General features: G+C 37.2%; 13 protein-coding genes and 1 non-coding gene across 22 annotated transcripts in view; 7 read left to right on the forward strand and 7 right to left on the reverse strand.

The window, feature by feature from the left end:
• The first annotated feature begins 572 nt into the window (after nucleotides 1-572).
• Nucleotides 573-24,453, forward strand: me3 (malic enzyme 3, NADP(+)-dependent, mitochondrial). The gene is made up of 15 exons (XM_030124907.1): nucleotides 573-753; nucleotides 1,251-1,480; nucleotides 6,462-6,595; nucleotides 8,188-8,337; nucleotides 9,346-9,421; nucleotides 9,494-9,655; nucleotides 10,609-10,712; nucleotides 10,796-10,905; nucleotides 11,397-11,494; nucleotides 11,635-11,748; nucleotides 12,707-12,812; nucleotides 14,164-14,306; nucleotides 14,426-14,599; nucleotides 22,102-22,200; nucleotides 23,341-24,453. Exons 2-15 carry the CDS (start codon nucleotides 1,256-1,258, stop codon nucleotides 23,500-23,502), a joined length of 1,857 nt encoding a protein of 618 aa, XP_029980767.1. The 5' UTR covers nucleotides 573-753; nucleotides 1,251-1,255; the 3' UTR covers nucleotides 23,503-24,453.
• Nucleotides 24,454-27,581: 3,128 nt separating this feature from the next.
• nxpe3 (neurexophilin and PC-esterase domain family, member 3) lies at nucleotides 27,582-37,073 on the reverse strand. Of its 3 annotated transcripts, none has more exons than XM_030124910.1 (6): nucleotides 36,911-37,073; nucleotides 32,828-33,010; nucleotides 31,192-31,973; nucleotides 29,511-29,581; nucleotides 29,188-29,409; nucleotides 27,582-29,097 (listed from the first exon to the last, which is right to left on the reverse strand). In XM_030124910.1, the coding sequence occupies exons 2-6, from the start codon at nucleotides 32,999-33,001 to the stop codon at nucleotides 28,532-28,534; spliced, it is 1,815 nt and encodes a 604-aa protein (XP_029980770.1). In that variant the 5' UTR covers nucleotides 33,002-33,010; nucleotides 36,911-37,073; the 3' UTR covers nucleotides 27,582-28,531. The 3 variants fall into 3 exon arrangements, with proteins under 3 accessions (XP_029980770.1, XP_029980768.1, XP_029980769.1); XM_030124908.1 differs by lacking the exon at nucleotides 36,911-37,073 and adding an exon at nucleotides 36,688-36,883; XM_030124909.1 differs by lacking the exon at nucleotides 36,911-37,073 and adding an exon at nucleotides 36,709-36,882.
• A 3,838-nt stretch (nucleotides 37,074-40,911) lies between these two features.
• On the reverse strand, nucleotides 40,912-46,590 carry cep97 (centrosomal protein 97). Of its 2 annotated transcripts, XM_030124892.1 has the most exons (12): nucleotides 46,319-46,590; nucleotides 45,732-45,874; nucleotides 45,443-45,601; nucleotides 45,243-45,344; nucleotides 44,997-45,110; nucleotides 44,745-44,911; nucleotides 44,488-44,652; nucleotides 43,732-43,910; nucleotides 43,581-43,594; nucleotides 42,886-43,535; nucleotides 42,687-42,762; nucleotides 40,912-42,204 (listed from the first exon to the last, which is right to left on the reverse strand). In XM_030124892.1, the coding sequence occupies exons 1-12, from the start codon at nucleotides 46,353-46,355 to the stop codon at nucleotides 41,680-41,682; spliced, it is 2,331 nt and encodes a 776-aa protein (XP_029980752.1). In that variant the 5' UTR covers nucleotides 46,356-46,590; the 3' UTR covers nucleotides 40,912-41,679. The 2 variants fall into 2 exon arrangements, with proteins under 2 accessions (XP_029980752.1, XP_029980753.1); XM_030124893.1 differs by lacking the exon at nucleotides 43,581-43,594 and having other exon boundaries at nucleotides 42,886-43,537; nucleotides 46,319-46,588.
• Nucleotides 46,591-46,923: 333 nt separating this feature from the next.
• On the forward strand, nucleotides 46,924-50,409 carry rpl24 (ribosomal protein L24). Its single transcript, XM_030124933.1, has 6 exons — nucleotides 46,924-46,962; nucleotides 47,089-47,164; nucleotides 47,809-47,919; nucleotides 49,121-49,257; nucleotides 49,987-50,050; nucleotides 50,280-50,409. The coding sequence occupies exons 1-6, from the start codon at nucleotides 46,958-46,960 to the stop codon at nucleotides 50,358-50,360; spliced, it is 474 nt and encodes a 157-aa protein (XP_029980793.1). The 5' UTR covers nucleotides 46,924-46,957; the 3' UTR covers nucleotides 50,361-50,409.
• On the forward strand, nucleotides 48,620-48,800 carry LOC115413104 (small nucleolar RNA SNORA23). Its single transcript, XR_003934433.1, has one exon. It is a non-coding gene; the product is annotated as a small nucleolar RNA SNORA23 (small nucleolar RNA).
• Nucleotides 50,410-52,039: 1,630 nt separating the features above from the next.
• mpc2b (mitochondrial pyruvate carrier 2b) lies at nucleotides 52,040-57,619 on the reverse strand. Its single transcript, XM_030124936.1, has 5 exons — nucleotides 57,244-57,619; nucleotides 55,307-55,347; nucleotides 54,725-54,809; nucleotides 54,277-54,388; nucleotides 52,040-53,178 (listed from the first exon to the last, which is right to left on the reverse strand). The coding sequence occupies exons 1-5, from the start codon at nucleotides 57,335-57,337 to the stop codon at nucleotides 53,127-53,129; spliced, it is 384 nt and encodes a 127-aa protein (XP_029980796.1). The 5' UTR covers nucleotides 57,338-57,619; the 3' UTR covers nucleotides 52,040-53,126.
• A 699-nt stretch (nucleotides 57,620-58,318) lies between these two features.
• On the forward strand, nucleotides 58,319-102,307 carry dcaf6 (ddb1 and cul4 associated factor 6). Of its 6 annotated transcripts, none has more exons than XM_030124885.1 (20): nucleotides 58,323-58,720; nucleotides 67,120-67,181; nucleotides 69,526-69,618; nucleotides 70,550-70,735; nucleotides 70,815-70,928; nucleotides 72,910-73,045; nucleotides 75,933-76,144; nucleotides 78,166-78,259; nucleotides 80,137-80,256; nucleotides 80,999-81,379; nucleotides 82,274-82,453; nucleotides 84,214-84,273; nucleotides 85,542-85,761; nucleotides 86,813-86,922; nucleotides 87,562-87,901; nucleotides 91,116-91,254; nucleotides 95,164-95,320; nucleotides 95,426-95,514; nucleotides 96,468-96,573; nucleotides 101,633-102,307. In XM_030124885.1, the coding sequence occupies exons 1-20, from the start codon at nucleotides 58,633-58,635 to the stop codon at nucleotides 101,689-101,691; spliced, it is 2,946 nt and encodes a 981-aa protein (XP_029980745.1). In that variant the 5' UTR covers nucleotides 58,323-58,632; the 3' UTR covers nucleotides 101,692-102,307. The 6 variants fall into 6 exon arrangements, with proteins under 6 accessions (XP_029980751.1, XP_029980745.1, XP_029980746.1 ...); XM_030124886.1 differs by having other exon boundaries at nucleotides 81,170-81,379; XM_030124887.1 differs by lacking the exon at nucleotides 82,274-82,453 and having other exon boundaries at nucleotides 58,324-58,720.
• A 2,388-nt stretch (nucleotides 102,308-104,695) lies between these two features.
• On the reverse strand, nucleotides 104,696-117,949 carry gpr161b (G protein-coupled receptor 161b). The gene is made up of 6 exons (XM_030125818.1): nucleotides 117,745-117,949; nucleotides 114,835-115,225; nucleotides 111,104-111,825; nucleotides 110,861-110,968; nucleotides 109,099-109,224; nucleotides 104,696-107,014 (listed from the first exon to the last, which is right to left on the reverse strand). Exons 1-6 carry the CDS (start codon nucleotides 117,797-117,799, stop codon nucleotides 106,737-106,739), a joined length of 1,680 nt encoding a protein of 559 aa, XP_029981678.1. The 5' UTR covers nucleotides 117,800-117,949; the 3' UTR covers nucleotides 104,696-106,736.
• Nucleotides 117,950-121,085: 3,136 nt separating this feature from the next.
• otc (ornithine transcarbamylase) lies at nucleotides 121,086-128,998 on the reverse strand. Its single transcript, XM_030125560.1, has 10 exons — nucleotides 128,822-128,998; nucleotides 128,582-128,714; nucleotides 128,388-128,469; nucleotides 126,834-126,921; nucleotides 125,937-126,090; nucleotides 125,731-125,853; nucleotides 124,567-124,620; nucleotides 124,328-124,477; nucleotides 121,863-122,000; nucleotides 121,086-121,723 (listed from the first exon to the last, which is right to left on the reverse strand). The coding sequence occupies exons 1-10, from the start codon at nucleotides 128,902-128,904 to the stop codon at nucleotides 121,664-121,666; spliced, it is 1,065 nt and encodes a 354-aa protein (XP_029981420.1). The 5' UTR covers nucleotides 128,905-128,998; the 3' UTR covers nucleotides 121,086-121,663.
• Nucleotides 128,999-130,777: 1,779 nt separating this feature from the next.
• On the forward strand, nucleotides 130,778-150,483 carry rpgra (retinitis pigmentosa GTPase regulator a). The gene is made up of 14 exons (XM_030125559.1): nucleotides 130,778-130,864; nucleotides 132,088-132,210; nucleotides 132,299-132,391; nucleotides 133,636-133,698; nucleotides 133,800-133,958; nucleotides 135,298-135,447; nucleotides 135,551-135,709; nucleotides 136,805-136,960; nucleotides 137,474-137,598; nucleotides 137,780-137,992; nucleotides 139,827-140,379; nucleotides 143,711-143,796; nucleotides 146,027-148,423; nucleotides 148,541-150,483. The coding sequence occupies exons 1-14, from the start codon at nucleotides 130,834-130,836 to the stop codon at nucleotides 149,141-149,143; spliced, it is 4,911 nt and encodes a 1,636-aa protein (XP_029981419.1). The 5' UTR covers nucleotides 130,778-130,833; the 3' UTR covers nucleotides 149,144-150,483.
• Nucleotides 150,484-158,839: 8,356 nt separating this feature from the next.
• srpx (sushi-repeat containing protein X-linked) lies at nucleotides 158,840-186,431 on the forward strand. The gene is made up of 10 exons (XM_030125626.1): nucleotides 158,840-159,041; nucleotides 167,023-167,079; nucleotides 169,985-170,173; nucleotides 173,355-173,531; nucleotides 175,304-175,430; nucleotides 175,551-175,672; nucleotides 176,610-176,789; nucleotides 180,100-180,233; nucleotides 185,396-185,517; nucleotides 185,601-186,431. The coding sequence occupies exons 1-10, from the start codon at nucleotides 158,978-158,980 to the stop codon at nucleotides 185,782-185,784; spliced, it is 1,356 nt and encodes a 451-aa protein (XP_029981486.1). The 5' UTR covers nucleotides 158,840-158,977; the 3' UTR covers nucleotides 185,785-186,431.
• A 2,990-nt stretch (nucleotides 186,432-189,421) lies between these two features.
• On the reverse strand, nucleotides 189,422-270,589 carry sytl5 (synaptotagmin-like 5). Its single transcript, XM_030124436.1, has 18 exons — nucleotides 270,503-270,589; nucleotides 223,542-223,877; nucleotides 222,516-222,731; nucleotides 219,947-220,063; nucleotides 219,706-219,816; nucleotides 218,020-218,157; nucleotides 216,823-216,931; nucleotides 216,561-216,690; nucleotides 210,713-210,813; nucleotides 207,419-207,514; nucleotides 200,001-200,066; nucleotides 198,152-198,330; nucleotides 196,709-196,811; nucleotides 196,457-196,618; nucleotides 196,266-196,374; nucleotides 194,204-194,342; nucleotides 193,914-194,122; nucleotides 189,422-192,669 (listed from the first exon to the last, which is right to left on the reverse strand). The coding sequence occupies exons 2-18, from the start codon at nucleotides 223,658-223,660 to the stop codon at nucleotides 192,527-192,529; spliced, it is 2,247 nt and encodes a 748-aa protein (XP_029980296.1). The 5' UTR covers nucleotides 223,661-223,877; nucleotides 270,503-270,589; the 3' UTR covers nucleotides 189,422-192,526.
• Nucleotides 270,590-273,335: 2,746 nt separating this feature from the next.
• LOC115412125 (dynein light chain Tctex-type 3) lies at nucleotides 273,336-279,245 on the forward strand. Its single transcript, XM_030124435.1, has 5 exons — nucleotides 273,336-273,478; nucleotides 275,934-275,975; nucleotides 276,060-276,183; nucleotides 276,278-276,355; nucleotides 278,597-279,245. The coding sequence occupies exons 1-5, from the start codon at nucleotides 273,452-273,454 to the stop codon at nucleotides 278,668-278,670; spliced, it is 345 nt and encodes a 114-aa protein (XP_029980295.1). The 5' UTR covers nucleotides 273,336-273,451; the 3' UTR covers nucleotides 278,671-279,245.
• A 120-nt stretch (nucleotides 279,246-279,365) lies between these two features.
• Nucleotides 279,366-288,358, reverse strand: part of xk (X-linked Kx blood group (McLeod syndrome)) — an 18,475-nt gene continuing 9,482 nt past the window's right edge. The window contains exons 2-3 of the mRNA XM_030124434.1: nucleotides 287,740-288,002; nucleotides 279,366-281,826 (exon numbers count right to left, since the gene is read on the reverse strand). Coding sequence (XP_029980294.1) covers nucleotides 280,889-281,826; nucleotides 287,740-288,002 — 1,201 coding nt within the window. The 3' untranslated portion in view covers nucleotides 279,366-280,888. The remainder of the gene's footprint in view (nucleotides 281,827-287,739; nucleotides 288,003-288,358) is intronic.

The following is a 288,358-nucleotide window of genomic DNA, read 5'->3' on the forward strand; positions in this document are numbered from 1 at the left end:
TTTTTCTTATAGTGGATAATTTTTGGGCCTTTCGCTTTTTTTTCTTATAGTGGATAATTTTTGAGGCTGTTGTCTTTTTTTCTTATAGTGGATAATTTTTGGGCCTTTCTCTTTTTTTATCTTGTAGTGGATAATTTTTGGGCTGTTGTCTTTTTTTTCTTATAGAGGATAATTTTTTGGGCTGTTGTCTTTTTTTTCCTTATAGTGGATAATTGTTTGGGCTGCTCTCCTTTTTTTCTTATAGCGGATAATTTTTGGGCCTTTCTCTTTTTTTTTCTTATAGTGGATAATTTTTTGGGCCGTTGTCTTTTTTTCTTATAGCGGATCATTTTTGGGCCTTTTTCTTTTTATTCTTATAGTGGATAAGTTTTTGGCCTGTTGTCTTTTTTTTCTTATATTGGATAATTTTTTGGGCTGTTGCACCCCTGGGCCACCGCAGAATATACTGATGTTGTGGTGGATTTTAGTGCATGTTGAGTGCAGATGTTGGGCTGAAGATGGAGCCTGTGTTTACTGAGGAGGACGAGGAGGATGGGGGCGTGGCCTGCGTCTGATTGGCGGATTCGGAGCTCGGACAAACCGGCTGACTGGGAAGTGAATCAGCCAATGTCAAAGGAGCGCGGATCAGCTGTCATCTGTCGATCCTTCTCTACATCATCTACTGATAAAAACGGTCATTAACACAAGGAAAAAGTGCCCCCTATGCAGATTGACGTCAGGTGTACATCCGCAGCAGCTTCGCGTTGTTTTCAGGTGAGGCTAATTCAGTATCAGCTAGCGGTTGGGGTTAGCATTAGCAAATGCGCACATAGGCTCCATTAAGAAAACAGTAATTAACATAAACATGCTGGTAGCTAGCAGTAGTTAGCTCCTCTGATGCTGCAGGTTTATATTTCAACACAACGACCTCTGGTTGAGTCTCTGGGGTTGAAAAGTTTCCGAAGCATCACTGTATTTATAAGCTTTACTTTGTGTTAAATTAAATAATTATTATCACATGGCTTCACCTGTTGTTTATCTTTGTGCTAATGTGACTCTGCATGTGTGAAGCCGCTCATTAGCTTCACACTTTAAGCTAATGTTAGTTGTTGACTTGAGCGCAGACTTGCTGATGATGTGTATTCCTGGTATGCTCGGCGTTTCTGGGTCGTGTCTTTTCCTGAACTAAGGTGACCCGGGTTGTGGTGGCTCAGGTTCTGGCTCAGGTTCAGACTCAGACGTGTTGTTTTGCTCTACCTGTCCGTCCACAGGCACCATGAACTCCCTTCCAGGCAGAGCCGTCCTGTCTCTGTGCGGTCGTACGGCGGCGGGAGGCGTCAGGGTCTTTGGGGGATCACCGGGACACATTACCGCACCCCGGCCGGTTGATAGGGCCTCATTTCAGGCTGTGAGGGTCTGTCATTCCGGGACGGGCCGTAAGGGCAGCGTCAGCACCAAAAAGAGGGGCTACGACATCACCAGAAACCCTCACCTCAATAAGGTGAGACCACCACAGAGTCTGTCCCCTGTGCACAGACCAGGGTCATTACATCTGCTGTATTTAAGGTGTTTGTGTTAAGGTAAGATGTGATGGACCAGTACAAGACAGTACAACACACAACATGGAGCTTCCTGTAAGAAATCTAATGTATCAACACTGAGGATAGATCCACAATGTTAACTTAAGTCCTGAATATCCTCGAGACCCAGCAATGCATTTTTGTCCTCTTTAGTGGACAAGAGTTTCACAGCTTTACTTAAAAATAAACAACAAAAATGCTGTCCACTGCAAAGGATATTCCTTAAAAAAGAAAAGAAATGTATCTGGAAAACGGTTCCATCGTGCTATTTCTGATCAAGGCAATTATTTAATATAAAAAAAGCCAAAACTTTTACCTTCCTGGGACTCAGGAGGATATCATCGGCTTCCTGATAAAACCTGCTAAGTGACATTTTTGGTTGGGAATAAAAACCTGCTATCTCCCCTATTATAGCTTCAAATTTCAGTCTCCTGTGGAAGTTGTTTACATTCCATCATAAGTACCAACATCAAAGGAACAGATATTTTTTGTCATATTTCACAGTTTCCTGTTATATAAATAGTTTTTTATTTCTCCTGTAAAATTTGCCAAAAGTCACATAGCAGGTTTTATCAGGAAGCCAACGATATCTAGAAATGCAACGTTCTCTAGATGTCAGTTTTCACTAATTGACCACAGCACCATCTTACATTCCAATATGATCTAATGTATCTTCACCTTACTGTTGTTCAGAGTATCTTTATTTTTAGGAAAGTTTAGCAAACTCAATAAATCGCATCCTTTTGTTGAGAAAATTAAGATATCCCAGGTTGCAAATCAACTCAGTTAATTCTTCTAAATGAAATACCTCTGCCCGTGAGGTTATGATGGAGTTATGTTTGTCCAATCCAAGTGGAACTTGTGGGAAGGGTACAGCATGGGACAGCAACTCACTACATTATAGAACAGATTCATTGTACAAAAGGATGTGTAATGCACAGTTTTTGATTGAGTGACAGGACAGCTGGGCCTTGATGTGGGTATGTCCTCTCAGAATGCTTGTCTAATTAAGTTATTACCTTCACTCAGATACATATTGTGTGCATTAGGGAAAAAAACAGATGTTTGTTGAATAGATTGGATGTTGAGTGTTTTTATTTAACACATTGAAAACATGACTGTGTTCATGTCACTGTGTCTATATACAACATGATGTCCCTCATATAATGAGCTAAAAAGGTAGAACATACCACAAACAGAGACCACCATATAAGTACCACATGTCGTAGCACAGTAGTATGACAGCAATGTCATAGCTCTTATCTGAGTGAGATAATAGAGGTTAAACCAACTCAGGGCTGTGAACAGAGTGTGCACAGATTCCTCTGTGTGTGTTCACTTAATGAAGTCTCTAAAACAGCATTACAATGGTCTGAGATGAACTGAATATCCAGTTTCATCTACACTTGTAAAAATGCATTTGGGAGAGTGAAAATACCACTGCATAGTGACAGTGCAATATTAAAGTGTTTAGAACTGCAGTATAGAAGAACGAGAAAGAAAATTGCTTTCCAACGATGCTGCCGCTGCAGTGACTCTTGAACAAACATCCACCAAGTTTTTCACCTTTGTTTTGTCTGCTGTTTTTCTAAACCTTATGTAAACACTGAGCAAATTTTCTGCTGTGATGGCTCTGGCAGGACAGAAAATGAATCTATTACTCATGTACTGCTATGACTTGATACAAGGTCGGACGCAGTTTTTGTTTTAAACTGTCCAGTCACATCCACTCACACTCAGAAGTCCATCCTACCCTTCGATTTAACAAATACTTTTAACTCAGAAATAGTTGAAAGTAAGTTCACATTAATTTGGTGATTTACTTGGTCTATGACAGTCTTATTGTAAAAAAAAAAATCTTTATACTTTACAGTGCATGAAAAGTCAGTGATTTCTTTGAAAGTTTGATTATTGCATTGATAAGAGATAAATCCACAAACACACTTGCCACCTCAAAATAGGTAAATAAAAAGGTACGAATGGATACAGCAAGGAATTAATACATGCAGCAAACTCAAATAAAACAAGATTGCATGTCTCATTCCATTGTAGTGATAACTTTTGTGTCTGCAACAACAGTAAAATAATGACATGGGAGGTCACAGGGTAAAATGTTTTGGGGGGAAAAAAGAAATCTATAAGAAACTTTGTGCCCATTAATCAACATTTATATTTTTTGTGATCACACAGTCTTTCATGACTACAATTATGCTATACTATATTTGGTTATGTTTGGTTCTTCTATGTACAGATAAGTTTGGATTAGAGTCCTTACAAAGGTTAATCCAGTAGTACTTTATACCTCCTCCACCCGCCTTTATTTTCATTCTCTCCCTTTGTCCTTGTGTCTTTAGTCATTGTCTAACCGTCTTAATTACAGCCGCTGGTCAGGAGTGTCTCCTTAATAGGTTTACTGACTCTTCATCTCCTTGGTCTAATAGATTTAACTTAACTCTCTTAATATGTGAGCTTCCTTCAGACTGTGTTTACAAAACTACTTACAGAATCCTTCTAAATGCCTTTCTATATCTGACATTATCCATTCATATGAATATGTTTTAGATGTCAGTTTCTGTTCTTTTTCTGTCTTGTGTTAATCTAGCTTGATACTTAAGATATTATTGTTTCAGCGTCACCTTTGAACTGATGTTTTATTGCAGGATATTTACTGCACAACACTGCCAAACACCAAGATCATTGTAGTATAATCCTAAAACTAAAACCAGCCATGGAAAGATAAGTAGGCCAATTAAAATAAAACTTAACAATTCTGTTGTAAATGGGTCATGGTACATAAAAAATAAAACGCCAGCGCACAATATGAGGCTCTTAATATAGAATGGCTCTGTAAATCATATTCAGTGTTAAGAAATCTTTCATCTGGTGCTTTTCAAGTTCTGCAATTCAAAGTTTTCCTCCCACCCCTAAAAGTCACTACAAATGAACTAAAAGACTAATGAAAATACATAATAATGACTGTTCTATGATAGTGCTGTTTATTGTGCAGCTTCTGGCTAAGCTACTGAGCACCAATCACCAAAATACTCCTCAATGGAAAGCATGCAGCCACAAACAACGTCACAATGTGTACAATACTATGTGTAATATCAAATGTCCAGCACAGAGTCACGTTTCAGAACCATAATCCCTCTGTACAGGCGTGAATAATTTATTGTGAGTATCCACAGCAAACCCAACTGAACCCAGTGAGGACAGTTCATTTCTCATGTAGGTCAGCATTTTCTCTGGAACAATCAAGAGGAAACTGAAAGACAGGGAAGTGGATCTGACAGGGGAGTGAATACAGGCGCCCACACTATTGGACAGAAAAAATAGATTAAAGCTCACACTCCCCTCCGATCACTTTTTGGGAGTCCTGCCAAAGCACAGACAGAGACGCAGAACTAACCAAGACCAGAAGGCAGGAGGGTATGTGGCGGCTGACAAGATAAACCCTGCGCCCGTTTCAGTTCCCACCGATACTTTGGAGAAAATGGGCAAAATGTCAAATAAATATACCTTGTGTTTCTATTTTCAACTTTAGCGAGATTGCAAGTAAGAACACAAGCTGTGCACATTTTACAAGATAACATTCTGCACATTTTTCGAGATAAAATGTGCATAAAAGACATTAGTGTAAACATCACCATGACTATATTGGCAACACTGAATATGGCTTGCAGTTCTTTTTAAGCCAGCAACATGAGACTCGCTCTGCTGTTTCTGTTTTTTCACTTTGCTCTGCTCTCTCCCCTCTCACAGAGACACAACAACATTTAATGCTGTTGTCATGTACTTTATAAACATTAAGCCAAAGTCAGAATTACCCTTTTTTGTTTTTTCATTTTTGTATATTGCTAAACATATGAAAAATTCATTACACGTGCCACCTTCAAATAAATAACCAAATGAAAAATAAATGAGCCAGAATGCTACTTGGTACATACGTATTTGTGTGTTCTTGGCATGTTTTCCCCTGTGTCACATGCATTTCTTCCATTATAAACATACATACTAGGCTGATTCTCTTGTCATTGTCCTTGACCATGGTGCTGCTAGGATAGAGCATGTGTTGAAGTCTGTTTAATCTGATTCCTGTGTGTCCGTTAGCACTTGATGAGATTAATAATAGAAGACGTGTATGGGATATTTAATTTGCAAAGCCAATGCTCTAATGGCTTGAAAGATGAAATTCCTTGATGACATTTCCTCTAGGAGTTTAGGGAATTTATTTATTGTTTATACAAGATGTAAATGGTTTATCTGATTGTATAAAACCTGAAAGCCCAGTGTTTTTATTCATTAGACCCTATAGGTAACTTTGTAATGGAAGTAATTACGAGTAGTTTCATGATACATAGTTGTGTTTTTTTTTATCTTCTGTCTTTCTTTAAGGTGTAAAATGTGATGAGATATAGGGAATATTGTATACCGAGAGAGACACTGTTACATAATAATTGTCAACTATGCACATTGGTTGGGTGTGGTGTTTTCCATTTCAAAAAGACCGTACAGGATCTTCTGCTCGGAGTCTGTCAGAGCTAAAATTATTAGTTCAGTTCAGTTTAATCTGCACTAATTTGCGTTACAGATTTTTACCCTAAGGTTAGTGTTTTTGTCTCATCTTTTATGGTTTAGATTTATAACTTCAGACATTTATCATTTACTGCCACTCAGACAAAAACTACTGGCAGGATGGTTTGTCCATCAGCTCTACTGTGGGGAAAGAAGCAAAATAACCTCTATTTGGGGAGAGTATGAGTCAGACTTAACCTCGTCCTTTTCATGACTAATGTATGAGTCACTGTGGTTTAGATTTTGTGATTCTTATTTAGACTGCACAAACTGTTTCCAGGTTTTACAGTGTTGTATAAGTTGTTTTTTTTTTCTTTCACTCTGCAGGGAATGGCCTTCACCCTGGAGGAGCGCTTACAGCTGGGCATCCACGGCCTGCTTCCTCCCTGCTTCCTGTCCCAGGACGTCCAAGTGCTGCGCGTCATGAAGAGCTACGAACCACGCACTAATCCCTTAGACAAGTGAGTGCGACGTTTATAATGAAGCATAGTGAAGTGCTGCCCTAGTCACAGTCCAGCAGATGACCTTTAATTTACTCCATCAGTCACCAAGATTTAGTCAAATCTTGTCACATCTGTTACAGTAAAATAATATTAAGAGGCTACCACTGAGCTTTGTGAGGCCGGACTGAGACAGCAGAGCTTAGATCATAATCCTAACATGCTCACAAGGCTTCATCAGGGTTTGTTTTAGTCTTTCATTATTTGCAGATGAATAGCTTCTTGTATGAAAATGCATGCAACACTTATACAGTTTTCATCCTCCATAAATTTTACAGAATCTCCAAAGTCAGTCTGCCGAAGTAAAGACTAAAATATAACACTTCAGTAAAGTAGTTCCTGCCTGGGAGTGTTTTAGCCTCTTAAACCCAACTCGCAGATCCAAATACAAGTATTATTTCTCTGCTGCTAAAATTCACTGAACAAGCCACAGAAGTGCAAAAAAAAAAGGTTCCAAAATCATAACTTGGTTTTATATTAATTCTGCAATCGGCTAGTTCATTGTTTTGCTTTACATTGAAATTATTCTGACAAAAAACACATGGGATTAACGGGTTAAGCCTCTTTTCAGATCCTTATTTCACACCTCTTTGGCTCCACGATGCTCGAACTGGAAATTGCTCTTGGTGTGCCATCTAGAATGATCACTCGGTTCCCTTAAATGCACGTTGAGGACTGTGGAGCATGGCTAGAGAAGCTTTAATTGTAGAAGCACAGCCTATTCTTGGTTAAAGCTTTGCAGAAGTCTGTTCAGCGATCACACCTACGGTGCTTTAAAAAAATACATACGTGCGGAGCATACAAACCACGGCATCAGCATGACTTTGAAAATGAAGGTTTTCTCCAATCTGAAGGTTTATTAGTTATTTAAAATGAAAGGACAACATGTATGATGTCCATATATCACCTCATCACACATTACACCATGTTGAGAATTGAATCAAAAGTTAATCATAAGTTTACATAAACACTCATTTCACAGACATCATAAAATACAGCGGCATATTACAACAAAATAACAGACAAAGGACAGGTCAAAGGCTGATATCAAGTCATAACTTCAGAAGGACTATAATGCATAGAGAAACTTTATTAAACTTAGACCAATGTGTTTTAGCTTTTGGCCCTCACTGGGATCATCATAATAGATGTTACCAGCTACAATTAAATTAGAAGTGAAGATATTGCAAAATTTTATCTATCTATCTATCTATCTATCTATCTATCTATCTATCTATCTATCTATCTATCTATCTATCTATCTATCTATCTATCTGTCTATCTGTCTGTCTGTCTGTCTGTCTGTCTGTCTGTCTGTCTGTCTGTCTGTCTGTCTGTCTGTATCTATATATATATGTATACATACATACATACATAATACATGGAAAAAAAAAAGCAATCTGATACATCATTGAAAAAGGCAAATATCAACCTCATGTTGGAGCTATAGGAAAAGTCAAAGGGATTACTCAAACCAACTGGATCCACAAATATTTGGAGAAAGGCAAAAAAGGAGGAGAAAAATCTAAAAATCCAAATGTGTGTTTTCTCAGGTACATCCTGCTGATGACGCTGCAGGACAGGAATGAGAAGCTGTTCTACCGTGTGCTGACCTCTGACCTGGAGGGGTTCATGCCCATCGTTTACACTCCCACTGTGGGCCTGGCCTGCCAACAGTACGGACTTGCATTCAGGAGACCACGGTGAGAAGAAAACATTTCCCTTGTAGAAAACAAACAGCAGTTGTTTGATTTATAAAAGGTTATTATGATTAAGGTAAAGTACTGATAATGGAGAGGTGGTTTCATTATTTGTTCCTTGTTTGTGTTGCTGTTTTTAATGACACACAATCTCAAAAGTAGAGAACCAATGGCATTCTTGTGTATAAAGTTATAATGTGATGTTATTATGTTGGCTAAGTTTACCGTTTATTCATGATCCATAGTTCAAACTAAACTATGACAGTTCTGACCTTGTTCAGACGAGTCTAAACAGATCTTTAGTGCAGCTATGGACAACACAAACCATACAGAAAACAGGTGATTTGTGGTTTAACTGCAGCTGTTTTCTGTCTAAAAACACAGATAAGCGAACAGAGCTACAATGTCAACTATCTACTGACACAGCATGTGAAGTTCATAAAACATAGTGTTATTTTGACCGACTGTTGAAACATCCAACTGTGAGTTTGTTTATTTTAAGAGTACCATAAAATAGGTGTGTGAGAGTAAACAATGAGCTTTATACTTTATTCAGTGAGTGATAATTTGTGGATATATTGACTTGATTCATTGATAGTTTTGGGTACTGTAGTTGTGTTCTTGTACATGACTTCCCCCTGTTGTTGACTTTAGAACATTAATACCACATATATCCACTTTAGAGGTGCGAATCTTCACAGGCCTCACAACGCAAACTGAGTAGGATTCACCTCACAAGTGTTTTCAGAAATCAAACTGCGTGTGTATATAAAATAAACTGCTGCATCTTTACAATATCAGAATCTCTGTGACCCACCTCAGTACATAAACATAACAAAAAAATAAATCCTTCTCCTTCACAATCGTTTTATGTCTGCTTTATGAAGTTTCCACACCTCTAATTAATAAACACTGAAAGACATAAAACTTGTCTCAGGTATGTTGTAAATTGTTGTAAGTATAGTGTATAGAAAAGCAGCAGGCTGAAAACTGCATCCTACTTGTTTACAGAGGACTCTTCATCACCATCCATGACAGAGGCCACATTGCCACCATGCTCAACTCCTGGCCTGTGGAAAACATTAAGGTACAAACGCACATCTGCTTCTGCCTGAAGACTTTCTGATGTTGTCGCTCACATGTGTTTTTCTCCGCCCAGGCCATCGTGGTGACGGATGGGGAGCGAATCCTCGGTCTTGGAGATCTGGGCAGCTACGGTATGGGGATCCCCGTGGGGAAGCTGGCGCTCTACACTGCCTGTGGTGGAGTTAACCCACAGCAGTGTCTCCCTGTGCTGCTGGACGTTGGCACTGACAACCAGGTTAATAAGACCTCAGAACTCCTACAAGGCTGTAATCAGTAGTACAAATAAGTACTTTTAGTACAAATTTGATGCACACATTACTGTAGTGTTTTTCATATAGATTTATCCATCCACTTCACTATTTCTCAGAGGGAAATATAATACTTGCACTCTGTGACACTGGCTATAATACAGTTTTATGAGCTCTTGTGAGCTGTTATTTGACAGATAACATTTATTTTAGGTTATAGAATAACTGATGTCACATGGCAATCATTTACTGAGTTATTAACCCTTTCATGCATAGTGGTCACTCCAGTGGACAGTTATTCAGAGCCGTTCTCTTATATATTCATGGATTTTGTTGTTTTAGTTCCATATCAGCCAACACAGTGGACACTTATCCACCATCCCATACACTGCAATTTATACCATTTCTGTAAATATGCTGTTATTGAGAAACCTGATCTAGAGACACATGTTTAGTGTAAATCAATTCGTAATTTTTAGACTGTAATTAATAGGGTTTTTTTGCTTATTTGTTTGTTTTTGTTAAACAAAAAGTTTTTTTTTTTGTATATTATCTCTGTGAAGTCAGTAGTAACCAGTATTAAAATACATGATGAGAAAATGTGAGAAAACATTCGATTAGCAGGTTTAAAAATGTTTTTATTTCATTGTTTTAATACCCCTTTCTGATATTGAGTTTCAAATACATGTTTTTTTAGCTTCAAAATTTCAATGCACAGTCTAGCTGAGCGGACATTTTTGTAACTCCATGAAAAAAAAAAAACCCTCTATCGTATTGGTTTTTTTTTTCAGGAGGAATAAAAACACTCAAGAAAAAAATTTGACTAAGGTTCACATAATTCATGCATGAAAGGGTTAAAATGATAAAATCATGAACTCAAATAAAAAGGTTATGGTTGATTGTCCCCTACTGATGGGAAGTTTTTGTGTGTGTGTCCCAGACGCTTCTGGATGACCCTTTGTACATCGGACTGAAGCACAAGAGAATCAGAGGAAAAGAATACGACGACCTGATTGATGAGTTCATGCAGGCTGTGACAGATAAGTGAGTATAAGTATGAATGTCCCCAATGACCTTAAGTGGTCTTGATTTGTCTTGATTTGTGACCCCCCCTCTGTGATCTGCAGGTACGGGATGAACTGTCTCATCCAGTTTGAGGATTTTGCCAACAGCAACGCCTTCCGCATCCTCAACAAATACAGGAATCGATACTGCACCTTCAATGACGACATACAAGGTACTTTGACACACAAAGGCTTCATGTATGTGTGTTTTTATTTAACATTTAGGTAACATCTGGAGATGGACAAAAGTAAAGTGTCATCTATCATTATTAAGAGGAAACTTAAGTCCTTTTTAAGTGTTGTTTGTTTCTGACCAAAAACTAAAAGAAAATCAACCCATTAGCTATTCTGTTATCCTTTCTTTAGTTTGTGTTTCTGAGAATGTGGTTGGCAAAGGTTGTTGGCAAAGATGTAAATCTGAGAAGTCATCCTTCCTCTTTTTAATATATGAAAATGTTTTCAGTTCACCATCTTAATTTCTCTTGCTTATGCTGCAAGCCTCAATCTTTCAGTACCTCAACTATATTTATATCTCAGAAACACAAAATCAACCTGTACAAGTGACTTTCATCCTTAGAATGATGTCACCAGGAGCACAGACTCTCTTCTGATCCTAAATATGACAGAGACCAAACTATTCATAACTGTTTTCATTTCCTTTCAGGCACGGCCTCTGTAGCTGTGGCTGGGATTTTGGCAGCTTTAAAGATCACCAAGAACAAGCTCTTGGACCATACTTTTGTTTTCCAGGGAGCAGGCGAGGTGAGAGGATTTTATTTAGTATCAAAATAAGAATAGCTGTCCTTAATCCAGCAGAGATTAGACTGTGTTTTCAACCTGATGACATTTCAAGTTCATTGAAGCCTTTAGTGTTTCATCTTTTATTTTATCTTTTTTTCCAGGCTGCACTGGGCATTGCTCACCTGCTCATCATGGCCATGGCGAAAGAGGGTGTAAGTCGAGAAGAAGCTGCAAAGAGGATCTGGATGGTGGACTCAAAGGGTCTCATTGTGAAGGTACTGTATGTGTGCATCCAAAAAAAAAAAAAAAAAAAAAAAGAACTCTATCTACTTTCCCTCCTACTTTTCCTTGACCTTAGTAGAAAACTTCTTGAGGTGAAGGAAAGATGTACAGGAGAATTCATAAGGACTTAGGAAAAGACACTGTGGTGTTGAGAAAATCCGGCTCCACTTACACCAGAGGGATATTACATAGACCAGCTGTGATGAAACTACAATATTCTGAGGATGGAGTACAAAAAGTACATCTTGGATACTTTCCATGGTAAATTCTTACTGTGCTGTTTAATGCAGGTCAAAGGCTGGAACAGAAAGGGACCTAAACAGAGGCTAAAGCTACACAAATAGTCACACTCATCATCCTGTCTACTTATATGAATCCTGAATCACAATTGTATCAAAATACTAAATCCATGAAAAATAAGTATAAAAGCTATAAATTATGTCTATAAATTTGCTTGCCTACATGTGGACACTTTTAATTGTGCTTGGTGAATTAAAAACATCATCTGTCTACATTAAGGATAACATTTTAACCCCTAATACATGTCCTCTAAGCTGATTTGCAGCATTTCCTCTCTTGCTGAAGATTAATTTCACTGTTTGCAGTTTAGCTTGAATAAGGTGTCTGTGACTGAAGGAGCTGAAAATTAGTCAATGATAAATCTATAGGCAGTGAAGATCTAACTCATGCAAACTAAAAACAGGTTTTGATGCATTAATTACGTTTTAACATTTTACACCAGCAGTCATATTCAGAGTCTTTAAAGGTCAACACATATCATCATGTTAGACAGTTGTTACATCCGGGTTATTTCACACGTTTACTTTCTACCGTCTTTAGCAAAAAGGACTATTTGGTACCACCTTACATCTGTCACTGCTTAACTCTGATTCTGACTCTATATTCTGCACCAAATGGGGATGAATTAAAGTCAGTTTTACCCAAACACAGGGAAGAAGCCATCTGAACCACGAGAAGGAGGAGTTTGCTCATGAACACCCACATTTGAAGACCCTCGAGGAGGTGGTAGAAACCATCAAACCCACTGCCATCATTGGTGAGTTTACCCGCCTCTTATATGCAATTACACAATTATCATTTATATATTTCATGCTGCTCTATTGTACATGAGTTGAAACCTGAGTATTTTTGTATGTAGAGGTTTTGTTAACTTTACTTTTTTACATTTTGTATTCATAAAGACAGACAACAACTGCCGGCAAAGAATTCCTTGTTTACATACGCTGATTCTGATTATATGATATGATCTTCTTCCCGTAGGACTCCAAGTGTTTTTCACACACACACACACACACACACACACACACACACACACACACACACACACACACACACACACACATATATATATATATATATATATATATATATATATATATATATATATATATATATATATATATATATATATATATATATATATATATATATATATATATAGGGTGGGGAAGCAAAATTTACATTGAACATTTAGTTGTTTTTTCTCAGCAGGCACTATGTTAATTGTTTTGAAACCAAACATATATTGATGTCATAATCGTACCTAACACTATTATCCATACCTTTTCAGAAACTTTTGCCCATATGAGTAATCAGGAAAGCAAACGTCAAAGAGTGTGTGATTTGCTGAATGCACTCGTCACACCAAAGGAGATTTCAAAAATAGTTGGAGTGTCCATAAAGACTGTTTATAATGTAAAGAAGAGAATGACTATGAGCAAAACTATTACGAGAAAGTCTGGAAGATACTATTGAAGAAGAGTGGGAGAAGTTGTCACCCGAATATTTGAGGAACACTTGCGCAAGTTTCAGGAAGCGTGTGAAGGCAGTTATTGAGAAAGAAGGAGGACACATAGAATAAAAACATTTTCTATTATGTAAATTTTCTTATGGCAAATAAATTCTCATGACTTTCAATAAACTAATTGGTCATACACTGTCTTTCAATCCCTGCCTCAAAATATTGTAAATTTTGCTTCCCCACCCTGTGTGTGTATGTGTATGTGTGTGTGTGTATATATATATATATATATATATATATATATATATATATATATATATATATATATATATATATATATATATATATATATATATATTGCATATAAACTTGATAGAAAATAGACAATGTACAAAACAGAAGGGAGAAAAAATTCCAATTATTTCTTGCTGTGTTTGATGATAAAAACTGAATGAAATCAAGTTCACAAACTTTCAAGTACCACTGTAGCTGATCCCAGTGCAGTGATTATGCTTCACAGCAACAGAACAGTGTGCTTTGAAACCTATGAATAGTTTTTTTTTGTTCACATTGACCTTTTTGACACATGTGAACCTGAACTTTTAGGGACAAAACAATAGATTGTACTTTTGTATTTAATGTGAAGGTGTGGCTGCTATTGGAGGAGCATTCACTGAGAAGATTATCAAGAACATGGCTTCTTTCAATGAGAGGCCAATCATCTTTGCCCTGAGTAATCCCACCAGCAAAGCAGAGTGCACAGCCGAGCAGTGCTACAAACTCACAGAGGTAATATCAAATCCTGTAACATTTTACCCATCTGTCAATTAAACATGTTTGCCGAATCTTTTCTTCACATGTTTGTGTTTGTGCTCTGGTTCATCATCTCTCTTCCTCTGGGTGTTCAGGGCCGAGGCATCTTCGCAAGTGGAAGTCCATTTGATAAGGTGACGCTGGCTGATGGGCGCACCTTCTACCCTGGTCAGGGAAACAATGCCTATGTCTTTCCTGGAGTCGCGTTAGGCGTCATCGCCTGTGGAGTGCGTCACATATCTGATGACATTTTCCTCACCACAGCAGAGGTCAGTTTTTGTGTGGACATTTTGTAAAAAGTTAACAGATATAACGTGCAGGAAAGCTTTTAGTGAATTAATTTGAAAGTACCAGCTGATAAACTTCACCAGGGTATTACTGTCCTTTGGACATCTGCACCTTTTCAGTCTAATAGCGGTGTTTTCTAACCCCAACTCCTGTAGAAATAGACACTTGTGTAAAAACAAATGATGAAATAAAAGTAGAGGTACTGATTCATTACAGGCTCTGAAAAATAGTCAAAGTATCAACTTAAAAAGTCCTTGCATCATTTTCCCAATATGTGAAACCATTCTTTCAATTGAAATAAATATAATGAACAATAAGTTCAGTTTTAATCTTGTGCTGTTGTGCATGACACACCTGATACATAAAACAAACATTTTCTACGTGTTATTATTCCATTTGTGTTGAAGTATTGATGTTGAAAAGTTCCAAATAAAAACTGATAATTCCCCACAAATGCATTAAAATTAAAATAATGATGCTGTTATGAAAATTTAGGTATAGAAAGTGTCAGAAAGTCTATTTAATTTCCAGGACTTTTATTTTGAAGTTGACGTGTACTTTGCCGTAGTGCGGTCTTTTCCGCTGTCGGCAGATGTGCATGAGTAATGGAGAAGTGGTCTGTGTGCGTGCATGACGCAGTAACCACACACACACACACACACACCCCATGCATGTAAATATATCAACCTTTGGGAATAAATGACTCCTGAACCAACTCTCTGACCGGAGTTTCTCTTCAGTGACATCCTATCTGATTTGAACTAGCAATCCAGAGTTCCATACTCTTTCACATGGTCCTTCGAGCCGGATCAGATAGTTCACTGCGGACAATATGGAGTCACTACAAACCCCTGCGGACTCAGCAGAACATCTCAGACCCCAGCGAGAGATGCGGCCACCAGCATACCTCGCTGATTATGAAGTTGGATACAATCCTACAGTGGTGGGACCATCTGCATCCAACATCCATGAGGAAGCTAGAGCAGTAGCCGCCAGAGAAGCACACTTTCACCACGTCGAAGCAGCTTCTCATAGTAGTAGACCTAAGTCCCAAAGCAGTGTTGGATCAAGCACCAGGAGCTCAGTTTCTAAGAGGTCAGTTACAGACACTCTGTCAAACCTGCAGGTGGCAATGTTGGAGGAAAGGGTTAAACGCATGGAATTAGCCGAGGTGCAGAGGCAGATAATGGAAGAGACTCTGGTCAATGAACATTGCAGTCTTCTGGACAAACAGGCTCGAGATGCACTCAATGAAAAGGAGACTCTCCTCAGAGAACAAGAGCGGCAGAGGCGTGAATTAGAGGAAAAAGCAGAAACTGCTTACAAGGCTAAGGAGGCAATAACTAAACATCTGATGCTGCAAAGGCGACTGAAAGAGAAGGAGATGGAAGTAGAGAAAGCTGCTATGATAACCTCCTTCCTACAGGAGGAAGCACCCCAGAGCCCTGCTCACTCCAGACCTATCAGTGAATGTGAATACAACCCCCGGCTTCTAGCCAATTCCCATACATTACTGTCACACTCACATGGTCAACCTGAACAGCTCCACTCTACACCATCAACTAATGTTCCACCACCAGCCTTTATTCCAACAGCTAATCCTCCTGTCTCCACTAGCCCCCCAGTGACTCAAATCCAGCCTGCTCCGCTACACCAAGCTAATGCTACTATAACCAGGCCAACCATTCTAACACCTACATATACCACCTTACCTTCCTCTACGCCAGCAGCCACCAACCAAGCTCCTCAACTACGACCGGTATCCACCATGGATGCCACCACACCTCAGGCTCAACCACCCTCTCTAGCTCCCAATACGTCTCTGCTTAGCCAGCAACCAACGGGCTTCAGTCAAGTACAAGTCCCGCCTGTCCCTCTACATTATCCACAGCAACAGCCAATGCTACCGTATGCAGGTATGCTGCCTTATCCTTACCCCACTGTTCCACCTTTACTACAACAGGTGCCAACGCCTCATATGGGGTCTAGAGTACCACCCAATCCTGAACTTATGGAGCTATTAGTTGCCACATCGTATGGATTGCCTAGACCTACATTACCCCAATTCGCATCTGGTAAAGAGTCAGACTTCGCCCTACTTAAAATGGCTTTAGACAATTTGCTTGAGTCACATACCCACCTTACAGAACAGTTCAAATACCAAATTCTTCTGGATCACTTAAAGCTGCCAAGTGCATATAAGTTAGCCCAAGCATATATGCACGATCCAAAGCCATATACCTCAGCGCTCCAGGCACTCCAGGATAAATATGGACAACCCCGGCAGCTGGTGCAGAGTGAGTTAGGGGCCATCTTAAACTCACCCCCCATAAAAGCAGGAGATCCAGAGGCATTCGACAACTTTGCTCTTTCAGTCCAGGCTTTGGTGGGCATGTTACGCTCCTTAGAGGGTGAGAATGGCTATGAACTGCTATGTGGTTCTCACGTAGATAGACTACTCAGCAAACTGCCTGCTGGTTATCGGGACGGGTTTGTTGAGTACAGCTTGAACCAAGGCATCCTGAGGACTGGAACAGATAAGACATATACGCTTGTAGATTTCTCCACTTGGCTTAAGTTGAAGTCCCAAGCAAAGCGTATCTCATCCAGAGCAGCCACTATGTTCCAAGAGCAGTCAAAGGGCCAAGTGGTCAAAGCCCAGAAGAAATCTTTGGGCCATCCATCTAATGTGTACTATAACACAGAAAGCCAAGTTAAAGTCTCTACTTCAGATCCAGATCGCAGTACCAAGCCTCCTAAGGCAAAACCCAGTCTCAAACCTTACTGCCCGTACTGCGATTCCAGAGAACACTACCTCAGTCTGTGTCCTCAGTTTAAAACACTCTCTGTAGTAGAAATTGCTACCTGGATCAAAGACAGAGGTTGCTGGACATGTGGAAGGAATCATACTCCAGAAGCATGCAGTCTGAAGAAGCCATGTAAAGTCTGTAAGCAGCAACATCTAACTGTGCTTCATGAAGTGTGTCAGCAAGGAGCCAGAAAGGTGTTAATGGTCAGCTCTGCTCCTACAACTGTCTATGTTGATCGTCCAAATCGTCCACACAAGATTATGCTCAAGTTGGTGAAGGTATGTTTATACAATGCAGAACACTCACTAGAATGTTTTGCTATTCTGGACGATGGATCAGAAAGAAGCCTCATTCTTCCCTCAGCCGTCCAACGCCTTCACTTAGCTAGAGAGCCAGAAACCCTGCCTTTGTGTACGGTCCGCCAAGAGGTGGTCCACCTACAGGGAGCTGCAGTTTCTTTCAACATCTCGCCAGCTCATGCACCTAAGACCAGATATAACATCGACCATGCATTCACAGCTGATGAGCTGAGTCTGTCCGAACATAGCTATCCTGTTAAGTTACTCATGCGCAGATACCCTCATCTGCAAGAACTTCCTCTCCCATTGGTGGACAAAGTTCAACCCTTACTCCTCATTGGATCGGATTATCCACATCTACTCATTCCTAAACAACCAGTCCGATCTGGCCCCCCTGGGAGTCCCTTAGCAGTGTGCACCGCTTTAGGATGGGCGTTGCAAGGCCCAGCCAATCTCAGTCAATTTCCTGATGACCACTCACACTGCTACTTTGTTACATCCCCCACTTCAGAGCTACAGCGACATGTAGAGCGTCTTTGGGAAGTTGACATACTCCCCTATGCTAATACTAAAACTGTCACACGATCCAAGGAGGATATGCAGGCCCTTGATCTACTAGAACAACGTACTATTAAAGTAGATGTAGATGGCGTGACAAGGTATGCGACTCCACTCCTCAGACGCAAAGGGAGCCCTCTGCTGTGGACACCAAAGACCACTCTGCTCCCACAGCTGCGAAGCACAGAGCGTCGTCTAGCTAAAGACACCGCCTTGGCGGACACATACTGCCAAGAGATACAGAAGCTAGAACAGCTGGGCTATGCTTCACCCATGCCTCCTGACTCAGTAGATGATTCCAAAGAGTCTTGGTATCTGCCCCACCATATAGTCCATCACAATGGCAAGGCCAGAATCGTTTACAACTGTTCTTACCAGCACAATGGACAAAGTCTCAACAGCCAACTCCTGCCTGGTCCAACTTTAGGTCCTTCCCTCCTAGGCGTCCTTCTCCGGTTTAGAGAGCACCATGTAGCCATAAGTGGTGACATCAAAGCGATGTTTCATCAGGTGCGTCTACAACCAGAGGACAAGCTGCTACTCCGATTCCTATGGAGAGGTATGAGAAAGGAGGAGGAACCAACTGTGTATGAATGGCAGGTTTTACCATTCGGGACTACATGCAGTCCATGCTGCGCTACATATGCCCTCCAGAGACACGTGAGGGACAACAGTAAGGGACAGGAGGACATTTTACACATAGTGGAAACTGCTTTCTATGTAGACAATTGTTTGTCTAGTCTCACAAGTGCGGACCAAGCTAAGACCCTCATAGACCGAATGAGAACAATGCTGTCTGCTGGAGGCTTTGACATAAGGCAGTGGTCCAGCAATATTCCCTCAGTCGTTGAACACCTCCCAGTTGAGGCTAAAGCAGCTAGCACTGAACTGTGGCTTTCCCAGCACACTCAAGACCCTGAAGAACCAGCACTGGGTCTTTGCTGGAACTGTCTCACTAATCGACTGGGGTACCGTCATAGACCAGTAGAGTATTCACAGCCCACTCTGAGGAATGTATACAAAGTGATGGCAACACAATACGACCCAATTTGATATCTTATCCCCTACACAACCCGAGCAAGGATCCTCATCCAAGACCTGTGGAAAGTAAAAGTTGGTTGGGATGAGAAGATTCGTCCAGAAGCTCTGCTGGATCAGTGGACACAATGGGAGAGTGAACTAGTCTATCTTCCACAAGTTGAAATACCCAGGTGTTACGTTCCACATGAAGCAGATATGGAAACACCCATACGAGAAGCACACATCTGTGACGCTTCCGAAAGAGCATATGGAGCTGTGGCATATATGCGTACCCAATGCCGCAAAGGTGAGGTCCACATAGCATTTGTGATGACTCGATCACGAGTTAGTCCCCGTAAGCAGTTGTCCATTCCACGCCTTGAACTGTGTGCTGCTTTGACTGGTGCGCAGTTGGCCAAACTCATCATGACAGAACTGTCACTCACTCCCCATCACATCACACTCTGGTCCGACTCTACAACAGTCCTGAACTGGCTCAAATCGGACTCATGCTGTTATAAGGTTTTTGTGGGCACAAGAGTCTCAGAGATCCAGGAACTCACTGAAGGTGCAAACTGGAGGTACGTCAGCACCGTAGACAACCCTGCCGATGACCTTACCCGTGGTAAAACCCTGCACGAGCTCTGTCAGCCAAGCAGGTGGAGTCAAGGTCCACCATTTCTCCAACAACCTCCAGACTCCTGGCCAGTGATGCATGGCGAAGTAGCGCCAGCAGAAGATGAGGATGAATTACGCAAAACCATGTTCTGTGGAGCATCAACCTGTCCTCAAAGTGTAACGTGTGATCTCATCAATGACAACTGGGGCAGTCTTATCAGAGCTACTCACAAGAGCCTTCATGGGGTGGCTAGCGACCAAAGTGGTTCTGCGATGACAGCAGCTGAAGCATTAGCTGCTGAACTACACCTTCTGAGGCAATCACAAAGGGAGAGCTTCCCAGAAGAAGTTGAAACGCTGATTGCTGGTAAGCCCATTTCAACACAGAGTCGTTTGGTTATGCTCTCTCCAGAGTATGATGCAGCTGTCGGTCTGATGAAGGTGGGAGGCAGGCTCCATAGAGCAGAGGATCTCGACCCAGATACCATGCATCCTATCATTCTTGATCCAAAACACTATGTCACCAAACTGCTCATTAAGAAGTATGACCATGACCTTATGCACCCAGGTCCAGAGCGAGTTTTTGCAGAGTTAAGGCGAAGATATTGGATCTTACGGGGAAGAGCATCAATCAAACGCCATCAGCACAGCTGTGTCGAATGTCAAAAATGGCGTGCAAGTCCAGTGGTACCTCAAATGGCAGATCTACCTCCTGCAAGACTCCGTCTATACAGGCCACCTTTCTGGTCTACTGAAGTTGACTGCTTTGGGCCCTACCACATCAAAGTGGGTAGACAGACTGAGAAGCGGTGGGGGCTGATTTTTAAGTGCATGACGACAAGCTATGTACATCTCGACCTGCTTGAGAGCCTCGACACAGATGCCTTTTTGATGGCCTTGCGTCGATTCATCGCTCGACGGGGTAAACCATTTGAGATCCTGGCAGACAGAGGGACTAACTTTCGAGGTGGAGCTGCAGAGCTACAAGCCAGTTTTGCTGTTCTAGAAGCCCCTCTTCAAGAACAGCTCGCCAGACAAAAGATAGAATTCCGTTTTAATCCCCCCAGTTCTCCACACTTTGGCGGAACATGGGAACGAGAGATTAAGTCAGTCAAGGCAGCTCTCCAAGTCATACTCCAAGACCACATTGTTGCTGAACCTGTACTTCAGACTGTGTTGATCGAGGTGGAGGGAATAATCAACTCAAAACCACTGGGATACATCTCCTCTGATGCCGCTGACCCAGACCCGGTCACACCAAATCTACTTCTCATGGGACGTCGAGATGCATCACTCCCACAAGCCATCTATGCCTCTAGCGATCTCATGAGTCGAAGAAGATGGCGACATAGTCAGATCTTGGTTGACCACTTCTGGACTAACTTCATCTGCCATCACCTTCCTGACCTTCAGAAGCACCAGAAATGGCACAAAAACACTGCCAACCTAACCACTGGCCAGGTGGTTATGGTCGTTGACTCACAGTTACCCAGAGCCCAGTGGCCCATCGGGAGGGTGATGAAGACCTGTCCAGGCTCGGATGGTCGAGTCAGGGCAGCAGAAGTGAAAATACAAGGTCACACCTACCTGCGACCAGTCGCGCACCTAGTGCGGCTGCCAGCCAGGGAGGATGAAGTGGACATATGAATGAGACTTTCTTTTGAATTCAAATTTATAGCTAAATTTGGGGGCGGCTATGTCAGAAAGTCTATTTAATTTCCAGGACTTTTATTTTGAAGTTGACGTGTACTTTGCCGTAGCGCGGTCTTTTCCGCTGTCGGCAGATGTGCATGAGTAATGGAGAAGTGGTCTGTGTGCGTGCATGACGCAGTAACCACACACACACACACACACACCCCATGCATGTAAATATATCAACCTTTGGGAATAAATGACTCCTGAACCAACTCTCTGACCGGAGTTTCTCTTCAGTGACATCCTATCTGATCTGAACTAGCAATCCAGAGTTCCATACTCTTTCACAGAAAGTGTAGATATTTGTGGTAAAATGTAGAGAGTAAAATTAAAATGTTACAAAAGTAAATGCTCAAATATTCTGAAAATATAACTGAGAATGCTACTTAAGTATAAAACAGAGCATTAGTTCTTTACTTCTCTCTGATGTCTACTGCACTTACATTCTGTGTTATTTCTATTTGTTTCCTCTTTGTATCTCAGGCGATTGCTGATATGGTAACAGAGGAGCACCTCGCTGAGGGACGACTCTATCCTCCTCTTAACACCATTAGAGAGGTGTCCGTTAAGATTGCATTGAAGGTAAGTGTCTCCTGTATCTTAAATTATTGGACCACAAAAAACAGAATGTAACTTCAGTGACATGGAATGGGATGAACCTTAACATCAACACATTATATTATATTTATGTATCTGTCTGTATGTATCTGTGTCTAACAGTGAGGTCAGTACAGTAGTTTGAAATGAGTTGAAAAACATCATGTCTGGATGTAAGAGTCAAATAACTGGAGTGAAAAGTGAAGTGAAGTCATTTGGAACTTGATGGAAGTCATGTAAATAAAAAATGAAATGGGTCTCAGAGAATAGAACACAGAAATGTTTGACCCTATAACTATACGCCAAACCATTTTGAGCTGTAAATGGGAGTAAATGAAATGGGTTGATACTTATGATAAAACCCAAAGATCCTTCTGTATCTGAAAATAGTTCAATATGCCACTTGTTTGAAATGTTTTTGAGCCATCGTACACAGATGATGAAGCAGTTTTGAACATATCATGAACCTACATCATGAAATTTGCATCAGAATGAAAAAAAAGCCTCTAGTCAGAGTTCAGGGCTTCAGTTCTATCTGGGTAAGGAAAAAGCCTATATTAACCTATATTTTTTTTATATATATTAATATGTATATATAAAATAACTTATACTAAACATGGCTAGCACACGCCTAAATGGATATGCAGATTTTCGGTGTGCCTTTCTCAGGTGGTAAAACCAGTTCAAAAACTCGTACTAACCCTTTCAAGGCCTCATGTGTCTGTGATTCTCTGTGGACCTGAACTACTCCTGTCTCACACCCACACCTGGATGTGCAGACACTGATCACCACTTACTGACCCAATGTGTGGAGTTACAGCTAGAGTAAAGTTATACTTACATTTGAGAGAAAACCTTAGATTTTTGAATGTGTTTAGAAAAATGAATTTAATATATTTAAACTGCAGATCAGATCTCTGCATTTTTGTAAAGAAGTCTGTTCTTGCATCGAGACTAAATTTCAAGTTTTGTTGCATTTAGTTAAAGTCAGTTTCATGGTTATTTTGTGACCAGTATCATTTAATATATAATGAAGTGAAATGACTAAATGGTGATTAACTCATTCCCTGGCCTGATCTATTTCCTTCTATTGTTGATAATGTATCTTTCTTTTTGTTCTTGCAGCTTGTCGACTATGCATACAAACACAACATTGCGTCAGTGTACCCTGAGCCTAAGGACAAAGAGGCGTTTGTGCTGTCTCAGATCTACAGTCCTGACTATGACTCCTTCACTCTGGACACGTACACCTGGCCACAAGACGCCATGAACGTCCAGGATGTGTGATCCAGCATCGCCCTTATTGTCTTTATGTTTAATTAGCTGCCATTGCGTCACATTGGACTTGTGCATTGCCTCCCATTTCAGATAATTTGACCCAGATTCTGGCTTAGTTTGAGTCTGTCTTCATAGATTACAGCATGGACCTGTATAACACAAAGCTCACAGTATTCAATGTGAATTAGACACCCAGTGATAAGACAGACAAACATGGAATTATGATATATATGTCAGGTGTTCATCTTTGTTTGGTGCTGTTCTGTTTTATTAGATCCTCCTACCTGATTTGGAGTCTGACTGAGAAACTGTTTTACATCTGCACTGCAGCATATCCAATACTAAAAGTCTGTCCTCTGTAGCTGTACAACTTTATCTACACTCCCGCTGGCAGATGTCCCAGCTAAGCTCTTTAAGCAGTGATTCATATTTGCGCACAAAGCTTTCTCTTGTCTGAAAAAAATGAACAGAGGACTCATTTTCAGTCCTGAGTTCAATAAATTCTCGTAGTGCCTCTTTCTGTGTGACCTCAGGACATCACTGCTCCGTATTCTGAGTTAAAACTCTTATCTCCATTTTGTCCAATGGTCACATGCGACACATGGTTCTAAACCTGTAGCTGCTTTGTAGTTGACACTCCCGTCCTGTTTTAACACATCTACAGGACTAAAAACACTCCAGGATCATTATGTGTTTGCTTTTCTCTTTCATAGGGGGTATTGTTAGAATGTGTGTCATCGTCAGGGTGGGGTTTTTGTATACAGTGGTGTGTTTTCCCCTTAGTTTTGTACAGAGAGCTGCCTGTTGTGTTTTTGCCAAAGTTACTGATAAATATAATGAACTGTTATCTATTAATCCTAAAAAAAAAAAAACATTGATCTGTCAGATTTAGTACAGAGGGAAATGCTTGAGTTTTTCAAAGGGAACATGGGAATTTTTAAATAAAACTGTTAAAAATCAGTAACTGTTTTTTTCCCATCTTTTTCTAACTGCTCTTTTTTTTATGTACTTTTTATTTTGTTTTTGAGAAAAACATAAATACTTACACTAACGAAACAGAACAAACAAACAACAGGGGGGGAGAGTCCAGCTTTAGAGCAGCATCTAGTCCACATATACATTCATCAATATATTCATATACCCATATTTTTTTTTTCCTCTACAGTAAAGTTTGAGGATCCTATGAAATTATACAAAGTCCGGTCTCACAGTTATAATATAAGAGAGCCACTTTGACCAATTTTCAGTAACAATATCAGTTTTACATCTTAAATTAAATGTGATTCTCTGACATATATTGTACATCAGTCCGGTCATTTATAGTGGGTATGTCTCTTTTCAGCCATTTCCTAGTCAGAGTCTTCTTACTTGCCACTAAGAGTAATCTCAATAACCATTTATCACTCTTAGTACACTTGAGTTCTTCTAAATTGTTGAGATACATAGTCTTAAAGTCAAAACAAATTTTAAACTTAAGAACTGCCTCCAAGAGGCCATGGACACGTCTCCAAAAAAGAAAAAAAACATTGATCTGCCAGCTTTAGTACAGAGGGATATGCTTGAGTTTTTCAAAGGGAACGTGGGAATTTTTAAATAAAACCATTAAAAATCAGTAACTGTCTTTTTTCCCATCTTTTTCTAACTGCACATTTAAGTCCAATTTTACAGCAGAATCAGGCAATATACTGAATTCATCTAACTGATCAAGATTTTGTGCAAAATGCCTCATTCACAAAAAAATTAAAATGCAATCTATTTGCATTTTGCAATATATATTGTAAGTTTATATAAATGTTACATAATGGAGTATTACAGAATCATGTTTTGTCCTCAGTTCACATAAGCAGATACATATCGTATTTCATAATGAACAAAACAGATTCAATTATCAGTGGCGTCTACAAACAAGAAAGTTGGCAGTTTGATTCCCAGGTCCTGTGCGTATGTTGAAGAGTTTGGGCAACACTGAACATGAAATGTAAATGAGGTTTCAGTGACAGATACAAAGAACTTGACTTTTTGTAAACTCTGGAGACTGATAGAGTTTAGATCACAGGTGTCAAACATGCGGCCCTGGGGCCAAATCTGGCCTGCCAAAGGGTCCAATCCAGCTAGGATGAAATACACTGAAAATATTAACAATCAATGGTGTAAAAATCATTTTAATTCAGGTTTCACATACAGAACAATTAGATCTCAATTGGGTCAGACCAGTGATACAGGGGTTGGACAAAATAATGGAAACACCTTCAAAAATCAACAAAATATAATTTAATATGGTGTAGGTCCGCCTTTTGCGGCAATTACAGCCTCAATTCTCCGAGGTATTGATTCATACAACTTGTGAATTGTTTCCAAAGGAATTTTAAGCCATTCTTCAGTTAGAATACCCTCCAACTCTTTTAGAGACGATGGCGGTGGAAATCGACGTCTTACTTGAATCTCTAAAACTGACCATAAATGCTCAATAATGTTGAGGTCTGGGGACTGTGCCGGCCATACGAGATGCTCAACTTCATTAGAATGTTCCTCATGCCATTCTTTAACAATTCTAGCTGTATGGATTGGGGCATTATCATCTTGAGGTGAAGGTGTTTCCATTATTTTGTCCAACCCCTGTATATTATCATTATAATCTATAAATAATGAAAACAGCAGATTTTATCTTTGTTTTAGTATAAAAAAAAGTAAAATTACATGAAAATGTTTATATTAACAAACTATCCTTTTACAAAAATGTAAATAACCTGAACAAATATGAACAACTTGAAACGTCTTAAGAGAAGTGCATGCAGTTTTACCAATATTCTGCCTGTTACTAAATGTTTTGTGTATTTGTAATAATAATGTAAGTTGTAATGCACATGTGTAAATGAAAAACCCATAAACTGAGGCAGAATATTGGTAAAATTGTACTTGTTTTTCTTAAGACATTTCAGGTTGTTCATGTTATTCAGATTTTTAAGGAAACGTTGTAGATGTAAACATTTTCATAATGTAATTTTACTTTTTTTCACTGTTATTATTTTACTGGTCCGGCCCACTTGAGATCATATTGGGCTAAATGTGGCCCCTGAACTAAAATGAGTTCGACACCCCTGGTTTAGATTCACACTGATATGACCATGTTGCATAACCAAACCTTCTGTGTCCCATGATGCATTGGTGAGTTTAATTGAGATCCACTGCTCCCTGTTGGCTGACTTTGCTGCTGAAATGCATGATGTACAGATGAATCCATTGTTATCTCCACATCTGTCAGGAAGCAGCTACAGTGAACAGCCCTGTCTGTTAATCCTCAGACAATCATCTGGTAAAGTCTAATACGGTTTAAAAACAGTGAATGAAGGGATTGTAAGATTTGATTACAAGAATTACAGTCTTTTTCTATGTCAACCAGACAATATTTCTGATATAAAATGATGTGAAATGACTTCCACATAAGGCTGTTTTAACATTGTTTTTCCAATATACTACTCTACTATCTAATGATACAAACTCCGTCTGACATGGCAGCACAAGCTGTTTTTTGTAAATAAAGCACTTCCTGTTTATTTCACGGGAACATTCAGCAATATTATATCACGTTAGCTGCAGCTACATTCAGAGCTGCAGAGTGACTGTAACGCAGAAAAATCAGTGTCACAAAATGTTCATTACACAGGTTTGTCCATTTACTAAATAACAGTAAAGTGAAAATACGAGTCCCATTTACATGCAGAAGAAAAATGAATCAATAGCACTTTACACACTGGCTTTTTCATTAAATTAGTTGTATTTCAACCCCTTAACTACTTAATGAAAATGCAAATGAGAATACTACAGTATTGGTTTCTTTTTTTTTTGTTACTGCTCTTTAAAGCATCAGACAGGACTCCTTCATACAGATAACTGACTGTTTTTGGCATCTTCTATCACAACAGAAAATGTATTCAGCTGATGATAATTACATTACCTATTTAATCTGATATTTATCTCCATGTCATGAGAGCCCACCCAGCAGGAGTTGAAACCCTTCCCTGTTTCATGTTTTGCCCTAATACACAGCTTAAGTTAACAGTAACAGAAATACACATACAGTATGTAAATTGCTTTTTCAAACTTTTTAATGGTAATTTCATTTGCAAAGCAGATAAAAAACACAGATTCAAATAAGATACAAAGGTACATTGTTGTAAAATGGCTTGAAATATAAAAACAAATTTTAAATATTCAGTCTGGGAAAAACAAGATAAAAAGTCACACAAAGTCTCTTTTAGCTTTGGCAAAAATCAATAAACTGCAAGTACTAATGATTAAATAACAACCAAAGATAAAATACTTTGGCAACGAAATCAGATGAGTGGTAATAATCACTCTGCCAGTTTCTTTGGCATTTCCAAGATAAAATTTCTTTTGTGGGATTCAAAATGCAACACAGCAGATAGATAACCACAAAATGATTAATTTGGCAAATTCATTCAATAAAACAGTATCTAAAGGGGATGTAGCTTTGGAGACTCATTTCATTAAGGAGCAGAACAACTAGAATTATCATCTCATGGTTGTTTACCTCCAGGCTCATACATGTAGTAAAGACAGTAACTGAAGGTAATATGTGTATTTTATGGTGAAATGTAAATTCTCATTTCACTGATGTGTATGATTCCAGTGAGAAACATGATGATCTGCTCTCACAGACTGTACAATAATGGCCTTAAAACTCTGGAGATAACATATCATTACACTCTCCTCTCATTCTATTGCACATTTATGAAACGCTTTGTCATCATTAGCATCTGAATCCTTCAAGTTATGTCAAAAAACAGTGACCTTGATCACTGACCACCAAACTCTGTAAACACTTCATCCTCAGGTCCAAGTGAACGTTTGTGCCAAATCTGAAGGAATTCCATCAAACTGTTCCTGAGATATCACGTTCACGAGAATCAGATGACATAACGCCTTGGGATCTAGGTATTACCAGCGCAGAGGCATAAAAAGTTTCACATTACTACAAATGGATTCATATGTAAACTGCTCCACGATCAGGATTTTTCTATGTATGCTGAGTCTTCTTCTTTTCAGGGCAAACGTAAGATAAAAGCATGTTTATCATGTTCTTGACGATGATTGGAGGTGGGTGCAGCGCGTGAGGAAGGTGGTGGGCTACAGTCATCTGCCATGCGTCCACCAGCAGAACATTGAGTCCCTTAAACATGGCTCTGAGCACAGCGTCCAGCTGCAGCGAGTACCAGTCACTGTTGTACAGACTCACCTCCTGGTCCAGGGCTTGGAGGTTGGCTGAGCGAAGCACGACCAGTGTCCCCGGAGCTCGGTCCAAAAGTCGCAGCACAGCCCGGCGAATGTGTCGAAGCCGTCGTATATACACCTCCACAGGAAAGGTGCTGAAGTGGGCCCAGATGCTGAGGACCACCACCGTGTTGGGGCCCCCAGCGAGGCCGTCTAGCTCATTGGAAATGTACCGCAACTCACTGGACGTGACTGTGGTGAAGCGGATGGGAGGACCGTGGCAGCGGTACTTCACCAGAATATTATGGGTGCTGTCCACTGCCATGAAAGGCCCGACATTTTTTGGACTGTGCAGGTTGAACTCTTTCAGTTCTGTGGAGAATTTAGTAAATGAAAGTTTGTGTCAGAGCTGATAAGGCCAAAATTAAGCAAAAAACACAAAAGAAAGACAAAGCCTCTCACCTGGTACAAAAGTAATGAGGTACTCAAACCACTGCCGGACAGTAGAGTCTCCGTACATGTAGATCACCTTGTTCCTCAAACACTGAGTGACGGCAGACGACTCGTTGAACTGGCGCATTTTAACACCGTCCAACGGCCTCCACGAGTCCCTGTAGTAATATCCAGAGGCTTCTATCTTAAAAGATTCTGGTTTTATCGTGCCACCGTCAACCTCTGTTTTATCTGATGCAAAAAGAGAAATGTTGCAGAAAAAATCATTTAGTGGATTCAATCAAAACATGTAAGACAATAAATAAACAAATATGCCACAGATACAGGTTTACCTTTAGTGGGAGGCAGCACATTGATTCTGTCCGGCCCTGACGCATGGATGTGAACTTTGATGTTTACACCACTAAGACAAAAAATTGTAAAACAAAATTGTCTGAGGTTAAAAAAGCTAAATGTCATGAAAAATACTCTCATCAACCAAAAAAAAAAAAAAAAAAAACAGCATTGCATTTGTCTATCTCATACACTTTCTAATAGCATTCAAATTGACATGGGTTTGTCAATGACCACTGTAATGGATGGCTGATGTATAATGCAGATATGTTGGAGTTTTTTTTGCATCGGATAAAATACAACAATTTAATTATAATAACAAATCATATGCAACAACTTTGTCTGCATGGTTTCTTTTTGTTTAAATAGATCTGTTCTGTGCTCTGTCTGCAGTGCCTGATTTAACCTTTAAAGACCTAGAGGCATTTATATGGCAACTTCCAAATGAATGTTTCTCCACATCTAAGCTTTCCACAGTGATTTATCTTAATTTATTATTTTATCCTCAACATATTTCAGTGATCAAGTATTTAATATACATCTTCAGTCAAAAGTTTGGACACACCTTCTCATTGAAATGACATAAAATGGACCACAGATGGCCAACAAGTGCTCAGCACCACTGGGAACTCCTTCAAGACTGGTGGAAAACATTTCAGGTGACTACCTCATGAAGCTCATTGAAAGAATGCCAAGAATGTGCAAAGCATATGTGTAAATAGTCATGAAAATGAAGACAAACCAGGTGTGCCCAAATTTTGACTGGTTGTGTATATCTATATTGAATCTACTGATCATGTAGATGTTAACAAAAGCTCTGATTAAATTTAAAAATTATAAAGATTATGGATCTATGGATCACACCGGAAAAAAAATAAAAGAAAATGTGACTTTTTAAACAAAATATATCAATAACTGAACATAAAAGTGTTTAGAACCACTATCATATATCAGTCTTCATGGGTTTTACTGGTGAATCAATGTTGCAGAAGATGACTGTGTTTTTCCATGTTTACGTCCAAATGGGTCATATCTGATGACCACAAAAAGCTGAAAAATTGTTTTACCTCAATTATTTCAATGTATTGATTGAAAGTTTGTTCACGTTATTACACATTTTAGATCAGTAGATGCCTTTGTTTGCCAGTGGCTGATCTTTAAGGGTTAAATAACTTTGAAGTAAATATTGTAAAGAAAAAAAGTAAAGACTGGAAAATAAAGTTTTAGTGTAATTTGTTTATCAGCTGCATCTTCTTGTTTCTGGGAGAGAACAAAGATTTACATTTATTTTTATATTTACTATCCTCCTAAACTAATTAACTCACCAACTAATTAATCATCCAACATTCACGCCAAAAACGTCAAACTGTTCAAAAGAATAAATTTAGTTTTATTATTTAATCAATGTTCAAGGTTTTCCTTCAGTTCCTTTGGGTCTTAGATGTAGCAGCTGCTAATGTTCTACAAAGAGAGAGAACATTCCACCCACAACACTGTCAGGGAAATAATGAGTATCAGACTTAATCCTACCAACAGACAATATCTGTCTGCAGATGAAAGAACTGTCGACTTTAGTCTCTTTATAGGAAATGTTGACAGTAAGAAAAATGTAAAATGTCAAAGGATTTATTTTTTTAAAGAAAACACTTATACGTTTCTCTCTGCTGTTACACTACAAACCTCTGGAAGAGCAGTGCTTCTTTATTGGTGAGGAGGTGTTTCAGGTAGCCCCCCTTGGCGTGGTTGATTCTGGTTTCACAGCTGAGCATCTTGGGCTTGTAACAGTACCAGGGCTCACCCGTGTAAAGGTCTGTGTAGTTGCACAGAGGCTGCTGATCAGGAGGCAGGCACATATTACACACAGTAGTTTCAGACAGGAATCCGAGCCGGAAAAGGCTTTTAAAAAACACCCGATCGGGCCTCTCCTCCCTCAGTCGTCGCAGCACTGCCACTGCCTCGCTTGAGTGCACTAACGTGATCTCAACCTGCGCTGACCCCGTCCACAGGAGCGGAAACAGAGCAGAGTAAAATCCATTCTTGTGGTCCTGTACTGTACCTGCTACACCAGCACCACGATCTGGAGAATGCAGTCTTGCCAAAAGGAAATCCCCACCATAGCGTTTGGGACGACCCTGGAAGTCGTGCATTTGGACCAGAACCTCTAACTGGTCGCCCACATGCCACTCCCTTCTTCCTTTAGAGGGAAGGATTGCAAACAGGCTGTGTACGGGGTCACTGCTCTGACGCATAGACACTGATGTCGACTGGAGTGTAGGCTCGGGCCAGGCGATGGAGTCCAACAGGTAGCGCTCTTCCAGTTCATCTTCAGGGGAAGGTTTCTGACCCAAATGGGAACAGAAAGTACGGTTGTGATAGTAAGTCGGGAGTCCCACTGGGATGACAGATGATTGGATTCTGCTCTGGAGCTGATACAGTGCAGAAATTGTGTGGCAGTTCCAGTTCTGAAAAGAATGACAGAGTAGTTGATGTCTTAGAGATGACACAGTTACATTAATATGACACACATATAACTGCTGTTGGCCTAATAATGACACAATGATGAATGAACTGTTGAAGTCTGTCCTTCATGCTCATAACTTTAGTTATTTTGTGTTTTCTTTCTCTGAATTAATGCAGTTGATTAGAATGTAGTGTGGTTTTGTATGTTCACAGTTCATATGTTAGGAATAGATAGGCTACCTGTTGTTAAATATAGAAGTCTATATTTGGCAGTAACAACCATCTCGTCTCCTATAAGCCAAACACAACAAGGCTACCAACTACTGGAAATCTTTTTATGGCTTAATTTCAAGACATGATCCTTTAAGAAACCTGTTGCCAAAGCCTTGGAGTACACCTTAATAATAATTAAAACCAGTTTTTAAAACAGGTTAACATAGAACACCTATATTGGCTCCAACAATAACCAAAATATGGTATAGAGGGTATATATTTTATATCTTATCTTACAAAACCTCCCACACGGTGACAAGAACAATAAATAAATAAAAACACTCAGAGGAAAGATAAAATTAAGTAAAAAATAAGCAACAACAAAGGAAAAACATAAAACAATCTTCATTTCTAAGCTAAACTAATGACACTTGGTTAATGACACATGCTGCTGAAGAGGAGCCCAGAAATCCACACAGAAATCAGTCTATAGAGGCAAGTATTAATTTTTGATGCCTTCATATATTTGAAGTAAATATCAATGGATACACGTAAATATCTTCATGAGGAGCTTTTGTTAGAGTTTTTTTAGAGTGTCATAAATAACACAAAACAACAACAACATAACCCACTGCTTCCTCACCTCCACAGACTGGATGTTGCGTAGGAGAAAGATGAGGCCAGACAGAGCTAAGAAGAGGAAGATGAGTGCATATTTAGACAGATTTCGGCACATGATGACCTTCTGTCGCTCATGATCAGGCACCATTTTACCCCCGGCCATCACCACATGATGAAAGCAGCACTTTATTCTCATCACCGGATGCTGATGAATGGAGGAGGGACAAACAGAACACAAATAGCTGTTCAGTTCCAGTATAGAAGAAGTTATGTTCTCTGATATATTATTTAACGCTGGTCTCTTTACAACAAATGGAACATTTCATCATTTTTATCCTTTGCAAATGGGATGGAAAATAATTATCACTCTTGCAATGCAATTTTATAGATAGATCTACATATTTGTTTTATCTTTAGGGCTTATATACAGTTTCAGCCAATACACCTAGAAAACATTTCAATGTTTTGTTGTTTTACTTAATTTACCCCATCTTTGTTCTAATATTGAACAAACAAAAATTCTTATGATTAACAATAGAAAAAAAGCACACAAAAAAAGTCCTTTATGTGGTTTTCATCCAGCTGAATAAAAGCTCCAACTGCAATCTCGCTACATCAGAGACTACATGTGCATACGTTGTATCGTATGTCTTGTGTGTTGTTTTATCTGGTTGCTGTTATAACTTAAAAACCAGCTGCATTCCAGCAAAGCTTCAGTTGTCAGCTTCATTTCATCTAATTTTCATTTAAAACCAGTAATAACTAGCTATATGCTGTCTTTAACTTTAATTCAGCATCAAAAATCAGCCTTGAAACAGAGAAAAAATAATGATTGAACATTTATCGTGACAGCTGTATTACAGTAGTTTTCTACTTTTATCATTTTAACAATATGTTCTACTTTAAGCTATGGTATTCTAGTTTAATTCAGTCATGATTCACCAGCGGTTCAGCTATGTTTCAGAAAAGCTTCAGATATACCTTTTCAGCCATTTCAGCTCCAGCTTCCACTTTCATTTTCCACTTCCAACAGTATTTCTGCTTTAAGCCTCTTCAGCCTACATTCAACAACAGTTCAGCCGCATTTCAGCAAAGCGCCAGATATCAGCTTCAGAGATTTCACCTAGATATAATTTAAAACCACTAATAACCATCTGGCTCCTTCAACTTCCACTCAGGACCAACTATTTTTGGTGGGACAGAGTATGTAAGCCAGTTTTCAGATGCACTATAACCACATATCACCACTAGGATACACCAAAGCACATGCACCACTATCTTAAAATATTAATTCAAATAAAAATAAAAATACACAGTATGTGTTTTCAGTCATTTATTTTTTGTATGTAAATTTCACCTATCTATCCTTCAAACATGCACATTTTTCCATGACTGTATTGTTTAAGTCAGACGTGTCCCTGACAAATGTCTTTTCAACTAATAGTATGGACAATGCATTTAAAGCAGTGGTGAAGGTAGTGCAGGTAGATCGCATGGCATTAAAAAAAATAGAAGTGAGCCTATGGGTTAACAGATGGTACTGCTCCTGCCAGGATTGGAACATCAATTGAGCATGGAAGTCAGTAGTGCTACCCTCTAAGCTATCCACCTGCTAGTATATGTGTTCGTAGCACTACCTACTACAATACAAGGTAATAATAGTTTTGGATTTGTCATTATCGTTTAGTTTTATTTAGTTTTGACTTTTTTTCTCTAATTCAGTTAGTTTTAATTTGTTTTTACAGCAGGTTTGCTAGTTCTTTTTTTTTCCCGAAATGCTTAGTTTTAGGTTTTTCATATCTTTTCTCTTATTCACCATCATATTCACATTAATCCCATACAGGACTCTGCTGCTTTAGTCTCCATGTTTCCAGGTAGAGCGGGGACCAGAAGACGACTCTAAACCAAGTGACGGACCATGAAGTGTCATATGGTGCCAATAGCCAAAATTGCTGGAGGGAAATAAATCAATTTCATATCAATCCTACATTGACAAAAACTAAAACGAAGGGAATTTTATCCATAATTTTTATCTGTTTTAGTTAGTTTTGTAAACACACAATACAGTTTCAGTTAGTTATCATTTTTTTCTTTTAATTCTAGTTTTTATTTATTTCAGTTAATGAAAATGTTTTTACAATTCCAGTTTCCGTCATTTTGTTAGTTTTCGTTAACGATAATAACCTTGCTACAATACTGATATAGCACATGAATGATACTGAATTAATATATAATGGAAATACATCATTTTGTTTCGGTCATTTTAAAAGTAGCTCACAAGCCGAAAAAGTGTGGGCATCCCTGGTTTAGACAATCATTGCATTTCCGAGGAAGGTCTTAATCCTTTTCGGGATGTGATGTTTGTAATGTAATCATGAGTAATAACGAGCAATACTATAATGTTTACTCTTGTGGGTGGTGCTTGGGCGCAAATTTGTACGCCCTGAAGCTCTCCTATCTCTTATATGGGGGGGCGTCTACTAGGCATGCACTATTTATAATGAGAGTCTATGGCAGTGTTTTTCATCCTTGGGGTCGGGACCCCACGTGGGGTCGCCTGGAATTCAAATGGGGTCGCCAGAAAATTCTAGTAATTGATAAAAAATTTTTTTTTAAAAACTTACTGAAATGGCAAGGTTTGACTGTAAAAGGATCAACGTTATTACAATGCTAACTTTGGTGCTGCTGGTGGATATACACCCCAGGTGAGCCTCTAAATAAGACCCTCTTTCCTCCTCATTTCAGTTTAACCCCTCGAACACTGGTTTCAGATGTTTCTGGTGCAAGATTTTATCAGTTTGAGAAAGAACAGATTGAACCAAACAACTTAAAAAGGGGATTGGGAGCAGTTAATGCAGTGTTTTTTAACCTTAGGGTCAGGACCCCATGTAGGGTCGCGTAGATTTCTAATGGGATCGCCTAAAATTTCTAGTAATTGATAAAAAAAATTGTAAAAAATTATAGCTTACAAATAAAAATTTACATTATATAGCCTAAATGTCATGTAAAATTAACGTTTATTTACAACATATTACAGCAAACTATTACATGATCAAAAACAAATTAATTTTAGCAAAAAAAAAAGTCTCCATTTTGAATGCCTGGGGTCGCCAGAATTTGTGATGTTAAAATGGGGTCACAAACCAAAAAAGGTTGGGAACCACTGGTGTATGGTAAAGGGCAGATTTTTGCGTCCCAAACAGAAAGTACATGACTTGACTGCTCACTAAATGACCAAAAACATTTTTAAACTACATTTGAATGCAGATTATACATGGTACTTACAGCCTGTATCATGTATAGCTCATTTATTTAAATATACATGTTTTTGTAAAAATTATTTTCTGTAATTCCTATCGTCTTCTTCTTCATATAAACTCAGGTGGGGTGGGGCCCTAGCGCCCTCTATTGACGAGCGACGACTGCTCAGAACCATAAACTAGCCTTAATTGGACATTTATAGTGACATTTATTGTCACATCTTTGCAACACTAATTTCACAACTTTTGCGTCCACATATAACAATATGAAAAGTGTTATTTTTAGGCTTTATTACTTTTTGAAGTTTGAGTATTTTTTAGGAAAGATGGAAGCTGTTTTTTTTTTAAATTATTATTATTAGGTGAAAATGTTTATTCATTTCCTTTCCTGTCGGTTGTCAGATATTAGCTTGTTGTGACTGCAAGCTATATCTTATCTATTTTTATTCAGCAGATTAACTCTACAGTTCAGCAAAGGAAAAGGTAGATTTAACAGCGGTATTCGGTCCATCGTACTGACATATAAACAGCACATATATATTTTTATAAATTTCCTCTGCTCAATATTAGCCATTGATACCCTAGTATTAGCCGTCCACCGTCTACCGGTACTAGCCCGTACACCTTCCATCTTTGAACGTACGTCTACGGTCATCTTTTCTTCTTCTAACGGTCAGCTGCTTCTCTATCACGAGACGACAGAACAACAAAGAACGGATTAAAGGATTAAATTCAATATGGACGACAATCATGCACATTTAATAACGATACAGACACACGCCGCGGTTGGAAAACGTTACCGTATAGGGTGAGTTTTAGCCTGTGTGTGATGTATATGCACTTACATGTTGGTGAGCAGCTAGCCGGTTATCGGAGCGTTACCCTCGGACAGATGTGATGGGTCTGGCCGCACATCACAGGAGGTGAAGCGGGCAGAGCAGCCTCACCGTACGGCCAGTTCTCTGTATCCATGACGGAAGAAAAGCACAGTACGATGGGGGGAAGCCTGTCTGCAGCCGCCACGACCCCTGCTGGACAGTAAATGTAACACTATAATGAAAAGAACACGTCGAAGAATCCCACTGTGAATTATGTTATGGGAAATTAACGCTTTCATGCATAGTGGTCACTACAGTGGACAGCTATTCAAATCTGTTTCACTTGTTCCACTGGCAGATTTTTTTTTTTTTTTTTGCTTAATTCAAGATTGTTTTGCTTAATCCTTGATAAATCTGATCTGCACTAACATATCTGAGTGTAAATCAAATGCTAATTGTTTTAGACTGTAATTAACAGGGTTTTTTTTTTCATGCTATCTGACTAATAACTAGTGTTATAGTATGTTAAAATGTGAGAAAACGCATTAAAAATGTTTTTAAGTCATAGTTTTCACACCGTATGCCAGTAAATGCATGTTTTTGTTTTTGTTTTGTTGTTTTGTTTTGTTTTTTTGCTTCAAAAAGTAAATGTGTGATATCCAGCTGAGTGGATATTTGTGTAACTCCATGAAAAATAGGTTCATAAAAAATTGTCAATCACATTGTTTTTTTCATGCCTAAAGAGGAATAAAAATACTCAGGTAAAAAATCTTGATTAAGGTGCTTATAATTCATGCATGAAAGGATTAATCATTAACCTATAAAGACCCACTGCTACTTTAGTGGCAGTTCCCAATTGTTGTTTTTTTTTGTTTGTTTTTGTTTTTTCTCTATTTCTACCTTTATTAAATGATTTATCACCTTTTTTTTCATAATATTATCCAATGTATTTTGCATTTTTTGCTGTAAATCATGTATTTTCCTATATGTAATTCACAGATCATGTCGATGTTCATGAAAACTTGAAGTTAATTACATCAAAACAGGGGAAAATGAAGAAAAAGTGACTTTTTCAGCAAAGATATTGCCAATGGAATGTAAAAACAAGTGTGTCCATCCACTTTCATTGATCCAACTCCCTGGGTTTTACTGGTGAATCAATGTTGTAGAACACAGGTGTCAAACATGCAGCCCGAGGGCCAAATCCGGCCCGCCAAAGGGTCCAGTCCGGCCCGTGGGATGAATTTGTGAAATGCAAAAATAGATATTAAGAAATTAACAATCATTTTAGTTCAGGTTCCACATGCAGACCAATTCAATCTCCAGTGGGTCAGACCAGTAAAATTCTATCATAATAATCTATAAATACTCACTACTCCACATTTTTCTCTTTGTAACTGTAAATATTTTCATGTATTTACACTAAAACAAAGTATAATTTCACAAAAAAAATTTGAATAATCTGAACAAATGTGAAGAACCGGATATGTCTTAAGAAAAATAAGTGCAATTTTAACAACATTGTCTGATACTAAATGTTGTGTGTATTTGTAGATCCACTGTGATCTGTACGCTAGAATGAACATGTGGAAATGATAAACTGAGGCAGAATATTTTTTAAATTACACTGATTCTTTCAGTTTGTTCAAGTAATTCACATTGTTTGAAAGGACAGTTTATAGATGTAAACATTTTCATTGTTTAATTTTACTTTTTTCACTGTAAAATATCAAGAAAAGTTTGGAGTTGACATTATTTATATATTATTATGTTATTATTTTACTGATTTGGCCCACTTCAGATCAAATTTAGCTGAATGTGGCCCCTTAACTAAAATGAGTTTGACACCCCTGTTGTAGAAGATGACAGTGTTTCCACAATAACTACAGAGCCTCTGAACATCCAAATGGATCATATCTGATGATCATAAAAAGATGAATAACTGTATTTTACACCAATTATTTATATGGATTGATAGGATAAATGGATCAACAGCTATCAAACAGTTTATATCTGTAGATGGTTTGTGTCACCGTTGGCTGTTTGGGTCTCTATGGGTTAAGAAACATATGGCTACTTTTGATCTGTACTGATTTATTTAGTTTTCTAAAGTATTTATATAGTCAAACAAATGATTCAAAACCTCCATTTCATTTGGTCCATTTAAAGTCAATATTTTACATTTGCTTTGAGAATGAATTAATTTGTAATTCTTTGTTTATGAAAGTAGAACATGCAGTAGATGTCTTAGGCTTCCAATTAAATTACTGTCTAATCTTTTCTAAGCCATTTATTGGCTCCAATCAACATTATTTATTATTTTTATTAATATTTTATTATTATTTTATTAGATTATGATTAATCAATGCAGGGCAATGTTAGGTTCCAATACATTCACTATAGAGCATCTGAACATCCAAATAAGACCTACAGTACTGTTCAAACATCCTAGGCCAACATTAGGTTTGTTGGTTTAGTAAAGTTATAATGACCACATGTATTTCTGAGTATCTGTATTGAGCTACAATCTGCAAATATGTGAAGTATGTACAGCAGTAAAAACAACGGTTTCAGAGCAAAAAACAGCTTCTATAAACCAAAGAAGAAGTATTTAGCATGACCTCCCTTTGCACTTAACAAAAGAAAGGTGAAGCTACAAAAGGAAAAGCAGTGTCAGATGTGTAGAGTCAGACAGGAGAAACTGTCCACAATACCATTGTATTGAATTTTCACCAAAATCGCTTCACAAGATTCACCTGGTTTGTGTTTGCGGTATTTAGTGTGACCTCCCTTTGTACTTAATTTTGTTGTGACATGAGATGTATGTCATTCATTTTCTGATGTTTTATACCAGGTTTCATTCAACACATGACAGATGACTCTGTTTTTGCTGTTTCTTGTCATGGGGTCAGGCGTCACACTGAAATGTGATTTTAACCCTTAGAAACCATTTAATTCAGGTTTTTGTGTGTCTTTTTGGGCTGTCCACATATTTTCTTGTTGTATACAAAGAAAAGGGAATGAGAAATAACTATGTATGCTCATTTCAACCCTGCAAACCAACAAAGCTAAAGGTGGCCTTAGGCTTTTGCACAAGACTGTATGTATCTCTGAAAAGCTGAGCTGAGGAACTTTTACCAGACTTTTTAAGCATAGGAGTTCAAAAGTTATTGAACATTTTGACATACATTTAACAAAGTACTGGACTTAAAGACAACTTTGAGGTTCTAGTACTTCACCACAAGTTTTATTTTTGGTCTGTACACTTTAGATGTAAATGTCCTTTTTGCTCAACTGCATTTACTACGATCAATTTTCACCAGCTACTCAGGCATCATCAGTGTGTAATTTGATTTGCTAAATGTATGTGATGTGCATTTTCCCATCATTTTGATCATTACAATATTTTTAAATATATATATATATATATATATATATATATATATATATATATATATATATATATATATATAACATGTATATTGCAAAAATATCCTCACAACTGACTGTATGTGAAGTAAACGTAAACATTTTTCTGTACCATAAAATCAAGCACAACATAACTTTGGTTAAACAGTATTGAAGAGATCTAAAGTATGACTTAGTGAATGTATAATTCATAGAAAAATGTTGTAGAGAACTTATCAGTTTTTACTTTTTTCCTAATTTGACTTTAGAGGCTGTGGAAAGACAATATACCAATTGAGTGCTGAGCCTTTGTGTAACAATGATAGGAAAAATTTACATATGAAATCAGCTCAAATGATTATGTATTATTGTGGATTACGTTTACCAGAAGTGCAGGAGTGTATACAGTTATTAAAATGAGCCATTACCAGCAGCATTACAGATGAACACATTAATGCACTACAATTACAATCCAGTATTATCTATTCATTTTGCACTTCTTTTCATAGTCAATGTTAAAGTATAATTTAACGCTACTGCTTTTGTATTTACTTTAGTAGGGTTATGACTTGTAACTATACTTCTACACTGTGGTATTTCTACTTAAAAAAATCTGAGTGTGCCTGTTATCCACATCTTCAATGGTTAACTATTCATTGTACCAATAGTAATTGGAGATATGCCTCTCTGCTTGATATAAATAGAAAACATACACACCTGAGTGTAAATGAGATATTGCTGGTCTCAATATTGACCAATATGTTTGAATTCATTGTATTCCAGAAAAATACAACTGATAATAAAAATGAGTATTGTTAGTGCCTAAAACAGTTCACCACACAGTTGCAAGAAAACCAAAATAGAATATCTGGAAAACAATAATAGGAGATTTATTTACATATTTTTAAGAGGACAAATGTGCAACATTTCTCTTAACCCACGTCACAAAAAAAAAAACAACTTGTAAAAACTAAGGCTTTAATTTTTTTTTCTCTGCCTAATTGTTGCATAATGTATGGTATGGTCATATGGTTATAGCTGCACTATGTTTGACTCCTGTCCTACTCTAGCACTGCAGGATATGATGTGTGTTTAACGGTGTGGACATCAATGACGACAGTTAGCTTAAACATGCTTGGTCATCATTGTCCCCTCTTTACACAAACAGGAAATGTTAATTTAATAACAGTATAGATCTAAGTAGTGACTCATAAATAAGATTAAGATACAGTACATTCAAAGTAACTTATTATGTTTCAGTGCTGTCTTGGCATCAGTTAACTACCTAGTGCTTCAGTAAAAGGAAATTAAGTGTACTGTTACTGGAGTTCTTGGTCTGTAGTCAAGATGAGTGTAGGCCACATATCTCTACATCAGTCACAGTCAGTTTATATACACCCACTAGTGTCTTTTCTGTGCAGGATCTCAGACTCGCCTGCAGTGTTTTCCACAGTTCTTTGTTCATCTGACTGTTTGTCTACAGCCTTGTTTAGAGGGGAGTTGGACTTTGCTTTTGTGTTTGGTGAGGATGGCTGTGGTGTTTCTGTTCTATCACTCATTCCGTCTTCAGCTTCCTCTTCCCTCTGCTGCACAGAGGAGAGGTACTGCTCCAGCAGGCTGCAGTCTGAGCTGTCCACGCCATCACCTCCATGGGCGGGGCTCAGGGCACGCACGGTTTTCAAAGAGTCTGCAGTGCCGCTGCTTAGGAAGCTGTCCTCTTGCGCACCCTGCTGCTCAGTGGACGACTGGAAACCGGAGTCTGGGAAGGAGACGTCAGTACTTGCTGGGTTTGTGGTACTGGATGCAACAGCCACTGCAACCTCATGTGATCTCAAAGGTGAGATCTGAGGGGGTCGGCTAATGGTAGCTAGCTGCTGCTCCACAGACTGTTTCCACTGCTGCATAGACTGGAGCTAGAAGAAGAGCAGAGGACGTTTGTAAAATCTACTCAGCAGCCATTTCATTCTGAGAAGTCAAAGGTCGTATATAAAGGTGGATGATCTAACAGCTCCCCAAAAAAAATGAAGTGAAAACATCACTCTTCTGCAGCTTGTCACGGCACAGATCATGAAGTATAGTTATCAATGCACACAGACACCCAAATACTTTTCAAAAAAGTTGATTTGTTTCATCTGGCTCATCTGTGTTAATTTTAATTATCATTTTCATTAGTTTTTTATGTTATGTCATGCTACAAAAATCTATCAAATGCAACACAAACATTCCCTTTTCCAATAAAGCAGTGTTGTCATCCACCTTTAGTCTATATAACAAATCAGAAACACTTTTAGGAATTATAACCTTCCAAAAGCTGTTTTAATGGAAAGGAAAGAATCAGGAGACCACTATATAATGTATAACCCCAAAATAGCAGTGCTGAAGTGAATGTGCTGACCTGTTTCCACAAAAACTTCACAGCTTCCTCCTGAACCATCCTTTGTAACCTTTCTTCCTCATACTGCTGCTGCACCCTGCAAGAAAACCACACTTTTTATAGATTCTGCTTGTGATTATTGCAAAGCATGTGTGTGATTATTTCTCCCAGTAGAGTAACATAACATAAAGTTATTTCATGCTGGTGGTCAGTCAATCACCTGTCCAGCTTTTCAGAGAGGAAGACAATGTGGTCTTGCATCCTCCGCAGCCGGATTTCACTGCGCACCTCTCTGGCCATGGGGTGGTGACATCGAGTATACTGACCCCTCCACCATGACTGTATTATAACTGCTGCTGTCTCTGCCTTATCTAAATTCGAGTTTGTGACAGAGTTAACAGCTTCTTCCTGCTTGGGAGCTTCACTTCTCTCTGCTATTTCACCCTCAGATGATGTTTCGATTTCATTTTGCAGTGTGCAAACTCTAACTGCACTACTGCTATGAAGACCTGCAGCAGAAATGACCTCTTGCTCCAAAGTCACCCTGTTTTGTTTATCTGATGAAGGTGAAAAATCTTCTTTCTGAGTGTTGTGCTTCTTCTTCTGTGGTGGGCACTTCGGAGCCAAAGAATCTGGTTCAAATGTTTCCGTCTCATCCTCGCTGTCAGAGTGGCCTGGTTGTGGCTCGATGTCAGATGTGAAGGGGATAAAGGTGGACCCTGATGAAAGCATACTGCTACTGAGTTTGTCCTCATCTGTCTGCACATCCTCCAAATACATGTGCTCCTCTCCAAGTCTTGGGCTATGAATCACTGGTAGTGATGTTTGTGATCCATCGCAGCTCACCCAGGTATTGAACTGCACAACTGGTTCTATAAACACACCAAACAGACAAACAAAATCACCAAAACAACTCTCCTTCACATGTTCTGTTGAAAAGCAAGGATTTCTTAGACAGATGCACAGTGTCATGTCACTAAAGCAGAATATAAATATCACACTAGGAATTAGGTTTAATTCTAAGATAAGGAAAGTGTTCCACAGGAGGATAAAAATGGCTTCTTACCTTTATCCTGGGCCGACTGAGCAGCAGCTGATGCAGGTGCTGTGGTTTTCTTCATCTCTCTAGCTCCCTCTTGTGAGGCTACATGTGATGGACTGTGTTTTTCCACATCCAATTGGGTTGGACGAGGAGGGCTGGGACAACCTCCCCGGCTCTCCTCCAACAGTTGCTTCTGGTGAAACCTGAGAGGCAACAATGTCAGTACAAGCTTGAGGTCATCCAGCTTAATATTTTCCACTAACAGGAATGTACAGAGGGATCACATTTCCAGAAGGTAACGGCTGATAGAACAGTGTCATGCTTTGATGCTGCAATCAGAGTGTGAACTATAGGGGCACTTGAACCCCACTGAATTCATGATGAGTGAAAGTGTAGAGGGTGGGGGGATTCATTATTTTGGTAGATACAACATTTAGATTTTTGGCTTGGGTTTGGATTTGCTTTTAGCATTTCTTAAAGACAAAAAAATATTTTCAGCAATTATGCTACTATCCATACTGAAACAGACGTAGGCTCTCTACTTGTCTGAGTTTCTGAAAGACACACTGCAAGTAGAGGTGGCTACTTATTTTCTTATGAATAGGAATTACAACAAAACCTAAAAAATAAGCGCCTTCTAAATGTTGCATCTTGACCACAAAAAACATGAAGAAAAAAAAAAACAAAGAAAAAAAAACAACCAAACTCCCTCCTAAAAGTGATGACACTGTTCACACAGACAACAATACTGCAATGTATTTGAAGTTTTCACAATAATACCTTTGCTTACTCAGGATCTTCTCCAGCTTGGCATCTTCAGCTGTCTCCAGAGCCGGCGATGACGTCAGAGGGCAAACAGTAGCCAGGTATTGAACCAGCTGAACATGCTGCCCCGGCCGATATGACCGTCCTTTACCCTGACTGTACAGCCACTCTGCTTTGAGACTATAATTGTAACAAATACATAGAAGACAATTTATGATAAGTCTCATGGAGTTATTTTAATTTACAAACTAACAGAAAAGAAATATACAGACCCTTCTTTCTGTGACACTACATAACCATCCAGGACCTTAAGACTTAAGCTCCAACTCATGATGTATGGTCGATAATCAAATCCTGGTAATGAGGGTGTAGCCATAACACAAGGATTGCTCATTATGGACAGTTGCTCCAACTCATGTAGAGGTGCTAGGTAAGACACCTACAGAATGGCCAGAAAAAAAAATCATAATAAGCTTCTATAAAACTTAACCCGAGATTAGTGCTGCAAGAAAATTTATATTTACCTCATTTAGATCCCTAATCTCATTTTCTGCCAGGGAGAGAATGGATAAATGTGCAGGTAGGTGCGCAGGAACTGTACGAAGTGTTGTAATGCTATTTCCATGTAGTAAAAGTGTCTGCAAAATTAAAATCAAATTAGTTAAAAATACAAAAAGAGACAATTTTGCAAAAAAAAAAAAAAAAAAAAAAATCTCCCCACTTTGTATATTTATAAACCAAGTTTGTACCCCAGATCCCCATGCATTCACCTTTAATGCCACCAGTTTAGTCAAATCACCAATGACAGATATGTTGTTGTCTGACAGATCCAGGTGTTGAAGGGAAACACAGTTGTTTAGCTGTTCAATGACCTGCGTAAAATAGTGCAAACAGGTAAAATGCATCATATGTAAAGTGAAAAAGAATAAAGCCACCTGAAATAGTACATGAGAATATTTCTTCTCCTCACCTTTATATTGTTACCAGACAGGTTGAGCCATTTGAGGTGAGGCATATCTCTTAGTCCTTCAATATAACCAATACTATTATTGGGAAGATTGAGGACTCTTAACTCTGTAAGCCGAGATACACCCATCATTCTTACCAAGCGGTTACTGGCCACAGAAAGCTAGAGGGGAAAACACCACAAAATATATTCAAGGATGCAGCACACAGTTATACAGGTTATACACCACATCACCTGTAACAATGGTATAAACCTGTAAGTAAAGTGAACACAACAGAAAAAAATAGTCCACCTGCTGGAGGCCTGGATTCCTTTCCATATGATCCAGCTTCATTATGTGGTTTCGGTCCAGGATGAGGGTGTGAGTGTCCTCAGAGCAGGTGAAGTTGGGATCCAGTTTTTGCAAACCCTGGGCAGAAAGATCCACCACAGGTCCTGGAAGGATGAAAGTGACGAGTGTAACAAATGGTGTTGTCCTGTGCCACTGTGCTTAAAGTTTAATCAGGCTTTATCGCTGTTTTGGTCGTGGAGACTAACATGCATCAGACTGAAAATTAAATGTAGATTAATAGGGAAGAAAAAAATGAAATACAACCTCATGTAATACCTATCGACATGATCTGAAATAGTCACCAGGTAAAATAGCCATAAGAATTGAGCTAAATTAACATATCTGCTTTGTAATATGTGTTTTGTTAAAATCTATCATCATTTATGAGTCTGACAGGATGTTTTGATGTGTACCCTCTGACTCACTGGATGCGAGATAATCTCACTAAGGTTAATAGCTAACACGAGATGGTAAAGTTAGCTAGGTTAATGTTACTACGTAGAGCTATGCCTAAATAAATGACTCATCGTTGTATGCGCCACACTTACCAGCATTTGTATCAAACTGTAAATCCGATACACCCATCTTGTCGCTGCAGTTATTGAACACTGTTAGCTGCAGTCAGTAATGTTACGTTAGTGTGAAAGACAAGAAGCCTCCTTTGCCTGCCAGTCGCTAAATGGTTCAAAACGTAACCACGGGGGTTTGGGGAAATGTAGTTTGAATGAGTGACCTCGCTCTCTGACGAACGGTGTATTTGTAGCTTGAAAAAACTACAAACTTGTCGCCGTCTGCGTCGCGCTAGTATTGCTAAAAACCGCGAGTGGTTGCTGTATTAAAATCAGGCAAAAACGGCTATTTTTGGCTTGGTGCATAAATAATCGCTTTATCATTTCATTATTAAGGTTGAAATTACGGTTCATCCTTGTTCCTGCCCCGCTTGCTAGGCAAACGTCATGTTGTCATATTTGTAGCTAAAGATTGGCCGAAGTAAGATGTAATTTTAGTGGTATATTTTTACAATAGGAAATAATTCACATATATACATGTTGCACAGATAACATAAAAAATGTAAACTAAACGAAAACTATCCTCTGGTTATATTTTACAAACATAGATTTGTAGTTCCAATTCCGTTTCCGCTTCCGTCATCGTTCTTTCCGGTTTTGTGCCCTCTCGTAGCCATCATGAAGTGAGTTTACGGAATATTATCCAATGTCATCTTTACATTTAAATAACACCCAAAACAATACTATTGCCATTAAGCGTAATGTTGGTACCCTTTCTTTCAGTGATGCTTGATATTTGTCATTTTCAGGGTCGAGTTGTGCAGTTTCAGCGGGTATAAAATATACCCCGGCCATGGCCGCCGATACGCCAGGATAGACGGAAAGGTAACCATTGGCTTATTCCCATGCCGGGTTCTGTTCCCTTTGCCGGTAGACATGCAGTGAATGATATGTAACTGGATTAAAGTTGTGTTATCATTGTCTGTGAAACGAATTGTACGTTTGTAACATGGTAAACACACTCGTAGGCTCGGTTCGTTACACTCAACCCTGATCAACTTGCTAATGCTAGCTTAGCTTTTAGCACAGGCTTCTAGCTTACTTGGCATCCAAGCGTTGTTTGGCACTGATACTGACTCTAGTCTTAGGTGCTTTAGTGTAATGACCTGTTATTCACTTGATTTCTAGAAATCTTAACAGCTTGTACTACGAATAATTAGTGAATCTGAAAATTGTAATTGCGCCAAACGCCCAGATGAAAGCAACATTCATTGATGGTGTATAGACTGGCTGAAGTGTTAGTCAGTCTTAGCTCTGAAAATGTGTTGATTTCATTTTATGATGTAATGCACAGTTTTCTCCTGGCAGACTGTTTTTTTAAACGTGTCATTTGGCGGGTTTGTTTGAAAAGATTTTGCAGTTTAAATAATGCTCACCATAAGCTTGTTACTCAGGTCGTAATGGTTCAGTGGATGATTCTGATTTTGTCATAACAATATATTTATCTTGAACTATCGTATCTTCTTCAGGTGTTCCAATTTTTGAATGCCAAGTGCGAGTCCGCCTTCCTGGCCAAGAGGAATCCTAGACAGATCAACTGGACTGTGCTTTACAGACGCAAGCACAAGAAGGGCCAGTCTGTAAGTACTGGATTGAATAAGATGTATAGCCATGAAATAAACTACCTAAACTGATATTTGAGATACTAGTGAGGCTTTCAGCCTAACACTTAGTGGAATGACATGAGTGAACAGTATGTATTTTTAAAGTAAGCTGCTCTAACGGTTATTTGTGGTGGTGTTTTGGCCATTGTGTGTGGGTTTTTTAATGTTTTTTTTTTTTTCCTCTTTTTATGCTGTTTACGTTTGCTGTGCAAATGCTTTGGGGATTGCCTGGGTCCTTACATAAACTAAAATCCCAAAATCTAAGTGTTAGGGTTTTGGGTACAATTTTGATATGCATTAAAATACTTGATTGAGGTCTGTATAACTTTAGTGAATTTAAAAATCTGCTACACCTTGAACAAGATGAGGTGGGCACATGGGGCATTACGTTATCAGTTGGATAGGCCCTCTGGGAAAACACAAGTTACCGACCTTTCTCAACTCCTGGTGTTTATTCACATAAGGAGCCACCAGTCTAGGAGAATCCAGTCCCAATTTGAGTTGTGAAAAGGTCTTAAATTACATCTATAAAACAGTCGTGATGTCTTAAACTAAACTTGTTGAAAGGTTCAGAAAACATTTGAATTACAGAACTGTGTTGGCAGTAACACTTAGCGCATGGTAAAGAACTCTGCATCTGGTCTGAAATTAGCTCATTGATACTAGTTTGGCTGCAGGTGGATGGTGTGCGTGGTGTCGGTCCATGTTATGTATTGTTGCCAGACTACGTTTTGTAGCCTGTGCAGCGGTGCTCACTCCTCACTTGCAGCCATAGAGCAGAAGGAGATCATAGTACTGGCCCTTGATGTCTTTCTTGACTTCTCACCATTGGTCAGCCTCCAAACTCTCCAACATAATGCCAGTGTCAGTGTCCTCTGATAGCACAGTTATTCTGCCATAGGTGATACTTTCTAAACATATTGGGGATTCCTTGTGTTCTAAAGTGTATTATTCAGTCTTAACCTTTCCTGGAAACAATTAGCCTGTTTGAAGGTCCATTGTAAATATAAGTTTTAAGAATCCTGAAAGCCATAATTGAGACGTTAACAACCATTGTATGGAGATGTACAGGAACATTAGTTCCTCTTTGCCCTCAAGTTACATGTTGTGTCTGTAAATCAGACTTTGGAATTGGTACTCGAAATAAATGTGGTGTTTTCCTCTTGCATTTTAACAGGAAGAGGTGACAAAGAAGCGTACCCGCCGCGCAGTTAAGTTCCAGAGGGCCATCACTGGGGCCTCCCTGGCTGAGATCATGGCCAAGAGGAACCAGAAGCCAGAGGTCCGCAAAGCCCAGAGAGAGCAGGCCATCAGGTAAACACACAAATCTGGTACATCTACAGATGCAGGAGGCCACGACTGTCACTGAGGACCTTTGTTGCCCAAACTATACGCTCGTCATATATTTCTTAATTTAACACAAGTTAAAAATAAATTTGAGAATTAATTAGCAGGATCACTGATTTAAATGTCTCATATTTTTAAAAAAAGAAAAAAAAAAGGTCTTGCTCACTAGGCTATCATTATTAGTGTACATGTGATATGGCATTGTAATATTTAGAGTTTAGCAGGTGTTTGGCATAACATTAGTACTAAATCTCATTGAGCAGATTGTAAACATGATCCTCTGAAAGACATTGCATAAGAGAGCAGTGGGATCCAAAAATTTGTTCTCATCCTCAAAGTCCGAGGTTAACTTAGGCACTCGGATGTCATTGTTTCCAAAACTATATGTCAAGATAATTTATTAACTGTTTGTAAAATAACAATTGAATGCCTTTGGCTGTATGAAGACATTAGAGAGCACCGCTAATGGAGGATCAGCTTTGTGGCTGTAATTAATTTGTATAAATATTTTGCATAAGTGCCTGAAGACAAATTGCCTTTTGCTTGTATTATTCATGTTTTTTTCTCTTCTAGGTACTTTTACCCTGGAAACTTACTGTCACTATTCATTTACACGATGGCTTAACGATGACTAGGTTTTATCCATAATGTCCAGTCTTACCTGTTAACTGAGTGCTTGTACTTTTTTCCTCTTAGGGCTGCCAAGGAGGCCAAGAAGGCAAAGCAGGCGGCCAAGAAGCCCGCTGCTCCCAGTGCAAAGGTATGACCTCAGATTGTGCAGAATAGAGGAGTTTTCATCAGATATTCTTAATATTCTTTGAGTATTATAACCTTAAAATATTAAAAAATACACTGAAGTTTCCTGGTTTTTGAAGCACTGTGTGTTAGACTATTTCAGGCTTTTACGGACTTAGTTCTTTGTGCACCTTGATATTTTACAACAGTCACTGTCCTTATAAGTTGTAACATAATTTTTTTTTCTTTTGTAGACCGCTGCCAAGACTGCGCAGAAACCCAAGGTCGCCAAGCCTGTGAAGATGGCTGCACCCCGTGTTGGTGGAAAACGCTAAACCTGGCTTCTTGTTTATGGGTGTGAATAAAATTTTGTTAAACCAGAAATGGTGTTCATACCGTCTCATTAAACTCCAGACTCTGAAGGTGTTTTTAATACTCTACATGAGGTTAGGCTGACTGCTGAGTGAGTTCAGTGTCAGGTTGATGCGGTGTGACTTGGTGATATGTGACCGGATTAGCAAAGTTGAGTGGAATTTTAACACTTCCTCGTCTCGACGGTGCTGCTTTACCCTGTGGACCCAGTTGGTAAGAGGACATTTTGTGTTGGTAACAGTGGCTGTGTTGGCTGTATCTACAGACACAAATCTAAAGCTGTACCAGTTTACCTATTATGAGGTTACATGAGCTAGAAAAGAAGTTTGTACCTGCATCAGTTATTGATTTTACTACTCAGCTATGCTGTATTTCAGATGTCATACATTTATTCTAACAATTACACAGCTAATGTTTTGAGAAATAAGATGCTATGATAGTTGTCTGAGTAGTTGATCTTTGAGTCTTTAAGCATGTTTTGCTGATTATTACATTTATAAACTAATAAAACAACAGGTGACTTGTACACATCCAAACCTCAGTGGGAGGTACTGGGTGTAAAACGACTTTCTTCGAATACCTGTTTATTTTTGCCATAATGCACAATGTGATTCTAAAAGTTGTAATTTTTTCCTTGAGCCTATTGAAAGGTTTTACAGGCATAACATTTCATAATATGTTGATGAAAAATGATGGTTTTCTCCTTTTCTTGCATCTTCACATTCAGATCAGGATTTAAAAACACTTCAGGGTTCATATGGGTGCTTGAAATCCTTGAATATGTTTGAATTTCAAAGTTGTGTGTTTAAGGTCTGAAAAGTGCTTGAATTTTAGTTGAAGTACTTTCAGTTTTAACCAAAGCTTCTTACAGAGAGATGATACATTTTGAAAAATTAAACTTTATGCCAAAAAAGAAAATTAGTGAGTGCTCTCAGGTAGAATCCTGCTTCATTTTTATCTTGATCTTAGTCTCGGTGTGAGTGTATCTGAAGAACACCGAGTAGCTTCCCTTTTTTTTTGGATAAAACGTTCTGTTCTCCATTAATTTCTAAATGTTTTGCTATTATACAACATCATTTTAGATGTTTATAGCACAATACAATGTACATCATTGTGATAAAAAAGTGAGAAAAATAATCATGAGTATATGTATTTTTGTAGATCTACATTTTTTAAGGTGCTGTGCCGGGAAAGAAAATGAAAATGATCCTTAAAAGTGCTTGAATTTGAACTTGAAAAATGTGTATGAACCCTGTTACTTGAACTACCCAAATCTGGACCAATTTGTTTTTTTGAAGACTTGACTCTGCCAACACAGAGGAAGAAACGTTTTTCCTCATTACACCAAGTTACAAATCTAAAATCACTGATTTACCTGGAGTTCACTGTGGTCTGAGCTGACGAGTTTATCAACTTGTAACATTGCTCCTTTTTCTGAACTCTTTACACAGAAAATCTCACAAATTGTGATTAGAAATATTACATAATCCCTGACTGTCTTAGTATTTTGGATCCTATATTTCCCAGATGTTTTCTCTCCCGACTGATAAAGTTATCAGAGGCTCAGTCTTAACCATTAACCGGCTGATCTTTCATTCTGTAGCATCGGCCCTTCTGTGTCTGTAAACTCCACAATGTTTTGTTGGTGTTAAAAGGATTTATTAGCATCACTTTGCCACAGAGTCACCACAAATCAACTCTCAAGATGCCATTTTTTTTCATTCAGCAGGTTCAGAAATAATTTACGTCATCACTCCAATTATTGATAAAATAGTAAAACGTGATTAAAATGTATAATTACAGTGAGAACATGTTAAAGAAAGTAGTCTTACAGAAAATATACAACACCTTTCTAAGAACAAAGAGGCATTTAACAGCAAGGTTGCGATAAAAGTCTGATGGTCGACTCTTGGGTAACAACAAACAGCTGCACAGGTTAAATAAGTGGCATTGGTATAAATATTAAGAACCAAAAATAACAGCTTCTGCCTGTACATTTCTGATGACAAGAAAAATTTCATTCAAGTTAGAACGTCGATTTATAAATCAGGATTTGTTCACACACAGTACGTGTTAAAGCCATTTGTAAAAAAAAATGTAAATGGAAGAAATTGGTACGTTATCAATACTGATTTAATTATAAGAGAAACAGATGCTGTGGCTGGAACCAAATTATAAATAAGTACGGAAATGATAAAAGTGACAAAACCTGTCTTAAATTCATTGGGAAAACATTCCTTAAACCACGTTCAACACACATCCAAGATTTACATGTTTGGGAAATTATTGCATGAGGTACTGATTGCTACACTCGAAAAATGATGATGGAAAAAGCAAAAAACTTCCCAACTAGTGCATGAGATATAAAGCATGAACTTAAATTAATGTACAATCATACAACTTGCTGAACAAGTATTATTGTGCGCTGATGACAACCATTCTTGAGTTTGTGTTGACTACAGTTAAAAAAACGTCCTTAACTTTATCCTTTTTATTTTATTTTTTTTTAAAATGCCCTGAGGAAATTGGAAACTTAAGGAGAAGTGCACATTTCCAACAGGGCAAACAGGCTTGGTGTGGTAAAATAATGACTATGGCATGGATGTTACGGAGACGACTTTGATGAGGTGGAGATGATGATGATGATGATGATTAGAAGGGGCAGGTTCATGCCCGATGCAGTCTCCCTTTGAGTCCACCAAAGTGGAGCGTTGGCAACAGAAAAGCACTCAGGACTCTGCAGCCGCCTTGGCTTCTTGTGCCTTCTGGTCCTGGTGGTACCTGAAAGAGTTCAGAGTGACGTTTACAAAAATTATTCTCATCAAGATAACTGCTTCATCTAACATTTACATGGACTTGAGTATCCTGGTTATCAAGTTTTGAAGTGTCCTGCACAGAAACCTGAACAAATTTTATGTCGTTATTTTGAGAAATCTAACAACTGCAAAAGAAACAGGACACTGATGCAGCTTCAGTTAAATGACAACACAAATACTGCAAAAAAAGGAGCAATGGCACAGTTTTGCATTGGTTTTTTCTTATCTATTTCATCATCATCTGCTGCTTTATCTTACACAGTGACAGCTGAGACTGGTCAAAGTCAAAGACGATTTTAATACGTCCTGTCCCTTTTGTCTCCCTTTGCTGGCAGCCCAATCTGATAATGTGACCTCATTTTCTACAGCTACAATTAGACCGACAAACATGTGGAAAACCTGCAATTTGTCCTACATTGACCAATATTGTCATGATGCAATGTGTAATAAATAAGTATTTAAGGTGGGCATTTTACAGGTCCTATGTTTTTCTATTTTAAACAAAATTCAACCAGCACTAGTATCTACTAAAATAAATGTAAGGTTTGACTAACAGTCACAGGGACGTGAGATTAAAGAGCCAGATCATGTAACCACTGGTGTTTATCATGTAAAAATAACCACATTTCCATGTGTTTCAAATAAGCCACATATCCTGAAAATGATGAAGGATAAGCTTAACATGAGCTTATAAACGAACGGTCATGGAGTTTAGATTTACCACATAAAAGAATACTTCTGTAGGTTACACATTTGCCGCAACCTGTAGCCTAATGTGTCAACTGTAAAGCACTAAACCTATAACTCTATTATCTTGCTGCCTAGACTTAAAACAATGTGTATTATGTGCACATGAATCAGATACAGTCAGTTAATTGGTAGTAAACACAGACTGGTTAGTTAACCCTTTAAGTACCAAAGTTGCAATATTGCAACAAGCAGCACAACTGAATGAAACAGACAGCTTTTTGAAATCTTCATTTCAAAATTTTATATATATAAAAAAAAAAAAAAAAAATTCTGGCACCGAAAGGAAATGATCTGCTATGAGTTCAACACAAACCTCCAAATCCTATAGAGCTGGGAGGCTCCTGCACTGCCAACAAAGAAGTTGACGGCAAAGAGGTTCCAGTTTTTCGGGATAATGACCAGCGAATATCTGGACCAGATCAGACCTGGAGGAGAAGGAAAATGACAAGAGCGAAGGTTATGCACACTTTAATGGTAAACCAGCAGCTGTTCATGAGAACAGAGTCTATGTTTTAGTAGAAGAGTAACAGATAAGATTTGTTTGAAGAAACATATTGCAAAAGATGAAGCATCATACAACCTTTGCCACATATAGGTAGAATTCTCCCTGAACACTCAACAATATAAACAAGAGAATTTAATTTTTACCCTGGTGAATTTTACAACTTAACATACCTTATCAAATTGGCTCCAAAAGTCATTATCATGTGGCACCAAAAAGAAAATGTTTTAATACAGGTAAAACTTAAACCTGATCTCACCTGTGGCTGTCAGCACTCCAGACTGGGAGGTGCTGAGTTTTTCTGCTGGTCGAGTCATATCAGCCAATCCAGCGAAAACCAGACCCTGAAAAAAAGAACATACTAAGTTACTGTCAACCTGCCGAGGAGAGTCTGCTGCTCTGATTAATAATACAGTAGCTCAAAAAAGGAAAAAAAAAAAAAAAATCATTCAGACTTTTCATGGGTAGTTTAATGTTCAGTTTAACATCAGTTGGCTGATGGCTAAGAATTTTATATTTAGTACTTCAGATCTTTTTATTCAGCTACATATTACTTTGACTTAGATGTTCAGTTGAACAGTTACTTATAAAGTGAAAGATCATTGTAATTCAGACTTGCGCTTAGTTTCAGATTGGATATCAGTGAATTAATCAGCAATCAGCATTCCCCCCCATCCCAAACTACTGCTTATCAGCCAATTCAAAATCAGTCAGCTTCTAATTCACTGTATGTCAAACACAATGACTGTTACAGTATGATCATACAGTAGTGACAGGTTTCATCCTTAACATCTTTATATGTTATTACAAGTTAAACAGGTCTGTGTAAAAATAGACTTACCCATTTAAACATTGGGGCCCAGAAGAAAACCGTTTTTGGGCCTGCAGTCAAAAACAAAAAGAGAAAAAAAAAAAGATTTGTAATCTGGTGGTTATGTTTTAACTGTGTTTTACAGAGTTCCATTGTAATGTATATGGCTTTGAACATTAACCTCTCAGTAAAGTTTTTCCTTAAGAGTCTAAAGATTAAACCCATTTATTGACAGTCCAGACTTAAGATCTGTGTAATAAATACTCAGACACCTGTGTGTTAAACCCACTGAAATCAGACTCTGAGAGGCTCCACATTGTTTACTTATCAACATGATAAAAACACTGCTGACTTGGCATCTACATTGTAACGGTACATTAATAGGGTGTTTATGCACATGTACTTATTTTTGCAAATATTTACAGTAAAAATATAAAATCCTGCACAGATAACCTCCAATAAATTCTTTAGCTCTTTATTGATTTGGATTTTAAAAACATGGTACAAATGAATAACAAAACATGATCATACAATTGTATAGTTGCGACATTTTGGTGGCTGTGTTTAATCAGATAATATTGTTTTATTCAACTCGTGTTCCTTTCTATTTAGACATACAGTAACTACTCATCCAGCAGGGGTTTTGTAATCTGATGAGTAAAACATGACACTATCTGTGTAACAGATACCAGTGTGTCCTCACAGCAAGGAAAATACTTACATTATCTTAATTAACAAAAGAACACAGATGTAAGGGATGATAAAAAAAAAAGAAAAGCTGCTGGTCTGGAACCAGCTGTTAACGCACTCTCAAACTAACATTCTAGGCCAAACACTAGGAGGTCGTTTGTCACTGCAAATGATGTTTGAGGGAGGTGGCCTTTATCGCCGCCCCCTCATACCTGGTCATAACGTTGTCCTTGACAGAATTCAAATACCCAACAAAACAAATACCAGATTGTCACTAGTGACGCCAGTGACTTCTTAATCTGAGTAATCCTTTATTTAATCAATGTCACTGAATGTGTGTGACGGATACACATATGTACACAAATAAACAGAGCATCTACAGTTCAAGTGATGACCCTGCCATGAATACGGTCTTCATGAAGGTTACAATACTGTCTTAAAGGATTTTGATTCAACTTTGTGGTCATTTTGGAAGCTGGCACTGTTGAACTACACTGTGTTAACCTGAGATGTGTTTCTAGTATTGTGCTGCCCTCAGTGATGTCAAATGAATGGAAAAAAAACACTCTCATGAGGGCAGGAATTATTACAGGGCTGTTGTATCAGACAGTGTGATCGCTAAAGTAGGTTCACATTATGAAGAAGCAAAAGAAATTCAGAAGTCAGATTACTATTTAATATCTAATCACAAAAGTTGGACATATAAGGAATTAGAATTAATTCTGAAACATATAGTTAATTAACTGACAAATCAATCTGCAGAAATCAAAGCATGATTATTATCAGTGTGTAAGCACATTTATTTCCTACAGTACTTTTCACTGTCACATATAATTTCCGTGCACCTATTTGGGTAAATGCCAACAGCAGTGTTCCTCCTGATGAGCTGATATTTACAAGAACTTAACTGGTTATTGTCAGTTCAGCTGACAACACAATTCACCTGCTCTAAAATGCAGACTTTTACACCACAATAAACTTACAACAGTTCCAGGACAGACAGGCACATAAACTCTTTAAGACAGTGTTGTTGTTGTTGTTGACTAGAGCTTAGCTGGTGTTATCCCCGCAGATTAGGGTCTTTCATGCAGAAAATAAAACGAACATACCGGGACCACACAGGAGGTCCTACTGTATCTGCTGTAGGAGTCACAGTGCATCCACATCACCTCTATGCCCATGACAGATGCACACATCTGTCGCTCTCTGTGGAATTAAGGAAATCAAAACCAAAACATGCAGCCTGCAGACAGAGAGGCTGGTGATATCTCTGTTACCTGCCGGGTGGTTGTATAAAGGTCTCAGTTTGGCCGGCAGTATATGCTCGATCCTGTCCAAAATCCTGTGATAGGACGCTCTCAGTGCAGCCATGATTGTAAAAGTCCAGATGGAAATGTAGACAGTGAAATTTGAAGCTAGCCTGCTAAAGTTAGCTAGCTAACGGCTTTTTAAAGGCCACTGACTGAAAAGCGTGCAGAGTTTAGCCTTCGCCTAGTTGCGTACCGTTGTCGGGGCAATAAAGTACAGTTTAATGGATAGAGAGGATGTTGCTGTCCTACTTTCGACCTTCCCTCTCTGGTCCTGTGATCAGGCTAACTCTGCTAGCTCAGCTAACTGTCTGACCGACACAAAACGAGGTGACTTTGTGGACGACGCAACCTACCGCCCGGCAGGCGGGGTCAGCAGTGTATTCAATCCTCATTGGCCAACCTAACTAGAGCTCCAATATGATTGGTTTAGAAACCTGCGTTTACAAGAATTGTAGTCTGGCGTATCCAAAGTGAGCGGAGACGAGTTGTCCCAGTGACGACTTCAGTTTTAGGATGAAATGCGGTCAACAGCATTATCAAATTTAGAGCTTTTCCGAAAGATGTTAAGATGAAATGTGAATTATAAAACAATTTGCAAATAGATAAGTAGCAATGTTTTATCTTTATTTCTGTACTTTACTACTTTATTAACTGTTATAACAAAGTGGAAAAATCAAAAACCGCCAAAACAGAACATAACTGCGCCAAATCAGCACGTCTCCGATCTGCCTTTATTATTATTCTGTGTGAGTGTGCAATAAAACGACGCAATAATAATAATGATGTAGAATTATATATTTCTACCTTATCATACTGTCTTTGTAAATATACTTTTTAAACAAAGATTGTAAGGATTTCTGATATTTTTATTCTAAAATCTGGTATCCGTTTAACATGGGACCAATTTGGCCTACTGTAATTGTATTCATGAAAAAAATTATGTCCAGAAAATAACATTCCTTCCCGCCCTCGCAGCTCTCTAGTTCTTTAAAACGAACGCAACCTTTCTTTTAGCTAAATCTCGTACTTTATCGCGTTGTGTGGACACAGCTGACCGCTGTTTGCATGAAGAAATAAACCAGGCTATGCTAGCACTGGACGGATAGATCGCAGCCTAGAGTGCAGGGGTGCAGTCACTGTAAACTCCGGGGGACTGTGGACACAGGACAGGACCGGCGCTTTCTACCAGCAATGCAAACGCACAGTACCGTTGCTAGCTAATGTTAGCGCTGTCTCGACAAGCAGGAACTCGGTTCCATGGCAAAACGAAGCGACGATAAATAAAAGGCGACATCAACAGGAAAGGGTTAGCTTAGTTTCAATGTTATTGTTAATTAAAATTCACACTCGGTCACAATGTCCTGCTCTGGCAACTTGGTTTGGGATGTAAATAAACGCTTAATTGGATACAGCGAGCCTAATACCATCAGGACCAACTATTTAGGTAAGAGCAAAACTGTGTTGAATGCTAATGATAACATAGGCATGTGTACTAACATTATTTTAGGTGGAAAAGCTCACTGCAGGCTGTCTGTGAAGTGTTGGATCAGATGAACTGACAGCTTCTGCCCAAGCCATTATCTAAATAACTGAGCTGCAAAGTCAAACCCTGTTAGTGCCTGCAAATTTGATTTAAAAGAAGATACGTGGGAGCCAAAAACTTGATTTTATTTGATCAACAGTCTCTAACGGCTGGACGAAAATCGTAGTTCTCTCAGCATGTAAGGATGCCAGTAATGTGCACGGACATGGCAACATACGTGCAGATTTGCATGGATGCAAAACACTTTGACAATATGTGGGTTTGAAATGCTTGATTGAAGAAGATGTAAAGACGAGCAAAATAGCCACATGACTGACCTGTGAAGCTTGTCCAAACTTAATTTAAAAAAAAAAATAGAGGAAAAATCACTTTACTATTATTGTGGACAGTATTAGAATTCTGTTTTAAGTCTAATTGCTAGTTGTCAAAGTATATAATACAAAACAGAGATTGTTTACTTCCATTCCTCTTCTAAATCTGGGCCTTTAAATTGCAGACTTTTTGCTCTTTTATCCCCCCATTATTAGTTAAAGCACTTTCACATGTTTCCATGTTTTGTTGATTTAGTTTGAAAGTTTACTACAGTTTAATGTATGTGCTATGTTGAACAAATATTTTATTTATTATAATAGTTTTGATTCTACTCTGTCTAGATTTAGGACCTATTCTGCTGTTAAGTGTTTGTCATGCTTGGTCCTTTATACCATTTTCATCTTTTTGAATAAGAAAATGGTTTGCATTCACATACTTTGTTCCAATTTAACATCACTGAATCAGAATAAAGAAAATGAACAAAATAAGCATTAAATCACAAACTCAGGCACTAATGGTACATTGTATTTACCATAGTTTTGTAACATATGTTACATAGTTTCTCTGTTGTCGCATCTTTTATGAATAATTCAAAGCCACAAATAACTGGTGTCTTCAGCTTTCACTCAGGAACAGAAGTCGTTCTCTGAACTGAAAATAAAATTTGGCATTTATGGTTAGAATGATCAGTTTTTGGCTGTTATCACTCTGCTTTAATCCAGACATTACATTTGAGTTTTCCCAAGGCCTGTGAGATTAATATGTTGTTTTGTTTTATTCTCCATATGGTTTTTGATATGTTTAACCCAGGAAACCATTAAAACTGCCCTTTTTGGTATAAGTATCTATTTTCTTTCCTTCAAAGATAGTCTCTCTGAGTTTTGGCAGAACAGCAGTGACCACAGTGTAAACAGAGCACAGCACTGACAGCAAACAGCTCGACAGGACCTTTTATAAGACTCGTTTGCTATTTGGTGTGTCAAAGCGATGGCACCTGACAGTGGTTGAATGGTGATTTATAAGCCAGTTGAGGTGGGGCAGGTGCCGCAGAGGTTCGGTCAGTGCTGTATTTAGCTGGACTGAGATACGGTCAGAGCTGTTATTGTGTTTGTGTAGAGGACCCACTCGTTGATGTGTGGGCCACAGCTCTTGTAGGATATATTTGGCACAAAAAGGGAGGGGGCAACAAGTAGTGTTCGGCTGTTAATTCCTACAGAGGCACGGGCACAGAGGTAAAAGAACATTCCTCTGTATCAGTAGGGTTTGTACCAGATCTGTAATAATAGTGATGTTGGATCATGTTTTACATGATTGGATAAGGCTTATACACAGACATAAACAGTGATAACTACCATGGGGGCACTGCTCAGCTGAAAACAAACAAATATATACACTAAACTGCTGAATTAACAGCCACTTCTGGGTCCATTTTAGTTCCCATTCACCTTATTCACACTTGTAACTGTCGTAACTGTAGTATAATATTTAATATGACCATATTTACTTGAACTAACAACATCAGCTGTTTTTGTACCAAAACCTGTATTATCAGTGAGGTTGCATGATGTGGTGAAAAGGTCATGTTAGATTAGAGTTTAAGGGGCTGGCCAAGTGGTACTAGATGGGCAGCCTTACTACATTTTTGTTTGCCCTTTCACAACTATTTCTGGTAGAAAGATGAATGATACCTCATTTTGCAGGGAACAATGAGCACTTTTAGATGTGTGATTGAAAAAAAATGTTTTAACCTAATTTTCTGGCTTAAAAATAGTAAAAACCCCTTTGGTAATGGATGGACAGAAAATTAACATCTGTTTTTGACCACTTTATAAAACCTGCCTTAAAGTGGAGTTCCAATTTTCATAAAACTGTCAAATCTTTCTTGCTCCCCTAGGGTGTCTATTTGGCAAAACAGTAAACAATTTGTATTTTTTCAATATATAAGGGCATAAAATAGCAAGAGTTTTTCTAAGTGTTTTGGTAACGGATGGACAAGGGAGAATAATTGCAAGTTTCAATTGTTTGTACATCTTTATATACATTGCATATATAATATCCACAAAGTCAAATACCTTAATAGACTAATTTGATACATTTTAACATATATTTATCTCAGTTTATTAGATATTTGTAACCACTGTAAAAAGAGTAGCAAAAGGTTTTACAGCTTACCATAAATATAATATCAATCCAATAGAAAAGGATCAAAGTCATGCTTTAAATTGCATTGATGGACAAAGAATGCAAACATAAATTTATGCTGAATATAATGCTATCTAAGTATTTTTAAAACATTTTCCTAAAAAATAAAACTTGTGCTGGACACTAGAAGTAATGCACTTTCAAAATATATAAGTCTTCAAGAGGTGATTTTAAATGTATTTTTTGATCTAGATGTTAACCTTCCCTTGGTCAACCTTGTAATTGGTACCGATATGATATTTTCCCACTCTCAGTATTAGGTGAAGTTAAGGCTGATGGTTGCTAATAGTTAATGTCAGGCTTCTCAATTGGAAATACTGACTTTGATGTAGAATAATGTATAGCTCAAAAGAGAGAAATCACTCATTACCACATTCATTGATTAATTGTTTTGAGGTTGATGTTTAGTGATTGAGATAGTAATTACTTTCACTTTGTGTTCAGTTCAAGAGTCACTGTGTTTTTAACAAAGCAGTCTATTTCAGACACACATACTGGATTTTTAGTGTTGAAGTTTGGGTTAGGATAGGATGATATCAGGTGATTAATCAGCTATCACCTTTTTCCTGTTCCAAACTATCATTTATATATCAGCCTTTGTAAACTCACTTGTTGGTTCACCTCTATGTTATATCACTGGGGACAATATTGTGATTTGTGTCTTTGTGCTCAGTCATTGAGGAATTTGAAAAGAATTGAAAAAAAGAAACCACTTGGTTACTTTAGTTAGCTGACTATTTTTTGCATAATTGGACCCACAAATGTCAGATATTTCGAAAAACCTCAAAGAAACATGAAATAAATCTGCTCATTCATGAACAATATTTGGTAATAATATTAACCTTATTTTCATTAAAAGCACTATCCATTCAGGCTACAGGGTGGGGAAGCAAAATTTACAATGAACATTTAGTTGTTTTTTCTCAGCAGGCACTACGTCAATTGTTTTGAAACCAAACATATATTGATGTCATAATCATACCTAACACTATTATCCATACCTTTTCAGAAACTTTTGCCCATATGAGTCATCAGGAACGCAAACGTCAAAGAGTGTGTGATTTGCTGAATGTACTCGTCACACCAAAGGAGATTTCAAAAATAGTTGGAGTGTCCATAAAGACTGTTTATAATGTAAAGAAGAGAATGACTATGAGCAAAACTATTACGAGAAAGTCTGGAAGATACTATCAAAGAAGAATGGGAGAAGTTGTCAACCGAATATTTGAGGAACACTTGCGCAAGTTTCAGGAAGCGCGTGAAGGCAGTTATTGAGAAAGAAGGAGGACACATAGAATAAAAACATTTTCTATTATGGACATTTTCTTGTGGCAAATAAATTCTCATGACTTTCGATAAACTAATTGGTCATACACTGTCTTTCAATCCCTGCCTCAAAATATTGTAAATTTTGCTTCCCCACCCTGTAATATAGCTCATAACTCTTCTCTCCTTCTGTTTCTCTAACTCTGATGCTGTACAAAAACACTGCATCTAAGTCTTATATATTAATGGTAAAAACCCTGATAAAAGAACGTAGCATCTTTCATTTTGTTTGTTGTACTCAGCTCTTCACTGAATCCAAAGCACCGGACCTTTTAAATCGCAGCTTTTTGCGGATTCATTCCACAGACTGCTGTGGTGATTATGATTCCATTATCTCTGCAGTTTGATGTAGAATTATTCTTTTATTGTTTAATGGGTTTTCGTCGTTCAAGATTTGAAATTACAATATTATAGCTGATTTTACAACACAAGTAATAACATGTGGGTAAATATGTTAGCGTATCTGTCACTGCTTTCTCTACTTTGGTTTCTCTTGTGGAGCACTTAGATGCTATTGTGGTTTTGTTGTTATTTGATAATTATTTGAAAAGTGAATTTAAAAAACATTAGTTTTTTGGTGTGCAGCAAAAAGTCTGGGCCAATATTGATATTTGAAATTATAATTTGGCTGATTTTAGTTCTGGTGTTATTTTCCATTTTCATAAACTATTATTAATTGTAAATGTGTCAACTAATCTGACTTTGTGGGACTCTTCCAGTAGCTCATATTGAGTATTCCCATATAATAAAACATGCCACGGCGAGTTGAGCCTCATTCTGATAATCACATGACCAATGGAAGTGTTTCACAGTAAAGGACATGTTCTGGTTTCCTATCCGTTTTGCCCACTTTGGATTTATTTTAAAAATAGGTGTGCACAATTATGTCTAGAAAATCATTTTGGGCCATGTTCAGTGATGCATGACTCAGTTGCTGAAGCAAAACTGCAATATCAAGCATCTCCAAAATGGATCCCTTTTAGCATGATAATGTCTGTAATACTACGTATGTAACTCTTTTGTATTAATAGTGACATGATTTACACAACTGGGAATGAGTTCCATTAAAGCAGTGTTTTTCAACCTTGGGGTCAGGACCCCACCTGGGGTTGGCTGGAATTCAAATGGGGTCGCCTGAAATTTCTAGTAATTGATAAAAAAAAAAAAAAAAAAAACAAATAAAAAATATATGTTGAGTTGACAGAGACAATCACAATAAATAAAAAAACATGACAAACTGTGAAGCTGAAACTGAAACACTGTGGTTCTGTTTATCTTTCAAATGTTCATTGTGGTCAGTTTCAGATGCTGCTGCAGCTCTTTCATAATTCATAGTTTGAGTTACTGTTTGTTCAGTATTAATTGTCAGCCTTGTAAATACAAGCTGAACTGACTGAACACAGGGAAATAAAATTCTCACTTTGTGTCTCCTGGCTTTTCTGCCTCTGTCCATAATAATATACATTATATAATCTAAATGTTGTCTGAAATTAACATTTATTTGCAACACAGTACAGCAAATTATTACATGATCAAAAACAAATTAATTTTAGCAAAAAAATGTCTCCATTATGAATGTCTGGGGTCGCCAGAAATTTGTGATGTTAAAATGGGGTTATGAGCCAAAAAAGGTTGGGAACCACTGCATTAAAGCAACAAATACTTATGATTATAATAACAAACATTTGTAATTAAGACATGTTTATGTGATCAGTTGGGATGTTCCATTCACTTCTACATGGAATGGATCATTTTTAAACCTTCTTAGTTTGCCTTAAAACTGAACGTCTTGCCCTCCTCGTAGATTCTAAAGCTTGATATATTTTATGTATAATTATAGTCTCTTTAACATATTTCAAGCAATATAATTTACAAGGTGGGCAATAATGTTGTTATTTTAGATTTTAAAAGTCAAACCTAATGATTTTGCTGTATTTTCCAACATGATATTCAAATGAGTTCAGGTCACAGGTCATGTTTGGTCATTATATGGAGCTGGATACGTATTAAAGGCACTGTTTAAGTATTATATGTATGAATGATATATAAGTTGATAAAATCACATAAAAGCTTTTATGTGATTTTTAGGAAATATTGCTGTTGCAAGGTGATGGCAGATGGGGGTGAATTCAGCTGCTGCTGTAGCAGCATCTGGAGGTTTAGATAGTTGGAGAAGATCAATATATGGCATCATAGGATGTATCTGTCTTGGAATAAAAAATTCAACTATTTCTGAGTAAGTCTATGAAAGTGGGCAAGGTAGGTACAGAAAGGATACAAACCCTTACTTAATAAGATCCTGTCAACTAAGGCGTGTTTTAGCAGTTTAGTTTCTGCACATTTCTTTGGGCTTTGAGTTGAGATGAGAAACTGTTTTGATCCAGTTTTAAAACTCCTGTCAGTCTTGTGTTTGTAGGTTTGGGTGTAGTTTGTGATCATTGTTGCATATCTATATTATAAAAGCCAAGTGGCCTCTGTGTGCGTGCATGTATGTGTGTCTGGAGATTCACACAAAATCCAGAAAGAGCTGAGTGCTGCAGTTTGGCATATTAATGTATTTTTGGTCAAAGAACAGACTAGCAAAAACGGCAAGTTGATAGGATCAGTGTTTTGGGAGATATTAGTAATTTTTGAATACAATAGCCTTACAATCACATTGCTATACCCAGAACACTTTGGTGGTGACTGCTGAACAAATGCGGTACAGTATGCATGAATACACAACAGCTTAAATACTACCACATCTAGAACCCATGGATCCCCACGGGTCAACACACTACAAGAATCATTGAGTAGTTAAAGAAAACCAAAGCAGAGTTTAAAGAAGAAGGTGAATTAATACAGATTAAATGTTGATAGTAGATGTTAGGGCTGGATGATGTGACCAAAAATATCTTCATGGCAAATATCATATCAATTAATATTTGTAATTATTATCACAGCAAATTTGAGAGCATTGTTTTTAAGTTTTTATTTCTGAGTCATAGTTGAAGAAACCACATGGGTGTTTATGGTTTTAACAATCAACAATGCAACATGAACACCATCCATTCTTCCCTTTTAATTTTTTTTTTTTGCCTTTTTTCCCTGATTGCTAAAGAATAGGAAGCAGAATCAGCCATTAGCATCAGCAGAACGTGGCTATGATCGTGTCTGGTACCTAGTTTATATTTAATTTTGAGGCAAAATAATTGCTTGGAAATAAATTCTTTTGATATTCAGTTCCAGATTTATTCAGACATTTGGCTGTTACTTTGACTTACATGGTAGATGGTGTGTTCAATTTCTTGCAAGTGTGTGTGACATCGGCTGTCAGCTTTTTCTTAACTGTTACATAAATATCAAACATTAAAAACCCACCCGTAAGTCAACCTCTGATATCATTAAATCTGATTTACTTTCATCTCTTATACCATTTACTGTGCCTGGTCTGAGCTGCAAATGACACCAGAGTTTCAGGCTGACACTGGAAACGATGCAACAGTCTCGGTGTTTCTTTCCTTTTGTTTCAGCAGGTCACCACTAATGCCTGCAACTGTAGTTTTATTTTACATAACATTTAACTTGTATAAGATAAAAGCTCAGTAATTACCCCGCCCCCCTGAAGGGAAGGCAAGGGGTATTGTTTTTGGTTTGGTTTGTTTGTTTGTTAACACTCTAGTAGCAAAACTATTGGTTGAATTCATACCAAATTGGGTTTATAGATTGCTAGTGACCCAGAAGAGATGTCAATACATTTTTGGAAAAGTAAGTCAAAGTTACAATTTTTTATGAATGGGCAAAATTTCAAATGTCTATAAAAACATAGATTTCGTTTCAGTTTACTTCAAACATGGCACATATATAGAGGTAATTGATATACTGACATCAGCACACGCATAGATATGATGACATCAGCTGGATTGATGCCAAAATAAACTACAATACGTGTGAGGGGCGGGGTTTGTTGTGCCTGGCATCACTTATTATGGCTGTAGTAGATTTAGATGGATACATATGTCTTCATAAAGCTGCTTCGTCTTGGATATTAGGCCTAAATACAGACAGAGGTCACAAAGAGGATGATTTTTGACATGATGTGTCTGTTTTCATTGTTATGTAATATTTCACAGATCAGTGTAATGTTTACATCGCTGAGTTAAACAGCAAATTTCAGATTTACAGTTTGGTCTCAAAGTTTTGGTTGTTTCAAGATTGAAGAATATTTATTGTCGTGTACACACATTGAAATTTAGACAGGCAGTTTTCAACTAAGGAGGTGCAAACAGAAATACTCAGATGTAATAAATGGAAACAGTATAAAAACAATATGAGCACACAATATAAAACACTATCAGAATATGCACAATATATGCAAAAAAAAACTGTATGTGCAGTGGAATGCAATATTATGTCCAATTTCTGCAGAAAGTGATCGGATGGATTTCAGTACGCACTAATTTTTCTTTTCCTTTTTACAGGTAGAAGAGAATTTGTCCAGAGGCTTAAACTTGAAGCGACACTGAATGTACACGATGGTTGTGTAAGTGTCTATGACGTTTATATCATCGTCTCCTGGGTAGTTTGTGTCACTTTTCCTCAGCATGTTTGTGAAGCCTCGGTGTCAGACGTAGAGCAGATCTGTGATCAGGTCAGGTGCTTAATGCCTCCGAGAAACCTGAAGCTGACATAACAGTCACACGTCCTGACACACTATCAGTTTGTGCAACTCAACAAAACAACAACAGCTCCAAGCGAGAGAGTCGCCCTGTCTTCATTTCAACCACAGTGGATTTTTATCCTTTTATATCAGTGCAATAGATGTTCAGGAAATGTACTACAAAGCTCTTCAGTTCTCAGTTAATACTTTCTGCTGTTAAAGGCAACAAAATTGATTAAGATGCACAGAAACACACTTGGATCATAGTATTGTATCCTAAGATTTTTAATATGAACGGCAACCAATAATAAGTACGTCATATATCCAATTAATCTGATTAATCAAGCCTTTACTTTCTTGAAATCATGAAAAATTCCTGAATTGTAAAAATTTGATGTTGCAACCTGGTTTCATCATGTAATAAATTAATTGTGAATCTGCTTCTCCAGTCATGTACATAATTTTAGTAAAGAATATTCTAGAATCAAGCTTTGTTTTTAGTTCGTGTAGCCTGACAACAATTGATTTTTTGATATAAAAGAATTGACATTTCCCTGCTTTTTCAGTGGTGCAGCAAGTATTTATGTATTGATATTTTCTACAAATTGTGCCAAATGCTCTGTTTTAAGTCACATGTGAGACATTCTAAGTACATTTATCAAAGCAGACTGTTGTCAAGCTTAAGGTAACTGCTACAGAGGTAAAAATAAAAGTTATATTAAAACAAAAGCCGATCTTAAATAGAAGTCCTTCCTCTCATACATAGGTTTGTAATTAACAATAAAAGTCTCAACAGATGCAAAACTAATGACAGGCCTCTGCTATTTGTAAGTGTACAGCATAAATATATTGAAATGTAAATGAAAAATTAATATTATTGTCACTCAAGACTAAAAACGTCTCCAAAGTAGATCCTGTCCCATGTTTATCGTGTGAGAGAGAAGAAATGTAGACATCTTAGACACAATATTGGCTGAAAATCAATGCATATACCTACAAAAAAAAAAAAAAAAAAGTCTATACACTGCCAATCCCTCAGATTAATCAGATTCTTAGTCATTACGCTGAACAGCAGAAAATTGATGACATTCATTTTTTTTGTATCGTCAGTTTATTGTTTAAGGTGCCAAAAAATATTCACTCTTAGATGTGAAGCATATTTCTGCCTAAACAGTCTACAGTCCACATGTTTAGAGCAAGAAAAATAATGCAGATGACCAGTACAAAGAAAGTGTAGATAAAAGATGTATAATAATCATTCTCTTATAAATTGTTTTCAAGCCGCAACATAAAAGAACCTGTTTGTCTTGAAATAGGTTCAGTCCTAACAGTTTGAAGACACACATACAGCACACAGACAACAGTTGCACAGTGTGTGATGATCAAACACTGACTGAGAGCGTCTGCAACAAGCAGCTGCTAATGAAATATTGAGCTGCAGTACAACAGCGAACAGTGAACGGGCTGATCTGTGCTCTACTTTAGATCCATAATCATAATAAACCTTTAGTCAGATTGTACATTATAGATTGTAGATTGTGCACAAAATTGTGAAATATCTGCTGTATTTTTCCAGAGCCAAAGGTCAAACTAACACTCCAAGATAAAAAAAAAAACAAAAAAACAAGTACTGTGTTCAAATAAAACTGCTGCATTTTCTGTAATTAAACCAGTTATTTTGAAGAAGTTACTGAATGACTGGAGAATCAAAACTCCTGCATACTGTTACTCTTACTGGTCCAAAGTTATTACAAAATTTTGGTATTTAAGACTTTTATCACATGTGCAGGTCATGTCAAACATTTGATGGGCTGGTTAGTATTCATATCCAATGAATTGTGCTTCAGAAGTGATTTTATTAAAAATATTATCATTTCTTATTTAAAACATAATGGGCACAGACACCATTGCGTGTGCTTGTTATTGTTGTTGTTTGTCAATATTGTACTTATACATTTTGTAGATTTAAACAAGTAGATTGAGTTACAGAAACTTGTTTAGTCTTGAGTTCTTCTATTTAAATTATTTGTCCATAACACTGTAAAAATCATGACATATTCCTTAATTAACAGCATCGAATTTATAGGACAAAAGAGTCATTTGTATTAAACAGTAACATCACACACATCACCATATTTAGGTAGTTATAAGTAAAAAGAAATTGACTAATCGTCCCTCTAATTTAAAGGTTGTTAAAACTATTAACCTGGCTCTCGACTTTCCGTAGGTCAACACTATATCATGGAACGACACAGGAGAGTACATCCTATCAGGTTCAGACGACACCTTTTTGGTCATCACTAACCCATACAACAAAAAGGTGAGTAGGAATCAGTGAAGTGATAAAAGTTAGACAGACATGCAATTTAGTATCAGACTGTATTCATGAAGGAGCAACAGAAGAAGTTAAATTAATGTTTGTAAAGCGGCTGAGCAAAGTTTTTACACTTGTTATTAAATATATAATTCTAATGTTCTTTTTTTTGTTTTTGTTTTAAGATGCGTATATGAAATATTTCTGGAAGTTTTAATGTCTATCACAGGGTTCATACAGGTCTTGAAATACTTAAAAATGCTTGATTTTTAATGTCTTGTTTTCAAGGTCTGAAGAGTGCTTGATTTTTAGTTTAAGTGCTTGAAAGTGCTTGCAATTATAACTCATTTATTTATATTTATTCATTATAACTCATTTATTTATTTATCATATTAACTCAGCCGGGTTAGATGACAAACTAAAACTACTTACAGAGAGGTGATACATTGTGAAAAATAAAACTTAATGTCAGAAAAAGAAAATTAGCAGGTGCTCTCAGTTCGACTCTGGGTACATTTTTATCTTAATCTTTGTCTCAGTGTGAGTGTGCCTGAAGAACGCCAAGTGGCTTCCCTTTTTTGGTAAAACTTTGTGTTCTCCTTTAATTTGTAAACTTTTTGCTATTATGAAACATAATTTTAGATGTTTATAGGATAATACAATGTACATCATTGTGATAAATTGTGAAAAAAAAAAAATCCTGAGTATATGTATTCCTGTAGATATGTATTTTACCTCAGCGATAAGGTGCTGTGCTGGAAGAATTTGAAAATGACCCTTAAAAGTGCTTGAAAAGTATTTGAATGTGACTTTGAAAAATGTGTACAAACCCTGCTATTATATCTGAGGTGTTTACGCTTGAAGGACTAAGGGAAATAGTTTAACTCTTTAATTTCTTTTGGTGACTTTCTCTTTATTTTTGCTTCCCTTTTCTCAGGTCAAGAAGTCCATACGTTCAGGTCATCGGGCAAATATCTTCAGTGCTAAATTCATGCCCCATACTAACGATCAGGAGATCATCTCCTGCTCCGGCGACGGCATCATCTACTACACCCACACAGAGAAGAGTCCTGAGTACAATCGACAGTGTCAGTTCACCTGCCATTATGGGACAGCGTATGAGGTACTGGGTTCTCCATTTCACACAGTCTCTCCTCCTGTTTTTCTGCCTTCAAATCTCAACCTGTGTTTTTCATTTTCAGATTATGACAGTACCAAATGACCCGTACACGTTCCTGTCATGTGGCGAGGACGGCACGGTGCGATGGTTTGACCTTCGCATGAAGACGAGCTGCACTAAAGAAGATTGCAAAGATGTACGGTGACAGCGTTCACAGCAGGACGTAGTAACACAGCTTTAGTTTTCGTATCAGAAATGAGGCGATTTGATAGCTGAGCGTTCAGAACAGATACCTCATGGATGCAAACACCCTGACGAACATTAGCCTGTGCTTGATTCCTGACTGACGAGACTTCTTTTCACACATTTTCTGTTGTTCTCCAATGCTGGTAGAGGCCCCAAAAAATATTATACGGCCCAAATCCTGTTAACTGTTTAAAGACTTGTCGTCTGCTTAAATCAAATACACACTGTTTTAGTCTTTCACTGGAGAACATAATGTACCTTTAGTTTTTAATCATGCAGGGATGTAAACACCATACACATATTTGCCAGTCTTGTTTATTGTGACAAGAAAATGCAGGAAATATGACTAAAAGGCCTCTAGAGACAAAAATTACATAAGAAAAAGAAGCCCAGTCATGAAACATTTTACATGTTAAATCACACCTGGTGTAAAACACTTAAAGATTAACACAGTAAATCTATCTTCTGCTCAAGAGTACAAAAATGTGAGATGCAAACAGAAACTTGCATTAAATACTATCCACATTAGTCTGTAAAAACAGTTTTTTTTAATACCCATTTCTCTGTATTCCTATTGCATCTTGATACAGAGACTATAATGGTGGCCTTAGATCTATAATCGTTCTGTACATCCCACCCAGGCCAAGTTTGTGTTCCAGACCTCCCGAGTAACAGTAAATTCTCGTAAATTCCATCTCAACCAAAGCGTCTGTCAGTCTCATAATGGAAGAAGGGAATAGCCAATGGTGCTGAGGGCAACTGAAACAAACATAAGTAAATCAGAGGAGGGAAGGCGGCTCTGCAAACAGACCTGCTGTCTTGAAATGAGCAGGATTCCTATATTAATGTAGTAGAAATGGGGAGACTAATTAGTAAAAAAAGACAATGAATTTATCATGATTGAACATAACAAACGTTTGGTATCTGCAGAACTTTGCTCTTATAGCGTCTTAATGCCAGAATTGGGCTTCATAACTGGAATTACTGACTTTCAGACAAAACAACAATTTGAAAAAAATAAACATCACATCTAGAATCAGCCGGAGCTTTTACACTCTTTTTCCTTTTCCTGCTCCAATCTTTAAAGATCCGCTATTCTTAGGGCTCTAACACTAAACTTCTAATATACCCTCTGATACAGACTTTGGTTAATCACAGGTGTTTTCAGACAAGTAGGGGGTTAAATAATTGATTGACAAGTGTAATTACAGTCGCTGTTAAGATTTCTATAGCCATGAGATGTGATGTTTCTTCTTCTCTACAGCAGCATGAAACAACTTCAGGTCATCTATATCTGTATTTATTTTAGTTTTTAATTTGGACCAAGTGGAGAAAGATTTAGAAGAGCGGGTGTTTTGTTTTGTTTTTTTCCATCAATTTCTGCTCCTTTCTCCTACCTACCTCAATGACTACAGCCTTTTTGTTTTCTGGTCCCTTTAATTTGTCTGTCACTGTAAAAAACAATCTGTCTTTTCCCTTACATGTCCTATACGGTTATTATCCTCAGAGCTGTTGTCTTTATAAACAGCCTTCTAGCTCTGGATTTAAGTCCTGGTTGAAGAGACGGTCAGAGGAAACTGTTTTCTTGGCTTCAATCGTGGCTGCATCAGAGGAACTGACTGTTTGATGTGTGTGAGAGAGGCTCTGTGCTGCTAGATTGCATTGCATCTACTCGTATTTCGCGCTCAGTATCAGTAACTGTGACCTTAAAACTGTCAGAATAGTTTTACCAGACTGGTGGCTGTCCTTCCTTAATTATCCTACAACCTGTGAGACAAACTGTGCAGTAGAACAGTTGAAAATCCAGTGAATATTATTTTTCTGGGCTGCTCAGCTTGATCTCGCAGGTGCATTTGTAGTCTAATTCCCTTTGTGCTCATTCTGAAATGGCTGTTTTGGTCTTTAAAACATCACTTTTGCTTTTATTCCAGGACATCTTGATAAACTGTCGAAGGGCAGCAACGTCGATATCCATTTCTCCGCTGGTGCCCTATTACTTGGCTGTGGGCTGCTCGGACAGCTCAGTGCGTATCTACGACAGGCGCATGCTGGGTACCAGAGCTACAGGTAAACGATCCCCAACACTGAAAGCACAAACACACAATTTTTTGGCTGTTATAGTATAGTAGTGGAAAAAAGTTTTCAGACACCCTTAAGAATTTACACAGTCTCAATTATTATCATGAAATATATGCAGAAAAATCTATTTGTGTTTCAAAAGGTGTGGCTGCATCAGACACAAATCTGAACTGAAACTGAAACATCCAGTTTTGACATTGACTGAACAGAGCATGTGTAGAAGGGATCGTGTGGGTTTGGAGAACAGAACAATACTTGGCAGAGTTCAATGACTGGAGAGTGATTCTTAATGTAATATGTCACAAATGCATGGGATGTCCAAATCTAATTTTTTCCCCCACCACTTTAGATTTAAAGTTGTAACATTGAGTTCAGCAATGAGTTGCACTAAATGATCAAAGATAGTTATCAATAACTTTGATTTTGATTGCACTGATTTCATAGAGGTTACTTGTACAGTACTTTTGTGTTGGGTTGTTATTACGTGGAGACGACAGATGGAGGTAATGAAGTGAGTCTGATGGGTTTCTGTCACCCTGTTGTGCTGACTGTTTTCCGGTGAGAATGGTGTAGCTCTTTTAGATTTAGGAATACTTAGAAAACACCTTAAAATGTAGAGGCCGCACATTTGATTGAATGTCACTGTCAGCCTTTGCAAATATACACTGACAAAAGGTTGAAATGTAAAGATCCAGTGTGTATATTGTGATATTTTGGAGTCACTGAGTAGAGAGAGATGCAGTGTAAAAATGATATGCGTCAGTGGATGATACTGTATCACATGCTGTCATCACTTCAGCGGAAGGAGGATTGTAAACAAGAATGGCATGTGAGAACTCCCTAGGCATATAGTGTGGGTGTATTTCCATAGTTAACATGTCAGTGCACCAGCTGCCATCACGTCCTGCGATCACAATGACCAACAGTTCTAAAACTTTTTCTTATGAATATGAACTCTTCAATCCTCCGGATGATTTAACCGGCAGCAGAAAATTCTGAGTAATGAAAGAGATAAAGTGACCATGAAGGACAAATACAGAGCAGACACTTTAAACAATAGTTCAGACTGAAGCAGGGTGGATAAAGGTGCCAGCTACAAACATTTACATTCCTGTGTCAGTTTTACTGGACAACAGACACCTTTTGACTGACTTGCGGAGGAAAAACATCAGATTTTGACTAAATCAGGCATGAATGTCTCCACCAAACAAAGTGTCCAATCTTGTGGCAACATATTTTATTGTGCGCACAATCTGAAAATAATGTGTTAAACTGGTCACATGTACTTGTCGCTTAAAACATCAAGACCAGTGATGAACAGTAGCAGTAGCAGAGCTCATCAGTTTGGCTCAAAATTGCTCAAAAATGTTTCAGACATTTACTCATGGTTGTGACAGTTTCTTTCTATATGAACCAATGGATCCTTTGGTACCTGGTTTCCATTTTCAGAAATATCTTAATGAAATTGTTCACTATGCTCATCACTTATATCACATGGAAAAAAATCAAGGTGTGACTGGAGGAATTGAATTTGAGCGATATTTTGCTTTTAACATGTCCTCAACTACCTGATCATCATTCAGAGCAAAAAATATTGCGCCATTGTGCAAATGAATCCCAAGCTGTTAATTCTAGAGGGCTGAGTTTTGAGCAGAATATGGGATCACTAATGAGTTCTAAAATCCGCTTTTAGCTTTGTTTCACTTAGGACGGTACCAACTCTGTCTGTCAGGCATTGAAAACCATCTGACTGTTGATCATGTTGAATTTATAGAACTAATACCATATCCTACTAATGGTGTGACATTCTGTTAATGGCTGTATGTTGATTAATGCATAAGTTAAAATCTTCATGTGCTGTAGAAATCCTTGTTTCAGATTTGGAATCAGTCTACCTGATTTAGTGATTTCGGTAAAATTGACTATTTTTTTCCCAGTTGCAAAATTATTATTGACCCACATTTTTGAGCTGGTAATTTTCTGCCTTATTAGCCTTATTTCTTACAAACAAGACGTAAGAATTTAGCAAAAATGTTGGTGGAAGAACAATATTTAAAGGTGCGGGAGACTTTCATGACCAATTTTTCATCAGATCTGTAAAACCCCAATCATAGCATAAGTATCACGAATCTGTAAGTCTTTCTGTGATTACTCACCTGAATCTCTTGCATTACAGTGAACAATTTCGAAGTGCCATCCACCATAAACAAACCATGTGTTTACAAACAGAGTCAGTAGGTCACTCGAGCATCTTCAGAATTTTGTTGCGACGTGCATTGTGGGAAACGGAGGTTTGCGCAGCCGCCTGGCAGCGGCAGTGACCCCATATGATTTTATATGGATGAAACAAACATGACATGGAAATGGCTGAAACACGGAAACAGCTGGAGGAATATGGATAGAGGGAGGGGAGCTCCTGCCGTTTCCGTGTCGTGTCTGTAGCAGCTGCCGCTGCCAGGTGGCTGCATGAACCTCCATTTCCCACAATGCATGTCATGATAAAAAATCCAAAGATGCCAAAGTTACCTCCTGGCTCTGTTTGTAAACACATGGTTTGTTTATGGTGAATGACACTTCAAAATTGTTCATTGTAATGCAAGAGATTCAGGTGAGTAATCACAGAAAGACTTACAGATTAGTGATACTTAGGTTATGACTGGGGTTTTACAGATTTGATGAAAAATTGGTCACGAAAGTCTCCCGCAGCTTTAAGGAAAATCATGTTTACATAAGCCTTTTTCATGTAGAAATACATTTGTGTGTCTGAATGTGAAGGAGGTAGAACTGCAAGTTCAGTTCGACATAAAAGCTCTTACTTTAATCTCAGTAATGGAGTTGAGGTTAACTGATACGACCCCTCCTTCGTCACCCTCAGGTAACTACATGGGTCGTGGGACTACGGGTATGTGTGTGCGGTTCGTTCCTACTCACCTGTCAAACAAGTCGTGCCGGGTGACTTCTCTGTGCTACAGCGAGGATGGTCAGGAGGTGCTGGTCAGCTACTCCTCCGACTACATCTACCTGTTCGATCCCAAAGACGACCAGGCTCGAGAGCTGAAGGGCCCGTCGGAGGAGAGGAGGGAGGAGGTGAGTTCACAAGATGATTCATCACATCCCATGTCACCGAATGGAGATGGTGTGTTTTCTACTCTGGTGCGTCCTCACTGATGTCTCATCCAGTTTTTATCCCTTGGCTGAGGGGTATTGTAATTGTTTTGTCATCTATCCGTCCGTTCATCTGTCCATTCAATGACATAATCACATTATCTGAAGAATGCATTGATATATCTGCACCAAATTTATTCTGTGGATGCATCTTGGCGTGGAGCAGAAGCGTACTGAAAATAGGTGACCTTGACCTACTTTTTTAAGGTCAAATGACCTTGTGCAGTTATGATATATTAATAGATATTATTTATAGAGTACTTTCAAATATAAATACGTATGTAATAACATTTACACAAAGACTATCTAATCTAAATTATAGGGCACTAACTTTCAACAGAATTTTGCACTGTATTTGGCCGAGGGGGATTAAAAGTACCGTACCTTCCGATCTATAAGCTGCTACTTTTTTCCACACACTGTGAACACGCAGCTCTAACATGGTGCGGCTAATTTATGTTTTCTGGGCTAACGATCGATCCGGCCGACAAAGAAGGAAATAGAGCTGCTGCATGTAAACTTGGGATCAATGACTCGACGGTGAGACGTTGGAGACAGGGTGGGTGCGGCTTATAGTTTGAAAAGTATGGTACACAGCGTGTTATGTTGTTGTACTGTAGCACAGTTTAGACCTGGTCGGTATCGCCACTGATTTCATCAAATGACTTGGCTGCAATTTTCGACTCATTCATTCAGTAGTGATTTGGTTTTGGATACAGTCCCAACTTTGCTGATATGTAAAATATTCTCAGAGAAATATTTCTGTAAATTGTACAGCTTTCCACATTGTTAAAATTACTGATGTGAACAAAAAGCAGCTACCTTAATATACTTTTTCCCACAATCCCACAGCCATGAAGAACCTGGGAATTCATGGAATTCAGCTTTAGGAACTCTTCAACTTTCTGTTGTTAAATTCATGTCACATGTGAACGTAAAGATGGGTTTAAAGTCAAATATTCAGTATATATTGTATTATATTCCTTTTGGAGCAGTGAAATTAATAAAATCAAGGCTGGGTTTTTGCCTTTTATCCTGATGCAAAAAGCAATGACAGCCTCATAAGGATGAAGACATATGACCAAGCACAGTCTCATACAGGGAGGTTTTACCGAAGTGAAGGTTCGTTATCGTAAACAGAGCAGACCTTGATGTTTTCCGTCGAGTGCTGCAGACATCAGCGTTAAATCTGTACACGCTGATGCAGTGCAGAGACCGTCCAAGACGAGATAAAGGAATGAGGCGGAAGGATGACTGGAGCAATGAAGAAAAAAAAACATTCTTTAGTTGTAGTTGGGTCATAGTACCAGGTTGTTTTGGAAATCTGATAAATGCATAAGCTGAAGTGTTTATGGTGACTACCCGGCTTCACGTGTGACTGAATGTGCTGGATCATGGTGCCGGTGTTTTAAAGCTTCGTGGTGAGTTCAGCTGTGTTGAGATGCAACCACCGGACACATTCCTTTCCAAATACAGCAACCATGCAGGCAGTGTTCCTCTATCCTCCAAAATAGTTCAGGCCAAAGTGGGGGAACAGCCAAGAAAAGGCTCATCACCCCCCCTCCTTTTCTTCCACCTGTAGCCTCATTTATATCTTTCTATTCCCTCAGATTATTTGACTGTCTTTAGCCCCAGCTCTTTTTCAACACCTCCATCCCATATCCAGACCTAACAACATTTCTTGCAGCTGATAGCCCCTCCACTCAGACCCCCGTTTTCTATTTCTGGCTGTGGGCCTGTTGCCCTGCAGTGAGAGCCAGGGGACTGGAAAGTGAAGGCAACCTCGTCCGTGCAGCCTGACTGGGGGTGGGGGGTGGGGGGCGTCACTTTAAAGAGGACACTGACAGAGACGAGCAGTGTTTTGCTTTGGCAGCGGAGCTATTTTTGACCATGCTTTGACTGACAAACTGCTAATCTTTCTGTGTGTGTGTGTGTTTCCATAGCTGAGGCAGCCTCCAGTGAAACGCCTGCGTCTTCGAGGTGACTGGTCTGACACTGGACCTCGGGCTCGTCCTGAGAGCGAGAGAGAGCGAGATGGTAGGTTTGCAGTATACGGACATAAATGCTCATTCAGTATGAATGAGTGGTCACAAATACATTAAGCTTCTTGGATAATTTCGTAAGATCTCACACATGTTGAGGATTTAGGGTTGAATTTGACCTCTGATTCCCTCCCCTGGTCTTTTAATACAGTGTATCCCCATTAAGAAATGACCTTGCCGTGTTCTTCTGTGATATACAGTACTGCGCAAAAGCTGCACAGGGTCGGAATGAGTATACATATTTATTTCTCATTCTCTTTTCTTCAAATACAATAAGAATATACAGGAAATACTGTATTTGTATAACCTTAAAAGACACACAAAAGCTGAACTAAATGGGTTCTGAAGGTTAAAGTCACTATTTAGTTTGACCCCTGACCCCATAGCAAGAAGCAGCACAAATAGTTAGAAACATCTGGCATGTGTTGAATGAAACTTAGTATAAAACATGAGAAAATTAATGTAATGAATCTCATATTGTTGAAGAAAAGAAAACTGAAAGGGATGTCACACTAAATACGACCACTTTTGTTTATAGAAGCTTTTTATTACTTGAAGCTTTTGTTTTTACTGCTTTACATACTTGACATATATCTAGATGGAGAAATGCATGCGTGGTCATTATAATTTTACTAAACCAACAAACCTATTGTTGGCCTTTGAGTTGTACACAGCACTGTATGTTTCAATATAAACTAGAGTACGTCTGTTATGAATGAATTAGTCATTTTTGAATGAGTGGGGCAGGTGTGTATCTGCATAGAAAACCAAACACAAAGCAAATTTCACTATTTAATGGACTAAACACAATGGCACTGTAGACAAAGTTTCTTTTTTTTTGTTGAATCCCCTCCTTTCTGTAGCCTAAATAATTTCACATATCAGGTACTGCTTTTCTTACTGCAGTCTCACCATTCTGTTCTTTTCTCTTATTTTTCCCTCATTTTCTTGCTGTCTTGGAATTAATTTGAGTTCTGTAACTTTTTGTGCGTGTCACTTCATTATAATAATCGCACATGCACACATTGCAGCAAATAATGCAAACAGAATGTAAAATACAGGTCTATTTTGAACATTTTTTGCCGTGGAATAGTGGCTCATCCCATTTGATGATGTGTTTTTATTTTTTATATTCTTTGTCAATGCAGTGTTTTTCTGGTGCCTACATTATGCAAAAGAGGTGATTTCTGAAAACAGACCTATTGTTTCATTCTTCCTCCTGTTGACATTTTCCCGTCCCCATCATGTAATCAATGGCAAAACAGGAGTCTCAAAAAATGTCCCACCCTTTTTTCTAGAGCATGTGCACAAAGCATCTCCTTACCTGCTAAATTTTGCTTAACCTTTTTTTAGGTGTTTTTTCACGTATTTCACTGTTTTATCATTTTGTTATGTTAACCTACACCGGGGACTGTTTTTGTGGAACCCTTTTTATTACAGATTTTTTAAACACTTGTAATTTACAAGTAAATAACTATTTTTATTTCTCTGGCTGTTTTTGAGCTACAACATAAGGTGTTAAAAGGGTTTCATGTGGCTGTTGATATTTGTGTATCTTAATAGTTATTCCACATTTACTAAACAGGATGTTGTAATCCGATTTACTTTCTTGTAACAAATATTTATATTTAGTGTTTTTATTAAAGATTGCGTCATTCTAATTATTTTGATCAAAGCAGAAAATCAGGAAATGGTTTTAGTTAAAGGGAACTTATGCATTTCTCTTTTTTTTCTCATATACTGTGTTCATATATCTTCCTTTTTTATAATACTGTTAATCTAATGGATACAATGTCCTCCTCAAGAAGTACAGATGTTGTCATGAAGGCAGAACACTGGTGTGATTCATCTACATGTTTTGGACTCTTCTAGGGGAACAGAGCCCAAACGTGTCCCTCATGCAGAGGATGTCCGACATGTTGTCTCGATGGTTTGAGGAGGCCAGTGAGGCTCAAAGCAGCAGAGGAACCCGGCCTCAGGCACGACCTAGAGGTGAGGCTCATCTGAAAATTCTAATGTTTGTGAATATGATTCCTTGGGAACACCATGAGGGAATGTCCCCAAATTTGGCATAAATGTTCATTTTCTCAAAGATTAAAGATGGAGCAAAGGACGTGAGGCTGAAATTGAGCCAGGGTTGTTGGTGTAAGGCCTTCAGCCTTTGAGCTACACACTCATTGGGGCTCACCTGGTTCAGATCCCACATAAAATGTGCTCAACCAATTTAAAGACTTCTGAACATACATTTATATGGTGCACAAGAAAGGTAACTAAAACTAACAAATATTTCAACTGTCTTGCTTTTTTACAAAAAATGTTTAATACTTTACTAGGTGATAAACTGAGGCAGCTGTTGCTCAATAACCATAGGGTTGCAGTTCAAATCCTGCTTTGTCCTAGTCATGTGCCCTTGTGTCCTCGGGCAAGTCTAGTCACCCACTTTGCCTCCAGTGTCACTCACACTGGTGTATGAGTTGGTGTATAGTGATCAGAGGGGCCATGTGGCATGGATTGGCTGCCACGCTTCCGTCCTGGCAGCTGTGGCTACAGATGTAGTTTATCACCACCAGTGTGTGAATGTAAGAGTGAATGAATAATGGATCAAAAATGTAAAGCATTTTGACTGCCTAGTAAAGCACTATAAACATCCAGTCTGTTATTATTAAATTGTTGATTCTCTAAACGTGCTGTGTGGTATTCTGTACCTCTTTATTTTCTCCTGTGTCTTTTACAGGAACAGCTGTCCGTCCAGAGGGGGCGTCAAATTCTCCGCCTGCCTCTGCTGGAGACTCCAGTCAGGAGCCCAGTACCACCCCCAGGCCCGCAGAGACTGACTCCCCCGAGGTACCTGCTGGTCCTGCTGCCACCGCCCCCATGCCTAAATCCACCTCCTCTTCTTCCTCAGGGTCATCATCAACAGTTACAGCACCTCCTCCTTCCAGCTCATCATCAGTGGAGAGTTCAGCACCCTCCTCCTCCCCCCTCACCTCCTCCCCTGACTCAGAGCAGAGGAGTCAGGCTGACACGACAGGGACTCCGACGCCGACGGCCACGCCAACGGCCACGCCAACGGTCACGCCGACGGCCACGCCGACCTCAGAACATGCACTCTCAGGTGAGACAGCACACAGAACTTTGACAAGTTTCACAAACAAAAAGGAAGTTGGGTTCCCATCCAAATGTGTCCCATACTTTTAATAGAATTTTCAGAAAATGTGAGTTCATACACATTTACCACTACTTTTATATACAAGTTAGTTCATCATCATCGTCTAAAACCTGCCTGTTAGAGACAGTGTATCCTACAGTAACAAAATAAAACCACCTGAGCTGCTGATGGAAGGGCTGACATGTGTAAGACGTAGAAAACCTGAAGCTGGACAGAACCAACACCAAAGTGCTGGTTCATGGTCTTGATATTCTGCATCATATTAATGTTGATTCAAGTCTTTCATTTGCATTAATTCTGCAGCTCTTTATTCATAGTAACATTTCGTTGATGTTTTTGTCTAATATTGTTTGCTTGCATTAATTCAGAGAAATTTATTCTCCTCATTAGTCCATACATTCAAACACACACAATCATTTACTAAATCTGTTCCCATTGCACTAATTAGACATGCGTTTATCTTTTATTGATACACCGACTTTTCCTATTTTACCAGAACCTTTTTTTAATTTAGAATTCCTATTGAAAATGTGATTATAAACAGCTGGATGGAAACGCACCAATCCAGTGATAAAGTGTTGTGATTTAGTTTAGTGTAACTCTGCTGGTTATGTACTGTATGTGTGTATACAAGTGTGTGTGTGTGTGTGTGTGTGTGTGTGTGTATGTTGGGGCCACTCCACTCAAGCAGCAGCCTCACTTCACTCTCGTTTCCTTCAGCATCCTGTTGTCCTCCTCCTTTTTTTTGCCTGACTCTGCTCCCAGTCGTCTGCTCACATCCTTCCTTCAGTCTTCTAATCGTGCATTCACTCTCCCTCTCTTCCTCTGCCTCTTTGTCAGAGTACGGTCCTCATCGGCTGCCCATAAGTTTAGTGTGTAGGCGTTTGCAGAGGTTACTTCGGCTGGCCGACCCCCCAGGACAGGGTCAGCGAGCGGCCGCCTCTTCTTCCTCTTCTTCTACTGCAGCTCCAGAGAGACAGTCACAAAGAGCTGCAGCTGCTGAGACGCGACCCCGTACAGGTTACCCGCCCCTCCGAGCTCCTGACCCCTGCAGCACCTCCTCCATATGGGCCCCTCCCTCGCCATCTTCCCCTCCCCTCTGTGCTGACATTAGGTTACAGGAGGACCCAGTCTTGCTATAACTGACAACTAATCCCAACATGATCCTTTTTTTCTGCTTGTCCACTTCTGTAGCTGCCACTTTGTGTCATTTTTGCGCTGTATGCTCAGCTCCTCACTCACAAACGCTCTCACTTCATCACTCCACTTGTTGCTTGAGTTTTTATCTTTAACTCTCTTGTCGGAGTGGCACCAGCCAGTATGAAGCTCTGCTTTGGCGTCATCATTGCTTACGTGGTTGTTCACTTATGTTTGATGGACACACACTGATTTCATTTTAATTAATGGGGCCATAACTTAAGCCCTTTTCAGACATGAATGAACAGCTTTTCTGACTGTATTTGTTCTCCTACATTGGCACTTTGTAATTTGAGGATAATGATGTAGTGTAAATGTTTCCATATGATTTAATTCATAAAAACGATCAAATAATATTGGTGTTTATTGCTGTAAATGAATAGTAGAACCAGTGGAGAGCAGTGAAAAATGGAAGAAGAAATATTTACATAGAATATTTAAAGTGGTCTATGCAAATCTCTGCAGATTTTTTATTTACTTTTACAACTTAAAGTACTTTAAATCAGGATTATTTATATTACTGATTAAACAGAAAACTATGTTCATGATTAAATAACTGATCATTTGGATAACAGTATTACATATTTTTGTTTTTCTGAGCTACAGCCCAAAACTCTGGTAATTCTCATTTTCATGGATATAAAACAGGGAAAAGCAGAAGCATTTTTCTACAAAAATTGACTTGAGTCATCCATTATTTATCAGAATAGATAAATGCAACAATAGACAGAGCATTGACCACTTACTTACCATTGCTGTCCTTTTCTGAATGACCAGATGTAAAGTTGAGACTCATTTAATTCCCATCTGCTTATGTGTTTCATGTGAAGCTTAATTCATAACTTCATTAATGAACTTGTCCTGAAGGGAGCACTGGTCTGATGGTTATTGTGGTTGTGAGTTGTTGATCTGACACCACAGGAATCTCCTCACCATTATATTTGATATTTTAGAGTTTGATAAAACTGGTTTATTTGGTCTTTACCGTGACAGCCTTTTAATATATCCGTTCTGCATTTAACTCGTGTTGCCCTGTGATCTTTGCATAAATGGATTTGTGCCATAACTTTTACATGAAAATAAATTAAATATAACATTTTCATATTCTCAAAAAGCGTGTCTGAAACAGGCTTTAATGGTCAAGTCACTACAGGTTAGATTTGATGAAACGTCCGCCGCTTGTATTATTTAGGTAATAAACAGGTTGTTTGTATGAAATGAATACAGTTTCATCATGATGGAGAGCACAGCTGACTTTTAGATTCAGAATTTCATTATGAGCTTTGTTATGTTGCTTTGTTTTACATCAACAAACTATTCCTACGTGAGGTAGTGTAGCTGTTGTAAGCATGTTTGAACTCATTTTGCCTCTTGTTTTCATTCAGACTAATCTCTGATGCTCATTTTGCTCATAAAAGTTTTTCAGATGAAGCTTTTTCCTTTGGCTGAATTTACAGCTCTTCCTGCTTGGCCTTGGATGATATATTTTTAACATGAAGTTTAACCCTTGTGCGCTTTGACTCTGTGAGCCCTCAGGTTTGACGTGAGCGTCCGATGTTTAGTCGGTCTTGTTTGTGTTCCAGATTCCCCCTCGTCTGTGGTAAACAAACAGCTGGGATCCATGACTCTTGATGAACAGCAGGGTGCGTCTTCTCCCCTCACCACCTGCTTTGTCCAACACTTCTCCATTACACTGCATTTTTTTCACCTCACGCTGTTGCTTTCTTTCATTGAATCTGCTGCTTTCCCTTCCATGCTTATCTGTCCACATGCATATGATAGATACTGCAGATAGACGTATGTCTAATTTACGATGCTGTCACTGGACTAAAGAATACTGCAGTACTGTAATCTGTAAATGATTCTGCATTTTAGCAGAATAGACAGATCTATAGTGATGGTTTAATCATTATTACCTGATTGTTTATTAGATTTGTATGGATATTGTAGATGAGGGGTCCTTTTACCCTCACTTCACCCAAATTAAAACAAAGCAAACTCATTTTAAAGGTTAAAGGTTAACTCATTGCATTAGCATTAGCATGTAGCACATTCACAGCAGTGAGCTGCCACTGAAGCTGCTTGGGGACAAACTCCAGATCTTCATCACCGATTTTCGCTTATTTACTCATCCAAGATCAAAGCTGCATCTATTTTAATTGTCCATCAATCTGTCAATTAGTTTTGCCCTTAGTTGAGTCCTGTTTAAGCAATAAAATGTAAGACTTAAGTTTTAAAAAAGCTTTTCTCAAAAATTCGTAGAAGTTTCCCCAAGTTCACTGTTCACAGCCCATAGACTATTAACCACAAATATTGTACATGAGAGGCTGCACCAATAGTGTTGTGTTAATTTATCTGAAACAGTTAATTTCCAAATTGATAGCCATCAAACTAATTTCTTGTCAAACTAAAATGGAATTTTTGGTGCTGTAGTTCTGATTTAAGGTGACGTATCTTCCTCCACTGCAGTACAGTACACTGCAGTTGATCATGAAAATTTTGGACATGGAAGACGTTTTGTTTTAACAGCAACATGCTGGTTCACTCCAGCTGACAAACAAATGTTGCTGTCAGTTGTCATTGGAATCTACAATAATTCATGCCATAAGTCTGCTGTAAGGGGGTTTGGATCTCTGCTGAGGTGTGGACTGAGGGCTTTGATGTGTGTTGCTTGTGTTTGTATATTTTTTGTGTTGTTGCTGCTGTTGGTTTGTCTGTGTCGAAGCATGTTCCCCTTTCTGTTTTGTGTTGTTAATCTGAGTGGAGTGATGCAACAGACAGTTGCATGTTTCCAGGAACACTAATCATGGTTTCTTAATTCAGTCTGAGCAGAGCAGTGTCTGGCATTCACACTGATGATCGTTCTGGTTTTCTCTCTTTCTCTCTCTGGTGTGGTCGTCCCTCCCTGTAGGAGCAACAGAAGCTGCAGGATCACCTCCCGAAGAACCGGTGTCAGTGCCAGCCAGAAGCAGCCCTCCCACCACCAGTACCACCAGTACCATCAGTACAACCAGTCCGACCGGTACCTCCAGTACCAGTCGACCCAGTGCGGCAGAGCCAGTCCTCAGCCTACACTACAGTTCAGAGGGAACCACCACCAGTACAATAAAGCTGGATTTCACAGATGAGTGGTGAGTGAAGTCTGTAAGAGGAAGCATTTATTCATTCATTACAACATGATTATGCTTAAGTGTTCAGATGAAGGATGTAGCATTAAAATCATGTTAGTTTCTCTTTTTGTTACAAACGTGAACAAGGATTAGCTGCTTTTGTGATGAACCATAAAATAGTGAAACCATGTACTGAGGTTGATCACAGACACCTCCATAGAACAGAGAAGTCTACAGCACTTCTGTACCCACTGTTGTCCTGTTGGTTCTCATTCCAGTGTAGTTTTAATTAACGTTTTCTATCGCAACTACTGAATTACAAATGTTTTTCCAGGTAATCCTAAACCAATGTGGTTCCAGCACTTTGAGATAAATTACATTTTGTCTTTTCCAAGCATAATTTTTCCCATCAGATTTTTGCCGTCTTATTAAAACTGGGAAATTTCATGATGAAATTTTTTCTAAATATAATAAATATGAAATGTAATTATGATTTTATACATTAGACAATTAAACTGAAACAATTGTACCAGATTCCTTGAGCCTTTTCTGTATTCTCTACATTGTACAAAGTATTTTCTCATACTTAAAAGGGCAAACTGGCAAATCTCATCCTATCTTTTCTCCTGAAGAACAAGAGATAACATAATGCTGCTTTTGTTCCCAATCATGATAGCAATCACCTGCTGACATGAACTGTTTCAGTTCACACTATTCAGTTTTTCCCTCTTTATTGGTCCTGAACTGGCCCCGTTGTAACTTTTTCTGAAATGCCTTAAAGGCCTGATTACAGGAATGGATTTCACTTTCTGTAATGAAAAACGATTCCAAGTAAATTTAGAAATAACTGTTCTATGTTCCAACTTTTCCTGATTTTAGGATTGTAGTTGTTTTGTAAAAATCACTCACTAACATAATGAGTGATTGTGTGTGAATCCGCTCCAGAAATTCCCTGTCTGACTTTTTCAAAATACAGACAAAGTTTGTATAACCAATTTGCCACTCAAGTATAATCAGTCATAGATGATGCAGCTAAACACTTATTGACTGGTGTTTGTTCTTTCTTCTACAGGAGCAGCAGCACATCCAGCTCTATAGGCAGCGGAGCTCCGAAGACATCTGAATCTGTGGGTCTGCAGAGCAGGGAAAACCTGTCTAAAGAGACCTCGGTGTCTGAGCAAGGTGACTTCTTCTACATCATCAAAATATTAAACACATTAAAGATGTTTGTCTGTAACACAGTTTACATTTTAACATTAATTTGCCTTGTATTATACATGGTGTCCACAGGTATCGGACAGCAGAATTTAATGTTTTTTAAGACCTTTTTGTGACACATTTTAATCAAATTTAAAACTCATATATGAACAACTGTTTTTTGTATAGCTGATGAACATTAAAGGTGTATATATGGGGTATGTTTTATACAGGAATATTGCTTTCAGACTGACTTAAGTTAATTTACATTTGTCAAATAGGTTAATTTTATTTATTGATTTGTAATACTGATGTGGACTTTATTACAGAACAGATGGATAAATTAAATTGGATACAATATTTGTGGAAATTAAGACCCCAAGTTCTAATTTGAGAGGACATCTAAGGCTTTTTGTTTATAACATTATATTTGAGACATTTTCAGATGTCTTTTCTTAATGTTTTTTATTGTTGTTTATTGAATTTCCTTCTTTTAATCACCGCTGTTTTATTGAAAAAGAGGAGTCTATTGTGACATACTCAAAGATTAAATAAAGAATACTCCAGGATTAAATGAGGAAAAGTCCTTTTTTCAGATATGATATTGACATATTCTCCCTTCAGCTCTCTCTGAGTCCTTGGGGGAGCAGAGTGGACCCGCCACTTCCACAGCACCTCCACCTTCTGACGCCTCCTGCTCCGGCGCCCAGAGCAGCTCGTCAGCTCCTGCCCCCACAGAGGGCTCCTCCGAGGGGGACACGGTGGCGTCTACGCTACCGGAGAGGAGTCAGCCCGAGGGCAGCGAGGACACATCAGGAGGCTGCAGGAGAACGGAGCCGACAGGGGAGGGCCATGAGGGGGAGGCGGGCCAGAGTCAACCTGCACGGGGCAACCAGGACTCAGACGACAGCGACGACGATCCGATTCTGATCCCGTCAACGAGGTTCAGAGGACAGGGACAGAGGTACACATCAGTTACTGCAATATGAAGCTCAGCTACAAGAAGAAAACACACACATGCATCTAAAGGTTCAGTGTGTTAGATTTGGGGGATTTAGAGAGATCACCTGAAAATAACAATAGTTTTTTGTTACCTTAGAATGAACCTTCAGTCCCTTCGCCACCTTTGTAGGCGAATGTAAGTGCAGAATGCTACAAGTGTGCTCCACCAATTGGCGTTCTTCAGCACACAGCCCCGCCCCTCCAGAATTCAGAGAAATCTGAAAAATCCTACTCCCCTTACAAGAAATTTTTCAGGGAAAGTTTGGGGTTGAAGGAAGGTTTTTTTTTTTTTTTTTTTCTTTTTACCCAGGTAATTTTGGTTTTTCAAAATTCTGGGTAAAGGTAAAGTTCCTGCAGTGGAAAAGGGGCTCTTTATATCTGCAAAGGAAGTGAGTCGCCTTCACTCAGCCTGTTATATCTCACGGTTATGTTCCTACAGTAGTTCAGTCATGTCCATGTTCTTCTTAAAGCAGGACATTTCAGTCTTCTGAATCTGAATAGAGTCATTGAAGTGGATCAGTGTCGTGAACAAACTCTTATTTTGTGAAAGCAGTTCACTACCTCTGTGATCTTTACCATCTTATCCATTAACAAAAAATATGACATTCCCCTGATATGATCTAAAACAAATAAGATGAGTGGTATGTGAGACAGTTTGAGGTGGTGTGATCACACTGATGTCTCTGTCTCTTCTTTATGCAGTCAAAATTCAGCCCAAAAATAACAAAGCCTGATGAGCACCATCATGTACTCAAGGGTTGAAGGAACTGCTCTGCTGTACCATAAGACTAGCAATCGTATGAATACACAGATCGGGGGAAAATGACAATTTCAGACTGATACACAAAATAGAGAAAGAAATGTGCTAAATACAGTATGACCTCAACTCCATGAGTGCTTATGAAATGTAGCCTGTTGTGTACCTGGAAAAACTCTGTATAATACTATTAGTTGGCCTGTTCTAAGCCTCTATTAAATTAACATAAAAAGAAAGTCATCCAGTAAAAAAAAAAAAAGACTAACCATCATGAACTTAAGGGGCATGTTGGGTGAGCTGAGACCTGAGAGATTTACATAACTGTTAGCAGTCATGTTTTTATCCCCTTTCATGAGAACACCTCTGGCTCAGAACAGACTTTTATCTGTTTTTTGTTTCAGACTTCTGTCTTATTTCTTATTCTATTTTTCCATTTCATACCACACTCTTTCTAGTGTCAACATGAATTACTGTGTTCCACTATGTCTGTGTATGGACCAGAGTAAATGTCTGCTCAACTGATAAGGCTAGAAAGGACAAACCAACCTGTAAAGATGAAGATTGTTGTTCTTTTTTTGGCTGCTGAGGGGTGTTCGGTCCACTGCAGTTTCACCACTAAATGTCACTACATATCACACACTGAAACTTTACGTGTGCTGTTAGTTTGACATGTTTATTTATTGTATGCCTTGTCGTTGACTGACTGACTACATAATAGATTTAATTCCAGAGGATCTGCAGTAGGAGATAGAATGATCAGGTAAAACCTTTGCACTAGCGTCGATTGCATCCATTTAAACTTACAGTGCACAACACGATGTGAAGTGTTGACATAATGGTTATTTCTCTCACATAAAACTAATGCACACAGTTTACCGTGGCATGCATATGAGTACTGACTCCACCTGGTTTTTAAAGGGGTTTTACTCAAGAGAGAATGAAACAAGCATTAACTATATGTGCATGACATACTGATTAAGAAGCATTGAATTCTTTTTTTCTATGTAGGATTTATTTAAAAAACAAACAAACAAACAAATAAAAAGTTTCCTTAGCTGGGGCTGTGCGATATGACCAGGAACTTTTATCCCGTTACGTGTGATTTCATATCTCGATAAGGATGCTTGTCATGATATAGTACATTTAGTCTAAATTCAACAATTCAGTGGTATCTCGGGCTGAAACTAGCACTTATTGTCATTGTCAGTCAACTAATCAATTGGTTGTTTGGTTTCAAAAATGTAACATAATAGATGAAAAATGTCAATCCTTTTTCCCAAAGCCTGTGAAATGTCACAACCCAAAGATGTAAGGAAACTAGAAATATTCACATTTAAGAAGCAGCAATCAGAAAGTTTTTACCGTTTCCTTTAAAAGTGACACGGATTGATTGAGTATCAAAATTGTTGACAAAAGTTGAAGACAATTCCAATAATTGTGGCAGTTTTGTTAAAATGACCACATGGAAAACCTTTTTTCTCATTATATTTAGGGTTATATACTCCTCAAATTAAACTTGCTTAATGATATTTAATTACTTTGTCCTTTAATTTAGAACCTTTGTGCAAATTTCAATTATTTAATAAAATACAAAATGTCCATGAAGAAGTCTTGACTTACATCATAGAACAGGACACTGAGATACATTAAAAAAATTTATGTCAAGTAATATTTAACAATATTCTGGATCTGCCACAACAATCAACACAGAGTCATCACATATCATGCTATCATTTAAAGAGAGAATAAAATTTGATAAATAGAATGTGTTATTACTGGCCCACCCTGTTCACGCAAGTATGTGAATCCTTGAACTGTATAATACAAATCAAATCTAGTAAAAAAATAAATAAATAAAATGTGAATGTTGTCAAAAATACCAAGCTTAAACATACAGTAATCTTTAACAGTTGAATGTATCAGCAAACAAAAATAAGTACCGGTAAATAAAATACCAAATGGAAACATGGAGTGCTTTAACTATAGAAGCAAAAGAAGGTTTACCTGTGCAGCAAATCAAATACAAAAAATAAAAAACAAAGTGGAGCTTAAATGAGAATACAATTCATTGTCTACTGTTAAAAAGTATTTCTGTAGAGAAATTTGTGTCTCAAACTAAATGACAGGTATTGCACAGCCCTGTTTTCAGCTGATCCGTGACGTGACCTGAAGGATGTAACATAATAACAGCGGTTTTGTTGAGTTTTGTTGAATTGTGAAGCTGCATTGGCCTCATCATTTCTGCTTTCTAGCTTGACGCTTGTTTTAAAAGCTTGTTGTGGTTGAATCGACAGGTCCGGCATAAATTTCACCAGTGTTGACGCATGGTTTTCATGAGCCACACTAACAGCATGGGTTTGTGTGTCCACGTGTGTTTGCGTATTTCATTCATACGTTGTCATCGTTCGTGTGTTTCCAGACGCTCGGCAGCCGCTCGCATTCAGGAGCTGTTTCGACGGAGGAAGGAAAGGAGGGAGATGGAGGAGAGTGAAACGCAGAATATCAGGAGACCCTCGGTCAAAATGGTCTACAAAGGCCACCGCAACTCAAGGACAATGGTACCACACACGAACCCACTCCTCCTTTTCCTACAGTTACTTACTTTTGGCAGTAGAATATAGCTGGAGCTGAGATTAGTTTAGCTTCTGTTCAAGTTATAGATTTTTCAACCCTTTTATGCATGAATTGATGCTAAACTAGTGGTATTTTTGACATTAAACATAGATTTCTTTAGCATAATATCCAACTATTCATTGTAGTGGATTCCATGCATCAACAGTTTAAGGTCAAGGTTACTTTATTTGTACTCGTGGGTAGATTTGTTTTGCAGTCGAGGTGATTGCTTTGGCATTACAACAAGACATACATTGAACATGTTAGACAGGTACTTCATCAAGCTTACAGACAGGACAAAAAGACAGGACAAAAAGTGCTCAGTGTTCCACCATTCATTAGTATAGCAGCATGGATAAGTAAAAGAATAAAATAAATAAATAAGATCAAATAAATAAAAACAAGATGCAATCAAACACAATAAAAGCCCAGAAGATAAAAACAGTCTGGGATAAAAAACCAGGATAAGAACATAAAAATTAAAAAATTTGAATGAACATGTAATGGTATTAATTTTTTAAGCATAAACACATTCATAAAGTTCTGTCCACAAAGAGAATATATCGCTGATTTGAGAAAACATATTTCAGTGTAAAATGTAACTGTCCACTGTGGTGAATGTCATGTATCAACGATTATAGTCTGGGAAACTTCAGTCACTGACACAAAATGACAGAAACCAGAGGATTAAACTGAACAAATTATTGCCTAAAATGTTACTTATTAGAGACTTTATTTGTAAGTGCATGTTTTGGGTTCATTAAACAATATATCAGGATAAAATAAGACTTTATTTATTCCACAGAGGAGAAATTCAAGTGCCAGCGGTATTTACAGTAAAGTGAACGTACCACTTATCAGAAAACGCAATGGCACAACAATTAAGAGTTAGTCATTACTGCAAATAATGTAGTTTTAATTGACAACTGATGTCATTCATTTATTTACTTCGAGCAGAAGAAAAACCAAAACTTTTATGTGTACAAGGAACTAATAGCAGAGCAAATACATTAATGAAATCAGGTGATCAAGACAATATAGCCATTGCCATGTACACTAGTAATAACAGAATAAATTCAGTAAGTATTGCTCAAAAAGGAGTGGGAAGAAGAAACTTATTAAATCCCACCCCCACCTCTGATTTATACAACATAACACATTACTTTTGCTTCCTTAATGATAAAGTTACATCTGTTTAGAGTCCTAATAATGTAAATAATAGATAGTAAACAGATTAGGAAAACCGATGTAAATTACACATAGTAGCTATCTAAATGATAGTCAGCATAACTTATAATACAATATATTTCAACAATAATTACATACCAACAATGGTAAACAACATCAAGCACATACCAACAAAGGTAAGAAAGACCCAAGGATGGAATGGCCCAGCAATACACAATAAGCCCCTGTCTATATTTTTGTGACTAACTGTCCACTGCAGTAATGTCAGGCATGAAGGGGTTAAATTCATGTGGAAATTGTTACTAAGTTCAGTAGTTCTGAATCTGAGCTATATTTAGTCTTATTTCTTTACTCGATCGATACCGAACATCCAAGAGTGTTCTGGGAAATAAAATAATATATAATATGTGTGCTGTTGAGCTCAAAAGCTGTATTTAGCAGTCAGTTATTTTTATGTGGGACTTGATACCCTCCTGATATTTTAGATATCTATGTATTAATAGATGGGTGAAGACCTGCCCCCTCTGCTGTGCCTCATAGGACATCATATCAAAAAAATGGTTCTCAATGGTCGGTGAGACAACTACACATTTATTCATCTACTTAGTATAATTTTACAAGTCAGTTTGCAGTGAAGATGGTAAAGTAGCATCTAGTTCACAGGTGTCAAACATGCAGCTCGGGGCCAAATCCGGCCCGTCAAAGGATCCAGTCCAGCCCGCAAGATGAATTTGTGAAATGCAAAAATTACACTGAAGATATTAACAATCAGTGGTCTCAAAATCATTTTAATTCAGGTTCCACATACAGACATATACAGTTCAATTAGATTTCAAGTGGGTCAGAACCAGTAAAATATAATCATAATAACCTATAAATAATGACAACCCCAAATGTTCTCTTTGTTTTTTTTGGTGTAAAAAAGTAAAATTACATGAAAATGTTTACAAAATGTTTACATTATCAAACTATACTTGTACAAAAATGTGAATAACCTGAACAAATATGAAGAAACAGAAATGTCTTAAGAAAAGTAAATGCAATTTTACCAATATTCTGCCTGTTATTAAATGTTTTGTGCGATCGTAATGCACGTGTAAATGATAAACTGATAAACCGAGGCAGAATATTGCTAAAATTGTACTTGTTTTTCTTAAGACAATTCAAGTTGTTCATGTTATTCAGATTTTTAAGGAAACTTTGTAGATGTAAACCTGATCATGATAGAATTGTACTTTTTTCACTGTTATTATTTTACTGGTCCGGCCCACTTGAGATCAAATTGGGCTGAATGTAGCCCCTGAACTAAAATGAGTTTGACACCCCTGATATAGTTTTATGAGAAACAGCTCAACGGACTGCATTACCAACCCTAAAACGGCCAATCCCTCGGCATATTTCACCTCGCTCTTCAAGAAGGAAGTAAACAAGTATTAAAGGAGGCAAAGTTAATATAATCTGATTATAAGGAAGCATCTTAGACATTAATGACGTCACTGGGTCTGCACTCTTTCTATTTCCATATTTTCAAAATCTGATAGTTGATTTGTTTCACAACAACCTACATAAATTGTAAAAATTTAATTTTAAGATGACAAAAGGTGAAAATAAAATGAAATAGTAAATAATCGTCTCACCATTTTTTTTTTTTCTGTATGGAGTTTGCATGTTCTCTCCATGTCTGTGTGGATTTCAGTACTTCCTCCCATCGTCCGAAGACATTCACTTATAGTTAAACTAGTGCTCGTCTGTATATGTCAGCCCTGTGATGAACTGGTGATATAGACTTTAAAACAGCTCTGCTGGTCTATAAGTCTGTCCATGGTCTAGCACCAAAGTACACTTGTGACATGTTGGTCTCATACGAACCATCTCGGACCCTGAGAACTTCAGGGACTGGTCTTCTGCTGGTGCCCAGAGTCAGGACTAAACAGGGTGAAGCTGCGTTTCAGTTCTATGCAGCTAAACTGTGAAACAGTCTTCCTGATGACATGGACAGGCCTCTACTGTGACAATGTTTAAGTCCAGGCTGAAAACAGCTGTGTTCAACTGTGCATAGAACAACTGAAAGGGTTCTATCTGCACTCTTCTCTTTTACTTTGTTTTAATAGATTATTTATGTTTTATTGATTATGATTTAATTGTAATTGTGTGTTTTTAACCTGTCTCTTTTCCATTTTTGGAAAGCACTGTGAATTGCCCTGCGTATGAATTGTGCTATAAAAATAAATCTGCCTTGCTTTGGCATGTCCAGGGTGTACCCCACCGAGGGATCAAGTAGTTTGAAAAATGAATAAATGAATGAATTAAGGTCCCATAGGGCTCAACTGGAAGGTGCAGGTCTTGACTCTCTATAACACAGAGACTCAGAGAAAACAAAGTGAAAACCTATAGAAATTATGTGAAGACATTTCATAAAAGAAGTTTTCCTATTGTTGTTATTCTCTATATTCTCTCTATAACACATATGATGCATAAAAACAGGAGAAACATAAGTGTAAAAAGGTGTACAGACAATACCACAGTACATGTTGATGGTTGGATTTTAAGATGTGTAAACTGTTTTGAGCTATTTGTCTCTGAATTCCACCTAAGATCTCCTAATGCAAATGGAAAACTATATTAAAGTAAAATAAAGTTAAAGTTGTTTTTCTGTGTGTATCCAGATAAAGGAGTCGTGTTTCTGGGGTAATAACTTTGTGATGAGCGGTTCGGACTGTGGCCACATCTTCATCTGGGACAGACACACCGCAGAACATCTCATGCTGCTCGAGGCCGACAACCACGTGGTGAACTGCCTGCAGCCACACCCCTACGACCCCAGTGAGTCCTGGTCCCAGACCGATCCAGATTCACCCTGGACCTCAGACCTCTCAGACCCCCACCCTGGTCCTCTGTGACGGTGTTTCCTTCTGTGTTTTGTTTCAGTTCTGGCTTCTTCAGGGATTGACTATGATATTAAGATTTGGTCGCCACTGGAAAAGTCGCCGTCTTTCAACAGAGTCCTCGCAGATGAGGTCAGTTTGAGGGGTTTTATTGTAATTTGTCACCACAATGGCAACAAGTTAAGGTTTATAATGAATGAATGAAATAAGTAATCTGTTATTTTTTTAATTTCAGTTTTCCAAATGCAGAAGTTTTATCCATATTTTTATTTTACAAAACTGATGAGTGGTTTCTTTTTAGTGTAATTTTTGTCAAGTTCTTTTCAAATTAATTTTTATTAGTTTATTCATCAGGGATAATGCAGTAAAACATAGCAGACATATAGCATTTGGCTAGTTTGTAACTCCTACCTCTGGTTGGGTTTTTCAACAGAGAAACACACCTGCAGTATAAACAACAATAATATAAAGCAGTATAAACCTATTCACATCTACCACACACACACTCATACACCTTCACACACTCAAAGAAAAATAAATAAATAAAAGAAAAACAGTCCAGCCTCACCAACCATCATACATTTTTAAAGAGGGAACATTCTTGTTTTGTTTTCAGTTTTTAACCTTTGCTGTGAATGTTTTGACATCTGTTTCCACTTTTCTTTCATTTTGCGTTGTGTTTCAGTTTAGTTTAGTTTTTCAGCTCTTATGAGTGAGGTGATTTTTAGAAGCTGAAAAAATTGGGATCAATGAAAAAACGATTTAAAAACAAATCCGTGAACCATTAACATCAGTTATCCCCGTAGTAAAGCTCAGCATTAACACCACAGCTGAATCTAAAGCAAAACAATCCTTTTAGTTTATTATATTTTGTTTTTCATTTCTGTTATTGATTGAAAAACATGTCAGCCACTCCCTTAGGCTGCTATCATTTAATTATAAATCCTCCCAAAACCTGTAACTTCATGTTACCTTGACATAATCCAACATTTTTGACTCGACACATTAGTGACAAGAATCAAAACCTTAAGCTTTTTCTTGTTTGTTGCCTCTCTTGTTGACATTTTTCCTCCGCTGTCAACCAGGTGATCACTCGCAACGAGCTGATGTTGGAGGAGACGAGAAACACAATCACAGTCCCAGCGTCTTTCATGCTCCGAATGTTGGCCTCCCTCAACCACATCAGATCAGGTATAAGTGGTTTGTTGTTGTTTGTCATTTTACACACTGGCTTTAGAGCTGAAACTATTCATTGATTAAGTTGCCAATTATTAATGAAATCTTTTATTATGTTAAAAAAAGAGAAAAAAAATTGCTGAAGAGGTTTAGAAGAGGATGGATGTTAAACTCTAATGACAGCACATTAAGATGGAATAGAATGTAGTGGAATACATGTGTATATTCTATATTTATATAAACTAATATAGTTTTTAGGTTGTATAGAAACATAATTTAGATAGTGTGTGTGTTTATAGTATAAATTATGAGGAAGGTTATGTATAATTTTAAATTATAATAGAACATATATTGTATTTCTATTGGTTTATATTTAGTTCATATGTAGTGGATTATAATGTAGAATTATATATATGATAATCATTATATTTACTGATATAAATATGTACATATTGTATTAATATAAAATAATTTAGTTTGTGTATTAGTAATGAGTTGAGGAATGAATAAGCTTTTGCTTCAGTCTACTCCATTTCAAACACAAATTATTGACATTTATGTATTTATGTATTTATTTATATTGTTCTACATGTTTGAAATAAAGATTTCATTAATTCACTAATATAGAGTTTTATAATATATACACTCAAGTCCATAAGTATTTGGACAGAGACACACATTCTGTAATCTCTGTTTGCACCACAGATAGAGGGACTGTGTTTAAAATGGTTTAATGTCTTCACTGGTTAATGTAATATTTTTTGCTTAACCCATTTTATCTTCCTGTGCTCTGCACTCTCAGAACATCCTATAAATGTGCGGTACTGATTTTTAAACTGATATGTAAAGCACTTTGTGCTACAGTTTTTAATGTATGAAAAGTGCTATATAAATAAAGATTATTAAATGGTGGTTCCCAAAATTGGGTAACGGGGTATCTGTATGGAAGTAAATCTGTGTCATCAGATTTTGAACTATAAAAGCCATTGAATTTTTAGCACTGATTTTTTTTTTTCTTTTTTTGCACTGAAATTAAGTATCTGAATTTTTTGCACCTGATTTTTTTGCATCTGAATTTTTTTTTTTATTCTAAATTTATGAACATAGTTGAATTCAGAGACAAACAATTCAGATACTTAATTTCAGTGCAAAAAAAATCCAGATACTTAATTTCAGTGCAAAAAAAATCAGATACTTAATTTCAGTGCAAAAAAAAATCAGATATTTAATTTCAGTGCAAAAAAAAATTCAGATACTTAATTTCAGTGCAAAAAAAATCAGATATTTAATTTCAGTGCAAAAAAAAAATCAGATACTTAATTTCAGTGCAAAAAAAATCAGATACTTAATTTCAGTGCAAAAACAAAATTCAGATACTTAATTTCAGTGCAAAAAAAAATCAGATATTTAATTTCAGTGCAAAAAAAAATTCAGATACTTAATTTCAGTGCAAAAAAAATCAGATATTTAATTTCAGTGCAAAAAAAAAATCAGATACTTAATTTCAGTGCAAAAAAAATCAGATACTTAATTTCAGTGCAAAAACAAAATTCAGATACTTAATTTCAGTGCAAAAAAAAATCAGATATTTAATTTCAGTGCAAAAAAAAATTCAGATACTTAATTTCAGTGCAAAAAAAATCAGATATTTAATTTCAGTGCAAAAAAAAAATCAGATACTTAATTTCAGTGCAAAAAAAATCAGATACTTAATTTCAGTGCAAAAACAAAATTCAGATACTTAATTTCAGTGCAAAAAAAATCAGATATTTAATTTCAGTGCAAAAAAAAATTCAGATACTTAATTTCAGTGCAAAAAAAATCAGATATTTAATTTCAGTGCAAAAAAAAATCAGATACTTAATTTCAGTGCAAAAAAAATTCAGATATTTAATTTCAGTGCAAAAAAAAATCAGATAATTTCAGTGCAAAAAAAAAAGATATACTTAATTTCAGTGCGAAAAAAAAATCAGATACTTAATTTCAGTGCAAAAAAATTCAAATACTTAATTTCAGTGCAAAAAAAATTCAGTGATACAAATTCAGTGTCTTATAATTCAGAATCTGATGACACAGATTTACTTCCATATATCTGCAGGTTTGAGGCTTTTTAAGACATTTCTTGAGGCATTTTTGATCAAATTTAAGACACTATCTTCACATAAACTATAAAATTTTCAGCTCATTTTCAACCCCTAAGGCCTTTACTGTAAAAACAAAAGTTAATGAAGAGAGTTAAAACGGTATGAAAACAAAACAAAAAAAAAATACAAAACATAAAAACTAAAATTACTCAACTACTACTAAAACTACTAAACGACTAAAACATAAAGCAGTGACACAAAACGGATAAGGACAGGAAAATACTCATATAACAGGCGATGTTCACTGACTCGTTTCAGTTTCATCCAGTGTTCTGTTTGTGTTAAAACCTGAAGTTCTGTCAGTGTTGGACTGTTTGATTTCAGGTGTTATGTATCCCACAGTTTAGTACCTGTTACCGAGGATGACTGTCTGAATGTTGTTCCTTATTTCGCTGTTCTACAGTTTGTACTTGTTACATCTCTAGTTCTAATTCTGTTTAGTTTGTTTACCCTGGTCCAGGTCATTCTTAGAAAACAGACTTTTAATCTCACTGAGGATTTCACCTGCTTAAATGAAGGTACAGTACCGTGCACAAGCCTTTAATGTCGTTGTTTTTGTGGGGTTGTAGCTGGTGTGTGTCTTTATTTTGAACAACAAATATGCAGGAAATAAGTCCACAGTATTGAAACACACACAAAATCTGACCTAGCAGCTTCTGCAGGTAAAGTCAGCGTTTAGTGCGACGTCCATTTGGATTTAGGTCGACTGGATTCTGGATGTTTTCTTAAATAATCGTGTGTTATATCACACACCTTCACAGTATCCCAGAGGCTTCATGGGGTTTTATCCTTTTCTGTCCAGAGGATCCCATAGGTTCTGTAATGTTCATATTTTTTGCATTTTTGCTTTTCACACTGTTTACAATGCTGTATATTGTTGTAGATATATTACCACAAAGACTGACAAACGCATATGTGTGGTTATGCATTTCACAAAACAAATGAATACTCACACTAAACACTGACTTCACCTGTAGAAACTAGTTAGTTCTGATTTTGTGTGTTTCAATACTGTGCGCACATTTCCGGCGTATTTGTTAGATATAAAGACACATGCCAAAACAACAAACCTAAAGGCCACCCAAGACTTTTGCACTGTACTGTATTTATAATTAAATGTAGAAGTCCACACTTCAGTCTCAAAAAGTAAACCAATCTGTCACACTGCAAATACTTATGGACCTGACTGTAACTGATCGTATCGGTTTGAGTAATTTCACCTTTCCCCCAACATTCCTAATAACTTTCATTTCCAGGAATTTATAAACCTGGATAAAAGGATTCCTGGTTATTCTATGTGGTTTGCGTTTCCACTTCTCCACAAAGTTCTGGGAAATTCATTCAAATCTGACTTGGTCATTTGGACTTGGTCGAAGCCCCACTGAAATTCTTTTTAATGTATTCAGCAAATGGACGTCATCATCCGCCTACTTCTTGTAGCTTCATTTTTTTGCTCCATTATCAAAACACAAATGAAGTGAAGCTTGCAGAAATGGAATAAACACATTTGTAGCCAAACACAGGCTTAAACGTTGTAAGTGCAGAACGCTGCAAGAATGTTCCACCGATCAGTGTTCTTTAACACATAGCCCCGCCCCTCAACAGTTGTGGGGAATCTGAACCCCACCCCACCCCCCAGAAACTTTTTCAGGGAAAGTTCAGTTTTTTTTTTTTCCTGGGTAATTTCGGTGGAGATGTGCTGAGGTTTTTAAACAGCCTGGGTAAAGTTCTGGTAAATTTCCTGCTGTGGAAATTTTTGTTTTGTCGTCCTGACCAAGGTTATAATAGTTTGGGATTTTTCATTATAGTTTAGTTTTGACTTGTTTTTCTCTAATTCAGTTAGCTTTAATTAGTTTTTAGAGCAGGTTTGCTAGTTTGTATTAGTTTTCGTTATTTTCTAAATGCTTAGTTTTAGTTTCTTTATATCTTTTATCTTCTTCGCTGCCGTATTCAAATAAATCCCAGACAGGACTCTGCTGCTTTCTCCCAACTTTAGTCTCCATGTTTCCCGGTAGAGTGGGGACCAGAAGACGACTGTAAACCACAAGTGACGGACCATTAAATATCATATGGTGCCAGCAGCTAAAATTGCTTGAGGGAAATAAATCAATTTTATATCAATCCGACATTGACAAAGATGAAAATGAAGGGAATTTTATCCATAATTTTTATACGTTTTAGTTAGTTTAGTAAAGACACAATACAGTTTCAGTTAGTGATGTTTTTTTTTTTTTCATTTAATTATAGTTTATAGTATTTATTTCAGTTAACGAAAATGTTTTTACAATTCTAGTTTTTGACATTTCATTAGTTTTCGTTAACGATAATAACCTTGGTCCTGACACAAGTAAACCAAGTACCTACTTTTTGAATATTTTACAGACTTAATCAAGAAATTATTAACGGCTTAATATGACACTGAAGATGAACATTAGCTGCAGTCCTGATTATTTCTCTTTTATGTACAGTCACGGAAAAAATTATTAGACTATAAAAAGTCATCAAAAACAATGGTTATGCAATCAAGTACTAACTCCTGTGTGTATCATGTGACTAAAACAGACAGAAAAGAAAACATGGAATGTCTAAAAGCACTGTTTTTGTCAGTACAATGCCATAGATATTGATGTACGAACTGAAGTGATTTAGGTTATCAAGAAAACATGGAAAATGGATAGATATCAGCTCTGAAATTAAGCTATTATGAGCAATTTTTGTTGTTCTCATTATATTTGTCCAAACACATGTACCTTTAGTTGTACCAGGCATTAAAATGAACAAAAAATTGAAGAAAACAAGGGTGGTCTAATACTTTTTTCTGCGACTGGATATAGTATTTTTCTTATTTTACTTTCCTTACCTGTTGTACTTGTCCCCTGTGTGTTTACATACTTGGCAAATAAAGCTGAAAATTATTCTCCTTTCTGCAGATCGACTGGAGGGCGACCGCTCTGAGGGTTCGGGCCAGGAGAACGAGGACGAGCAGTAGCCCACCGGCCTGTTTATTTGGAATTAAAACACTATTTCTTCTTGGTGTATAGCACTTGAAAAACCTGAGATTTGTACAAGTATAGTGTAGAATACCTCCTTTTGAAAACTAGTGTAATTTCTAGCCCCCCTGTTTTTTTTAAGGTGACTTTCTTACCGATGTTTCTGTATGAGGTTATACATCTGTGTGAATGCAGCGGCAGGACGTCAGTATATATTACGTGTGAGAATAACGGCGAGTGATGTGCAAGGATGTTAACGTGCAATATTCTTTTGTTAGGAGAACGTGAGCTCTGATCAGTGTTAATGTGTGACATTTTCAATTTGTAGCACAAAGCTAAAAAAAAGTGTTGATGTGCTGCTCCAGGAGTTGCGTAAGGAGGTTAAAGGCAGTTTTACTTGCAGAATGCTTTAATTTTTTTCTTTTTTTTTTTTCTTTTGAAGAAAAAGGAAACAAAGCGGTGGTTTTTCTCCGCAGAGGGTAATGTCATTAAATTAATCTTTTACATTGTTTGGAAATAAAGCTACATGGCACCTCAAAGAAAAGACAAATGCTTACAATGGCTGTTCAACACTACAACCACATCCACAATAAACACCAGTACTTTGTGAACAGATTCCTGCTGTGATTCTAGATCTAGTCTTCAAGTCGACTTCACACACAGACGCTGTTACGGGACAGATTTCAGGATGGATGATGTTTTGGAAGTGGTTCCCTCATGTTTTCAGAAAATATTTCAAAGATTCTCTGGGACCAGGATCGTTTCTTCTGCAACCCTTTTCTTTTATATAAAAAATATCCTCCTGAGACCCAGCAATGCATTTTTATCATCTGTAGAGGATGAGTTTCACAGTTTTACTTAAAAAAACAAAAAGCTATCCTCTTCCCTTAAAAAAATTATCTGAAAAACAGTTGCATTATGCCATTTCCAATCAAGGAATATTTAATGTAAAAAAGCTTATCAAGGACAAAATAATAGTTTCTTTTAGCAAAACAATACAATAATTATCAATAAAATAGAAAAAACACCTTCCCTCCAATTTTGACAAAGGTTTTTATAGAAAAGAATGCAAACAATACAAATGGAACATCCAATGAGCCCACTGAGGGTTTTCCTTTAGCTCAGAGACAAGGAGCAAATCTTATTAAATCGTTTTCCTCACTTTTTCAAGATGAAGGCTATTGGCCAAAGATTAAGACAAGGATCTTCTTTCTTTCTAAGGAACATCAATATCAAAATATATATGTTTTTTTTTTTTTTTGCTGTGATCACAATATAGGAAAGGAGTAGTTGCTATTCTCAAACTTTTTGAGAGTGCTTTTAATTTTCACTTCAAATACTCCAGTTTTGTTGAACTTCATTAAATAAATACTTGTACAAACTCCAAAGAGAACACATGCTTCCTACAGGTTTCAACCTCATGAATTTCAAGACCATTATAAATGCATTTCATCTTTTATTATTTGACAGTTAATGATGGGAAGTACAAAACATAGAAGTCTTAGAATTATATGTAAAATAAATGAATTTATTAATTGCCATTTAATTTTTTCTACATCCTTCTAATGTTGGCGTTGCAGTTTACTTGATTGTTTATTGGTTCCATGTTAGTTTGGCTTGAAAGTTTACATTTCTTCCCCAAAACCCAATTTAGAGACTGAAGTTCATTCAGCTCATGCATAAAAGTCCTGTTCTCTTCATAATCCACTGTTTAAGACTTCAATAATAGACATTTTAATACATTTTCAGGCCAAAGATTCAGATTTTTTTTACTTGTTTCTAAGTGTTACTGATTTTCAAGCATCAGGTCAAACCGAGCCAATTTATCAACTCAAAAAATAAATAATGCTTTAACGCGGTTATCTTTAAACCTGTGGTGTGACCGTTCAGACATGTCTGTGTAGGTTCTCATTTCTCCAGGTCATCATTCTTCTTGGTAGTTCTTCTCAGTTCAACTGGACTTCACCTCTCATCCAAGAGACTTCTTCAGTTCTAATAAGTGGTGGGGGAAACTGGATTTATAAACCTGCAGGGGGGTGGTCTGTGTGGGTGTTAGTCCCAATTTAAAGGTTAGGGTCATAAGGCGGGGGTGTGACCCTGGGGGTAGGGTCGTTAATGGGTATTGTGCGTCAGTTTCAGGGTCGTTGACCAGATGAGTGGGTCACTGTCCAAATCCTTCAGGGGGGGTTTGTTTGGTTTCAGGTGAGTCCGGGTGTGGAAGGTTGTTGGTTGAACACTGTTTGGGAATGTTATTTAAAATGGTGTTAAAGGTTTTTGGTAAGTACTGTCTCAGACCACCACCTCTGTTTTCCACTTTCACAAAAATGGCTTCTTTGACGCCTCTCTCAAACCATTTGTCTTCTCTGGCCAATATTCTGACATGCTGTCCTTGAAGGAGTGTCCCTTTTCTTCCAAGCGAAGATGGACTGCAGTTGTTAGAACTGAAGAAGTCTCTTGGATGTGAGACGAAACATTTTCAAAACTAATAATAATAATAATAAATTGGTTTTATATAGCGCTTTTGTAAGTACTCAAAGACGCTTTACAATAAACAGCCAAGGGACAAACATACATCAAACAGGTAAACAGATAGGAAGTTAATACTAAATGGCAATCAAAGAACAAATACGGACAAAAATAAATAAATAAAAAATAAACTAGTCCAGTTAAACCGGGAAGAACTACCAAGGAGTTCTTCCCGTTCTCCAGGTCTGCTCTTTCACACAAAAACATCTGACATTTGCTCTCACCTGCTGAACTCCATGACTCTTCCTGGTTTTTCATACCTGCCTATACACCTGTGTCTGACTCACCTACAATGACAAAAACATGTTTAGGTATTAATGCTATTTTAGAGTTGAGAACAAAAATGTTTTAACTCCTGCATTTGGAAGTGTGAATTATGTTTGTGTCTTATGTCTTTCACCTACGACTTCAGATTTAATGGACATCTGAGGAAACATTAGAGGGGACTCACACACACAGCAGCGAAAACAACAAACACACTGTTGGAAAAAAATTTAATAAAAGAATCTTAATACAAAACTGTAATGCAAAATATTTGTATTAATAGTTATTGTAGAAAAAGTTACATTTCTTCTCAGGCGTATAGCTTTCCTTATAAAAGTAGTACCATCCAGACATAATATTAAAATACGAGGTAAGACTGAAGCACCAAAAATGGCTAAAGTATCATTTTTACAAATATCCTGCGTTCCTTGAATTATTCCTGGTAAAGACCAACCACATGTTCAACTATTCACACAGTGTTCTAGTTTAAGACCAGTCTCACTTCCAGATGCAATCCAGATTCTTGATGAGTATATTCCCGATATAATAACACAGAACGTAACGTGTTTTGCTGTCGATGGATTTTCATCATGAAATCTGAAACGCTAATAAAATGACACGATGACATTTTGGCCTTCATTTATAATATGTTACCATGGACGCGATAAATCACTGACAAACACAATAACAATCACCTTCTGACATAAAATAATGAGTGGTTTCTATTAAAACGAGTACAAACTGCATGTGTCAAGTGCAATTACGGAGTGTGTCCACAGTTTTCTCAAGCAGATATTCATGAAATGTCAGGACTGTTCCTGTGTCACAGCAGGAACCTACACAGTAAGATAAATAACACATCCCACTCTGTCAGAACCCATAATACTGACAAAGTTCTGTTCTGTGATGGAGCTCGAAGCTGGGCAACAAGTACCACATCTCTGCATCTCAAATTTACTTGTCCAAATTATTCTTTTTTTCTTGTAATACCATTTCATTTCCTATTCAGTCATAGTTGTCAGCTATTCTAGAAGACAGGGAACCCAAACATCTTCTCCCTTTCATATTTTTTCTTCATTAAAGCCCTGCGCTGTCATTTCTACACTTAAAGTAGTGTTTTCAGACTCAAACTGGCTCTGTCTCACTAACCGTGACTGATCAGAGCTGGTGCAACAACCAAGAACTGTTGGTGTAAGAGGCTGAATAATTATCCAGATTCCTCCATCCATCAATGAGTAGCAACCAGTTTAAGATTATTTTTTCGTTTGTTGTTTAGAAAGAAGTCTGGAGTCTCTGATTAAAGCTTCTTAATCATAAATACTATATTCATATATAGTATTCAGATTGCAAACCAAATATCTTTGGCATGTGTAACAAAACATTACATCATCTTGGGCTCTGGAAAACACTGATGAAAACTTTCATCACTTTCTAACCTCTGTTAAAAAAATTTAAATAAAAAAGAAAAGAACTGACAGATTAATTGCTGAATTTTGACAAAATGTAAAGCAAACTTTTGAAAAGTCTCACAAACCTTTCTATAACCTGTTTTACTACACTGAATTATGTGTTCAAGAGGTGGTATATTATTTTTTGTGAAACTGAGATTCATATTTTCAGATATGAAACTTGCACATATAATACACATACATAAGCACACATAATAAAAATTATTTAATGTAATTTCTCACGAATCTAAACAAAACCAATGTAGCAGCTAATGATGAGACTCATGGAGGAAACCAGTTGTTGAACCAACTCTGAACCAGCTCTAGCACCAGGCAACACCAGAACGAGGTTCCTGTTCATGGAAAAAGGTTTTGTTTGTACTTGAACAAGAGCCAATATGAGCTTGAAACATCTAACTTTTTCTTATTCTCTAGAAAACATTTTAGAGAAGATATATTTCCTAAACTGCCCAGTTCCAATGACGTTCCCACAAACTGCAAGAACAAGGCACCTATAGTATATAGTAGTAAACATATTACTACAACAATCAGACCATTTAGGTTTACAGTAGTTAAAGTTTCCTATTCGCTAACATCATCGATACAAAAGACGTCGTACACTTGGTCCAACATGGAATGAATCATCTGCTTCTCAGCATTTCCTAATAATTTCAAGTATGAAGCTCTCATGTAGAGACCAGACTTCATAAACTGTACCATGTCTCAGAATATGGTATTTGCAGATGAAGGGGGTGGAAATGAGGAGGGTCTGTGACGTACCCACACAGGGAACAGTTCAGGTGTGTTCAGATCGGCTTTTCGTCCACATCCTGCTCTTCTTCCTCTCGGTCATCTTTGACAATCCCTTCATCGATACTCTCCAACCTCAGTCTCTGACCATCCATGTATCGGGGTCTTGGTGCTGCCCTGGTGGTGAACAGCCCCCCTGGTGAAGTTAAATCCTCTCCAAAGAGGGTCAGCTTGGCGTCACTCTCTATAGCCTTCGCCAGACACGAGGCAAACTTGTCCAGGGATTTGTGCACCTCTGCATGGACTTGGACTGAGGACGTGTTGTTATTTTCAGCTGAAGAGGAAAAGGCTGATATGAATATTGTGCACAATATAATAACTATTTATTAATATGTGTCAAAATTTTGTGAAATCTGCACAGATAATCTATAAGGCACAAAATTCAAACTGTATTCAGAGGTTGAAATTAACCAGTGACAGTGTGGTCTGAGGGGAAGAGATGTATTTGTTGTTCATATTACACTCGATTGGTTATCTCTTTGCAGAGCAAAACACATGGTTTATTGGATGTTTTTCACCGCTTAGATGACGTTCTGCATACCTCTGCACAGAAAAGATGCAGACAGCAGATTACCATGAAAGTGCACAAACAAGGACGTGGGTGAATGTGGCATAGAATGTGGAAATTCTTAGCCGGATCAAGGCCTCCAGCCCACCAAGACAAAAAAAATAGGACCAATGACTCTGTATCTCACTGGCACATTCTATCAAGAATCAATAACAACTTCAGTTTGCGAGGTTGTCAGGTTCTGCTGCTATGTTAGAGTCCTGTGGTCTTGATGCAGGAGATCCATCTCTCAACAGAAGTGGGTGGAACTTTCACTGGAGGACAACTCAACTAACTAAATGAAAGTCCATATATGACTTCCTATCAGTGCTCAATAGTAACTATATTGATATCTCTAACCACTTCCATTGTATAAGCCATGAAAATATGGCCCACCATAAGTAGAGGCAAAAATCATCTAAAATTTTAACAAATCAAAATTTCTCAAAATTGTGAAAAAACTTTGTAGACATTGTCCCAAGGAAGCCACATAAAAAATTACCAGTAGTGTCAGAGAAGACTGAAGAAATTTCTAAGAGGACAGTGTATACAGTGACAAATGTTGCGATGACAGTGTCTTCACAACAGCTCATGGCCCATCAACTGGAAGAACAGGTACTTTTGGTGCATGGATACCACAGACCTGTTTTACTGTTTTCACCTAAAATGTTTTCAACTAGCTTTGTTATTTTTACTCCATGTTTGATATTGTGCAGTCTTATGACAGAATAATAGGTATTGTGCATTAATCTTATACATCAATATTTTACACTGTTATAAGCTTAACTGAAAACTTGCACAATGATTCTGAATAAAAACAAGAAAAATCTAAGTGCTTTTAATGTCTTGAATATACAGTATAATTACCTCCGCCAAGGAGGTTATGTTTTTGCCAGGGTTTGTTTGTTTGTCTGTCTGTTTGTTTGTCTGTCCGTTAGTGTGCAACATAACTCAAAAAGTTATGGACAGATTTTGATGAAATTTTCAGGGTTTGTTGGAAACGGGATAAGGAAGAAATGATTAAATTTTGGTGGTGATCGGGGGTGGGGGGGGGCCCACGGGGGGGGCGCAGACCAGAAAATTTCATCAAAATCTGTCCATAACTTTTTGAGTTATGTTGCACACTAATGGACAGACAAACAAACAAACAGACAGACAAACCCTGGCAAAAACATAACCTCCTTGGCGTGGGGGGGCCCACGGGGGGGGCACTGATCAGCCTTGGCGGAGGTCTGCGCTCTCCGAGTGCTTCTAGTTGTAATAAGAAATAGGCTTTTACTCATGACTTTGATGGAACAAAGAATTATCTGTCAACTATTAAATTAATCAAGATTTTAGAATATAAAAATAAGTCCTCAGATTCCAGTTTCTTAGATTTTAAGATCTTCTAGGTTATTTACTCTTCTTTGGCAATAAACTGAGGTTCAGTGGGTTGTAGAGTAAACACTACATTTGAGATGATCATCTGAGTTAAGTAAAATATGAATCAACACGTTACACTGTCTTCCCATATTCAGTCCTGACAACTATGTGATCAATGTAGAAAATAAATGATAGATCAATCATCAGTAAAAATAACTATTAGTTACTTATGGATTTAGAGAAGATGTGCTTTCTCCTGATCTGTTTTATTATCTAGATGTGACATGACTGATATCAGAAGATGAGATTTTGGTTAATCACACAGCCCTAAATTCATGTGTCAGTGAGTTAGATTTTTACGTCTCACACTGAACTAGTGCCTCATGTTTCAACCTCTATGAGTTTTTTGTTTCCCCTCTGTCATTTCTGAACGCTGACGTGACGGATACCTTTGGAATGCTCCACCTGGTCTTCAAAGGTGACCGAGCTCCTCCTCTTCCCAGACTGGTTTCCATGGTAATGCAGGTGGGAGGAGCCATCTATAGAGAAGTTATCCAGCAGCATCACATCTGTACCTGCACGGATAAAACAAAAGGTAACCCAAAGCAGTAGGTCACCATAATCACAAATACAAGAAAAAAAAAAAAAAGAAAATGTTGAAGTGTATCACATTTTGATCACTCACACTTGTGTAATCGAACTTTTCTTTAAATTGTACATGACGTTACTTGCCCTGCCTCCATAACTTCCTCAAACAAATACATGAGCTGCAAAACAGGAATGTGAATATGACTAATAAAACTTCAGGAGTGTGATGCAACTCCTGCAGCTTTCGAAAGTCACGTATGACTTTAATTCCCTTTACTAAAGATCCAACAGTTGAGTTTGACACAATAGGAAGAGGAAAATGTAACTGTATCAACAAAAGTGCCAGTAATGTGGTGCAGCTTGAGTCCAGCTCACTTGTTGCAAAATATCAGCTTAACATAGTGAAATGAAAAAGAGCATGACTATAAAACTGAACATGGTGGAGTTTATGTGTTAGTTGTAAATTAATCTACGCATAAACTAACACATAAAATAATTCCTATAACAAAGAAATTAATTATTTATGTAATTTATCAAGATTAAAAATGTTAAACACTCACTGATTCTTAAATGTTAGAATATTCTTCCTATTTTGAAAGAATTTTAACCAAAAGCATGACCAGGTCATTTTTGTTTTCAAGCATTGTAGGTAAATATAAAGTTAAGTAGTATATATGTGGTCCTATGCAGAGGTAGGTTTAATGTATATGTTATAAGAGTTAGTTAGGTTAATAAATGTTTTGCTTAAGTTTAAGTGTTAGGTAAAAAGGATGAGTGGGATGTGGGAGATTTGTTGGAAATACACACATTCATAAAGAAGCATTTGAAACAAAAAAAATAGAAAAAAAAAAAAGATGGATGAATGAAATTAGATAAAATATTTGTGGGAATTAAGACAAAATTAAGACTCACAAAATTAAAAATTAAAACTAACCCCAACTCTGATATTTATAAATTGAGTTCATGAAATGTGTAAGGATCTGCAGATGCTGTGTTTCTTTCTGTCTACAATCACTTCAACTAAAAAGACTTTAGGACGTGAACCCTCAGAACAAAACATGCACAGTAAATTTTAGTCCCAGTTACACTCAAGTTAAGAGATAAACTAAGTAACTGGTATGTGTAAATATGATAGTCTGACATTTTACAGAAATATCTAGTTTCCTGGTATAATAGCTTGGATAATAGCTGTGAGGACAGTCTATGAGATCAGTTCATGGTTAGCATGTTATTAAGAACACAAAGGGTCCACCCCAGTTTACTTGATTACATCCATGTTTCCCTAACTTACAACTTTTCCTGCTGTCTTAGTCCCTCCCATTGAGGAAATGAGACAAGAGTCAAGGAAAATATGCAAAGGAGACAAACTGAGAAAATATGTGAATGAGTCCTGTCATCTGAGCCGACGTGAAGAAATGTCTGGTTTAGGATACACAGGAAAGAAGATAAAGCCTCCTACAGAAGCAGCATATAAAGTAACTGTCCTTTAAATATTTCTTTGACCTCAACACATTTCCCAGATATGTCAAGAAAAAATGTTTTGAAGACACAGGATGACACAGGGGTTTGGGATACACCAAGACTATTCCTCCGTTCCCTGTGACTCCTGTGTGTAACACTCACATGAGTCCTGAGTGAAACTGAAGCCAGTATCTCCTGTGCTGCTTCCAGGCGCCATCAGCTGGCCTCCACCAGCCAACATGGCCGTCAGGTGAGGGGACATACCCAAATCTGAAAGGACACAACACATGAAATCACACCTAAACAGCACTTTTTGGTAGATTTTGTATCTTAAAATGAACTGATCAGAAATCCACACAGACAATTATATCAATGCTTGAATGATAAGTAAGTTGCTGCTTCCACCTGTGATTCTGTTGGAGATGCTGAAGAGGCGTGACGTCCTCTGCCGTGTGGCGAATGACTCTCTGTAGTAGCGATCTCCAAAACACATTCCCAGCAGCTCCTTCCTCACTGTTTTATTCCATAGACCGTAGATTAGTGGATGGCACACAGCGCTGCAGAAGGACAGCCATGCCACTAAAGTCTCCAACCACTGGGACACACGGCCCTGCCCCCACAATGCTTCTGTGCACACCACCCCAACGTACGGCCCCCAGGTCATGAGGAAAGTACCGATCACCACTAAGATAGTGACAAAGGCCTTGCACTGGCTGCCAGCGTAGATAAGGCTCCGCCGGCTTCCATTAGAGGAGGTCGAGGTGCTTGAGTTCTTGCGTCCATTTCTCTGACTTCCAGTGCTGTCATCCTGGGCCACGACGACTGTCCCGCAATGTACCTTTCGAGCTTTTGTGCGGGCGACACGGAAAATGACGCCATAACAGGCCAGCATGATGATGAAAGGCGGGAGAATGCACCAGGTGACCCAGAAGGCCGTGTAGCCCGGCTCTTTGTGCCAAGAAGCAACACAGGTCCACTTGAAACAGTCAAACTCAAAAGACGACCAGCCAAACAGAGGAGGCAGGCAGCCCACCAGGGAGTGTAACCACACGTAGGCAATGACCACGACCGCCCTGTTGCCCGTGATCTTCATGGGGTAGATCATGGGGTAGAGCACAGCGTAGTATCTGTTAGGATGAGAGACGAAACTAGTGATGCACCAACCGGAGAATAGTTAACTTTTTTCCTATCTGCAAATAAGATGACTTTGACTGATAATGTGATGCATGATGTTTATCTGCTCTGTGAGTTTCCTGACTGATTCCAGCACAGCCACAGCATACGACAGCAGCTGCACTCCACTTCTGTTTTGGTTGCATTGAGTCAGTTTCAGTATTTTTGTAAGTAGTTTCATGCCTAAAGTGGCCCGTGCTCTGTACTGCGCTGTACATCTCTTATTATGGTGAGTGTGGCACCAAACAAGTTAGTTTAACCCCAAAAAAACTTTGACAGTCACTGTTGATCAAAAGCATTTACTGATCTAAAACATTTAATAACTGATGCAGCACTAATTCTACAAATACATGTAAATAATTGAGGTAAAATGCAGTTCCTCAGCTTCTCATCATCATCAGATATGACCTATTTGGACATTAAGAAGCTCTATAGTGAACAAGGAAACACCATCACCTTCTGCATCATTGATTCACCAGTAAAATCCATGTAGTTTGACAACTGACAATGGCTGTAGACACTTGTTTTTATGTTTAGTTAATGATATATTTTACTGAAAAAAATTCACTTTTTCTTCAGTTTTCTGTTTTTACATAATAACCTTTAAATTTACACTCAGTTTTATGAACATCTACATGATCCGTAAATTAAATATAGAAAAATACCCGATTTTCACTGGAAAAAAAGCAAAATGCAAAGGACAATATAATAATAAATGACGATAAATCACTGAGGAAAAGTTAAATGTAGAGAAAAATGAATTCAGAAGTCGCAAAAAAAATTGTTCTGGGTCTTTAAGGATTAAGTCAAGAACATTGCTGTAAACTGTGACTTTAACTGAAACATGAAAACAAAGTAAACAAGTGGTATCTGTGTCAGCTATCAGCCAAATTATTATTTCATCCATCAGTACTGGCCCAGAATTCCAAAATGATTACATCCCTAGAGGAAACACTCCAGTGGAGAAACTCAACACTTTTCTCAGGAGACTTCTGTCCTGAAACAAACAGAGGCTGTTATACAGAGGCAAAGCTAAAGCTTGCATTTCTGCCTCCTAATAAGGGTGTGAAAAAGCTGCAAACAGAGCAGAATGTGGGGGGCTGTGATGAAAAATCCCCAAAGGTGCTGAAGGTAATTAGGACAACCATGAGAACAGCACAGACTGTATGTTGTATTGTAAATTTACAGCAGGACCTTTTGCACATTTCAAAGTTGTTTGTAATTCCTGATTTCAACTGAAATACATCTGTAAAAAATACTTCCAATACTTCCAAACACTTCCAGCTTTGAGAAATAAAAGGAAAACCTTCAATTTTTTATTAGATCACTTTAATGTTTGTCTTTTGTACTTTTTGTGAGATATAAACCAAATGAATGTGTGTAATGTGGTTTGACTTTGAAATATGAGATGTGCTGCCTTTTTTAATTCTTTTAACCATCGGAATTTGCAAAACTAGACAAAACTAGAGAATGTGCCAGAGTCAAAGTTTAGTTATTGTCTGGATAGATGTTACAGAGTAATATGTTAAAAAATAACTTACATTACTGATAAGCATGCTCATCAATGATAAATGGTGAATATTTGTGTTAAATTTTAAAATACATCATTTGAAACACTTCATACTAATTCATCAGGTACTATCATAAAAACAAACAAACAGAAGGACAAAATACTCACAACAATTACTTAAGAGTAGAACATTTCAAAGACTGAGCAAACTTCTAAAATCACACTAAATATCCCCTAACATTTCAGGCTGACTTCAGTAGATTATAATAAATGTATCTATGATGAATGTTTTATTTCTCTTTTCCAAAAAGTGTAATAGAAGTGTGACCTCTGCAGAGAAATGCTGCATTCATGTCAAGTCCAGTTACTTTATTTAAGCCTTTCTAATGCTTGTCACTTGAGCTGGGAAAATCTCCAGAAAATACCACCACTTAAATGTGTGGTTAACCAACTTTAACCACTACATATTGACCTGAGACAAATACATGACAGAAACTAACTTTCACTGTTTTGTAAGCATGAATGTATTTTAATCTGTTTTACAAACACTAAATAAACTAAATCCTCTCATTTTTATTGCCGTTTATTTTATAGTAAAGTTATTCTGATGCCTAATTGTGTGTCACATAGAGCATGTTTCAGTGCAACTTACAAATAAATGCAGAGTTTATAAATGTAGAGTTTGTGGTCAACTTTTCCTAGTCATGACAGACTTAATCAGGCAACCACTGCTAATATTTTACAGATGTCATATATATAAAACAACACTTATTGTCTCTGTGTATGCAGTTAAAACGACTTACTGATTGTAACTGGCTTTTATCTCCCCTGTGGTTAGTATAGTTTTACAGTCTTTATTTTTAATGTTTGTTGTTATCTTTAGTTTTATGAATGTTCTTTTATATGTTTATACTGCATGCTTTTGCTAATTTAAAGCTTTTGTGACTTAGTAATTATTGTTCTGTTTTGTTTTTTTTAGCATTTTTAACAAAGTCATTTTTGTGAAGCTCTGCTCCATTAGAGTTCTAAGGAAGATGTGTCCTGTGTAATCATCAAAAGGACTCAAGACTGATTACTGTTTTTTGTTGAAAGTTCTAACCTGAAATAAGAGACTCCAAAATCAGTAAAACTTGGATTAAGATTGGAATAACTTGATTTTAAAGTACAATCACCAAAATAAATCACAACCATATGCAATCGAGTAAAATTATATTTTGCATACAAGCTCCTTGCCTAAAAGATGTAACTTCTTTGTAATCACCAACATTTTGTTACGTAACCTCAACCATTTCTTATATGCAACAGGTTCCATCCCACTGTGCAACACCACTACACCAATAAATTCACACACAATTTAAAGTGTTCTTAGCAGATTAAAAGTGAATTCAAGTCACTAATGGTTGTATTTGTATTGATGAGGCAGTGGGTGTTAGAGTCCATGTTTGTCACTAACCTGTCAATGGCAATAGCTCCAAGCGTCAACATGCTAGCAGAGCTAATGAGCAGGTAGAGCAGAGCAGTGAAGTTGCACCACACCACACCAAACACCCACTCTCTCTTCACTGAGCTGACGGCGACAAATGGCAGCACCAGCATGGACAGCAGCAGGTTGGACAGGGTCAGGCTGAACACAAACTTGTTGCTGGGAGTGAGCAAATAAGGCCTGCGATAGAGGGTCACCACAATCACGAGGTTCCCCAGGCAGGCAAGGAGTGTGATGGTCACAATGGATACAGACTCCAGGGCTGCCAGACCCTCACCATTTCCCACTGGAGTGCAGTTTCTACTGGTGTTCATGGTGAGAGACTGGGCCATTGGACTGGTGAGGGAACAGTATGAGGCTGCTGCAGAGGACAAACGGAAACAGATGTATGAGGATACTAGTAATGCATTGCTAAATCTTCTGTTAAAAAAAAAAAAAAAAAAACACCAGTGCGATGCATGTTTCAGCAGACACACTGAGAAAGTTCATATATAATCATATATTTAGGAAAACAGGCAAAGCCTCCACTTTTAGTAGATGGGATCAAATTTTCTTGGATTTTTGGTTTAGATTTGATTAAACAAATATTTGATGTTCTAACAAAACTGTAGCCAATAACTTTCCATTTACTGACTGATCTACTAATAGTTACTTTTCAGACCACAGGTTTTCATCATCTTCCTGTCCAGTGAAAACTATGTCCAAACCTGCTGATTTTAAGTGTTTATGAGAAACTGAAAGACAAAATGTTCCTTTATGGGCTGAGATTCTCCTAATTCTTAAACTATATAAAGTCTTTAAAATCCCCCACAATTGGCTGTAAAATGCTTTGACACAAACCTAAAGACACATTTTTTAAGAAAAGTTGACTTAGGCTACGATCAGACAGCAGGACTTAATGTACAATTAGAATTTTCTGGTGAAATCCGATTTTTTTGTGTGCTCGTTCATATTCCACATTAAATGCGACTTCTATCAGTTTTGAGTATAAATTCAATGCAACCCTGAAGTGACCCACATGCACAAAAGAGCTCCTGTTGTAATACATGACTACACAGGCACGCACTGTGTTTACGGAAGTTACACTCCTGGGATGCAAAATTGTGATGTTTGTCGCATTTCAGTGACATAAAGGTCAGATAAATGCAACCTGGCCGTTCAGACTGAAGTCGCATTGCAAAATATCGGATACATATTGGATTTAGGACCACATATGAAAGTGGCCTGGGTTGGATTTGAAAAAAATTGAATTTGTGCTGTTCAAACTGTCTTTCACAGTTCAGATATAGGTCACATATGGGCAAAAAAATCCGATTTGGGCCACATTTTCCTGCAGCCTGAACGTAACCTTAGGGACACATGGTCCTCACATAACAATGACTGACATAAAATGTTAGAATATAGAACAGAATATGCTGCTTTACCATAGATTAAACTACCCAACACTGTATAAAGTAGTTAAATTAGTTCAGCCTTGAACATCTACAACAGTAAAATACAACATAGACATTAATATGACTCCAAAAACCTACTACCTCACAGTGAAACACTGACAGCAACCATTTTACTGCACAATGACCGCTTTAAGTACACTTGGCTGATTATACTTGCATATTTTTACTGAAGTAAGGTTTTACAGCAGAACATTTGTTTGCAGTGGATTATCACAAAGTGTGGTATTAGTACAAGTGCTAAGTAAAGGATCTGAATACTTCTTACACCACTAAGATTTAAGACGCTCATGCAGCATGATCTTATGACACATAAATTACCTTTAACATTTGACAGACTTATTCACTGTGATGGATTTCAGAAAGGAACCAGTTTACAGGAAATGTAATTTTCTTATTGCACTGAAATGAACAGGAAGAGCTAGGTTAGTTGTGGTATAGATCATATGTGGTTTATCATTATCTGAATCATGCAGACCCACTGTGCACCGTGTTACTGTTCATTACACAGAATTCAATAAAAAAAAATAAAAAAAATCTGTAGTTGTTGTTGGGGTCAGTTTAAAAGGCACACATATGAGCAGTATGATTGCACAACACATTTCTACAAAGTTTTATATTTATTACTTTTCATTCTTAGCTTTAAACAGTGGCAGTGACTGAAGAATGACAGTAGTACCTTTACAATGAGAGTCCATTTTATTTACTCTAAGTTGCATATTTTTACAATATTGTGTTGTTGCTGATACTCAAAGGAGTAATTAGCTTCTCACTATTCTCAAGAGTGATGAAAACCAGGATTCCATGACAAATGCCCACAAACTTAATGAAAAAAGAGCCAAATGCCCACAATTTGTAGTATGGCATTATTCCAAAGGGGGAACTATATGAAGCATGCAAATACTAACCCTAACCCTAACAATGTATATAATTTTGTTACTTTTGTTGCTAATAAAATATTACGAAATAAAGTTGTGGGCATTTGTCTGCGCACCGAAAACCAGTGACACAAGAAAAGCTTTACTTTGACTGATTTTACACCAGATTCAGTGACTAAAATAGTAAAAACCTTCACAACTAAAAGCTCAAGTTTTATGGGCGCAGGAGAGGAAATGTGTCTCTCATTTGACCAAAGAGCCAGTTAGCTAAGTTGCGCTAGTTAACATTAAATTACAGAGATGTGTTACTTTTCCAGACATCTCAAGTACTTGTCTTTTATTTGAAGTTGTCGACATGCAGAGTGTATCCATTAGTGTGTTTTGTTTTCAGAGCTGTTCAATCCTGACTCAAGTTAACTTTGACTAGACTTCATGTTGTGCCCACTAGTCTCAGTTCGCTAGCGGTAGGTAGCTAAAACCACCGTTAGTTAGCCGAGGTTAGCTCAAACTTTCTCCCATTGTCCCCCGAAAACACACTAATCCGTTTTTACCTGCTTTGGTTCGGTGTCGGGGCTCCGCATTTTCTCCTCCGAAGAGGCAAACCATCCATTACTTCTCGGTTTCCACAATGTGACCATGTAACTGATTGCCGAGTCTGAAAAATCTTCGAAAGTCCCTCGACATGGTAGAGTTTCGTACCGTTTGTCCCTCCTCATCCGACTCACAGACGGCCAGCTGCGGCTGCAATGGCGTCCTCCTCCCACCTCAGCCTCCACTCTGTCAGCCTGTGTGTGTGTGTGTATGTGTGTGTGGGTGGTCGCCTTCACAACTGACTTCACTCACCACCTTAGCATTAGCATTAGCATTTCTGGACGGCTAACTAACTTACATACAGACCGCTCCTTGTAAATAAAATAACTAAGGCTGTGTTTGGGATGAATACAAAAAGTATATTTAGCTCAGTTCGGATGAAAATATAGTCGTGTTGTCATTGTTTCTGTCAATGTGAGCGTGTGTAATTGTTTAATGACAGGTGACAGTGTTTATGAATGAAGTAGCATCGTTTTCATCCATCTGGACCACCCACGGAGATCAAAGCTTCCCGCACTCAAACGTCACATTAACAGTCGACCAATCAGAAAATAGATGCTGTACCGCCTTTGTCCAAACGGGGGCGCGCTCTAGTTGACTCAGCATTGATGACCCAAATAAAAACAACAGTGACTGACCAACCAGGTATTTCACTTGTACCATATAAATACTGTATTACTAACAAAATTAGAATTTTACATCTCAAGATTTTACAAAACGCTATTTTGTCTCGATTTTCTGATGTGGAAGAAATATGTAACTTTTGTCATTCTTACTCTAAAACTACTCTACACTTATTCTTTTTATGTGAACATTCTTCTAATTTCTGGTCCAAAATTGAAAAATATATCATATCTAAAAGTAATAAAAAGATAACTAAAACATCCCAAAATGTAATTACATATTTTAAACATGATATTCACAGTTTAGAATTTGTTGTAAATTTGTTCATCTTATTTGGAAAATTTCATATACATAAAAATAAATATACTAAACACACCCAAATTTTAAAATCTTCCTATTGGAATTTGAAAATTATATTAAATCTTTAGAATTTAAAAAATAATAAATAAATAAATAAAATTAAATAAATAAATAAATAAATAAAAATAAGCTCTAACACCCTGGCTATTTATAAACAATTCTTTAACCCTTTCATGCATGAGTTATGAGAATCTTAGTTGAGGGTTTTTTGTTTGTTTGTTTGTTTGTTTGTTTGTTTTTTTGAGTGTTTTTATTACTCCTTAGACATGAAAAAAACAATGAGATTGAGGTTTTCTTTTCATAGATTTCCAAAAATGTCCACTCAGCTACACCATGAATTTTATTCTTGAAGCAAAGAAACATGTATTTAAAACCCAATATCATTAAGCGATATGAAAACAATGAAATGAAACCATGTTTAATGCAGCTAATCTGATGTTTTCTCACATTTTAACATATTCTAATACTAGTTATTTCTCACTTCATGGAGATAACATGCAAAAAATAACAATTAACAATTGATTTCCACTCAAGAACCAATCAAGAACAGCAAAGTTACAGTAATGGTATGAATTGCAGTTTATAAAATGATACATAAGTGTCCACTGTGTTGGTTGATATGGAACTAAAACAACAAAACCCATGAATATACAAGAGAACAGCTGGAGAATAACTGTCCACTGTAGTGACCACTATGCATGAAAGGGTTAATATTAACTGAACTCTCTGTTGTATTTATTTATTCATATTTTTTAGATTTGTTATTTTTATTTATTTATTTAGTTTTTTATACTATTATCTGTATATTATGCTTTGTATCTTTAAATCTATGTATTCTTTTCCTAAACTTATATATTCAAATGCTTTTCCCTTTTCGACATCTTGTTGTTTATTCAAATTTTTGTACTATATACTCAAATGTTTTTAATAAAGTTGGGGGGAAAAAAACAGTATTTCACTTGTACACTGCAGTAAATTTGTACTTTATTTAACCCATAAAGACCCAATCATCCATCACCGACCAAAAAGCATCTACTGGGTTAAAATGTTTAATACCTATTGATCCACTAATCCTATCAATACATGTAAATAATTTGTGTAAAATGTAGTTTGTGATCTTTTCATGGTTATCAGATATGACCCATTTGGACGTTCAGAGGCTCTGTAGTGAACGTGGGAACACTGTCATCTTCTACAACACTGATTCACCAGTAAAACCCATGGAGTTGGATCAATGATAGTGGATGGACACACTTGTTTTATGTTCAGTAAATGATGTCTTTGCTGAAATAGTGACTTTTTGTTGAGTTTTTACTGTTTTTGATACAATAACCCTAAACGTTATGCTGAATTTTTACGAACATCTATGATCGGGTAATTAGATTTGGGAAAATACATGATTTTCACTGAAAAAAGTGCAAAACACAGAGGGTTATATTAGAAATGAATGGTGATAAATCACTTAAGAAAAGTTAAATATAGAGAAATAAATATTTTGGATTTGCCACAAAAGTAACACTGAGTCTTTATGGGTTAAGTATTTTAATTTACTGCAGCTTTATACTTTTACTCCACTACAGCTTGAAATATACAAATTTTTATTATATATTGTATGTCTGACAACTTTTATAATGACGTTTTCCTTCTTGTCCAGTGAAAACCATGCATATCCTTCTCAAGCTAAATGAAGTCTTTAAAAACCCTCTTAAGATTTGCAAATATTTTGTCACAAAGCCTTTTTCTATATTACTGTATTTTATTATGTTGTGTGTATTTTATTTATTATGTTTTGGAGTATTTTATAATTTTGCTTATAATTACTTTTACTGTATACTTTGAGTTTCTGTGGTTGTTTTAAAGAAGTCAGACTGGATTGGAAAAAGCCTGTAGTTTTCAAGCTCATGAAAATTATTTTTTATTTTTTTTATATAAATACATGCTTCTCACAGGGCTAATATGAGCTCATAAGATGTTCCAGATAGCTCATCCTTAAACATCCACAGCAGTAACATGCAATATACACATTAGAGCAGAAGTACTATGAATCCAAATACATCGTGTATGAATAAAACACTGACAGGGACCAATTTATTGCACAATGACAAAGTATATTTTGCTGTTAATACATACACACTTTAATTTATGTAAAGATTTGCAGACAGAGTAATACTAGCACTTTTAAGATCTATATACTTCTTCCACCACTGGTCGCAAGAAATGTGGAAATAAAAACAGATTTAAATTGGCTACACCAAAGATTAGAAATAGACTCTAGTCACATCAAGTTGTCAAAATAATCCACACTCAGATGGTCAACAGCTTTGTGATATGTTTATTTATACTGTCCACAACATCCATAATAATATTATTTGTTGTCTCTGAAACACAGGCTCTTCAAGAAAAACATATAAAGCTTTAAGGCAGCATCACATATATACAGAGGAAAATGCAGAAGATCCCTTTGTATACATAAAATTATGTTTTATCTAAGATAGAGGTTTTGCCCTATAACCATGTAACCTCGCTTTAAGACATAAAGTAGTACCAAGCACCAAGATTTAGTTTTTATCACTTTTTTCGTTAGTAATGCATTATGTGATTTTTTTAAAATGTTGAACATTATAATTGATCGGTAGTGTGCTGAAACTGATGGAGAGTTGTGATTGTGAAGCTTGTTTGTTACCACATGAGAACACATGTTTTACATTATTTACGTTACTTTGTTCAGAAAAACTGCAACAAAAATGAAGAATCCTTTTCTGCCAAGTGTTAAGCAGAGAAATTCCTACTGAGCAGGTGACTATCACAGTAAATAAAAAAAATGTGGATGTGGAATTGGAGTACAAAGTGATCATCATGTGGAATTAACAGATGACTCCATCTTAAGACCCGAGTCTAAAACTTGAGCATTGGGACTTGTGGAGAGTAGTCGGTCAGAAGAGAAACCATCAGACCCTGAAAGAGAGCAGATGTGTGCTGATTAGTACACAGACTAAAATACTCTGCACAGATTTCTGCAATTAAGTTAAATTGAACAGTGTAGTCACATGTGCAAAATCATGTTAAAATTTGTAAAAGAGCTTCATTCACTCACCATGATAGTCCACTTCCTGTTCTCGGCCTCAGGGAAGACCAGGGAGCGGGAGGAGTAGAACACCTGGTCATCCACCTCCTCCATTTTTCTGGGGAGACAATGCAGGAAGGTCCAGTCTGGTTTGGCCACACTTCCTGTCTGTAGTAGAACCAAAAGATTGAATTATACCCTGTCCAAACCTGTCATCAGGTCTCACTTACTAAACATCTCAAAGCATGGCTACTGGAAAATCAGAACTGTGATCATAACTGTGTAATTAGTTTGTCTGTTGATGGGGCTTGTTCCTGGGGACTCTGTGTAATTTGTTTTAAATGGGTAAACGTGGGCTTTGAGCAATACAATCATGTGTAATAGTGTTAAAAGGTTATGAGGAATAGTGATAATGTGATTTGTGCAGTAGTGTTAAAGGGACATGTATAGTGTAATTATGTGATGAAGACATGCAATAGTGATTAAGAGAAATGCTCAATATTATCATGTGCAATAGTGACAATTGAAAATGAGCTATGCAGTTATGCGTAATAGTGACAGAGGGGTATATGTAAAATAACAGTGTGTAATGGTGTTAGAGGGATATGTGTCACAGCAACAATGGGATATTTGCAATATAATCATGTGCAAACCTTCATCAATTAACCTCCTAAGACCCAGGAAATGTCAGCAAAGTACAAGCTTTTTTTTGTTTTTTATTAAATAAGTGCCTATATTGGAAACATCATGATGCAACAGTTTTTCAGATGCAGTTTTTAAAATTTTTATGGAATGTCCTTTGTGGTAGACAGTTTTCTTTTCTTTTTTTTTGTATAAAGTTGTGAAACTCTTGTCCACAAATGTGGACAGAAAACCCATAGCTGGGTCTTAGGAGGTTAATGCTTGGTGGCTTGCCTTAGTCCCACAGCTTTTGTTTACATGCACTATGTGTTATTGCTTGTTTTTTCTTTTTGCATGTCTTAGTTCAGTTACGGTATTATGTTATTTTTAAGTTTTTATACCTTTTTTTACCTGCCAATGGGACTCAAGATGGAAATTAACCATATGGCTATAATTTCTTGTATTTACATGTAAATGTTCATTAATACGAACTGTCCCATTTTAAAAATCCATCCATCCATCCATCCATCCATCCATCCATCCATCAATCAAATAAAGGAGAAGAGACCTGCAAAACCACAGCCAGACATTTTAATCACTATTGAGTGGAAAACTTGGGTGGCTTCCATTTAATCTGTTAAGGCTGCAATTAACTGGCACTAAAATAATTGCATATTTGTCATAAAGCTGTCATACACAAGATATTCAAAAAGGCAATCAAATTTCCCATCATACACTGGGCATTTAGCATTTATTTGGTTTAAATATTTTGATCATCCATCACTATCTTTTCAAATCCATAATATTACTGTTACATGCATCTAATTAAAAGCACTTTTTCATAAATACTCATACAACCTGAACTCCCCTCAGCCTGTGGGAAATAAACTAGAGTAAAATCTTGGTTCAGATATGGTTCAAGCATTTACACAGTGTAAATGCTTGAACCAATGGCATGCCATGAACCAACTAATGGTTAAAAGTTTTATAATACACTACATTTCCCCGTTTTATTTCAATTTAAGCTGTTCTAGTCCATTAAATGACCTGAGATAGAACAAAGATGTCAGATGCTGAAAGATGCCAAAGGCTAGAGGTTAAAATATAATATAGGTTACCAAATACTAAAGAAGAATATAAATTATATCATGGGCCAACAACTTGACAGCTTTTCTGCAGTAGCAAAAGAGAATTAAGATGAACATTAATACAACCATTATATGGACAGTTCCTCTCTCCAGGAAGTAGTTTTTGGTGGAGAGAAAAGGGCAGTTAATAAGCAATAAATAAAATAAATGGACCATTGCAATCCAAAGTATAGGAGAAAACACAGATGAACGAAAACTTTTCAGTAGTTGCGTATCTGTCAAATACACATGCTTTCTAATGACCAAAATATTTATGCAGCGTACATTTGTCGATAGTATCACCCATCTATTTTCTAAAATGTGATCTCATGGCATAAAAAACATTTCACAGGACCCAGTTTTCATGGTTCAATTTCAAACTTGCTGTGAAAATTACATAGTGGATGAAGTCTGTAATTAGACTATGTCACCAAATAGGCAGTCTGCAGAAAGTTAAATGCTACTCGGTTGTTTACAACCAGAGCGAAATGCTTATCCGACAGAAGCTGCTCACACTGTTGATTTTGCATTATACTGTTTAGTTTACTGTGTAAGGCTGCTATAAGGGACCATTTTATACACAGGCAATGACCTGAAATTCTACTGATATACAGTGTGTGTGGCCCATTAGCTACAGTACATCTAAACTAGACAAGATGGATGGGAACAAGATAGAGTGTAATCTAATATAAAATAATGAATACTAATATGAATAAGATGAATTAATAATACAAAATCCCTCATTACCTGCATGGTGATCTGATAACCTTGAAAGTCTTTAAGCCTTTTTTTCTTCTCCTCCTCTTGTCCCATGCTGACCCATGTGTCAGTTACCAAAACATTGGTGCCATGAGCTGCTTCCATCGGGTCAGAGGTCAAGACGAGCTGGGTCCCATGCTACGATTAACATGTTACATATTCATAAGTAAAGACCTCTTTGCAGAAAAATGACTCTTTATAATAAATACACATGAAGAAGCCCCAACCTGTTTGGAGAGTCGCTGTGCCTCTTGAACAATGCTCTTCTCTGGCTCATACCCCTGGAAGGGAAGGTCTAGTTTATAGTTTATGAATAGGATTGATCATGTAAAGGAATATTGATTTCCCTCCATCTCTCACAAGCAGAATCTGCAGAGATGAGATGCCCCTGTCAGACTGAAAACTATTAATACCTACATCTAAGAAAAGAACAGCTTACTAAGTGTAACGAATGCAACATGCTTATTATAGTCTATATAACAGTATAGAAAACTGGGACTAAAACTAAGTCTCACAATGAAAAAATTATTTAAGTAACTGAATTAAAAACAATTCCAAAAATGCATCAGTAAACCATTAAAACTAAACAACAACTAGTCAAATTCACAAATACAAACAAGTGGTGCCAGGCACAACGAACCCCACCCCTCACATGTATTGTAGCTTATTTTGGCATCGATCCAGCTGATGTCATCCTGTCTATACGTGTGCTGATGTCAGCATATCAATTGCCTCTATATATGTGCCAATGTTGAAGTAAACGGAAACAAAATTGATTTTTTTATAGACATTTGAAATTTTGCCCATTATAAGTAAATGGGAGAAAAAAAAGGATGTAAAAAATTCCTAACAAATTTCAACTTTGACTTGCTTTTCCTAAAATGTAATCATACCTATTCTGGGTCACTGGCAATCTATAAACCCAATTTGGTATGAATTCAACCAATAGTTTTGCTGCTACAGACATTTGAAATTTTGCCCCTTAATAAGTAAATAGGGGGAAAAATGATTTTATAAATTCATAAAAAATTGAAACTTTGACCTATTTTTCCCAAAATGTAATTGCATCTATTCTGGGTCACTGGAAATCCACAAACCAAATTTGGTATCAATTCAACCAAAAATTTTGCTGCTACAGAAATTTGAAATTTCACCCATTACAAGTAAATGGGGAAAAAAAAGATTTTAAAAAATTCATAAAAATCTGTAACTTTAACCTACTGATCCCAAAATGTAATCAGATCTATTCTTGGTCACAGGCAATCTATAAACCAAATTTGGTATGAATTCAACAGACACTTTTGCTGCTAAAGCGTTAACACACAAAGAATCTAACCAAACCAAAACAATACCCCTTGCCTCCCTTTCGGGGGGCGGGGTAATAAAATAACCTTGGGTGTAGCAATTTTAAGATGAACTCCCAGTTTGGCTGCAGTCATCATGAAGGAGTGGAGCACATTGTTACCATCTCCAATCCAGCTCACTGTTAGTCCACTGAGTGACCCATAATGCTCCTAGAAAAACAGAGCAGTAGTTTAAAAACCACTATTCTTTCAGATGTCCAGGATGAAGGCAGTAAACTGCGGCTGTGAGATACCTGTAAAGTGAGGAAGTCAGCCAGGATCTGGATGGGGTGGAAGAGGTCAGACAGACCGTTGATGATGGGGATGGAGGCCTCTTTATGCAGCTCCTCCAGAGTGGAGTGGTTGTACACTCGTGCCAAGACGATGTCACAGAGTCCTGAGAGGACCCTGCAGTGTTCAAAGATAAGACAATGTGTGGAGACTCAACAAGGTCATAAGGAAAGCACTGATATTTTTCTATGGCAGCAGTGGGTGACTTGCTAACACTGCTCTAATCCTGAAAATAAATAAATAAATAAATAAAGTTACGGCTTTTTTGACAATATGCCACATTTCATTGGGAAAACAATTACAAATAGAAATGAAAAGAAAAAAAAAAACATTTTAACCTTTTTGGCATGAGTTATTGTAACAGTAACTAGGGATTTTTTTTCATGTTACTTATATAAATATTCTACAGCACAACTTTGAAACAGTGTATTTTTATTCCATATCATTTACTTTGAGATACACAACTGTTAATGACCTTCCACTTTAATGGTAAATATTTTTTAGTATAAATATGTCCATAAAAATCTTCCCACAAAAAGAAAATATGATTCATTTAAGAAATTACACCATTTTAGTTCAAATCTAAAACATACCTGTCCACTGTAAATCATGCATTAGTGATTATATTCTAAATATCAGTTCTACTAAAATAAGATATACTGTCAGTTAATTACGATCTGATAATACATATAAAAAAAAAGAGTTAATGGGTTAAGTGATGTTGCTCTCTGTTAGTTTGGAATAATGTTTTACAAATATTGTGCTTCTAATAATTTTGATATTTGGTTTGAATAACTTCCCACTACTATGAACAGCGCACATAAACAAGTTCAATACATAATTCTATCCATTGTTTTTACCTCGCTGTGTCTGTAGAGCTTTCATTGACTCCCAGGTGAATGTCCTGGGATGTGAGAAAACATGGGTGTCCACCAAGCAAAGCAAAACCTGGAATTATGATATGAAGACTAGTTTAGTTTTATCAAAACAAGTTTTATTGTATAAGACAGATGATGCTTGAAGAATTTATGATTCAACCACATTGTGAAGTCTGCAATTTTTTACTATAATCCTCTCCTTACTTATTTACATAGAGAATGGTGAAAAGACACTTGAACATTCTACTGGTGTAAAAAGACTATTTCCTGGTAATGTTTACTGCACTGGAGTACAACATTAAATGAATGGATAAAACTTAAAATCAGCACTGGTAAAATGGAAAAGAACATTTATCAGACATTAACTGGATTAATTTGCCTCACAGTGGGATAAAAGGCAACACCTGATAATGATTATGTTGTAAATAAAACATCAGGGTCAATTATTATTTTTTCTCTTCCTCCTTTCATTTTTGCATGTGTATATGATAGATAAATAGTCTAATATTTTGATTTCAGTGACAAACACAAATATAGGAACTGAAATGGATGAGATGGAGGTTTTTGCATGATACTTAACCCTTTCATGCATGAATTATGAGAACCTAATCAAGATTTTTTTTTCCTAAGTGTTTTTATTCCTCTTTAGGCATGAAAAAAACAATGCGATTCAACTTTTTTTAAAATTTTTTTTATGAACCTATTTTTCATGGAGTTGCAAAAATGTCCACTCAGCTGGACATCATGCGTTTAATTTTTGAAGCAAAGAAACATGTATTTACTGACATACTGTGTGAAAACTATGAACTTTTTTTTTTTCAATGCTGCTAATCTGATGTTTTCTGATGTCACATTTTAACATACTCTAATACTAGTTATTAATTACTTTATGGAGATAATACGCAAAAAAACAACTTTTTGTTTAAAAAAAAAACCCTGTTAAATACAGTCTCATAATAATAACAAGTAATTGATTTACGCTCAAACATGTTAGTGCAGATGAGGTTTATCAAGAACAGTAAAGTTACAGTAATGGTATGAATGTCAGTGTATGGGATGATCCACTTTGTTGGCTGATACGGAACTAAAACAATAAAATCCATGAATATACAAAAGAACAGCTTTGAATAACTGTCCACTGTAGGGACCACTATGCATGAAAGGGTTAATACAGGAATAATTTTAAAGTGTATGATTTGTTTACATGGATATGCCTGCAGTCAGTAGTGTGGGGTAAAAAAGCAGTGGGAGTTGCTGCCCACAGTGTTTTGTCTTTGGAACAGAAGGAAAGTGACTTTTCAGCAGTTCTTTTGTGTCCACGTTATCTAAACATGGACATAGACATGCAGATGGATGGAATGAATTTCATCCCAGCTAGAGTATAAGAAAACACATCTAGGTAAGGGTTATCCTCATCAATGCGGCCAAACACACACAAACTGCCTGTAATGACCCACTTTTTACACTGTCAGTCTGTCATTCATTCATCTGTGTGGAGTTGAACCACATGGCACTGTGTAAGTACCAAACACACACCTGTTTCTGTGGACATTCTTGTCCTGGTGCTTCTCTTCTCAAATATCATGGCAAGTGACTTTCCTCTCAGAAGGGGAAGATACTGAAACAGAATGAATCAGCTTCCTGAAGTGACCCAACCCAACTCAGAGATACTACTGTAAAACTCTGCATTTACAGACACACTGACACTGCAGTTCTCTAACATATTCTACCTCTTTTTCATGTTTGATCCGATGTTTGAGATCCCCTGACATCCACAGCAGCTTCTTGATCTCATCTGAACTGAAATCTTTCAGAGTCAGACAACTACGGCCCTTTAAATTAACAGCAGAGGCAGCTCCGGAGCTAAAGGGTACAACACATTAATAACAGGAGTGTTATTCCTTCACCTGAGCACAAATTATGCACTGAGCCATAAACGTGACTGTCAACATTAAGGTAGAGTTTCTTACCTAAATCTTTGCGCATGCCCGTTATGAACAGTCTTCAAACATTTATAAAGTGTACTATTCACCGAAAACAATTTGGATGACATTGTAACTGTAGAAAAATATCTAACTGTAGTGTAACGTACTGTGGTGGTTTCATCAGAGAGAAGAAACTTTCATTCACTGTCTGATACGACAGCATGCAGCCACAAGCAGAGCAGCTCAGCCAATCAGCAACGGGGCGTTCGATGACATCATCACGTTTAGAGTGATAAGAGGCGTGGCTTCAGACGTTTGAGACGGGGTTGTCTTGTCTTTTTTTTTGAACTCTTACTTTAACCCTTTCATGCATGAATTAGAAGAACTATAGTAAAGATTTTTTTTTTCCTGCGTGGTTTTAATTCCTCTTTAGGCATGAAAAAAACAATATGATTGATTTTTTTTTAATGAACCTATTTTCGATGGAGTTACAAAAATGTCCACTCAGATGGACACCTTGTGTTTCATTTTTGAATCAAAGATACATGTATTTAATACGCAGTATCAGAAAGTGTTACACTGTGTGAAAACTAAGAGATAAAAACATTTTTAATGCAGCTAATCTGATGTTTTCTCACATTTTATCATATTCAAATACTAGTTATTACTTACTACATGGAGGTAATGTACAGAAAAAACTTTTTGTTTAGGGAAAACTGTTCATTACAGTCTAGAAACAATTAGCACTTGATTACACACAGACATATTTCTGCAGATCAGGTTTATCAAGAACAGCAAAGTTACAGTAATGGTATGAATTGCAGTGTATGGGATGGTGCATATGAGGGCTGTTCAATAAGTTCATGGCCTCACCCAGAAATACTGGTTGTTATAATACAGGATGTTACATTCTTTCGTGATGGGATAGTGATGCTTGAACATCGATGGACCAAGTGCATTGCTGTAAATGGAGATTATGTTGAAAAATAAAATATAAATTATCAGTCTGTGTTGTTCTGTTCTGGGTGAGGCCATGAACTTATTGAACGGCCCTCGTAAGTGTCCACTGTGTTGGTTGATATGGAACTAAAACAACAAAACCCATGAATATACAAGAGAACAGCTGGAGAATAGACGTCCACTGGAGTGACCGCCATGCATGAAAGGGTTAAAATTACTCTTACAGGGCAAAAATACGCATCTATTTGGTCATTTATTACTTTCATACAGGATTTGTTATGTTATTTTGTATTAATAAAATATACGAGTATTATAATGACACAAATCATTTATTTACAAAATATTTATGCAGAATCAGAAGGCGTCTTCCCATCATAAAGCATTCTACTGATCAGACCTGTGTGGGTTCCAGGAATGAAAAGAATTTTTAAAAACTTTTTAAAAAATGAAATGAAATGAAATGGAACACGAGATCAAATAAAAAGGAAAAAAAATGAAAAAAGAAACAAGAAATGGTTTCCTTTATTTAGAAGAATCTATAGCCTACATGATAATCAGTTTAATACTAGGCTAACCAGTGACAAAGTAAAGCAATGGTTTCATATTATCACAACAGAGAAACAAGATTTAAAAAAAAAAAAAAGTTAAAAAGTGAGATTGCTTATACAGTTTCTCACTCTAAGAATATTAATCCTACTGGAATTATCCCACATGATTTATTGATTTATTAGTTCATTTATTTATCTAGTTTGTTAGTTAGTTTAATACAAGACATTTGGATTAACTATTTTAAGAATATTTGTTTTTTTATGGTTGCCATAGCAGACTTGACAAACAGACAGATAGTGCTGAGTTCAGCTGAATAAAGTTTTGGGGAAAAATACTAAATGTGGATTGGTTTAGATGCAGATCAGTTGGTCTGTAGAGTGTTCTCACCTCCTCCTCCTCCTCCTCCTCCTCCTCCTCCTCCTCCTCCTCCTCCTCCTCTTCCTCTTCCTCTTCCTCTTCCTCCTCTTCCTCCTCCTCCTTTCCGGTCCTGAAGTCATGAAGTCAATCTGCACCTCAGGATGAAGGGCAGGGAGTGAGGAGCAGTGGAGATGACAGGACAGACGGATGCAGACATACCTGGTGAGAGTGCCTGTTTATACTAGTATGGATGGTAACACAGTAGTTGCTCATGCATCTTTGATACTGGTTATACACAGTCTGTGTCTGGTAAACCTGTTGCTATTTCTGTCCTGGTGCTGCTGCTTAAATCGCTGCAGATCTGGTTGACAGCAGGTTGGGCTGGGATTTAGCCGGTGTTAGGGTAGACAGGAGGAAGTTAAGGTTGCCTTAGGTCATCCTACTCTGCAGTGTTGTGGAGTAGAGTCATTTATGTTCCTCAGGCATCTAAAACCAACATGACAAACATTCATATGTTCCACACTCCTGCATGTTTTAGGCACCAAAGGCTATTTTATGTATGATAAAACTGTCTTTATTTATGTTTATGAAAGCATAAAATTCAGATACCAAGCGACAAAATCTAATAAATGTAAGGATTTAATGCATTTTGTGCTGTTTTGGAACTTTTTTCCTCCTATAGATCATCTTTTGACATTAAGTATTAAACCTACAGAATCCACAAATGCATAGACATGACATTCTCCTCTGTCTATTGTTGGGTCTTTGTTTGGGAAGCACAAACCATATCACACTGCATTGATCAGGTGCCCTACTTTATGTAGTATGACACAGATTTTTATCTCTTGCTCCTTGTTGTCACATGTTGAAATAATGTCCCATATTTTGACATTATTTCAAGCAGTGTAAAAGTAGGTTTACATCCAAAAGTATTGAAAATTTCTGGAAAATACAATGAAAGAGACAAAATAAAATACAAATATCTGCCCCATCCTTCAATTTCCATCATCTGTTTTGTGAATATTCTATTTTGGTTGAAAGTAAAAAGTGCATATTTATAGTATTTTCATATTTTAGTATCTACAAAAAAGGGTAAAAACTGTTCATAGTTATCAAGCTTCTGTCTCACAATATCTGATGTATTAATACCTTAGACTGATATTAAATAAATCAACTTTTTGCACCACCATAGCAATTCATAAAACTAGTTTGATGCATTTAATACAATAGAATATTACACATGATGATGATTTTAGGAATATTGATACTGACTGAAAGCTGGTAAAGGCAGGCAGAATGTTTCAATCATTGGGACGGGCAAATTCATGTGTTCTGAATCTGGAGAAGACATCTGTGATTATATCACCAGACTCACATTGAGGGTTATGGGGGAGACCTGGGAAAATAATAACACTCCTTTTTCTCATGTTTTTTATTACAAATAGGGACTAGCATCCACACATTTGGTAAAAGCAGTTTTGCCGACAACTTGCCTGGGAAATTCTGGCTGAAGAATGACCATCCAGTGCACATATCCTGTGGTGGAGAGCACACTGCTGTTATCACAGGTGAACACGACTCTATGAATATTCAGCAGATCATCCTGACATCATTTCTGCCTCTGAATATATTCAATGATATATTATGATTCTACAGAAAATGGCCGGCTGCTGGTGTTTGGTGGTAATTCTTGCTGCCAGTTGGGACTGGGTTTCAAACCTGCTGCCATTAAACCTGCCTCTGTGAAAGGTTAGTCATCTTTCCTTAAGTAAATGTGCTAATACCGCTTTGTAAAATTCTTCACTACTAACAGAGGTTAAGCATGAAAAATCACACTTACGTTAAAGTATGTCAGTAATTTTCAGTAGAACAAAATGCAGTCGTGCGTTAAAATCATCCCTATTACATATGATATTTGTTTTGGATTCATTTCTCCGCTGTGGTACTGAATATATTGCATTTTATTCCTGTAGATGTTTAAGGCTGAACATATTTGGATTAGTTTATATATTGGCAGTTTAATCAACAGCCATGCAGCAAGATATACTTTGTAGTGTTGCTGTCCCATGAGAACCATGTATGTCTAAAAAGTTAACTTTTGATGAGCTTTAAAAACAGGCTTGCTTTGAGATGATGTGCTTTCCAGCAAGTTAGGAGGGTTTATTTAGCTCAAGAGGAAGAAATTCACTTTATCCTTCAATTTGTCACAAACAGGATTTTCACTGGACAGGAAAGAGTTAGAAACTGACATTAGAAAAGTACCTGGCAGACAATTGTAGAGTAAAAACCTCAATATTTGTCACTTAGATATAATGTTGTATGAATTGAAAAACTCAAGTAAAGTATCTCAAATTCATATTAATACTTAAAGCTGCAGTACTTAACCCATAAAGACCCAGTGCTACTATTATGGTAGTAACCCAAATCAATTTTACTCTCTATTTGAGTGATTTTTCACTATTTATTACATTATCCTCTGTATTTTGCATTTTTTCAGTGAAAATCAGGTATTTTCTATATTTAATTCTCTGATCATGTAGATGTTCATTAAAACTCAGATTAAAGTAGAGGGTTATTATATCAGAAATAGAGAAAAAGTGATTTAAAAAAAAAAAAAACAAAATATATCTTTCACATAAATCCAGTGTCTCCATCCACTGTCATTGATCCAACTCCATGGGTTTTACTGGTAAATCAATGCTGTCTAAGATGATGGTGTTTCCACGGTAACTACAGAGCCTCTGAACATCCAAATGGGTCATATGACCATGAAAAGATGAATAACTGTATTCTACACCAATTACTGACATGGATTGATAGGATTAGTGGATCAAAAAATCGGTTTAGATCAGTAGATGGTTTTTATCACAGGTGGATGTTTGGGTCTTTATGGGTTAAGTAAATGGTCTTACATTGCGTTTCCCCACTGCTGAAGAAACTATAATATCTGTGTTTTCACTAACCAGTATAATGTCTTTGTATTTTCTTTTCAGCCTTTAAGTCTGAGAAGGTGAAACTTGCAGCTTGTGGCAAAGATCACACAATTGTCTGCACATGTAAGACACTGAGAAAACAATTACTGTTATTTGACTTTCTACGTAAAACCTAACAGTGATACTCAGAATTATTACCTCCTATATGTGATTCATACTCTTAGGGTGGGGTAGTGTGTATGGAGCTGGCAGTAACCACATGGGGCAGCTTGGTCTGGGCCACTGTAACAACACTTCATCCTTTCAACCGCTACATCAATTTTGTGATCACACACCAATCAAAATGCTCTCTGCAGGATGCCACACATCAGCCGCCTTAACAGGTCTGACAAGTGTTTCTAGTAGCCTGAATTATGTTTGTGTTACATGCAGAGGTAGTGAAAGTACACATGTTCTCGGGTTAGTTAGGGTTAGTCAAGTAGGAGTACAGCTACTTGTGTAAAAAAACAAAAAACAAACAAAAAAAAACTCTTATAAAGGTAGAGTTGCCAATAGATCATATGAGTATAAAAGTAAAAAGTCTCAGTTTGAATGGCATTTCAACCAACTGTTTCTGTGCAAAGCTACTGAACCTTCACACCATGCTAATATAATGTCAAGCCTATTAAAACCATTGTAACTTCATATAAAATGAGACAACATTTGTAATACTAATAGTGGTAATTTGGCAAAATAGTGGAAATAAGTTGTAACTTCTCTTTTCTCCATCTTTTGTCCATTTTGACTTTCCTGTTATATCATTTTTGATTTGCTACATCATTGAATCATCCTTTCTATGTAACATCATTCAGTCATTCCTTTCTTATTCTTCCATTTATTTTGAAATTAATCTAAATGCCTGTAAAGCATGCAATGATGCAAAATAAAAACAAGTGGTGCCAGGCACAACAAACCCCACCCCTTGCACATATTATAGCTTATTTTGGCATCGATCCAGCTGATGTCATCATGTCTATGCATGTGCTGATGTCAGCATATCAACTGACTCTATATATGTGCCAGGTTTGAAGTAAATTGAAACAAAATTGATGTTTTATAGACATTTGAAATTTCGCCCATTAAAAGTAAATAGGAGAAGAAAAAAGAGTTTAAACATTCAGAAAAAATGTAAGCTTTGACCTACTTTTCCTAAAATGTAATGACATCTATTCTGGGTCACTGGCAATCTATAAACCCGATTTGGTATGAATTCAACCAACAGTTTTGCTGCTACAGATATTTGAAATTTTGCCCATTATAAGTAAATGGGAATAAAAAAAAAGATTTTAAATATTCATAAAAAATCAACCAATAGTTTTGCTGCTAGACTGTTAATTTAAAAAAAAAAAAAAAAAAAAAAAAGAGCCAAAAACAATACTCCTTGCCTCCTCTTCAGGGGTGGGGTAACAATCAATAACTCCCCTCAAATGTAGCAAGTCTAAAATAACAAGCCTGTACTGAAAATGTAAGAAGAAATTACAGATATTAGTGTCAAAATGCAGGAAATAAAAGTATGGAAAATATAGAGACACAAACATTACTTCAAAAGTATAGTAACAAAGTATAATTATTTCAATGACTTCGTTTTTTTTCAAGAGTATTTGTTCCTTTTTATTGCCCATCTCTGGTTATACACAATATCTGTGTCATGTGATTTTCCACTTTTTGTGTGTATGTTGTTAGAGGATGGGAGGTTGTTCATGTGGGGAGACAACTCTGTGGGTCAGATCGGTTTGGGGGATGAGGGATTTGCAACTGAACCCAAAGAGGTGAATGTTGGGGCACCGGTTATGTGGGTGTCCTGTGGGTACCACCACTCAGCATTTGTCACAGGTACAGCACATCAAACACAGTTCAGTTTAATATTGTCTTTACTGACTTTACTCGACATTCTGATGGTATAAACATGAATCATTATGTATTTGCTCTGTCCCAGTGGACGGTGACCTGTACACATTTGGTGAGAGCAGGAATGGACGTCTCGGTCTCCAGGTGGAGCAGCTAGTCAATCACAAAATCCCTCAGCGGGTGCAAGGCATTCTGGGTCACGTCACCCAGGTTTCCTGTGGAGGAGAACACACTGTGGCACTCACAGGTCGGTTGGTGTTTCTCTGTCTTTGACTTTTTTTTTTTTTCTTTTACAAACATGTTAACCACAAAACCCTCATATGAAACAAGTAAAACAAACACACCTCTTGCAAAAGTAAATATTTCACATGAAATTAATCAAAGTCACAAAAAACTGTTTTTTGTGTCAATACAGAACACACTATGCACTGATGTCTTTGTAGGTTTTTCATTTCTGTGTGCAGGGCAGAGTAGCTTACAGTAACTCTCTCACAGATGTAGTAAACACTCACAGGTATCAATACAAATAAAGGGAAAGGTTTTTTTTTTCTCAAAATTTGTCTTAAAATGTCAGTAAATGATGCTAACAAATTTGTGCTGTAAATAAAGAGAGAAAGTGGTTAAGAGGTGAAATCTCACCTTCATTGCACCTTCAGTAGTGAGTTCTGTTTATTCTTTTGCAAACAGTGTACAATAAAATTACAAAGTGAGTGTAAAATGATTGTGCATGCTGCTGAGCACACATGAAAAGTGTATGTTATGACCTGACTCAGAGGCCATAACAAAGAAGGGGAACACACCATAAATGAAGTTTAACACAAGGATGCTTTATTAAGTCAAATTAGGCCAAATTAAACCAAATTGAACCAAATTAAACCAAATGAGGCCAAATTAGGAGAAGACAAACTAAAGTGTTTTACAGAATGTAAATGAGTCATCAGAAATGTCAGTAGTGTAGGTGTGCATGGGTGAATGTGTGCTGATGTGAGTGTTGAAAAGTGCAGAACAGAACAAAACATTAAAGCAACATAACCAAACCAAGGACCTGTGAGGGCAGCAAGCAGAGAGAGAGTGTGAGAGCTACAGGCAGACTATTTGAGGACAGGAACTCTGGGCGCCGCAGGTGTTCCTGATTTCCCCACCAGGTGCCTGTTAAAAAACACAAGGTGGAATAATACATAGCACCCCCAAGAGGACCCCAGGGCCCATAACATGCAGCTCTTACAAATTTTAGAGGAAGAATCTCTGCTAGTATTCAGAGAACTATGACATTATTGTAAAAGGCTGTCATATATACCTTTACATACTGTGTTTATTTCATTCTGTCTTCTTTACTGTTTAGAGGAGAACGTGTACACATTCGGTCGGGGTCAGTACGGACAACTGGGTCAGGGGACGTTTCTGTTTGAAACTGATTTTCCAAAAGCAGTGGAGCAGTTTTATAACTGCAGCATCAAGCGTATCGCCTGTGGAGAGAGCCACACCGCTGTGATCACTAGTGAGTTATCTGTAAACCATACAGTCATTAAGATGTATTTACAGTACACTGTATATGATAGATGATCTTCATAATGATAGTGTCCCTGAGGGATTTTAGACAGATCATAATTACTGTATGTCCCCAGAGTAACACCAGGGACTTTCATGCACACAAATAAGACAAATCAGAAGCAATCATAATACGATGTACGAATAGTTAACCATCATGTATAACTGTGATACATTGAATTTGCATATAAATTAAATGCAAAGCTGAGGATAAGAAGAAAGGGCTGTAAAAGTGCAGTGCTGGTACAGGAGTGCATCAATAATACAGCAGTGCAGTAATGGTACTCTAGACATTTTACACCCTTTTAACTAAGTCACAGGTTCAGAGCACACAGTTACAGTCATGCATAAAGGACTCCATAATCATGAAATTATTTGTACTGTTTGTTTTAATTTACAGTTTTATTACTTCTGATAAAGAAAAAAAGATGTGATCTAATGTGTTTACCTTCTTCCTCTACAGACAGTGGGTTGTTGTACACTTTTGGTGATGGTCGTCATGGAAAACTGGGGTTAGGGGAAGAGGACTACATCAACCAGTTCAGACCAACACTCTGCACACGTTTTCTCAAGTACAGTGTTCAGTCAGTAAGTGAATCTGGCAGTTGTGGCTCAAGTACAACAGGTTATCAATCAGTCATATTAAAGTTCTTGTAATCAGCAGTTCTAATGTCTGAGTGACAGTGTCCTGAATTAGAAAGTAAACTTCTAACCTTGTTTTAAAACACAATGCAAGTACAACTGAGTTCATGTATGTTCTTGTGCTTAGGTTTCCTGTGGCGGTGACCACACGCTGGTCCTGGCTGCACCCAGACCACCAGAGAGCCGAGAACTGGTGTCAGAAAAGGACTGTACCTTCAGACAGAACATACAGGACTCAAACTACGCAGACGTTCTACTGATACACTCTTTGAATAATTCTGCACCACCACTGTCAATCAAAAACAGCATCATCTCTCCTCGAGACCGCCGCAGAAACAAAGTGAGAATCCTTATTACTCTTTCCAGGCATAAACACATCCTTGAAATCTTGTAGTTTTCGTAACTTAGACTTTAAAACTTCAGTGCCTTAACATTGGTAACTAGGGTGGTCCGACAATCATGGTAAAAAATAAAGTTTCAGATAACCCCAATTTGAACCCTGCATTAGGTTTTGGCCTTCAAAAGATGATTTAGGAAAAAAATTGGAAGAAAAAGGAGATGTTTTAGAGGTTGCACAAAGCCTCTACATCAGAGCATGGTTTGAAGCCCCATCACCAGCAAAAGCCCCTGCAAATGATTTGGCATTCCTTAAAAAGCTGTCATAGTTTGAAAATTCATTCTTTGACTCCAGTGTGACACAAGAGCAGAAGCAGCTGATGGTTCACAACATGATGGAAAATGAAAGTTTAGAGGTTCCACTAAAGCGTTGTGATGCCCTTAATCAAGCAGATTATGAAGGGAAGCAGATCAGTGATTTTTGCCACCACCAGCATGATGCGTTTCTTTGAAACTTTGGATCTGCCACAAACATTCTTAAGAATTCCTCCAGAAGACTGGGCTGATGATGAAGACTTTCAGAAGGCTGCTAAAATTGTGCATTCCAGAAAAGTTGTCAATGATGTTGCTGAAAGAGCGGTGAAGTTATTCAAGACTTCAACTGTAGCCGAACAAAAAATGAAGATCAGAAACAGTACTTGCTCCAAGTTGTCAAAGGACACAGGAACATTTTTTGTAATTTCATTAAAGCAACAGTGGTTGCTGGACTTTCTAAGTAACATTTTTATGCGAGTTGCAGTTTGATTTTCAAAAATAAAATTACAAATTATTCTAATATGCCTTATTCATTTGGCTAGTTATGTTATAGTATATAGAACAGTCTTCACATGTCTTGTGCAACCTCTAAATATTAATTAATTTGCATAAAATTTGGACCAAAGTAATTTGGCCAGATATGGAACCAAATGCAGGGTTCTAATCCAGAGAATCTTTAAAAAAATTTTTTGGACCACCCTATTGGTAACCAAGCCTTAAACACAAGCATCAAAGGTACTGTTTTGTACTTTGTTTGCAATTCAGCAACAACATATTACACACTGTTTCTTCCATTAGATTTTGAAATCATTTGGAAAACAATTTTGAGAATGCAAAACATACCTAACATGGGAGACAAACACACATGAAAAGAAACACGGAAGGGTGGTGAGTCTGGGGTTTTATGTGTGAGGTGATATATTACCAGCAGTCAGGGATGTGTTGCTTGTGATGTGGCTAAAACCAAAAAGAAGTAGGATTCATAGCTATTCACCCTATTCCTTACAATGTTTTTAATCTTGAAAACCCATGCTTTATTTTTACTGCAGATGTGTGCAAACGTTTTCTAACAGAGCAGTGTTTTGGATAAAGTACATCTGTGTGTTGCTGCTGCTTTGAAAGAGTCATTTAAAAGGTGCATGTGTGGATCATTTTGTTGCAATGTAATGATGTAATTTTGAGAAAGGCTTGTGAGGTTTTAATTGCAGGGTTTCACTTCAGCATAGATTTGAGATGCAGGTCTGTGTAAAGCTTTTGCACACTGAGCCAAATTCTGCGACAAGGGTGTACGCAACTGCAAAAACACTGTAATTTCCATAGGGGTGGCTGTAATGTAATGACATGAGTTGTATAGAATTGTAGTTGCTGTTAAAATACAGTAGGGGACAGTGTTGCACTATGTTGCAGCATCGATGTGGCGTTTTGCAGAACTGGTTGAGGGAGCTCCTTAGATATGGCTCAGACCTTCCTCTGTTTTTTTTTTTTTTTTTTTTTACAGCTTTTCCTCTTTGTGTCTCTTTCAGGAAAGTCCTGTGGATTTGTTCGGGGAGGTGTTTCAAAAACTCCCACGTCTCAGTTCTGGATTCCTCAACTCCACTAGGCAAATGTCAAGAAATATTCTAAGTCCAAAGAGGCATTCAAAGGACATTACTACCCCATCATCATCTCCCAAAACACAATCAGATGTAGCTCCAAGCCCACCACTGTCCCCTAAATCTCTGTCCAAATCCCCTCAGAGCCCAGTGTTATCCCCTAGACAAACAAACCCACATTCTCCGTTATTGGACATGCTTCAGAAGAAAACCTCTCCCACCACCTCCTCTGACTCTAAATCCAGCCCTGCTCTGCTACTGTCGCCCAAGTCCATATCTAAACATAGACCTAACATCCCTACACCCCCAAAAAAGAATATAAAAAAGCAAGTTTACCAAAGAGCAACATCTTCAAAGGCCTTAAGTAAGAAAATAACTGATCCTCCACCTCCTGAGGGACCTTGTAGTCCGACGAGACCCCCCAGTGATGACTCCTGTAAACATGAGGGAGTGGAGGAGCACTATCCCACCTCACCACAAACAGGTATTTGGAGTCATCATGGCAAGATTACCATAGTGTAGTTACCATATCAAAGATATTTAAAGGAGTTAATTGTAGTGTTCCTATGACTTAAAAACATTCATAACATACCTGTCAACAGTCATCAGAGAGAAAGTCACTGTAAAGCAGCACGTTAACCAGCTACTACCACTCCATGAAGTAGTAGTACAGGGGTGTCAAACTCACTTTAGTTCAGGGGCCACATTCGCCCCAATTTGATCTCAAGTGGGCCGGACCAGTAAAATAATAACAGCAAAAAAAGTAAAATTATGTTATGGTCAGTTTACATCTACAAAATTTCCTTAAAAGTCTGAATAACATTAACAACTTGAATTGTCTTTAGAAAAACAAGTGCAATTTTAACAATATTCTGCCTCGGTTTATCAGTTTATCATTTACACATGTGCATTACTATCGCACAAAACATTTAAAAACAGGCAGAATAGTGGTAAAATTGCATTAGCTTTTCTGAAGACATTTCCGTTTGTTCACATTTGTTCAAGTTATTCCCATTTTTTGTAAAAGTATTGTTTGGTAATGTGAACATTTTCATGTAATTTTCCTTTTTTTACACCAAAAAAACAAAGAAAATTCAGGGTTGTCATTTTTTATAGGTTATTATGATAATATTTTACTGCTCTGACCCACTTGAAATCTAATTGGACTGTATGTGTCTGTATGTGGAACCTGAATTAAAATCATTTTGACACCACTGATTGTTAATATCTTCAGTGTAATTTTTTGCTTTTCACAAATTCATCCCAAGGGCTGGATTGGACCCTTTGGTGGGCCGGATTTGGCCCCCGGGCCGCATGTTTGACACCTGTGTAGTAGTAGAAGAAGAAGAAGAAGAAGCCTATAATTTATTACAATGATATGTTTGTCTCAGTAGGAGCATCTTGCTGCACTGCTGTGATGACATTAGATTTTCACTTTGTGTCTGTGTTCAGAACCGATTACAACACAAATCGCAATTAGCAGCTCATTTTAACACACAACCTTTTGATGACACCGTACACAAATACAGAGGGAGTTTCTGGAAGAGAGGTCTTTAGAAGTCTGTCAGAAAGTGCTGCCCAGTATTTAAGCGTTGCCCACATACAGACTGGCTTCAGCAGTTTAAAGGTCCACCCTCCTCTCACTCTGACCCATGGCATCTGCTAAACATGCAAATGTCTCTCATTAGAGCCAGTGGTTGGTTTGTCTACTCTGGGATTTTTTTTTTTTTTAGTTTAGTGGATATTAACTAGTCCACACTGAAAAATAGTTGATGCTGGTAGTGCATTTTAACACCAGATGCAGAAGAAGAAGTATGTTCTGACGTACTGTAGAAACAATAGAGACTCTAAACAATGACCTGCTCCATCTCTAAATATATAGTTCATTCCAATGCAACAAAAACACAATAGTTACTTTCATGTGATTATACTCTAATACAGTGGTTCCCAACCTTTTTTGGCTCATGACTAGAGCTGCAACCGATTAATTGATTAGGTGCTTGAAGCCAATGCAAAACTTCCCAATTCGATTAATCGACTCGAATTGATTGAAGGGAAATATTCTATTGCAGTTTTTTCCTGAACTGAAGCTTCTTTGTGCATCACAATAAGTGTCCATGTGAAACACAACAGTGGAACCAATGTTTAACAGCAGAGAAATGAAGGAAACAAAGCTTTGATTCAGGAGAATTGTGGTTGAATGATTTTTTTGGATCACTTTGAGTCGATCAATTGGTTGCAGCTCCACTCGTGACCCCATTTTAACGTCACAAACTTCTGGCGACCCCAGATATTCAAAACAGAGACTTTTTTTTTGTTGCTAAAATTAATTTGTTTTTGATCATGTAATAGTTTGCTATATTATGTTGCAAATAAATGTCATCTAAAATTAATTATAGATGACATTTAGTCTACATAATGTATATTATTATGGACAGAGGCAGAAAAGCCAGGTGTAGATTACTTCACAAAGTGAAGATTTTATTTTCCTTGGTCAGGATATGTACAGTCAGTCCAGCTTGTATTTACAAGGCTGACAATTAATACTGAACAAGGACTAACTCAAACTATGAATTATGAAAGAGCTGCAGCATCTGAAACCGACCACAATGAACATTTGAAAGATAAACAGTACCACAGTGCTTCAGTTTCAGCTTCAGAGTTTGTCATGCCTTTTATGGATTGTGATTGTCTCTGCCAACCCATCATTTATTTTTTATTAGTAAGTTTTTATTTTTATCAATTAAAAGAAATTTCAGGTGACCCCATTTGAATTCCAGGTGACCCCATGTGGGGTCCCAACCCCAAGGCTGAAAAACACTATCTAATGAAAACATAATTCTGAATATTCTTTTCTACTCTGTATTGCCCCTGAGTCTTACACACTGGTCCTTACAGCAGACACTAGCACCACAACTTTCTAGTAAAACCCCTCTGTAGATATTAGGACATAATTTTGGAAAATGACCTTTACTGAAGTCATTCTCAACCAGCTCTCATCACCTCACAGGCAAAAGCTGTAGAACTGCCAACTAAAATGATTATGGTTATGACTGTAGAAATCTGTGGTGGTCTTTTTACCTGCAGAGATACTGTTATCTTCCAGTACTTTCTTATATACCTCCTGTTTTTCTGCTGTGAAGTATCTGCAGACACAACTCAATACATGGCATGCATTCCTGCAGTGTGCATCAGATATTCATTTAGAACCTTCCCTTACAGTTAGAAAATAACTGCTATGAAACAATGAGAAAATAATGTTTTATTTCTCAGATTTAGGAATTGTGATTGAAAAGTTGTTAATTTACAAAGCTTGTTATCTTCATAGTAAAATGTGCTCAAGGAATAGCATGAATAAAAACATCAAATTAAAATGCATTTCCCATTGAATAGTCACATCTGAATTTCAACAAATCATCACACAGAGACAAGTGTTTTTTATTACTGTTAGTATTCTCTTGGATGCACTGAGACACAAAGAAAAAGTGACTGTGCACCAGTAAAAGCTCTTAAGTGGTGCGGAAATATGACCTGAATACATTAAAATTGGACTCAGTCATAACAGCATGTGCATCTTATGATGAAAAGAATATTTATGCTACTCATCACAGGTGATAGTTGCATAACATGTACTTAGAGGCTATTTTCTTCCCCCTTTTTTGTTCTGTCCTTTGTTCTTTTCATGCTTCTTTGAGAAGATGGTCACTGGATATGTTTTAACAATGAGAATGGGTCCTTGGGTTGCCAAATTTTGCGAATCCCTGATGTAATGCAACTCAATTTTTCACTAAATCTTGCTTCTTTTTTTTTTTCAGAGGCTGAAATCAATGATGAGAGAAAACAAATAGTTATTGAAGATGTGGAAGAGAAAGGATTCGACCATGAATTTTTGCTAAATAAGGTGAGAACTGAGATTTATGGTTTATTGTGCTGTGGTTTGACTTGATAGTACAGAGAAATACAATATACTATAAACAGTTTTAGACAAAGAGTTAGTAGAGCATTATTTGCTCCTGAGGCATTTGGCTTTGGTCTAGATTATGTGCACTCCAGGGCAGGAAGCAGCAACACTCATTGACTTTTCCAAGAAATGTGCGTAGCTCAGCATATACACTGTAGGAGTGTGTGCTCCTGGAAACATGTGTGTATATGTCTGTGGGGGAATTTTCCGCTTTGTGTAACACAGAGGTGAATTTTTTAGCCCGAAAAATGTTAATGAGTTTCATCTCATGTGTTAACCCAACACTCATGTGCGCTTTTTTGAACAATGTGTGTTATAAATCACCTCAAAACACACTCTGTGAAAAGGACTGCAGCTGCCACTACACAAATGTGTTGGGACTCAAGCCTCAGATACACAAACACACACAATGTCTTGAAAAATCTGGCAGGAATCTCGCCACATCTCATCAGTGTTTCCACAGATGAAGCAAGCTGTGAAGGAGTCTCTTCTGTTGCTTTGTGTCATAGTGGAGCATGTGTTGCTCAGTAACCTTTTCCTGCCTTGGCTTTAGAGTTCCATAAGCTTCAATAAACTGTAATCTATGTCAGAGATAGTTGCTTTGACGAGATAAAATAAATCATACACGAAATAAATCAGCAGATTCTGAAGGATGATTTCCATAACCTGCATTAAAATGCTATGCGGTGCCAGAAGGGCGTCTTTAAGAGTGATTAAATAAGGCAGACCCCTAATTAGCCACCTTCTGTTAATCTCCAGTGCAGATGGAAAAAATACGCATTCATCTTATTTGCATGATCATCACCATGGTTTTCTCTACCTCCCACCCACATCTGTATTTAAGGCTGATGAGTGATTTGTTGATGAATGAATTATGTACGCCCACCATGCACAGATGTCCTGTCTGTACATTGATACACTAGGCATTTTTATGGTTTTATTTACACATATATGCAAATAAAGAAATGGAAAAATGCTGCAATATATGATTAGCAAGGAAATTTGAAGATGAGTTGCCTAAAAACTCTAGCAGCATGTTAACAATTGGGGTTCTCTATTGCATATAATAATCACATAAATGTAATGTGAACAGTTCTTATGAATAATTCTAGACAGAGTGAAAATAGAAACATTGTTAAGCATGGAATTTGATGACACTCTATAATAACCCATCTGTCACTGCAATTATAATGGATAAGCATATGTTTCCTTATATCTTTTGAATGATACTAATGTATTTTTTTTAGTACCTAAGAACATCTAAAAACAAATGCTGGTTCTGTTCAGTTACTGTACGAAAAATAGCATTTTAGAGTAAAAATACATAACTCACCAAATGCTGTAATTACATATGCAGTTAGTGATTACTGGTCTTATCCTTTGCTTATGCAGCATTTCTATTTCCTAACCCAGTTTGTCCAGCATGTGACCCTTTTTTTTTTTTTTTTTTTTTTTTTTTCCTTTTACAGGTTTTCTATACAATTATAAGGATTTGGTGGAACACACAGAAGCCATTTTATCCCTTAAAGACCTTATAACTATTTTTGTTGCAACATAAAAATTAATTGAATGAAGTTTTTTTTTCCTATGTATATACTTTTCTGATTATGTAGATGTTCATAAAGCTCAGAATAAATTGAAACACTATTTTATCAAAGCAGACAAATCTGAAAAAAGTAAGACTATATAAAATCCTATTTCAGTAAAATATATCATTAACTGAACATAAAAACAAGCATCTGCAACCACTGTCATTTGTCAACCTACACAGGTTTTATTAGTGAATGAATGTTGCAGAACATGTTGCTGTCTCTTTGTTCCCTGTGGAGTCTCTGAATGTCCAAATGGGTTAGATTGGATGCTGCTGAAAAGCTGAGAAACTATACAATTACTTTTCAAAGTTATGGTACGTTTTAGATCAATAGACACTTTTGGTTGCTGGTGGTGGTGCTGGTGGTGTTCGGGTCTTAGAGATTTAAGTCAAATGAACATAAAATCCATGAGATAGAGCATCAATACTAACAACAAACTGACTTTTTTCAGATCTAATTGTTGGACTTAATCCCCTGTAGACTCGTGTAGCTTTTCTAGAAACCTATGTAAATCTGTTCTTTTGCATTTTTATTTTCTTAAATGTTACTAATTCCATATATTTTGTTATTCACTGCAGCAAAAGGAACCATCACAAGCAAAACAGGCTGATGTGTTTGCAGAAAAGCTCCAGCCCAGTGAAAAAGCTGAGAACAGTTGTCATAAGGCCTTGCTCACAGAATTACTGACGGGCAGGAAGAAGGACATCTCCACCCCGAAGAACGCCAAGAGTCTGAAAAACACCAATGTCACATCTACAGGCAAAGAAAACATTACAAAACAGATCATTAAAACCAAAATTCAGCAGAAAAGACAACCAGGAAATAATCCTACAGCCCTCAAAACCAACACACCAAAACATGAGACAAGGAACCTGTCAGAGTTGAGTCTGAAAACTTCTACAAAAGAGAAGGAAAAGAACAAGAGAAATATAAATCTGGGAGAAACTTTTAAGAACAATGAGGAAGTGAAATCCGCCTTTTTAAGTAAACATTTGATAGAGACGTCAAGCACAGTGAAAAAGAAGACAACTACCTCATCCATTCCTGACAAGACATCAGATTTTCAGTGCACTAAAGGAGATGAAAGAAGCAGAACATTTGCAGAGGAAGATGCAGGAAATCAGGTTGAAACCACTGATGTCAAACCTGTTCAAGTAGATGCTGAACAGCAGACACAGCAAAGCCAGATGACACCGACTAAAGAGGTTAACTCAGCACAAAGGAAACCTCAAAGGAGACCATTCAATGTTAAAACACCACAAATGAAAAAAGAAACCACACCGGTCACCTCTTCACCTATTCAGGCTGAAGCTAAGAAACCCTCGAGTGTGAAATCTACACCTGTGAAAGTTAAAGGCAAACCACAAGAACCCAAACTAGCAGCAGTTCAAAGTAAAAGGACAGATGTTGCTGAAAGTAAAAGTCGAACAAAGGGGATAAAACTGGCTCCGAAAACTAGAGCCAAGCCTGCTGATAGGATACCTGGTAATGAAAATACTACAGAAAAGGAGAAGAAGATGATACAAGAATCTAAAATAAAGGCAAATGCAATCCAAGAGGGAAAAGAGGTGGAGGAAGGTGAAGCTAAGATAGGCTCTAAAGATAATACAAGGGCCAAGCTGGGGAATAAGCCGAGTGGAACTTCCAGTCAGCCCTTATCACAGCAGGATACACCCATTAAAGTGATGAGCAACCCTGTTTCCCCAGAAAGCCCACAGAGAACACAGGTGGTTTCCAGCAGTGACACCAAAACCTTGCAAGACCCTACACATTTTAAAAGGGATGTGCTTTTTTCTGACAAAGACACAGAAGATACTCAGCACTTGAATGAAGAAAAAACAAAGTGGGGGGCCATTTTTAGTGATGCCGCTGTTCTTATTCCTGCCGCTGGGATTGTAGGTGCAGCTGTGGGGGCTCTTAGCGAAGCAATGGCAAGCACGGGGAGTTTTCAGTCTGACAGTGACGCCGCTGCATCAACATCCAAGACAGCCAGTCGTGCTAAGCACCTCAGGAAGCAGAGCGCAGTTACGCAACCTTCCCTCTCATCAACATTGTCACATTTTTCTTCAACAGAAGCATCACACACAGAGAAGAGCAAAAGCAAGGACGCTCAGAGCAAAGACGGGAATGTAGGAGAGGAAAATAACTCAGCAACTCAAAATCAGGCAGAAAAAGATGTGGTGAAGAGTGGCATGTCTGAAGCAATGACAGCGGTGGATGATGAGGTCCAGAATGGGAGGACGAATAATAGTACAGATGTGGAGAAGTCTGAACAAGAACATAACCAACAGGAAGACGACAAAATTCATAAAGTGTCTAAAGACAAAGATGGTAATGTAGAGGATGAGGAAAGGGAAGAAGCAAGTGATGGAGAGGAGTGTAAAGAAGGGAGTGTTTCTGTGGAAAATGAGGAGGAAGAAGATGAAAATGAAGAGGAAGAAAGTGGTGAAGAATCAAGTGCCAGCAGCGAGGAAGAGGATGAGCAGAATCAGAAGAGTGATATTACAGAGGCGGAAGAGGAGGAAGAAGAAAGTGAGGAAAACAGTGAGGAAACAAGCAAAGGAGGGAGTAACTCTGAGGTAAGTGAAGCAGGAGAGGAAGAAGGAAGTGAGAGTGAAGAGCAGTCTAGAGATAGTGATGTGGGTGATGATGATGATGATGATGATGATGATGAAGAAGAGGAAGGCAGAGAAGCCAGCGACTCCACAAAGACTGGAGTGAGTGAGGAAGATGATGAGGATGAAGAAGAAAAAGACTCAGATGAGCTGACAGATGACAGTCAGGAAGATGAAGATGATGACAACAAGAAACCTGGTGATTCAAGTGTTGAAGATGAGGAAGAGGAGGAGGAGGAGGAGGAAGAAGAGGAAGACAATGAGGCTGATGACAGCAAGGAAGAGCAAGATGATGATGAAGAGGAAGAAGAGTCATCATTAGATGAAGGGGAATCTGAGACAGAGGAGAAGGAAGAGAGTGTGGAGGAGGAGGAGGACGAAGAAGAGGGTGAGGAAGAGGCAGCAGAAGAGGAAGAAGATGAAGAAAGTGAAGATGAGGGGAAAGAAGAAATAAAAGAGAAAAGTATGGAGGTTGAGGAGGAGGAGGAAGATGAGGAGGAAGGAGAAGAAGAAGAAGAAGGGAATGATGAAGAAAATGAAGGAAAGAAAGATAAAGAGTCAGAGAATGATGAAGATGAGAGTGGCGAGGGTGAGGGAGAAGATGAGAGCGGAGAAGAAGGAGAGGAAGAGGATGAAGAAGAAAAAGATAATGAAGAAAAAGGAAAGGCTGCAAATGTCAAAGATGATGAGGAAGGCAGTGAAGAAGGGGAGGAAGAGGAGGAAGAGGAAGATGGGACAGAAAATCAGGAGGAGGAAGATGGTGAAGAAGAAGAGGAAGAAGAAGAGGAAAAAGAGAAAGAGGAGGAAGAGGAAGAAGGAGAAGAGGAAGAAGAAGAGGAAAAAGAGAAAGAGGACGACGAGGAAGAAGAAGAGGAAGAAGAAGAAGAAGGAAAAGTTAAATTAACAAAATCAAAGAAAGATGACAGAGTGAAAGCCCCAACAGTTGCTCCTCCAGACAGAAAACAGAAGAAAACACCCAAACCAGCGCCGAGGACTGAGCAGAAGGCTGCAGCGGAAAAGAAACATGAGTCTCAGCAGTTTTGGAACAATGTGCTGCCACAGTACCTCGACCTGCAATGAAGATATGTGACAACGTCTGCAACGGAGTGGACGCAGAAGCACTTGACAGCAGTAGAAATGAAAATGTCCTATTTAATGGAAGAAACCTCAGACAGTGGAGAGAAAAGAGATAAACAAACTGTACAGGCTGATGGGCCGGTATCTGCATGAGAAACAAACCTGCAAAACAGAGAAGACAGGAGAAAAAACACAATCAGTCTAAATGTATCTGTTGCACAAAGATGTTGAATTCCCATTAATCTTAAGTTTTATTAAGACTAAACTAAAAGACAAAACTGACTGTGCCACCAGTTCTTCTGGTGAGAATTTTAACAGTTAGAAGATATGGACCAATTAAGATGGAACATGTTTTTTTGAATAATTTACAGAGCCCCATTACTTTATGTTTCCAGCGGGTACTTTCGAAAGTTTTCTTTTTGCATTTCTCACTCCACAATACTGTCAGAAACTTAATTTAACTTAAATTGACAGGAGCTTAAAGTTCTTCCATTGCATCAGAATTGCAGTGGAACAATGAGACCTACTAGTCTTTCATTTTCTATTGAAAACAGTTTTTAAAAAGCACCACAGTTTCTCATTTCTCTTCTATTTTTCATCTCTGTCTGTGAAAGAATCGGGCACTAAAGTTGTATTTTTTGGCAGATGTTTTAGTCCCTAGTTGTCTCCAACTGTTATTCATTCCAGCTTCCACTAGTTGAATGAATGCACCGCTGAGACTTTTATGTCACTGTCATTTTCAGAGCTTGTGTTTTGTATTTTATTGCTTTTCTTACTTTTTTTTTTTTTGCCTCATTTTCAACACAATATTGGTAATATTACAAGGCTCATGAGCAATGTCTCAGAGGCTTGTCTTTGTGTGCACTTGTTTTACTCAATATTCTACCTTGTTATGTTTGTATCATCTGTATTTTGGGTGTCATGGTTCAACACAAATTTCCCCACAGGAATAATAGAGTTTGTTGTATCTTTTTTTTTATATCTTAAAAAAAATCATAAAACTGCTGGGCATAAGTTATTGCATTTATTCATGACTATAACAGCATCAAGAGGAAATAACAAATATGCAAAGGCACAATTTGCACTACAAGTCATAGTATTCTATTAAGACTGATTTCTCAGATGTGGTTTGGTTGTTTTTGGCTATGCATAATATTTTCTTTAGTGATATATAGAGTGATATATTGAGGATCCTGAAATCAGATGAGCTAAAGAATAATAATGCTGATGCTCTTGGAACAGAAGTAAACACAGAGGTCACTGAAGACAGCCTTTACAATGTCATTTATATGTTGATGTGCAATGAAATTTGTGAGCAAATACAGTACACAAAGGCCACCCACAATAGTCATTGTCTTTTATACGCCCGAGTTGGATGGACAGATCTTTTTACATGTACACAGAAACATTGGTATTCTTTTATTTATAAATGTCTCCTAGGTCTGCTTCCATCATATTTGGTGGTCTACATTTATTGGAATAATTACAGTCTCCGGTCCCAGGATCTGTTATCTTTACGGGTTCCAAAAGTCAAAACAGAACTGGGAAAGAAAGCTTTTAAATATTCTACTCCCACTGCCTGGAACAAACTACAGAAGCACATTGAACTGAAGGAACTGGTCTCTTTTAATACATTCAAAGTCATTTTAAATCAATGGGAAAAAGGACAAATGTGGGTGTAGATGTTTTCTCTAATTGACTGACTTGGGTTTGGTTTTGAGATGCTTTTAAGGAACATTGTTATTATACTTTTAGTACCTTTTAAAATAATGGTAATGTTTTATATGTATGTTCTTATCAGTTTTAAGTTTGTTTTTAGTACTGACTTTCATTGTGTTTATGTATATTAGTGTGGATGTATAGCTGTGATTTCCATTTTGTGTAACTTCTGCTGCTGCTGCTGCTGCCTGGGCCAGGACACTCTTGAAAAAGATATATTTAATCTCAATGAGCTTTTTTCCCTGATTAAATAAAGGTTAAAATAATAATAATAATAATAATAATAATAATAATAATAATAATAATAATAATAATAATAATAATAATAATAATAATAAAATAGTGACAAATGAATTCCAAAATGTTTGTTGATTTACACTGAAACAAATCTGATCTGTATTTGCTTTAAAACAACATACTTTATTCTTTTATTTTGGTTCTTATTCTTTAATTTTGGTTTTATTCTTTTATTTTGTTTTTCCCCTGTAAGTAGCTTTGGAAAAAAGCCTCTGCCAAATGCATAAATGTAAATGTAACATATGCAAGTGGCACAAACCACAACTAAAAAGATCAGATTCATGCTTTTGTGCTGTTTGTCATGTTAAGAAAAACACAGATAAGGGTCACAGTCCAAATGCAGGCTGTAATAAAACCAAACAAAACCTAATCCACAGTCCACAAAGTGACAGTCAGATCCACTGTGACCATCTAGACGAAGACGGACCCAATTAACTGTTTCTTCACCTGACCTGAGAGGGAAACCTGAAGCCAACCAGGCATAACTGTTCGGTTGACTGAAGCCACATGTAATTACAGCTCAGAGAATCCTCTCGCGGTCATTTCCCCACATGCCCCCCCTCTTCTGTTTCCTGTCAAGACAAGGAACACTTCAACACCTTCATGTGAGGACTCGCCCCCTCACACCGACTGCAGAGTTTAAAGCCGACCCCATGACTCTGCTGCAGAATATTAAACACAGACTCGGCTTTTTACTTCCAAGTCAAGTCAAAATCATTACTGTCAAATGCACAGTAAACAAGAAGTATGTGATAAAAGAGAAATAAAGGCAGGGTAGACTGGAGTTTTGTACACTTTTTTAAAACAATCAACAAGAACGACAAGAAACAAACAAGAAAATAATCAAAAGTAGGACCCAGTTTTATAAATATCTATCCAGAATATATTTTATTTGCTAAGAAAATATTTCTTTCCTGAGGTGCACTTAAAAAATTAATTCTGGTTTCATATAATTAAACTTACATTCCTTCTTTTTAGGTCTTTCTTTAAGGAAGAACCTACATATGTAATCTTAAAAAATAAAAGCTTAGTAACAATTCAATAAAATCGGGTCTGTTTTGTGATAAACAAGCCTTAGTGGGCCCTCATTGTATGCATGTTATGTCTTAATTGTGTTTCTGTGTGTGTGTGTGTGTATTTATTGTTGTTTATTAAATGTTCCTGTTTTGTTAAAATGTCAGCTGCACTCTTCTGTTCTATGTCTCTTAATCTTCATTTTCAATAGAAAATACTGACCGAAATCACAAACAGAAAGAACAACTGATAGTCTAGAATGAATAAATAATATACAGAATATTTCAGTAGAAAAGCCTTACTAGAACTGTTTAGATTCTAAAGGTACACCAAAACTCAAAACCTCTTTCAAAGCCTTTGTTGAGTCCATTAATATTTCATGATCACTGACAACATAAAGCCAAACCCTCGTGTCTTATTGAATTGAAACACAGAATGTTCCTGCAGTGAAAATGACTAGAGAGTACATGGGGGATGAAAAATGTCAAACAGCGGTGTAACTAATATCATTAATAACTGCTGCATTGCGCTCGATCACTGTAAATACTGAAACTGAGTCATCGTGAGCGCTGCATTAGTTCCACCTGTGCTTTTCCTGCTACGACAAAATCAAGTGTCTACTGTGAAATGAGTCTGACTCTGAAAGGATGAGTGTTTTTATTTCAGCTTTTCAAAAGGGGCTGTGTCTTTTTCGAAGCTCTAAATTTCTAATGGACTTTTGGTTTTCTTCACTCAAAAGTAGCAGCTTTCAGCCTTTTTCACATTATTATTATTATTAGAATTAAAGGATGGGTCAAAGTCAAAGTCAGACTGATATATTAGTCAGTGAGGACTGAGCTTTTATTGAGCTTTCAACAGCTTCACTGACCTTTTTATATGAAAAATGTATGCAGTTTTTGAAGATTTATATGGATTCACAATCACTAGATGAAACAGAAACTTTAACCTTATTCATCTTTAACCTGTGCACAATAGGGAACATATGAGAATATATGATTGTGTATATGTCAAACAAACCTAAAATGACTATCATTCATTCTGCACTTTACAAAAAAGGTCAGAGCAGACTCTATCTGCTCAGGAGGCTGAGGTCCTCTGGGGTGTGGGGGGCACTCCTGAAGACCTTTTATGACTCTGTTGTGGCCTCTTCCATCTTCTACGGTGTGGTCTGCTGGGGGAGCAGCATCACAGCAGCTGACAGGAAGAAGCTGGACAAACTGATAAGAAGGCCAGCTCTGTCCTGGGATACCCTCTGGAACCTGTGGAGGAGGTGGGGGAGAGGAGGTTGACAGCCAAGCGGTCCTACATGAAGGACAAAGACTCCCACCCCCTCCAACACACACTCACTGCACTAAGGAGCTCCATTAGTGACAGGATGATACACCCAACGTGTGTGAAGGAGAGGTATCGCAGGTCTTTCCTTCCTGCAGCTGACACGCTCCACAACAGAAACTGCACCAAATAATTCTATGCAATAAACCGTGCAATAAATCGTATCCCTAATCCAACCTGTGGCATGATCAGCATGTGCACAGCTGTAAATTGTATACTGGTATATAGCTTTCTTAATTTTTGATTTGTCTTTATTTTTGATTTTGCACTTCTTTTGCTCTTGTGTGCTTTTGTACTTTGCTGCTGTAAACCTGGAATTTCACCATGTAGCACAAAACAAGGCATATCTTATCTTATCTTATTCAGACAGAGAAATTGAGTATCAAATGTTAGTTATAATTCGGCAAATAAATCTGCTTTCATTGTATAACACCAAGTGATCAATATATTTACTGAGGCATTAATCAGGGATTATGTTTATTATAAGAGGCTGGTTGAGCATATAAATTATATGTCTTTTTGTTTGTTTTTATATAATCTTAGCACTGTATTTATTGTTTTTAAGGTCAAATTAGTTCACTTTACACAGAATAGCTGATTTATATTTTTACAGAGGTCGAAGAAATGTATTTACCACCTACAAAAAAGTTGCTGATATTTCTTTACCACTTTGGAGAAAAAATATACAGTTTGAACAGAATCTTTTCTCTGTAAATAAGGCAAGGCAAGGCAAGTTTATTTGTATAGCACATTTCAGCAACAAGGCAATTCAAGGTGCTTCACACAGGACATTGAAATAAAAGAAACAAAAAGAAACACATTTAAAACATTATAAAAGAAACATATAAAAGGTGATTAAAAACAGCGAGTAAGAAAACAACACATAAAATCAAAATAAAATTAAAAAAAATAAAAATAAAAACACACATATTAAAGTAAAAGTTGCAGTGCAGAGTTTCAAAGAGAATATGAAATTTAAAAAGTCAAAAGCCTTTTAGTCAAAGGCAGCAGTGAACAGGTGAGTCTTTAACCTGGACTTAAAAGAACTCAGACTCTCAGCAGACCTGATATTTTCTGGTAGTTTGTTCCAGATATACGGAGCATAGAAACTGAACGCTGATTCTCCATGTTTAGTTCTGACTTTGGGAACACAGAGCAGACCTGCACCAGATGACCTGAGTGGTCTGGATGGTTCATACTGGACTAGAAGGTCTCTAATGTATTTTGGGCCTAAACCATTCTGTGCTTTATATGCTAGTAAGAGAATTTTGAAGTCTATTCTCTGAGAGACAGGGAGCCAGTGTAGAGACCTCAGAACTGGGCTGATGTGGTCCACTCTCTTGGTCTTAGTGAGGACTCGAGCAGCAGCATTCTGGATCAGTTGCAGTCGTCGAATAGACTTTTTAGGCAGACCAGAGAAGATACTTTTACAGTAGTCAACTCGACTAAAGATGAAGGCATGGACAAGTTTTTCAAGGTCTTGCTGCGACATCAGTCCTTTAATCCTAGAAATGTTCTTGAGGTGATAGTAAGCTGACTTTGTAATTGTTTGTATGTGGTTTTTAAAATTCAGGTCTGAATCCATGACAACACCCAAATTCCTGGCCTGGTCTGAAGTTTTTAACTGAAGTGACTGGAGCTGCATGCTGATTTTAAGACGTTCCTCCTTGGGTCCAAAAATGACTACCTCAGTTTTTTCTCTGTTTAACTGAAGAAAGTTATGGCCCATCCATTCAGATATTTGCTCCATGCATTTACCCAGTGCTTGTATGGGGCTATGGTCACCTGGGGACATTGAAATGTAGAGCTGTGTGTCATCTGCATAGTTATGGTAATCTAGTTTGTTTTTTTCTATGATCTGAAAATAAACATTTTTAAGGAGGGGGGTTAAGAATTGAGATTTGTTTTGCAATTATTTGAATTACTTTCACCATATTGCAGTCATATAGGCCTAAAATTATGCAAAAATAAAGAGTTTAGTCTATTAACAACAATCAAAAAAGCCTTCACAACACCTAAGCCTGGCACAAACACAAACAGTGAAATAGATTCACTGTGGTAATTCTCAGGCTGGTGAACTGTGTCTTTGAAACAGTAATGAGCAGCAGTGGAGTTCCACAGGGGACTGTTTTGGCTCCCTTCTTGTTCAGATGGTACACAGCTAACTCTATGTACAATTCTGAGTCCTGTCACGTCCAGAAAAATTGTGATGACACAGCTCTTGTGGTGTGTATCAAGAATGGACAGGAAAGGGAGTACAGGGACATGACCAAAGTCTACTGTGACCCTTGTAAAAAACAAAACAAAACAAACAAACAAACCAAAAAATCTGCCTCCTTCTGAACACCTCAAAGGCCAGAGAAATGGTGCTGGGTTTCAGAAAGCCTGAACCTCCTCCTCAGCAAGTCAGCATTCATGAGGTGGTGCTGATATACAAATATCTCAGTGTGCGTCTCGACAACAAGATGGACTGGTCCCTGAACACAGAGGCACTCTCTCAAAAGGGACAGAGTCGGCTATTTTCAAGTCCTTTGACGCCTCCATTGAGATGCCACCCATGTTTCAGTGGTGGTGAGTGTGTTGGTTTATTCTAAAGAGCTTCTTGGTCATGGAGGGAGGCTGGACCCACTGGGGACTGTGGTGGAGAGACGCACACTGGATGAGGTGAAGGACATCATTGAGGATCCACATCACCCTCTTCAACATATTCTGTCCAAGCAGAGGACCAGCTGGAGTGAATGAGTCAGGACTGAATGTTAATGGAAATTCTTTATCCCCACTGGAGACTCTGTATAATATTCTAGAGAGAAAGTCCCACAGTTTAATATTTAGCCTTTAGCTCTGATTATGGTACCTATTCACTGTGGCAGCATTTCAATGAGCTTCTGCAGTCACATCATTCGTCTCCATCATTTTATGAACACACAACACTGCTGAAGTTAAACCTTAACGACTGAATCATGACACTGCCCCCACAGGCTTATACTGTAGACACTAAGCATGATGGGTAATCACTTCATCTGCCTCTCTTCTCGCTCTGATGCACCAATCACTCTGGAACAGGGTCAGTCTGGACTCATCAGACCACTTGACCTTTTCCCATTGAAACACAGTCTAATCTGTATGCTCTCTATCAAACTGATGACGGTCTAAGAAATGAGAAGCTACTCAGTGCATCTGAACTTCTTGCAGGTTAAACATACACTGATGCCCATAAAGTTGGAATAATTTTGTTTTCAGACACATTTCTCTTTTGAATCCAATTTATCTACACCACAAATCTCCTTTAACCAGGTGATTACATACTGAGTCCAAGTTACACTTTATCTATTGATGATAAATCACATTGTCTCAACGCTTTCAAGAGAAGAAGTAAAAATATTTAATGGACTTTATGGACAAAAGTGTATTAATCATTGCAGTAATTATCCAATTGAAAGATCTGAACTATTTACCTTTGGTTATCTTTTCTAATGTTTGAAGTGACAATTAAGGTGTTACCCCATAAAGACCCAGTGCTCTTTTCATATCAGTTCCCAAATGAATTTGTCTCACTATTTAACTTGTTTTAAGGGATTTATCACCTTTTATTACAATATTATCCTCTGTATTTTGCTTTTCAGTGAAAATCTGGTATTTTCCTGTATTTAAATAACTGATCATGTAGATGTTCATTAAGGCTCAGATTAAAGTTGAGGGATATTATATCAGAAACAGAGAAAACTGAAAAAAAAATAACTTTCTCAGGAAAATACATCATTAACTGAACATAAACCCAGTGTGCCCAGCCACTGTCATTGATCCAGCTCCATGGGTTTTACTGGTGAATCAGTGTTGTAGAGGATAGCTTTGTTTCCACGTTCACTATAAAGCCTCTGAACTAGAGCCCGACCGATATGGGATTTTTAGGGCCGATGCCGATGCCGATACTGGGGGCTAAAAAATCCGATATCCAATATATCGGCCGATATCTGATATTGGCCGATAACCGATATATTGGCCGATATATGAAATAAGAACACTGATCTACACAGGATATAATAATCTTAGATAATTGTGGACAGGTGGATAAACAGTTGCATAAATCTTTGTTTATCTCACAAAGATAATTTACACAACTTTCAAATACAAACTATGCAATCACAAAAATAATTAGAGCAAAAAATATTACTTACCACAAAATTATCTTTTCCCTCACAAATTTTGATGTATCTGCCTCATGGCACTACAACTTCCCATGTGGACTAAGGACTAAACTGAGCATGTGCAGAGTGAATTAGGTGAGCCCTAAGTTTTTCCTGATTGGAGCAATTGCACGAGTTACAACTGACCCGTGTTACAACCCTTCCCACACAGCAAAATCATTATGGCTTAAATCTGGCCCAAAACTGGCCTGCCATTTTGGCAAAGTTCTGGGCGGATGTATGGGCCCTAAATGGCCCAAAATAGGCAGGCCAAAATCAAACCAGAAGGAAGCCAAAATGATAGCACATATTTTAGCAGCATTATGGCATACATTTGGCATTTTTGGCATTATGAAAACCTTTAGGCTTAACTATGGTATGATTAAGGTTATCCATAATAGATATGGAGTCACCAGCAGTATATGGCTGAGTTATGGCATATGTCTGGTTAACTAAAAGACTGGGCAAAGAGCGGGATCAAGTACAGGGATGGTATGGCATGTTTATGGCAAGCCAGAAGATTGACTAAAGAGCGGCAACATCTTATTCCATATATGGATGTGTCTTGGTAGTGTTTTGGCATATTTCTGTAAAGCTAAAACACCGCGCAAAGAGCGGGAATTTCTACCCAGAAGAAAACCCCACTTCATTTTAAAAGCATGATCAACACAAATTTTGGCATCATTTTGGCCTCCTTTTGGCCTCTCCTTGGGTCAGTTTTGGCTACTTTTTGGCTGGATTATGGGGATTTGGGGCTTTTCTGGGACAATTATGGCTATATTTTGGAAGTCTGAGATTACTTTTGGATGAATTTTGGCTTCCTTCTGGTTTGATTTTGGCTTGCCTATTTTGGGCCAGATTTAAGCCATAATGACTTTGCTATCTGGGAGACCAGTAGATGGTTTGGGTCGATGGTGGCTGTTTGGGTCTTTATGGGTTAAGTTGATGTCATGTAATATGGAGTAATTCCTCTGAAGAGCAATAGAGTGTAAGTAAAGTAGCACAATATAAATATCAAAATCCAAACTGTAGTTAAACTGAGCAGTGCTGTGTAAGTACATGCAGTGTGTGTGTGTGCGTGTGTGTGTGTGACTGTAGTCCAGTGCGGTTGTCCCTCAGGGCTTGGCAGTACCTCCTCCATCTGACTCTCCTCTTGCCGGGCCTGGCTGCATTAGGAGAATCCTCCCTTGTTTCTGGAGCAAGAGGCGGGCCTTTGGAAAGCAGGAATGCGTTGGAAGTTTTCCTGCAGGCTCCCTTCACATGTAGAAGAGCGTCCGTCCCGGGTGTGAACATGGACATGTGTGTGCTGGTGCTGCTCCTGGCCGTCCAGCTGTGCTTCTGCTCAGGTTATGAAGGTAGGACCGTCCCTGAACGCATCACCTCTTGGACATTATTAACACTGATAGGACCACACTGGCGGTAGAATCGGTTAGAAATCCTCTGAATGGGGTGATTAAAAGGGGATACTAGAAGGCATTGGTTTTGGTTCCAGTGTTTGTGACAGATGCAGATTAGTGTTTTACATTTGGTGCATGCGTTTGAGGCTTGGCTGCTGGTTTCTGGTGAACCGCGTTGTGTTTACGTGGAGGGGGTGGATAGCGGGGGGAGTGCAGTGTGCATCTGGGGGACATTTCTCTGCACAGAGCACAGTCTGTGGCTCTAATGAAAGCCCTGTAGTGCAGTGTAAGGACTTTTCTCTCTCACCCCAACTTTATGCATTATTCTTTTAGGCTTTAAGAGTGACCTCTTTATCAGCACTTTGGAATAAACTGTTGTAAAGTACTTTAACAGCCTGTGGACTCTGCTCTGGTTGGAAATATTTACAGTAGCATACTTTACTGATGGGTTTCTGTCCTGCTGATGTGTAAATACAGAAGTCACACACACTGCAGCAGCATAGCATCCAACATCAGAGAGTATCTAGAATCCAGCCTGTAGCCTTCCACTGAGGAGATGAAATGACTTCAAAGCTCAAGTCTGGATGTATGTGTTTGTGTGTTTGTGTGTCTGTGTGTGTCTGGTTTGAGAGTGGCTCACCACTGCTGTATGATCATACAGGCTGAAACATGAACACAAGCTGGAGAGCAGATTTACACTGACAGACTAAAAACTGCTTATGGAACTGACAGTCAGGACACTGGTCTGTACTTGCGAGTGTGTGTGTATTTATGAGGAGTTTATTTTACAGGGGGATGTTTGTGTTTGCTCTGTGTGTCAATTAGCTCATTTATTTGTTATGTGTATGTGTGCTTGTGTGTGTGTGTGTGTGTGTGTGTGTGTGTGTGGTGGAGTACTAGAAGTGCTTTAGTTGAGCTGTGAAGTTTTTGTGAAAGTTAGTACTTGTGCACTTTTAGCCCCCTCCTTTTTTTTTTTTTTTTTTTTTTTAAACATGGAACTATCTTAGACTTGGAAGCGTGCCTCTTACAGTTATACCATCTACTGCTAGTAAAGCCCTGATCACATTTTCCATGATGTTCTCCTCTCTGATGTTTGTCTGGGGCAGACAGATCCTCGCTCGGGGAGTAACTTGGGGAAATGCCAATAAGCACCATCTCTGGAGAGCAGTTTATCTCCCTGCCAGGAAAAGGAATTACACTGTATGATAAGGATAATCCTGAATAATTAGGAACAAACAGAAACAAAGCGGTGAATTAAAGCCTTTACAGTTCTGAAGGGTTGCTTTAAGTGGGTGAATTGGCCCAGTGACAGGCTGACAACTGCAAAGCAATGTCCAGTCATTGTAGCCGGTGTTATTACCTCAACTCTGAATTTCATTTTCCCCCAGAGGGCAGCTGATTTTGCAGCAAGACATGCATACAAGTTAATAAAATACAACCAGATGCAAAGATACAAAACCAGTGTGGGGTGCAATGAACAGGGCTAAGGGAGTATGGGGGGGTAAACCGTTGTGGTCCTGGGTTGACCGTAACATTCACACAAATTGCACAATAATTACAGGATTCATTCTATCATCATAAACTTTCAGCACATGCACTTAAATCTGCAGTTTGTATTAGCAGTAAATGTCTAGGCCTGTGTTATCTTGTACTTATATCAAATATTTCTAATAATTGCCTGTTGTTGATCTTACATCCTTAATTTTAAGACTTTTATTTAACATTGCTTGTGGGTATTTCATTAGAATTCAAAGACAACATGAATGAAACAAGTAAAAACGTGAATGAAATGAATACAACTGTCAGTTATTTTATTGAGATACTTCTTAGTGAAAAGCTCTGAGTCACTGAGTTATTTTATGAAGTGTACACTGTAAAGCTGTTTTTGGGAAAGGTAATAAGTGAATTGGTGAATAGAGGATTGGAGAAACTAAGACAAATGTGAAGGATCAAAACCTCTTGTCTACTATTGTCATTTATAGTTGCCGCATTTATAGGTAGCGTTCAAGTTCCTTTACTCTTGTTTAACCAATATTATTTTGTGATTATTGCCTTTATAGTGCATAAAAATGTGATGGATCACATCAGGATATCATGGCTCACTACTCTGTTATTATGTCTTTTTTTCATTTTAATGTCTCAGTGTGACATGAAAATCTACAACCTGTATGTTTTTCTTAACACTGTAAAGGTAAAAAATAAAATATCATGTAAAAATGCAGTTTTTAGTCACTAAAATTAAAACCACAAAACCCTAATACACTCATGACATAATCTAAAACCTCAGAAACCCAGGGACAATCCTGAATTATAGGATTAACATATCACCACTGTTAGACCAAAAAGGATATCTGGATAGAAATTCAACCAACTCATTTAAATACCAACTACATTCACATAGTGATGCAAATCTGCACAGTCTTTAAATGTTATAAAAAACTATCATGAACAACACTATGGTCACATGATCACAGCTGTTGAGATTTAAGACAATTTAAGGTTTTCTTTTATTAGTAATGGTAAAGATAGATAGATAGATAGATAGATAGATAGATAGATAGATAGATAGATAGATAGATAGATAGATAGATAGATAGATAGATAGATAGATAGATAGATAGATAGATGTGGTTGCACATGCAAACACCAGAGGAGATGAAAACATGCAGGGCAAAAAACACAATTTACATTAGGGCTGAAAGATATATCGTTATCGTATCGATATCTAGATATGAACATTCAAAATATTAATATAGAAAAAGCAACGATATAAATGATATAGATTTCTCCCGCGCTCGCCCTGCATGTACACCTCTGGAAGTCACAACAAATTTCATTTATTCGTACTTTATGTTAACGTTGATGACTGGCAGTGAGTTCTTATAAATAAAACTGCACTTTCCACATTCTTTTGTATTATGATGTTTGTATTTTTCTGAAAAATGCTTGGTTTTCACCGAACCCGTAGTCATATCGTATCGATATCGAAATACCTGGCATGAATATCGAGATATGAAATTTTGTCCATATCGTTCAGCCCTAATTTACATTAAATTAACTTAAATTATACTGACATGAAGTTTACAGTATGCAGCAAATAAACTTATACTTATATAAACTTATACTTATAGGAAACTTCTACACCATGTTATAGTTTCAGATTTATGATTACAAATGTACTGTTTTCCACCATTGCAATATATATTATAGGCCCACCACTTTGTAAGTACACAACAGGATTTGTGCCTCACTCTGGAGTTTCACAGGAGATTAAAACAGTAGCAGAGTTTGTTGCATAGGGTCACAAACCTTTGATGTGATTAGGAAACAAGTTACAGGCTTGTTAATAGAAATGCAACGGAAATCATTAGCGTTTCAGAAAAGAATTGTGCAAAGTGGTAATCATGGCATGTTGCATAAAAGACACATCATTTATTTTTTCTTTCTTGTACTTTGGTTGTCTAAAGCTCTAATTTAAGAGTTACCCAAAATATGTTTCCACAGAAAATGTTCATTCGATATTAGACTGAATGGCATATTCAATCCCAGAGGTTAGTCACAAATTCACTTTATACTGCTTGTGCTATTAACAATTTGACTTGGAACATCTTTGAAGTATGAGGCTGGTGATGTTGGCTGGAGATCCTACACTGACAACCTGACAGATTTATTAAACAGAAACGAGGATGATACACAGATATGTTTGAGTCTGGAAATCATGTTTCAACAACATATACAGGAGCAGCCAACGTAGAGACAGAATCAGTGATTTCTGAGAACTGACTGATGAACTGTTGAACTCAGTCAGACAAAAATACCTTTTAACTTGTGATTCTCTGCACTGACTGTTCATTTCAACGGCAAAATCTGCATGTGCACACCTGAAAATATTATGATTGTGCAGTTATTGTTAAGAGTTACAATGACCTGAAAGGATTGGAAACAGAAGGCTTTTTTTGGTTATTGTGGTTGGAACATGAGACAGTTTTTAATGAATGGAACTATGCAACATTTGTTTGCCAAAGTGAGTCCTCCTTTTGAAAATACAACTGAACTAATAAGAAATCTGTGCTTCAAAAGAAACAAGGAGTACAAATTAATTATCAAAAATTTATAAATAAAGCTGTACTTCCTTTTGAACAACATAAATAGGAGAGACTGTGTCATTATGGAGGCTCCCAAAAAAGCCTAGATCAACAAATACACAGAATGATAAATAATTTTTCATAGTCAAACTTATTTCCACACTTTTTTAGCACTTTGTCAGTTCTGTTGATAAATGTGGCTCAGTATAATGAATCCAATGAACCACTCAGGTCTTCACCGATGCCTAGCACAGGTTGCAGCACCAGTGTCTTATCGACGGAGACTTTCTTGGTGAAGGGAGAATCAAGATGTAGTATGAAAATGACCAGAACCTTGCAGAAAAAAGACCACAGAAAAAATTTGTATGCATATGTCAAAACTTAACATTTTATATAGTGGCAGCTCAGAGGTTTTTTTTTTTTTGTAGAGATGCGGACTTTAGAAACCTACACACAGATAGCAGGAAGGATGAGGAGACTGTTGACTGAAAAACCTGCGCAGTGGCCAGTTTATTCCAACTGAGTACTTCCTGTTGAACTTGTGTACCTTTTATAACCCCAGATAACTCCTACTAACTCTTCCAATCAGCAGCTGTTATTCCATCAAGTGTAACCTGTTACTGTTGAACGTTTAGGTTGTGTAGGTTCACCAGTCACCACCAAACTGACTGCAGTCAATCTAAGAATTTCTGACAACCATCTGTGGTGTCATTTGATTGGCCACGTGACACGGTTGAATGCATAGTGGATATATTATAAATAAACTTGTATTTATCCTTTACTGTGTTTTAGGGCGTATTTTGCAATTAATTCTTTGTGCATGCTCATGTTGTGGTGACAGTGAAAAGATCTCATGACTTTCAGGTTATTTGGAGAAGGTTTACATCTGACAACAACAAGAGAAAGCACCAACACATACTGTCTTGCTTCTTTAAACTTTATGATGTCATTATAGTCTTATCTCATCAGGAGAACAACAACAAGAAAAAAGAAATGTAGTGCACCTGCTATTTATACAAAAACATTAAAAACTATTATTACTTTCAGTGGTGATACAGTATTAAAACAGGCCACATTTCTGACTTGGATTAGCATCTTCGTTCACATTGGAGGTGGGGACGTTGAATTGTACCCGAAAAGGACATTTTTTATGATCTGCTTCTCTGAATAAACAAAGAATGAGAAAAAAAAACAGCCCACATTTCTGTACTTAAATATTTTCTGATACAGTATATTATGCTCTTACATCTTGTCCTTCATAAGACATAGAAATACTTTATATCAAACAAATAGGTGCCTGTTAATATATCTAGCTACAGTATGTGTTAATTTAGTGAGTTGTTGGGCATTTTAGGGAAACCAGTTGTAGTGTGAGTGGCTAAACTGGCTTGTTATTGTGATTATGTGTGATTACATTTGTGTTTTTGAGCGTGAAGCAGGCAGACATGGTTCCCAGTCACAGATTTAGTACAGATAGCCATAACTATAGCATTCTGACAACTGACAGGCAAAATGCTATTAATTTTGATTATATCATTACAAGGGGATCTGTCAGTGAGTGGGATGTATTAAGCAGCAAGTGAACATTTAGCCCTTGAAAATGATGTGTTGGAAACAGCAAAATGAGCAGGAGTAGGGATCTGAGTGACTTTTACAAGGGAAAAATTGTGATGCTTAAATCACTGGTTTGGAGCAGCTCCAGATCTTGTTCTGCATTTGAGATTAGATAGAGCTGCATTGATCCTTTGGGCAGTGCTCTCAGGAAATTGAACCAACTCATTTCCAATGTGAAGTGAGTTGTCCAATGTAAATCTGTGAAGCTCAATTATCCTGTGATAATCCTGTTATCCTTCCTTAGTCCATTTTTGGTCAGTACTAACCACTACAGACCAGGAACACCCAACAATACCTGCAGCTGTGGTGGAAGATGGCAGCAACAGGTAACAGTAGCTTGGCAGGTGCTAATGACTTAACTGCATTTAAAATATGGAGTTATAAATATGCATTTTTTACTGTTTTTTTACTGTTTTAGTTTTAATTAATGTCTGTTTTTTTAATGATAATATCAGCCTGCCCAGGGACTACAGGTGGAAATTAGCACTAGTGCTACAACCTGGCACACTACATCTCTCCTTTTTAAGGTTAATGTATATTGTGCATTGTCCCTGTCTAAATTAATAAATAAAATTAAAAAATGAAAAAATGGAAATGCTCTGAACCAGTTATCACCGTTACAATATAGTCCTGGTCCTTACGTTGCTCATTTTGCTGCTTCCAATGCATCAACTTCGAGGATTAAATTTTCCACTTGGTGCCTTCTATATCAAACACAGAGAAAGGTGCCATTGTAATGAAATAATTAATATTATTACCATTTCTCCTGTCAGTGGTCACACCATTATGGCCGATCTGTGTATAATGGTGACAATGTTTTTTCTGTCTGTTTGTGTTAATGATCCCCTTGGAAATACCATGGCTCATGTCAAAGGGTTTATGTTTCTAATAAACGTCAGTATATCAGTAACGACCTACTATTTGTTTGATTTATATATATTACAGATGGTGATTTGCATCTGAGGAGGATGTGATGAATAAACATGTCATTAGAGCAGCCAATCAGAAGCAGACGCTTACATTCACCATGGTGTTAGAGTTGGATATCCTGTTTGCCTTCAGTGGCTGCAAGTTGCTACAGAACAGATATTTTTTTTCCTCATACAGTTACAGTATGTGGCTCTAAGTAATGCTCATTTTGGAGGAGACACACACATACACACACCTGTAATTACTTTCCCATAACTTTTTCTGTCTCCCTTCCCCAATTAAGAAGCAGACACCAAAGTTTTCCCATTAGACAGCTAAATCTGACTCACTCGGTGTGCCGCGTTGCTCAGTACAATCCACGCTGTGTGATCTGACTGCTAAAACCTCAGAGTTGTGTAGTGTGTATGTCTGTGTGAGGGTGTTAAATGACTTGTGGCATTTTGCTTCAGACAGATTTTATTAAACTGACAGAGGAGCTATGATGAAGAATGGGGATTGGGAAGGGAGATGTACTCTGAGTATCAGGTTCATTGACCAATATGCGGCTGATATATGAAGCTGGAGCAGGGAAACAGTCCTCCCTTGTGGATCCTGAACAGTGGACACATTCACCGGGGTTCATAACATCCCGGGGCCAAGGTTGAACACCCCTCCACCCATTTTAACTCCTTCCTCACACATTTCCTTTTCCCTCTTTAGATTTGTTACTTCCTGACTTGCTCTGTCCTCCCATTCCATGCCCTTTGTCTTAAAATAATCCTCCTTGCGCATCATAATTCGGCTCACATTTGTCTTTTACCATTGCCACTGAGCTGTGTCCTCCACCGGCTCTGCAACACCACTGTGACACATTTCAGAGGCTTCTGTTTTAAAGTCAAAATATTTTCACGCTGCCAGAGTGAGGGCTTCAGCGCTGACTTAAAACAGATAGCTAATGATGGTAAGTACAGTCTTTGGGAGCTCTTTTGGAATAAAGACATTCCAAAATAGTTTTACTCCCTATAGTAAATTCAACCAAACACATCAGTTGGACCTGACTGTAACCACTGGTGTTAAACTCATCCATTTTTCAGAACCAACTGGATCCTTTATGCATGTTTAGCTCTCTCCAAAAGATCCAGATGACCCCCCCGGAGTCTGGTTCTGATGAAAAGTTAAGCAATGTATCTAAGCTTGTTCCTGGCTGTTTATACTTGGAAAAAAAAGAATCCAGGTCAGACCAGGACAATGCTTTTAGATATTGCTTAACACACTGGATGCAGCTGTTTTAGTAGTACTAGTAGCTATTTCTTCTGTTCTTTCATCTCCAGGGTCAGGACAGTACGCTTATGGAGACGATGAGGACTGGTATACTCGTACATATAAAGGTAATGACATTCATATCTACGGACCTCTTTTATTGAGATCGCTATTTTTCCCATTGTGGCCCTTTTATAGTCATGTAATAGTGTCACACAATCAGCTCTGTCTCCACATTTTGTTAACGCTGTGTCAGTGCTGTAGATAGTTCTTGCACCTTCAACTATTATTCTGTAGGAGGACTGTTTGGCCCAGGATTCACCTTACAATGACAGAGTCAGAGGAAAAACAAGATGAAAACAACAATAAGGACATAGCACAACAAAAACAGACCTGTTGTCCTAGATTTTGTGATTTACCTTCTATTATAAACTATAAATTTTGATTTAACATTGCCAAGCCAGTGTGCTCTAAAATGAAAATAACAAAAATGATCTTAGTTCTTATTCAACAGCATTGTATAGTTTCGGGTTTCAAAATATACAGGAGGTCAAAGCTGTGTTTTACCTGATAATGTAAATAAAGTAAACCCATAAGACAAAAGAAAACTGTAGCTATATTTACTGAAATGCAAAAACATTGTGATAATGGCTAATATTTTTATACATAAAACTGAAGAAGAAGATATAAAACTGGACACAATGGTCAGTCCATATTAGGGGATTATCTTGCAGCTGTTCTCTGCTGCTTGTATTATTTTTCATTATAGTATTAAAAGAGAATATTGACAGTATTCATTATTTGTTTTAAAGGTCATTTCCACTGCCTGGACTTTGGAGGACCTTCATTTTTTTAGTGCCATCAAATGTGACTTATTTTTTCACTCCACATAACACAGAAATGAATGGAATGCCACATCTTTTGTGACTGCATCATGACTGACACGTGTATTCTGTTCATTTCCAGCATACAGATTTTTAATCAGCCAAAAAATGCTTAAGAGAGTGTGCAAGTCTGAGTGACCTCACCTCAGTCACTGTTTATGAAGTCACTCCTACTACTCAAAAAGTAGAATAATTCAGCAGGCGTGAGAGGAGCCAGTGTAAAGCTGACACAGTTACGTCAAAGTAGCTTCCAACTTTAGATTCCGGGTCATTTAGACGTGGAACATTATTCTCCAGGCCAAACCAAACTCTCCTCTTATGTAAAAGCTCAAATGTATTATTTTAGTGGTTGTGCAGGCTTTGCCAACACACACACACACACACACACACACACACACACACACACACACACAGAAAGACAGCGAGAGGCAGTGTAATGAATACTCATTTTTATTCCAATTGGAAATAAGCCTGAACTGGTGTGTACACTCCTCTCCAAGTGTATGCATGTGTGTAGAGGGCAGGAAATAAACTGCAGATTCTGATTTCCACTCCACTGGAATAATAACTGTGTGGCCTCTCAGACTTGGCACCAAACAAAGAAGTTTGCACAAGCATTGTAGAGATGGTCAGAGGTGTCCAATATGTAGGACACAAACCAGAGAGCGCATGTAGGATCCTATAAACCTGAAAATCCATATCAGGGCTGCACAATATATCATTTCAGCATCACCATTGCAACATGTGCTTGTGCAGTAGTTTCATCATAAGACATACAATGTCAGATAAGACAAATAGTGCTATAGGACCACAGCAAAACTCACATATAACCTACAAGAGAGGATTTATTATTTTATTGTCACTCCACTACAAAATTGCCTCAGTAATTGTAGAATAATAAATTCTCTCTGGGACTTCACTTTCTAGTCTTAAGTGAAGTCAAAGTATATATATATATATATATATATATATATATATATATATATATATATATATATATATATATATATATATATATATATATACATATATATATATATATATATATATATATATATATATATATATATATATATATATATATATATATATATATATATATATATGTATATATATATGTATATATGTATATGTATATATATCCACAATAATATCCCAAAGCCTTGGATGGATGTGAACAGTGAGAGAAGAATAAACAGATGTGATATCTAAAATCAAAAGCAGCACTGACACATCTCTTCACATCATTATCTGCCTTTTCCCTGAGTGAGACTCATATCACCTCTGCCGCATGAGACCCTGTTGGATTATGGGAAGTTGCAGATAAGGTAATAAGAAATCCAACCACATGCCTGTGCTCAGGTGGTTGGTGAGTTTTCACTGTTTAAGTGAGTCTGTCTGTGCTCTTATGGTTTTCAGGTGAGTGCTGTTACTGAGCTCTGTCACCGAGCCAGATGTATTTTATTTATTATTTATTCAAGATTTAAATTTGATTGATATTGATAAGTATTACAGTAGATGTCAACTCATTATTTCTTTCCATGCAGATTATTTTTTAATGGTTTGAACATTTCAGAAATCTAATGGTAGATATTTCAAAATAATTAAAATGACTTAATATGTGTTCACCAAGATGCATGAACTGAATTAAATACAACAACCAAAATCTGAAACATTTTGAGTTTTGTTTGACAGTATAAATATAAGAAACACTGTGGACAAATGATCACAAAATACAATTATATCGCTGTAAGCATTGCCAGAGACCTGCAATGAAAATTTTGATTCTATATTATATGTAACTATGTCATGATAGTTATCATTATTTTTTTTTATCGTCCAGCCATAATTTATTTGATTGTTGTTATAATTTGTAAAGATTCTTTTATGGTTTATTATTACATTCATGATGCCTTCTTTTTGCAGTGTGATTATGGTGTTTTAGTTTATATTCATGTCAGTTTATTGTGTTGTGCTATGAGTTTATGTTTTCTTGTGTTATTTTATCTCTCTCCATAATGGTTTGTTCTTAATGATCTTAATGTCGGCTATCAGCCATCTGTGAAGCACTGCATCTGTGTGCATTAATCTGTATTGATTGATTAATTGATTGATGAGAGTCAGCCCACTCCTGTTTCCTGATATTCAGGGACACCGTGGTGCGCCCCCATTAAGGTGAAACATGGGGACGTGAGCTGTCGGAACCCCAGAGGAGAGCACTACAAGAACGTCATGGGAACTCGCTGCAAAATCCGCTGTAAAGAAGGATACGAAGCCCAGAGCACAGAGGTGGTGTGCATGGCCAGCAAACACTGGTCATCTAACTACGCCTGCAGCGGTAAAACTCAACACCTACGCACAAAACAGTCTGTTTTTCTAATATAGCTTGAGAAATTCAGAAACAAATCATACATACTGAGTGGAAAGGTTTGCTCTGACTTTAAGAATGTAAGAAGAAGATTAAGAATCCTTCATTGTCGCTGTTAACATTGCAAAGATGTCAGTAAAACCAGTGAAAATCCATTTTAGCAGAATTAAATTGCAGACAGTAGCAACAGTATTGTACAAATAGACCAATTAAAAATACTGATTGAACTTAAGAGATTTAAAGTCATTATTTACATCCGGTGCACAGAACTAACCATGAGTGTAATGGAAGAATGTTAAAGTGACAAGTGTCTGCCACCATTCCACAGTACAAAAAGATTATTAGTGTCAGTCCTTGGGTGGAATGGGTGGAGATATGGGTGGGAGTGAGGTAATATGCATGAGTCTTGTGGTTCTTGATTTAAAGGAGCTGTATGTAAGAATTATGTTCCAAGTAATCATTAAATGGTCCTGAATGCCACCAGACATTAAGGAATCATGTTCATTTCAAATACTGATATCACTGACAGTAGAAGTGTCAGCCCACAAGTAATGTTTATGCTGTCATTTTGAGTTTTGGTCTGATGCTCTACCTATCACTTATCTCCCAATCATGAAGTCAGTAGTGTTTCAGCATCCAGGTTGCCAGTTCCCACTGAGCTGCATCTTGGAACATGTCTGATCTCAAGTGTCTGACATTGCTAAACCTAAAAGGCCTGGGCTGCAGTCTCACCCACCTGGGCTGTGGTCTCAGCGGCGGATGAGAGCCACCGGGTGAAGATACCGTAGCCCCAGCCAGTGTGAAGAGTCTGGGCTGGTATTTATACCAGTGTAGGACTCGTCGCATGCCATGGTAACTCCTTGTGGTAGATGCTCATGCTGGATGTGGCAACCCCTCGTCTGGGGTGAGGGGGAGGGTATACCACGCTCTACAGTATTTTGAATGTGATTGCAGTACCAGTTTTGGCCACAATCCTACATACGACTCTTTTAAAAGTCCAGTATTTTTTTCCTGAAGGGAGGGCATGTCCAGAGTGTGTGGAAACAGTGCAGATTTCCTTCTCCTCTGACTTTCTTTTGGAGTCAGTCAATGTAGATGTCTGTGAGGGGCATAGAGTGGTCCCAATTATTTTCTCTGCAGCCCCCACCACCCACTGCAGGTCCTTCCTGTCCTCTGTGGTGCAGCTGCTGAACCACACTGTGCAGCAGGAGGTCAGGATGCTTTCGATCGTGGCCCTGTACAAGTTGACCAGCAGGTGGTGGGCGAAAGTGAATTTGCTTTAACTTCTCAAGCAAGTAAAGTCTCTTCTGGGCCTTCCCCACATGGCTGGAGATGTTAGTGGACCAGGTGACATCAGCTGAGATGTGGACACCAAGGAAATTAAAGCATGCTATCTTCTCTACCTTCTCTTCTTTGATGGAGAGGATGGGGAGTGCTGTTTTCTTAGTTTGGTTTTAGCTGCGTTTAGGCCCAGGTTATCGTGGAAACACCAGTTGGTTAGATGCTGGACCCCCTCCCTGTAGGATGGCTCATTCTTGTCCTTAATCATTAAACTTGATGGTGTGGATTGGATGAATGGGGGACCAGTCATAGGTAGAAGGAAAAGAGAAGGGGGCTGAGGAAACACCCCTGTGGAGTTCCAGTGTTCATAGGAGCTGGTTATATTTTTGCAGATTGATTTATTGATCTTTAAGTGTTGATCTTTAATTTTTTTAGTTTATTTATTTCTTTTTATACTCACAACATCACCAATACACTATTTACAAGATGAAAATAATGCATGAGATAGTTATTTGTATATTTAAGCTGTCCTTTATAGTACAAACAACAGAACATTTCACAAACCTAGAAGTAAACATTGAAAACAATTTTAATGATAAATGTTCAACATCAAAATATATACTATACAATTAAGTTAAAAACAAAAGATTTAAACATTTGTAGGTGTTAAGGTGTTTTAGAGTGGAAACAGAAAAGACACTAAAGCGAAAATAAATAAATAAATTAATTAATTAATTAATAGTGGTAAAAAAAAAATCATAAAGATAACTAATATTTTATGGCCTACTTTAATAATAGTAAATGCATGGTGAAAGAATCATTGCAGATTTTGCTTTAGTGGTAAGTGTATTGAAACCAGTTGATGGTTCACACATAGAAAAGACATTTGCTTTAATGATAATAGTGTCCAACTCAGGTTCTAATGCTTTCTTTTAATTAGAACGTGAGTTGAACACTATAATTTATTAATGATAATGAGATTTATTTACTTTGAAGTAGAGTAGGGAGTTGTGGACGTGTGAGGGCTGATATAATAATAATAATAATAGTGTCCAACAGCACAGAGCTAGTTAATCATCTGTATTGCAGACTGCTGGAAGTTATAACTTTATTAGAAAGTAGATAGCTACATCTGAATACCTTAATGAATAAATCAGTAGGCAAATATATCTGATTTCAAGTATTTAATCAGTAAATCTGGAAATGAACATCAAACTTGATTCTCTTGAAATCAGCAATTCTGGTTAACCCTTTATAGGGCACTCATAGAAATACTCTGAAATTCAAATTTTCAACCTTAGTGTGTTGGATTTGAAATGTTTTCAAAATTTTCTACTGTTATGTAGAAAATCAAGGTCAGTGAAGTTACCATATTTGGTTCCTTACCCTTGACAAAAAAAAATCCAAGAAGTATATCTAAAAAATACATTAAAAACACATATAAGGTGAAAAGAACATCACTTTTAGAACATTTCAACAACATAAGCCTTACTGCCCTCACTGTAACTGTTGCTGTCACTGTCTTGTAATGTATGTGGAAGTGACCAAAAATAGTCACTTGCCCAATAAAGGGTTAAGAAGCATACATTGAGTGCCAAATTCTGCTGATACTGATAGTTTGTAAAACATCCTCGTGGAGCTGAACTGATTCATGCATCTATTACTACATTGAACTGTTTGTAGTGGTGGTTATTGCAGCATATCTTAGCATTCCTGTTTTATCAACAAATCAGAATCTTACAGTAAAGACTTTCCTCGTAGTTTCACGGTTCTTGCACTTCCCTCTGGAGAATCTGCTTGTTTCTCCACATTCTTGACCTCATAAATAAACATAAACCCTGTGCTGATGCTGAGCTCCCTCTGTCGACAGAGATCCGTTGTCCTAAGCTGGACATGCCCATTAACGGCGGCTACAAGTGCTCAGGCGGCTCCTACTACAACTCCCGCTGTGAGTTTTTCTGTGCACCTGGGTTCAGTCTGAAGGGCCAGAAGTTTGCAACCTGCCGGTACAATAAAGCATGGAGCTCCACAGTCCCCACCTGTGTCGGTAAGAGTGTGTGTTAGTGTGTATTATTCATATCCAAGACTAAAGACTACAGACTAAAGCATGAATCCTACTGATCTAAAGACTGATTTAATTATGTGCTTAAGACACAACTAAATAAAAACCTACAACAAAGACTATTCTCATAATACAGGGTTACATAATTGGTGTTTGGAAAAAACAGGCCTATTTACATGTACACAGACACTCATACAAATCTGTACAGTGGGGTCTCATCACCAGGAAACAACAAACGCTTCATTACACATGGTCTGTATGCGAGTGGATGGCATTCACACACACATATATTTACCTCATCTTTTAACTGATAATAAGATCCTAATTTTGTCATTTTGAGAAAAGATCTCTTAATGATGAGAAATTATAATTATGAGATCAGGATTTTGGAATTTTGAGAAGAGATCAGATTAGACACCTATAGTTGTCGCATAACATGGAATCTACTGTTCATACTGGTTATCGCCTAAAATACCATAAAAAGACATTCCATTAGTTTCCATTGAAAATAATTATTTGACCTCTGTGAAAAAGTTGTGAAAAGTCATAAAGTCATTTGTCATAAATATGACTTGTAAAGACATTAATATTTTGTTGTCTGAGTCAAAAATCTGTCAAAAGACATGTTATATGTGTGATTTACAATAATAATTAAGAAATAAAATGAACAAAAAAACAAAACAAAGCAAAATGTTCTCAATAAGATGTAACATAAATATCATATAAGTACATTTAATGTTGAGAAACATTCCACAAGTGAAAGTGCTGTTATAAGGAATTTCTAGAGAAAATCTCATGTAATTAAATAGTTATTTACACATTTGTAAAATCTAGTATTAAATGATGACACATCAACAACAAAACATTTAGAGATTTCAATTAATGTTCCATATATTCAATAAAATGTCCAATGTGTTCAATTTTTAGTGCTTGTTCTGTTTATAGTGGTATGTTTATGTTATGTGACAGTAACAAGGCTTTATGTTTCTCAGAATGACAAGGTCATGGTCTTGTAATTACATAATGAGGCATCTCATTTTTTCTTTAGTGCAATGCACATAAAAAAATCTGACCCTGCAAATGAAATGCTGAGCTATAAGGACTGTACTGAAGAAATAACTTATTGAAATAAAATTAATGCGGCCTTGATACTATGGACATTTATAGTCCGTAAAATACACTTCTCATTAACCTCTACAAGTGTCATTAGATGTTGAATGCTGTCAAATCTGTTGTCTGGTAAATTACACAAGGTGAGTTGATATGTTTTTCATTTTTCAAATATTTATTCACAATCTGCAGAGGTTGATACAGTGTATTTTTCATGGCTAATATAATAAGAGTTTGGAGGGGGAAATATTGTCCATACTGATTATAGCAGAAACTGGAAAACAACTGGACTCAATATCTGTGTTAAGGTAATAAATACAATGTGAAACTTAAAGTAATTAATCAATAATTCTATTAATCAGTAATAAAATAAGTCTGTAATTCCACTTAAGAAGCCTAATATTAATTAGGTCTTCTACCGATAAGAGTAGTTTGTAAAATATCCTGCCTGTTTTCACTTTCAAGCTTAGGCAGTAAAACATGCAACAAAAGTTGTCCCTTTCTCAACCTGACTCTTTTGTAGTCATTTAGCACAAAGTAATAACAAACATGAGTGTGATTTCTTTTTAATGTGAACCATATGACATGAGGTTGTTTTTCACTGTTATCTCTGTTGAAGTTTTTATTTATTTTCTTTCTCTCTACAGATATTGATCCTCCAAAAATTAAATGTCCCAACCTGAAGGATAAGTGGGCGGAGCCAGGGAAACTGACAATGAGGGTGACCTGGGACACGCCGGAGGGTGTGGACACTGCAGACGGCATCCTCACAGAGTCAGTCTTCTGTTTAGCTTCTCATTTTGCTTCAGTGCACAAAGCCTTTTGAGTTTTTTATTCCTGCTTGTTATTCCAGTCAGAGCAGCCACAGATTAAAAGTGAACTTTTCTTTTTCAGTGTGATTCTGAAGGGGAAGCCTTCAAAATCAGACTTCCCAGAGGGACTTCATAAGATGTCATATACGGTGTTTGACCGTGCAGGAAACAAGGCAACGTGTCGTTTTACTGTCAGAGTACGAGGTGAGACACACCATGAGCAGCAGGAGTATTACTAATGCTCTGTTTTATGCCTCTGTAACATTCTGATAATTTTTATGTAATATGTCTTATTATGGTTGAAATAAGAACAGCTTTTAATTGGGAGGCTTAATTAATTCAAGCAGTAAACCATGCCAACAGCACATGTTGAATTCTTTGGCAGATGAGCATAATGTAGCACATACTGAATGGAAAATGGATTTTCCATCAGTGAATGAATAAATAATGTTTGCAGCACTTTAAATTTAGCTTTTATGCATAAACTTAAGAAACTTGTTTTTAGAACTTCTGAGAAAATAATGGTTTGTTATTGGTGGAGTTATTAGACTTTCTGTGAAGTCGGTGAGTTTTGATTTGAAGAGGTGGGTGCTCTACCCTGGAGCTGACAGAAGTGTGATAAGTGCATCAGACTTCAGGGGCTGGACTCACATTAATAAGCAGCACTGTGGTGAGAATATGAAGGTCAGGATAAAGTTCATGATATCAGGTTTACAGCAAAAGAAAGTTCGTATAAGAAAAAAAAAAGAGTTGTAGAAAAGAATGAAGTATGGTAGATATGCAGTTTGAATTTTCTGTGATAAAAAATTTATTTATTTAGTCAACCTATAGAGTTGTCACTTCAGTGGCTTGTGTTTAAAGTGTAGTATGTAAATTAAAACAGAATCCAGTTTCCATTTCAGTACATTTTTAATGAATGAATGAATACTCAAAACTATCTTAAAAATATGGATTATTAGACTCCTAATTCATGAAACAAATGTTGATGGGGTGTTTTTGGACAGATTCTGAGGTTAAATATGTAATTAATGGCTGTAATTACCAGTCAGTGTTCAAGATCTACAATACTCCTGTTAAGTAAAAGTGCTCCTCTTTCTTGCTGCCTCTTTTACTTGTGTGTAATGCACCTCTTTGTGTGCAGTGCGCCGCTGCAGCCCACTGTTTCCTCCAGACAATGGCTACATGAAGTGTGACAGCGACAAAGACAACTATGGTGCCACGTGTGAGTTCAAATGCACCGGAGGCTATGAGCTGCAGGGCAGCGCTGCCAGAGTCTGTCAGTATGGACTCACCTGGTCTGGGTCAGACACAGTTTGTGCACGTACGTACTGCACCACACACATGCATACAACCACACCTACAGTATCGTTAGAAAACTTTGTTATAATTACTTTAATGTGAAGAGCTCAGTGGAGGAAAAAATGTCTCTCTTTCGATGCATCCATTAAAAAATCCACCCTGTTTGCCCCCTCCTTGAATGAACTGCTGATGGTGGAGACTGTATTACAGCTCTTTTTATACAGTGATAGAAAGGTTACTATTAAAATTATTACTGACTATAGAATACATGCCATTAGAGGTCCAGTGTGGAAGATTTAGGGTGATCAATTGTAGAAGTTAAATATTATACTCAGATATAGGCACATTAGGACATGTCCAGGGTGTACCATTAGCACCAGCACCCCCACAACCCTCTCAAGGACTAAGCATGCAGAAAATAGATGGATGGATGTTTTCAATAGTGTATACACACATGAATGTGCACCACCATGTTTCTACAGTAAATCCAAATGAACCCACTTTTATTTTTTAGAGCATTCACTGTTAAGGTGCATTAGTGTCAGGTGATGTATCGGAGTGTCACCCAGAGTTAATATCCCCTTAACCAAAAAGACCAGAATGAATGAAACAACAAGTGTTTCTAAAGAGGGACATTAGTATTTTTGCAGCCACTGTTGATGAGGTTAGGGGGTTATTCATTCAATTGCAATCTTTACCGTCACCACTAGATGTCTGAACATAGAATTTTAGCATCTTCTGTTGAATTACTCAAATTCAGGAACATATTTTAAATACTCGAGTTTACTTCAACTACGTGAAGGATTTCAGGGTTCACATACGTCTGCTCCCTACAGTGGACTCAACCCCTCAGTCACTCTGGAAGAATATTAACAGTTGCTGCCAAGATGCAAACTTTAAGTACATGAAAACACAGAAGCACTGTGGTGGTGATAAAAAGTATGAAGATACATTTTTTCTTGACCTTTTTTTTTGCCACAGCAACAAGTTGGACAAGTTGGAAAACCATTAACCAAGGATCAAAATAGAACTATGTGAATTCACACTTCCAAACACTTCTTTTTTTATTTAGTTTATGAAGTGCAGTTTGTTGACTATGTCCTCTTGAAATAACAATAGCAGCAGAAAAAGCAATCCTCTCCACTTTCCTAGAGCAACAATAATAATAATATGAAAATTTTGTGTTGTATCCAAAATTCCTTTTTCCCTTTGTGCGCCCATCCTCTTGTGTTGTGTGCACATAATGCAGCTTAACACTACTCTGCCTAATATGGTGTAGATACGTCTTTGTGCTTTGATGTAAATCAAAGGCTTATGGGAAATTAGAGCTCTTGAATGGACTTAAGTAAAAATAAGTTGTAGCTACAAGTATGGAATCTGTATTCTTATTACCAGCAATTTAATTTTGCATCTGTAGCTAAACAGAGTTTCTGATATCCCAAAAAAGTAAAAAAAAAAAAAAAAAAAAAAAAGCAGCACTACTCAGATTTCAAGTCAAGTCACATTTCACCTCTATTTAACTCTCATCACATAAAACCTCTGCTTCAGGTTTTGGCAGAACCTTCATCAGAGTGTTTCTATTCAATATTCTACAAATGCTCTTTTGATAGACCTGTAAGCACAGTTGTTGTGTGATGTGAAGCACAAAAAAGAATGAAAAATGACTAGACTGTAAAAATGTGCTGCCTTTTTTTCAGTTTTTGGATAAAGTACACCATGAAACATTTATTTCTGAAGCACAACCAAATTCTACAACAAAACTATTGAATTTTTTGCATTTAGAATTAGGGCTGTCAAAATTAACGCATTAACACGGATTAATCCATCATCATGACTAATCTAATTTAAAAATTTAACGCAATTTACCCATCTGCAGAATGACTCTGAACATCTGGCAGTGCATTTTGGGCAGTTTGTCCAAGTAGAGTTAGTGTTGCTCATGCACAAATGGGCAATTGATCCGGTAGTGACAAGCAGCAGAACCAACCCATAAGGATGAAGAACACTAAACAGCACATCGGCCCTCTGGATGGAAATATGAGGACAAAAAAAAAAAAACACAACATGGAACAGGTGTTTCAAGTAGTTTTGTTGAAACTGTTGAAGTTGTTTAATAAACACGTTAAGTACATATATATTCCCTTCTTTCTTGAGTCTGTTTGCTCATGCAAAATGAAATGCAATTAGTATAGACTGAATTATATTTAATCATGATTAATCAACATTAATCCACAGCAACCCTGTGATTAACCCTTTTATGCATAGAGGTCAGTGCAGTGGACAGCTATTCCAAAGCTGTTCTCCTGTATATTTATGGGTTTTGATGTTTAAGTTGCCAACACAGTGGACGCTTGTACATGATCCCATACATTGTCACCTATTGGACAGTCATGGGAAGTGCATTTGTTTTTTTTATTCATAACCAAGATGGCTGTCAGGAAGTCAGAAATGCTGAACATCCCAGGAATATCTGGTAAATTTTTTTTATATCAGGAGACCCTTGAAGGTTAGAGAAAATATGCTAGCATCAAGTAACATCTAAGGATTAATAGCAGTGTTAAAAATTCCAGATATTTATATTATATTGGAAGAAATGTACAATTAATCATATCCACTAAATTGGACACCATGCATCACTGGCTGTACTTCAATTGCAAATTATACCATTACTGTAACTTTACTGTTTTTGCTAAACTTGTTCTGCTTCAACATGTTTTAGTGCAAATCAATTGCTAATTGTTCTTAGAGCAGGTTTGATTTTTTTTTTTTGTTTTTTGTTTTTTTGCGTAATATCTTCATAAAGTGAGTAACAACTAGTATTAGAATTTGTAAAAATATGAGAAAACATCAGATTAGGAGCATTAAAAGTGTTTTATTGCATAATTTTCCCCACAGTACATCATTTTCTGATGTTAACTACAGATTTCTTTACTTCAAATGTTAAACGTATATTGGACATTCTTGTAACTCCATGAAAAATAGGTTTATATAAAAAAAAAAAAAGCAATTGCATTGCTAAAAAGGAATGAAAACACTCAGGAAAAAAATCTTGACTAAGGTTCTCATAATTCATGTATGAAAGGGTTAATCTGATTAAAAATTTTAATTGTTTGACATCACTATTTAGAATACATAAATATTCTAAATGCATGTTAGACTACTATAATGCTTTTACAACTCACCCTCAGCAGTTATTGAACCAGCTATGTACATGTTGCATGCTCAGTTCACTGTTGAATATGTTTGATTATTTTTTAACGATTAACAGTCTCAAAAATGAATGTAGTGCTGTATTAAATCATGTCATCTAACTGCGCACTCTGTCACCACAGCCATGAACATTAACGTGGGAGTTCGTTCAGCCGCCGCGCTCCTGGACCAGTTCTATGAGAAACGACGGCTCCTCATTATCTCGGCCCCTACAGCTGCCAATCATAATTACCGCTTCCAGATGACGAACTTGCAGGTGAGACACGACTCAGACAGAAAGTAGGTTGTGTGTGGGGTGACGGATGATCGCCAATACTGCAGCTATTTGCGTGTACCCTAATCCTGCTCAAACAGAAGGACGCTCTGTGTTTTGTGTGCCTGGTTTTCGCTCAGCTGCCCAAGTGGGACAAACCAGAGAGACAAATAAATAGGAAGGGGTGTCTGATGCGCAGAAAATACCAGAGCGATGAATAAATGAGTCTGACACAGAGTCTGATAAGGCTGTTCTATGGCTGGATGTTTCCTCAGCTCGTCGGGAGCCATTAAGTCAGTGCTGTCTTTATTCTCCCAGCCTTTCAAAGTAACTGTGTTCTCTGCTGCCAATGCTAACAGACTAGACAGTTTTTTTTAACAACCAGACTGATGGGTTGAAGAATATGTGAAATAGTTAAGTAATTAGGAGTAGTTTGTGCAAGCCAGACATGAAAGTCAAAGTATCGCTCAGTTGTTTTACAGACAGCTATGATTCAGACCATTTTTGTGTCTTCGTTAATCTTTCATTGAGCCTTTATTTTATTCAGCACTTTTCAACATAGATAAATAAAATATGAACTAATACACACTAAAATACTCAATAGTGATAAATAATAAAAAGGTAGCTCAGTAAAATTATAATTTAAAATACAAAAGGAACTAAAACAAGAACAGATATGAAGGTAAAATATTTAAAGTGTCTCAAGAATAAAAATGTAGTGAATTCAGTCTTTCTGCAGTTTATTCCAGTTTGCTTGATTGTTCTAAGCTGCAATGCACTGCCTGACCAATAAAGTCCCCACCTGGATGTAACTAAGCAAATAGTTCAGATCCTTTGATTGAATATTTACTACAGTGATTAAAATGTTAGTTCTTTAACTCTAACTGATGCAGTGAGTAACTTCTTATTTCTTAAACAACCGTCGGTTTGATAGATTAGACTGGATTTCAGTTGAAAAAGGTCATGTGGTCTGATGAGTCCAGACTGACCCTGTCCTAGAGTGATGGATGCATCAGGGTGAGAAGAGAGGCAAATGAAGTGATTACCCATCATGCCCAGTACCTGCAGCACAAGTCCGTGAGAGCAGTGTTATGATCTGGGGTTGTTTCATCCAAAAAAGGCTGGAAATAAATGTGAAACTGCTCCACTGTTTGTCAGGGGAGTGTGGCGGCTGGAAAGGCTTCTTTTAGGATTCAAGTTTGTACAAAGAAGCCAATCTTCCTTTTTTTTTTTTCTTTTTTATTGGGAAGCAGATGCAAATCAATATATGTCTGTCACCGCAGACAAGAAATTTCAACATACACACATTAGAGATGTAACGATATGAAAATTTCATATCACGGTTATTGTGACCAACATTATCACGGTTATCATTATTATCGCGGTATTGTTGAAATTGTGCTCAAAATGTTCAAAAAGTACTAATACATACACTGAAATAATTTAACCAAGTGTTATTTTGAAAACAAAAACAAAAACAAAAAAAAACAAATAAAATAATTGCAACAATGTACCTTGTGTTGCAGAAATATTCAAATATTAACCCTTTGTGGTCTGAGCCTATTTTGGCCGTTTTTCAGTACTTTTGATTTTGCCTTTATAAACAAATGTTTACTATACCCATGTTTGGGATCTTTTTTCTATATCATCTGTCTATTATTTTTTTTCCACTTTAACCTACTATATCAACACAAAAGGACAAAAAACACACAAAATATATAAAATCCGATTTGAAAAATGTATATAATTTATTGCATAAATAACACACAGATGCTTAACGAACCTTTTCAAAGACTTTAAAAGTGAATATTGGTTCCAAATATTAGGTATGGAAAATTAAAATTGTAATAAATTAAATCTATACTCAAATATTTGACATAAAAGCAGATCTTTACATAAGCGTAATCAAACACAGTTATCATGATAATTAGAATTTAAACGGTAATACTAACCGTTGGCGAATTTACCGCGGTTTATCGTTACAGGGTGGGGAAGCAAAATTTACAATATTTTGAGGCAGGGATTGAAAGACAGTGTATGACCAATTAGTTTATTGAAAGTCATGAGAATTTATTTGCCACAAGAAAATTTACATAATAGAAAATGTTTTTATTCTATGTGTCCTCCTTCTTTCTCAATAACTGCCTTCACACGCTTCCTGAAACTTGCGCAAGTGTTCCTCAAATATTCGGGTGACAACTTCTCCCATTCTTCTTTAATAGTATCTTCCAGACTTTCTCGTAATAGTTTTGCTCATAGTCATTCTCTTCTTTCCATTATAAACAGTCTTTATGGACACTCCAGCTATTTTTGAAATCTCCTTTGGTGTGACGAGTGCATTCAGCAAATCACACACTCTTTGACGTTTGCTTTCCTGATTACTCATATGGGCAAAAGTTTCTGAAAAGGTATGGATAATAGTGTTAGGTATGATTATGACATCAATATATGTTTGGTTTCAAAACAATTGACGTAGTGCCTGCTGAGAAAAAACAATAAATGTTCATTGTAAATTTTGCTTCCCCACCCTGTATACCGGTAATTGCTACATCTCTAACACACATACATGTGTCAACACATTAACCAAGATATAATTCACAAAAATAAATACATACAGTGCATCATTACAATTAGCTGTCATACTTAAAACAATAAAAGATTAAAAAAAAATAACACAGAACACCTGCATATTTTAGAGCCTGGGAGCCCTAACCAACCCCATCCCATAGATCTTCCTCTAAATTTCATGACATGCTGGATATTTCAAATAAATACATAAAATACAAAATAATAAAAAAGAGTTAAATAACAGCTGGAGCTCCGTCGAATGCCTCCTTCCTAGCTTTGAGCACACACTGGCTTGCTCCATTCATCTTGGCAACAGAGAGCTCCAGAGATAACATTTCTATTAAAGAATAAATCCATTAATGCACAGAGAGTGTGTGTGGTGGTTGCCACCTAACCACCAATGTCTTTTTAGCTATTGTAGATGAAGATAGCCACAGCAACCTTTGCATATGGTTAAAGCAGGGGTGTCAAACATGCAGCCCGGGGGCCAAAACCGGCCCACCAAAGGGTCCAATCTGGCCCACGGGGTGAATTAGTGAAATACAAAAATTACACCGAAGATATTAACAATCAAGGATGTCAAAATAAATTTAATTCAATTCCATCTAAAGTGGGTCAGACCAGTAAAATACTATCATAATAAACTATAGATAATGAAAACCACAATTTTTTCCTTGTTTTAGTGTAAATAAAGTAAAATGACACAAAAATGTTGACATTTATAGACTAGCCTTTTACAAAAAATGTGAAAAACCCGAACAAATATGAACAACCTGAAATGTCTTAAGAGATTTAATAGTAACTGTACCAATATTCTGTCTGTTATTAAAGATTTTGTGTATTTGTAGATCCACTGTGATCTGTAAGTTATAATGTACATGTGGAAATGATAAACTGAGGCAGAATATTGTTAAAATTACACTTATTTTTTCAGTTTGTTCATGTTATTCACATCTTTTGAAAGGAAAGTTTGTAGATGTAAACCTTTTCATAATGTAAATCTACTTTTTTCGCTCTAAAACAGAGAAATGTTTGGAGTTGATATTATTTATATTTTATTATGTTATTATTTTAGTGTTTCGGCCCACTTCAGATCAAATTTAGCTGAATGTGGCCTTTGAACTAAAATGAGTTTGACACCCCTAAAGCCAATCTTTCTTAGTGTTTCTTATTGTGATTCCCTGGACATCTCTTGTCACACACATCTTTTTAGTGCTATCCTGAATCATGCAGAGGTAGAGTTTGGCACAGAGCAGACTGTTGTTACACTGTATTGTCTTCTGAAATGCTGACATTGGACAAATGACAGGAAACAGGATGGTATGAAACAAAGGTCGCGGGCCAGACTTAAAGTGAGTTGCCTTTCATGGTCTATACTGAGGGCACCACAAATAGTTTATTAATGGAAATGAGTTAACACTAAGGCTACGTTCAGACAACAAGTCTTAAAGCACAATTCGGATTTTTTGGTGAAATCTGATTTGTTTGTGTGCTCATTCATATTACACACTAAATGCGACTTCTGTCAGTTTTGAGTATGAACTGAATGCGACCCTAAAGTGACCAGCATGCGCAAAAGAGGTCCTTACGTAATACATGACCACGCAGGCATGCACTGTCTTTACGGAAGTACATATGTTTTTCCAGCCGTAGAATTATGATGTTTGGCGCATTTCAATGACATCAAGATCGGATAAATGCGACTTGGCCATTCAGACTGAAGTCACATTGCAAAATATCAGATACGTATTGGATTTAGAACCACATATGAAAGTGTTGGATTTGAAGAAATCAGATTTGTGCTGTTCAAACTGTCTTTAACAGATCAGATACAGGTCACATATGGGCAAAAAATCGGATTTGGGCCACATTTGCCTGCAATCTGAACACAGCCTTATTCAACAAGTAAAACAATGACTTGCATACTTGTAATGGAAGTCCACAGCAGTCTGACAGCGAATCCCGGACAGTTCTCTGATGAGTACAATAAAAGTCCTTAAACCAACATACCTTGTCTCAGTAGAACTGCCCTGAAGATGCTTCTGAGTAAAAACCTTCAATTATTCACGACCTGGTTTTACCTTTTCCCACTGGAGTTTGTGAGTGCAGTTACTGAGGGTATGAAAGAGTGGGAGCAGGATGGATTCTGCTTTTTTTCTAATTTGATCATTTCTGTAGAGTGCTTCCAATACAGATGGATGGATAGAAGGATTAAATGCACATTATTAAAGTAGACCATAAAGCATTATTGCAGAGTGTCCAGGCTATTTCATGTAATTTAGTCAGTCTGCCAATAGCTGTATATGTGAATAAAACGCCTAAAAACGTGATATCTGGAAGCTAGACATTAAAATCCTTGCTGTAAATGAGCCTGGAAACTTTTTGATTTTATAGACTAACATAATCATTATGTACAGCCCTCATTCCTTCTATGCCAAGTCTAGTAATGTTTTATGCCCCATGTAATAAAAACCGTGCTCCGTTGTATTTTCCTGCATAGAAATCAAGCGACAAAACCACAGAACTCGACATGCAGTCCAAATAGTTTCTCTCCAGCAGTCATTTTCTCTGTCTGTATCTCTTTCTTGTGGGAGTAGCATGCTCAGTGTGGACTGGACCTGAGGCACGTCACAGTAATTGAGCTGGTTGGGACTTACCCAGCACAGATTGGCCGGATTCGACACAGGCTGCTGCCCCCAGGCTTGGCCCTTCAAATCAGGTACTCACACAGACACACACACTTCCAACTTCAGAGCATGTGACTCGATCCAGCTGTTTACTGAGCTGATGTGTGTCTCCTAGGTTACTGCTCCGTATCCCTCAGCGGTCTTTCCAAATGGTACTGATGGACAAACAGGGCATGGACAAGCAGCGCTACCCATTTCCGATCACAGCGGCCGAACTATTCACCACCATCGACACTTTCCCCCTTCGCAAAGATGAGATGGTGCTGCAGCAGGAGGCGGGACAATCCTGCCAATCATAAAACGACCATGAGTGCACTTCATTGGACTCTCAAAGTAACATAATCATTTATCTTTTCAGTCACAGCAGGCAGGACCCACTCTGATCATCTATTTCTGTTCACATTTCACACATTTCTACCTGAACGTACTCAGCTCTGTTTCCAGAAAGACTGTGTGTGTGTGTGTGTGTGTGTGTGTTTGTGTATTTGTCTGCCTACATAGGTTGGGATGTCCGTCACGGTGCTGATCTGAAACAAGCAGCTTTATTGAAAGAGTCATACAGAAACATTACAATCATATTGATTCCTATGTCATGTCTATCTGTATATTTTTTATTTTTAATATTTACAAAACAGAAATATGTTTTACTATTTTGTACAAAAAAAGTATTTTTACTGTATGAACTGGGAAACTCTTCACATTTCTAATATTTATGTCTGGCTTCTCTGTTAAAGTATTTGGGATTACTGTGTGTGAGTGTGTGTGTTATGTACAGAACAGGGCAGTGATACTTCTCTGTTTTTACACTTTGCATCATTGTCTGAATTTATAAAACACTGATTAAATAAGTCTGACAGAAAATGTGTTTTTGCTGTGTGTTAATACACATGGGTGAAGTTTTCCCTCAAGGTAGAAATGCTTTCATACTGTTGTAAAATGGTCTATTTTAATCCAAACCGTTTTAAATGGTTGTTTTCTTCAGGACACGGACCTGGTCTCCTAACAGTTTTGTGTACAAACCTGTCATCAGTCTTTCCTCACCTCACTTCCTCAAGCTTTTCTGCCTGAAATCTCTGAGGATTAACTTTCCCCATGCTGCTAATGTGAGTACATTGGGTCTAAGGACAAGGAGTTAGGAGAAGAAAGAAGCATTTACTGCTCCTTAAATAAGAGATTCAACCTTATTCAATGGTTTCTTGCACACAAATAAAAAAGGCAGTGTTATATGTGGATAAATTCTGAAAAGCCCTATGAGTTAATTTGTTTAAACTTTACAGATATCCCAGTAATGAAGGGGTGTGAAGGACAAATAAAAGATTATATAATAAAATAAATAATGGTGGGTTAATCTAAGGCAGGGGGTTAAATGAGGAGTCCGCACTTTGATTTGGCATTTTTCTTATTGGATGTGTAATACGCAATGACACATCTAAGTTTTTCACACATCAGAACATTAATAGAAAGTTAAAAAAAAAAACAAAAAAAACAGAAGAATGGTAAAACAATAGTGAAAATAGCATTACATGCAGTCTGTGTTATATGAGAGTAAAAAGTCTGATGCACCATGTCATACAACGGTGAGTTTATACAGCAGCAACAAAGGTTTACCTCTACCGGAGCTGATGTAATAAAGCAGAAATTAATAAAATGATGCACAAAATGAGTGTAAAAACTCACTCAGACCTGAATATTCTGCATCAAGTTTTCAGGGATGTGCAAACCTGACATCACTATTCATGTTAGAGTATGTCGCTAAAGGTCAAGAAATATTTACATAAGAATATGCCCATTCATTCATTCATTCATTTTCCAAACCACTACTAGTCATTGGTCACTTAAAATTCCATGTGGATGTGAATATGAATATACAAGTTATATAATAGAAAGTCACATAATGAACCTATTTGTATTTATTTCACATCGAATTCCCAGACAACCAGTCCCCTGCTGACACAAAATTATTTGCTTATCAGTTAGTCATGCTGCTGCCACATTTGTTAAATCGGTGATGTCAGCAGGCAAGAAAAAAAACACACTATATCTACTAATACTGAGGAAAATAACCATGCAAACTGCAAAAATACTCTATTCTCATGGGGAGTGAAATAGTGTAATGTCATTTTTCCACAAATGTGAATGTCAAGTATATTTTGTTTGCAAAATTAGCTCAGCAGTTGACGTAACACATGAGTAAATATCAGTCATTTTCATCTTTTCAAAGTAGAAAAATAAGGTTTTTGCATCTTTCTGTTAGGAAACAAGTTTGGGGGCTCAAAAAATAATAATATCCAATCAGAACACTTACATATTCTTCAGATAATTGAGTCTGAAATCAACCATATGGATTTCTGTATATTTGTGATTTCTTAACTGCGCAGTTACCATCATTAGTAAGTCCAATAGAATCACCAGACACTGTCCTCTAATTGGCCAAAGTGAAGACATGATGATATTAAAGGCATAAATAGGAAAATGGTGTGGGCAGCAGGAACTCATTAGCATTTTATGTAAAATATACTGAAACAGTCCACATGGAACAGCACTGAAAATTATACATACAGTGCAATGAATGAACTGTGAAGTATTTGAGCTCAAACCTAACATCTGCAGACATGTAAGACTTACATTAAGTTGTTAAAAAGGGGCATAATAGGTCCACTTTAAGAATTTTAGCAAACTTGTACACACATGAAGCTCTGCAATAGTTCCTCCCCACTTCTATTCATTCAACTTGCTGTGTTCACCACATCACTCCTACTCACCTGCCTCCTACAGATCTGAAAATGATCTCCTCCACCTCTCCAGCCAAGTCCTGTATTAACCACAGGGTCTTCATTCACATGTTCATTGTAGAGCTGTCAAAATTAACGCATTAACGCAGATTAATCCATCATCATGATTAATTTGATTAAAAGTTTTTAATTTTTTTCAAGATCCCGGATACAAGCAGTCGAAATGAGTTTCCTCCATAGGGTGGCTGGGCGCACCCTTAGGGATAGGGTGAGGAGCTCGGTCACCATGGAGAAGCTCGGAGTAGAACCGCTGCTCCTCCACATCGAGAGGGGCCAGCTGAGGTGGCTCGGGCATCTGTTTCGGATGCCTCCTGGACGCCTCCCTGGGGAGGTGTTCCGGGCATGTCCCACCGAGAGGAGACCTCGGGGAAGACCTAGAACACGTTGGAGAGACTATGTCTCTTGGCTGGCCTGTAAACGCCTCGGGGTCCCCCTGGAAGAGCTAGAGGAGATGTCTGGGGAGAGGGAAGTCTGGGCATCCCTGCTTAGACTGTTACCCCAGAGACCCAGCCCCGGATGAAGTGGAAGATAATGGATGGATGGATGGATGGATGAATGGATGGATAAAAATTTTAATGCAATTAATCCATCTGCAGCGCAGAATGACTGAATGTCTCTGGCAATGCATTTCGGGGCAGTTTGTCCAAGTAGAGTTAGCAACACGCATACACAAATGGGCAGTTGATCTGGTAGTGACAGGCAGCAGAACCAACTGATAAAGATGGAAGACGCTAAACAGCACGTTAGCCCTCTGGATGGAAATATGAGGACAAAAAACCCCAAGACCGAACAGTTGTTTCAAGTTGCTTTGTTGAAACTGTTGAAGGTGTTTAATAAACATGTTAAATGCATATATATTGCCTTCATTCTTGAGTCTTTTTGCTCATGCAAAATGAAACACGATTAATATAAATTAAAAATGAATAGTTAATGGTGATTAATCAAAATTAAACCACAGCAACCCTATGATTAATCTGATTAAAAATTTTAACAGTTTGACAGCACTAGTACATTAATGATGTGGGTCTCTGTCTCTGTTGGGGTTTTATAATCTCAGGAACCGTCTGTCAATGATGAACTCAGTGTATGTCATTCTCAATAATTGGTGAATCACATGTTTTTGAACAAAATTAAATAAGCAGCATATGGAAAGATGTGTTTATTTCAAAATACTCCTGTAACACATTTGGGACAAAATAGGCTTAAGTACAGTCAGTTTGAAGCTTGAAAACTGGACACAACAGAGATAGTACATGCTGTTTGTACATGTAGAATTTCTTCAGTAATCAGGTATTGCACGAGCCTCTCATCTACAGGATGCTGTATATTGAACTCTATGCATTATTACTATTATTGTGCATTGTGAGACTGCTTTTCTCTGGGACTTCAGAGCTGATGGTTTGCCAAGGACAAGCGGACAAAATTGGCATTCCACATGAAAAACGTTTCTATGGGGTTTAACTGGAGAATCGTTTTTGTGAACTGTGTGATTCATTCATCACAGGATGGTGGATCGCAAAGCCCTGGGCGACAGGACAAGGTGACTGTCACTGACTCATTATTAGGCTCCTCCTGAGACGAAGGCAGCCCGCCTCAGCGCTGACTCACTCTATAACACACATCCCCCTTCTCAGGGTCCCCAAACGCAAATAAAATCACACTTTCTGCTCCATTTTCAGTGCTCTGCCGTTGTTATTTGTTCTACTTGGTCTGTTTTCTCTAACATCATGCAGTTTTATGTTCACACTGATACAGTGTTATGCTAATTTACACTACAGTTGAAGTTCTCTAATCTTCTAAACACTTTTTTTCAGACAGCTGGAAGTACACAGTCATGAATGTTTGACGCTACAGAGTAACTATACTGTAGAGCACTGTATTTTAGCAAGTAGGTTAAAGTAAGATATGTAAAGCAAATAGAAAGATGCTCAACATTGTGGAGAACATTAAGGGGACTGGAATAAAATATTGACATGCTATGCTAGCAATATTATGTTTCGTGATACTGTTTTAATTCTCACAATGTGTACATTTTCAGTAATAGTTTATAAGTATTGGCTGCCAACATTAGTTTGTTTTGTGTTTATGTCCCTGACAACTATCTTCGGCCACCAGACTAAACTTTTTGGTGGCACCAATAACACCTATACAACCAGTGTCTTATCATAACTTAGAATTACATGGTATTTATTAAAGTCCAACTTGCAGCAAAATATTCTAGTAATTGGGTTTTACAACATATATGTGTGGACATAAATACATGTGGAAGTATTTCTGTTGAACTTTTCAGTTTGCATCAAAAACAGAAAGTTTTATGATGTAGCAGAAGAAATATATCGGTAACAATGTGAATTTTCACCACAGTGAGGTTGAAAATATAAATTCACACAGTGATGATGGATCACAGTCTTGTCATCATGAGCGTGCTGCATCAAAGTGACCCATAGCAGAAAAGATAAAAATAAATTACCAATAAAACAGTTGAGGAAAATGACTACTGTTGCTGTTACTATGTGTTGTTACACTTCTATCACATATTACAGAGCACAAGTAGGAGGTGCTGTGTAATATGTGGGACTGGAGTAGGAGGGATTGCCAATTACAGGCAAAGGTATTACCACCCACCAACAGGGAGAATGTGTAACTCTGTGCTACTGTTTGGTGGAGAATGAACACAGACGGAGGACGGAGCCACAATGGAAAAACAACAGTAAAATAAAACTGAACAGCAGCGAGTGTCTCTGTGTTTAAGTCGTAGCCTCTGTGACAAATGTAGGCAAAACTGGCCTCAGATCACAGCAGACTCCAAGAGAGACAAGTGATATAAAAAAACATAGATTAACTGAGGTATTAAAAGAGTGCTGTAGATGTACAGTCCAAAAAAATGTAAATGAGAGTGGATTTATGACATTCTGAGTTGGTTTTTTGTCTGTTTGTTTGCTGTCAAACACAGTGGAAAGTGAGAACTACCTCCTGTGAGCAAATTTGGCACATTTTGAGACAAAAGGTTTTTCAGGGAAAAGCTGTAATTTGTAACTTAAGAAAAAGATAATACATTCTAGATTCTCCTTTAATCCATTAATCCTGCAAGTTGCACTTTAATACTTACCACCTTATTATTAAACTATTACCATCTTCATTTTATTACTGAACTGTGATGTAAAGTACAAGCTTTCATTTTAATCAGATTCATGCATGTAGTGGTGTTTTCTTTTTAATATTACATTTTCCTGAATTTAAAAAAAAAAAAAAAATCAAAACATATTCAACTGCAATCACTGAATCTTGACACGTATCATATCACCAGATTCTTATTAATGATTGGCTGGGATTACCACACTGGTCCTTTCACAATTATTGTGCTTTTTCCTACTTTCATCCCAGGATTTTTTTTTCTGGGCAAATTATAATTATGGTTCAGTGTGTAATATTTAGTGACAAATACCTGTGCAGTTGCATCCAATTGAATCACCCCCCTCTATGGTGGACATAAAAAAAGCCCTTCTTGGAGTCAGGGGTTTAATAGGTGACACATTATTGGATTCTGTAATGCACCTTTACACTGAAGAAGAAGAAGAAGTCTGTTTTGAGCTAATGTAGAAACATGACAATCTCCTTTTGTGCACAACAGTTATTTTCATGTTACTGTATACTAAAATAACCTAAATGTTACACACTGGACCTCTACTTTGAGTATTTTGCAACAACAGCTTGTGTATTTCCACCTGTGAATACAGTCATTGACCAAAGGATGAGTATAAATGTGTGCATCATTGTGTGCTTCTGACCAGGATGCAGCTTTGTTGCCTTTAAAGGGAATGTTTGAGTTTCACCCTTTTTGATCGGAGCTTCTTCTAACTGCTTTGTCAGCTTTAACTACATGCAGAGATGACTCTGGCACATGAATCACAGAGACCTGGATGAACACATCAGTGGTCAAACCGTGTGCTTATAATAAGTTACATACAACACGTTTTTGATAAACAGTAGTGCTTGGTCAGGATGAGATGCTTCGGAGGGGGCACACGTGGGTGTAAGGCATGACTGGCTGATCCGGACACAAAGAGGAATCTGAACAGGGAAAATGACAGAGGCCCAGCGTCTCTCTGCTGCTTCATGGGTGTTTGATTCCTGGACTGGTTTGTTTTTTTTCTCCACTCCTCTCCTGCTCTCTCTTCACATCTACAACTCTTGTTTGTTCCTTTCTTCTTCTGCTGTTTGGCTGTCTGTCTGTGTGCTTCAGGCCAGCTCATGTACTGTGCTTGCGCATACTGGATCGCAGCATCAGCGTACACTCCTGAGGGACCTCAGGGTTTTCAATCATGCGTTGCCACAACCGCTGTTCCTCCCCATAAGAGTCCATCCAGTCTACTTCATTCCCATAACTTTTGCCTTGAGGGGGGACACAAACACAGAAAGTTATTTTATTATGTTGCTGAAGACAATAATAACTGAGGAGATGAATACTTTATTATCATACAGCTGCAGTTATCATTACTATCATAAATGACCAAATGAGATAAGACACAGTGTGGTAAAAAGTCTAAAAATGATATAAGCTACTGAATTTTGAACATGTACAAACACATAAATCACAAGCAATGCATCACATTAGATTATAATTTTATATATTAATCCTTGAGCTGTAGCTAGTGAAAGTGATGCTAATGTTAAATATAGTGTAGTTTAAGTAATAGACTTGGTATTATGACATTTTGTAGATCTAAAAGCAAATAAAATAAAAATAAGTGAAAAACAAACTGAACAGATTAATTGTATAATAGATGCATCAACAATAATAACTTTCATATACAGGATTTTTAATATAAAATCTTGCTTTGCACAGTAATCAACATGCAGTATGAGAATGCAAAAAGTAAATTCATTCATTTTGTGAACCGCTTAATCCTCCACCCTGGATGAGTCGCCAGCTCATCACAGGGCTGACACATACAGATGAACAAACATTCATATGGATTTAGAGGGACTTTAGATGAACTGGCTTTGGACAGTGGATGGAGGATGGAAACCCATGTGAACTCTGGACAGAAAGGCCGGTGCTGGAATCAAAACTAAGACCTTCTCGCTGTGAATCAACACTGCTAACCACTACACCACCTTGCCACAATGTAAAATATTTCATTTTAAAAATCTGGTGTATATGTGCTTTAGAAAAACAGTAATAATAAAATAAAAAGACATAGCCTCTGACTGATAAAGAAATGAATTATAAATCGTTCTTTCTTTGTGACATTAGAAGAAACTGTAAGACAGTACATTCTTCAGTTTTCAGATATGACTCAGGGCCACAGTGAGAACATAAATAAGCCCTGATTGAATATTAAAGTCTTACATTCTGTTATTTTTACTGATAAAAAAGAGAGCCTTCTAACTCCATCTAAATGCATTTATTTGTCTCATTTATTATTTAACATATAAAGGTCTATTAACATATTAAAGATATATAAGATGAAATCATTATGTACATTTGTGTACGTCCACATTTCCACTTCTAATGTTTTATTGATTCATTTACTGTCATTCTTAAAAGTGGATCCCCACTTGGATGGAAGCCACAACTTAATAGAACTTTTTTGTTTTTTTTATTTTTTATGTTGCCTCAGTTTTACACACACCTGTGCCAGCTCCGAGTCGGACCCCGCCCAGGAAGACGTTGCTGGCCAGGGCCTCTTTGTCCCAGACAGTGAGTTCCAGACAGACGTTGTTCAGGTCTCCTGACTGCAGACCACAGTAGGTGAAGGTGTGGTTCCACTGTGGGTTCACTGTACGTCGCTCCACTGCTGTCTTGTGTTTAGTTGACTTGTTACTGTCAGGAAGCAGGTACCTGAGATAGAGAACAATGTTTAAGTGCAAAGTGCAGATGTGTTTTGTACATTAAATCTCATGCAACAAAGGAGCACCTCACCCCTTTACAAAAGGATCAGAGGTGCCTCCAGATTTGACAGCAGTTAAGTTTTTGGCTCCTTTAACCAGCAGCTCAACCATGCCCCCTTTAGGCAGCGTGAAGCTGCTCGTCTTCTTGCCTTTCAGGAAACTTTTCTTCACTGATGACAAAGAGAGCACATACGGTCAAGGAATAAACATTTACTCAACAGGTTCAGCTTTAAAAGGATTGTGTAATGTGCAACGTGTGTCTCGTCCTGATGTAGTGCATGACAGTATGGGCTCAAGTGGCTTCTACTGCCACTGAACACATTGGTTCACTATACAATCAGGCCCTAAAAATTATGGATTAAAAAACCAACCCAGTATCATCACTGACACATCCTGAAAAAAAAATACTATCTACTACCAGAACTAAATCTTGGCTAAAGAAAAAACAAAACTGTACCCATGTGTAAATAGTGTGTATTATGTGTAGGTGAGTGAATGAATGAATGTTTTATACTATGTAAATACACTGCAGTAATTATGGACAATTTAATTGTGTTTTTATACAGAACAGTGTTTTGTTTTTGTTTTGTTTTTTTTTTACTATATATTGTAATGCACTGTAGTGTTGTAGAAAAGCCCAACCAGGGACAGAAGTTGAAAATTAGCACTAGCTATAAACTCTATATACAATCACATCAGCTTCAAGCCTGTAATTATGTATGACTGCATTGTCCCTGTCAAATAAATAGATAAATAAATAAATAAAAATATGTTTCTCCTAGTTGTTAGGTGTGGGCTGTTGTTTCTCTGTTCTGTTTACACTGTATATTAATCACTTTAATGCCTTCCCATACTCATTAACAGCTACATGTCATCTAATGGTAGTAACACAAAGTAACACAGATGGATATCTGTGTCAGTCTGTGTGCATTATTGCACAACATTGTGTGTCATTATGTGAATAAAAATTCATAGCCTCCAGTCCATTACATATAGGAAAGACTGTTTTGGGTCCCATATTCTTTGTTTGTTAAGGGCTGGGTATATATGTAGATAGATATAGAAAATAGATAGTGGAGTTCTTTTGGTGAGACACTTGACAATATTTAACTACTACAGACTTTTCTGATAGTTCTTACAGGTAGATGTGTCACTCTCTGTTGTACTTTGTTTGTTTTGTTAAGTTACAATAGACGCCTATTTTTTGGAGCAGAAAGTGCAAACTGTAAGCTGTTAAAACTCTAAGCTAGGAGGCCTGTTTTGTTATATTCATGTATGGATTTGTGGATCATCTAATGTCTTTTTGTGTCACCTTTGTTTTCCTTCTTCTGTTGATCTCTTATTTATTGGTTTATTTTTGTCCCATACAACTTTGCTTTCAACCTCATTCCATTTGTTTCTATGTTCCTCTCCTTTACTCTTGAGAGCTGCGGTTGGAACAATCCATATTTCATAACAATGTCAGCTTTATCAGAATTATCAGCTCATTACCATCAATACTAAACTGCCTGCATCCATAACCACCACAATCAACTGGTTTCAGTAAAGAGGAGTTGGGTTAATTTTTCTGTGGAAATCCTTACACTCACTCCTGAATTAGATCATCATAGAACACATGCACTTTAATGTCTCTTTACTTCTTTGCATCATTGTAAACATAGGAAAATTATGTGATTTGATGTCCAAGAACTGACACCATTGGCTCAGAGTGACACACGCGACCAAGGATTAAGCTAATTAACCACATTTTCATCAGTTACAGAGATTAAAATCTTCTGTTGTTTCAGTCATCGGGTGCCAGTTGGTCGTTAATTACATTTTTTTTCCATTTAAATCAGTTCTAAGTCAGCCTGTGCCTTTCTAGTTAAAAAAGAAAATGAAAAATAACTCCAAACCCCAATGCATGTTATGGATCTGCTCCAAAAGGCTCTGATTTTCCACATGCAGCTGTGTTTTAACCTCCTTGGTGGACAAAATAACTCATATTATAGTCATGATTTCTAGCTTATAATTACAAAACTTGGGGGTTATATATATATAATGCAGTTTTTACATATTGCAGTGTTACAGGGGTTATTTGCATTAAAATGTACCTTGTACTTGGTCCAGTGGTAGCATCAGGTTCTTCTCTGCAGGAATGTACTTTAACACCACAGTCAGTTCACCTTTATACTGCATTGTAGTGTCTATACTGCTCTCCACCTACACAAATACAGTCACACACTTGTACAACATATATATAAATAAGATAAGAGTATATGTACACACTGATTCACTTCTGTACCTTCGGCTGCAGAGCGTACCACTCCTCTATTTGGGAATCAAACTCCCAGGAGTCAAAGGTCAGCTCCACTTCACCCAGGAAACTATTGTGTCCAAATCGATCATGATGCCAGACGGACACCTGCAGGGTTCGAGTCTCCAGCTGCGAGTGGCTGATCACATACTATATGATATGCAAAAACAAAAGGTTAATGAGAAATATTCAGTTTCTTGCGCAGCTTGTGCAGATAAGACACTTTATAGAGTGACTGACCCTCAGATTCTCATTAAAAACAGGGTTAATAGTGTTGGCCTTGATGGTCGTCTTCCTCTTGCTCTGCCGTGACATGTCAGGCAGCAGGTACGTCTTCACATAACTGTCATGAAAAAGACAAGGTGACTCAGACTCTGGTGGATGAGGTGGATGACGTTCGTTCTTATTTATAATTTGATTATGTTATAACAGCTTTTCAGTTCAATTCAACTTATTTTGCTCATTTCATCGGAAGCAACTTCATAAACTAATAACCGCTGTAACCCAAATGAGAAAAATATTACATTAATGATAACACAATATAATTCCCAAACTACAGACTGCAATCGCTTCCCATTTTGTTATCTTTCCTCTTCACAGATACATAAAAATCAGCAATATATACTCAAATACATTCATATCAGTCTTTTAACATAACTATTATATTACTATTATATTATAACCAGTTTTGGCAAATTAAAACCTGCCCAGAAAGTGGGTGAATGATACAAAGGAGTTAGATTTGACCACATTTATGCATTTGCTAATGGGTAATTATCACAGTTGTTTCTTAGTACCTGTATATTTGTTTGTTGTATTTATTTATTTGGTTTGCTGTACACAATAGAGGTTGTATTATTTTTTTCTTGTTTTTTTTGGGTGTGAGAGTGAAGTCACAGTCTCTGTTTTTTGAATATACAGATACAGATATAGATAAAGAAGTTAATTGATCCCACAGGGGTAATTCATTAGTATGTCACTTGAATATGTTTATAAATTTAAGAAAATTCACCAATGTGGATTCAGTGTTAAAGTAAACAGCTGAACTGTGGATTCTTTATCATAACATGGATTCTGATATTTTGCATATATTAGAGACTTCAGTATGGAAGTAAATCTGTCTCATCAGATTTTGAATTATAAAAGCCATTGAATTTCTAGCACTGAATTTTTTTTTGCACTGAAATTAAGTAACTGAATTTTTTGTCTGTGAATTCAACTATGTTCATAAATTTAGAATAAAAAAAAATTCAGACGCAAAAATTCAGATGCGAGAAATTCAGATGCAAAAAATTCAGCGGCAAAAAATTCAGATGCAAAAAATTCAGATCACACATCCGTGCTGACTGTCTTCCTGAATTGGCATCACATGACCAACCTAACGTAACTCGATTGGCTGGCTGTCGGTTTGACTTGACATAGAATCGATTGCTTATCCTTGGTGTCCCAGATGTGTGATCTGAATTTTTTGCATCTGAATTTTTTGCATCTGAATTTTTTTTATTCTAAATTTCTGAACATAGTTAAATTGAGAGACTACAAAAATTCAGATACTTAATTTCAGTGCAAAAAAATTCACTGCTAGAAATTCAATGGCTTTTATAATTCAAAATCTGATGAGACAGATTTACTTCCATACTCTAGGCTATTGTTTGTTATTTTTGTTCTTGTATCCTGTCTTACGCGTCCGTGCGTTGCCTCCTCTCATCCCCCGTTGCCAGGTTGTGACACTGTTTCACCACGACGTTGAGAGCACCGGTTTTGTAGCTGTAGCTGATGTTCAGCAGGATCTCCCCGCTAACCCTGGCGTTGCCATAGTCACCAGTCTCGCTGTACATGCTCATCATGCTGTTGATACTACTCTGCAAAGTCAAGAGATACAGGCGGGAGTGAGAGAGGAGAAGGTCAAATGTGGACAAAAGACTTAAGGAAGTGTGAAAAGGATGGAAAGCAATGTGAAAAGAAACCGTGGCAGCCCTTACATGTGTCTGAGAGCAACATTTAGGTGTGTAAGTTGGAATTTATATCTGAGGGTAAAGACAGAGCCTTTTGGTTTTATACAGAGTAACAGCCTTCAAGTCTGCTCAAAAGATGAAAAAGAATTAAAAATAAAACCTCATGGGCAAGTAGCAAAAAGAAAGGTGAGCAAACTATACACCGTGCACAATGGTGTATTTGTAAACTCTATAGATATGTGATAGGAAAATATAAAATGTTTTGGAATAAATTCAAAAGGCAAAGCAGTAAACACGCAGCATAAGGCCAAACAAATGCAAAACAGAAATAACACTAGTCAAAAAAGCAATTGAAAAAATGCAAAAATATAAAACACAATAAAAATGCAATGATACATCACAAAATAAAAGTAAAAAACCATAACGGATAAAATGATAAGAGAAAATAGGAGGAGAGCAAGATATATCAGATCTACCTCACTAAAAAGATGATCAACTGGAATATTTCACATGCTCATCCCTGGGTTAATGAGTTAAAAATCTGCTTTTATATGTGGTGGAAGGAAAATTATTACCTCGGTGTCTCATGAATGTAAGTAGAGTAGAACCCTATGTATAATTGAAACATAAGACATCACTATGTATGGAGTTGTGTTCAGGGATAAGCCCCTGGGCTATAGAGACTGCAACGTTTAATGTCACTGTGAATGAATGTAAAACTGAAAGTGAGTCTATGCTGTGTACAAGTGAGTCCTTCATGTACATTATGTAGATGTTTTTCTTGTGAATCAAGGAAGACGATTATGTTTCACACCAAGCTGTAAAAGGTGCTGTTTATTAAAATGTTGAGACAAGACACAGTATGGTAAAAAGTGTTGTTGTATTTTGTGTTGAGGACAATGTGTACATGACATGAAAATAAAACAACTGATCAGTGCAATTGAAGACAAATGAAAATTTCCAGAAAAATGAACAAATGATTGACAAAAGAAACAAGCAAGCATAAGTGCTACATAGAGAGATATAAAATTTATTAATACTATTATTTGTGTCTCTTTCAGTATTCTGTTTTGTCATTTTGTTGTAAGAAAATAGTGATTTATGTTAGACTTTAATGCAGCAATATCCACATTTTAAGGTCTAAATGTTGCCCCCTCACATCGTGCACATGCAAAAGTAATTAGACACTGAAAACCTGTACAACCACAGCTGGTAATTACGTCTGGAAAATTTCCTAGGAAGCAGGCAAACATGAATGTAGCAGAACTGGACAGCATATAATTGGGACAATCCACTGATAATTATTTTGCTGTTCAGGCTGCACAGAAATCAGGATGTGAAAATTCAGTGGTACTTTGCTTCTTCTACTGGAAAGTGGACTTCCTGGAATGAGCCAGTGTTTAATGTGAGGAACTTAATGGAAAATGATGTGGCTACTATTACATTTAATTCACATACAACATTCGTTTAGCTTTGATTTATGCATAAAATGTTTATGTGCTTGTGGTTGCTCCGGCTGTTTTCTGAAATAATGGTTTAAAACAAACGCATGCACAAATGTGTAAGAGGAGTCTTACAGTCTCAGCATCCGAGTCAGGGACATTGAGGTACCCCCATCGTCTCTCTGAGGCAGGAGTGGAAGACTAACAGCCGAACAGTTTAAAACATGGAGGTAAACGGTAGGAAGGAAAAGGAGAAAAGAGAATGGAAACAGCTGAGCGCTTTGATGTGTTACTGGCTGAGGCAAAACCCGAGCGCAGACCCCCGGCCCCTGAGGAGAAGCTGCCAAAACCCCGTCTTCAGCAGCTCAGCCAGAAACCACATTACACACTGTTACCATGGTGATTATCTGATTAAACCACAGACTTCACTACTCATCTGGAAACGCCTGTGAAATCAGCACGGACACACTGGACACACACTTAGTTTACTGTAGTTTACTCTGTCCATTATATGTAATTATGTATGCAGTATTTTGAAATCATTTAGGATTTATTTCACACATTCAACCACAATAACTGTGTTCTTCGTCTTATCTGCATAGGAGAACCCTTTTATAGAAGTTCCACCTTAAATACTTTCAAAAACTTCTGCCTACAACCCAACATAAAGTGTTCCACCTCACACACAATACCTAAAGCTCAACATAAAGGGTCATACCTAGGACCCAACAAAAACAATCATACTTGTAACCGGGTTCCACCTAGCACCAAATACCTACAATCAAATATAAAGGTTAATATCTAGAACCTAAAAAAGCTGAAAGTAAATTAGTATACTTACAATCCAAGATAAAAGGTTCCACCAAGAACCAAATACTTAAAATCCAACATGTAAAATGACATCTAGAACCCAAAGTAAAGCGTTCCACCTAACACGCAATACCTAAAACCCAACATAAAGGGTTCCACCTCAAACCAAATACCTGCAATCCAACATAAAGGTTAATATCTAGAACCTAAAAAAGTTGAAAGTAAATCATTATACTTATAACCCAACATAACCAAATACTTAGAATCCAACATATAAACTGATATCTAGAACCCAAAGTAAAGTGTTCCACCTAACACCCAATGCCTAGAACCCAACATAAATCATCATACTTACAACCCAACATAAAGGGTTCCACCTAGCACCAAATACATACAATCCAACAAAAAGGTTAATATCTAGAACCTAAAAAAGCTGAAAGTAAATTATTATACTTATAACCCCACATAAAAGGTTCCACCTAAAACCAAATACTTAGAATCCAACATATAAAGTGATATCTAGAACCCAAAATAAAGTGTTCCACCTACCACCCAATACCTAGAACCCAACATAAAGGGTTCCTCCTTGAACCAGATACCTAGAATCCAACATAAAAGGTCACATCTAGAACCCGATACCTATATGTAACTCAACAGATGGAATCATACATAGAACCTACACAGGGTCATACTAACTAGAACCCACGAGTCACACGTTGAACCCAACATAAAGGATTATATCTAGAACCCAATACCTGCATCCTACAGCAAAAGGATCATGTCTAGGACCTAACATAAAGGGTTACAATCCAGAATCAGTGCTTATAACCCAACAGAGGGAATCATACTTAGAACCCAGCATATAGGGTCATACCTTTAACCTAGAACCTAGAACCCAACTAGGCACCAATAACTACAACCCAACTTAGAGGGTCACACCACAAGCTGAAGATAAAGTGTTATACTTAGAATCCAACATCAAGCGCTCTACCTACTCAAACACTAAAAGTCCAACCATGAAGGATTACATCTAGAACCGAATACCTACAACCCCATATGTGGGATCACATCTAGAGGCCAAAATAAATTCCCCACATCCCACCCGCGACACAGCATTAACAGTGGAATATTTGAGTGTGATGATCTGAACATCAAGAATTATTTAACCTACAGTATAAGACCCAACTTCAACTAGAAACCAAAAGCATCTACTGATCTAAACTGTTTAATACCTATTGATCCATTAATCTTATCAATACATATAAATAATTGGTGTCAAATGCAGTTTGTCATGTTTTCATGGTCATCAGATATGACCCATTTGGATGTTCAGAGGCTCCATAGTGACTGGAAACACCGTCATCTTTAACAACATTGATTCACCAGTAAAAACTCATGGAGTTGGCTCAATGACTGTGGATGGACACACTTTGGTTTATGTTCAGTTAACGATAGATTTACTGAAAAAGTCACTTTTTATCCAATTTTTCTGTTTTGACTATATAACCTTTAAATTTAGTTTAAAGAGTTTTCATGAACATTTAAGTTAATATAAGAAATAATATATAGGAAAATACATCATTTACAGTGAAAAATGCAAAATACAGTGGATAACATTATAATAAATTGTGATAAATTGCTTAAGAAAGGTTAAATAGAGAGAAAAATTCATTTGGGAACTGACACAAAAGTAGCATTGGGTCTTCATGGGTTAAGAACTGTCAGTTCTTGGGATAAAATGTTACTGGAACCCTCAGTCTTACAAGTAACCCCTTTCCTAAACAGTGTTTAGAAGTAATGATATGAAATGAAGGTAGAAGTCAGCCTTTTAGGAGGAACCCTTGTTTTTAAGAGTGTACTCTTCCCAGAGTCACTGTAAAATAAATATTTGTTTATAAATTATCTTTGTGAGACTGGATATAATAGGACTGACTATTATATAAATGCCCTCTTACTACTTCAGCCGGCCTTCATTATCCACCGGTGAACTGAATCATGTTCCAGTGGGCAGAGCAGAATAGAGCTCGGTTCAATGACAAACTCGACTCTGCATAATGTCTCTCAACGCCTCCTTCCACTCTCATTCAAGCTGCCGACAGCAGTTCAGCGACGGTGGTTAGTCATTTATGAGATAACACGATAAATGGACGGGCGGGATGTTTGTGGAGCTTGTTTACTGATACTTTACTCAAATTAGAGAAATCACCAAATAGTGCAAGTAGGAAAACTGGATTTACTGCCAGACTAAGTTTATGTGAAAATTATGAGGAAGTAAAAATAACCAAGTGAAATTTTACACAAGTCAAAAATGTTTCAAGTCTAAATGTGGAAAAGAATAGGTCACCTGAAAAATAAAACAGCACACTGAACATTTTAATGCATCAAATTTGCATAATTCAGATTAGTTATAAAGCAAACTCATTTGTTATGCAGATATGGTTTTGTTTTGTGTTAGGGTTTTAAGTTATTAGTCAAAGATTTTAGCCCCATCTCTAATACACTCATTTACATTTCAATTTCAGGTAACTGATGTTCTCTAAACTACAATTTTATTACAATGTTACATTCATCTTTGGTGTGCCTTTTATTCTAAATGAGCCACAGGAGATTACATTTTTTTCCTGTAAAATATGAAGTAGATTTAATAAAAACTAGCAATGGGGAAATGAATGAATTATCCACAGAATGTAGCATATAACATCTCAAAAGTGATGTATTTAGAAGCTGTATTTTTAGAGGGACAGTGTAAACACAACACTGATGTTTTATTGTTATGAACTGCTGGAGTTTCACTTAATATATTATTCAGCAGGAGCAGCTTTATTTTTCATTTGGATTCATGTCTGGCAGCTTAATACAGTACATTGTAGAGCTTTAAATATAATTTGATTTCTATGAGCACTGTAGAGAAAAAATTACTTTCTTCGGTTTTTAGGTGGAGGCAGAAATCTAAGAGACAGATACTGCAAAACCCAGGAAAATGAAAAGAAAAAGAAATGACTTGATGCTGAATTAACCCTTTAAAAAAATGACAAGATACACCAAAATATAATGATATAGGATACTGCAGAGATACATAATGATTCATTTTGTACTGTACTCCTGCAATGCTATAACTTATTTTGTTGTATGACTAAACTTTTACTTGACTCAGATTTTATGCATATGGTGCCGTTATATTCAAACTATGACAGTTTTCCTAAAGTTAGTAAAGATGCAACAATATCAGCCGTTGGTCAACATTGGCCATGCTGACTGACATCAACTATTGTTAATAAGATGACAATCACTGATGGTAGCAGCTGATGTTTATCTACTGTGTTGTGTTCAGGTGATAAAGGTTGGTTCATACATTTTATGAGTGATTTTTTTCTCATTCAACAAGAGCAATGAAAGGCTGAAAAACCTGAAAACTGTTCAGCTGTTTTTATAATGAAGAGTTCTTTGTTTCACTGGTACATGAGGGGGAGGAAATACAGCAACAAAGAAAAAACACATCTGTATCATCATCAGATATTTGCCAAAAGGTTATTAGGTATTATCCCAGAATTCTACAATCTTATATTTTTAACAGTTATTGCATTGATTTGGAAGTCATGTGATACATATTATATCAACAGATTCAGTCTGATTACAAGCCTATGACATACTGGTGTGTTATACTATGAAGCATTTTTCTCACAGAATATAATCCTTTCATGCACAAATAATCTTAAAACAAAGTGAGATTAGATTACAAATTGGTTTAACCTCCTAAAACCCAGGAAATGTCAGCAAAGTACAAGCTTTTTTTGTTTTTTATTGAGTAAGTGCCTATATTGGAAACATCATGATGCAACAGTTTTTTCAGATGCAGTTTTAAAAATTTTTATGGAAGTCCTTAGTGGTGGACAGTTTTCTTTTTTTATCGTCATGCGGCGTCCATTGGCCGCGGCGGCGTCTGTTGTCCGTTACAAAAATTTCAATCGTCTTCTTCTCCGAAACTACAATTCCGATTGACTTTAAACTTGGTATACAGCTTCTTTATGATGATGTCAACAAAAGTTAGTGAAATTATTTGGATCCAGATCTGATTCTGGATTTGGTGCCACTTTGAAAAATTTTCCCATTATAAGAGATAGGAAGTGGAACGATGCAGTAACTCAGTAAATATAAATGATATCAAGTGTAAATTTCTACAGTCCAGCCCTGATGGGGAGATGACCAAAACATAATGCTGCTGATCAGGATCTTCTTCTGAATCCAGGAACTTACGGAAAATTTTACATGGGCTCTTATGGGGAAAAAAATTCAGTCGTCTTCTTCTCCGAAACTACAGTTCTGATTGACTTTAAACTTGGTATACAGCTTCTTTATGATGATGTCAACACAAGGTATTGACATTATTTGGATCCAGATCTGATTCTGGATTTGATGCCACTTTGACACATTTTCCATTATAACAGATAGGAAGTGGATTGATCCAATAAATCAGTATCAATGATATCAAGTTGGAATTTGAATTTTTTACAGATCTGATTGGAATATGAGCAAAACATGGGCTATTTCTGTAATATAATAAATAAACATAACTGGGTGATAATAAATGGCATCTGGATACATTTCCCAAAGCTTTTAATTTGGCCGGTAAGCTACAGGGCCATTGGTCCTATTTTTATTTTTTGTATAAAGTTGTGAAACTCTTGTCCACAAATGTGGACAGAAAATCTATAGCTGGTTCTTAGGAGGTTAAAACATGTCCAGTTGGATTTTCCTCAGTAATTACTTATTAGTCCGTCTACTGTATTGTACACAACTGTACCAGCATTTAGAAAACATTTAATGGTGACTAATTTTTTGGATAAATGAGCATCCAAAAGCCTTTTTCCATAAAGACAATACATGATTACTTTTGAAAAAACTAATGGATTCTATACCACAGTAGTTGTATTCTGGTCATCAGGCCTTCATTCATTCATTCATTCATTCATTCATCATCTGAACCTGCTTTATCCTCACTAGGGTCGCTGGAGCCTACCCCAGCTACTTATGGGTGAAGGCGGGGTACAACCTGGACGAGTCACCAGTTCATCGCAGGACTGACACAGAGACAAACAACCAATCAGTCTCACATCCACACCTACGGGCAATTTAGATTAACCAATTAACCTATCAGTGCATGTGTTTGGATGGTGGGAGGAAGCTGGAGTACCCGGACAGAACCCACGCAGACACGGGGAGAACATGCAAACTCCACGCAGAAAGGTCCCACCCATCAACTGGTGTTGGAATCGAACCCAGGACCTTCTTGCTGTGAATGCTATCTATTGAACCACTGTGTCACCCGTCATAAGGCCTTTATGTGTCAATTTACTATAATATAATATAATGTCATATAAATAATAATATGGATGCATTAAAAAAATCCTAAATTATTCTGATTACCTATTGGGTAATTTTGGTAATATGGTGCTATACCCTCACCCAAAATCTAGTAATATTGAGTAATTATTGCCTATACTATGGTCTGAACAACTACCTGACCTGGAAACAGTCATCCATTCATTCATATTCACCAGACTCGATTACAGCAACTCACTTCTGTCCGGCATCAGCCAAAAATCATAGTCCCGCCTCCAACTGGTACAGAACGCAGCAGCCAGGCCTCTCACTGGTTTTAACAGGCGACATCACATCACCCCTATCCTGGCATTCCTCCACTGGTTCCTTGTGTGTTTTAGAATTGATTTTAAGATTTTACTGATCACTTTTAAAGCCCGAATGGGTCTGGCCCCAAGTTATATAGATGAGATGCTAGTTGACTACGAGCCAGTACGCAGGCTTAGATCCTCGGGCAGAGGGCTCCTGGCTGTTCCAAAGTCGAGGCTTAAATCGAAAGGTGACCGGGCCTTTTCCATCAGGGCCCCTCGACTTTGGAACGGCCTGCCCAAGGAGATAAGGCTTGTGGAATCAGAGACATCTTTTAAATCAATTCTTAAAACACATTTTTATAGACTTGCTTTTATGTGATGTCTGTCCCTTTTTAATTCTTAATTTTAATTTAAATTTTTTAAATTTGATTTTTATCCTGTTTGATTATTAATTTATATTCTCATACACGATGTTGTTTTATCTCATTTTTTCATTTTTTGCATGGATTTAACAGCATCATGTTACGTTATCCCTGCCCTCTTAATTTAAACGAAGTGCTGTATTTTTTGCATTCGTTGTACATCTCTCTTATTGTGTTGCTTCTGTTTTAGTGTTTTTCCTTGCTTCTTGTATCCTGCTGTTGTGCCCTCTGTCCGAGCACTTTGTAAACTTTGTTTTTAAAGGTGCTATACAAATAAAGCTATATTATTATTTTATTTATTATTATTATTATTATTATTATTATTATTATTTATTATTATTATTATTATATTATTCAATTTACAGATGCACTGTACATTAAAGCAGCAGCAGTGGGAGCAGCAGTTAAAGTGTTCACACTGCAGTTAGTTAGAGTTAGTTTATGTAAATGCAGCAGTCTTAATAACCATGCCGCTTCACTGGAGGTCATATGTGACAAAGCCCCAAAGCCAACACTCTGTTTACACAGTCAACAAAAGAACACACAGACCTGACTAACACATCAGGGCGCTCTATTATTGTGATTCTATGCGTGAATGCAGACTGGGAATATACATATCTAAGTAATATCTGATATCTCCCAGAACCAGCTTTCCATTGTGTGTTTGTACTGGTATTAACATGAACATTACCGATGACACTGCGTTGCTGAAGCGTCGGCCAGTGGTCTTGCTGTGGGCCGACATCAGAGCATCAATGTCTTCCTCCACATCCTCATCAGAAAACTCCTGCAGACGAAAGGATTCAGACATAATCAAAGGGGGGAGATGGCATCTGGGAAGCTGGCCAAAGCATCTTTGAACTAGCAGAGTTTTCCACACAGCCACAGCTCTGCGTGGGCAGATGCAGCCAGCTTCCATAAATCTAATCAGACAAGTCAGGACACAGCGTGGTAATTTGTTTATTCGTTGTCACATGCAAAATCACAATGTCATCACACTTACAGGGAACTGAACATGAATGAATAAGTCCTTTTTTTTGCTTTAAATGTTGTTTGTATGAGTTTGCCTAAGCGCCTGTGTTTCTCGGAGAGCAAACGAACGCTCGGTAAACACAGGCACAAAGCAGCTCTACACTGGCCGTCAGATCCTCCACCTGTTCTCAGCCAGCAGTCGTTTAGATACTTGTCATGCTCTTTGAAGTGAGCTCTGAAGTGAAATTAACATTCAGCCTCGCATGTGATGTATCATGCACAACTGTGGATTCAACAGCAAAAGATCATTAGTTCAGTATATGTATAGATACAACATAGTAGTGCAGTAGTGCTGAATGTGTGGCTAAAATTTGTATCACAATGGTTTTGATGTTTTAACCCATAAAGACCCGGTGCTACTTTGGTGGCCATTCTGAAATATTTTTTTTCTCAATATTTAACGTTTCTTGAGTGATTTATTGCCATTTATTATGACATTATCCTCTGTATTTTGCATTTTTTCAGTGAACATCAGTTATTTTCCTAAACTTAATTTACTAATCATGTGAATGTTCATAAAAGTGTTCGCTCCTGGAGGATTCTGTTGGGTTTCTGTAAATTGGCTTAGAGTCTGGTTTTGACCAACTCTATATATAAAGTGTCATGAGATAACTTTTTGTAGTGATCTGGCGCTATATAAATAAAATTTGATTGATTGAGTGATTTGATTGGTTTTCCCCTGTAAGTCGCTTTGGAAAAAAGCATCTGCCAAATGCATAAATGTAAATGCCTAAATGTAAAAACTCAGATTAAAGTTGATGGTTATTATATCAAAAACAGAGAAAACTGAAGAAAAAGTGACTTTTTCAGCAAAATATAGCATTAACTGAACACAAAACAAGTGTCTCCATCCACTATCATTGATGCACCTCCATGGGTTTTACTGGTGAATCAATGTTGTAGAAGATGACAGTGTTTTGATGTTCATTACAGAGCCTCTGAACATCCAAATGGTTCATATCTGACGAACATGAAAAGATGACAAACTATATTTTACACCAATTATTTGCATGTATTGACAGGATTAGCGGATCAGAGGTTTTTAAACATTTTAGATCAGTAGATGGTTTTGGTTGTCAGTGGCTGTTTGGGTCTTTATGGGTTAATATCTATGCTGTTTGTTAGACTCTAACCCTATACACTCAGGCTGATAACAGAGAAAGTATAAGGCCATAATAAATGTATTAGACTTCATTTGAAGGGAAATATTCTTTAGTATCTGTGTTTAATATGTGTCTAAAACACACCAAAATTGCCTCAAAACTAACCCTGAGAGTTTAACTTTACCCCATTCTGAGTCTCTTTGCCTACTGCATGATTCTGAAAAGTTGTAAAAAGGCTGAGGAAGATACCTATGCAAAACTATATAAGGGTTAATTTAGTGTTTAATCGTGCTATTAAAAAAGAAAATCTAAAAAAATTTATTTTCCGATGAGAAGCTGAAAGACTAAACAACCGGACTTTATTGAGAATAACAACAATTCTGCATCTGGTTCATCTGGTTGGCACACTTGTCTCATCATGTTATTTTAGTGTTTTAACATTTTTTGCTCAGATCCAAACTGACAATCATCGTTCTATTTTTAATGAATACAGCAACATAACAGCTTCAGTTTCAAGACAGCAAACAAATAATAATAATGGATAATAATGGATTCGATTTCTATTGTGCTTTTCAAGGCACCCAAAGCACTTTACATTATTGATCCATTATTCATTCACTCTCACATTCTCACTCTGGTGGTGGATAAGTACGTTTGTAGCCACAGCTGCCTTGAGGCTGGCTGATGGAAGCATGGCTGCCAATTCACACCAAACCGCCTGTCCAACCACTACCGAACATTCATATGCATTCATACCAAGGTTATAATAGTTTTGGATTTTTCATTATAGTTTAGTTTGATTTAGTTTAGACTTTTTTTCCTCTAATTCAGTTAGTTTTAATTAGTTTTCAGGGCAGGTTTGCTAGTTTTTATTAGTTTTCATTATTTTCGAAATGCTTAGTTTTAGTTTAGTTTTATTTTCTTTATATCTTTTCTCTTCTTCTCTGTCGTATTCAAATAAATCCCAGACAGGGTTCTCCTGCTTTCTCCCAACTTTAGTCTCCATGTTTCCAGGTAGAGTGGAGACCAGAAGACGACTGGAAACCACAAGTGATGGACCGTTAAATATCATATGGTGCCAGCAACTAAAATTGCTCGAGGGAAATAAATCAATTTCCTATCAATCCGACATTGACAAAGATGAAAACTAAGGGAATTTAATCCATAATTTTTATACGTTTTAGTTAGTTTTATAAACACACAATACAGTTTCAGTTAGTTATCATTTTTTTCCTTTAATTATCGTTTTTATTTATTTCAGTTAACGAAAATGTTTTTACAATTCTAGTTTTCGTCATTTCATTAGTTTTCGTTAACGATAATAACCTTGGTTCATACACCAGGATGAATAACACTGGAGGCAAAGCAGGTGAAGTGTCTTGCCCAAGGACACAACAGCACATGACTAGGACAGAGTGGGATTTAAACCGCTAACCCTTTGGTTATTGACGACCCGCTCTAATAAAGGAAGTTCAGGAGTATATAAAGTGTTCATTCTTTTGAATAAATAGGGTAAATCAAGACGGCTTGCATCATCTTATAGTACTATACTGAGCCTTGTTCACCCATTTTTGTATGACAGACTCTCTTCCTGCTGCTTTGTGGCTGTCAGGAGTTACATAACACAATATAAAAACATTTCATTTCATGAATATCATGAGGGTTTTGATTACAAAAAGGTTTGATTGGCCCCAAATTATGAATAATTCATGCAGAACATTAAAACTGGTATACTAGATATTCGAAGAAAGCATCTAGGACACTAGTATAGTGTATGGGTTTTAAAGCAGATGTGATTTGGTGAGCAGCATTTCCTGTGATCACGATCTGAAGGGAATGTTGCTACTTACAGTTTCATTGAGCCCGGGGACTGAACGGCTTCTGAGGCTGAGAGCGTCGTCACTGGGTTCAGAGGCTGGAGCTGACAGGTCCATCTCTGAGCGACTGTGATCTGGAAGAGGGGGGAGGGAGTCAGGCAATAGGAAAAACAACAACAAAAAAACATTTTCAAAGATTCCGTTTGAAGGGAAAAGAGGTAAACAACTAGAAGGAGACGGTGCATGAAGGAACACTGATAAGCAAAACTGCGTTATCTGCTCCGGCAGTCGAATGTGTGCAATAGACTGTAGTGATAACAATAACATCTCATGCATCTCATTGTACTTTGTGTTACAAAACAACTGAGAACAAAGCACTGAGTCTGCAGATTGGTTATAGATCTTAGAAGCAATTATTGTATAAATAAGTTTTGCACTGCTGGCATTTTTCTTTCATCAACAGATACATGCAGATGCTCTGTGTGCCCCAAATGAACACACAGCATGTTTAACAAACAGAACAACTGAGCTAAAGTATCCACTGGATAAAAGTTGGTCAGAGTAACAACCACAGAAAAAGGAAAGAAAGAGAACAGTAGACATGTCGGGTGCAGTAGACTGTAGTTAAAGATGATGGGGCCTTTTCTGTTTATGTGCCAAAGCTTTGGAATAGTCTCCCACTTCACATCAAATCCTGCCCAACCACTGCCACTTTTAAATCTAACTTGAAAACCCATCGTTTTACCCTTGCTTTTCATTCAGTCTGACACAGTCGTCTTGTTTTTCTTTTTTTTATTCTGTTTTTGTCTGAACCATATTTGTTGTTTTGCTCTCTATTTATTTACTTATTTTAACTTATGTGTTTATTAATAATTCCTATCCCTGAGTCTTCATTTTCTTTTAACTTGTATTATATTTTCTGCCTTTCTTATGCTGTAGCCCATGTTCTACCCTGATTTTTAAAAAATGTTATTACTATCTTTGTCTGTAAAGCACTTTGGGTCAACATCTGTTGTTTTTAAATGTGCTATATCAATAAACTGACTTGACTTGACATAGCAAACATGGATGAAAACTGATGTAAAACAAAAGTAGTTTTGCATAGTGTTTTCAAATCACCATTATGTGTTTTAGTAAGTATAAATACAAGAATACATATATTCCATCACTGTAGTGTCTGTTTATCTATTACGTGGGTGCGAACAGCAGCTACTTAGCAACTTAGATCTAAAAGCAAACAGAAATGTGACGCTAGTCTGCAGAAGGTCTTAAGGTTCAGGACTAAGATACTGGGCTTTCTGTCATGTGTAAAACAGACCATTTAATTTTTTTTTTATTATTCTTTTCTATTTTCAGTCAAGGTTTGCTTCAGGCAAAGATTATGTATCAAGAAAAAATTGACTTTAACAAAGTTGACTACGCTGTAGAAAGCTTTTTCTCCTTTGGTCAATGACACACAGGTACAAGTTGTCTCTGTGTTTGTCTGTTTATAGAAAAATGGACTTGACACCTTCAACTCACAGACGTTAAAGTACTTTCATCATCTTCTATGCATTGGGGAAAAAGCTGTTAACAGTAATATTAAGAAAAACATGCAATTAAGAGCTTTTTATAAACTCTCCAGTGACTTTATTATTTTGCATTAGAGGATCACAGCTGCAGCTTCTCTGTAAAGTTTTGTGTGTGAGGGATTATCCTGTTCAGACCTTGCATTTACATCTGTCCTGAGATATCCTAACACAAGTGACCAGTTGTGTGTCTCTTTATTAAAGGCATTAGGGGGCATCACTTCCAATCAGATGTGAAATTCCTGCCCAAATAAGAAATCTCTAAAACGCAGCACACACGGATGTTGACCCTTCTCATGTTTTTTGGAAATGTTCAAAACTTTCGGAATATTGGGAAATGATCTGCAATGTCCTATGTCAATTATTAGGATACACAATTCTAAAGAAACCTGAAATTCTTTATTTATGCAACTTTGGTGATGGCACTATACGTGAATACGATAAATATTTGGTAAAGGTGATGTTGATAGCTGCAAAAAAATGTATAACAAGGAATTGGGGGAAGATGAACGTTCCATCAAAGGATCAATGGATAACTACGATCGAGGACATATTTCTAATGGAAAAACTAACACAGATTGAGACTACAAGAACCACAAATGAACAAAAAGCGGAAAAAATTGACATTATATAAGCAAAATAATTGATAAGACTGTGCTACCCAGACTTATTTATGTTGTCGTGTTTTCTTTTTGTTGTTGTTCTTTTAAAACTAATAAAATATAAGTTACAAAAAAAACCCAAAAAACAAAAATGCAGCACACACGTTAATTTCAAGCTGAGCAAACTGGGTTTATGATGCTCTAAGGCTCTGAGCAGCAGCATTAAAGGTGGAGAGTTTCCTGATCTTGGCATGAAGAGATGCCATGAACCAAAATAACTTTATTCATTCGGTTTATTGGCTTTCTTACACAGCATACGCTTATATAACTGCAGCAATAACTGAACCTGCAAACTCTTGAATTCTATTTATGAATTTCTATTGGATTAAGTGAAGTGTGGATATTCGGTTTCCTCACTGAAAAAAGTTGTGAAGGCAGAGTATCATTCAGGTGAGCTCAGGTATTACAACACAAATGAAGTCATTTATAAAACCATTGCCACACGTTTTTTTTTTTTTTAAGTTTCATATATCTTTTAACGGAGCAAATCAGTATGTGGTCCTGGAATGTTGTTCACAGGAGTCTCTAAGTGTCAGGTCAGGACAGGTAACTGGTCAGACTACTAGAGAATGTAGACAAAATGTGATCGGACAAGAATATGACCTGATTGTGGGAAGACCCTGTATTACAGCTTTGCACATGGGTCATTTCAGAATTGGTGGTACATTTCGCATCTCCCAGATACACCCAGACACACAAATCTTTACTGAATCAGTTTTTAATAATACTACTAACTGAATCAAACTTTAACAAATAATAATGCTTTTTTTTTTATTTTTGACAAAGTTTGTACAGAAAATATTAGCCTAAGAAGTCCCACCTCGTCCACAATTGACTGTCTTCGGCTCAGGATTCATACATTGAACTTGAATTAAAATGAATAATTTAATATAATTTTCTTTTTTTGTGCTCACTCTAATAACATCAATAAAATCAATTGCACAGAATATCTATTTTCTGTATTATATGAAATTTCAGTATTAAATAAATATGCTTCTTGTCTGTCTATACGTTCTGGTCAACTCTGTTATCTCTGTTATAAAACTCCATAAAAATCTCCAAAGCATTCATATAAAAACATGAGACCTGCATATTGTGATGTCACTTCCTCTGGCAGAAAACATGTTGAAGGCACTAAGGTCTATCATTTTTCTTCTCCCATTATTTTGTACAAAATGTTTAGGATACACCAATAGTAGATTCATTACTTGTCAACTCTGTTATTGTTAAATCACGGTGAATCAATTATGACACCTTTAAAAACCAATGATATGATAAAATCTATAAAAATTCTATTTTTAGACATGCCATGTGGTATCTCATTTCATCTAGCACATGGAGTTAAGGTCAAAAATGGAAGAAAATGTCAGCTCTGTTATGGCAACTCTGTTAATGGTTTAATGATAACAGACACTTGACAGTGACTTACAGAGTCAAATGCTCCTAATATTATTTGAGTATTTTGAGGTATTTTACTTTTTTAATATACATACAAATATTCACATTTATTATGGTTGCTGAATCATATACTATAAAGGGAACATCAGAGCTATAACTTTCCAGTTTAAGGAAATTGAATCATATGTTGTAGTTAGATGACAATGAAGCTGTCAGCAGCAGAAAGGCAACGGCAATACAGGGAAAGTGAGATGCCGACCCTGTAAGGAGAGCAGAAAATGCACAAAAAGACAGAGATAGATGGAACAAAAGAAGAAGTGCAGGGCAGACAAGCAGAGTGGCAGATTTGAGTCAAAGGGAGCAAAGACAAAAACACAGGTATTGGAGAGAGGCTCAGCAGAGGTGCAGAGCAAGAAGGCAGAGAATTTCAGAGATGACACCACCACCAAGTCCAGAACCAGACCCTGAACCACCACCAAGTCCAGAACCAGACCCTGAACCACCACCAAGTCCAGAACCAGACCCTGAACCACAGCTATTCAGGTTAGATTAGTACCTGATTACATGGCTACATAGGTCCATGACTTTATAATTATACTCTATAAATTATCTTAAATAATAATATATATAATTATCTTAATAAAATATCTTCTTGTGCTGTATGTAAAGCTGCTGAACAGTTGAATTTCCCTCGGGATCAATAAAGTATCTATCTATCTATCTATCTATCTATCTATCTATCTATCTATCTCTATCTACTATCTATCTATCTATCTATCTATCTATCTATCTATCTATCTATCTATCTATCTATCTATCTACTATCTATCTATCTATCTATCTCTATTATCTATCTATCTATCTATCTATCTATCTATCTATCTATCTATCTATCTATCTATCTACTATACAAGGTCTGTACAGCACACTGCAGTGTGATGATCTGAAAATATCTCCAGAAACAAACCTTTGCTCCAAACCATGCTGACCACGGATAAGACTATTACTGCCATTTTAATCTTTCCAAAATTATAATGCTAAACACCAAAATGAATACATCTTCAACGTGCATACCAAATAACATCTGTCGGGTTTGACTTTCCTGCAGAATCTTTACAGATATTTTCCACAAAAAACCCCAAAAAGAGCACATTAAAAATCTTGACACATTTTTAGCAGCTGTTACTAGCAGTGATAAAAGGTCTGACACCGGGAGAGACATAGTAATGGAGATTATACTTAAAAAGGGAAGGTTCATTATAGAAGAAAAGGAGAGACCCTGATGAGGGTGTAATAGTGTAATTTAGCAGATGTGACATCTGCTCCTGACAGAAAGTGTATGAAGATTTTATCCTTGAGAGATACTTAACAGTAGATGAAGTTTCAATAACAGTGTTAAAGTTATTGAAATGTTAATATCTGAGCAGTGAAACAAAGTCATGTGGCCTCTAAAAAAGGTGAAACATTCTTCCCTCTGATCATTATGGTCTGTTCCTTAGTTCGCAAGACCGAACTCAGTGAATTCAAGAGAAAGAACTTTCTAAGAATGTAAGTCTAACATTGACAGTAGCACCAAATGCATCTGGGGATATCTGCCAGCCAAATCCAAGTGAGCCACCAACCAGTCCATCCTTGGTTTAGCGGATGAGGCAAGAACAACATCTGGGAATTCCATCAGATCTAGGTTTGTGCAAACTTTTCAATGGAACAGTACTTGGGCCTCGACTGATGACGTTTCATGAGATTGCAAGAATAGAAGAACGAACAAGAACGCGTATTGAGAAACACCTTTTTTTTATCAGTTTCCGATGGTGACTTGGAAATAAGTTTAATGTTTTGTTGTTGTTTGTTTCATGAGCCTATGTATATTTTTCACAAATATGTCACATACTGTATTTTACCTCTAATAAATTCTTAATTGTTGCAGTTATTCATGCATATAGACCTGCTTCCTGACCACATGTTTAACATTTATTACTTCCACCAGGAGGTATTGTGATCACTTTGCTTTATTGTGTGTGTGCGTGTTTGCTTGTTTGTTTTTTAGCAAGATAACTCAAAAAATTAGGATGGATTTTCATGAAATTTTCAGGAAATGTTGATACTGGCACATGGAAGAAATGGTTAAATTTTGGTGGTGATCGGGGGGGGGGCAGATCTGTCTTGGCGGAGGTCTGCGCTCTCCAAGTGCTTTTCTTGTTGTCATGGTCTGTGGTCAGGATGCTACACACACTTTGGTTGGGATGTAGATACCTGATGAAACAGAGGCTCTCGATACAGAAATGGCTGGAGCGTCGGGATCCGTCCAGTGATGGCTTGCAGCTTTCTGCTCAGACACATTGTCATTGGAGTGTAAACTGGCAACGCTCTCCGCTCCATCAGGCTGTGTGCAAACACAAATACACACTCCAAGCTGTTAGAACAACATTTCTGGCGGTTTACTGAGTGTGCTTCTTTGTGCGTCTTGGTTGTGTGTGTGTGTGTGTGTGTGTGTGTGTGTGTGTCTCTTGCTGACCCTGACCCTCCGGCTGTCGCTGGGAGTAGACGATCTGTCCAGAGTCTGGGATCGCATGTTGTTGAGTATTGTTGGTGTCCCTGAAGACTCCACGGCTACAATGCCACCCCTGAACACAAGATAGAAGCCTGCTCAACTCCAAGAAAATTACACACGACATTTTCTGTATTGAATCTGTGTATTTGATCAGATGAAAGTCCACATATAACAAGGTTCACATAAAACTCACAGATATGGTTGAGCCTTTGATTACTGTAATGAATATCTTACTTTTTTATTTCATGCCTATTGAATTCTTTTTAAATACCACTGAAATGCTTTTGACACATATAAGCTGAATGCTATTAAGCATATGCACTTAAGTAAGTGCTGTACTGCTTTAAGTACAAATTTAGTTACATGTACTTCACTTGAGTAACTCTATTTTGTCTATTTTATACCACCCTACATCTCACAGCCAAATATTTTGTTTTTACTCCACTACTTTTCCTAAGTGTAGCAAATTTATTATTATCATTATTATTTTAAATCATTTTTATTTTTACTTACAAAATTACAACAAGAAGAAACTACAAGTCACCAGAAATAAAAACAAAACAATAAGCAAAAACCAAAACAAACAAAAATAAAGACAATAGCCTCGAGGGGAAAAAAAAAAACAAAACCCAAAAACTAATAGATGACAATAGACAAAAACCAAGACAATAGACAAAAATCACAAGAAAAAAAAAAAGAAAAAGACAATAGACAAAATATATATTTATGTGTATATACACACACACCCACCCCCTACACACACACACACACACACACATATATATTAGAAGACAACGGACAAAAACAAAGAGACTAGACAGAAAAAAAAAACAAAAAAGAAAACATACAACAGACAAAATACAGATTAAAAAAGATGAAAAACCAAACAACAAAAGTACCTTGGAGTCCTAAAAATACCCTCACATCATTTTACATAAAAAAAATTTTTAAAAAAAATCAGTGTATCAATAATTATAGTCCATTTAGAAAATGGCTATTCTACATGTTTCATTTTGGCATTTAGCACATTCTGTTGCAAATATTTTGCTACTTAAGTGAGGTTTTAAAGCAGGGCTTTTCCTCTGAGATATTTTTACACTGTGCTGTTGCTATTTCTGAGTACTTCCTCCACCACTGCATATAAATAACTTCTACTGGCACCTTGAACGTGGGCTCGGAGCAGAGCGGACACTTCGTACGCTTTGAGCGTCTCCATCTGAGGGAGCCTTGACACTGAAGCTGTCCACTCCGTTTTCAGGCTTCAAGTTTGGCCGATTGCCTCGTTTATCCATCTTTAACCTTCACACACACAAAAAGAGAAAGTGTTATTGTCCATTATAGTTGTCATTAGTCTGTGCCTCTCCTTTTTCTGTACATTATGAGGATACCTTCAGTTCAGCACTTTAGTCTGCATTGTATTTATGCTGTGTTTAATTTGTGTTTACTCTGTGATTCCCTGATGAAACAGATTTGGATATTTCAATTTATGTTTTACAGCTATAAGATTATTTAGTCTATTTCTCTTTTATGTACATAAATGATAGAAAATAATTCCAGTGATTGGCTATCTTTCCTCTTTGTGCATTTTGCTAAATATTTTAAATACAAATCCATCCTTTTCTATTTGTATTGAAGCCAAACATGACATGTTTAATGTTTAATGACAAAATAACTCCAGGTCGCTGTGCTTTTCTAATACTTTTCTATCGTAATTCTGGGGAACAGAGCAGTGACACCTACTGTTTCCATAATAGAAGAAATATTAAAAATGTTAAATTATCTACACCTGCGGTTAATAAAGTATTCTGATTCTGAGTACTCCAGTGCTTACAAGAATCAGAGGGAAAGAACAAATTACACTGTTTTAACTACAGGGGTTGGACAAAATAATGGAAACACCTTAAAAAATCAACAAAATATAATTTAATATGGTGTAGGTCCGCCTTTTGCGGCAATTACAGCCTCAATTCTCCGAGGTATTGATTCATACAACTTGTGAATTGTTTCCAAGGAATTTTAAGCCATTCTTCAGTTAGAATACCCTCCAACTCTTTAGAGACGATGGCGGTGGAAATCGACGTCTTACTTGAATCTCTAAAACTGACCATAAATGCTCAATAATGTTGAGGTCTGGGGACTGTGCCGGCCATACGAGATGCTCAACTTCATTAGAATGTTCCTCATGCCATTCTTGAACAATTCTAGCTGTATGGATTGGGGCATTATCATCTTGAGGTGAAGGTGTTTCCATTATTTTGTCCAACCCCTGTACCTTCCATCTACTGCCTGTCAGTTTCTGCTTTGATTTCTAAATTATTGTACTTGCTCTTAAAGTACTTCTTGGTCTTGCATCAGCATATGGACTCCTGTCGCACATGGGATTTACAGTGTATGAACCAGTACAGCCCCTCAGGTCATCTGTTAGCTGTCAGGGTTAAAATCTTTGGTGATGTTTTTAGCTATAATAGTCTGACATGATGAAACAGTCAGCCTGGCATCACCTGCAAGTTTTGTTCAGTAGTTTTTTCTTTAATAGATTTATGCACATAACATATTTTATTTCATGCTATAAAGGTTTTTACTTCTGTCTTTTTATCACCTCATCAATCATCCCTGATGCATCTACCGCAGTATAAACCTGTATGAATGGTGCTGTACAGATGAAAGTTGAATATCGCAAACTTTGTGTATGCACCTTCCAAAACCACCCACCTTCTTTCAGACAGCTGCTGTTCTATGAACATACATGGCTTTTGCTGTTATTAACGACTTAATTTTTACTCTTACTTTCCTCTACTGTTTTATAATGTATTAATATTTTGTGCGGTGTGTTTTTTCTGTCCTCACCCTTTCCTTTTGGCACCGTCGATTACATTGCGTATTGCACTTTTACTGGATCTCGGCGTGTCAGGTCTCTCTGATTCTGCAGGGCCTGATAAGTTCTCTGAGGACTTTTCTCTGTGGCTTGTGTCCGAATACATAAAAAACCATAAATAAAATCAGTGTATGTTACATAACACATCATATACTATAGAATCTCCAAAGTTAGGATTGAGGGTTTTTAGTTTTGAGCCCTCAAGGCTCAGACTCACCAGTCGGGCTGCTCATGATTGTCTGTTTGACAACGTCACTGCTCAGTACTCCCTGCTCAAAGCGCTTCGACCTCTCCTCCAGGAACCACTCGCCTGTCACCACTTTCAGCTCCCTGCAAACACATCGTCCACCTCATGAAAATTCAATTATGCTACGTGCATCCATTTTGGAAACTGAACATTCTATAATACATAAAGCATAATATGCCACATATCATCATGCCCCTGTTTATTATTATTTTATATTCATATATATTCCAGTCTGTTTTCGACTTTGTACTTTTTAACCTTATCAGTGGGTTATATGTGTGGGTGGACAGAGCAGCAGCATCTGCATCGAAAGAGCAACAGAGTAAAACTTTTACTTCTTACACATTTTCTATGAAAAACACAAGCAGATTCCATTTGTTGGTCTTGAGGGTGCAAAGTGAAACCATGTCTGCTAATTGTGCTAATTGATTCTGAAGAACAGATACTAAGGTCTGATGTTTACAAGTTAGATTCTTGCAAGGTACAAACATTGCAATAACAGGAAACAGTGCTGACGGGCTGTCGTTTTGGTGAATTTTCCCTCATCTGGGATCCGGACACATCTGCCAGACAGCTCATGTTTCTTTTACTCTAGCAGATCCATCTGGCCTCCCTCCTGTTTCACATAATGTCCACTTTTATTGTGCTGATCAGAACCATCCATCTGATATGGGTCAGGTTTAACACAATGACTGAGGAGCTTTCAACATCCAAGATGGCTGCCACTGTGTGTCAATATGTGACAGTCTTCTAAATCAGTGCGACTTAAATTGGTCAGTACATTTTCTACTACTACGCTTAAAGGTTCACTGTGTAATAATTGGTGTCTCAGGGTGGTTGAAAAATTGCAACCAAATGAGTAGGGCTGGACCTGAATATTTGAGCAGATAGACATCCAGGTTTCAGTTTTATTGCTGAAATATTCACTTTTTTATACAATAGTGACTGTGAAAGTAAAGCCTTCATTGGAACATGTATTGTCTAAATCAGGGGTCACCAATCCTGGTCCTCGAGGGCTGGTATCCTGGTATTCATGTTTTAGATATTTCCTTCTTCCAACATACCTGATTCAAATGATAAGCCTAACATCAAGCTCTGCAGAAGGCTGATAACGACCGTCAAGTGTGCTGGAAGAGGGAAATATCTAGAACATGCAGGATACCTACCCTCGAGGACCAGGACTGGGGACCCCTGGTCTAAAGCTTTATGAGGACGGGAGGGTCACCTTCAGTGTCAAGTTAACATAACATGATCAACTGACCCACACACATAATAAAAGAGAACATAGAACAAAGTAGAAAAATGTGAAAACACTTTAGTAAAAATCTGTAACTTTTTGTTCCTCAGGGCAGCATAATCTCAGCAAGTGAACATTTAGTCCTCAAAGTTGATGAGTTAGAAACAGTAAAATGGGCAAAAGTAGGGATGTGAGCAATTTTGACAAGCGAGAAAAAGTGATGGTCAAATCACTGGTTCAGATCATCTCCAGATCTGGTTCACTCCTGATGTAAAGTGGTTCATATGTACCAATAGTGGAAAACAACTACCGAATCTGTATCTATGAGAGTATAAGATTACTACCACCTGTCTAATATTGTGTAGGTCACCAACAGGCCTGACCTGAGGCCTAGACTCCACCAGACCTCTGCATGTTCACTTGCTGCCTAATGTATCCAACCCCACAAAACGTGCCATTGTAATGAATTAATGAATATTTTTACCACTTCTCCTGTCAGTGGTCAGAATGTTATGGCTGATTGGTGTAGACCCAACAGATCACAGCCTTATTATTTTGAGCAGAACAGACGAGAATAAGACATAATAGAGTTATGATGTGAGCTGCAGGTATTGAATGAAAGACTTTGACTAATTCTTATGTTTCTATGCGACGCACAGCACTGAAACAAGGAGTGATTTCTTTTACTGCCTAAAATATTTGTGCTCACCAACAGAAATATTGCATAATTCAGTATTGCCATGTTATATGTGCTGCAGATAGACAGAGGGAGGAGGGGTTTGCTAACATTCATGAGCGGTGAGCAGTGTCTCTGTTGGCTGACTCGTGTCCAGCCTCCAGGACTGAGACACTGCAGTGAAATTGGATTTCACAAAATGCATGACCACAACAGGACATTCTTCGTTTTGCATTTATGTAAATCTATGGAAGCGTTAAAAGATGTAGTTATTTTTAGGTGGTTTATACATTAATTATATTAGATGGTAATTATGATTTTATTTAGGTTCCCCTAAATCTTACATCCAGTACATTTAGAATTTGAGATAAATGTGTTTGCTGCTCTGTATTGCTTTATTTCTCTGATTGGTTGTTGGTAGACATTTTGATCTGCTCCAATAGATAAGCTGAAAATGACTAATTCTCATTTTTTAGAGTTTCCTCACATTCCTTTTAATTTTGTACAAGTTCGCAGTGTTGGCATACCTTCACAGACAAATAGAGACAGATGCGGTATTATTAATCATCTACTCAAAATCAGGAGACTAATAAGTTTTTTTTCTCTCTGGCATCAAACTTACATGATCTTGGCACAAACATTACACCTCCACTGGCGTCCAGTTGTTGCAGTAATGCGGCAGTCATTGCAGACGCGCAGCTGACAGTCCTCACACAGATCTCCACGGTCGAAGATCAGGCCCAGAGTCTTCAGACATCGACCGCACTGACGCTCCCCAAGCTCCTGAGGTCGACGGGAACCTTTATGCTTGATCTCCAGCAACTCATTCTTTAACTTCCTGTTTGAGAGAAAGAAGAAACAACAAATGAAGGTAAATCAGGGGAAGTGAAATTGTGACGGTGCTACTTTCGTGGCAGTTCTAAAATATCAATAATATTAATAATATCTAATAATATTTTTTTCACTATATTTAACTTTTCTTAAGTGATTTAACACCATTTATTATAATATTATCCTCTGAATTTTGAAGTTTTTCAGTGAAAATCAGGTATTTTCCTATATTTAATTCACTGATCATGTAGATGCTTATAAAAGCTCAGATTAGAGCTGAGAGGTATTAAATCAGAAACAGAAAAAAGTGAAGAAAAAGTGACTTTTTTCGGCAAAGATATTAACAACTGAATGTGAAAACACCATCTACAACCATGGTCATTGATCCAACTCCATGGCTTTTATATGTGAATCAATGTTGTAGAAGATGACGGTGTTTCCATGTTCACTACAGAGCCTCCGAATGTCCAAATGGGTCACATATGATGACCATGGAAAGATGACAAACTGTATTTTACACCAATTATTTACATTGAATTATAAGATTTGTGGATCAACAGGTATTAAACATTTTAGACCAGTAGATACTTTTGGTTGCTGGTAGCTGTTTGGGTCTTTATGGGTAAATATCTAAGATAAGATAAGATAAGATAAGATACAATATAACTTTATTTATCCTATCATGGGGAAATTTCAGTTGACAGCAGCAACATTACAACAAGTAAGTGAAGAGAAACAACAGATAGAAAAACAACAAACAAGTAAAAAATGAAATTAAAGAAAAAAAATAGAATAAAATAAAAATATGAAATCTGACCGTATCCTCTTCTCCTCTCGTTTCCTCAGCTTCTCGTCTTTTTGCAGCACCTTCAGGATCATTTCTCTTTCATGTTCCAGCAAAAAGGAGAGGTTCAAATCCTCCCCAAACTGCTCCATTGGACCTTTAGTGTAGACCCAGGCAGCCAATATGGGATTCAGGAGGAACTACATTATGCTGCAAAGTCTGTCTCTTTAGATATTATTAGGGTTCGGGATGCCCTGCTTTCGCCGTGGGCATACTCTGAATTTATGATCCAAAGAGCTCCTAATGTCCCTCCGGGGTTTCCTTTTCTAATCTTCTGTTTTTTGAAGAAGCTGATCTTTCCTGGGAAACCTAGATGAGGTTAAACAGAGAGAGAGGAAAGTCAATAAAATATATCTGACATGAATAAGTTCATAGAAATGGATTTTCTAGTTAATTTGTCCATCCTGTTGACAGTGTAAGATAGGCAGTAATTAAAGTAAAGACCACAATTTTCAACATTACAAGGAGAAACACAAGTAATTGGAAGACATTTGACAGCTCCACATAAGCTAAACAACCATCCAATTAGTGTCCAAGTCTGACGCTGAAAACACTGCACCCACAGTTCTCAGCTTCACTGAGCTCCATCTTTCCTTATAGCACACAGCAGGAACTGTACAACAGAGGAGACCGCTCACAGCGTTCACATCTGTCCAGGTCAAACTGATCACTATTAACAGATGATTTTCTACATTTGTCATGCAGGTCAGTTGTCATTTTCTAATTTACCGTATGACTAAAAATAATAAAAAACAAAGCATTATTATCACTGACTGAATTTATCACTTATAAAATTCACAGACAGTACATATTTTACACATACTGTATATGATAATAAGGCTATAGCCTTAAACAGTATTGTGTTGTCCATAAATGCAGTAATTAAGTACAGTTATTTTCTATGAGCAGACGCAGAAAAAGACTGTGGCACAGAGACGGCCCAGCACAAATGACTGGATCCATTTCTGAGAGAGCTTCCAAGTCTTTGTTCAGACTACAGGTAAACGTGGTTGAAATCTGATTTTTTTTTTTAATTTTCTGAGTTTTCATCACAGTTAATAGCACATATCATACCAAATCTAATCACTGTATTTCTAATCTGGGTTACTTGCATATGTGGCTCTAAATCAGACGCAGATCTGGTGTTTTCACTACAATTTCAGTCTTACCAGTTAGATCAGGATTCATGCCACTTTAACATCACAGCAGATAAAAAAATAAAATAAAAATTTTTCACAAAACTGCATCAGCAGGAATCAATTAAATACATAAAACAGTTTGAATGAGCGTCCACAGTAGTAAAAACATGACTGCAAAAATAAAATGAAACCTAAAACATCATATACTGTCTCATAGTAAAACACTGTGAGTATTGACAAGGTCGGATAATTACTGGCACCCTAAAACCAACCCCATATACCAACCCTTATATAGAGTAGTCGGTATAGCACCACCTCATATCCGCCGAGAGGCCATAGAAAAAACTGAAAAGTTCAAACAACCTAATAACCCGAGACACTCACTCCATGGCCGTCAGGAAGTAAGACAACGACTCAAGTCTCAGAAAAACTTTTCAACAGTGGAGGGGCTAGAGCTGTCAGAAGCAGCACTGTACAGACTTGAAAAGTGGCGCAAAAATGACCAGCGGCCACAAAATGAGATGGTACCAAGCATCCAAGAATGCTTGCCCAGTGGAACATCCTTCTCCAGGAGGGATTGGGTTGCATTGAATAGGGCAAGAATAAAGGTTGGCCGAACTAATGACAACTGCCACAAGGGGGGATTCACGACCAGCCCTGAATGCCCCTGTGGTACAGTGATCCAATCAATGGAACACATCTTGCATTGGTGCCCGTTGGGCCCTCATTGCTCTGACCAAGCCCTACAGGAAACAGATAGCGCTGCCCAGGAATGGATTTGGCACTGATGCGATAAGATATAATGATGATGATAAGGCACAGATTGTGAGAGCACGAATGATGTTAACTAAGGCTATGTTCAGACAGCAGGTCTTAACGCACAATTCAGATTTTTTTGGTGAAATCCCATTTTTTTTTGTTTGCTCATTCATATTACACATTAAATGCAACTTCTATTAGTTTTGAATATGAACTGAATGCGACCCTGAAGTGACCCACATGTGCAAAAGAGGTCCTGATGTAATACGTGACCATGCAGGCATGAATAGAATAGAATAGAATAGAATAGAATAGAATAGAATAGAATAGATAGAATAGAGAATAGACTTTATTTGCCATTTGTACAGATACATAGTACTATAGGCGCATTGGAATTCTTCTGCATTTCCCTGAGTCAGAAAAGGAGCTAAGTAAGGACATGAGAAGAACAGATACCAAAACATAAACACAGCTAAAACATACAGGGTGGGGAAGCAAAATTTACAATGAACATTTAGTTGTTTTTTCTCAGCAGGCACTACGTCAGTTGTTTGAAACCAAACATATATGATGTCATAATCATACCTAACACTATTATCCATACCTTTTCAGAAACTTTTGCCCATATGAGTAATCAGGAAAGCAAACATCAAAGAGTGTGTGATTTGCTGAATGCACTCGTCACACCAAAGGAGATTTCAAAAATAGTTGGAGTGTCCATAAAGACTGTTTATAATGTAAAGAAGAGAATGACTATGAGCAAAACTATTACGAGAAAGTCTGGAAGATACTATTAAAGAAGAATGGGAGAAGTTGTCACCCGAATATTTGAGGAACACTTGCGCAAGTTTTAGGAAGCATGTGAAGGCAGTTATTGAGAAAGAAGGACACATAGAATAAAAACATTTTCTATTATGTCAATTTTCTTGTGGCAAATAAATTCTCATGACTTTCAATAAACTAATTGGTCATACACTGTCTTTCAATCCTTGCCTCAAAATATTGTAAATTTTGCTTCCCCACCCTGTACAAACAAAAAACAGTTATTGCACATACAGCTCAGATACACATTTGTAAAGTGGAGTATTATTTAAAAAAGAGTAATAGTAATAAAAATAAGAGTCCTGAGAGGTAACAAACAAGTTATTGCACATTTGAATTAAAAGCACTGGGAGGTAGAAGCAGGTTATTGCACATTCAATAAGATACTGGGAGGTAGAGCAGAGCATGCACTGTGTTTATGGATGTAAATATGTTTTTCCTGCTGCTCCTCCTCCTGGGATGCAGAATTATGATGTTTGTCACATTCCAAGGACATAAAGATCAGATAAATGCGACTTGGCCGTTCAGATTGAAGCCACACTGCAAAATATCAGATACGTATCAGATTTAGGACCACATATGAAAGTAGCCTTGGTCAGATTTGAAAAAAATCGGATTTGTTGATTCTGTTCAACTGTCTTTAACAGATTGGATACAGGTCACATATGGGCGAAAAAATCGGATTTGGGCCACATTTACTTGCAGTCTGAACTTAGCTGTACACACGCCTAAACCGTTCCTCTAATCACCAGGTAAGTCTTCATATATCTGCACAATCCATGTTCTCTCAACCTCCGTGTTTCCCTCTTCATACACTCACCTACATTCAGACACTTTCATTCCTCATCTCTCACCTTGCCATCGTTCTCTCATCCATTTATTCCCTCCTGTCTCCTTTCTCTTTTCAGGTATCATGGCGGTCCATAATTGGAAATTGCAAATTAGAAAACTTTCCCTCTAAGATGTCCCAGATGACCTCCTCACTATCTCATCCCTTGCTTAAACTGATCATACATTATCCATCTACATGCTATGGTTGGGGTTCTTGTTGGTAAACTTTTACTTGTCGTATTCAAGCAGTACGGCCACTAACAGCACATTCTGAGGAACACAGTCTGGTGCCGTAAAGCCCTGATGTCTAAAAGCTACAGTCAGTAGTGCAAACAGGCTACAAACTCACAGCATGGCAGTGGCTTCGGTGCATTTATGTATTTTTAACAGGCTTGAAAATAAACTGTAGACTACACAAATTAGCCTGAGGAACAAATTTCACTGCTGCATCTGTTTTTGGCAGTTTGTCATGAGCTTTGAGGAGTTTTTCCTACAAGACTGAGTGTACAGAGCACTGCTCCCCTGGTGCTACTTATGTCTGTATGTTCTGCCTGGCCTCAGTGAAGTAAATAATCTGAACATTTTCTATCCCTCTAGCGCAATCACAGCCTGAAAAGTTTCCACATAAAGAGAAAAACTTCCTTTTTCCTTCTGTGATTTAGGTTCACAGATCACACCGATTTATATGTTCAGGTTGACCTAACATGAACATTATATGTAAAGTACTTGATCACAATGAGGAAATTATTTTAATGCCCTTTATATGGGAACAATTCTGACTTAGGTAATATTGAAATATAATTATGTGGAATGGTTCTTTACTCATAGTTTCTCATATGTTACTGTGAAGGTTTGGGAAATGCTTACAAAAATAACTCTAATGTGAGTTTCATTCTATAGAAAAGAAACATAAGAAATGTAAATTAATCAGATTAATATGTACCAAGAAACATAATACTGAATAATTATACATACAAATTTAACAACCTGGAAAATGAATACGGAGATAATATTAAATGTTAGAAATGTTAAAGAGCCAGTACATACATACATATGCACTGGCTCATATACAGCTGTAGAAAAAATTATTAGACCACCTTTGTTTTCTTCAATATCTTGTTCATTTTAATGCCTTGTACAACTAAAGGTACATTTGTTTGGACATATGTAATGATAACAACAAAAATAGCACATAAGAGTCTAATTTCAGAGCTGGTATTTAACCCTTTTCCATGGTTTTATTGATAATAACCAAAATCCCGTCACTTCTTACATCATATCTATGGCATTGTACTGCCAAAAACAGTGCTTTTAGGCATTCCATGTTTTCTTTCTGTCTGTTTTAGTCACATGATAGACACAGGAGTTAGTACTTGATTGCATAACCATTGTGTTTTGATGACCTTGGGTTAATAATTTTTTCCGCGACTGTATGTAGCGACTGGATCGCTCAATGATTATCACCAGATACATATACATATGTGTGTGTGTGTTTACTGAAGGTAAAGGAATTGTATGAAGGTATGGAATAGTTATGTGTACAAGTGATAATAAGAACTGTTTACTTATTTTATTACTTCAATTAATTATTTCAGCCACGGAAGAGATAGAAGAAGGTGTGAAAATGGGTGGTTATAGGATACAAGCAGTAAGCTTTGCAGATGACCAAGCAATGATAGCAAGCACTGCAGAAGGACTCCAAGCCACCGTGTCAAGGCTGAATGAGGTTGTGGAGAGGCAGAAGATGAGAATCAATAAGAACAAGACCAAAGAGACGAAGATCAGGAAAGGCAAACAAGAGCAGCTACAGATTAGTATTGATAGTAACATCCTTGAACAGGTCCATCAGTTCAAATACCTTGGTAACCTGACAACTGAAGATGGAAGGAGTGAGAAGGAAGTGAAAACAAGAATCTCCACGGCCAAAGATGTGTTCAATAAACACTGCTACTACAACTACTCATTAAGAACCTCAACCTCCATCTGAAGAAGAGACAGGTCAAGACCTCGATATGGAGTGTGCTCCTTATGGCTCAGAAACCTGGATGTTGAGGAAAGCTGACATTAAAAGATTGGAAAGTCTGGAAATGTGGATATGGAGAAGAATGGAAAAGATAGGTGGATGGAGAGGGTGACAAATGAAGAAGTGTTGAGAAGAGCAGGAGAAAGAAGAACATTACTAGATACCATCTGGAAAAGAAAAGCCCTTCCCTTCAGAAGGACTGCTGAGAATGGTGATTGAAGAAGGGCAGAAGGGAAGAGATCACGAGGAAGACAGAGAATGATGATACTGAATGACATCAGACAGGACAAATGGACCACGCAATAAAAGAAACGATTAGCATGTGAAGGACCTGCCCAAGGACAGACCACCTAGAGAGAGAGAGAGAGAGAGATTACTTCAATACATGTTTTTTTCCCCTTCTATCTTCTAGGTTTATTTTATTTTGATATTCTCATTTAAAACATATGTTTTAGTTTGTGTTATTTTGTGGAATTACTGTCATTGAGAGAAAAGCTTTGAATTACCTTTACTTTTTTTGTTTGTCCTTCAGAGTAATTATGGATTTATTTTTCCATTGAGTATTTATACATTGAGATGTTCAGTTTAAGAACATAACTCTGTTATCGTAACACTTTTTTTAGGGGGTGGTGACATCATTAACTGGCTGGTGAGTTTTTTCTCAAACTGTCATTATTATATTTTCTTTTTAAAAATCCAGCCTTGATAAACCTCTATCTGTACTCAGGGTAGGTGTAATAAGCCTCAGCCTACACTTTCTCAGTCAACACTGCAGTTATGTAGACAAGTGGTTGCACTACATTCATTCATTTTCCGACACATTCATGCATACTGTGAGCAATTAGCTCAGTTTCTTGCTTGCTATTCTGACACATGGACAAGACAACCTGGGAATTGTACCACCATCCATACCATGTGATTAATGTCTAAGCTGTAGTTGCTTTAATTATAAAAAGAAATGTTCCAGAGGGAACAGTGTACAGCAGTGAAAATGTCACAGTTAACTATAGAAACGCTAACCAGTACTGATTACTGATGCCTGTGCAGTTCACTCAGAAACGATGATCTTCTTTGATTGGAGCATGTGAAAACACACACACATAAAGACAACATTTTCCATCTTACTGGAGCGCATCATCAGTGAGCAACTTGGTTTGCACGAAAATGAACTTCCACCATGTCAACTGAACCAAACCCTGAAGATAAGAATCTAATAAATTCGAGGTTTTACGTGACTCTGAAGAGGGAGACAAAATTCAGCCTGTGTTTGTGTAAATGAAGCAGGGATATAAAAAGTGAATGGCGTTCACACCAGCCTCCTTCAGCCTCCATTCATTACTGCCTCTTTCATCCTGCCCCTTTCTTCTGTCGCGTCTTCCCTTCACTTTACATGAATTAGCTCTAATGAACTCGCAGAATTCATCTCAACCTCATTTAGCTGTCATGACATTGGTGATTACAATGTTTAAAGTTCAACTGCAGCTGCGGTATAGCCTGAGGTGAGATGTCCCTTCACCGCTTTAGACCTGAAGTATGGATTAAAAACTAAACAAAGATGAAGGATTTCAGATTCCTTTACATTCAGAAACACTCAGAATTACATTAATGTGGTAAATCAGTTTCAACCCCTGTATAAACACACCAGTGTCATAGATGGCAAGACATTTAATCTACTATTACTACTACTACTACTACTACTACTACTACTACCACTACCACTACCACTACCCCTACTCCTACTACAACTACTACTACTACTACAACTACTACTACTACAACTACTACAACTACTACCACTACTACAACTACTACTACTACTACAACTACTACTACTACTACAACTACTACAACTACTACCACTACTACAACTACTACTACTACTACAACTACTACTACTACTACAACTACTACAACTACTACCACTACTACAACTACTACTACTACTACAACTACTACTACTACTACAACTACTACTACTCCTACTCCTACTACTACAACTACTACAACTACTACTACTACTACAACTACTACAACTACTACTACTACAACTACTACAACTACTACTACCACTACTACTACAACTATTACTACTACTACAACTACTACTACCACTACTACTACAACTATTACTACTACTACAACTACTACTACCACTACTACTACTACTACAACTACTACTACTACCACTACTACCACTACCAGTACTACTACTACTACTACTACTACTACTACTACTACTACTACTACTACTACTACTACTACTATTACTACTATTACTACAACAACTACTACTACTACTACTACTGTAACTACAACTACTACTACTACTACTAGTACTACTACTACTACTACTACTACTACTACTACTACTACTACTACTACTACTACTACTACTACTACTACTACTACTACTAGTACTACTACTACTATAACTACTACTACTACTACCCAGCTGTCCCCTTTAGTTTTCACCACAGCCAATCATCTGCTTCCAGATGTCCCTGTCTCCTCATCCTCTACATGCATGTCCTCCTTCTCCTCATCCACAGATCTCCTCTTTGCCTCCTGTCGGTATCTCCATCTTCATCATCCTTCTACCAATATCCACTGCCCCTCCTCTGTACATTTCTGTCTGAACCATCTCAATCTGGCCTCTCTCACTTCATCCCCAAAACCTCCAACCTGAGCTTTGCAGACATATGAATCTGAACCACAAATGGAGACTAAAAGTGTTTTCACCCTTTGCTAAATTAATTCCCTCACAAAATTTCATAGAAAATCATTGCAGGCTATAAAATCACCATGAAAATTGTGCACCAATCTATTTATATTGATTATCTCTTGAAGCTACTCATGTGTGACACAAAGTAAAACCCATATCAGGATTACTGATGCTAATACTGTAATTTACAGATGCTTCTGGAGTAAATAACTGAAAAAAACAAAACAAAACAAAAAAAACTAGAAAATGTACAGAGCATTTGGAAATAATAACAATAATACCGACTGAGAGGTGATCTACAGACACAAATCAGACTCTAGGTTGAACACACATTGATATGAGATACTTACTGGCATTTAGTGGCATTTATTTATGTCATTATTTTTCCATAAACATTTTTATATTAGTTTGACTAAAATGAGCATAATCAACATCAGCACACAAACTGATACTTACATGCATTTATAAAACTGTATTTGACATATAATTACAGATAGCTCATATCCAGTGGGTCTGAGTTAGACTAAATCCTGATGGCATTGTGGGTACCCTCTACTGTGTTTTCTGTTCATAAAAAACACATTTACCGCAAATTACCAATTCCTACTTAATGAAGTCATTGTCCTTTTCATGGGAGAATCAATCCTGGAAAAAAACATTACAATCAGAACAGAAGTATCCATATTTACCTTGCACACTGAAGGGGAATAAGGTATCGTTTTCACTCTGGAACCCTTTATGGTCTTATTTCTTGCTTATGAATTGATGGAATGATGCCCAAAAAGCCACAGTGTTTCTGTAAACCTGTACTGGTAATACAAACAACATCTCCTGTAACTGTCAAAGTCAAATTAAATGATTTTCATTGTTTCACTGGACAGAATATCAAGTATTAACAGGGTTATATGTTGAAACATAGAATGAGAATGTGTTGTGGAAAGTCATTGGGTGCAGTTGCATTGTCAAACACACTAAAGTTGATATTCTGAAAGCTTCCTGGTGGAATATCTGAAAGAACTCAAGACAAATTCAACCTTTAATGACGTTGAAGTTGTGCATTTGTATTCAAGAAACATTGATTACAGAGACTCACATCCCCTCTTGGATGCTTTTTTCATTCAGTATTGATTGCCACACCACTACTTGAGACATGCATTAATGAAGTTCAAAAAACAAATAACTATTATTATAGCTTTGAAACACTGGATGTTTTTGGCTACACTCACACTGCCAGTCTTAATGCTTCGTTCAGACTTATTGATCAGATAGGATGTTTTCTTTGGTGGCTCGTCTTGATCTTTTTAGTATGATCAAAACAGATTCTAATGTGAACTAAAAATGGTTCTGAAATGAACAACATGTATTAAAGCAGGAGTGTTCAGGTTGTTTCTTTCAGTAAAAAATAAGGAAACAAAAAAATCAATCCAGCTCAAGGCCATACATGCACCCAGAAAGCTAAGTGTGCGCAAAAATATGAAAAATATAATCTACTTCAATGTGTGGAATGTGTCTGTCAGTAACATCAGATGTAACTGTGGATGTGTGACTGTAGGATGTAGTGTGGTCTTGTGTGTGTGTAGAACAAAAGAAAAAGCAGGATGTGATGTGGCACAGCTGGGACAGCATGGGACAGAGGGCAGGCTGGAGGCAGGTCCTTTTATACCAAGGCCAAAGTGGAACAGCACTGCCACATATGGTTAATATTAACCACCTCACACGGAACTTCCTAATACTATACACCAGGGGTGTCAAACATGTGGCCCGGGGGCCAAAGGGTCCAGTTCGGCCCTTGGGATGTTTTTGCCAAGTGCAAAAATTCCACAGTCTTGAATTGAATTAAGCAAAAAAATTTTTTTGCTTGAATTAAGGAAAAAAAAAAAAATGTTCAGTTAAGTAAAAAAAAAATAAAATCTTGAACTAAGCCAAAAAAAAATCTTCAATCAAGTAAAAAAAAAAAAAATCTTGAATTAAGCCAAAAAATTCTCAAATTTAGCAAAAAATCTTGAATTAAGCAAAAAAAAAAAAAATCCTCTATTAAGTAAAAAAAAAATCTTGAATTAAGCAAAAAAAAAATCTTCAATTAAGTAAAAAAAAAAATCTTGAATTAAGCATAAAAAAAATCATCAATTAAGTAAAAAAAATCTTCAATTAAGCCAAAAACATCTAGAATTAACAACTTAATTTTTTTTCCTTTGTTTTAGTGCAAAAAATAACATTAAATCATGAAAATATTTACATTTACAAATGATCCTGTAGCAATAAAATGAGAATAATCTGAACAAATATGAACAACATGAAATGTCTAAAGAAAATTAAGCACAATTTTAACATTTTTTCTGCCTGTTCCTCAGTGTTTAGTGTCTTTGTAGATCTGCTCCATAATGCACATGGAGAAATGAGAAGTGAAGGAACAATATTGTTAAAATTGCACTAAATTTTCTTAAGTTTTTTAATTTAAATTTCAGTTTTTTCAGTTTTTTTTTTTTTGGATAGTTTATAAAAGTAAGTATTTTCATAATTTAATGGGGGGTTTTTTACACTAAAAAAAAAGACAAAAATTTAGAATTGTCATTATTTATAGGTTATTATGTTATTATTTTTCTGGTCCGGCCCACTGTAGATCACATTTAGCTGAATATGGCCCTTGAACTAAAATGAGTTTGACACCCCTGCTATACACAGATCAGCCATAACATTCTGACCACTGACAGGAGAAGTGATAATAATAATCATTAGTTCACTACAATGGTACTTTTCACTGGGTTTGAAATATTAGTCAGGACACAAACATTTAGTCCTTGAAGCTGATGTGTTGGAAACAGCAAAATCAGCAACGTAAGGAACTGAGTGACTTTGACCAGGTCCATATTGTAACGGTGATGACTGGGTCAGAGCATCTCCATATCTACAGGTCTTGTTGGGTGTTTCTGGTCTGCAGTGGTTAGTACTGATCAAAAATGGACTACGGAAGGACATCCCAATCTCAGAACTATTGATCATCTGTGGGAGGTGTTAGACAAATACATCTGATCCATGAAGGTCCACTGCTGCTAACGTCTTGGTCCAGATACCGCACACACCTTCAGAGCAAGGTTATAATAGTTTTGGATTTTTCATTATAGTTTAGTTTTATTTAGTTTTGACTTTTTTTCCTCTAATTCAGTTAGTTTTAATTCGTTTTTAGAGCAGGTTTGCTAGTTTTTATTAGTTTTCATTATTTTCTAAATGCTTAGTTTTAGTTTAGTTTTATTTTCTTTATATCTTTTCTCTTCTTCTCCATCGTATTCAAATAAATCCCAGACAGGACTCTGCTGCTTTCTCCCAACTTCAGTCTGCATGTTTCCAGGTACAGTGGGGACCAGAAGACGACTGTAAACCACAAGTGACCACAAGTGACGGACCGTTAAATATCATATGGTGCCAGCAGCTAAAATTGCTCGAGGGAAATAAATCAATTTCCTATCAATCCGACATTGACAAAGACAAAAACAAAGGGAGTTTAATCTGTAATTTTTATACGTTTTAGCTAGGTTTATAAACACACAATACAGTTTCAGTTAGTTATCATTTTTTTCCTTTAATTATAGTTTTTATTTATTTCAGTTAACGAAAATGTTTTTACAATTCTAGTTTTCGTCATTTCGTTAGTTTTTGTTAACGATAATAACCTTGCTTCAGAGGTCTGCTGGAGTCTAGGCCTCGGGTCAGAGCTGTTTTTGTGGGAAAAGTGGAACCTATACAATATTAGACAGGAGGCGGTAATAATGTTCTTCTCCCATAAAATGTTTGACTGGTTGAGATCCGATGTTGTTCCTCAGACCACTTTGGTAGGTACTAACCACTTTACATTGATCTGGAGATGCTCTCACAATCATCATTTTCCCTACTCTTGCCCATTTTGTTGTTTCGAACACATCAACTTCAAATATTAAATGTTCACTTGCTGTCTAATGTATCGCCTCCAGTGACCCGTCTCGTAATGAAATAATCCATATTAATACCACTTTTCCTGTCAGTGGTCATAATGTTATGTCTGATCATGTTTATTACCGTCAAAATATATAGTCTACTACCAGTAAAGGCTGTGTGTTCCAAACCTTACTTTTAAGTAAAACTGCACATATTATCAAGTAATCATTGTGCAGTCAGCAGTTTTATTATAACAATATATGCACTGGGATTGAATTTACTGTGCTTTTAATGTGTGTGTTGCTTTTTTCTGCCATATATGTTTAAAGTTCAGCAAATACTTCAGGGTATTGAAGTGACTCCCTCCTTTACACACACTGTAAACCCGGATAAGTAGAGTTTACTCAAAAAATTTGAGGCAAGTGATTGCACTTAAATGATTTGAGTAATGATCGACTAATCAATTGGTTTAAGTAGGTTCAACTTTAATGCTAAAAGTATTGAATTTAAACTATTAAGTAGAAAACACTAAAAGACAAGTTATTTGTACTTTAAATCTGTTGTAAAATCAACCCCACTATCCAACCATTCAACTCAGCATTTTAGGTTACACTGACTAATTTCCTCAATTAATTTATCATTGATTAAACAACTTTTGTAAGTTAATCAAACTCAATATCCTGTTCCTGGCCAAAATAGTTATGAAAGTATTCAACTTCATATATTGTAGCATGAATGGAAGTTAGCTCAATGTCATTTGTCAGTACAGGAAATGCTTTTAATTTGACAAGACATTAAAATTTCCATTGTATAATGACAAATAGAGATGAACAGTAAAGCCATTGTTCTTCCTCTGGCTCTGACTCATGGTGCAGCTCTACAAAAAATACAAAAACAAACACAAAAAGGCCAATAAACACTGCCATACACACATTAAATCCAAATTAACACTAACACCACAACCCCGCTGAACCCCTGCACATAAAAATAACACGTTTTCAACAACATGCCCAATACCCACAATGCAATGCGAAGATAAAAAGGTGTGGTCATGACTAAAACTTAGTGATTTAATTCCATTCAACTTAAACTTTTTTGCACTTTCAACTATGTCTACAAATTAGTAGAATATACTTAACATTTTATAGTAACATCTTAAAACCTAAATCATTTAAGTGCACTGTAATTAAAGCGTTTTAGTAAATACAAATTCCGGGCTTACAGTGCAGATGTGATCAGTTTCAGTCTGGACTCTGATGGTCACTCTGCAGAAGCTCAGCTCTGTGTTTGGTTTATGAACACAAATGAAACCAGAAAAGAAAAAAAAAAAGTCAAGCATGATCTGGAAGAACAGCATGGGCTTCTTTTCCTGCAGTGTGAACATAGCCTTTCATTTGGTGAGTTATTACACTACAAAGCAGTAAAATACAAGCCTCATCTGCTATAGGAATAAAAGCTATTGGCCTTTGGAGAATATTAAGCATCTCATCTGATATAAACATTTACACAAATAATGCTGTAAAACATCTATATTATAAAAGCCTTGTAGCCTCTGTGAGTGTGTGTGTGTGTCTCTGGAATCCCACAAAATTCAGAAAGGGCTGACTGCTGCAGTTTGGCATACTTATGTATTTTTGGTTACGGAAGAGACTAGCAAAAATGGCAAATTGATAGGATAAATATTTTGGGAGATATTAGTAATTTTGGAATACAACAGCCTTCCAATCACATTGCTATGCCCAGAATGCTTTGGCAATGACTGCTGGACAAATACGGTACAGCATGCATGAATAATTAATAATAAATTAATTATTATTTGACTGTAGCTTATTTTCATATTCAAAAAGTTCTGAAAAGCCCTGTGAGGCGACCTTGTTGCGACATTGGGCTCTACAAGTAAAATGTCATTAAATTGAATACACAACAGCATAAAAACTACAACATCTAGAACAGGGGTCAGCAACCTTTACAACCTAAAGAGTAATTTTTGTTTCAAAAAAAAAAAAAAAAAAGAAAGAAATCTGACTGGAGCCATGAAAAAATATTTAAACCCATCTACATTTTACCATGAGGTGGCTGCTCTGCTGTAGACTATTTGTGATTAGTTTGCGATTTAACTTTGTATTTCTATTACAACAACGCAAGGTCTAGTGGGTTTATGAAATTATACAACTACAAGAAAGAAAACATTCAAGATTTGTACAATTTTTTAAAGGTGGACACTATTTCCAAAACATAATTATGTTGTGTAATGGAGAAAAAGCCCAACTTTCATGCATAGTGGCTTAGAAACTATGAACAAATGCAAATTGAGCATCTTGTATTGAATTTGGCAAGAAAATAATCCCTTTTGGTTTTTATGCTGTCAAAAAATTATTTTATTCCGTGTATAGCCTGAATGTATAATGTATAAAGCCTGAGCATTTTTGCAGATGGACATAGTTAGAAAAGATTTAGGCCTATAACAATGTTTAAAAGTAATGACTCATTCAGTTCATTTCAAAATGTTCCTTATATTTTTTGACCAGAGGAGCCATAGAGAGATGCTAAAGAGCCCTAAGTAGTGCTGGAGCCACAGGTTGTAGACCCCTGATCTAGAACCTGTGGATCCCCACGGGTCAACAAACTAGTTTTCAAATATGAATATAAAAATATAGATGTCACCCACTTTGATAAGTTTTGAGGTGAAGTAGCTGAGCCACATGATACTTCTGACGCATGGGACACACATGACTTACGCTTGGTCAACAACGTCATGTAAAGCAAACTAATGTTTATCTGCAGCTCTATCACATTAAAGTCACCCCTCCCTGAGCACACACCGTGCACATTCCTGCCGCCGCTCACTCTGCCCTGAGTAAACACCAGTAAGAAGACAGTTAAACTTGTGAGAGGAGGAAATGCATCCACTTTAATAGTGTATGAACACAGTGAGTCACTGCCTCTCAAAACAGTCGGGGAAGGTTTCCGTCTTTGCACCGGTCATACCTCATGTTGTTCAGACATAGACTGGATCATATCTCTGATACTGCACTGAGACATATGGCCTCAAAGCTGCCTCTCAGTCTTCTTCTCAGTGTTTTATACGTCTGCGGCATTTCACCACCAGACTGTCTGGTGTTTTCAGCAGGTGGTCGGGTTTACAGACAGCAGAATCAATCTGCCAATTAAAGACCACAGGTGTGCTGGGAGTAACTGGGCTCCAGTTGGCACAAAAGCAAAGGAGACAGGATGAGAAATGGAAATGGGATAAACACAAAGTACGGGGCATTAATCAGGTGGACAGAGGAACAAAATATGACTATGAAGTTAAGGCCAAGCATTCAGACCAATACCGTAGTTAGAGTATTAAACTATACTTTCATCGTGCTGATTACTGTTATCAAAACATAGTTTTCAGCTGAGATAATGGTATGCTTTTCTTTTCTTTTGTCTTTAGGGTTAGTTTGATTATATTATCAGTTAAAACACTTGACCTTATGTATATTTTGATGTTGATTATATCATCATATCATATCATATCAATTCTTTTCTATATACTACTGTTTAGTATTTATCATGAAATTACAAAATAACACTTTTTACATCATTTTCATCATGTTGATTAAGAATTCAGTGCTCTCAGAGTGCTCTCATTTTCTTCACTTCAATTCAATGCATCAAAATACATTTTTAATAAGTCAAAGTACATAAAATAAACAAAAAACACACAAAATCAGAAACTATAGATGTGTGTCATGTCACATATTAGATGTTTTACATTATTTTTGTCTTGAAAAAATTAAAAGTCATGAATAACTGTTCAACTTTCTCTTAGGAGCCTTAAAATATTGATATGACATTTATAATGATACTTACTCATATCAACTATTATGAGTTTTGTAAGGTAATTTCCTGAACCATATCAAATAGAAGAAACAAAAGACCACTCATTTTAAGAAAACTGAAAACCAGCCCCATGTTGTCTAAATCTTAGTCATCACTATTTCCTGCCCACTGCTCATTTTTTAATTGATGTATCACTGTACTTGCATATTTCTATTGCTCATCAGGGCTCTTGTGATTTTGAATTTGCTTCCCTGTATGACACTATAAAAATAATCAAATAAAAATGCTGATTGAAGTGGTGATGGTCGGGCCTCTTAAAGCTGTGCCATGCTTCTTAATGGAAATCAGCTCAGTTTGACTGGACTGAGCAGCAGTCTGTACAGATCAGAACTCAATTTAATTTAGTTTCTGGACATTAAGTTAAGTCTGAGAGTATCCACCCACATTAAGGCTAACACTTGAGTGCAGAGACAAGAGGAGAGTCTGCATCGCTGATTACTGTACTGCCAGGTCTTATTACCTCCGCCAGGAGGTATTGTGATTGCTTTGGTTTGTGTGTTTGCATGTTTGTTTATTAGCAGGATAACTCAAAAAGTTATGGATGGATTTTCAAGAAATTTTCAGGAAATGTTGATACTGGCACAAGGAAGAAATGATTTAAATTTTGGTGGTGACTGGGGGTGGGACGGGACAGATCTGTCTTGGTGGAGGTCTGCGCTCTCCGAGTGTTTTTCTTGTTCATTCTGCATTCACACAGGCTGATGATCTTATATTGTGATCAATCTTACAGGTGTCCACAATGTGTCACTTCAGTCAGTTTTCGAACTTTTGTCATTGTATTTCAAAATTTAATGAGCACACACATTCTCACAGATGTTTTAATGTTTTTTAAAAAGACGTTTACTTGAATTTTTACCCTGCCCCCCGAAGGGGTGGAAGGGGTATTGTTTTTGGTTTATTTCTTTGTTTGTTAACACTCTAGTAGCAAAACTATTGGTGGAATTCATACCAAATTGGGTTTATAGATTGCCAGTGACCCAGAATAGATCTCATTACATTTTGGGAAAAGTAGGCCAAAGTTTCAATTTTTTTATGACTTTGTTTTTACTCTTTTTTTTTCTTCATTTACCTATAATGGGCGGAATTTCACATGTCTGTAGCAGCAAAACTATTGGTGGAATTCATACCAAATTAAGTTTATAGATTGCCAGTGACTCAGAATGGATCTCATTACCTTTTGGGTACAGTAGGCCAAAGTTTACATTTTTTATGAATTTTTAAAATCTTTCCATTTATTTATAATGAACAAAATATGTGTGAGGGGCGGGGCTTGTTGTGCCTGGCACCTATTGTTTGTTATTTTATCAACTTACTGCTCCCTGCCAATAACAAATTTACTGAGTTCTGTAACAATGTTGTTGCTAGTTATTATTTTCATACCAAAACAGTGATTAATAGTGTGAATAATATAATCATTATTGTAGTATTGGTGTTTCTTAATTGTCTGTACTCTACACTTCATTCCAAACCTGAGAAAAAAAAAGAATCACAATTGAAACTGTGGATCCAGACAATGATCAAAAACATAATATGATCTCTTGGTCAGATCACCCACTCCTATTAGTATGGAAATAAGTTACGTTTATTTATAGAGTATATTTCAGTATAGGATAAGAAGTTCACAGCACATAATAAGATAAGAGGGAAAAACTGAAAACAGTAAAAATACATGAAGACTGACAAATGACAAACAACAAGGAAGGAATAAATGCCGTTATAGTAAAAAAAAAGATGGAAAGAGCGTATCTAAAGTAGAAATGACAGATGGGTCCTCAGTCATAGAGCAGCACCTTGACCAAAGGGCAAGGACTTCAGCTCTAAACTAAATCTAATACTGAAATATCTTAAAGGCAAAAATATGTGACATTTTCCTCACTCATGTAATAATCCTTGTAAATCATCACCTCTGAGCCTCTGTCAGTGTGTCGTGGTATATTTACCAGCAGAGACCCTGCCTTCTGCTGGTATTCTCTATTTGCCTCTTGTTCTGCTGTGGGATGTCCACGGGGGTGTGGATATTTATCAGTGTATTTGTATCTCCAGCATCGTGCAGTGTGTACAGGTGGAGCTACATAAAAACAAATGACTCCGGCCTCTCAGTTTGACTATATTCTGAGTGTAGAATATTCCAGTAGTGTTTTGCAAAGATAAAGGTGGGTTCATTTGTGTTTTTATAACATAAACGCTGCGACAGATTCAAGAATAACGTTTAATTTTTCCATTTCAAGGCTTTTTATTTCACTATCAGCGCTAACTCTCTTAATGCAGTTTGATGCTCATTCTATCATCACTGCTCTTCCTAATTAGTTAAGTGAAGAAGGGCCAAGGTTTACGAAAACAAACCAGACCTGTTAAATATTTTGCTTTTAAAGCGTAATACTACTGAATACCACTGAGTGATGGCTCCTGTAGACTTACTCTGACATATAAAAAAAATACTACATCACTAATTACTTTCCAAAAGTCATTCTGGTCATTTGATTTGTTTTGTTTGGACCCGCAAATAAGTGATCTGGCACTATATTCAGTTCTTTGTTATTAAAAAGATCTCAAGCAGAAAAAAAAGACTTTAATACCTGCCCTTTTTGGTTCACTTGAGTCCATCTTACAGAGTTTGTAAGCTACAATTTGGCATTAGCTCCACTGCTTTTGTTCAAATATAGTAACTTCCACAAAAACTGCAACATGGCCATCAACAAATTGTGAACAACTATCTTCAAAATGGCTGAAAATATTTTATACAGTTAGTCTATGGTCATTACTGATCTATGGCCATAATGGTCATTACTGTGGGATGTCCAAAAGAAGAGTGCTTTTGATCCACCAGAGAGAAGCTGATTACTGAGACATATGAATAAGATATAGTATATAGAGGAGCTGAAGCTGATGAATAAGCTATGTGAATTAGTTATGGTACATAGAGGATAGGACTCCACTCATTCATTCATTCATTCATTTTCTGAACCGCTTAATCATCCAGAGGTTTGTGGGATATTAATCAGAGTCTATCCCTGCTATAAGAACATGTCGCCAGTTCATCACAGTGCTGCAATAGACAAACATACACATCTATGGGTGATTTAGATTGGCAGGTTAAACCTATTAAGGTGCATGCCTTTGGATAGAGTACCCGGAGATGATTTCTGAACTCTCTTCATTACTAGCATAGATCATTTCTCATAACAAAAGGAATGCAAAATGAATGACATTAGATTAACAATAACACTACAAGAAGCATAGCAGCTCCTGAGCTTTCAATCACATCAGATAATCTTCATTATCGGTTTGATTCTGCAACAAAGAAGACATTTGGGGATTGAGACGATGCTTGAAAGCTCCATGTTCCCAAAGGCAGCCTGTGCTGTGAGTATTGTTTCTAAACTCAACAGTGAACTTGGAAAATTGTGCTTGAATTCATGCAGAAATCTGTAAATGTGTAAAACAAACACATGACAGTTAATTTGAAATGGGTGCAGTTACAGATACTATATATCATATGTAGCAACATAGACCTTTGACTTCTGATCGTCTCGCCTTTAAGGGAATAAATTATAAAGAAGCTTCTTTACCTTCATCTTTTTTCCTCGGTAATTTCCCCAGGCTCTACCTTTTGTAGCATGTATGATAACAGACAATACCCAGAGAGGAGGCTTTGAAAAGCAGCATGTCCAAATCATGAATAAATAATACAAATTGCCCATTTCATGTAACAGACAGCTACATGTAAGGCCATTCCTGAACAGTCTAGAAGTCCACATAAACCACCTCTTAACAAGCATGTTTTAACGGAGCTCAGAAAAAACCCTGACAGCTCACATCAGGAGAAAAGCTGCATCCACCACCTCTCAACCATTATATTTGGATTTACTGATCAAAAACTTAGCAAATTATAATACATATATCTCATATATACTAATGTGATCAACAATAGTTTTAAAGAAGCTATATGTAGTGTTTCTACCTTTAAATATTCCAATAGGAACTAAAAGTGGCATTAGAGTGTTGACAGTTATGACAAAGAAGTAAATATATTGGAATGTAGAGATATGAACCAAATCTATTCATACCAGTCCCACAGATTCATGAGACCACTAGAGGGAGTGGTGAGTGAGTAGTTTTGTTTTGTTTTGTTTTTTTAAAGCAGCAGCAACTTCTTTTGGTGAACGATGTTTTAATGCAGGGGTGTCAAACATGCGGCCCGGGGGCCAAATCCGGCCCGCCAAAGGATCCATTCCGGCCCGTGGGATGAATTTGTGAAATGCAAAAATTACACTGAAAATATGAATCATTTTAGTACAGGTTCCACATTCAGACCAATTCAATCTCAAGTGGGTCAGACCAGTAAAATACGATTATAATAACCTATAAATAATGACAGCTTGAAAATTATCTCTTCGTAAATGTAAACATTTTTATGTTATTTTACTGTATTTATATTAAAACAAACTATCATTTCTCATAAAAATAAAGAATAACCTGAACAAGTATGAACCTGAAATGTCTTAAGAAGTGCAATTTTACCAATATTCTGCCTGTTATTAAATGTTTTGTGTATTTGTAGATCTGCTTTTATCTGTAAGTTATAATGTACATGTGTAAATAATAAACTGAAGCATAAAACTGTCAAAATTGCAGTTATTTTTCTTAAGAAATTTCAGTTTGTTTCTGTTATTCACATTGTTTTAAAGGATAGTTTGTGGATACAAACATTTTGATAATGTAATTTTACTTTTTTCATTCTAAAACGTGGGGAAAAGTTTGGAGTTGACATTGTCTGTATATTATTATGTTATTATTTTACTGGTCCGGCCCATTTCAGATCAAATTTGGCTAAATGTGGCCCCTGAACTAAAATGAGTTTGACAGCCCTGTTTTAATGTGTGGAAACCATCAGCCTCTGCTCCACTTTTGGGATCTGAAATTTAAGGGGTTGGTCCTCCTTAGCCTTACCGTCCACCGAGTTTTGTGGAAAAGATTTTTGTTATCCTGCTGAAAAACTGACAGGAATGGTCATATCGTCTCTGAGATAATAAGAAAATTGTAACCTGACAGGAAGGTGAGGACAAAAAGAGGTAGAAGACACAGGAGAGAATGTCAAAACCAAGTAAACAAATGCACACAGTATGAAAGCATCACTTTTATGGTGTAGCATGACACCAGTATACCACTGTAAACCATAGTATGTTCTTCTGTTTTAATGTGAAAATCTTAAATTCCCTTATGGTTCTTCACCGGATGGGGGACGACTTCCCTCTGAATCGTTAATGCGACATAGAAGCCAGATGACGAATGGCAGTGAATGTCTCTGGCGGCCACTAAGCAGCAGGTCATTTAAAGTCAACCACAGACTGCAGCCAGCCAAAACAGCATTATACACAGAAAACGGCAGGCTGTAAAGAAAACATCAATTATTCATGAACAAGGGTCAGTACTGACACACTTTACAGCTGCTTACACTGGTACCACGGCACACATGAGAGAATACATTATCTCATGTATGTGTTTCTGGTACAAGCACGAGTCCAGGAACAGTGGTCGTGGTACACGCAAACATTTACTAGAACCCAAAAGAAAGAAAGAAATAGTTGGTACGGTACAGAAAACACAAACCAGCAATATTGAAATGCACTTGTGACTTGTATTTCAGTGTTTGACAAAGGTTTTTATCAGCTATAGATCAATGACAGAACACATTTACTCCTTTGCCCTTTGTTCACTGAAATACATCCAGAGTCATCTAATCTTTTTGTTCTGTTCTGCACCATAGAAGCTCAAAAATCCATTTCCCTCTGTTCTTTCTTTGAGGAACATTGTTTTTAAACATTTCAGTAATTCCCTCTCCTCATTTTTGCTCCTAAAGAACCAGATCTCTCTTGGATAATGATTTCATAGCAAATCATTCCCCTATTCACATCACCTAGTCTTAAAACTGTATATTTTGATACTGAACAAGCACTCTATCATACTAATAGAGCTATTATTGCATTATCATTTAATAAAAAGGCAATAGTACAACATGAAATGACAGTAAACAAAATAAACATAAGCATTAAACACCAAAATTAAAGACTGGAGGTGTGTTATGTCTTTTATGGGTCACTTAAAACCACAAATATGGTCTGGTTTGTTCAACTTTCTGGACCAAAAATCAGCCTTTAAACTGGAAATATGATAATGATGTGCCATTTATTGTGATAATTATCAATATAGTCTGATAAGCCTGCATCACTTCAACTAACATCTGTAGTTCAAGGTAATTCAGTCACATTTCTGGGACATATCTTTATGTTTATATCATCATGTATTGCTTATAGAACTAAAACCAGGTATACAGTAGACCACCATTGTTTTCTTCAGTTTCTTGTTCATTTTAATGCCTGGTACAACTAAAGGTACATTTGTTTGGACAAATATAATGATAACAACAAAACTAGCTCAGAAGAATTCAATTTCAGAGCTGATATCTAGCTATTTTCCGGGATTTTCCTGATAATAACCAAAATCACTTCAGTTCTTATATCAATAGCTATGGCACTGTACTGCCAAAAACAGTGCTTTTAGGCATTCCATGTTTTCTTTTCTATCTGTTTTAGTCACATGATACACACCGGAGTTAGTACTTGATTGCATAACCATTGTTTTTGATGACTTTTGATGGTCTAATACAGAGGTGTCAGACTCATTTTAGTTCCGGGGCCACATACACCCAATTTGACCTCAAGTGGGCCGAACTAGTAAAATAACAGTATAATAACTTAGAAACAATGACAACTCTAAATGTTATTTTTTGCTTTAGTATAATAAAGTGTTACATTTACAAACTACCCTCAAACAAAAAATGTGAATAACCTGCACTTCCATGAACAACCTGAAATTTCCTCAGACAAATAATTTCAATTTTAACCATATTATGCCTCAGCTTACTATTTCCTTATGTGCATTACAACTTACAGTTCACAGTGGATCTGAAAATGCACAAAACATTTAGTAACAGGCGCCTGGAACTGAAAAAAGTAGAATTCAGCACTGTGATCAATACAACTTCATTGTCATTGTATTTTGTGTAAAATTTGCATATTCATCCTGGGGACCAGATCGAACCCTTTGGAGGGCCGGTTTTGGCCCCCGGGCCTTATGTTTGACACTTGTGGTCTAATATTTTTTTCCACAACTGCACCTTTCTTTGACTATTTACTTAATGTCCAGAAACATAAATAACATGCACTGTGTCATTGTCTCACTTTGTATAATGACATACTTTTATGCCTATCACACACACACACACACACATGCACACACACACACACACACATGCACACACACACACACACACACACACACACGCACACACACACACACACAGCTGTTATTGCTAATTAATGTTCAGACATGTAGCTACAAATAACCCCTGTGAAATACACAATTCACTCCTATTAAAGTAACAACATGAAAAAGCTGTTTGAGAAAATTCACTGAGCCTTTTAAAAAAACACAGAATGCACAGAAAGGTTGCGGAAATGCGACAGTGATAACATATCAATCATTTGGATCTTTTCATTTGCTGACAATGAAAAACTTGAAATGTCATTCACACAGACTCTCTATCTGTCTATGGAAGCAGCATCAGACTTCCACTGTGGTGCTGTGATGTTACTCAGTCTCAGGAAGTTCTTTTTTCCCTGCAAATGATGTTTGACTGATAAATAAAGAGATTATTTATGTCATCCAGAAATGAAGACCTTTCACTGCCATGATATCATAATACACCATGATTAACAAGCAAAGCAAGAAAGTAAGATTATAATGAGTTGATTTACTTAACTAGTGTAATGTTTGTTTATTGCTAATTTTCAATATTTCTAATTTAATTTTTATGCAAAATTGTCATGGTATCGGCGTTTTAAAAGGTGCATTTTACACCATAAATGCGCTACAAGATGCCATCATTGTACATTTTAATGCCTAAACATGTACCCTCCAGGGAAAAAGAACAATTTCCTCCTGGAAAAAAGGATCATCATGAAAAGACTAGACTTTAAAAACACTCAGAATGTTAAATTGCGAAATGTCTGTATTTAAGAAGTAAGTCCCTTGGGAAATATCTCAACAACAACAGCAGATGCAGCCATGATAAAGCTGCGGGAACAGACATTAAATTATATTGCTCCTCTAAGATGATGAGAATGAGAACAAAACCCTTGAGATAGATTTCTGCCCATAAAACTTTGAGAGTCAGACCAATCAAATTTAACAGTGAGCTTGCACTGAGAGCACTTCTTAGGAAACACTAAGCCAGCATATGGTTCTTTCAAGCTTTCACAACAGAAAATAAATGGCTTCAAGTAACTGCAGATATGGACAAAGACCTATGCAGATGCTGTTGTATCTGAAATGGTTTCCAGCTATCCCAGCTTATCACAGCTAGAAGGAAATGAAGAAAATAAGATTTATCCCGTTATCTCAGCAGTGTATCTTCCTGCATGTAATCCACTTCCTGAGATCGGATGTGGACCTGTGTTCACAGCGAGGTGCAATCAATACGCTGCCATTGTCTTCACAGAGAGCTCAAGATGAGATCTGGCATGTTAGAGAGACTGGACGGGCTACTGGGAAGAGACATGGGATAGGTTCGGATGAGGAAACCACAGCACATTCGATGATACATGACAGGTTTGTCCGAGTGGAAAGTATCCCTGGCTGTGTGTACTTTTCATTTAAGTGCTGACCTCTCCGTCTTTCTCTTTTTTCCCTCACGCTTTGTCTGTCTCTTACTTGCACACACACACATACGCACGCTCACACACACACACCTCAGGGCAGATAAAATATCCACATCACTACAGTGCACTAATGACGCCTGCCTCAGACTGAAGGCTGTTCAGACACACTGTGCATGTCAGTGTCAATCACCCATGGATCTGTCAGCTTCCATACCTGTTATGTCAATAAGTCTGCAGAAAAACAGCCTGTTTGACTTAGTCAATCACAATCCAATTTAAACTATAATTACTTTCATGGCTCAAAGGCAATCAAGCAACATTAGACACAGATAAGAAATACTCACCTCTAACAAACCTTTGCGTTTCTTGTCTGATTTGTCTACAGGAAGGCAAGCGATGACACCATGAGCTAATACTTGATGCGTTTACAGCTACTGCTGGTTGAAAACCTGTCTGTCATAGCCCCAGTTCAGACCTGGCATTAACGCCATCAGATCCATAAGGCTTGTGATGGGCTCTATAGCTCAAGGGCTGGTGTGCCCTTGAGCAAGGCACTTAAGCCCCAATTTGCTCACCTGGCACCTGACAAGGCAGCCCACTGGCCCTAGTCTGCAGTGTGTGGTGTGTTCCTGCATGTTCCACTAGTGAGGAGTTAAAAGCAGAGGGTAAATTCAGCATGTGTTGCATGTACAATATATTGACAAAGATTCTTCTTCTTCTTCTTCGTAATACTTTATAAGTATTATTCACTGTGCCTACAGTTAATTAAATGCTACCAACAACTTTTACGGTGGACTGTTTTCTTGTCTGATACTTGCTGAATGAGGTAAAATTGTGATTCAATGTCAATGTACCTTTAATGTAAATCTAACTTTGACCGTGCTTGTTGTTTTTTGGTGGCTCTCACATGCTGATTTAGTAATGGCTGAATTTTAAAGTGCTTAGTACATGTGTAAGAAGTGGAGGAATCATATGAAGCATTAATAACACACTTCTGTGGGCTTTTCCTGTATCCTTGTATCCTTAAAACACTTTAAATTCACACCTGTGTTTTGCTTATAGGGGCGTCAGGATCCTTCCTCAGTCCGTCTCAGGACAGATTCATGTTCACACTGCTTACAGAACATGGACTTATGCGTCACAGACCACCTTCGCAGTTCTCCTGAGTGACTTTCACACCTGGTAGAGGAGTTATCCACTTCTGATTGGATCACTCAGGATAATCACTCCGTTACTGCCAGGTCTGAATAGATGTAAAATTGTCAAACGTACGATATTTGTCATTTTTTCTGGTGTTTAATACTTTGTGCTGTTCTGCTGATATTCTGTTCACTAAAATAACTGTTTGTTTACTCTGCAAAAGCCGCTCATCTGAAACACTATAGATGGATAGACGTGTAGAAGAGAAAGCGTAAGCAGGACCTCTCTACAGCTCTCATTTTTTATTTTTTTTTAACGCGGTCAATTGATGCCTTTAAAGACACACTGTGCACCCTCATCCACATTTGAGCACCAGTCACATTTTGCTCTTTCTCTAGGCATCTTTCAGTGTGACCATTCAGAACAACTACAAACACTTACATCTTTAGACACTGTTTTGGGGTGACATGTTTGTGTGTGAAGCAGTCCTAAAATCCAGATGACTGAAAAGAGTGGAGATGCTCTTTGACAGTTTGACAAGCACTTCAAAACAAAATGGGAGACTTGTCTGGAAATGCAGCAACACATGAGTCATTTCATGAAACAACAAAACTCTGTGCTTGACCAGTATCATTGTTTAAAGCAATTCCTCTTCAACCGTGGCTAACATTTAAAAAGCTGCCCTTACAGCCATGCTGCATACATGTCACAGCCACCGTATCATTACCGCTCTCAGAGAGGCCATCATCGGTAATGACCTATCCAGCCTACGGGCCTCTACAGTTCCTACAGAGCTCAATGGAGCAGAAAATAGGAAAACAATCCAGCTGAGTTTGTGCTCCTAAAACCTTACCCCTATGATGCTCCCTCCACTTTCTGATGCTTTTCAACATCACTGACCTTGTCACATATCTCATAGTCTGCATGCTACTAAATGTCCTCGCACTGATAGGTTGTTTGTTTCTTTCACACGCAAATTGGGAAGCAAAGCCACCATGAGCTCCAGACAAATACACTGCGAAAGTGCATCATCCACAGACAATAGATGATTAGTGACTGGTGGTAACTGGTGAAATGAAAGAAAGACAAAAACAACATCTGAATTTTAAGGAAAAAGCAAAAAAATTTGGGTGTAACTTTGTTTTCTCCTTTCTGGACATCACAGCAGCCATTTAAAATAACCCTGTGGGAGAGAAATACAAAATAAAAAACAGACCCTCCAGAAGGTCAGACACAGCATTACATTCAGGCTTAGAAGGCAGTTTGATAAAAATGCTTTCATTTCTTAATGCTGTGCTATGAAATATATATAGCTAAACAATTACATGACAATTGCATCACCAATGATAAAGATGTCCCCATTTGTTCACTGCAAAATGAGAAAAACACTAGATTATGCGCCTTAAATCTGAGCTGCACAAAATACGAAAGAAAGTCTATGTCTACAATCAATAGTGAACAGCAGAAAAAATATACTGATTCAAGAGCTTGTTTGGCCTTAAAATATAACCTTAGCCTTGTATGATAGAAACTCTTCAACATATGAACAATCTTCTTTGAATATCTCACTATAATGGACCAGTTTTTTCTCTCTTAGCTGCTTTTATATTCCCACTTCAGTCATTCACATCTGAAAGGTTAATGTTTGTAACTCTACCCTCATATTCGTCATCCTTGCGTCAGCTAATGTGATTAATTAAAACAGAGCATCAGCCTGTGTGTGCGCTGCAAAAACAGCCCTACTAGAAGGACATCAAATACTCTGAAACATAACCCAATTATCTTGTATTACCCTTCTACAGCCTCTTAAAGCTGGAACAAAAATCTTACCATTAAAAGACCACATTGGACCTTAAAATGAGACGAAAGGCCAAACTTTAATCAGATTGAATTTAAGACAGATGTTTAGTCTTGAATTTACCTGTTGTGAACACGGTTTATTTCTTAAAATAAGGAAAACTATTTTGATCTTCTGCGGCAATATTATGCAAAGCATTGTTTTTCTTGTTAGTGGTAAAATATGGCTAAATTAGTTGGTAATATGAGAAGAGAAAACCATGAAAAACATGAGCTTTGAAAGATATAGAATAATTTCCCAGAATCAAGGCTTTTTATTGAAATGCAAACACTGACCTCCACATGTTGTATTTTTATTCCAAACGCTACCCAAACCAACAATGACTGAACACTATGTATCCACAGACTATATTCCTCACTGATTCAAGAATAAAGCTCATTGTTTACACACATCTATATTATGGTATTGAGTTTTATTCTTAAAATAAAAAAATAACAGTCAAAATAAAATATTGTGTCAGCTGATAGTTTACATCTTAGCTCTGTTAGCTTAGCTCTGGTTTTAGACAGAAAACAGACACAGTTAAACCATAAATCACCTCCATTTCTGTACGGGTTGTGTTGTCAATAGCTGCACTAAAGATCTGTTTGGAATCGTCCAACAAATCAGGGGCGCATCAGCCAATGATTTCCCTGCTGATCTTGGGAATTGAACTGGCAAATCTTTGGTCACAAGCAAATTCTTCAACCCTCTAGGCCACGGCTTCCCCTGTAATATTGTGATGACATCATATAACAACTTTATACCTTCGTAAGCTTCATAATCAAACTCACGAATGTAGAGGAAACACTGATTTCATCATCAAACTCCATTCTGTTCATTTAGAGCTGTGTCCAGTGGTAAAAACAACAACAGTGTTTCTAGGTTTTATTGCTCTGACACTATCTTTGACTCTAAAAGTTGTTTGTTAGTTCTTCTCATCCCATCTCGTCACATTCTAACACTTTGGTCAAAGGCCCCGTGGCGTTACTTTTTCTCACCATTGGGGACCTACAGAGTCACTCACTACTCCCTCTAGTGGTCACATCAATCAGTCAGTGAGTATGAATAAATTCAGTTCATATCTATACAGTTCAATACACATGCATCTTTGGCTGAACTTCAGAGCTCTAATGATAACTTCAGGTCATTTCTTAATATGCAAAAGGTGAAATATGACCTAGAGCCCCTCCATCTATTCTGTGAATCAGTTTGATCTGACAAGTCTCAGAGCATGCATGGATATGAATAGGGGTGTGTATTGGCAAGAATCTGGCGATACAAAACATATCACAATACTAGGATCACAATACCATTATATTGCGATATATCACAATACTGCTAACAAGGTGAAATTTTTTGTTTTGTTGCTTTTTTTTGGTTATTTCTTGGAAAAACTTACAGTGCAGCATTTGGATAAATACATTTTTAACATGCGGCTTTACCAGTACAAAAAACACACAAATAAATATATAAATAAATAGTGTTTTACAGAATTACAGTTTAAGATCCTGCTTAAATGTTTGGACTCTATTGCGAAAAGAAAACTTAGTGTTCAGTCCCTGAATCATCCAACATCACAACATTATTTTTGTGCATTCTCAATAAAAAACAAACATTTGCCTCTTTCAGACAGTAAAAAGTGCTTTTAGGATGCTTGAATTATCCATTATTTAACAAAACAGTGTTATCAATTTCAAAAAACTACATTTATGCCCTGCAATATCACAATACTGCTTTTGTAGTATACAAACAACAGAACAAATACCCATGTGAATATAGAAATAAAAGAGCTTGAAAATCAAAAAGCAAAAATGAACCTCTGCCATATCTACATTTGACTAAATACCTAAAAATATCAATACAGTACTTTCTAATATCGATACAGTATCGTGAAGTGAAACATCTCGATATATTGCAAAACCGATATTTTCCTACACCCCTGGATATGAACTGTGATAGGTTTAGTTGTTGAATGAATAAACACACTTTCCGTGACTGCAAGACCTGAAATCTCAACCTTCAGGGAATAACAGATTCTCCCTGAGTAAATCCCTGATAAAACAACAAATAATAAGAAACAGGTACATGACTGATTATACTGTACATGCATCTGTTTGGAGAAGTTTAAACTGAAATCCTTTTTGTTTTAGCAGTGAGAAGTGTATGAGGATCTTATGCACTTAAAGAACAAGGGATGAGGCGTTTTTAGACTCAGGCTGGATCTTATTAACCCAGTTTTAGTGCGGGTCTCTGTTGTTGCTGCTTCACAGAGAGAGTCAGAGAGAGATGTGGGGGTTATAAACAGCTCACTCTTCTATCTCTGGCATGGCTGAATATTTCATAGCACTCATTTCTGTTCAACTGCTTCTTTCCTGCCACATTTTACTGTACTATGTCTTTTCAAAGCACTAGTGGCTAATGTAAAGAGACTCCTGCATGACTGAAACCTGAAAAAATAAGTATGTGCATGTGGAGTCTGTGCCATATGTAACAGTCTCAGTGGATGCTATGGGTAAAAGTGTTTTTAAGGTTATCCCTGTATCACTTCTGCAGACTATATGGTGGCAAATTAGCTGGAAAATCAAGGAGACAAGGAAACAAGGAAATTCTGTGTTTGCAGAACCTTGGCTGGCAGACGCACCAGGACAGATCAATGAATATAGATCCAGCAGCAAAAACAAATCTGCAGTTTCAGACAGGTGTACCTTAAATCCTCCAGGTATAGAGGGATTCTTCTATTCTGCTTTTTCTTTTAATTCTCATAGAATAGACTTTAAAATTCTCTTGCTAGCATATAAAGCACTGAATGGTTTAGGCCCAAAATACATCAGAGACCTTCTAGTCCAGTATGATCCATCCAGACCCCTCAGGTCGTCTGGTGCAGGTCTGCTCTATGTTCCAAAAGTCAGAACTAAACATGGAGAATCAGCGTTCAGTTTCCATGCTCCGTGTATCTGGAACAAACTACAAGCTTCAAAAAGTAATGATCCTAAATGGAGAGACTGGTCTGTCGAATCCTCTGTCCAAACTGATGTTATATCTGTGGTTGTTAAGTTCTGGACAGGACGAGTTCCAGATGAGGACATTGATTTATATTTAAGAAGATTCTGTGACATTTTACACACAGTGAAACCTGTAGATAAGCTTGGGATCTGGTACGGAGTCCGAAAATATAAAGTACGGCTCCACAAAAATGCTAATGGACACCTTATCCAGATCCCAAATTCAATTTCTTTGGGCCCGTATAATGGCAGAATCATTTACCCAGGACAATCAAACACCTGCTTCATATGCCAATCAACTGACCACCAGGTGAAAGACTGCACTCAAGTGAAATGCTGGAGGTGTGGCCACCTGGGACACAAAGCCAAAGAATGCAGCTCAGAGGGCCGGTGTAGTTTGTGTGGTGTGGACGGGCACACCTTTTTCACCTGTCCAGACTCATATGCAAACAAAACACAGTCCCAACAAAATCCAGTCCTCCAACGTCAACCTTCCAGCTTCGCGACCATTCAGCAGCAGATAGATCCAAGAGCTAAGGGTTTCTCCGACCATCAGCATACGTCCGGCACCAGACCTAAGGAACAACGGCACCATTCCATCCCCGGGCACAGAATCCATCAGCCGCCGCCTGGTATCAGATCAGCCGACCAACAGCGTCCGTCGAAGCCGGAGATCCAGCCCCGTTCGTCCGGCTCCAAGCCAGAGATCCAGCCCCGTCCGTCCAGCTCCAGATCCGTGGTACAGCAGCCCTCCATTACAAAGCCTGCGGTCCAGCAGCCTTCGCCCGGCTCCAGTCCTGATGAGCATCAGTGCACACCAACTTCCATCTCTGCGGATCAGCACCCACCCCCCGGGCCATCGGCAGACCATCACACTTCATCTCACCCCCCCAACAGTGATCCCTTTAATCAGACAGGTGAGAGTAATTTAAGCATAGATAGTAACAGTACGACTTCTGAAAGTAGTGATGACATCACTCATTTTGAAAGCATAAGTGAGAGTCAAAGCTCAGCATCTAATACAGATAGGATTACACCAGGTCAGCGGGCCACAAGCACCCCCATCTCTCCTCCTTATGAGGAGAATTTACCATCACGTAAGAACTCGGGGTCCGGCTCCTTTTCACCCACCCCAGAGTTTCCTGTTCCAAGCTCATGTGAGTTAGAGATCCCCTTTGAAGTAGTTAAAAGGAAAAGACGATCCCGCTCCTCTCCTCCACGGGAGGGGAAACGGTATAATGATAAGCCCTCTCCTCAACTCTCCCCTCCTTAATGGGGCTCCTCAAAGTGGCCACTCTGAATGTTAGAGGTGTTAAATCCACTGAAAACAGAATACAGAAGATTGGATATTTGTTGAACTCTGACATAGACATTGCGTGTATTCAAGAGCTAAGGCTCACTACAAGTGATGATGTTGATAAAGTGTGTAATATGTGGACTAAGGGTAAATGTATAATATCAATTGGGGAAGATAAGGCTGATGGGGTTGGGATTTTCTTCAGAACTCATGATATTGTCATCATTAGAAGAAGGGACATAATACCTGGTAGACTTTTAATGATTGATTGTTTGTACCAAGGTGACAAATATAGAATAATTAACGTTTATACAGCTCCTGAAGCACGAAAAAAAACAAAATTATTCAAAAGGCTCAGAGAATTGCTGATGGTAGGATATAAAGTCATCTTAAGTGGAGATTTTAATACAGTCACAGCAGAAAACGATCGCTGTAGCACTGCACCATTTCGCCTTACAACACAAGGTAAACATCTAAAACTTATTAATGAAGAAGCCAAACTGATCGACACCTGCCGATCAATTAATCCCTTTGGGCTGGAATTCACTAGATTTGATTCCAAATCTAAAACCCGCATTGATAGGATCTACGTATCTTCTCACTTTAAAGTGATACAGTATTCAACAATATTGAATGATTTTTCTGACCACTTATTAGTTAAAACAACCTTGTCTTCTAGTAAACCCGCCCATAGAGGGTACTGGAAACTTAATACACAATGTCTAAAAAATAAAGAATTGCTAACAGAATTAAAACATGAAATCCGAAAGGTGATACAATTACAATGTATCACAAACTCGTATACCAAATTATGGGAAACATTAAAACATAGAGTCAAGGATTTCTTTAAATTCAAATGTAGAGAACTAAATAAAAGAAAAAATTTGGAACATAACATCATGGTCAAACAATATATCACTTTAAAACAGAAAGAACACAGAACTAACATTGAAGAAGATCTTATGGGTGACCTAAAGGTCCTAATAGATAAGTTGAATAGCGAAATGTCATTTAATATTTGTAAAGATACTGAGATAAATGAAAAAGGAAACGTATCACATATTATCACCTCTGCACAAAAACAAATTCAGAGTAAAACTATACAATCAATAAAGAAACCGGATGGTCAAACATCAAATACTGACAAAGATATTAGAGAAACTATCAGAGAACACTGTGTGAACTCGTATAAAAAAAACGACATAGATAGGAGTTGTACGAAAACTCTTTTAGACTCCATTCGAGACTCTACTCCAATAAATTGTGACTCCCTAAAAGGAGAAATCAAAAGAGAAGAAGTGGTTCAGGCCATTCACCAGTTAAATGTAGGTAAAAGTCCTGGACCTGATGGACTCCCCACAGAGTTTTATCAGCTAAATATAGAAGAAGTTTTACATCTACTTACCTCTATGTTAAACGAAGGTTTAAATAAAGGGGTCATGGCAGATTCATTTTATGAAGGAGTTTTAAACTTGCTGTACAAAAAAGGTGACCGTTCATGCATCGATAATTATAGGCACTTAACATTAATGAACACCGACTATAAGATTCTGGCAAAAATTATCAATAATCGGTTAAGTAGTGTTTTAGAAAAAATTATCGTAAAAGAACAGACCTGCGCAGTCAAAGGTCGATATATGTGGGATAATTTGAGCACATTAAGAGAACTGTCATATTCAGGCCAAAAGGATTTCTTTATTGTCGGTTTAGACCAAAAGAAGGCTTTCGATTATATTTCACGTGACTATCTTTGGGCTGCAATGGAGGCATATGGTCTTCCTAAAAGTTTTATCGACATGGTTAAATGTTTATATATGAAGTCATCCGTAAAGATAAATGTCAATGGTGTTTTAACAAAATCTTTCCAGGTGGAGAGAGGGGTGAAGCAGGGATGTCCTCTCAGCTCTGCTCTTTATGTTTTAGCAATCAGCCCATTAATAAAATCAATTAATTCAGACATAAAAATAACAGGCATACCTCTCGGCCAATCCTGTTTAGTCAAATCAATAGCTTATGCAGATGACATCACTGTCGTAATTAAAAACCAGGTGGAGATGGATGTTCTAACTAATCATCTTAATATGTATGAAATGGCTTCAGGAGCTGTCCTAAACCATAGCAAAACAGAGGGAGTTTGGATCGGAGATGCAATAGATAAACCCAACCTAAATATTCAAACTAAAGATGAAATTAAAATCCTCGGAATCTCATTTGGAAATAACAACTGTGGGGAAAGAAATTGGGAACAAAAATTCACCTCGACTAAGGAAGAAGTTAACAGATGGCAGAACAAGAATACAAATTATAAAAGTAGAATTAACATTGTGAAAACTCATATCCTTTCCAAACTCCTCTTTTTAGCTAACATTTTTCCTCCAACTGACAAAATGATAACGCGGTTGAACAAACAGTGTGTAAATCTGATCTGGGGAACCACCAGAGAGGTCACTAAAAGAATACTATTGTTTAAAAATAAAGAACTCGGTGGACTCGGTGCACTAGATCTCGGTCTCAAATTAAATATTGCCTTTATTAAGAATGTCTCAATGAGTATGTCACGGAAGTCAATATGGATCTATGACCTGTCCACCTGGGAGAAAAAAAAAGGCAGGGCAAGGAAAGGACCTTATTACAAAATCATATATGGTGACATAAAAGAAAAGTATAAACATTTAAATATCGACTGGGTTAAGGGGACTTCTAGAGGGATCTATAAATGTATAAGCGATTTTAGCTATGGTGGATTGGTGGATTACAAACATGTAAAGGAAAACGAGAAGAAGACTGTCATTAAAAATATAAAGGACAAATCTATTTCTGAGAATTACAGAGATATCCGCTGGCTTATTTCTGTAAGTAGACTTCCAGCTAGAGCTCTGGTATCCTGGAGCTGTTATGTCACAACAAAAAAATGTCCGATGATAAACTGTGGAAATGACGAAACTCAAGAACACGTACTTATTGACTGCTATAGAGCGCAAGCTGTTTGGACTTTTTTTTAAAAACATTGGCCTGAGCTGCCCTATAAACTATCGCTCAGTCATGTACGGACTTCTAGAGGAATCAACATCAACAAACAAACATAGACTCTTCCAGTTAATCATCTACATTGTAACAGTCAAGCTCTGGAAAACAAGATGTTTAACAGTCATTAATCAGAATCTCATAGATAGTAAAACAGTGATTAAACAAACATTGACTGAACTACGCAGAAGAAGAACCCTGGACAAACAGCACTCCTTTCCATGGAACATAATAGACTTGTAAGTCAGTCTTCACATTGAAAGAAAAAAGAAAAAAAAAAAAAGACAAAAAAAAAAAAAAAAAAACATGTATGCATGTTTTAAGAATGTGTGCCTTGTTAACATGTATATGTATGTATGTTTTGTTTTTTTTCTTTTTTTTTTTTTTTTTTTTTTTTTTTAAAGGTGTTAATGTGTATAAAAAAGGCCTTTTTTTTTTTTTTTTTTTTTTTTTTTTTTTTTTTTTTTTTTTTATATAGATAAAGAGCAGTTTTATAAGTGAACGTATTTATGGGTGGCTAATCAACTGTGTTAAGTATAGGGACATATGTCTGTGCCTGTATTCTTTTGAAAATTTCAATAAAGAATTTAAAAAAAAAAAAAAAAAGAACAAACTACGTGAAAATATCAGGTCTGCTGAGAGTCTGAGTTCTTTTAAGTCACGGTTAAAGACTCACCTGTTCACTGCTGCCTTTGACTAAAAGGCTTTTTACTTTTTAAATTTTATATTCTCTTTCGAAACTCTGCACGGCAACTCTTACTTTAATATGTGTGTGTGTTTATATTTTTGGATTTTATCTTATTACCTCCACCAAGGAGGTTATGTTTTTGCCAGGGTTTGTTTGTTTGTCTGTCTGTTTGTTTGTCTGTCCGTTAGTGTGCAACATAACTCAAAAAGTTATGGACAGATTTGGATGAAATTTTCAGGTTTTGTTGGAAATGGGATGAGGAAGAAATGATTAAATTTTGGTGGTGATCGGGGGGGGGGGGCACTGATTGTTAATGTGCAACATAACTCCAAAAGTTATGGACAGATTTGGATGAAATTTTCAGGTTTTGTTGGAAATGGGATAAGGAAGAAATGATTACATTTTGGTGGTGATCGGGGGTGGGGGGCCCACGGGGGGGGCCACTGATCAGCCTTGGTGGAGGTCTGCGCTCTCCGAGTGCTTCTAGTTTGCTGTTTTTAATCACCTTTTACATGTTTCTTTTATAATGTTTTAAATGTGTTTCTTTTTCCCTGTTGTCGTATTTCAATGTCCTGTGTGAAGCACTTTGAATTGCCTTGTTGCTGAAATGTGCTATACAAATAAACCTGCCTTGCCTTAATTATTTACCTCAGAATCATGTCTTAATAACACAACCAGAGAGTAAAGTTACATGTAACAGTGGCATGTAATTAAATTCCAAAAGAAATAAAAGTGGAATCCATATTAGTTACAGAGATTTGGGCTTACTTGTGTTCTTACATGGAGTTTATGATGGAAAACCACATCATTTCTCTATATAGACATCAGTGTACAAGCTGTTATTATGGATGTCACCAAATTAGATATAGATTTACCTAATGGTCTCCAAACGCCAAGACTCTAATATACTGGAATTGACTTTATTAGTTACTAATAAAAATGCACTTTACAATAAAAATCCCATTTGCTCCGTTGCTTTGCTTGTTTTCTCTGCCTTCTTTTGTCAAATTTCCAAGTATAACAGCTCAGCTATAGGATAGTTTGAGGTAGGATGGTTATAAAAAGCTATTGTTACATCAAAATACAGAATGCATTTCAACTATTTGGTGACAGGCAGAGGTATTACACTTTAAAAGACTTCACCTTCGAGTCATGGTTGTTGACTTCCAGTTACTCAAAGCAACCTCAATCTGCCAAGTCTGATGGCAAACATTTTTTGAGAAAAGAAGTCAAAAACAAATCAATGTTTTGATGGGTTTTTTTTCCTGGATTTACGAGTTTTGCAGTATGGCCAAAGCCAGTCTGATGCTGCCAAGATGTGAGATGTAGTCATTAACATGTCATGATACAACAAATATATTAAATACATGGCCAGGTCCTTAATGAAATCTAATAAATTTCATTACCTATTAAAATTTTAATAGTCTAAGTAATAATTTGCAACCCTTTACATTTCACCATCTGCTACTGTTGGTCATGATTCACACTGATCACTGGCCAAGTCATTAATCTTTTCTCTCATATTGTCAAGGGAGTTTATTTGCAGAGTGAATTTCACATGGCGTTCATTCAAATAAGGTACTTATGAAAATAAAAAACTAAACAGAAAAACAACTTTACTTGCACATATAAGCTCTCAACATCCCACACAAAAAAAAAAAAAAAAAAAATGTCTGTGAGCCAAAACAACTGCCTGAGTAAAATAAACAGCATGCAGAAGCCAATGTTTGGAGCACAGAGCATGTTGACAGAAAGGGCATCCTGATATTTGTTTCAGCACAGCCAAGCTTGGACAATAGCTGAACTCTCGCGAAAAAAGGTCAGAGATGGTCTAGAGACTTTCAGTTTTAATAGGCTCCTTCCTCTGTATTAGAAGTTATCCTTTAGGAGCTTTACAAGTAAACCTTTAGGTGTTATTGAGGATCAATAAATCCTTCCCCAGTGTTTTATCGACTGTTTATGAGCATTTAAGGTTTATTGTATAACATTTAGTGACATCTAATGGTCAAAGTGCAGACTGCAACCAAATGAATACCCCTGAAACCAGCATAGGGGAATTACCCTCCCCTACGGTGACTGCAAAAGCCACCAAAGTGTTTATTTTTTTACTCAGGGTTTTTCAGTTGAGAGAATATTAACTACAGCCCGGCCGATTAATCGGGCCGATTATAGCGTATCATCGATTAATCAACATCGGCCGATATGTTGTCGATGTATTAACTTTTGTGCTGCATGGAGATTCTGTCACTCGCTGCTCCTGTGTGTGTGTGTGCTGCCTGGAGAGTTAGAGGAACAGTAAAGCGAGATAGTTTCACTTTCACTCCTGCTCAGACAATGACGCTATCACCCCCACACACACAATCACATAATCATGGAGCTACATCTCCCCCCGGCTCGCGCGCTCTGACGAGGATGGACCACTAAGCCCCCCGCTCCAACCCCCCCCCCCCCCCTCCGAAAATCACAGAACCCCCTGTCTTATGAAGTATTCACCCCCACACACACACCCATGTCTGTGCAGTTCCTGTCTACCTCACAGTTTCATTCTGCCAGCAGGGCTGGGTATTAATAATGTAGGGGAGACCGGGGACAGTTGTAACACGGGTCAGTTGTAACTCTTGCAATTGCTCAAATCAGGAACAACTTAGAACTCACCTAATTCACTCTGCACATGCTCAGTTTAGTCCTTAGTCCACACGGGAAGTTGTAGTGATGTGTGGAAGACACATCAAAATTTGTGAGGGAAAACATTATTTTGTGGTAAGTAATATTTTTTGCTCTAATTTTTTTTGTGATTGCATAGTTTGCATTTGAAAGTTGTGTAAATTATCTTTGTGAGATAAACAAAGATTTATGCAACTGTTTATCCACCTGTCCACAGTTATCTAATATAAGATTATTATGTCCTGTGTAGATCAGTGTTCTTATTTCATATATTGGCCAATATATCGGTTATCGGCCAATATTGGATATCGGCCGATATATTGAATATCGGCTTTTTTTAGCCCCCAGTATCGATATCAGCATCGGCCCCAAAAATCCCATATTGGTAGGGCTCTAATATTAACTTTTTTTTTTTTTATTAACTTTATCTGCTGTAGAGACATGGAGGCAACCCACTCTCATGTGGATTTACAGACATGAGAACAGGTTCATATCCCATTTCATGCTTTTATGCTTTATCCCTTTGTCTTTCTTATTTTAGCCTTTCCCCTAAAACATTTTCCTTAAAAAAAAGATAATCTGCTATAAAATGTGAGCTTGTGTTAGCGAAGATGACAACAGCCAATGGGATTTTTCAGAGCTACTTATTTACAGGCTATCTAATGTTCTTATCTTATAAACCTTGTCACAAAGTGGAATTGCTTTCTGTAGGCGAGAAAAAAATAATACCCAGAACAGGAAAAGCAGCAGCTCTGGAAACAGACTCACATCAACGCTCCTCTGAGCAAATTGTGTCCAACAACATTTAAAGACTGAACACGGTACTTTACTAAGTGACAGCTGAAGGACGTCTACAGTCAGGTAAACAATGTGACCTCAATGTGACACAAAAACTACAACCAGTTTCAGGTGAATAAAGAAATGATCTGCCAGGGTGATCTGAAAGGAAGAAGACTGCTAAAATATGGCACATACAAGAGGGACTCATTTAAACCAGCCGTATGTGCTGCAATAACAAGCGAACGCAATGTCTCCTGAAGGCAGCGCCACGTCAAACAAATGAAACACAAAATGAAAATGGATGACTTCAGTGTCTTGGGAGGGAAAACTATCACACATCCAGGCTCCGTGTCCCAGTGTAAGCCATTTCATTATGGACTTTGACTGTAGAACAAATATGGGTGAGGTCCACAGAAAATGCTACTGACACCAATGATTAATCGGATTATATAAAGAACTACATTTTCATCCCACATCTATGAGTCTCCACCTGTAATGACATCAACCCACAGGTGACCTTTCACTGACAGATACTGAGCTTAACTTAAAAAGACCAAATACTGTCTAATGCCTACAGGAAAGTGTGCACTCCATGTTCATACACCTCGTAGAAGCCTTTACTTGCTGTTTTATTATCATGCAATTGCATTTGCACATCGTTTTCTCCTGGTACTGACTCTCAAATGACTCAAACTAAATTTACTTTGACGTAAATGTGCTTTTATTCACATTTCACACATCACTATGGTATCGCTTTGACCAATATGTTACACTTTCACTTGCATGTCACGACTAAAAGCTCTTGAAAACAACCCAGGAAGTGACCTTTCATCTTCAAACCCAACTGATGCATATTTAATGTAATGTTAATGCTTAATATGCTTAAAATTAGTCTTAGGTAGTATTCCCTGAAATGTAACCGCACTTGACCCTTTTAAGAATATCTTACACATATGAGCTTCTGCTTCTGAGAATATTTGATCAACATATTTTATTAACTGAGTACAATGAGTAAAGTCCTGCATAAAACATTGTATTTTTACGTATTTGTGCTTTTCTTGGGTATTTCGATTTTATGCAGGTTTATCTTTTTAATCCACAACATCTCAGGTAAATATTGTATTTATTTCTCCCCTACAATTAATAGTAATTTTTGAGATCGAATCTTGGCAACAATACAATACAATGTTTTTTGTCTTCTGGCAACTTAGACAAAACACTGCATATATGACCTACAAGTGATTAACAACTCCAGAAAATAGTGATTTTTCCCTTTTATACTTTCACTAAATGCTCATGTTCATGTTCATGTAATCCAAAAGCTCACCAATGTCAAACAGCTGTGTATCAGATTTGGTCTCTTCTGTCTTCTCCCAGTAATCATCTTTGTATATGAAAATGAATATAAAACAGCTCAAATCAGCTCCTCCACCAGCAGAGACATGCTGTGACAACGCTGATGCTTCATTATTAATGCTAATGCTAATGCTGCCATATAAAATAATCTACTCTAGAACAAAACAGCTGTAGATAGAAACCAAAAATACAAACCCTCGTGTCTGTCCCAAGGATAGACAAGATGAATGATGAGATACTTTCTGGAGCTAAATATTAGGATTAAAAGTAAGAGATAAGGAGATCCAAACTGAATGCAATGTGGAAGTATCTTGAAGCTGTAATACCACTAACGGCCACTAGGGTAAGCTCTAAATTGCTCTGACTTTCATTGACATACACAGAAAGCCGTAGACCTGTCCCTTCCATTGTGCCCCATGTGTCCTTATTTTGGACCTTATTTCATCATCATTTGCACATACTGTATGATATTTGTCGATGTAAACAATAAGTCATGAAAGACATAGATTGTTGTCATCATAACTGTCTCCCTGAAGATGTCTGTAGATTCAACATGATGAGACTGGGGTGATTTCCACCTCTTCTAAAACTGATTCATGTAGCTCTCTGAGATCGGGGTAAAACATGCCAAGTTAACGGCTGTGTTGGTGTTGGTTACTTCCAGCGTTGTAGTCAAGACCGGCTAGACCAGGGGTCGGCAACCCGCGGCTCCGGAGCCGCATGCGGCTCTTTCATCCTCATGTTGCGGCTCTACGTGGCTTGGGAAAATAAATTATAAGTGTCCGATTGAAGTGTATGTTATTTGTCTCAAAAACGTGTATCATGTCTTCTTATTAAGTCAAAGTTTTTAACTTCTTTCTTCAGACCTTGTGCAATTTCGGTGATCAGCATTCGCCTTCTTCAGAGACGTTTGACAGCACTTGACGTGTCAGCCGGCAGCCGGCATGCGCGGAATGCCCTGCGACACCAAAACTGCACAATATCTGAACAAAGTATTTTATTTGTGTTTGTTCGTTTGTTTAATTGTAGTTGTAAATTGTAAGATTATTGTGATCTCGAAATATTAAAATAAAATTGTATATATATATATATATATATATATATATATATATATATATATATACAAAATTATTATTTTTCGTCGCTCAAAATATGCGTCACACTCTCCGACAGCCCGCCAAAACGCCGTACATTTATCGAGACTTTCAACCCCAGGTAGGCCAAGTATGGAGAAATCTAAGAAAAGAAAAAATATCTGAAGAAAATAGAACATTTAATGATGCCAGGTGCCATGGCACGACCAAGGTGCCGCGGCACCTCGGGGCCAATGCTAGGTGCCATGGCACCGCCGTACCATGGCTCGGTGCCGGGTGCCGTTGCACCGCAGTGCCACTGCTCTGTGTCAGGTGCCAGGGCACTGCGGTGCCACAACTGGGTGCCACCGGTGCCGCGGCACCACCGGCACCTCGAGCTGAGGCACCACCGCGGTGCCACGGCACCTGGCACCGAGCCATGGTATGGTGGTGCAACAGCACCTAGCGTTGGCCCCGAGGTGCGCCGAGGCGCCAGCGACCGAGGCGCCACCAAGCCATGGTACCGGTAAAATCGTTGTATAAGACGCGTCGGAGTATAAACCGCAGTGTTTAAAGTGTGGGGGAAAAAGTAGCGGCGTATAGTTCAGAATTTACGGTATATATAGGCTAACATCTTCATTTCAGATGTCAAAAAGTGTTTGCGGCTCCCAGTGTTGTCTTTTCCGTGGAAACCGGGTCGAAATGGCTCTTTGAGTGTTAAAGGTTGCCAACCCCTGGGCTAGACCAAGACACTGCCAAGACCGGAGGGTATCAAAACCAAGACAAGACCGAGACCAAATGAGTTGAGTCTGTGACAAGACCGAGACCACAACAAATTGGTCTCAAGACCAATTTTTGCCAGCCCTCCACAGTCCACTACATCACTAGTGGACTGTGGAGGGCTGGCATTGTCTGTTGAGAAAATGTGTTCAATGTAACATGTTTTTAAAATAGATGTATCGGACTGGTTTCATTTGAAGAGGGCACATAATAAACTACAAAAGCACTTGGAGAGCGCAGATCTCCGCTAAGGCAGATCAGTGTCCCCCCCGATCACCACCAAAATTTAATCATTTGTTCCTTGCACCTGTATAAACATTTCCTGAAATTTTCATCCAAATCCGTCCATAACTTTTTGAGTTAACTTGCACAGGGACAGACAGACAGACAAACCAATGCCGGCAATAACATAACCTCCTTGGCGGAGGTAATAATGATACTATTCTGTGAGGATGCGGTTTTCGTACAAATCCCATCAAGACCGCTATATCCAAGACCAAGACAAGACTAAGACCAAATGAGTTAAGTCTGTGACAAGACCGAGACCACAAAAAATTGGCCTCGAGACATAGACTGGTCTCAAGAACTACATCACTAGTTACTTCTACTGTATGCAACAAGAAATGCAGTCCACCGAGACGTTTCACACAAAACTAGATGTTGCTTTAATATCATAACATCTAATATCACAACCTGCGACTTTCTTTCAATTAATGAACATCATATGTGTACATGGTGGACAGGGTCAAAAAATTATTTGTCACTCACTACTGACTGACATATTTTTGTCCAAAGTTAGGTCCCAGAAGGGGCAGGACTATGGCTTTCTAGTAGCTCACCTGTGACCTCTTGTGCTGCCAAAGCCCTGTCCCTTTTACCTATATATGGATACTTATGTTCAGAAAAAGTCAAAATGGTGGCAGGCAAATAACTCAAAAAGGCAGATCACTAACTAACGTTCCTTCATGCAGTCTATTAGTTACTGGATCTGTCACATTGTGAGTCCACATGAATCTGTCAGTTCGACACTGCTTGGTCACTACACCGCTCTCTGAAAAGACCTGCCGTTACCAAGTTTAGTCAGATGCTAGATTTTTTAATGTCAAACCACGAGAAGTCCAAATATCTAGTTTCCTCTCAGATCTGCTGAATTACAATATACTCAAAGGTTGTTACATAATTTTATACACAATAATATTGTCTAACGCAGCTTTACGTGACGGATCTGACAACTGCGAACCATTTATTTCCTGTGATGCCAGTGAGGCTGACCTTATCTGATCTGTTTAAATACATCTGTTGATTATGCTAACAATGCATTTCATTAACGTCTGTGTTTGTTGTTCACCGTGTTGTGTTGACTTTCCTCACAACACACCCAAGCCAGATGGCTACGTTGAAGAAATAATCAAATAATTATGTCATTTTGTAAAATAAAGGGTTCGATTTGAGCACTGACACCTTTACCCTCTGTTCCGCCTCACAGGTTTGGTTCGACATCAGCACCCACTCTGCCATGTGTGCGTGTGTGTGTGTGTGTGTACATGTTAAAGGCTTAGCAAGGCCAACAGAGAGGCATCACTACCTGACCGCCAATCTATTCCTCATCTGAGTCATTCCTCACAGAGCCGCCTCCAAATTACATTTCTGTTTTTCAGGTGTGTTTTCCCTCCCCTCTCACATCTGCAGGGTTGCTGTGCGGACACGGTGCCACTGATTGCCTGGCTGAGGTTGTGATGGAACGGGGGTACTGGATGGATCTCTAAGGCCGAGTGGGGCTATAGGCTGCATACCAAATGGACACGCAGCATGCTCTGGAGAGCGATGAATAAGAGAGGAATGAATGCGTGGGAGGGAGGGAAACCCGCACATCACGGCACTACAAAGATCTGACGTTATCCAATGCAGCAGCTGAGTGGAGCTGTGCTACAGCAGCTCAGGGTGTCAGCAGAGTTAGATAATGATGTTTCATACGCTGTTTTAAATGGAGAATTTAGACACATTTGCATAACTCTTGCCTTTCCACTGCAAAACAGTCACATTTGAGAAAATATATGGGAGTGGATAATGAGAGGAGAATTGAGAGAGTGACAGACACATTGCCAAGTCAGTGTGGCAGCAGTCATCACAGATATCCCTGCCATAATATACACCAACAATTTACGTGCAACACACACACACAGTTCTGTTCAGTCTTGCCAGACCTCTAATGCTGTGTGACTGCACTCCCCAGGGCTTTTTTCTGCTCTGCTGGATGTGCTCTCTGCCCACCCGCATGTACAGAAATCAGGGAATCCCTACATTCCCTGGCGCTTCTCCACCCTTATTTTACCATTTACTCCCCCTCCAGCTGTGTGTGTGCGCTGTATACAAAGCTCAACTATCATTAGTGAAGCATTACTCCCCCTATGACAGTGATAAAACAGCCTCAGCAGATTCCGCATCTATTTCTTATTTGAGCCAAATGAACCAATTTAGAGAAGTGCCACCGTGACAAGTGATACTGCAATATACTACACAGACAGGGCTCACTGTTAATGGACAGCCATTGACTGGTGTGACATGTTATTTTTATAGAAAACAAACCTCATACACACAGTCAACTTTACAGTGGCTGCACACTTGAATTAAAAATCCACTTACATAATGATTCATAATGAAACTAATGATTATATATGAACTCATTGGTGTTATTTTTCCTCATTAGTACTGCAGCCTGTTTTAATTTATTTAGAATCTTTAACTCACAGAACTAATGTTTACCAAAGAATATGGCTGATAGAAAACATGAGCTAAATATCAAACTGGGGCTACTTTGTCAATAAGTAGTCCTCCTGTCACTTATGAAAATCTGCACATGAATAAGGTTGCCACTTGATAAATAGCAGAAGAAACCACAAATTTAATAACTTGAAAAATTTTGCTGCAATTGATGCGTCGTCATTTAAAAAAAAAAAATCTAAAATGTCACAAAATACTAATTAAGATGAATGTAGAGGTTGGAAGTTGGCTTTTTTTGTTTGATAAATGTCTTAATAAATAATGTATGATCGCTGAAGGCAGGTTTACTCTTTGCTGCTTCTCATCAACCATATGTCTGCACATTTGTGAAGACCCTAGTGTTACAATGCACATCCTAATACGGGGTTTCAATTCATTATATTGTAATATATTACCATAATGGAAGAACACATTGCATGTGTAGGTGAGTTAGAGTGTTTTCTTCTTTTGCTACAGCAGAAGCATCCAGCATCATTATGACACAAACCAAACCACTGTTTGCCACAAAACTATTGATTAAATACTGACACAGTGATTTTGGAAATCAATACAGTAGCAAAACATGATCTCATGACACTCAGGTGTATAAATATGTTCTTACACCCCTTATATAAACCAGTTCAACCAGTTTGTGATGGGTTGACCTGCAGTGCCCCACTACTCAGTTCAAGCAATCAGTTAAGAGATTTATTAAAATTAACATAACATTTATTTGGATTTACCTCTTAATTACCATCTTAGTACCATCATGAACCTAATGTTTAAGGCTGAAATAGTGAATCCTCTTAACTCCTGACTACAGCCGTCAAATCCTCCTGCTGACAACGTTATCACCCTCCCATAGATTTCTTTTATCTTAAACTTCAGATGGATTTCACACTTCACTTCATGTCAATACCCCCCCACCCCACCCCCCCTCCTTCGAGCAGTGAGTGGCAGCATTGAACACCCGCAGCTAATCTGAGGAAAATCCACTCCTGAATTGAAATGAGGTCACTATGTTGCACCATCAGAGCATCCAGCCTACATCCTCAACCCTGCAGACATCCCAGCAGAGGAGCTGCAGCCCCGGGCCTGAGACGGAGACACTTACCGTCTGTCTGTCACCTTTTCAGGAAGAGTCAACCTTAAAAAGCATTTAGAGAAAACAGAGGTAACCCTGACACACCAGATCCAACCCCCTCACACAAGGTCATCACCTCATCAGCTGTGTAGTATAAACATGCACTGACTTCCAGAACACAATCCACTGGTTTGAATGGGTTTTCATGTTCCATCCAAACCCAGGAGCTCCTGGTCTGTGTCATGTGGAAGCTTTAACACCTTCAGTTTGTGAATGTGAACAAGTTAATGAAGCAAACACAGTCTGAAGTGGGTGAAGACTCATCTACAGGAGGAAATACCGCTGAAAGGAACAAGAAAATGAGCTTTTTGCTGCATTGCACCTGCTGAAACGCGCCTAACTTTGGATGGGAAGTGCGCTGTCTGGTGCCACGACCGCGCGGAATGATCCACGGAGGTCGTGGTCGAGTTGGAGTGGAGAGAAACCCCCCTCACAAACAGGAAAAGAAACAAATGCATGACCGTGGATGTGGACAGACGCAGCGGCTGTCCTGTTTAACACCCGGACTGTGCCGTGCCATATGCCAGAGGAAACCCGGGGGTTCGCGTGGGAGCGTTCCCGGGGATGTCTTACCTGCTGACTGCGGTCCACGGACACGGGCACGGCGGGCGGAGGAGGCAGTCCGGTCGGTCCTGTGCGTGACAGTGTCGGTGCGCCTCGGCACCGTCTGACAGCAGAAATCCACGGCCAGGGTGTTCCCGACAGGAGGGGGCGTGGTGTGTGTGTGTGTGTGTGTGTGTGTGTGTGTGTGTGTGTGTGTGTGTGTGTGTGTGTGTGTGTGTGTGTGTGTGTGTGTGTGTGTGTATGAGTGAGAGGGGTGTTCACGCAATCCTCTCGAACCAGCAGGGTTATTTCCGACAATGCGACAATTGTTTCTGCACAAAATCAGACTGGCGTGGAAAAATAAACTACATGACCCCATTAAAGGTGAGTCGTGGAAATAAATGACATCATGTTCATAGATGTTTTTCACAGAACTGAGCTTTAAATGCGTTGAGGAACAACAGACATATAGAGTGGAATTAAGCAAAATGGGTTTACTGGCTGAAATAAATAAATAAATAAATAAATAAATAAATATCATCTTATTCTATGTGTAATGTCTGTTTGGTTGACTCTGATATGCACACCTTAACTATTTTACCCAAAATAATGACAGAGGGAAAATATTTTGTTATAATGTTAGATATAGCCTTTGTCTTTATAATGTTAAAAGAATATAAATAAATGAATCGCTTTACAACATAATGCATATCAAGTGTAGTCTTTCTGTTCATACAGATGAATTCACCTATTCAAATGAAATCCAAATGAAACCATATTTAACCCTTTCATACATGGATTATGACAACCTTCATCAAGATTTTTTCCTGAGTGTTTTTATTAATCTCTAGGCATGGGAAAAAAACAAACAAACAAAAAAAAGTATTTGATTAATTTTTTTATGAACCTATTTTTCATGGAGTTATAAAAATGTCCATTCAGCTGGACACCATGCATTTCATTTCAGAAGCAAAGAAACATGTATTTACTAATATACAGTGGGAAAACTATGAGATAAAAGCACTTTTAATGCTGCTAATCTGACGTTTTCTCACATTTTAACATACCTGCATGGAGCTAATATGCAAAAACAACAACAACAACTTTTTGTTAAAAAAAAAACAGTAAACAAAATTGTTAATTACACTCTAATAACAATTGCCAATTTTTTTTTTTTACACTCAAACATGTTACTGCAGATCAGGTTGATCTAGAACTGCAAAGTTACAATAATGGTATGAATTTCAGTGTATGGGATGATGCATAAGAGTCCACTGTGTTGGCTGATATGGAACTAAAAAAACAAAACCCATGAATAAAGAGTACAAGAGAACACCTTTGAACAGCTGTCCTCTGTAGTGGCCACAATGCATGAAAGGGTTAAATTAATATTGTAAGTTTTTCTTTGTTTGGGGTATCATGCTCACAGGATGTACTGTACTGGAATAAATGGGCTCATCCTGCTATTGGGCGACTGTTTCAGCAGGAGGTCACCCACTTCTCTTCCATTCTGCTATCTAGTGTTCTAAAACAGCTAGTTTTGGCAAACACATGTCCTCTAATGTGGGGTTGTCTTTTGCAGTGACGCTTCTCACTTCTCTCCCTGCTTTTCCCTGAACTATATTTTGTAAAAACACTGTCATCACATCCAACACTTAGCTCACACTTACTCAGCGCTGGCCAATGCTACATTTAATCAGTATCACCTAATATTGTATGTGTTTATTTTATATATACTTTACTCTCTTGTGACATTAACCCATAAAGTCCTAAACCATCTACTGATCTAAACTGTTTAATACATGTTGATCCAATAATCCTATCAATACATTGAAATAATTGCTGAAAAATGCAGTTTGTGATATTTTCATGGTCATCAAATATGACCCATTTGGAGGCTCAGAGGCTCTGTAGTGAACGTGGAAACACTGTCATCTTCTACAACATTGATTCACCAGTAAAACCCATGGAGTTGGATCAATGACAGTAGATGGAGACATATATTTTAAATGCAGTTAATGATAGATTTTACAGAAAAAGATAATTTTTTCATTTTTTTCTGCTTTGATATAACCTTTGGATTTACTCTGAGCTTTAATGAACATCAACATGATCAGTGAATTTAATATTGGAAAATACCTGATGATCACTTAAAATGTAAAATACAAAGGATAAAATTATTAGAGGGAATGGTGATAAATCACTGAAGAAAGGTTAAAAATACAGAGAAAAAATTATTTGGGAACTGCCACAAAGATAGCACTGGGTCTTTATGAGTTAAAACAATACTTGTCACAAGACACTTAAACATTTGTTCACACTGAATTAAAAAAAAAAAAAAAAAAAAAAAAAGGATGCTGCATCTGAGCAGAAAGAGCTCTGAACCCTTATAAAACTACATTTTCAGATTTATGACAAAAAAAAAACTTTCTTAAATTGTTTAATTGTTTCACAGTAAAAAAAACATTTCAACCATAAAATGACGCAGAAAAGCTATATATAGAGCAATTTAAATTAACTGGGATGTAGGAAATTAGGTGTTTTATGACAGGTTTTATGATTTCCAATTAATGACCCCAGGAAGAATAGTAACTGAACTTTCAGTTGCTAATGGGGATCTTAATAAATGAAACGATTTAAATGAAATGAAATGTATTTATTAATGTATTTCTTTTAATTTAAAGTTAACTGGGAGCTTTCCAATGTTAAATAAATTGGAAAAAAAACCAACAACATTTAGACAACAGTTTCCAACCATTTGTTTTCATGCTCCTGCTAAATGTTTAAAATCAGTGTGGAGCCTTTTGTGGTTGCAGTACCTCTGTCAGCCACAGGGCGGAGACACACGGCTCAGTGCTCAGCTTCAGTTCAGGAGGGACCGTCTTCTGTTCACTCTTTGTCTTCAAACAGGAACAATAACTGTCCAGCATCAGCAGCACACACCAGGGATAATAAAGAGAGAGGAAGGTACCGGTAAACATGGAGGAGTATAACTCTGGAGATGAGGTATAGCTGTTAATGATCAACATTTGGTTTTCTATAAAATTACATGGCCCATAGTCGACACTGCAGAGGTGTTTTAGTCTGCTAACGTTCGCTAAAACAGCTAATCTGTTAGCTAAAGACAAGCTAGCGGCTACTTCTCACAGGGTGTGGTCACAGATTTATTATTTTATCATTAATATTTAAAATATTAAAGACAGCCACATAGATAAGAAAATGAACTAATGTACTGCTTCTGTAGAGGCCATACTTTTATAAAGAATTCTGAAGTTGATTACATGTACATGACTTTTTCAGTCATTCAGTTCAGTGTAGCTAAAACTAGAAGTATTTCCGGCTAAAATTTGCTTAGAGGTCTTATTTCTGTCTTTGTGCATAAGAAATCAATATAAGTGAATCCCCAAAGGAACTTTGTGTTGGTAAATGCAAGTTATGCAAATTTACAGGATTTCAGTTCTGTTGCAACATGTTGATGGTCATATGAACTATGTTTTCAGGTCAAAAATGTCCAGTTTCATCACAATTAATGCTATATTTTCATGCCACAAATGGCCAAGTTATATTTTTTCTTACAGGATTATATACTACATATCACATGTTTTATTTTTACAGGTTGCAGTATGGAGTATGGTGCTGATCCATCCTGCTTATGTTATGCCATTACATATATTAAGAATGTCACACGCCACTTTTTAAATCAACAGTTTTCTAATAATAAGCATTTTTATGAAGAAATAACAATTCTATATTGTTATTTGCTATTTAGTATGATGATAAACTATACAATAAATAATTATGATACTAGTTTTTGCACAGGATTCATTTCTGGAAACGGTGACATGGCTGCCGAGCATCAGTATGATGGGATCTGTAACAACCATGTCACATCTGTCCACTGCCACATTTTGTGTTTTTGTGTCAGCTGTTATTGTTTTAGATCCACAAAACTAACATTTATGAATAAGAGGATAATTAGCAATAGTAAGTATATAAGTTTATTACTAATAAAGTACTGGTACTGACCAGATCATCATGGGTAATGTCACGTCCGTCCACCAGCAAAAGTTTTCACATACACGTGCTATTGCTATTCAAAATCCAATATTTCTGAAAATATAGCTTCCACTGTCAAATAATATCAGTAGTCTGTGCACAAATGTATTAGCATTATTTCAACACAGTTCTATGCATTTCTTACAACTTTTTTTCTTTTTTTTTTTTTTGACAAAAATGGCCACTCATTTGACCCCCTAAGTAAATTTTAGCCGTTTCACATTTGATAGTATGTAATGTATGGGTGTATGAGAGGCTGCATTACCATCGTTACGATTACTGGTAAACACCACTTGTTATCAATATGGGCCTGGCCAAGTGAAAGGGAATATCAGGGTCAATTTCTTTTTTCTCTAAAACAATATTTTTGATTATTCAGCATGAAAGACATATATGTCTAGTTTCTAAAGCTGTGTTTATTTAATTTTTACCAGAATTACAACTGGATATATAAGAAAATATATGAGAATATAGTGTAAATGAAGAACAGTAAAGGTTGTAAATGAATGTAAATAGCAATATGTAAATAGCCTAAATATGTTCAAAATATATTCCTGTGTCTAATCTTGTATTTCATAATAATCAAATACTATAATGATTTTGAATGTTATTTATTATTTTTAAAAAAGCAGAAAGATGTGTATTAAATATAGTAATGAAACATATGTCACCAAAGACTGATAATTCTGTCAGTATGTTAATAAAATCTTTGATTATTATTCTGATGCATCACACTGAACAAACATCTCACTGTTACTTTTTTGGAGTCTCACTTCATTACCATGAATTAATGTCCTTTAAAACTAAAATAAAAAAGATATCAGTTTCATTTTTTGATATAATGTACACTCATATATTAAGAAAAGTGTGGTATGCTAAATATTTGGACTTTCCTTGAGGAACAGCACTTATTGGCATTTTTTCCAAACGTTGAATAACTGCTGGATATTTTTCCTCACTCCATTACTTTGTCAGTTATGATAAATTCATGTTATTGTTAAATATTTGGTTATTCCTTAATGGCATGTTAAAGTACTTGCTTAGAACTACAATTTGAGTTATTATGGTTACTGCTAAATACATTTTTAAAAACAGATATGGAATGATTAGTATTGCTGTACAGTGCTTTCTCACTCTGTTACTTGCTTGGCCAGGCGCTAATTGAGACTATTCTGTTATGTAGTGCATAATACACTGCATTATCTTATATACATTACGTGTAATTTTACCTGCTTTTTTCAGTGTGAGTAGGAAATTTATCTGAGTAATACTGTAAATATTGTATTTTACAGTTACTTAAATTTGGTGTTATTGAACATGCTGCTGCTTTACCTTGGATATAAACTATGCAAAATGTTTAAATGTGCTTTTTTTTGTATAATGATGTTGTTTAATTATCTTACAGGTACTTTTTAATGCAGATGAAGCCAGTGTCTCAGTTAAAGAGGTACCTTCTCATTCCCACAACATGAATACATGTATTTTTCATGTGATAGCTGTGTACATGATTTAGTGTGTGGTTTTGTTTCAGTGTATTGAAGGTGTCATTGGTGGAACAGATTACAACCAGAATAAAGTGAATCAATGGACTGCCAGTATAGTGGAGCACTCTCTGACTCACCTGGTGAAACAAGGACGGTCGTTCAAGTACATAGGTAAACTACTTGTCATGTCATATTCTACTGTAACCCCTACTCTTAGAGGTGATGGTGATGATTAAATATGTGACTGCTTGCTGATATTTTGCAGTGAACTGTACCATCATGCAAAAGAGTGGAGCAGGTCTCCATACAGCAAACTCCTGCTACTGGGACACCGCCACTGACGGTGAGGGACAAGGTTTTGTTTTCTAACTTCTGTTTAGTTCTATTTATCAAGTGTCATTTTACACTAATAATTTACTATAGAAGCGCATAAATGTCTCAGAGAGGAATAAACAGAAAGGGTAAATGTAAAATTCATCCATGAACACAGAAAAAACAGCTTAAACATTATAAAATGAATAACTTGTATTGTTCACATTTAAGTGAGGGGAAATTACATCCATGTGAATTGTTTCACTATCGTGTGATTCACAGCAATTGAAATAAGTCACATAATTGGTAACAAATTATCCTGTGATGAAGAGGCAGGAGACTGTAATTATCTTCTTAACAAGTGGAAGAAGAACTCTCAGTATTAATGTCGGATTCTTGTCTTTTACATCTTCTGGTAATATTCCTAAGAGAAATTACTTTTAATTAGAGACAATAGTAATTGAAAGTGCTACCACTAAGCCTGCCAAGCCAATACTTGGCAGGTCCAGCGGCAATTTTTCTCCGTAACAAAAAAATAAGTATCTCAGTATTTTTTCGTACTAAACAAGTCATTTGAAAATGCAGCTGAATTTATCAAACATTACTTTTGTTTTAAAATGAACAGCAGAATGAAAGTATTTTGTTCAAAAATGCCTACATTTATAAACACACAATTAAATAAGAACCTATCAGACTTTTCTGTTTCTTGAGGCATATGCTGCATAGGGGCAAATGATATAATTAATTAAGACTGTATTCAAGGTAGATGTGTTCTTAGAGTAGCAGATAGTGGTGTGCAGGTACACTCATTTAATTGTCTCCGTGGAACAATTAAATGAAACAGCAATTCTTAATGTTTTCATTTTCACCAGTGCCTTTCCTCATGTAGCCACACAAAATACAGTGAAAACTCATGTTTACACACATCTGTGTAAAGGTATTATCACGTTTTGTCTTTCAAACAAAAACGCAACTAGTTATTTTAACAGGTCGAAATAACTGCTGTCTACTAAGTAACTGTGTTTGCCAATATTTTACTTTACAGTTGTTAGCTTTGCTCTGTTTTTAGACAGAAAACAGCCACAGTAAAAGCGCGTATCACTTCTGTTTTCTGCATGGTTTGCGTTGTCATTAGTTTAGATTTTTGAAATAAACCCTGAATCAACAAATATAGAACTTAGCAAACAATAATAATAATAATTAATAATAATAATAATAACAATAATGTAACATAATAACTTTATACCCTCAAAAGTTTCATGATCAAACTCAACAGTGGAAAAGAAACGCTGTGACTTGTCATATTTGTCACTTTCGTTAAACACTCGTTGGTGTTTGTTTTCATCGATTGGGGAGACTAGCAGAGTGACTCACTACTCCCTCTAGTGGTCGCATAAATCCTCCTAGCCTGTCAGTGTAAATAAATTCAGTGCATAACTTATCAATCCATTATGTTGGAGTATTTGGCATAACACTATTCTAAACACTATTGTTAGTTTTAGGTCATTTTTTTTATATTTTAAAGTAGAAATATTACATATAACCCCTTTAAAAATAATAAATGACTGAATTTAGTGTGCATCTTAGTGTTTCTGCTTATTTTCTGCAATTATTTTAAACATTGCACAGGAGTAAATAGAACAATGTAAGTCTGTGTATGCATGAGATGGGTTTTTTTTATTAATTACATTCACATCTTTTATAATGAGATTTATTTGTCTGCACTAGTGAGTTTCTAATGGCTTTACATTTCTGTTTATTTTTTTATTCACTTCCCAGTTATCAAGTAATTTGACTAGAAACATACTTGATATTAGCTGCTAAATACAATGGGGAGAAAAAGTATTGAACTCAACATTTGGTCCAGTAAATGTGTTTCCAATGCAGCCATTCAAGTGAAAATCTTATCAGACTGGAAATCACGCCTGAATACTGTGGGCGATTAGTACAGAAAGCGCCTTGAAGCTGTCATTACAAACAAAGACACTTCCACCAAGTACTGGATTAATTGCAGTAAGTGTGTTCAATACTTTTCTCTTATGTCATTAAGCTTTATTACACATAACTTTATTTACATATGAACTTTGATTTTTTTGTCTGGATTTTTTGAGTTAATGGAAATACATTTACTGGATAAAATGTTGACATGTTCAGTGCATTTTCCCCCCATTGTAACACCACTGGAGTGTTTTTTTTTTGTTTTTGTTTTTTTCTTCGCAGAGTCAGCCCACAGACAGTAGTTTAATGTTCATGTTTTTATCATTTCTTTCAGGCAGCTGCACAGTCAGGTGGGAGAACCGCACCATGTACTGTGTTGTCAGCGTCTTTGCTGTGGCTGTAGCGTAGCAGCACAGAGTTACTCCTCTAACATCATCGCGTCTAAAGCTGAGCTTGAAACGGCACCGTGACCAAGACACCGAGAAGATCTTTTTGATGATACCTTTTGGTAGATGTTGACGTACAAGTTGCTGATTTCTCCCCACAGCCATTAACAACATAACTGATGGGGAGTTATAGTTGAGTGGTGGTTTGTGAGTGTGGATGAGATGACTGTCAATATCGTGGCCACAGAGTGGAAGTCTGATGCAGTATCTAGAAGTATGTCCTTCCAACATGTCAAGGGGCTTTGGTGAAGAATTTAATATTTTATCTCTAACCCTTAATATTGTAACCAGTGAACCTTTAGTAGCTGTTCTCATTTGTTTTCATCTGTAACATTCCTAATAATTAAATAAACCGACTGAACTGTTGTAGATGAAATTGCTAACAGTAGTGACACTAATCGTCTGTATCTATTCTAGTCTTTGTACTGGTCTCTGTTATTTTTCCCTGGATTTCTGTTAAAGTATGTATTTGTTCAATCATTTAATTTGTTCCAATATGTACATTGCACTTTCATTAAATGTATTTGATTATCATTATTTTTTGGAGGTATTTGTAAATGTTCAGGACAAAGAAATGTCATAGGTTTGTATTTCAGGCATTTGGCCACTAGAGGGCAGCCTAGGATAGCACAGTGAAAAATAAAACAATGGGGACAGTTTCCACATATAAATATAAATTTATTTTAATTTTTAAGTAGAATTTCTTTTAAACGGCTTTCTAGGTATGAGAATGATGTGTACAATATTTTTTTACTCTTTTTTTTTTTCTTTCTTTTTGTCTTATTTATACAAATATTAGGAGCATTCATGTGATACTTGAGGCTGTAATTCCTCTGCAGATACATTGCAAAAAGGAGTTAGTGCAAAAACACTGACATTCTTTCACTCACACATCCACACATGATTATACATTAAAGGTTGAATAGAAGCAAAAATACATTGACACATGTTTGATTATCCATTTTTTGTGCACTCAGTATAGACACAGACAAGAAGCTGACAGACATAACAAGCATGAATCAAGAAAAAAAATGCACATACATCCAGACAACACATTTAACATCAGAACAGCTGCTGTTGAAGTGGAATAAACCAAAGCCACTTAAATCATTCTGTAAACGTGCAGAAACGTGGAGAGTTGTTCGTGCTTTACAGTAACATGGTGATTGAACAGGCTCTGTACGTACAATGTGTGGAAATTCACATCTCATCATTAAGCACAAATACACCACAGAAGCAGCACACAGTAATGATAAAGCTCTTATCAAGGAGTTAAAAAAGCGGATTGTTCGCAGCCATAAAAGTAGGGGGTTAAGAAAATCCTTGTACAAAACAGACTCTCCCCCTGCGGAATTACACAGCACCCTCATCTGAGGCTCTACGCATGCACACACCTCCATGCCAAACACATTAAATACAATCAGGTTGAACACATGGCTCGTTGTGATCAGTAATGCAGCATATATAAGTGAACACTCTTCATTAAATAAAGTTTGTGGCCACAGGTTTTTGATTTGTATCAAAGGCTGCAGTATGAGAAGTCAGGATGATGATGATGATGATGATGATGATGATGGGAGGGGAGCACCTCCTCTGAAGTGTCAGCTGAAGCCAGATCGACACACACAAGGGAACACAATGCAGCCAGTATACAGCACAAGATAAGGACACATTTGCTTCATGTTGGAGCTAGAAAACATTTGATAACTGACGTCTCCAATTAAGCCCAAGGATATTAAAGGGTTGGTGTGGATGTTTTTAAGTGGGGTTATATGAGGTAGTTATCTGCAGTCAGTGTATTATCAACAGTAGATATAGATGTCACCGCTGTGAAGGAGCAGGGAGACGTTTATTGAGCCAAAGTCCATCCCCTGAAGAATCCATTCGAGTTAATTACATCCTGACACCTTCACATCGACTCAGACACTTGTTATTGTCATTAAATTAGTTGAATTTGTTGTGAGGTGCCTTTTAAAAGTCACCAAATCAACTGAGAAAATTGCTAATTGCTATTGCCATTGACTGTAGGTGTAAGTACCTCATACAACCTCACTTCAAAAAAATGCAAACTAATCCTTTATGTGCAAACTCACAGAGGGATCTATGCGGCACTTGAAGTTTACAGAGGGTATGGTAACTCTATATGTCCTCTGAATGGCACGTCAATCAGTTGTGATGCTTTACGCATTACAGGACACACTGTGGTTAATGTCGCCATTGATTCCGCTGCCTGTATTATTGCCGATTTCATTGGGAATGTCATAGATGGTGTCATTGAGCATGTCAGAGGTCGTATCATTGGGCATGTCTTCAGTGGTGTCACTAGCCGTGTCAGGGGCTCTGTCACTGGGGGGCTCCTTGTGTGGAGTCGGACTCGGTGGCTCCAGAGCAGCTGGTCTGATGGGTCTGCTCTGTGGTGTAGCAGTGTTGCACATCAGGCAGAGAAGAGAAGAACAATCCCAAAGCCCCTGCGTCATACTGGAGGAGAACAGCTTCCGACATGGGTGGCAGAACTGGTAGAAAACCAGCATGAAGAATATGGCGATTGCGTAGGCGACCAGAAGCTGCAGCACCAACAGCGGGGCACAGATGAACTTGTAGAAGTCCGTTTTGTAAATGTACCACAGCAGAAGCAGTGAGGCATTCTCCACAAAACGCAGCATGTAATAAACAGCCATGCGATACCAGTTCTGCGACTTATTGATGAGGTCTGGGTCGCTGAGTTTCACCTGCACGGCCGACCAGCAGAACATGTTGATGCCGGCGTAGAGGAAAGTGAGCAGACAAAGCACGATGGTGGTTCCTACCCTGGTGAGGGTTTTTTCAATGTTCTCAGGGAATGGTGAGTGGCTCAGCCAGAACAGGATCCAGGGGTAAAGGAAGAAAACAAGGAAGTTAAGCAGAACTACAGGGAGCACCCAAAGCTGTAGGACTGAGCTGAACAGAACCAGGACCACCACACGGGTGGCGATCTCAAAGCTCCGCCACAAAAAAATGCACAGATAAGCCATGGGCCGAACGTCCACTTCATAGTCATCATATTTGATCTTGATGGCGAGGATGTTGCAACGGAGTGCTCCATACACGATGGACAGGAGGGAGATGACCATTAATGTACCTGAAACACAGCGAGAGAAAGACTCAACATGGTTATGTAAAGAAGGAGACGTGTATGACTGCAACATCACATCTACAAACAAGAAAAATATGGTTTGTTCACTGTGTGGTCAAAAAGGGGGTCATTGTGGGGTGCAAAACATGATAAAAATAAGTAATTTTCCTTATTTAAATACAAATAGTTTTGTAAAAACACTGATTTGATGTATTTACTTTAAGGGGTATTATTTTGTTAAACCCACTTTTATTAGTCTTTGGTACATTTATTTGTGTATTTGGACCTTAATAGTTCAAAAAGTTTGAATTTGAACCCTCCAGGTGCTGCAAAGCTATCTTTATACAGGGGTTGGACAAAATAATGGAAACACCTTCTATGATGCCACAATGTTAGGTGTTTCCATTATTTTGTCCAACCCCTGTATTCATTTTAGCAAAACTTGAGTGGATTTCAACAACCCGTTTTAATTCCTGCTTAATTTGTTACGTCTATAACTAGTTACATCACGACATCTGCACATATAAGGTCAAGACTTCCGACGAACATTTCTCTGAGTACGCCATAATTGTTTGTCAGCAGCAGCGGTTGTAGTCCATACTGAAAATATGTCCAAACTTCAAGCTGATTGCCTAAAATGTTCTGTTGTTGGTTGAATGGGACAGAGCAGCACAGTCAACAACCTGAAGGGGGTGGGTCATGAAGTGGCTCATTTGCATTTAAAAGGCTAGCGCTCAAAATGACCTTTCTGGTATCATTACTCAGAAATAGGGTTAAAGATGGACCTGTGGAGTTGAATTAATGAAGAATTCAGACCCAAGCATAGCATTTACAGTTTATGTAGACCACAGGGAAATGTTTTAAAATGCATAATTCCATTTAAAAAAAAGTAAAATATCACTCCTTTAAGAAAAATTGTGTTAAAAGTGACTGTTTCTACACAAAGCTGATATACTAAAACAAAGTGAAGACTATTAAACCCAATAACAAATGAAAAATAAAACTAATGAGCATTATCTTTGCTTTAAGCACCTTTTCTCCTCAGGCCAGGTTTCCTTTCATGTGTATTTTCATGTGCATTTTGTTCCTTTGTAAGTTATGTACATTCTGATTTTTTTTTTTTCCCCCCATTAAATAACCTATATTAGGGCAGTGCAATATTACCTGAAAGTACACTGGTTTGGTACTACGTTGTGCAATATGTTATTGTTCTATAACCCACAGTATAGTTTTTGTATATATTGTAATTTGCAGATACATTTTTAGATTATTTATTACATTCTATCCTTTGTCAGATTCTTTGTCAGAAATATTGTTCTGAATGTACACTAGCACGTTTCTGACAGTAAAGAGACTATTCTGTTCTAGTCTAAATATTTATTATGAATGTAATACAGAGTATCCAAAAAAAAATTATCTACAAAATCAGTTCATTATATTTTCCAGCTTGAAAAACAAAACAATAACATTTATCACAATAACACAATATCCACCATCACCCATCACCCACCCCCATGTGGTCATTAGTTAAATCATACAGTACATATACAAAAAGATGTAGAATCAAATAATTATATCAAGAGTTAAGTACTAGAATAATCCTTACAGCATAAGAATGATAAGATGGTCAAAAAGGAGACCCAGATTCACTAAAGATTTATGGGTTTTCTTCCCCCAACACAATAGAGCATGTTCTCAGGAGTGCAATAAAGTTAGAAGCTCATTGATCCAGTACTCCTATAGAGGGAATTCCTCAGATTCCCAGTTCTTAGGAATGCATTTGTGTTTTTTGTGTTTATGTCTTCACATCCTTTTACACAGAACAGAATCACTGCTGCTGATCAAAAGCCAATAATTCAGTGTGATTTGTTTTCAAGGCTGTCTTTGTGCAGCACTTTAAGCCATAGTGTGTTGTGTTCTTTAATGTTCTATAGAAATAAAAGCAAATTCACTGAAATAACTCGTCTCTAAGTACAAAAATTCAGAAAGACTGGATCGTTAAAGCAAGAGAGATGATGATGAAGACACTTTTTATAATAAAATATAAAATATAAAAAGATGCTGAAACATGGGGCCAGTGGAAAAGCACGTAATATTAGAATAACTAATGTGGTTCTCAAACTTTTTACAGTGGAGTACCTCCTTAAATATACTTTTTTAACCAAGTACTCCTAACTTTCCATTCAGCATTTCTGATTAGGCAAACTAGGCAAAAATTTGTTCCTATGCCAAGGGTGTCAGTTTATATTTTCAAAACTTTGTAAACAAACTGTAATATATAAAAATAACACTTTTTTTAAAGTAAATTTTGTGTGCAAAATATAAACTGAAAAGTGCCCTCTTACATTGATAAGAAAAATAAATAGGTCATTAATTAAAAAAATGAGCCTTTCATCAGCAAAACATAATTACTTAGCTACTCAAATAAACTCATTTTGAATAATTTAAAATAGAAATGTTTTTAAAATGTTACCAAAGCTTAAACAGGATGTTTGACAATAAAACTTATAGGAATGTATTTATTGTGTTTTATATTTCAGCATTAATTCACATTATTTTGTATTCAGTAAATGATGACTTATTTAATGTTTTTTTTTTATTCAAGTATCCCTTGGGCCTCTTCCAAGTAACCCTTGGGGTATGCATACCCCACTTTGGGAACCCCTGGCCTGACCTAAGTTGAAAATAGTTTTTATTTCCTTTTTCCATCAGTGCTGCTCTATGTTAGCATTGCTTGTTGATTTTTTGTTTGTAGATGTAGATGAATGGCTAAATTAGTAAAAACTTGAATAAGAGCTTTGAGTTGATTAATAGCTTAAAAAAACATATGGTTCTATGTTATGCATTAACTGTCAAAGTTGTCATTGTGTTTAATGAGTAAATAAAGCAAAAAGTAAGGAGGAAGTGAATGGATACTCAGTTCAGATTGAAAATGTCAGTGTCAGAGAAAATAATAAAGGTGCGTTACTAAAAGCTTTCTTCTCTGTCCTAATTCTTAAACCATATTTCCCAGTTTGACGTGGTGGGAGCCTTCACTAAATCTGTCCACGAATAGAAACACTGGCTCCCACACACACTTAAAAACACCAAAACAGTTGGCGAGTCTGACCGCAGATCTGCACCAACTGGCAGCCAGCATCGCGCTTTCCAAGCCTCGGTATCAGAGAGGCAGTTACATAACACCACTTTGACTCATGAAAACACCATCCTCCCATTGTCAATATGTCACTTAGCTGATCAGCCCACATCGTAGTAGAGCTGAGGAAAGAGAACGGAGGAGGACAGACTGCACCGACGGACCCCAGAGCTGCAGCACCAATGGACAACGTATGGAATATGAGAGTCCAGGGGAAAAATGGACAATATTTAAGAATAAATAAACATTAAAAGGAAAAAGTACTTATTATCAAATTAACCAACTTTTCAACATAATGTTTTTTAGTTCATTAATTTGGTACAAAGATTAACACAATAAAAAAAAAAAAAAAGAGAGAGAGAGACCCATAATTATCATGATATAAATTTATATCCTCTTGCAACATCATTTTTAGATTAGATCAGGATCAACCCTTTCGGAGATCAGCAGCTACTATAATGATACATTTCATGACAATAATTATCTAAATTTTTATGTTTGGGATTTATTTAATTTCATTATCAAATAAAAACAATTTTTTTTGTTTTGTTTTGTTGGATTGAGCAGTTGGGAAAATGAATGAATAAATGAGTGAATGTTTTGTTCTTTCACTTATTATCATTATTATTGATTATATCTTATTATTTACGACATCTAAGTATTTACTATTATCTACTTATTTTACTCATGTCTGTTTTGACTTTCAACAAATTCACTATGAATAAAAAACGCATGGTCACATCACACATACAGGTTGGAGGACTATTATCATTATAAATGATGAATGAAATTCTAAATGTCAATAATTATCAGAATAAATGCCAAATTAACTCATAAAGACCCAGTGGGACTTTTGTGGCAGTTCCCAAATGGGTTTTTCTTTCTATTTAACTTTTCTTAAAGGATTCATCACCATTTTTTGTAATATTATCCTCCTTATTTTAAGTTTTTTCAGGGTAAATCATGTATTTTCAAAGGTTATTATATCAAATCAGAAAAAAAATAGGAAAAAGCTACTTTTTCTGCAAAAATATCATTGACTAAACATAAAAACAAGTGTGTCCATCCACTGTCATTGATCCAGTTCCATGGGTTTTACTGGTGAATCAATGTTATAGAAGATGATGGTGTTTCTACGTTCACTACGGAGTCTCTGAACGTCCAAACGGGTCATATCTGATGACCATGAAAAGATGAATAACTGTATTTTACACCAATTATTCACATGTATTGATAGGATTAGTGAATCAACAGGTACTGAACAGTTTAGATCAGTGGATGGTTTTGGTCGATGGTGTGTTTGGATCTTTATAGGTTAATATTTCTATTAAGTTTAACAGCTGATTTTCCTTTCTGAGTGAAAATATAAGAAATCAGGTAACTGGTTGTCGTTTAAAATGATTATTTATGGTCAGAACGTGATAAATATTTTAGGAGTCAAGAGGTTGAACTTTTAAAACAATTATAATGACAAACTCTTTTTTAATGTTGAATGAAATTAAGTGTAAACTTAAGTGTAGCTGACAATGTGAACTAACTAATGCTAAAGATGAAATAAACTGAAATAATTCCTGCTGCAATGATATGAATTATCTTGTGACCACGCCATGAAACACCTAAATTCCATGTTCCCCAGTACTAGCGTCCATACAGTATCTTTTGCGTATATTTTAAGTGTTTTGAATAATCTGGCAATAAGTCATGATCTGGTTTCTTCAGTTTTCATTTATGACCAAAAATCAGCCTTTAATCTTACAGAAAAATAATGATTTAATTAATTATCAGCTGATTTATTTTTAATCATGGTAACATTTTTTTTTTTTTTTTTTACAAGAATCAGATGAGTTTTATTGAGCTTTTTTCTCCTCCTTCCCCATCTTCTTCCCCTTCCTCCTCCCATGGTAACATTTTTGTCGATATCACCCAGTTCTAATTGACCCTTTATATCAGGGGTGTCAAACTCATTTTCTTTCAGGGGCCACATTCAGCACAATTTAATCTCCAGCGGGCTGAACCCTTAAAATAATAGCATGGTAGGCAATAAATAATGACAACTCCAAATTGTTTTAGTGCAAAAAATAACATTCAATTATGCCAATATTTACATTTACAAACTATCCAAACAAAAATGATGTCAATAACCTGAAAAAAATACAATTTGTTAAGAAATACAAGTACAATTTTAACAATATTATGCCTTGGCTTATCATTAATACATATGCATTACAGAGCAGATCTACAAAGGTACAAAACAAGTAGTAACAGTAGCAGAATATTGTTAAAATTGCACTTAATTCTCTTTAGACATTTCACGTTGTTCATATTTGTTCAGGTTATTCACATTTTATTATTAAAGGATAGTTTCTTACTGCCAACATTTTCATAATTTAACGTTTTCTTCACTAAATCAAAGAGAAAAAAATGGTGTTGTCGTTATTTATAGGTTATTATGATATTATTTTTGAGTTTGATGCCCTAACTTGCACTTTGTAAATTCATCTCGCAGGCCGGATTGGAACCTTTGGCGGGCCGGTTTTGGCCCCCGGGCCACATGTTTGACACCTGTGCTTTATATGATACATGTGTAAATTACTGTATTTTCATCATGGCCAGTAAATTTGTGTTGTAATGTCTGTGATGGACATGTGGGCGTCCTGTTATCTGTTGTTGGTGAGTTTGTGGTCAAAAAATAGCATTGTACGTCTTCATTATAAAATAAACAAAGCAAACAGCCCAAAAGGAGACCCAAACACTGCTCCCTGGACCTGGAACCCCCCCCTTACCTCTTCCGATGGACACCCCTTGCTGCAGGACGCAGATGTAGAGCTGCAGGGTGAGCTGAGGGGCGGACCCCAGGAAGGCCTGAATGACAGAGGTGCGGGCGAAGGCTGCTCGGTGTGTAAACAGTTTCCCCTCCGCCTGCCCCACCTGCCGTTCCACCTCCTCAGAGTGACCCCTGCGAGGCATCTGCTTCTTCCTGGTGATGCTGACATAAGGCTCCTCCACACGGCCCACGCTGCCATAGATACAAAACGCCTCCAGACACCTAGAGTCACAAACAGCAACGAAACACAGATTTATTTATCCTACAATTAACCAGGAGGATCCCATTAAGATAGAACACACCTTCTGCCAGAAAGATAATTAAACAAGGCTTCATGTAAAAATATAAACAAATAAATATGCACACTAAAACACAAGGAACTAAAACGACACAAAAGATACATGTTAAATTCCAGTAAAATCTTTCCCTGTTTAATATTTCTGAGCATGTCAATAATCCATGGTAACTATGGCTTGAAGCTCATTCTAGGTGCATGATGGGAAAGGGGTGATTTACACACCTCTTCAGACATTTGGAACCATGAGGAGAATTTTCTGTGATGATCTAGTGTTACAGCT

The sequence above is a fragment of the Sphaeramia orbicularis genome, chromosome 21 (genome assembly GCF_902148855.1).
Source record: "Sphaeramia orbicularis chromosome 21, fSphaOr1.1, whole genome shotgun sequence".
In the NCBI taxonomy this organism is placed as follows: domain Eukaryota; kingdom Metazoa; phylum Chordata; class Actinopteri; order Kurtiformes; family Apogonidae; genus Sphaeramia; species Sphaeramia orbicularis.

Excerpts from the sequence above, each read along its gene's own strand:
- me3 (XM_030124907.1), top strand. The coding sequence starts at position 1,256 with ATGAACTCCCTTCCAGGCAGAGCCGTCCTGTCTCTGTGCGGTCGTACG. Across the intron at positions 1,481-6,461 it reads GAAACCCTCACCTCAATAAG|GGAATGGCCTTCACCCTGGA; the intron begins GTGAGACCACCA and ends TTCACTCTGCAG. Across the intron at positions 12,813-14,163 it reads CAAACCCACTGCCATCATTG|GTGTGGCTGCTATTGGAGGA; the intron begins GTGAGTTTACCC and ends TTTAATGTGAAG.
- nxpe3 (XM_030124908.1), bottom strand. The coding sequence starts at position 36,720 with ATGACCGTAGACGTACGTTCAAAGATGGAAGGT. Across the intron at positions 31,974-32,827 it reads GCAACATCCAGTCTGTGGAG|AACTGGAACTGCCACACAAT; the intron begins GTGAGGAAGCAG and ends CATTCTTTTCAG. Across the intron at positions 29,582-31,191 it reads GAAGCACTGCTCTTCCAGAG|TGGTGTAAACATCAAAGTTC; the intron begins GTTTGTAGTGTA and ends TTTTTGTCTTAG.
- cep97 (XM_030124892.1), bottom strand. The coding sequence starts at position 46,355 with ATGGGTGTATCGGATTTACAGTTTGATACAAATGCTG. Across the intron at positions 45,875-46,318 it reads ACAGTTTGATACAAATGCTG|GACCTGTGGTGGATCTTTCT; the intron begins GTAAGTGTGGCG and ends TCATCCTTCCAG. Across the intron at positions 43,911-44,487 it reads AAGATCCTGAGTAAGCAAAG|GTTTCACCAGAAGCAACTGT; the intron begins GTATTATTGTGA and ends GTTGCCTCTCAG.
- rpl24 (XM_030124933.1), top strand. Across the intron at positions 47,920-49,120 it reads AGCACAAGAAGGGCCAGTCT|GAAGAGGTGACAAAGAAGCG; the intron begins GTAAGTACTGGA and ends GCATTTTAACAG. Across the intron at positions 49,258-49,986 it reads CAGAGAGAGCAGGCCATCAG|GGCTGCCAAGGAGGCCAAGA; the intron begins GTAAACACACAA and ends TTTTCCTCTTAG.
- mpc2b (XM_030124936.1), bottom strand. The coding sequence starts at position 57,337 with ATGGCTGCACTGAGAGCGTCCTATCACAGGATTTTGGACAGGATCGAG. Across the intron at positions 54,810-55,306 it reads GGGCCCCAATGTTTAAATGG|GGTCTGGTTTTCGCTGGATT; the intron begins GTAAGTCTATTT and ends TCTTTTTTTCAG. Across the intron at positions 54,389-54,724 it reads TGGAGTGCTGACAGCCACAG|GTCTGATCTGGTCCAGATAT; the intron begins GTGAGATCAGGT and ends CTTCTCCTCCAG.
- dcaf6 (XM_030124885.1), top strand. The coding sequence starts at position 58,633 with ATGTCCTGCTCTGGCAACTTGGTTTGGGATGTAAATAAACGCTTAATT. Across the intron at positions 80,257-80,998 it reads GCCTCAGGCACGACCTAGAG|GAACAGCTGTCCGTCCAGAG; the intron begins GTGAGGCTCATC and ends TGTCTTTTACAG. Across the intron at positions 81,380-82,273 it reads CTCAGAACATGCACTCTCAG|AGTACGGTCCTCATCGGCTG; the intron begins GTGAGACAGCAC and ends CCTCTTTGTCAG.
- gpr161b (XM_030125818.1), bottom strand. The coding sequence starts at position 117,799 with ATGGTTTGCCTCTTCGGAGGAGAAAATGCGGAGCCCCGACACCGAACC. Across the intron at positions 109,225-110,860 it reads CAGTTTCACTCAGGACTCAT|GTACAGATGTGATGCTGCTG; the intron begins GTGAGTGTTACA and ends TTATCCGTGCAG. Across the intron at positions 107,015-109,098 it reads CCAGGTGGAGCATTCCAAAG|CTGAAAATAACAACACGTCC; the intron begins GTATCCGTCACG and ends TTTCCTCTTCAG.
- otc (XM_030125560.1), bottom strand. The coding sequence starts at position 128,904 with ATGTCATCCAAATTGTTTTCGGTGAATAGTACACTTTATAAATGTTTG. Across the intron at positions 128,715-128,821 it reads GGGCATGCGCAAAGATTTAG|CTCCGGAGCTGCCTCTGCTG; the intron begins GTAAGAAACTCT and ends TGTACCCTTTAG. Across the intron at positions 124,621-125,730 it reads TTAAAATTGCTACACCCAAG|GGGTATGAGCCAGAGAAGAG; the intron begins GTTATTTTATTA and ends CTTCCCTTCCAG.
- rpgra (XM_030125559.1), top strand. The coding sequence starts at position 130,834 with ATGACAGGACAGACGGATGCAGACATACCTG. Across the intron at positions 135,448-135,550 it reads CCACTCAGCATTTGTCACAG|TGGACGGTGACCTGTACACA; the intron begins GTACAGCACATC and ends GCTCTGTCCCAG. Across the intron at positions 148,424-148,540 it reads CAGAGGAGAAGGAAGAGAGT|GAGGAGGAGGAAGATGAGGA; the intron begins GTGGAGGAGGAG and ends ATGGAGGTTGAG.
- srpx (XM_030125626.1), top strand. The coding sequence starts at position 158,978 with ATGGACATGTGTGTGCTGGTGCTGCTCCTGGCCGTCCAGCTGTGCTTC. Across the intron at positions 175,673-176,609 it reads TTTTACTGTCAGAGTACGAG|TGCGCCGCTGCAGCCCACTG; the intron begins GTGAGACACACC and ends CTTTGTGTGCAG. Across the intron at positions 180,234-185,395 it reads TCCAGATGACGAACTTGCAG|CATGCTCAGTGTGGACTGGA; the intron begins GTGAGACACGAC and ends TTGTGGGAGTAG.
- sytl5 (XM_030124436.1), bottom strand. The coding sequence starts at position 223,660 with ATGGAGCAGTTTGGGGAGGATTTGAACCTCTCCTTTTTGCTGGAACAT. Across the intron at positions 219,817-219,946 it reads ATGAGCAGCCCGACTGGTGA|AGAAAAGTCCTCAGAGAACT; the intron begins GTCTGAGCCTTG and ends CACAAGCCACAG. Across the intron at positions 196,375-196,456 it reads GGTACGCTCTGCAGCCGAAG|GTGGAGAGCAGTATAGACAC; the intron begins GTACAGAAGTGA and ends GTATTTGTGTAG.
- LOC115412125 (XM_030124435.1), top strand. The coding sequence starts at position 273,452 with ATGGAGGAGTATAACTCTGGAGATGAG. Across the intron at positions 273,479-275,933 it reads AGTATAACTCTGGAGATGAG|GTACTTTTTAATGCAGATGA; the intron begins GTATAGCTGTTA and ends ATTATCTTACAG. Across the intron at positions 276,356-278,596 it reads CTGGGACACCGCCACTGACG|GCAGCTGCACAGTCAGGTGG; the intron begins GTGAGGGACAAG and ends CATTTCTTTCAG.